The sequence below is a fragment of the Dermacentor albipictus genome, chromosome 4, assembly GCF_038994185.2.
Source record: "Dermacentor albipictus isolate Rhodes 1998 colony chromosome 4, USDA_Dalb.pri_finalv2, whole genome shotgun sequence".
NCBI lineage: Eukaryota > Metazoa > Arthropoda > Arachnida > Ixodida > Ixodidae > Dermacentor > Dermacentor albipictus.
In genome coordinates this window covers 89,070,032-89,358,389 of record NC_091824.1, presented here as the reverse complement: position 1 = coordinate 89,358,389, position 288,358 = coordinate 89,070,032, and the positions used below count along the sequence as shown (strand labels likewise).

The following is a 288,358-nucleotide window of genomic DNA, read 5'->3' as shown; positions in this document are numbered from 1 at the left end:
CAGTAAAGTTATTCCATCCATCCACCCATGTGGCAGAATATATATATATATATATATATATATATGAAACCCGTGGCGTAAGTATCTAATCCGCTTCTGGCCGCTTGTGATAATAAGGAAAAATTCCAGTTTTCAGGCTACATTAGAACCGACATATTAGTTGGAAGTAGGTGGCCCAATTAGTTTATGATCTTATTTATAGAAGAACTCGTGTGAAGCTTTACCTCGGGAGCTTGTATCTAAACATACGAAAACAGATATATCGTATCATTTCAAGTACCTCGCCAATTTTCATAAGGTTTGTTGCAATTTAAAACAAAAAGTTAAATGTGGTGAGTGTAGGAACGTTGTTGTTTTTTCGCATTCAATTCTTGTAGAAAAAACTTGTTCAAAATTGCAAAATGTTCACTTCTTCGTCGGTTCCTCTCGTGCTGTTTAGACTCGCAATCTTAAGCGAGTTTCACATACCTAGACTGGAGCGAAAAAAAAAAAAATTGGTGCAGTCGCACGCGTCGCAATGTGATTTTTAGAACGCTCATTTCACCCGATTGCGGCTTCAACAATGCAGCTTGGAAGGGTTGCTTGCCGGCAGGTTTTGGGGTACACACAGCATAATTCTTTTAACGCAATTAATAAAACGTGCCATTTGCAATATATTGTAAGTAGAGCATCCTCTCATGTCCTAGTGCATTAAGGAGTTCTCCAGGCAGTAACGTTTGTTGTTTTGCCTATGTATGAATATTACCCCAATGGCATTTCATTATACTCCGCATCAGTTTATCGATTATTGTGTGATGTATACAAACTAAGTTCATGGTACAATGGCATATCATGTAGCGCACATCGCTTTTGTGATTATTGTGTGATTCATAGGTAAGTTGCCATCTGACGGTACTATATAGCACAACCTGGATGAAGTTCATGGGGCACTGTATGGCTTATGAGTATGAATACTTCGACGAACAAGCACATACAACTCCTTTGTTACCAGAAAAAGCTCTCCAGGGCTAGTGTATCAATAGGGCTTCTTTTATAAATATTTGGGTGATTATTTCACTTTGTTTGTCATGCAATGCTCAACAGCCTGCTATCTCTACATTGAGTTCCCTTCGCCATCCTTTGTGTTCCTCCTATCAGTGGCAATAAATGAGCTGTTTACAAAATTTTAGTTAGGTCAGAGCTTGAATATGCGTCCATAATAAAAATTTTCATTCAATTACCCTGAGAAATTGTTTGGATGTTTACAAAACAACGCAGCTCCTCTTATTCCTTTATGAAAACTCGGGGTTTAGGTGCCAGAACCATGATCTGATTATGATGCACACCATATTAAGAGACCCCGGATTAATTTTTACAACCTGGAGTTCTTTGAAGTGCACTCAATGCACAGTACACTGATGCTCTTGCAGTTTGCTCCCATTAAAATGTGGCAGCGGCGGCCGGGATTACATCCCGCGACGTCGCACTTAGCCCCAACCACTAAGCCTCCATGACGGGTACCACTTTATTATTTTCTTTTACATCGGGCAAGGCAGTGCCTGCTGTAAAAGAGGCTCTCTCTACAAAGTTTTGCTGGTAAATACACTCTTACGCTTTCATAAGCAGCATTACACAGGGCCCTCTAGTAAAGTCCCTGCTGCGTGCCGCCCACTCGTATCTGCCAGAAGTGACAACTCTTGGAAAAGGTTTTCTTTCTGCTCTATGCACTATCTAGTAGGAGCATTCGTGTCTTTCGAAATTTATTCATCTGTAGAAACAGCTGCCTGATAGAGCACTTACTATGTCTGGTCATGCGAATTTGCGCGCATCTGTTGAGCAGTAATCATTGACGCAATGAATGTTTACTACATTCGGAGTCGCAGTTTCGCATTTCGGCGAAGCTGCGACATTTTTTATTCTCCCTTCGCGTGTCGGTGCTACGCACCGGATTCGGCACTCCACGTCTCCGCGCATTGCGCTTCTTGTGCGAGACGCCGTTTTCCAAAAACCGCGAAATAGCTTTCGGCGCAACTTTAGCGGAAAATCACAACGATCGGTGCGCCGTGCGACCAACCCCTTGGTCGCATTCGAAAAAGAGGGGTAGGGGGTTGTCGGCACTGCGACTGCGATTTCAATCGCATCATGTGAAACAGACTTTAACGGCAACCAGCTCAACTAGCCACTATCGCAAAATCATTCGGCGCACAAAGCCGTTACGCCTGGCCTAACGCCAGTCGTCATTATTCGCACTGAAAGTGCGAACGGCCCGGTAGTTTTGTCTTCCCATATAAGGGCTGTTTCGTTAGCGTGAACGCTTACCGACTAGATAAAGGACAATAAGATTTCAATCTGATCTAGTCGGTTGATTCCGAAACTATAGACCGGGCAGCGCGTAACAACGCCGACGGTAAAAGGGATATAAAATTGTGTTGGTAGAACATGAAATATATAAAATCAATTTTGTGTCCTACCTGCTAGGGGCCGGGGGGAGAGAAAGGGACAAGTACACAACGCGCCAATTGTTGTAGAATGTTGTACAGTACACCTATTTAGAGTGGTAGATCGGCCGGCTGCGCACTGCACGAGCGTCCACCGCAGTTCGAGGTTTGATGGTGTTTCATGTCCACGCCTGATCAATCGCGGGCCAGAGTCATGAGACGGGAAGCGTCGAGAAAGACAGTTTAATTACAAGCAGCTCACGCGACACGGAACACTTCGAACAGAATATCCACAGACGCAGAAATCTCCAAAGACAAGAGGTTGACGAACAACACAGAACTCCCTGCGAAGCTTACAACAATGCCCACCGCATCTTGATTTAAGAGCAATAAATAAAGTTTAAAAGAACGTGAGCAAATAAAAAAAATACTCAGCAGCAGGCGACAAACACTGCGTGAAAGAATGTACAAGAGATACGTGATGTTTACATAAATGAACGATTAAACACGATAAAAATTCAGACGGAAAGCCTGACGGCAGTTGGTAGACGTGGATTTATTAGCGGCATTTAAGTTGAAAGTCCTGTTCTATAGAAGCACCAGAGTTCTGGTTCCTCGCTTTGGTGGTCGCTGCTAAAGACTGAGGTGAAATTGGCCGCACGTCGATCTTGTCGAAGACGCCAGCTTGGGGAACCTAGCCTGGCGGCCAATTCCTTGCCGACCCTCGAGGCACGACCGCTCGCCCAGACTTCCAAACCAACTCTGCCGCTCGCCGCGCAGACCCAACAAACTGTCTCCCTCACTGCGCGCCGGCTATCACGTGAGGAAACAGTCGGGCGCTTGCGGAACACTAGGGAGGTTCGTCCCCTCATTTACTTTGCCCCCTCAGCAGCCTCGCGGCTGTCGGCAGTAGTGGCGACATCGTCTAGACGTGCGCGCCCTTTGTGACAATAGTGCAGGGACCGTGCAAGCGGCATGGCCACGCGTGGTCTTATTGCAACGTTCGTCCATACTTTATTTCGAGCAAATGGCGACCCGCTCTGCCGATATTCTACTCTAGAGAATTACGATTCGCACTGCACCTGTTCCTTTATTCATAGAAGCTCTCTCGCGGAGCCAGTTTTACGCTTTTGCTCAAGGATCGAGCACTTCCTTATGAACTCTATGTTTCGTGCAGGCTGACTTCCTGGACACCTACAACAACCTCACCGTCAAGTCGGTAGTGCTGCTCAAGTGGGTGGACAAGCACTGCCCGCGCTCGCGCTACGTCCTCAAGACGGACGACGACATGTACGTGAATGTGCAGAACCTGGTGAACCTTCTGCGCGCCAAGGGCGGCCGCCGCCTGCTCCTGGGATGCCTCATCCGCGGCGCGACCCCCGTGCGCGACTGGACCTCCAAGTGGTACGTGCCGCCGTTTGTGTACACGCATCACACGTATCCGGACTACCTGTCCGGCACCGGCTACGTCATGTCCGGCGACGTGGTGGGCCCGCTGTACCGGGCGGCGCTCGACACGCCTTTCTTCTTCATGGAGGACATCTTCATCACCGGCATGGTGGCGCAGAAGCTGGGCCTCAAGCCCAACAACTCGAACGGCTTCAAGTTCTACAAGCGCAAAAACGATCCGTGCCAGTTTCGCCGACTCATTACGGCGCACCTGATGACGCCCAGCGAATTGCGTGCCATGTGGACCAAGGTGCACGACACGACTATCAAGTGCTCCTGATGGTGACCGCAGGGCGCTCCTAGCCGTCGACCTCGTGGAGCGCCCCTTGTGAAGTCACGACTGCCGGCGCCGCCCCGAAGGCGGTCGCGCTTAGCTCGACGGCACTGGACACGTCGGTTGTGAGGGGGAGAGCAATCGCGCAGTTCGGGTTGTGAGCGTCGCGCCGCGACAAACTCCGCTAGCACTGCCCGCATCAATGGACCTTCGCTGTGAGCCCTGTGCAGGCGTTGCACGTAGGCGACACCTATCGATCTGCGTTTGTTGTCCAAGGGCTAATGACTACCCCTAAAGGAGGCTCTCTGGAAAGCATAAGTTAAATGACGCCCTAAGGTGGTTAGTGCAGAAAGGGGAATATCGTTAGCATGACCTCCTAGCTCCGCCCAATCTCGGAGGTCATATCGTTAGGCGAGAAGTTGCCGCGCCTATTGTGCCAGCATTCGTAGGAGTTCCGTTCGTTTATTGCGTTCCGGATACGTCATTTTTTTTCTTTGACACACCATGGCTCGAGTATGTCCCGTTCATATTTATAGGTTGGACAGAAAATGCGCGTAGCTGCGAATTCAGATTTGGGCCATATTGAACAAAATGCGATAGGCCACATTGAAAGAATTTTTTTAAAGGAGGAACGCGATTATGATGTGTCAATAAGATCGCCCGTGATGTGCTGCCATCCAGGTGACTGAAAACAGCAGCAGTGATTGTGGAGGATACGCTGGTCATTTTTATTGCGATAGCAATTGTATGGACACTCCAGACGCATTTGTGCCGTCGCCGTCGCCGTGATGTTTAGCATAAATTCCAAGGGCGATAACATCATCGCCGCGCGCCGTACGCTCTATGTGCTAACGAAAGCATGCGAGGGTAAGCCGACGATGGCGGCTTAGTTTCACGCACGCAAGGGAGGAAAGCTAGAAAGGAAGCGCGACGTCTTCCGTCGCATGCAAGGCACGGGGGTGAGGCAAGGGAGGGGGAGGGTGTTCTACTCTGGCGGCTGCTGTGTATGGTGCGGCCGCGCACGCCCTGTCTTGAAAGCGATCTGCGAGGGCGACAGAGTGCGCCGAATGCTGATATCTTCGTGTTCGCTGTGTTCTAGCCGTTCAGTTCGCGTCACGCCATCGTTTTGACAGCGAGTTCCGCGCTCATCGAGTGAGATGTGTTCGTGTGTGCTTGTGCACACATGACACCATTTTTGTTAATTTAATTAGTAAGCGAACGTCTACAAGTTCATACAGCCGATAGAACTGCTTTTCTTATTTCGTATAGCTGTCTACTCATTAGCTATCGCAATTGATGCTTCGCATTTCAGGGGAAACTGCAAATTTTTGCTGATTTGCAGAGTGCGAATATGCTATTCGCCTTGGTCTTTTTCTTCGCTGTGATGCCGCCTTTATATTGACGAATGGTGACGATATCGTCGATGTGATATAACGAATCTAGTGCTACAGGCACATGCGCAAGCGGTGACGCGCTTGCGTGGTGCTTCTTAGCCAGTGATGCCAGCGTGTTTTTCTGTCGAGCGGAGCGCTTCCAGTGCACACAACTACTGTAAAGGACGAGCCACCTTGGTGCTTTGCTCGTGGTGTACAGTGCAGCCGATGAACTGTTAAAGAGAACACTTGAATGTAGAGCGCGCGCGGCTTTTTCCCTCTCGCCGGGCTCTGCAGCGGATGACATGTGTATGGTCGCGTTGGTACCTTCCCACACGCTTGTATGGTGAGTTCACATAGAGTCGTCCTTTACGATTAGAGCGCCAGCAAAGTGATAGCCGAACATTGGAGTGTTCCATTTAACAGTGAATCGCACTTTACAATGGAGGTTAATAGAAACACTGGAGTTGCGAACCTTCCAGCCGCCTTTCAGGACAGGCGAAACGATTAGAAACCTTAGAGTTTAACAAGAAAATAAAGAGACACAGTACAGAGAAACCGCGCGCAATGCGGGCACTTCTTTTCTTTTTTTCAAAAAAGCAAGAAGAAAAATTGTACTTTAACAGAAGAATTAAAATGAATCGCTAAAGCATTCGCTTTATATGCATAGCGGTATTGGAGTCATCTGCAGTATTTTTCTCAATGTTCAGACATCAACCGCAGCTGGTTTGTGTCTAATGAGATCTAGTAAGCATAATCAACTAACCAAAAGCTTCAGAAGCGTCAGGATAACGTACTTTCTGCAGCCCCATAGAAAGCTATGGATAACGTTTCGCCTCCCAAGTTGGCGTCTGCCGGTCTTCATGGCCTAGCGCTCCAGTTCTTTTTATAGCCTACTCGTCGTGCAGAGCGGAGTCCCTTATCTCGGAGTACCTTGGAAACCCGCTCGCTCACTGCATAATACAGGCCTAGGGACAGTTTCTCCCTATTTTTTGTAAGTGCCATGACGTGGAAACGCCCGTTGTGATCGAATTATTGAAGTCATTGAGCGAAGTGGGGCTGGAGGGGGGGGGGTGGAATAGACGGGTGTAGAGAGCCCGTTTGTGTCACTCCAATATTTTGTTTCGTCTTTTTTTTATTTATTGTATTTTTTATGGGGGTGGGGCGTGAAATCCCACTCAAAAGCACCTAGGCACTGTGACGAAGGGAGAAGAAAGCATTGCTTAGCAAGTTTCATGACGCTTCGGATATTGTTGTTTTGTTTTTGTTTTGCTTTTGTTTTGTTTGCTTTCTTCGTTTACAGGAGCAGCGCCTCCTCATCTTTCCTTTGCCATGTTGCAACCACGCGGGCCTCACATGCTGGCCCAAGTTGTTTTTATGTCGTTATCACGAAATAGTGGCGGTGCGTATACTCACTGTATGCATTTCAACGTGTCACGAATACTATTAGGGATGTTCTCTATGTCACACACAGCGCACCACCATGACATGTTTGTACGTTGTTATGATAAACAATCTAGAAGACTTTATATGTACAAATGAAAACGGAACTCGCACTTTTTTCTTGGGATTTCTTTCCACGGCGCGCAACCTTCGCATCGGAATGGTCTGCGTCAGACCGCATCCGGTGTATATGGCAAGACACGGTATTTTCGCTGTCTTTCGTTCCCTGATGCACAGGTAAGTGCATTTACATTTTTAGCATAGATCCACCCCGGTCATTCACTGACCGGCGGGTTTTGCTACTGATCGTAACGTTCATCGATAATGTTTTGATAATGTCGCTGCATGTTCGGGTACAACTAGTTAATTTGTTAATCATGTTTTCTGACTGTTCAAGGTCGGCAGCTTTCACGCTCAGTGTATACCTTGTTCACTTCTAGGCGCCAGTATACTATGCGCCATCTAAATTGACATCACAAGACAAAAGTTGAAAACCACTCGAAAACATCGTCTTTCTCGCGTTTACATCTGCGCGAATCCGCCTTTCGATGCAGGCACTTTTTGTTTGAAGCAGAATTGTTACCTATTATCTGGGTGTAATTTACGATGCTTTCTTGTATTTAGCAGCAGCTGTCAGCTTAAGATAGCTGTTCTCGACAGCATCCACTATGCGGCGTTGGTGTAGCACTGCCGCAAAGCTGTGCCACTTTTGGGATGGATCGAGGACTGCATTGAGTCAACGTCCGCTGCTACCGCTTTTCTACAGGAGCCGGCAGTCAAGCCTATCAGATGGTGGCGACATTAATCCAGCGGAGCCTTGATCCGTCGGGTAAACACCGGGATTTCCAATCGCTCCGAGTCATATACCGCCGTTGTAGTTGGAGATATTACGATAAGTGATTGCGTCTTGCGCTCTTTTGTTGATTTTTCTGAAAAGTGTGTGTTCATTGTCGCATTTAGACTGTTTTTGTCAGAGTAGCTGATGCGTTATTGCTTCTGTCTTAATAAGAAAATTAAGACCATGCTCTGCTAGCACAAGTTACACTGCGAATGGCTGATGTAATAGAACGTACTGAAATGCCACGTACCTCCCCGGAATTTCGCCACACTAACTGGTGCGTTGCTGTGGTTTATTAGTGTTATAAGGAAGGCAGTCTGTTACTTGTGATCTTCGCAGGCAATTTGCTCAGTTTGGCTGGAAGTACACATTTTATTTGTAGGTGGGACCTAGACAAGCTGGAGTTTAGGATTGTGACCAGGTACTCGGTATTGATTTCACATGAATCGCTCCTGCAGTGGTTGCCTCCGCGTAACAGCCGTTACAGGTCAACTCCGGCGATTTTTCAATGTCCACTGATCTTAACAAAATTTCGAATATACGTTTTCCTTTACACGCTGATTATCTGTACAAAACGATATGACTGCAAGCCATTTAGTTTTGCTGAAAATGAATTTTAAAGGTTGGTTGCGTGTTCCCGACGCAAGACTTTTTACTGGCCACCCTGTGTTTGTGGCATCAGAGACTACACCGCCACTGTCGCTGAAATCGCCGCTGTCTACTTGGGAAGATCTGTAAAAGCTCCCTGTGTCGTCAGGTGACATCATCAGCTTCGCTTCTTTGGTGTTAGCGCCACGTGTACTGCGTGTTTACATTATGGTAGTGTAGGATCTGACGTCATCGACTCATCGTGACGTCACACGAAGCAGCTACCCGTGTCGGTTTCGGTATCTCGTTTATTGGTCATATAAAATTATTGATAAATTTCTTAGCAAATTGAACCACCCTACCGGTGACGGGACTCTCAATGTCACTTGAAAATGACAATGTCCTAGTATGGTTAAAAAAACGCCGTAATTGCCCGTCTGTCAAGAGATCGCGATAGGGATATCGGTTAACTAGACGAACTTGTTCGGTAGTGTTTGAAGCAGGTTCCGGATAACGTGTTTCATGAAGGAATGTCCTCACTGGTGCTGCAAATCTCTACGCGTACCAGGGTAAGTATACAAAGATGAAAGATGACATTGTTACATCTGTCATGTTACAGGCGACAAGCTAAAGCGCTAATTATTGTACAATGCGCCTCGTAATTGAAATACTGTTACGGAACGACAAAGAAGAGAGAGGAAGAAGAAGATCGCGAGGCGCTGGCTGCTGCGTGTTGTTGGTGGTCAGCCATCTTAACTACTCCGACTCATCTTGTATATGTATTGCAAATACAGTCTTTCTATACTCCCACCGTCCCCGTAACAATATTGCGTTTTACTTTGAACATGTAGTAAACGGTGGATATAACAAAAGCGACGAAACTAAGTAGGACAGAACGGCCACCGTCTTAAAAATGCGAAGGACGTTAACTTCCACACTCATCCTTACTCCGCTGCTCTGTTATACGTCAAAGTGGGCGAGCGTTCACGTTCTGGTGGCTTACACGATGTCACGCATCATCACGTAGGCAGCAACAGGAATTCTTTTGTTTAAAAGCGTCTACCTGTGTACGCTAGCAGACGGTTTTCTACAGTCCACACGTCAAGCCACGAAGAATGTTATGTACTTTTCTAATGGCAATTTGCTCTTATTTATTTATTTATTTAGTTATTAATTTATTTATTTATTTGCAAGTAACTGCCCGCGTTTGGCTGCGAACTGATTAGTGCTTGTTCCGAACGTTTTCAATTCATACCCACCGTGGTTACTTAGTAGCTTTGGTGTTGCGCTGCGAAGAACGAGGTCGTGGGATCAAATTCCAACCGCGGCGGCCACGTTTCCATGGGGGCTAAATCCAAAAAACACCCGTGTATTTAGATTTAAGTACACGTTAAAGATCCCCAGGTTGTCAAAATTCATCCGGAGTCCCCCAGTACACGGTGCCTCATAATCAGATCGTGGTTCTTGGCACGCAAAGCTCCAGAATTTAACATTTCCAGTTCATAATAAACAAGTAACAATGCGGCGGTTGTGGCCTCGGTGGAGCCCTGCTTGGTTCTATACGCTGCTGGGCCACATTCTCCTTCCTACCATTGTGGCTGCAACATGCCTACATCCATCGGGACTAACTCGTCTGTATGACGTTCTGCCAAGCAACACAAAGCGACGTGTTCGCGCGGTGTTTCCTTTCTGCCATCTTTACCTTGCACTATTTCTGTCGCGACTGTGCGAACAGCTACCTTCGTAAATGAGAAATGGGTCAGGAGCTTGAAAAGCGACTGCAATCCATCAAGCAGATGACAAGCCATTGTCTGCTGCGCCTGACACGTTGGCCATTACTAACCTGATCGATGGATTACGCGCTGTGCCGGCGGTGGGCTGCGCAAAACACGCATCTGTAAGTCCCAATGCGGTGGAGTCTCTATGGACGGATCCTGTCGTTAAGCGATGGCTGTTACGTTCAGTTTACAGCTGGTCGCGTACATGGTCTCTCAGGTAACGTCACCCGTTGGCGCCATCGCTCGCAGTGCATAATGATAATGATCATAAAGACTCCATTGCATCTCTTATTGGTATCTCCGTTGGAACGGGGCGGCAAAATATAGTCACCTTGCCTGCACGTATTGTATACGTGCCCAGCAGTCTTGCATTTCGCCTATCTCTCCATGCGGCTATGCTTTTAACGACACCAGTTCTATAATCTCTTCCCTGCTTTTTTCCACCAATATTCAACTTCTCATGCCTATCTTGACCGCTGGCGAGTTAATGCTCCCCTCCGCTTTGAATCCTTGCTTTTCAGGAAGGTGGACATTCTCCATAGGGTCTTTCCGGTGGAATCCGCACTTTTATTGTAGCAGACACTTGGCTTATCCTATTGCGAATATTTGCTCGGCTATGGTTTTTTTTCTTTAGGCAGCCACCTTGTGTCTCAAATAGGAAGGCACGGCCCTTTATGTTGGAGCGCAGATTTTCCATCCTGATTTCTTTCTTGTCGTATATGTAAATCTCATTGGCTTTTATTGTTTCCATTCTTAACATCCAATTTACAGCCTCTCTTTCTCTGCACTTTCTTTTTCATGTCTCCGGAGTGTGCATTTACACCTTTTTTTTACCCTGTACTTGGTTGCCAACTTTCTTAGCCTTTTCCTCCATTCCGTGTCCACGATTTTGAGGTGCAAATATCTGCGCACATTAGTCGCTCATTTCTTTTATTCTTCGAGTGCCATCTGCGTGCAGAATTGTACGTAAAAAACCTTTCAACCGAACGGTAACGACACTGTCCAGAATACTTCATCTCATTCTCTAGCCATCTGCATCGTAGAAAATGAAATGAGTTTGGCTATCTGGCTCCTTGTGTTTTGCGACAGTTGCGCGTGCGTTGTGACACATATTCACGAAGCTGTAATCCGCTTTTCTTTTTTTTTTCCTGTACTGCTCTCTGCGACACGCCGCTGTAAACGAGTTGGAAGGGTGCTGGGGCCTTCGCCGGTTGATTTGTGCACCTGCGCCCATGTTGAGCGCGCGTCGGTTGTGCGTTTCGTGGATCACGAATAACCATTAATGGCTTTTCCGGGGCAGCATGTCATTCCCGGAAGCCATGTAGTGCTCACTGACCACTGGGTGAGCCGGCCTGAGTGCGCTGTTGTGCTAACAGTGCGGCCGATAAAGCCACGCGGAGTTCCGTATGCCGATGCGGCTGCCTTGGAGTTTCTTGTCGCCGATTTCTGCACTTGCACATCGCTTTTTGTATTCTTTTACACATTCTTTAAGCATATGTCGCATATTCATGAAGTCTTTGAGCGCAGCCTTCCGCGTCGGATTTGCCAAAGCGATGCACTTGTTTACATGGCATCTGCAGCCGCAGATCGTTGTTAGCGTCAAACATTGGGAAAAAGCTGCATCGCAGATATGAAATAATGTCAAAATGTAGCAAAACATACAGATCAGCGCATATGAGTCGCGTCGTTCCACCCTGAGGCCAGTCAGTATGAGCGGCCGAGTCACACAAACAGCGGCAACTGTGATCCAGCTACATATATTATGGACGGGTAATTATTAGTGACTATCACTTTTATTTTAGTGATTAGTGATTAATCCTCGCTTTTGTACGTGCCAAAAAGCATTATTAGAGACAACTGTGCTTGCATATGTGTTCATTAGAGAGTTATAGCTCAGCGGGCCAGCGTAGATGCCTCTGCGCATGTGATACCGCGCATGCGCACTCGAGTGCACGTTGGCCTGCTGGGCTCTCTGGCTCGCTGAGATATAACTCTCTATTTATAGCCCGTGTCGTTCTCTCGCAGAAGCGCGAATGCCTTCGCTGACACAATTCGTATAACTGGGCGAGGCTGTTGTTTACGCTGCTTCACCGAATGCACCGGCTTTTGCTTCCCATTTGACGGGGAGGTGAAGAGTGCATGTCTGGAAATAAATGTACGATCATAACACGTACAGACCCGCCCAGCTACTTAGCAATGCGACCGGCAGCCTAGGGGAACGATGATGAAGCGAGCCGCTTGCCACTTAATGTGGCACGCGGCGCGCCTTGTGAAATGAATGGTAGTTGATTTCAAATCGCTAAGGCCAGAGCTGAGCTATGAAAGCGGTGTTCTCCACTCTTAAAACGGTTGCAACCTTTGGGGTGTGTATTTGTCCCGCAACAATAATCGTCATCTGCCTAGCTTGCGTTTCCTTCCTTGAAAACTCGGCGCTCGCTACTTTCCTGTCGAGAATGCTGCGACACACTGATAACGCGCGTGCCGTTCGTGAGTGAAGTGTACCGGGCTCGCAGCGTTAAAGAACGGAAACGCGGGCAAGACAGATGACGATTATTGTTGTTCTAAGAGTGTTCGTCCTATAGGACGAACACTCTTCACTCTTAGAAAAATTTACACTCTTTGGGGCTTATCTTGTCCCACAACGATAATTGTCATCCGTCTTGCCCGCGTTTCCTTTCTCTAACGCGGCGAGCCCGGTACTTCCCAGTCACGAACGGCATGCGCGTTATCAGTGTGACGCAGCTTCTTGAAAGGAAAGTAGCGAGCGCCGAGCTTTCAAGAAAGGAAACTCGGGCAAGACAAATGACGATTATTGTTGTGGGACAAGATACGCCCCAAAGGGTGTAAATTTTTCTAAGAGTGTTCGTCCTAACTGCTTTATTTTCAGCACAAGTCCGCCGGTAGTGGCTGCACAAGCTCGACGGCGCCAAGCCTAACCTTCGCTGTACAGGATCAACATTGGATCAAACTTCGTGCGCACGGCTTGAGAGGATCGAAGCTCGGGCATTGCAACTTCGTAGCGTGGTTTGATTCATTTTGAGCGCGATTAATTATATACACAAGCGAAGGCGCTGCGGCTATCGCGTTGTCTGTTCGACGGCCGGTCGCGCGGGGTTTGGTCGAACGATGATCGGTCAGCACGCTGATTTTATCGGTGCCGTCGAGAAGAAAGTCCGTCGCAGTACGACAACCCGCGCTAGGTGGTTTTCGGCTTGATATGATTAAATGGTCTCAGCGACACACCGTGCTGAATACGCGGCCAATCGTTGGCGTGACGAATGGCAGTCGGTCTCGTACCAACCCAGTGTTACCGCGCCTTAAACGACTGCGTGAAGTCAGGCGCGCGACGTCACAACCAGCAAGCGAGGGCCGACGCTGCAAGAAGACTTCGTCAGCAACGTGATGTTTTAAGTGTCGTCTGAGTATAACACAGGAGATTTTCGTTAAATTTGCTAGCCTTCAATGAAAGGCAGCAACTATGTGGCTCACGTACGGTGCATTCCGGACCACTTAGCAGTCTGGTCGAAGCCCTCGATGCTTTCTGCTTTAAAGGTGAGTTGCAGTTTTACGTTGCGCATATTTTCGGCACCGCACCGACGTCGAGCTACCAGTGGAGTTCCAACGCTGTACACGGCACGAGCGTTTGCAGCAGCGCGCATCGGAGTGCTTCCCCCCCCCCCTTTTTTTTTGTGGAACTTTTTCCCGAGATAAGGCCGCGCGGCCGTGCGCGCGACTCTTCCAAAACGTTTCGCGACTAGTCCGCTAGGGCAGGGCGCATGCGCAGACGCGTCGCGAGAAAACGCGGGTTCTTGCGTAAATGTGCTCCAAGCCCTTGCGTATGTTACACAGGTTTCAACGTGTGCATGCGCCGAACGCAATGGAGAGCTATGTACTGCGACCATTATAATTGCAGAATGGGAACCAAGGGTAGGGAAGCGCAGTCGAGGACTGTAGAAAATTAGGTGGGGTATTGAGATTAAGAAATTTGGAGGCGGAAGTTGGAATCAGCTAGCGCATGACAAGGGTGATTGGAAATCGCTAGGAGAGGCCTTCATCCTGCAGTGGGCATATAAGAAAATGGGCTGACGATAAATACTATGCATACTGGAAAGATTTTGCGCCAAAAAACACAACACACACAAGAAAGACGACAACACCACGGGCGCTAACTTTCTTTCTTGTGTGTGTTGTGTTTTTTGGCGCAAAATCTTTCCACTATGCAAGAACACCAACTAGCCCAGCAGTTAACTCTTCTTAAGATAAATACTATGCCCGCCAGCTTTTGAATAAAGCGTGCGAGTGTGTTTTTGCTTCCTTTAGCTAGCGCGACACCTGGTAGCGCCCGGCGCACCCACACCTGTTCCGTATTCGTCCTTTATACTTGCTCTTCGCCGAGTTCTCAAGAAAGAAAGTAGAAAAATTTGCTTTCGCTCAATATTGTCTTCCTTCGCGGACGACCTAGTAGAGATCATGTGGCACTATTTTCGCATAATTTGTCTGTTTAGAGTTTGCTAGGCCTAACGGAAGGCGCCGCCGTTGCAGCGAAACTGCTTCACTTTCATCTGCCAGATGGCACCGCAATAATTAACACTGACCATTCGTTCGCGATGCAGAACGCTCTATTGACCCTTTTCGCGGAGCAGTTTGTTCTAGAAAAACCAGATGGCGCTTTTGGTGGCGCGCCGCACGTCGCCTCAGCGACGGCGAACGAATACTAAACCATCATCTCGCTTCTGTGCGATCAGCTGTCGGAAATGCAACTGAGTTTTCGCTAACGCACTCTGCTACAACCATGCGGATTGAAGACGTGTGCAGTTGTTGGCTGCAAAAATAGTGACTGGCATATGAAGGAATGGAATGAATCTGTGTAGCGAAGTTCGCGGAATGTTGCTGCAACTGTCCGTACGTGTTACCGGCACTTCAAGAAGTACGGCTTTCATCGAGGATACGAAAATTCGCTCATCTGCCAGCGCTGTACCGCTAACCTTCAAAGAAAGTGCTTCAGCCCCGGAACATCCGAAAGAGTGAGTACCGCTCGTTAAACAATGACAAAGGGAGCAGTGACGTTTCCTGTCATAGTACGTTTCGCGCGAAGTATCTGCACACATCTACCCCAATTGGCACGGAATCTTACGCCCACTGTATCGCCAACGTGTCAAAAAGTGAATGGGCGCCCACTGGAATGTATGCGCACCACATACGCACAATAAATGACGGATTGCAGTGATAGCGGACGAATGGTCGAAGCTTAATGTTTCGTGACAGCCCACAAGAGTAAACGAGTTACTAGCGATAATACATCTTTACTATGAGGTATTACAGTGTACAAAACGGCTACGTTTCAAGCCTTGTGCGCACCAAGAACAAATCTATCGGAACTGAGCATACCCGCGAGCGATTAGGCAGAAAATAATCGAACAGTGACCGCACCGAGGAAATTTGCCGAGTCAAAAATGTGACAGGATGCTGCCTCAAAATATTTGCCAAATAAAGAACGAAATGTAAAACACACTAATCCTGATTCAATTCCTGAACGGAAAGTTTAAATAGCTTGGAATACATATTTAGCCTCGCTTTTAAAAATTGGAGGACGCTTAAGCTTCGCCTTCAAGTGTGTGACGCGACAGCGTTCCCGTCGACCCGCCAAGGGGTATAACACAATGCGCTACGGCACAGCGATCACTTACGATGCGCCCCGCATCGGACTTAGCGCCCACCTATCACGCGGTGAGCGTCGAGCAACGCAGCGTTCGGCGCGGCAACGAAACGTGCGCCTGAGCGAACGGAACGAACCAAAGAACTCGGTGTCTCGGAGGGGAAACGATCTACGCCAGCCAAACGTCGCGATCGGCACGGGCAGAGAGATAGATAGTAATCGAAACCGGGAGCACGGCAAAGCGTCGTCAGGGGAGAGGGAGTCCTGCGACGCGCTTGGCAGCAGTCCCAATGCGCGCGCGGCGCGCCTCCTGTCGGGGCAGCGCCGTACATTGAGAAAAGGGGGTCTTCTGTGTTTGCCGCAAGATGGCTCTGCGTGTGCGGAAAGCGCAGAAGAAATGCAGCGGAAACGCACTTCACAACTCGTGTAATTGTGACTTCTGTACGTTACATGTTCATAATTACCGATATACACCGCAGTATAACTTTCCACGGCTCGTTTCGAAGGCAACACCGCATTCACTAGAGGCGCGTTTGCACCGCTTGGAAGCATCGAACTCGTGGCTGAGTGGTAGCGTCTCCGTCTCACACTCCGGAGACCCTGGTTCGATTCCCACCGGGCCAATCTTGGAAGTTGCTTTTTATTTATGAAGCGCCTGCCGTGATTTATCGCTCACGGTCAACGCCGACACCCGACACCGACGCCGACGACACCGGCTTTTCTGCGACACGAGCTCCTTAACGCTATCGCGTTAAAACTAGCACCATGTACGCTGCTCGCGCCGTTTGCACATAGCTTAATCAGCTTCCAAAGCGCTTTTGCGCGTTTCTTCGTGTCATGCACCGAGTCACCGTGTACGGTATCTCCCGAAACAGAGGTTTTGTAAGCTGCACTGGCGTCATACACACCGACTGTAAACGGAGGCAGTTGAGGCAAGCAATGAACGCGTCACCACGTGATCAAACATGGCAGCGCCCACGGGATCGCCGCGAAGAGGGTCAATAAAAGCTTCGTAGAGCGTATGCGTGTAGCCTAGCAGTAGCCGCTTCTCGCGCGTCCCCGTAAACGGTCCAAAGGATGTTACTGTACATGGTCTAAAAAGACAGAGGAACCAGGATGATGGAACGAGACGCTCATTTGAGGGGTCGTCAGCCGTTTGTGCGAAGGCGTGAGTCAGAGCGGGCGCAAGAGAGAAAAGCTAGGGCTCTTGCTTCTTGAATATATGATTCTGCCTAGGCACTACGGAAGAGGTTTCTTAGCGCGTGTTGCATGCGTTTGTCCATAGGCGTGCCGGCATTACGGAAGGGGGTCGAGTTCGTTAACGCTCCCACGCTGGCTGCCGGCGCGGTGAAATAGGGGAAGCACTGGGCACTGACGCCCCATTTGACGACCGCTGTGTCGGACAGACTGTCTCGCATCTGCGGCGCTCGTGTTAAGTCAGTCGGGCCGGATGACAGCTTTCTCGTTCCTCATAGCGATGTACGTTAAAAATAACATCACAGATGTTTCCGTGGGAGCAGTAGGGACGGTAGTAGAGGCCGGGTCGCATATATTGAATATCTAGAAGTCAGAGCGCCTTAGCAAACGCGGTTGAACGCAAGTGGCTGAAAGGCCGCCGGTAATGCTTGACGCCCCTACAACGGCTATGAGAATACATCGCGCTACCCTAACGCCTTTTTACGCTAACCTAACTCAACCTTAACCTAACCAAACGTGGCCGAGACGAAAAGATAATAATCCTCACGGCGTAACCGCTGTGAGAATACACAGCGCCACCCTAGCGCCTTTTACTTTAACCTAGCCTAACCTAAGGTAACCTAACCTAATGTGGGCGACAATGAAAGCCAATAATCCTCATGGCGTGACATCGGGCATTGGCATTTAACCGCGGTTGCTAAGGTGCTGTGCGTTTATTTCACTCAAAGGGGACCACTCAAAAGTGCTCCTGAAAAGTCACGGACAGCAGCTTACGAAAAGCCTGCCAAGAACGAAGTTACTGCACCAGGAGAGCAGGCTGAGCCTCTATTAGGGCCCCTACTGCCAGTGGCGTAGCTAGGTCGTCTGGCACCCGGGGCCCATAGGTCTTCTGTCACTCCCCCCGCCCCGGCTGTAGTCGAGGAAGGCGAGGATATCGACAATTTCCGGGTGTCTTCAGACGTAGACAGTTGCCCTCAAGTGCTTATCTGGACCTCGCGAAGATTCAGTGGATGCGCTTCGCAATTCCGTTGTTGGTTGGACGAAATGTGAGTGCGCATATTTTGTTCGCCGCGCGCATCCAGCAGCGCACACATAGAGAAAGTGGAAAAAGTGCCACAAGTACGTTTAGCATTGGCAAGCAATTACCCGTTTTAATTTCGAGCACTCCGCATTTCGCAACACACGAAACAATATGTGACATGCATTTGCGCGCTTTTGGCCCCTCGCTATAGGCTGCGCGCATTTAACGTGTAAAATAAAATTTATGGTGTCAGAGTTCTCAACATAGCTGCGTACCTTTCGCGCATCTGGTAAGTAAGCCAGCTGAAAATACTTGGTGCAGTTTTAGAGGCGATCACATCGCATTCTTGCAGCTGCTGCGGAAATCTTGGCCTAACGGTTTATGTACGTACATCGCCGCAGTCAGCTAGCCCTTCGAGCAGCGGTATAAGAGCAGCATAAATTAATAAACTTTCCAGAAGCAAGAAGCGTCGCTGATGCGCTACATAATAATGCAAATCGACAGGCTCATCGCGCGCCCGTGAGGAGGATCCGAAAATTGAGCTAATGGACAAACGTTCAATCACCTTTGGGAGGCTTGTCGAGGAGGCTTGACTGCGGTGAGAAAATATTTCATGCTGATTAACACATAAAGCGGACTTGTATGTTTCGATTAAGAGTAGCATAAAAATTGAAAAAGCCAGTAGTGAATAACTGTCATTTGCAACCTGAATAGGATGTGCGAGCTGTAGCTTGCAGCCTATCACAAACTTTCAGCGTATGAAAGCTTTGAGGAGGCTGAAATTTCTCTAAAATTGCCTTATGGCCCATTAAGCATTGAAGGCTAAATACACGCTGATATGTTGCGAGCTACGCTTAGCGCAGCTCTCAGTTGCAGGCGGCGTGCTGTTGCCGAAAAGAAATGAGTCTCAGTGCACACTTCGTGTTTCAAAAGTGTCTGCGTGTGACTTGCTCTTATATGGTGCGAGCATGTTAAAAAGCAAATAGCAATCGCAAAATTTAGCACTTTTTCAAAAATGCGTGAGGCAAGAAGAAAGAGCAATTGCAAATGCGGATTCCACTTTCCTTTCATAAAGAAAACAAAGTTAATCTTCTTACAGTGGTGGAATACAGAAGCGCATAACAGACAATTCGCCCATGTGGAACAAAGAGGCTATGTGACGTATATTGTAGCATATAACAAGGCGTCTAGTTAACATGTAGCAGGGTTAGGTAGAGGGCAAAAAAATGTACAGCGATTCTTCGCTGCTTCTTCGTTGTGTGGCTCACATTTAATTATGCCCACCAGCGGTGAACTTTTTGAAAACTTGGCTGAAAATATTTGTTGCCTTGCGACGAATCTCACGTGAATTAGGTTCATCTTAACTCCATTAAATACGTCCAAGAGCTCGCTCGCGCACGAAAGGCTATACGTAGCTGATAATCTGTTTTGCTGATATCAGCGTTAAGTGCGGTGCCACTGCATCTTCGCGACTTCGTGCTTTGCATCGTCTTAGTTCGGTACCTCTACACAAAAGTTTGATAAGCACGGTTATGGTTGGTGAATAAGTAGTGGTGGACAACCGCTTATCGTGCTGAAACAAGCTGCTGCGGTACGTGGACGACGCTTCAGCATGCGGCCTATATAGTCCAAAATATCTAGATCGTTGTCATTAGTTGCATTTTCTTGTCAGTCATTATAGCTTGTTTCAGTACTTCAATCTTATGGCGAACTACTTGTCTTCTTTTGTTTCTCATATGCTGCTTTGCTATTGGCCAACGCCAAACCTTTCCCTTTGTGAAGCGTCCTAAGCTTCTTTTTTTTTTGCATTCGACTTTGTTGAGCAGTTCAGAAGGCCACAGTTGGGTATTAAGCTTAGGAAGGAAAGTATATCACAGCATTGCATGGTGCAAGCAACCACGATAAGTGTAAACCGACAGTTCGGCTTCTACTTAGTACAGCATGTCCACTTGCACAATGTGCTCTCACTGAACAGCAGCCGTCACGAATCTTTCTTCTCACGAGAAAAAGAAAAATGTCTTATGCATCTTGAGTTGCTGTCAGTTCCCATCAGAAACGCATTTTCATGCAACTTACTAAGACTAAGCACTTTTAGATTTTGAGCACTTAAAGTATGGGGACCCAAACCGCCGGTATTACAAAATAATGAAAAAATGTGTACAAAAGAAAACCAAATAGGGTAATAAAAGAACGCGAGCAGGGCGGGGGCCTTATGGGACGAAAATTCTAAAACTCTTCTAATTATCGACGTATTTATGCCGTATGTACCGTAGGGCGTTCACTATAGAAGGTCCCCGCAGAAAGCTAGCGCCGCAATATAACCGTAGCGGAGTCACCGGCTGCACCATCAGCAAAAACGTGGAATGTATGAAGCATGGACAATGCAAAACTCGGCGTTGCTGGCAGTACCGAAGTTCACGCTCTACACGCGTAGAGTTCCATTACGAAATAATGTACAAACTCAACACGCATGCACTGTTTGCAAAATAAAAGAAGGCAGTGTGTCCATTGGAGTGTTCATCAGCTGGAGGCTACAGGCGTGGGTGAAAACTTTTGCCAGCAGTCCGGGTGATACCATGGTGAAAGGAAGCACAAAAGCGCTCGTACCCGCATCAATTGTTGCTGTAAGTATAACAGTGTCCGTGCCCTTGAAACTTGCTGCAGAAGCCTTGAGATTTCCAAAGTCGCGGCCGCCTGTACAATGTTTGCGAGAACAAGCTTCATCGGAGGCGTGAACAAGAAATGTCGACAAGAATGAATTGGTCTGATTGGCTTTGCGGTAGTAGTGCAAAACACAACGGGACAAATAACTCGACGTCCTGCCCCAACATTTCTCCTCGTCGTTTTGTCCTCATGCTGCACGCATTCGAAGGACGCAATTCACCGAGTCGCTAGTCGTCGGACTCTTCTAGTTGATACCGGTGGGAGCCGAAGATCTCTTCAATCTCTTCAAGGGTCTTTCCTTTCGTTTCCGGCAGGAAAGCTGCCGTCAATACAAAGCCCACGGCCATGAAGCCCGCGTAGAACCAGTAGACTCCGTCCTCGCCGACCAACACTAGCATATCGTTGTACTCCTTGGCGATGAGCGTACCGCAGAGGAAGTAGAAAGATATGAGGAAGCTGGTGGCGACTGCCTTTAGGCGTAGGGGTAGCATCTCGCCCATGAGAATCGATGGCAGCGGACTCAGGCCCACGGAGAAGCCCAGGAAGTACAGGCACAGCGAGAACAGCGGCAGCCAGCCGTAAGAGTGCACGAAGCTGGGGCCGAGCGTGCGCTTGTAGTGGTAGAAGCATCCCAGGACGACAAGGCTCACTCCCGACACCGCTAGTGAGATGAGCATGAGGGGCCGACGTCCAAGGCGGTCCGTAAGCTGCGTAGCGAGGCCTACGCACACCACCTGTGGGAGGAAAAGGGGCGGGCTATCGAAAATGTTCATTTCAACAAATGGACAAATTCCACCGGCCCTTTCTTAGGAGCTACCTCGACCCGCGGTATAGCACTTGGAACACGCTCGGATTTCGAAAATGCGAATCTTCCAGATAAAAGCAGAATTATCAGCGTTGGATCGCGACTGAAGCTGTCGCACACTACCGGAACTAGTGACGCTCTGCGCCGAACTTCCGGCCTAATGCGCGCCGCGGAGGAAAAAGTACAGCGGATTTAGCACAAGACAAGAACGTCCGCTTCCAGATGCAACCCTGGCCACACCAAGGCAGCATCGCCGGAAAGACAAAGGGTCAGAGAACGTGAAACTAACGCCACGAATGCTAACGGGTCGTCAGTTATTTAGTCTTGTCTTTCCTTTATGGCTGCCTTAGTAATCTAGAACACGACTGTAGCCTATCAACTCGTGCTGAAACTTAAACTCGGCAAATTATGTTATTCAACTTAGGTCTTATATATATGAAGACGATGTCAGAAGTTCGAGAGGGTTCTCTTCTCGGCATTGTCGAATTCCGCCACGTTGGCATTTTGAGTATCTCAGAGACGGTGTAACAGCCCTTATAGGCAATCAGAGCTGACAAGATGTCGAATCAAACAATACGGTGAAGTTTCAGTGTCCAGAATATCACCCCGAATTGTGCACGCACCCACCTATACCACGAAGGGATGAACCTAACTATAGGAGGGAGCACTGCGTCGCGCAGCCAGCCTTGGCAAGCCAAGCTTCCGGGAAGTTATTTTCTTTGCTTTTTACTGTCGAAACGTCGGCCCCACTCGTGACCTCTGAATCTCAGCGTATTGGCCTAGAATGTTTGGTTCTCGGTAGTTTGCAGAGCGCCTGCAGAGCGGGAGCACTAAAAGCTACCGTGCCCTCTGACGTTCGGATCACGTTTAGGGACGACAGGTTTGGCTTCAGTAATGTTGCGCAGTGTTCCCTCCCAGTTTCCTAGTTATTTTTTTTTACATCACCGGACTAACCGCCGAGCAGTCGGAGGCCCAGCTGAAAAGCCCGAGCCCTGAAGACCAGCATCGTCTGGTGAGCAGGGTCAAGCTATCTGCTCAGGCCCGCGGCACCTCGGACTAGGGACGCCTCCCACCATTGACGATTCCACCTTCGGCTCATTTCTACAAATAATGTTTATTCCTCTTCCTTCTCCCCCTCCGTTGCTTGCCCGCCCTATGCCCAATCAAAGGTCAAGCTCAAGCACGTTTCTTCTCAGAGCTGCCATCGCAAGCCGCAGTAAGTTAGAATGTTTCCTTTTTCTCCTAGCTTCCGCGTTCTTACTTCGAGTGGAAGGGCAGGTGATGTCTACCGTGATTTAATGAGCAAGCACCAAAAAGTACCGTGGCAAAGTTTGTGCTACAGGTTGGATATTTATTAAGCCTAACTAATATCTCAGGCGCATTCCCGGATGCTGTGCACTTGGAGGCAGTAGAGCGTTACATTTTTGGAAGGCTCCTTGTGTTTCCACAACACACTCCTTGTGTTCCACAAGGAGTGTGTTGCATAATTCGTAAGGCACTCGAAGTTTCGTAGCGGCATTTGTTCTTGACAATAGGATTGGTTCCTGCACGTCCTATTGGCGAAAAGATCGAGCAGCTTTGCCTCAAGCTTTGGAATGGCTGCGTGCTTTTCTTGCACTTTCCCAATGTTCGTGCGCCATTGCCTAGTGCACGTGCGGCCCTGTTCCTTACCCGCTTCTTGCTGCGTCTACTTATTGCGATGAAGTAAAGATGTTATTTCATGTTAGGCCACCACCTAAACCACCTGCCAAACTTCCCGTATGCCTTCTAGCCCTTCTTGCGTGATGTTCGTACAAAATAGATATAACCTATAGACAAAGAGGGACAGGGAGGTTTTCTCAGGGTGCTCTTGATCTTGATAATACGGATTTTTTTTTTTTAGCTTTAGACAGTGTGCACACGAAAGATGAGTGCTTAAACTCACCTGCACGGCACCAACGACGATGGTGCTGTCCGCCGCCGACAAGCCTGTACCGGCAGTGGCGAAGATGTCATGCGTGTAGAAGAGCATGACCACGATGCCGGAGAACTGCTGCAAGAAGAAGGCGCACAGCGTGCACAGAAACGGCTTGTACACCCAGGGCCTCGCCAGCTCGGCCAGTGTAAGTGGTGATTCAGCGTCGGCGGTCACGGCCTCGTGCATGGCTCCGAACTCAACGGCCACGTCCGGGCCGCGATAGAACTGGAGGGCCCTGGAGGACGGCAGACAGATGTGGCACGCAGTGCGTGGGAGTTCTTTTCAGCAGGGCAGTGAGCCGCGCGTGCTCGTCGCGAGGGGCGGGAGGGGGCGTCAGCAGGCTGACACTGAATACATTGATTACAGCGCGAGAAATGTGAAAGCGCTGTAATCTATATATGAATCTTAAGTAGCTCGCGCAGCTTATCACTTTGCGGCTTTGTTGGTCAATAACTTCATTTAAAAATATTCAATATGAAGACAGATAAAACCAAACAAGCTATTCGATATTTAGTTGCATATTATTCGCCCCTTCTCGTATTTGCAATGCTATTTGCAAGTTCCGCATGTGCATGGTGCTTAATCACACGCGAAGGGGAAGCGTTCGATGAATGTACTTAACGGCTTACAGACGTTTTGCTTTCTTTCGGCGAAGGTTAAATACTTGCTAGCATGAGGTGACAAAAATTATACACTGCTCATTCGGGCACCAACCGTAATCGACATAACGAATCTCATCTCCTTTCTGCTCATCTGCGAATCTGCTCATTCAAGGACATAATGAGCACAGTGTATCAGCTTCGCTGCAATGCAGTGATTGAGTGGATATATGGCTGGATGATACCTAATGCTTTCTTCAACACGCTGCCAGCGCATCTTTGCTTAACTTATAGCACGAGCAAGAAAATGCGCAAGATGCGTTCGGGAACGCTATGAATCTTTTCAAGGACCAGTCGATCGCCATAGCAGCCTCGACTCGTTTTATTGCATGCCAGGCGATTGGCAATAGAGCTCCCGCGTATTCCAGAGAACCCCAAAAGATTCCATTCAGTGCGCTGACGAATGGCGTTCTCTTATCTCACCTAAGTGCCGAATCGTGGCGTCCAACTTGCAGCAGCCACCGGGGTGAGCCTGCAAGCATGGGCAAGACTATGGTCATGGCAACAGCTGGGATGATGCTTGCTGCTGCCAACACATCGTAGTGCAGCCACTTGCCCATGACGTAGGCCATCAGGATGCCGAAAGTGATCGCCATCGTGCACACGGTGTCTAGAAAACCCCGTATCTCTTTGGGACTCACCTGAAACAATGAAAATGCCATAGTGCTGTGTTACATAGTTCCAGCCATCATAAACAAACCGATGACAGTGCTGGTGGTTACTTATCGCAGTTGCTTGTCACTCAGTCACTTGTGGTTAGAAACGGCATCTCCTAGGGAGAGCTAAGACAAAATTAGCGGCCGGAATATTGTGGAAACAACGTGCACGCCTACGTATATACTCCTTTCACTTTTAGTGACAGGCACATTGTGAATGAGCGTGTTACTCTTCTCAGATTCATCATTGGCTTGGATGTCCTTGCCTTTACGCTTACTTGGCTGTGTACAGTCAAACGCCTTTAACACCAATTGCTCGGTATCTCGGAAATCCTTCCACCAGTCAGTCACTTCGTTCTAAAGGTCGCGCCCCGTGCCGTTCACGCTAGTATAGTGCCTAGAATACCAGTATATTCTAGGCACTATAACACTAGAGCAGGGTAAGAATTTTCAACAAAATAAAATTTTTATTTAGCACGAATTAAAGAGTCACATAATGAAATTTGTCTCTAAATCATCGTGCGTACTTTGCCTGACACAAGGTTGCTTAGTGGCTGTGGTATTGGGCTGCTGAACACAAGATCGCGGGATCGAATCGCGGCCACAGCGGCCGAATTTCAATGGGGGTGAATTGCAAGAACACCCGTCTACTTAGGTTTAGGTGCACGTTAAATAACCCCAGGTGGTCGAAATTTCTGAAGTACCCCCCTACGGCGTGCCTCATAATCAGAAAGTGGTTTTGGCACGTAAAGCCCCATAATTTGTTTGCCTGACAGAATGTACGACTGCAGCCAACCTTATTGCACCGATGTTCACAGCATGCCTCGCGGCGGAACGCAGGAGGTGAGCAAAGTAAGTCTGCAAAATGTCAAGTGCTGCTATCCCCTTGCTTTTCGTCAAAACTCTTGGTTCGTTTCCAGGACCTTCACCACTATTGCTTTCGTTGACATTCGTGTCGTTTATACCTGAGATGGCTTTAAAGACGTCGTCGGTTGTGAGTTACGATCACATGATCCCGTCGTAATCAACTGCGACGGGTTCGTCAGCTCTCGCACCCGCTGATGCGTTACAGCAAGAAGCAGACGAATTCAGGGATTACTAAAGCAGTGCATGGACTATTTTTGACATTCGTGCACTCGTCAAGTGCGTCGCTAACGTAGTCGTTAGCGCTAGCGCAGAGCACACGTTGAAGGTGTCTTGTTAAGAACGGCCTGCTGAGGTGCAAGTTTTGTCAGCCAGTTGCGACAGCGGCGTCAAACTTTTCCTGGTAGGCCGCCGCAACCGTCTAGCCACGGCGTCACTAAGTCGACTGCGTCCGGAGGACAATACGCGCATCCTCGACTCATGACGGCGCATGACGTCACAACGCACGCCTCCCCGCGGATATTTCTCTCTCTCTCTCGCTCCCTAGTCACTACTGCGCATGCTCCACTAGTAGCACCGAGCCACAGGTGTACCGCCGCCGGCGTTTGGTATGACGTCATACAGCGTTCTTCGTCGTTGCGCTCGCCTCCGCTCGCTTCGCCAGCTGCGTCGCATGCCTGATAACAAGTCGGAGGATTGAAAAGGAGAGCTCGCGTGCGCCGCAACCACCGTTGAGGCGGCAACATAGACGGCGACGATTCTGATAAGCAGGAGGAGGCCTGGAATCGACATCGGAACGAGATGAAGAGGAAACGAATCACCCAGGAAACACACGAACAGCGCGCCGAACGTCTGGCTAAGCGCCGCAACATAGCTAGACAACCAGACTAACATGGACTTGCAATCAAGATTAACCAAGGCTAACCATGCTACGCATAAGCTTTCGCTACGTATATCCTGGCATAGCCAAGCTGAGCAACTGCCAATTTTTTTTATTATCATTTAATAGTGTCGGAAGATTTTGGTGCCTCGCTGAGCCTCCGGCTACTCTTATACAGCGGCGTGTAGTATAAGGGTAACTAATAAAACTGCTCAACTTAATTTTCTCTTAATATTCCTGTAAGCATAGCCCTCATTATCTCTTGCTCCATACATGTCGCAAAGCATATCAATGGGTTTTTACCATATCCGATGCGTCCTGTCAGCAGTACATAGTAACGAAATTGGTGGTGGTGCTGGTGGTGTAGCAACAGGCGGGTAGCCTGGCGATCAAGGCCGGCGATTGCTCCGCCCGAGCGTCTCTTATAAAATCACTGTGGCGTTTCACCACATGTCCATCAGACCACCATCAGACCAGTCTCTCTTAAGAATACGATAAGGAGGCGTGAAGTTTCTTTGCGGGCTATATATATGGTCCTTCGGGAACACAAGGTGTTGCAGGCACGTATGTAGAAGGTCCTTTTGTTGCAGATTTTTTTAGGAGAGCGTCCCTTTCGTCTCGTAATTTTGGGCACTACCACAGAAAGTGTTCAATGTCTCCTGTCTCGTCGCATGTCGTACAGTTCGGAGAATCGATGCGCTCCGCATTAAATTAACATGCCGGTGTACTAGCAGATCCTGTCCATATTCGATGTATAAGTGAGACTTCCTTTCGACGAAATCTCTTGGTTATGCATGGTATATGTGGTGGAACCCAAAATGACCCAAAGTGATTTCGAATGTCAGATTTCTCAACTTGATTGCTCTTTGGGCCCTTGACTTCGGGAGGCGAATGGAGCGTTGCGTATGCAAGAGCATCATCCTTTTCTTTGCCAGCAATGCCAATGTGGGAGGCAATGCACTGAAACCTTACCCTGAAGCCTTTGTTGCCGAGTTCTTTCACGGGGGCTCGTGATTTCCGGGAGAAATTGATGGACGGTAGGCCATGGTAGAGTTCCTGCACCGCGCTCTTTAAGTCCATAAGGAGGACCACATTTTGTGGAGGCAATGTTCTTAGTTTGAGCACAAGAGCAGCAATTGGCACGCCTTCCACGACTGTTGACGAAGCTATACAGTCCAGATGGCCCGATCACGCATATCTCAAAGAGTGAATATAGATTGCAGCTGCCCAGCGATCTTGGTCTACTTTGACGGAGCCATCTGTGTATACTTGGAGGTAATTAGAGTAAGCAGTGTTTAAATGTTTCATAACTAGTGACTTGGCTTCTGAAGCTGAAATGCAGTTCTTTGTCAGCAGTCGTGCTGCACTTAAGTTGCATGTTTTATCCTCGAATGGTCCAGGGTGAATCTACCTTTTCCCTCTGTCTCGAGCAGCGTAATCCTGTGAGTAATCCTGAAACTGGAAGCGTGTTAAGTGATGCATAAAAATGTGAGCGCGGCCTCTTACCTACACATCTTATAATATAATATGCCTTTATTTCCATAAACGTACAATTTATGGGGGATTTAAGGAAAAAGTTGCTCGCAGCAACTTGACGTGCCTTAACCCCGTCTGAGGGCAGCAGCAGAAGGCACAGGCACTGATTCAGGACCGACAAAAACAATACATAAGCAAAAAAATGACAAGTGGGCTTGACATTATGCCACCAAACAGAAATGCAATGTAAAAAAACATTACAAACCATAAAAAACAACGCAATCCACAGTGAACGCTAGAACAACAAAAGCAGTGATAGAATCATTAACAAAGTAATCATTGTAAGAAAAGAATAAGACATGATTGAGCCGTTGACAGAAGTTAATATCAAACGGAGATGTGTGACGACAGTCTACTTCAGAAAGAGTCAAGAACAACAAATTAATCTGTGTTCAAAAATTACTGAAATGCTCATAAATGCGATACAGGACATGAAGTGACATCTATGTTATTACATTTAAGCGTGTTTAACAAGCGTGGTAAGCGATGGTGCAACATTTGAAGAGCACGGTTAGTGCGCGGGTGCGGCACATACCAGTGTCCAGGTGACCGTTGTTAGATATGGAGCTGTTTCCTGCGATTACTTCGAGTTCCCCAAACCACTTCGAAACGCAGCACAGCTAATTGAGGAATGCAGAAGCAGGAAAATCACATTCCAGAGGAGCGCCCAGGCAAACAAGTTGAAGGCCACAAGACAGGTGCAAAGCAAGACGGCGGTAATGCGCCGTGACAGCCAGACGTGCCGGGAAGGCCCAAGCGTACCTCTCTTCGCCTTTGAAGAAGACATTTGCTACCGCTGTGGGGCCGTAGCACCGGGAGCAGGTGGGCCTCGGACAATGGAGCATGAGCAGCCCTCCCCTTCTCCTCGTTAGAAGAAGTGCATTGCCAGTCTGCGAGGCAAGACCGCAGAGAGCCGCCAGGTGTGACACCGCGACACGGGCGCCTACCATTGGCTGAAAATGGCGTCATCTGAGTGGACTCTCCTATTGGTCAAACATGACGTGACTTACAGTGCTCGAAGGGTTTATGAGAAGCCTTCCAGAGAGACCAGGACATTCCCCGATTCCCTGATTGACCTCTCTCGAACTTCTTGCCGCGGGCCGCAGCGTCCGAGTTGCTGCCGGCCCGTAATGACTGTACAAATGTTACTTGTCGCTCACCTCCTTGTACATAATGTAGAATAAATCCCTCCCAAGTTTTGTTTTTCATCCCGAAGTCCGTCCCTCAACCCCTACACCGTGTACTGTATTCTGTTCTGCTTCTAATTAACTGCGCTAAGAAGGCTTTCCCGGGCGAAGATTCACTCAGACGTAGTAGTTGGTTCATGAGAGTCTGGGAAGCCTGAAGTCGCAGAGGTCGTGACTCAGCTTTGCAGAGCATATTTTGTCCGATGCTGGCTGAGGGACTCCTAAACACAGCTGAATGTATTTTCTGTCTATGGTTTCTAAGCGCTTTTATTGGCTATCTAAGGGTGACATCAGAGGCAGCTGGTATAGGATCCTACTTATAACCAACGCTGTATCTGGCCGTAGCATCGACGTCGGGTGGTTGCCCCGACGTATGCCAGCGACTCGCTTGACTGCATGAAGCCTCTGTGACGATGAAGCCACAGCGCAGCGCCAGAGTAGCTTGTAGTCCAAGGTAACGCCAAGAAATCGCACATTGGACTTGTCAAATCTGGTAACCGTCCAAATTGAGCTTCAAGCATCTAGATTTTCTTTTAATTCCAGGACATAGTATGAATGATGATTTCTCTGCTTACAGCCATAAGTCAAGCGTTGTCAAGGGGCCCTGAATGGCATTTACTGCTCCTTGGGCTATTCGAGCGAGGAGACGATGCTGGTAGCCGCAGACCCATGTGCACATATCATCTGCATATCTAGAGACCTTCACAGGTGTTTGGTGGTTCAGTACTCTAGGGAGAGTCGTCATGGCGATGGTAAATAATAAGGGAGATGAAACACTCCCTTGAGGTACGCCAAGAAATATGCCAATTTCATCGCTGTGTCGCCAAGACGAACTTTGATGCGGCGATCATTGAGAAACGCATGTATGAAGTGCAAGAGATGACCCGTGACGCCTATTACTTGTAACTAGCTGATGACGGCTCTTTGAGACACGTAGTAGTAAGCCTTGGAAGCATCCATAAAGAACAGCAAGTGTCGACAGGCCGTCTCCATTGTAAGGTTCTATGTGACTTAGCAGGTCCAACACATTGTCTTGAGCGCTTAGACGCTGCCGAAATCCAGTCATGCACGACGGTAGTTTGCGACCCTGCTCGACGTACCAAGTGAGTCTTGTGCACGTCATCTTCTCCGTTAGCTTCGCTGCACAAGAGGACATCGATACCGGTTCGTACGAGTCCAGAGCAGCCTGATTTTTCCCAGGCTTCAGAACCGGTATCACCCATGCTACTTCGTATAAATTGGTATATCTCCTCTGGCCCACACTTCATTAAAAAATATCAGCAAAACACGTTGTCTCTCAATCAATAGGTTAGTCAGCATCTGGTTGCTGATAAGATTAGGTTCCACCGCACAGCGACGTCGGAGGCTGCTCATAGAGAGTTCCAACTCTCTCAGAGGGAAAGGAGCATCCATCAGAGACGATGACAGCGGCGGAGGCGGGTTGGTTGTGCCTGCTGACTTGCCGGAAGAGTATACTTCAGCAAAGGCATTTGCAAACCAGCTAGCGACATGCCTAGCTTGAATGCTATGGTATGCTTGAATGAATGCTAAGTGGCTTGGTTTGTGGAACCTTACCAGCAAGTACATTAACGATCCTCCACATCTTGGGTACTGGCGTAAAGACCAAGAGGCTTGCCTGAAATGCTGCCCATTGATCTCTTCTTAGTTTCCTCGTGTAACAGCGAATCACTGCGTTAATTCTGTTATACAGGGTGTTTCAGCGGACACTTTCAAAAATCTTTAAAGGTTGCCTGTGGCGGATATCACAATTCTAGTTCATGAACTGGTCTACTCGACGCAGTGGACAATACTTGCAAAAAAAATGAGATCCAAAATCAACTAATTAATATAGATTCAACAGTTAGGTTTTCACTAATTACAGTCTGACCCATACTGCAATTAACAAATTCTAGCCGTGGAGTTCTAGCCGTGGTGAACGAATTTTCAAGATGACACCAGTTTCGAGATATAAATTGCCGAACATTGCGGAGAAATGCATTGGCGTTCCAGCTAATTCGTTGACAAAACGTCGTTTCATGCAATGACGCACACAAGCAACTGGAACGCCGGTGCATTTCTCCGCAAAGTTCGCTAATTTATATCTCGAAACTGGTGTCTTCCTCAGAATTCGTTACAAGTGTATTCGCCTTGCGAAGTCCACTGCTAGAATTTGTAAATTGAAATAGGGGTCATAAGATAATAAGCTCAAAAGTTAATTAGTGAATCCTTGTGAATTATTCGATATAGCATTTCAATTTTTTTCTGCAAGTAGTGTCCGCCGCTTCGAGTAGCTCGGCTCATAAACGAGAATTGAGCTATCGGTCACAGGCAACCTTTAAAAAACTTTGGAAGTGTTCACTGAAACACCCTGTATAATGTCTTCATTGGTGGGTGACCCTTAGTCCTCATAAGCCTTCGTTCTTCTCTTCTACGGGCAGCGCATAGATTTTTGAGCTTTAAGTCTGGAGCAGGGAAGGGGTTGGATAGCTTCAGCTCGGCGGTAGCTAATCTCTTGCTGAGCAGCATGTCCACGAACAGGTCACGTGAGGATTCGCTTAGACCGTCCCTGTACGTATCCCAATACGTCAGAAGGCAAGATTTTCGACCGGTGGTTTGAAATCCAGAAATGTTGACGAAGACAGGGAAATCGTCGCTGCCCATTCTGTCTACTCGTCGTTTATGATGCAAGAATGTCCGCTGAGTGTAATGTCGGAATGCAACCAAGAATGCATTCAAGAATGCAACCGTAAGTATGTTAGTAATTTATACCGCACTTTATTTTCCTTCATAAAGTATTTGTATTCACGGCAACGCCAGTGATACCTGTCAATCGCCATGGTATGGTATGGTATGGTATGGTATGGTATGGTATGGTATGGTATGATGAAACTTAAAAGAAGTCCTGCAGATCGTGAGTCTTCACGAAGCGGGCCGCTCCCGCGTGGGAACCGGAATGCCGAGCCTCTCGGCCGCATCGTGGGCCTGCTGGACAGCCCAGAGTTGGTCAGCCAGAAGAGGGCTGGCCAATCGCCATTCCCTAAAATTATCTTATACACGATTCTTTCTTCATAAAATATTTTACTGAAGGCTATGCCAGATATATCTGCAACCCTCACCAACAGTGCCACACTTCTCCCTCCCCCCTCACCTTCCTCCTCACACATAGTCCTTAAATATGAGCGAGCTGTGCCGCACCAGCCGAAGTCCTGCAACAGACCCTGCGGCTGCTCCTTAAACTGCACGTCCAGAAAATCATGAAATTCATCGCTACTTCGCCACCCCCAGGGATCGCTACTTCTACAAACAAAGACTACTCGACATAAAGTCGTAATTCATAAAGTTTTGTTCATCTTATGTGCAGCTGCGACACGAACACATTCAAGCGTGCTTTAACGAATTTGGGTAGAGCACTGCTTTGAAACCTTTTGAACCACACTTAACCTTATTCGTGCTATTACTCTCACTTGCGTTTCCACTAAGCTGAAGATGTCCACGGTAGATGTGCCATTTAGTGATATAAGGTGCAGTGTGACGGTGAGATTATGTTTATCGTCAGACGTAGGAATGCGAATACTGTACAGTCACCTCGGAGACAAAGACGGGCACGGTTAGGGCAACAACACCCGTTGCTAGTCCCGTGAGTGTTCGGCCCAGCAACAGCATCCAGACCGCAGTGCCCGTGGCTATCAGGATCCATCCAGCTATGTGGAAGACAGCGGAGAGCAGGAGGGTGTACCGCCGTCCTAGGTACCGGATAGACTGTCCTGGATAAAGAGAAACGCAACTTTTCTTTCCATCCTCTAAAGAATTAAGCTTTTTTTGTTTTTGCGAACCGTCCCGGACTTTGCTAAGCGTGGATGCTGCTGGCTGCCCCAGTTTCCATTAGGCCGTTTTTGTTTCTTTTTTGGTAGTTTGCCTAGCGTCATAAATTATTATGTGTACAAGTTTTAGCGGTTTCGGCAATATACATCGTTTGGGCTCAGTGGTTGGGCCCATGGAGTCAAGAATCGCAGTCCAGTTGTCCGATGACACGAAGGCCCACTGTTTCAAGAAGTGCCACCAGATCTGGTAAAGGCCAGGTTAGGTCCATAAGAGGTGCTTGATTGTGACAGTTAATGTGGAAGATGAGCATTAATGGCAAATATGCCCGAGTGGTCCATGGAAATGTGGCCAGGCATAGGTGACCGATGATGTAAGTGCCGCCCCCACACGGAGTCTCCACAAGAGCATCTCCTCCTGGCGGGAACAGGTCGCCTGGGAGGCTGGAACTAAAACCCCTCCACACACGTTTTCGCCATGCAGCTTAAGTACCGCCAACCTATTCTCCTACTCTGCACTCTTCCCTAGCTCGCATCCTCGACTTCCGGCGTCAACAGTAACTCGCGCAGTCCCAGTTTCTGGCTTCAGGCAGAAGCGATATCACTGCTGCATAGAAGTGCGAGCGTCCAACAAGCGAAAACTCCAGAACCGGAAATCCCTGAAGCGGAAGACCCGGAAACGGAAACTCCGGAACCGGAACTGGTGTGAAAGAGGAATCGGGGAACAGCGGCACACATCAAAGGTTGGCGCAACATAGCAAAAGCGAGGGTGGCGCGTGGATGGATGGGTTTTAGTTGGAACCGCACGGTAGGATTAAATCACGTGTGGTGCGGCAGAGACTCTTCGTGCATTGGAGGAAATCATCCTGGGGTGCCTTTCAGGAAGGGTGCTGGAAACGTATACATGTGAGGCCACTGTGGGTAGTGGATCGAGTCGGCTTGTACGTGAGCGGCCTCATAATAGTCAATATTCCGCTGTCTTTCGCGTCACACTTCTCTCCGCCGCACACCTTTCCTCAACATTATTCCCCTCTACAAGCACAAAATTTACATTGGCCTCGATCACGCGACATCACTGCGTCGACGCCTCCTATGAACTTCTGCGTCCCCTTCAGCTTAGATTGTGAACGGTGTGCTGCATCAACATAAACGTTGCATGACATTATAGTTGTGACCCGTGTGGTGCAAAAGCATAATCAGTGCATGAGCCTACGGTCACTTTATCACATTTATCGTTAGTATCACATTTACTTGTGTAGTACTTAGTTCACGAAAGCTTCGCTTGACGCTCAGTACAGCAACTTATATTGTTTATTGAAGTTTATTGATATTCTTACAAGATTTATCCGCATACTTTCTTTTTTCTCCTCTTTCTTTAAAGAAAGGCCTTGGGGCGTTTGTTGAGGGGTTGCTGACACTCATGCAGGCCAAACGGAAGGCAAAAGGTTTCGCGGTGCATATTCAGCCACAAGTGTTGCAGTACTTGAAGCACTTGTTATGGTATCGCCCCTTCTTCGATAATGCTAGGCTTGCCCGTTACACCGGTCTGAATCGATTAGTTGCATGAACTTCCAGAAAGAAAAAGACTGTGGCGTTCTGTTTTTCTGATGCTTATAGACAGAAAGGTTCGCGCGCCCTTTTCTGTTTTTGATATCCGCCGGCCTATGTGACAGTTCTTCACTATATGGCGAAATCTGGTGCATGTTTGTGCATGTGTTCAGCAGCTTTCTTTCCCTAATTCTATCCCATCTTAGTGTTTATTTTCCCTATCCGCCAATGTTGGATAGAAGAACGCTCTCACCCTAGTTAACCGGCCTCCTTGCTTTCTCCTTGTCGCTTCTCGATCTCTCTCTGTCCACACCGTGTGCATTGAAGCGAGGCTGCTCCACAAACAGCATTTTGAAATCTCCTCCCCCCTCCTTCTGGTCTTAGCCGAAAGAAATGTATACATCATCCAGTGCAAAAAAAAATCATGTGAAAATTGAAGCACCTAAAGGCGCTTTCGACTTCCGAGTACATTCATCCAATAGGTGCCCTGAAAAAAATTTTTTTATGGCAACCTTGCACATTTACGCATACAGGCCAAGAATTGCTCTGATATTTTCGGTCCAGAAAGTGCATTATAGTAGTGTGCGTTAACAGTAATTATGTAATGCTCAAAATGCTGAAGACTTTTTTATTATCTTTTTTTTCCTTCAAAGCCATCTGGTTCCCCCGATGTGACGAGATGTGTTTTTGCAGAGCTGCGCACGTAGTGAAAATTTATAGTAAGATATTTTTGCGCACACAATTGACAAGGACATAGTGAAGGGGGACACACGAGCGCTTACTCACAACTATTTTATTTTCGGAAAGATACAGAACATATATACCCTAGCTATCAGCGCTAAGCATGTGCTAGGGAGCGCTGAGCATTCCGAAAATAAAATAGTTGTGAGTAAGCGCTCGTGTGTCCCCCTTCACTGTGTCCTTGTCAATTGTGTGCGCGAAAATATTTTACTATGAATTCGTACCAACTCGCCCAACTATCAGTTCTGCTGTAGTGAAAATCTGTTTTAAGCGAAGTGAGGTTGCACAGACAAACGGGTCATAACTTACGCCATACACTAATTTAACCCCGGGCAACACGAAAATTTCATTGCTGGTGTAGATTATCGCCGTCTTTTCTGTTCATCCCTTTCAGTCACGGCGCAAACGTTCGTGGACGGGACTTATTTTTGCCATTACTGTGCAGTGGTTGCAAGGAAAAGACAACGAACGTTAAGCTTTGAGTAAATTGAGCATTCTGCTTTCCAAAAATGAAGCCATTTCACTTCCGAGTGAAATGTATCGCTTCAGACGACCGCTTTGGTGAAGGCATGCCGTGTTTGACGGGAAGATTGAAATGGGCCGTTTCCGTAGTAATGGCGAAATATTATTATTTCCCTTGTTGTTGTAATGCTTGTACCCAATAATGAACCTGTGCATGTCATTCGAGCGGATGATGTAGTTTTCTAAATCAAGAAATGTAGCATGACTGACTGTACCATAAATGAATAAATAATTATTATGTAATTATGATGGGTCATTATAAAATGCAGAGTCATTCTCCCACCTTGGTTCGCTTTTTATAGGGTCTCCAGCACCTTGGCACAAAATTATCTAACTTTCACGAATTTATGTACAGTCGATCGTAATTCCTGATTGAAAAGATTATACTCCAAATTCGCTTCTACATGTAGTATTCTCCTACGCTCAAGCTGATTTCTGCGGTGATGTAGCTTCTGCAAATGATCATTTGCGTTCTGGCAAGTTTTTTTATTAATATTGTTTTATTTTTCCGGTAACAAGTAGCTCCTCGCCCTAAAGTAAAACTAAAATGAAACGCGCCGTGCCTAAACGCTTCCGTATAATAATAATAATAATAATAATAATAATAATAATAATAATAATAATAATAATAATAATAATAATAATAATAATAATAATAATAATAATAATAATAATAATAATAAACACCACACATACATACACATGAATGAGAGGCCGACTAGAAAATCTTTCCTCAAAGGGACGCCATGCTTACCTGCTTGAAACCAGAAAAAAAAATAGAAGAGGAAGGAGACAAGAAAAGGGGCACGAATACGAAGAAACACCACAACGCATCACATCACACGTGGCGTATGCATGGGCACTGCAGACGAGAGCCGATAGTTTCGTGGTTGAGGCGAATTCTATAGTACAGCTTTGTGAGCCTCGTATCGAGTGTTTACCGCGAGCTTCGGGAAATCCGAAACCATCGAGTGCAGTTTCGAGCCGTGTTAGGTTTCTGGAGCTTCAGCAGTACACAGGCGATAACTGCTGTAAAGCAGAGCATTCTAACAGCTACTGCTGAAGCGTTTCGCTGGTGCGTTCAAGTCGGTTCCGGAGGGCTCGGCACACGTTCTTGCCCGTGAAATTGTCCGCACCATCTTTACGGACTCGGGTCGGATTCTCGAACAGATTCCGCATAACGTTTGCACTATACGAATGTCACGCGTAACTATCTCACTGTACGCGCAGCGTTCCACGAGAGGTGGGACGGAACGCAGTCGTATGCGTATACTTGCCCCCAAGCAGTCCTCCGACGAGCGCGCCGATGTTGAGCAACGATCCGAACCAGCTGCTCTGGCTCTCGGTCAAGGGCATCCGCTGCCGCATGTCCGGCAGCGCCGGGGACGAGTACCCGACGGAGAGGCCGTACGAGGTGGCGCCCAGCACGGCGGCCAGTTCGGCGAGGAATATGTGCAGGCGTCCGTCGGAGTCCTCGTTGCACGAGGTGCTCGTCCACGGCCAACGCCGCCGCCGCCGACGCCGCCATTGCTCAGCCATCACCGAAGGCCGACGGCGATCGTCGCCCGCTCGAGCCTCTGCCTGGTTTCCCGGCGGCTTGTCGCACTGAAAATAACGACACGTCATTACTTTTTTATGTCAGAAGACACCGCGGCCCGCCTAAAATAAGAGGGCCGCAAATGAACACATATCATCATTATGTCATCAGTAGCCATCATCATCAGCAACAGCAGCCTATTTACGTCCACTGCAGGACGAAGGCCTCTCTCAGAGATTTCCAATCACCGCTGTCTTGCGCTAACTGATCGCAACTTGCGCCTATAATTTTTCTTTCATCACCCCACGTAATTTTCTGCCATCCTCGACTGCACTTCCCTTTCTTTGACACTATTTCTGTAATGCTAAATGGTCCACCGGTTATCTGCCCTACGCATTACATGATTTGCCCAACTGCAATTATTCCTCCTAATGTCCTCTAGAATATCGGCTATACGCGTTTACTTTCTGGCCCCCACACCGCGTCTTTCCTGTGTCTTAACGTTACGCCTAACAATTCTTGTTCCGTCGTTCTTCGCGTGGTCTTGAACATCTTGGGCGTCTTCGGTAACCTCCAAGCTTCTGCCCCATATGTTGACACCGGTAGAATGCACTGACTGCACACCTTTCTTTCCAATGATAGTGGTAAGCTTCCAGTCAGGATTTTGTAAAGCCTTCCACATGCACTCCAACACAATTTTATTTTTCCCTAAATTTCTTGCTACATATACACATATTTCAAATAGACATGCAGGACGAGCGCCTCTACCAACTGTTTTCACTTTCATAAATTTAATTTCCTTGTGATTCGTTGCAGTTTTTTGCACGTGTCGTGTGCATCATTGTATACGGCGCCACCTCGTGAACGCCTCTCCCGCACTCGGCTCGCTGTCCCGTAGCCTCCGACATTAAGCGCGCTTCTCAGCAAAAAACATTAATATATATATATATATATATATATATATATATATATATATATATATATATATATATATATATATATATATATGCAATGCGACGCTCGCGCCCGCCCGCACATGGATTGCGCTGTTGGCCGAGGACTCCGCGCACGCGGAGGCGCCCCTACACGTGAGCGCCATCTGATGGTCATTCAAGGTGGCTTCGTCCGCTTTTCTCCTCACGCTTCCGCTGCACCTTCTTCCTCACGCTATCTTCGCTCTCGCGGTATTTCATTCCCTGCTGCGCTGCACGTTCGCTCTTTCATCTTTCGCTGTGCTCTTTCGTTCGGTTACACCGAAGTATAATGCGGAGGCACGACAACGCTCAACACAAGAATGGGCGGCTATGAGCTGCGTTATAAAAACTGCAAAATGTATTGGGGAGTTCAACGCCCTGAAACCATGCAGTGGGACACGAGTGGCGCCGTTCTGGAGGTCTCCGGATGAATTTTGATCAACTGTAGTTCTTTAACACTCACTGAAATCACGTTAAAGGAAGCAGCAGGTTCGAACACTGACCCCAACGTAATGCAGTCATGGCTGCCTGAATTTGAACCAGTGATCTCGGAGGCTTGGCAGCAGAAAGCCCTGAACATCGAACGACCGGAATGAGCGAAAATACCATTATTCAAGTGAGGCACGTGATTTGATTTCCTCCTAAATGTCCCTCTTTGAGTGCTATCGAATGCATTCGAATGCAAAGAAATGTCACCTGTCACCCGCCGCGGTGGCCCGGAGGCTACGGCGTTGCGCTGCTCAGCGCGAGGTCTCGGGCTTGATCCCGGCCGCTGCGGTCACGTTCCAATGAGGGCGAATGGCAAAAAAAAAAAGTCTCATGTACTTAGATTTAGGTTCTTGTTAAAACGACCCAAAGGAGTCGAAATTAAACCGTATAGTGCTCCACTATGGCGGGCCTTATAATCGGATGGTAGTTTTGGCTCGCGACACTGCAGAATTTAATTAATTTCTTAGCTGTGAGCTTTCCACATTTTGCGCCAGGCGCGCAAACAGCGTGAGATCATTCTTACATCACGAATGTTATATTGCTGCTACTGAAAAGGCGAGCCTGGCTTATCACATAGCACACGGCGCGGATAATAACTTCCGAAATTATTGCGGCCATCACTGGTCGATCTACAGTCCTCTATCGCTCACTGTTGGGAATAAAGCCTCATTTGTAAGACGCGTCATTCAATTTGGTGACCGCGAACTTTGCCATCCCTATCGATGCCTCAAAGCTGTACTTTTTAATGTAATTATGGGGTTTAACGTGCCAAAACCACTTTCTGATTATGAGGCACGCCGTAGTGGAGGACTCCGGAAATTTCGACCACCTGGGGTTCTTTAACGTGCACCTAAATCTAAGTACACGGGTGTTTTCGCATTTCGCTCCCATCGAAATGCGGCCGCCGTGGCCGGGATTCGATCCCGCGACCTCGTGCTCAGCAGCCCAACACCATAGCCACTGAGCAACCACGGCGGGTAGCTGTACTTTTTCTTCAGCTTGTAAGGATTCGCCTCCTCCTCCCCCTCCCCCAAAAAGGACCTTCAATTTCTTCAGCTCGTCTTCCCCTGTCTACTGGTTCTCTAGCGTCACGCGCACGTGAGAATACAATTGACGTATATTGGTGCACATTTAATGATTCTAATCTCAAGTTAACTGTAACCGCATCACAAGCGATGTACTGAAGGGGCACACTGCAAAAGAAACGGAGATTTGCCGACGGTAACTATTTGCATCGACGGAGAGACGGCTTCCTGCGTTAAAACCGCCCACCGCTGCCGAGAACGGAACTGAAAGAAAATGCTTGAGTCCAGAGATCGAGAACCAAGACGGCGCGAGCTTGCAATGGGCGTGACAAACCGGGCTCGTCAAACGACAAGAGCGGAGCGTGTGCCTTCGAACAGCTTCACAGCAGACGAGGCGTGTGGTCGCCGCTGCGCAGTACTTCTCATTTGCGTTGCAGAGTAAGTGAATTTACTTTCGCAATTATACTTCCGAATGGCCAAGCGCCTCGAGGTGCGTCCAGCTCTTGGATCTGCACAGTTCGAGCACAGTGAACTGGGAAAGAGTGTGATAGTGCCGGAAAATCACCCCGGTTATCGCCGTGTTCGTCCCTCGTAATTATTTGCAGAGTGATTGCCATATCATGGGCGTTTCTTGAACCGTCTGCAACTTTTGTTTGATCCAAATGGTACACACCAACCGCAGCACAGCCTTATATGTATGACATAAATACGTTTTGGTGAGTGCCGTCACTTAGTGTCTTGCCGAATGTTAATAATAATAATAATATTTGGGGTTTTACGTGCCAAAACCACTTTCTGATTATGAGGCACGCCGTAGTGGAGGACTCCGGAAATTTTGACCACCTGGGGTTCTTTAACGTGCACCTAAATCTAAGCACACGGGTGTTTTCGCATTTCGCCCCCATCGAAATGCGGCCGCCGTGGCCGGGATTCGATCCCGCGACCTCGTGCTCCGCAGCCCAACACCATAGCCACTGAGCAACCACGGCGGGTTTGCCGAATGTTGTTTAGCGTGTTTCCAACAACGAAACACCAACTTGCCCGATTGTCCATTCTGTTGCGCAGCTATTTTTACTATAGCGTGCCTTGTAAAGTACCGTCTGATTTTGCACGTGTTTAGATAAGTTGTGCCATGGTTCTAACGGGACCCTAAAGAGCAATACTGAATTTGTTTATACCGGTGAAATAGTGTTTCAAAACTGTCGTATTACTACTTTGGCCAGAAAAGGGGCGATTAATAAAGTAGAATATGAAGGCTAACTTTCTCGAATTTTGCACCGACATCTGAGTGCCGGTGCACATCAGCTCTACATCACAAATTTTAAGGTATTTTCGCGTGCAGTCAGAAGCTATATGACAGTGGCCGCGGGAGCGAGTGCCAAACGATACATTCAGAGCTCTCTGACGAGCAGAGAGGGAACTATCGCATAGTTTGCAGGCTTAACACACGCACTCCTTAATACCGCACGCGAGTCGTCTGGAAATAACGGAGTATGCGGCATCATGCTCATGCGCATTGATTACGGTCTGGCTTTAGAGTGTTTGCAGGCAACGCGCGCGTGCAGTGAGGGAGTGCATCCACTAAACCTGCAAACTAGAAGAGTGCGCTGGCGCCTCGCCGGCGTGCTATGCATGTACCGTGAAACACGCACTCCCGTGTTCAGTCATAAAATTTGGGACTGTACTTTAGTTGTTCTGGCGCAGGAAAGTTTATCGGAAGTTGCGAGCTTGAGTATGTTGTTCCAGTAGAACGCCATACAGCCCTTTGTTAGCGACAAGCAATAACCAGACCGAAGTAGGTGCTGTCAAGATCCATGAGGTTATGGTCAACTGCGGCGGGAACGTCGAGCAGACGTTGCCGCAAGTCTCGTTTTTATTTTTTGTCTTTTCCGGCTTACCTATAGCCTCATGTCACGGTGCGTGTTACAGTTTTATTGTTCCTAAGGCGTAATTTAATATAACAGCTAAACTGTTCAATTACCTAAAATTACTCGAGCCGACCACAATGACAGAAAGGTATAGCGAACAATGGAATGCTTTTGTGCCCCGACTCAGCTGCATGACTTGAAACAACAGTAGTAGTTCATTTCCAGCAAACAAGTCAAGGGGGTCTACGGCGTGAGTTGTTTTTGGCTATAGGCCAGAATGTTTCATTCTCGCGTACGCATTTAAAGCAAGCTAACATAATATCCACCCCTGACTAGGGTCGATATTATGGGGCTGCGGGATAGAGGTTTCTTTGCTTCCTCAATGGGAGCTGCGGGTTCCATGATGGGCCAGCTGACGACAAAGCCTGGTCGAGCGAGAACTGGTGCGAAGCATGCGATAAGAACACGTTGAGCGTTATCACAGTCGTTTCATCCATAAATTTTCATACAATTTCTAGAGGAAACTGTGCCGCTAGTGTTTGAGGGAGCTGCAAGCAGGGCAGTCCAGCCGGCATGGGAAGATGGCTAGCACATGGATTTGCCTAAACTTGGTCCTTCTGGTTCTAAATAGCTTCGTGACTTTCCTAAGCTACCACTGTTAAAAAGTACTGCATTATAAACAGTTAAGGCGACATTATTAAAATTGTCCGACGGCAATATTCGAACTCAGGACCTCTAGCACAGAATCCCGATATCGAAACCATTACGCCACGGACGCATCGACGAGCGGAACCACTGCAATTAGCAGCGATTATGCGCGCTTGCAGAGTCTTATTACCCGGTACATATAGAAATGTATAAATTGTATTGAAATTAGGCCACTTTAGATCCAGATAAAGCTAACAAACGAAGCCACGAGAACGGCTGAAACCACTAGCACGAAGATCAGACAAATCCAGGCGCTGCCCATCATTCCTATGGTGGCTGAAAGATCGCAGCGCCAGAGTTCTCGCTAGTAATTGTAGGAAACTCTATACGGTTTCATCTACCCATTCCCCCGGTCCCCAGAAAAAGTTGGCAATCGCGCAAGATACCGCTACAAGGGGCGAATCCTGCTCTATACAGTGGCAGTAGGTCATCTGCAGGATGCGATGGCTCAGACGGAGTATTATGTCAGTTCTTTCTTGGTAAATTTCAATGCGTGCCACACACGCACACGCACGCACACGCACGCACGCACACAGTAAGCAGGGTAGGCGGGAGGTAAAGGGCAGGAGAAAGTATAAAAGAAAGGCAAAGATGGGGGGGGGGGATCGAAGTGGTGCGGCTTTCGCTTGGGAACTATAGGGTCGACTCTGTTTCCCTGATCCGGGTCCAGCTTTATAGTGTTTACTGGCAGCCCAACCTTAATCTCATTCTGAAGCGTTTCGCGAGACGCTTTTCTGTGGCAGCTATTGCAACACATGAGAAGAGAGAAAATCTTAAGGGGATTGGAAACGTTGCGCTGACATCACAGGACGAACCCCCGAATGCTCTGACCACTGAGCAACCCCCAAAGCGGTGATAGCGGAGTGTACTCGTGTGCTCAGTAATGAAGTCTCAAGTCTGTGAAAGCAGAGCTTTGCGAGCGAAGCGGATCATGCCCGACAGAGTTTGAAAAGACATAGCGCGCTTCTGTGAGGCTTGCAAGAGGGCCCTGCAGCCTTGCAACATACACGCAGCGGAAACGCTTGAGTCATCACAGCGTCATTTTGCGCTTATTCGGGCAACGTAGTCTGAGATTGGATTATCTTCAGCGGAACTAATGTGCCTGATGAAGCCAAGCGGCTGCCGTCTGTAGATATCTCGGTCGAGCCTGAAAACGATGTGGCCTTTGCAATGACGCATTTCGTGGGTACGAAAAAATGAACTCTCGCGCCGTAAACTTTTTCCTTGTTGCTTTACTTCCCTACATCCTGATCTTTATTGTTTTTATTTTGAACAGATTATCGAAACAACAAGTCGCCGGTGACACGTAGCGGAATCCCTCATGCATGGAGCTACATAAATGACATTGACGGTGTTATTTAACGACATTTCACTATGGACTTTTGTCCTTAGTGGTAATAGGAAGAGACCACACCTTGCGTATTGTTTCCTATTATATCGGCCGTACGTGCAAAAGAGCGTTTTTCGTGTTTCACAATATTTTTCATGGTATCCACCAGAAGAGAAACAGCCCGGGAAAAAAAAGAAAAAAAACTAGTTTAGTCAGGGTGCGAGCTCGTTTAGCCATAAAAGTGAATTCGCAGGTATTTCCCGCACAGAACCACTTGCTGAATTATGGACGCGTAAGTTTAAATTGCCGATCGGTATCCTGTTCCCGCCGAAGCCATGCCATTCTGCTAGTTTTTCCTGACGCTACTGTAAATCATATCATTGCTCGATAATTGATCTTACTGTATACTGCTTCGTTTCACGTCATGACGTTGTATCTTGGCAAACTTTTGACTTATACGCAAGATAAAGGGTAATGCTGATGCGCAATACTGTATTTTCACACGCCGGAACTGAGTTCATACTGAACATACGATATTAAGGTAGGACAGGACGTGGACGGACGTAGCGCAAACTACCAACTGTTTAATACTGTTAAATAACACGCTTATATACAAGGAGATATGGCGCGCGCTAGGGGGGGGGGGGGGGGGTTACGCTACGTCCGTCCACGTCCTGTCCTTCCTTAATATCGTCTGTGTAAAACTGAGCGCAATATAACCATGATTAGCGCAGCAAAGCTAAATTACTATCTATCGCCGCCTCGTTTATAAGGGCATGCCAAATAAGTCATTGTCGTCATCATTATGACCCCAGCCCTACTGTTGCGAGAAGGTCGTCCGCCAAAGGCCATGCAATGATACTCATGAACGATAACACACGCGCATTTGGCTAAGACTCTCGCTTTTAAGCGCGATTGGCATTTTTTCCCTGCCTGGTTGATGTGCTACAACGTGATGGTGCTCGTGCTTCCGTTTTCAAATGTTAATAAAAATGAAATAAATTCTAGCGTTCTACGTGAGAAAATCACGATTTGATTATGAGGCACACAATAGTGAGATGCTCAGCATTAACTTTGAATGCATGAGGTTCTTTACCGTTCACCCAATGCAAGTTGCACGAGCGTTTTTGCATTCTGCCTCCATCGGAATGCGACCGCCACGCACGGGATCGGCCCCGAGATTTCGTGTTTTATTAGCGCCAACGCCATGGAGATTAGATTATGGGGTTTTACGTGCCAAAACCACTTTCTGATTATGAGGCACGCCGTAGTGGAGGACTCCGGAAATTTCGACCACCTGGGGTTCTTTAACGTGCACCTAGATCTAAGTACTCCAATGCCATAGCCACTCAGCTACTGTGGGGGGTGTCGAGCGTGATCATGTCCAGTCATGCAAAGCATGCTCACCCGAATGTAGGAGTCCGTTATGAAGGGAACCACTTCAGTGATATTGAAGCAAGTGCAGTTTTTTTTTCTCATAAAAAGATTGTTATGAAGCCTACACCGGGTATCTATTAACAAAATATGGATCGGTAGGACACCTTCCCAAATGTAGGCTGCAAAGCGCACACGAGTGCTAAGTCATCAGCAGTGAAAAAACCGCAGGAACTTGACCTTGCCGGTACGGCTGCACGTTTATCTACAGTGCCAACAAATCAGACGGAACACGAAGGAAGACGACGCCACACGAGCGCTGATTTACAACTGAAAGTTTAATGCAAAAGTGTCTCATGTACAAACTCGTGCATACGCACGCCAATAACCCTGGACATGCCAAGAAAAATAAAAAAAAGTTGGACGGCGACACAACCTCCACTTGAAGTCGATCAAAGACAATGTCTTCCTGAGCGAGCTGGGGCTGACAATGGGGCGGAGTCATGGCGCACGGCACTCTATCAAGTCACACTTCGCGTGACGGATCTATAAGAAGCGTCAGAGTGCTAATTTTTTTTTAACTGCGTTGCCTTCGGCATCGGCCAGTAATTTTAGACGGCAAGTATGCCCACGAGAACGGCCCACATGTTTAGACAACACTAGCTTCTGGATCGGCCAATGAAAAAGACTAGAAACACTCATACCCGATATGGAAATGTGGGACTAACTAGCTGAGAAGGACATTGTTTTTGAACTACGAAACAAAGTTCCACCAAAACAAAGCGCAAGGTCAGGACCTAACTGTATCGACAAGGTCGATTTCTATGCAGTGTAGTAGCACTATTGACTACTTGACTATTGTTGCGAAGTAGGTTTGTTGGTATGTCATCTTGACGTACTAGTGTAGCGCTTACAGAAAACCATAATGCAATTCAGATGAACACAAGGACATCGCGCTAACTTCCAACAACATCGTTTATTTCCGTGCATCGCCCCTTATTTGTACCTTCTGGCTGGCGCCTCATAGAACACGTGCATCTGCTAAATCCATTGTACTACAGCAAAGACGATTGCAATAAAAAAAAAGAATGCTGACACTCATAGTCTAACCTCAGCTGACGCACGAGAATTCCAATTATATTGCGTCGCCAAAAAAAGAAAAGAGGGGGTTACTACTCCCGCGCATCAGCTGAGATTAAACTATGAGTTTCAGGCATTCGTTTCCTTTTTAGCCATCGTTGTTTTTGCTGTCGTACAAATGGTTTCGATAAACATACGCGTAAACGATGTACTTGGAAGTTAGCGCCATGTTTGTGTGTTGATGTGCCTTTTGTTGTATTGACGCCTCACGTATGCACGTGTCCACACTTTTCCTGACCTAGTTTGCTTGTGCCATAAAAAGCCAGCTTTCGCTTCTTTGTGTCTGCACAGAACGCGCGTTATACAGGCCTACAACCGCACACTGAGCAATGAGATGCCAAATGTGTCTAACCTGCGTTTATTTTGGCACAGAAGAACGTTCTTGCTTCTTTTGCTTCTTTATTAAATGTAAACATGAAAAGCTTCGTCAAACATCGCACCGGATATTCCAATATCATAGTTAGGAAATAAACCAACACAAAAAAGATTCTGAAAATGAAAAACACTGTCAAAAGTTTGTAACATCATGGCCAAACACCGGTGGAGTAAGTCTTTGGATCACTGAAGTAAAAGCGAATGGTTATAAGACTGCAAGAAAAACAAGCTTAGACTAGCTCATCTAAATATGGCAAAATAAAAATTTCGATGAAGTTGACGTGGAATTCATGTGTTCAGTGTCCACGAGACAATCTCTTAGAGCCTTCCGAGCTATAGCCTCGGTTTGTTCGGGCATGGCCAAGGGCCGAGCACGTTTTGGCGCAGAGAAAGGGCATCTATATGGAGAGTTCAGACGACTGCAATCTCCCATCCATACATCGACCCGCTTGGCCGATGCAACGCTCCCCGCAGAACAGCACAATCTCGTAAACAACGTTGTCCCGATGGTGGTGGTGGTGGCGGGTTATAGCAACACGGCACGGCACAAGGGAAGCCTCAGCTTGAAGCCAGGCTGAGCCTTCCCTTGCTCGTCCATTGCTGACTACTTCAAGTCTCCGTCTTCCTGTGAGCATCTTTCTCTGGTTTGGACGAATATTAATAATACTGCTAAGGTGTTCGTCTTAAAAGAGTCACCCTATACATTTGCAGGTCACTGACAACTGTCTCATGACTGACAATAGGCCGCTTCGCAAATAAACAGTGTGCGCCAGCCATATTGCTTCTCACACCGGTTCAGCTGTGTGTATTGCGGCTTGCTTTTGCTAGGAAAAAGCTTCGGTGCAATGCCTTCATAAACATAGCCACGTGGCTTACGTGTAAATCGAATCGCTCGATTCACACCTGGTTTCTTTCCTTGTTCATGGCGGCGTCCGCTCGTTCAGAAAGCTCAAATCAGCGGTTTGAATCGCAACAGAGGATAAATGCACCGAAGTGTTCACTCTGTTACGTGCAAGTTCTGTATTGCAATGCGACACTGTATCTTGCATATTTGTGCCATTCTACACAACTGTTTTGCCTTTGAACTGAGTATCCCCTCAGGCCTATCTGGTTTTTGATTTGGCTTCCTCGTTTTGAGCTACCTGCGCTAAAAACATTTCTATAAACTAAGACGACCGTAGAAAATCATAGGGTCCAACTGTTTGACATGTGCGATGCAATGACAGTAAGTAAAGATAGTTGAGGAAGTTGTGGTAATTGGTACCAGCATCAGTAGTTTCTTCAAGCACATTGTTGAATAAGGCAAAAAAAAAATAAGAAGACGAGTTGGTATACAGCATCAAAGGCAAAACAGAGTTTAGAACTCCTTATTTGCTTTCGCGGAGGAGTGCTGCTTGCCGCATGCGGATCTAGCCGGGCAAGAGCTGCCGGCAGAACTTCTATACCGCACCGTTGAAAATCTTATTATTTCGGAAATAAGTATTGTCTGTCATACAGCAAGAACGCGCAGTATTCAGGCCTGTTATACTGAATCTAACCGCGCTTTAGCCCTTATCACTCTTCTCCGATGCAATCGTCCACTGTACGAAAAAGAGGGAATCACGGGGGCTAATTTTTTAAAGGATACTGTATGTTTAAAATACTGCATGTTAAAATACTGCAGGCATAGACTTTCAACCCCTACGTAATGTACGGAAACGACGTATGACTCCGCGGTTGCTGAGACAGCTAGGAGTCAAGCTGTGCAAACAGCGGGACACAGAACGAGGAAAAGGCTAAACAAACACCACTGCGAGCTCATTCCTTTGATGGAGTTGAAGGCTTGTGGTGTCGGTGACTCACTCACAGGTGATACACTAGCGCTGGATAGTCAACAGCAGTCTACACAAAAACCAATGTGCAACGGGAATGGTTCTGTGTTCAGCGTTCTCCCTTAGTATGGATGGACCGAAGGAGACAGAGTAAATATTCTGTTGATTATTTTGTCTTAACGAAAGAGGAAAGGTAGAGGGTATGTGTATACAAGAGAGTGGGCTCCAGCAAAGTATCATCAAAGAACACACTTTTCTAGTTGTTTACAACTACCCTGTCCATATAGCTTCGCCATTTTCGGTTAGCTGAGCGACACACCAACGCGTGAAACAAGTTCATGTTCAAGATGCTTTCCTTATTTAAAACAAAACTGAATGTTTGAGGCCACTACGCTGTAAGAACAAGCATTACGCAACCGCTCACTTTCGGAAAGTGTACGCATTCGATGTGCGTTCTTCGCTAGTCAACAAAGAAGTAGACTGTGGCCAGCCTCACTGGGTCAAGCGGTGCATATTTAACAATAAATTCTATTAAATACCGAAGAAAACATAACAGAGTCAAACGTTTCCTTAATATAGGAAACTGGTTGAATGTGCAACAACTGTATGAATGTACAACAATAAGAAATTACGCCCAGGCCTTATTGAAAGCTCGATGATATCAACCTTGTCTGTCTGCTTCGCATGCTTCTTGACTTTTCTTTTTAATTTTGCCCAGACGTAATATTTACATAGAGGTGCTATTTTTGTACGTGAGCATTGCCATGAGTAGCTCTTCGTAATATTTGCGAACCTTGTCATTTCCCCTTGTCCAATGTTGAACCATACTTTCACGTGGCTTACGTATACCGCATAACAGTGCTCTGACTGTATTATATATTTCGTTATCGCATTGATTTTCTTTTTAATTTTGGATCGCACGTGACTGCGAGTATGGCAACACCCTGTTGCAAAAGTGGCGGGGTAAAAAGAAAGCAATAACTCGAGTCTATTACGATGAACCAGCATACATGTCGCAGAAAGAAGCAGGCAAACTTTCAAGGGAAACAGTTAAACACCACAAAACACTTTTTTTTTTCGAACTAGATCGACTTATCGACTTATAGACTTATTTGAACGTCCGAACTAGATCAAATACCAAAAACAACGCAGCAACAAAAAGGGGAAAAAAAACTCCGAAAACTTAACAAATTCTGGGGTTTCACGTGCCAAAGCCACAAGTTGATTACGAGGCACGCCGTGGTGTGCGTATATGGGTTAATTTTGACCACCTGGGATTGTTGAACGTGCACCCAAATGCACGGTAACAAGCGTTTTTGCACGCCTCCCTCAGCGCAATCTGGTCGCTTCGGCCGGGATTGAACTCGCAGCCTCCTGCACTTCAGCACAACCCCACAGCCACTAAGCTACCGCGGCTGGTCAACTCCGAAAACTGTAAAGCCTAATTGGAGTTTAACTTCGCAAAGCTACGCTTTGCTGTGAGAGACGTTGCATACGTATGGGCTACCAGTTGATTTTGACTATCTGTGCGATTCCATAAAGTGAACCAGAATCGCACTAGTTCCTCATTCAGGATGCAGTCACCAACGCCGGGAAACGAACGTGAGACCTCGTTCGCAGCAGCCCATGACCAAAAACCTGGTAATAGAGTAACAACCAGCTCGGTCTCCTGTTACATGGTTATAGCATAAGGCTGCTGAGCCACTGATCCACCAAATAAGATAGTTATATGCTGGCTGCGCGATATAAAACAATGAAACAAGAAACTTGGTGAGTGCTTTACGACTTACTTGTGTAGCGACGACGTCCATGGGTAATCGCCGCACTTTTAATACCTTCAAGGTACCATCTTTCGCTACCATTGAAATGACAGTCCAGAAGCGAAAATACGTGCACTATATAGCTGAGGCTGCCTCTGGCAGCAGCGAAAATAGCGAAGCACCGACCCGACACCGCGCTTGCCAGACGAGGCCTCGAAGCGTATAGAGGGCAACATGCGCGGTGTTTGATGTGCCCTTCCTCGAGCAGGAAGCGTCAGGGGCAACAGGTGCGGCGAGATATTGTCAAGCCGACGGTACGGGCTGACTTTACGGCGCTTTTCTTTTTTTTTTACGACGTCAGATACGCACACCTGCGGTATTCGTGTGTCGCGCAGCCAGGCATGCAGCTGCATAGCTTTCGAGATAAATGTGAAGATTGACGTGTCATGTTCCGCGGTCGCTTGCACGTCTGAAGCTGTAGGTACTGTGGCGACGAAACGTGCGACAGCGCCGACTACAACGCAAACGGGTGCGACATGTACACTTGTATGCGAGTGCTCCCAACAACGTTAGGATTCTGGTTCTGGAGTTCGCGGTTTGGAGTCGGGGCGCCACTTCAAGGGGTCGATTGCCTAACGCTGCCGCAGCGTCACCAAACGGCGTGGCCTGCCCTGCGCTACCGGGGCGTCGCACTAAGCTGACTAAGTGAACTGCGCTTTCGCCCGTCTCTGTCGCCGAGAGTTGCTTGCTGATGAGGAGATGAGGTCGGGAGGTTGAAGTCGAGGAACGGATTTATTTACATATTTACAGCTGGCATTACAGCACACAGCATCGTGGTTATTGGAGCACACTACATGTTGTCATGTCATTGACACCGGCCATCCGGTCGTAACCACACAGTGAGTTGCAGTGAGGACAAAATTACAAAAAAAATTAATACGCAGTCTTCCAAGCGCCTTTCAGTAAAAAAATGAGAGTTGTACAAAAGTTTTGTCTCTACTTTCTTTTAAAGTGCTTGCTGCAACAGCGCAAGACTACGTTTCCTTTTGCCACTATAACTTGCGGGGTTTCAAGTATACTGTCGGCCTATGTGATGCGATGGACTACGAACACCATCCAGGCTAAACCCAACATTAGGTTTTTTCCGCTGTCTGTTTATTGGAGGTGTAGTTTGATGAGGAATTTAATGTGTCACAATGCTTACACAACGGAAATGACATCTTTCAAACTAGGAATAAGCCTCATCAAGATCCTGATACATCGTCAATTGCGCCTCCTGCAAAAATCTTGTTACGTAAACGGAAACACAAGCGCGAGACTATATCAAACTATATTTGCACAAGATACGTTGCGCTAAGCAAGATGGAGTCCTGCTCGCGCTGGGGTTCTTCATCGCCTTCGATACGCCCAAAGGTGTGTGCTGTCGCCTGCAAATGTCCCTGTAGCAATATATTTTCTATGTTATTTCTAAAGAGAAAGAAAGTATATCTTCTCGCGTTGTCTTTTGGCGGTCGCTTGGAACGCCGCAGTAGCATCACCTATGGTAAATTCTATCGGTATGCACTTCTGAACAGTTGATTTGTCTCATCCGTCATCAGAGCAAAGAGCTACGCTTGCTCTCATGACTCTTCTGGAAAGAACGGACCCGACAAGACGCTTATAGGCGCCGTGCGTATACTATTGTACGACTGAACTGTCTCTATCCTTTTGCCTTCTCCTTCTCTCTTAATCCCTCTCCCGTCTGTCTCGTTCAGGGTTGCTAACCAGACACTCACCTAGTTAACCTTCCTGCCTTTCCGTGTTTCTCTCTCTGGTTTGGCGCAATTATATAAGATGCCAGAGTTCGCCATGCAAGCTCTAAAAAAAAAAAAATACGCGCGATCGCACAGAGTGATGCGACAACGTTTATGCCAGCTTACCATGACGACTCGTGGTGCACGAATACGGTGTTGATGCAAACGTGACCTCTGCCATTATAGAGTTTGGGCGACTTTTTGTTGCATGAAGAATTTCACTGGCGGAATTTCAAGTATCCAAGTCTGCCTACGCCAGTGTGTGGAAAAAGCTCTCTCTCTCTCTCCATCCAGATATAATGTAGTGACACGTGACTTCGAGAATTATTGAAGGCAACATCTGTTATTTGTGTGATCTGTTGATTGAATTGACGAATTGAAGTTTCGAGAAATAAAACACACAAACGGAATGTCTGCGTGTTTTTTTGTTTTACTTCGCACCAAAGCAAGAGAGATGTAGTTCCGCTTCCTGTGCTTGTTCTCACTGTCGTGCAGTCACGTGCGCAGGTACCGAAACTATGCCATTTTCTACCGTGTTCCAGCGCGTGATCATGCACTGCGACCCGCTTGTTCTGCCTCAGTATTCGTGTAGCACTGAATTATACTGCTAGTCATGTGTCCTTGTGCACAGCGCTCAAAATCATGCGCTGCGCTAAACGAGACAATCATAACAGCTTGCGCGCAACGCCGTCAACAAGAGTGCGCAGCGCCGAAAAAGAAAGAAATCGAAGAGAAAAAAAAATGAAGGCGCGACCCGTGACGTATCCGCCACACGAACCTCGATGTCCGGTATGGGAGAACGCAGGGAAGTAATTTTCCTTGCGGAGGCTATATGGGGCGACTGTAGAGAGCGTCTTGCTTGGCTATGGAGCTCGCCTGCTGAAATCATGGATTCGCGGCACTGAAGTATTTCTATCTGGTCTATTAATGAGTCGATCTGAAAAATCTTTTGCGGCAGAACGCTCCATAGAGGTCACTTAACAACTTCCAGCGTATAACCAAAATTTGCTATGGGGTCGGGTGAGGGGCCCTTTAACGATGAAGTCGACACTTTCTTTTAGAAGATGAGCTGATCGAACGTCCTTCTCACATGCACGCGTCTCTTCTTTATTTATGTTTCACACTACGTTGGAAGCATCAGTGAAGGGAAAGAGGCTGAATAGGTCGACATAGTAGATGCTACAAATTGCGTCAGGCTAACATGTTCTACATCATCGAATAAAGTCAAATCGGCGGCTTCTATATACACTAAAGCATTGCTCGGCCATGAACATTAGGCATTTTCGTGAATGGAGCTTGAACTTCTTTTAACAAGGTTTTTGCTAACCTGCCTTCGCCATTGCGGAATACTGACCCTGGCATCAAGTAAATACCTAATGCCGATGACGTGCAAAGTAACAGTCTGCACGAGCCTCCTAGCGAACGAAACTCCTTTTGTGTTCATTGTTCGGGCTAGCTTCGGACTCAGCGTCATACAACAGCGCGTAAAGCAAAGGATGCAGCACACGGGATACACAGCTTCTACGTTGTCACCCTTGTTTCGCTACCTGTTAAATGATAATCATAAATAACCAGCTAGCTCGTATTTCTGCTCTGGTGAATTTCGACCCATCGAGCCGGCTTCTCGCCTTTCCTCCCAATACCCACCTCCCCGTCTCCTTCAATTTGTGGTTTATTTCGCGTGTTACACGCAGCCAGGTTAATATTCTCGTCAGTGCCACCCAACGACGTGCCTGCAAATATCTCAAATGGCGTATCAGACAAATGCAAATATTGCGGACGCATTGTATTTCTGAAAATGATCAACAAGTTAAATGTCTGCTGGACAGAATCAGCTCTTGCAGACCGAATCCATAGTCAGAAGAGAAGAATGGAGGAGAGACCGGATGGTTAATGTTAGGTCAATAATTACCTTGGGTTACGCTGTACTGCGGAGGAGGAAGAGAAAGAAAAAATGGCTGTGGCTTAGGTAAGGTTAAGCCCAGGATGCGAAGCATACTAGCCTTTATTTTAGTTGTTGAACCACTGTTTAGCCTGGTGAACTGCTGTTGCTTGGCTATATTTGGTTCGGCTAGACGAAGAAACAACTCATGCATTACTTCTTCGCCTTCAAGAGTGGAACGCGACAGCGTTCCCGTCGACCCGCCAAGGGGTGTAAGACAATGGGCTACAGGGCAGCGACTACGCGCCCCGCATTGGACGCGGTGAGCGTCGAGCAAAGCAGCGTTCGGCGCGGCAACGAAATGTGCGCCTGAGCAAGAGACGCACGCCTTAGAAACAGCGCGTTTCTAAGGCAACACCGCATTCACTAGAGGCGCTTTTGTACCGCTTTGAAGCGTTGTACTCGTGGCTCAGTGGTAGCGTCTCCGTCCCACACTCCGGAGACCCTGGTTCGATTCCCACCCAGCCCGTCTTGCAAGAGTTGAGCCAAAGCCACTTCTCCTCTGTCGTGACGTCACGGTGTCACGTGATTTCATGGTCACCGCCGCGCCTGAGGAGCTGGGTTGAGCCCTCGTAATATGCTTCGCATAAAAAGAGGAGCAAGCACAGGAATGGAGCACCCAGTGCCTCGACATTGAATAGGTAGAAAGTAATAAAAGGATGTCGGAATGAAGAATGTGTGATCAATAGTAGAAACTAGAAAGAAAAATTGACAAGCAGAAGCGGCGTTGATATACGTGCGACAGCTATAGGCGAGAGAAGAAAAAAAATAGACGAAAAATAAGACTTTCATCACCCGCGTGCCACTGCATCCGTGCATTGTGCTGAGGAGCATAACGTCATATATGTTTGACCTGATCTGGGGTTACACAAGCGTGTAATCTGTACGCATGTGTCAGATGATTTCACGGGGCGCTAAGCAACGCGAAAATTACTGGACAGAGATAATTAGGAGTCATGTATATAGAGGTATTCTTCCCCTAGGGCACATAAAATAGCAACGGAGGCGAGGATACGATTTGGCACTGTGTGTTATCAGCCCTCTAACGGGGTCACATTTCTGAAAATATGGTTGTTGCTCTTCAGTTCCTAGACGAGTGATGCAAATGCCGAGTGCCAAAAGCGCCTAATTCCCTTGGCGGAAGATGTGCTTGTAGTTCATTGTCGAAAGTGCGCGGATCTATATAGCCTTGACGTAATATTTCTGCGGAAACCCGCAAGGTGGGAAGAAGTAATTAATAAAGGGGAAATCAGACATCCACCCGTTCGTAGCAATTGCTACGAAAAGCCCATACGGTTTCCCCGAATGAAAAGCCTCGCAGTTGAAGAAAAATTTGTCCTGGTCCGGGAGTCGAAGCCGAGAACACCGCCTTTCTGGGGCAGCCGCCTAGTTAGCTCAGATGGTTAGCTCAGACTTCGGTCGGTCATGTAATGCGTAGGACCGGTAACTAAATGGGTGTCACCAGAAGGCAAGCACGATCAAGGGTGAGAGCGGATCAGATGCAGTGATAACATTAGAAAATTTGCAGGCGCAATATATAAAATGTCCTGATCTCATTGCTGCATCTAGTACTCCCCTGCATCTAATCATCACGCAGCAAAGTGAAACAAACAAAGCTTGTGGGCGCGTCGGGCAGACCAGGTGCTTCATATCATTTGTAATTTTTATAAGAAAGCAATTTTATCGTGTACTTGCAGCAATTCATAAAAAATAATGCCGACCATCGTGAGCCGACGTGTGCGGACGAAAATTTGGGCATATGATAAATAACTGAATAAATTTAATACCTCAGAAGTTGGTACACATCCAGGAAAGAGCGAATGCTAGTGATACCTAGCTAGAATTTGAGTCCTGTGTAGTGCAACAGGTGTGTATCTTTTAAAAATAATTATTCAGATCCAACGCACATGTCGCAACTTACGTGAAGCGAAGCTTTCGTTAAGCGGTTTATTAAATGCTACGAAAATTACGGCTTATCACAGGCAACTGACGGCAGGGCCAGACGGATCTGATGCCCGCGGTTGTCAACTAGGCGCCATCGTATTGCTCCAATTGGCCCGGAGTGTTCCTCAGTAGCAGCTGCCGCTCCACTTACAGTACTAGAGCTGTTTTCGAAGAGCCCCACATCCAGGAGTCCGAAAGGATTTGGCTACATATATCCAGGCACCTCTCTTAGCTCGCTGTCTTCGAGTACGTATACCGTCTTCGGCTTTGAAACGCTCCCTGCGAATGTTCCCCACCCCAACATCGAGTACTACCGCAATGGAGAGCGCGAGAGGTCCGGCTGCGGCGAGCCCAAGCCAAACCGCGGGCTGCCCCACGGCGACGATGCGATGCGGCTGCGGCGTCGGGGCTGCGGCGTCGGCGGTATTGTTGGCGGTGCCCCGACAGAGGCGCTGTATATATGTCCCCGGAACGTGGGCTAAGTGCACGTGGATGCCCACCGTTACGCCGCTCGCGTAGAACCACACAAACCCAGTGCGAAAGAGGACGCAGGTCCAGTTGTAGACATAGGTGCGCGCTTTCTTTTTGTACGTCGTCCACAGGCAGTGCAGCATCAGCCAGGTGCGGAGCGGTATGTGGCATGAGTGAAACGGCGCATCAGCGGCTGTGTCAGAAGTCAGCGATGACCGGGACCAGAGATTGCGCGTGTGGAAGGCGTGAAGCAAGAGCGAGATCATGACGCGCACCAGGGCGGTCATTAATGGGGATGTCGTACACGCAGGTTTCGATCACCCCGCCCAGGTCGTAGCCGGCCAGCGCCAGGGCGCCTATGAAAGACACCGTCTGCAGTCGTAGCAGGCTCGTGGCCTGGGCCGTTGCTGGCAGAGCAGTGGGCCCCATGATTTACGTAGGAATTACCTACGCCGTAGACAGCGATAACGAATGTCCGTTTCTGTTGATCAAAAATACTTGCTCCGGTGTCTGCGTCTTGATTAGTATTCATATTGTGCGTCGCATTTGTCGAAATTTCAAGCCATGAAAGGCCAGCCGCACGAGATAGCCTACGAAAATGGCGACGAGGAAATCGTCCTATCCACTAGCGAACAATTCACCAAGGACATTGACGACGCTAAAGAAAGCGCAGTACAGACGTGGTAGAGCGTGTCCAATGTGCTGCATGTCCGCCTCCATAGCGAACATTTTGGTTCAGTGAGGCACGTTCACCAGCTCTATGTTAATGTGCTGCTGGTGGAATCTTAGCTCCAGTGCGTGGAAGATGAAAACAGCGGCACAGAAGACCAGGCGGAAGGTGTCGCCGGCGCTGCCAAGACTGTTGTTGAAGTATACGATGAACTCGATAAACGATGTCAGGGCGCACACAAAGTGGAACCCAGTGTCCGTCAGGAACGAGATGATGTCCAGGTCCATGGCACACTACACTGAAGCAACCACGGGTTAGTGGTCGAATTTTGATTAATGCCGCTCCGGCAGCCAGCCCCGACCTGCTTGCGATTCTTGTTGTTGTTGCTGCCTAAAAACATGGCTCGTACCCACGACGGGGATTGGCTACACTGGATTACTTGAAGATATACGCCCAACACAATACCAAAGGGGGCGAAGGCAAACATTCAAAACAAAGCATTGAACAACTATATGAACGCAAATTTTGAGAATGCCTATGCATAGACTTAAGAAAAATAGAATAAAGCGTCTCGCGGTTTCACCTCATTGCTAGTGACGCGAAGTTTTCCTGACTGCCACCCCCTGGTCACCGAATAGGCAAGGAAGCAAACACTTCAAATACAGCAGTGCTGGAAACAAACAAATATATATCTAAATACTACGCATGTATACATATTGTGACGCAGCAGTTATCACGACGTTTGTTACGCGTCGGATATGTGGCGAACCGACCACGCCCAAAGCACGGATCACACTTAAGAGAAAGCCCCACAAGCGATGTTGAAGAACCTCATATGAACACAACACGATGATGATCATGTACAGATGACAAAGAATAGCTTAATAAATGCCCACACTGATTAGTGTGGGCACTAATAAACACCCACACTAACCTGGCCGCAATTCAAAAGGGCGGCGAACGCCTCGTGAAAGCCTTCGTACGGGAAACGTGGACAACCTCAGCAGCGCGGCAGCGGCGGTCATTTGGACCAATAACTGGTGCCACGCGATAGTTAACCGGAGAGGTCGGCTCCAAGACATTGTAGGGGCCGATGAACCGAAGCTTAAAGTTATCACACAAGCTAGGAGTACGAACTGGTGTCCAGAGCAGCACTTCCTCGCCAGGGCGGAAGCACACGACGCGATGAGAGGCGTCGTAATGCTGCTTGCGGTCCTGTTACCGTGATTCGGTGTTGATGCGGGCGAGCTGGCGACAACGCAGAATGCGGGACACATATTCTTCACAGGAAGATGGACATCGATTGACAGCTGGCGCGAAGAAAGACGTCAAGACAGAAAGAGGGCGAACGACCATACACAAAGTAGAATTGCGAGTAACCAGTCGTGCGTTGAACGGCGGTATTATAGGCAAAAGTCACGAATGGTCATCGAACGGTCCCCATTGAACAGTCCCCATCGCTCATCAGTCCACAAAGTGAAGGCACTCCTGCGCTTCTTGAAGGCACAACTGGTGCGAACGTCTTTGACTGCGTGCGCGAATTCACCATGTCTTTCCTTCCTCTCTCTCATCCTTCTATTCACCTTTCCCGTTCCCGCAGCGTAACGTAACCGACCAGATGCCTTTCTGGTCAACAACTTCGACTTCATGTGTGACCGCATCGACAGGTGCAGAACCTGCGGCACTCCGTGCTGCACTCGATTTCGTTAATCAGGAACCACTACAACAATGAACAGCCTTTAGTGACTCTAAGGCAGCCCTTCAGTGCATACAAAGCCCAATGCGCCATGAACCCAATGAACAACTGGCCTCAGAAATTCGACACATATATCATCGCAGGTATGACAAGGTAGGCAACATAATTTTTCAATGGCTTCCAGGACGTTGCAGCATCAGCGGGAATGACCACGCCGACGAAGCCGCCCGATTCGCACATGAAAATGGCCAACGTGTCTTGATTCCGCTTTCGCGAACAGACGCTGAGGCTGAGCTGCGATTGATGTACCGTGAATGTACTTTGCCCATGTGGGATTCGAACGTTTTCACCATGTGCCCTTTGCGTTTGTTTGCGGACATATGGATGCACCGACCGCCTGCGCTACCAAGACGTGAACACACCATGCTGTGCCGTCTGTGGCTAGGCATTGCGTTTACGAACTCATATGCTTTCCTTTTTGAAATGGCCAACAGCCCCACTTGCGACAGATGCAACAGCGATGAGACGCTCGCACATATTATCTGTGTCTGCCCACGATATAGTGCCCAGAGACAAATGATGTGCAGACTACTGGACCAGTTGGACAATCGTCCACTATCACAACTCAAAGCTTTGGGTCAGTACTCCCGAAGGACATCCGTGCTGAAGGCCTTACTCGCGTTATTAAAGTTTCTGCGGTCTACGGGGCTAAAGGATAGAGTTTAAGAAGGCCGCCCCCTACCGCTCTGTAGTGTACACGGTTTGTTCGTGCCCGTCTCTCTTTCTCTCAATCTCCCCCTTCCACTCTTTTTTTATCCCCTTACCCTTTCCCCCCGTGCCCGGTAGCCAACCGCAACTACCTCTGGTTAACCTCCCTGCCTTTCTATGCATCCTTCTTTTTTCTCTCTCTGTCTCTCTCTCTCTCTCTCTGTTCAACATCCCAGCCTTCCCCCTTGTTTTATGCTGTCCTCCTCTCCTCACTTTATCCCTACAGACTCAGCAGTTAGTACCTGGCCTGCTTGATCGCTGCAGCGATGAAGACCACGCTTGGAATGGTGCTTGACTGATGAACCCCTTCGACCACTGCTTCTCGTACCTTTCAGTTAGCGGGGCACTAAAGAAAAACGCTAAGTCAGTATATATAACCTGTTAAGAAATAGTCATGTTAAAATTATGTTTCAATTAGTTTGGTCGAAAGAGGTTTATTATTGAAAAAAAAAATGGAGCCCGAACTTACTTTCGTAGAATTTCATGCAATAACATCATCGCCGGTACACCAGCGTGATGTCGTTGATTCCAATGACATGGTCTCACATTTCAGGCACCTTAGCGCAAGAACGCTTCACGAAACTTGTTGTGTTGCGTCTTCAGTTCATTTCGAAAGTATTGACCCCTCTCTTTTTCTCTCTGTGTCTTTCTTGTGGTTTATCGTCGCTGCAGTGTTACTATTGCTGCTTTCTCTTCAGACTGAGAACTTTGTGCTCAAAGGCTAAGGCGCTTATACAGCTCTTACGGAAATTAGGAGAGGGTAAACGGCCTACCCTCCACTGTGGGACACTCAGTATATTTCCCATGACGTCCGCTGTGCAGTATTATACAGTCAGAAAGCTTGCCTCTAAATAGTGTGACGCTCATTTGTTAACCAAAATGACCTAGAAACATAAAAACACACTGACACACTGTGGAAAATGAGATTACGATTGTATTGATTCCAGTTAAATGCCGATGGAATGAAACTGGTACTGTAGCCTGCGTATAATACAGAGAAGAATGCGTGAGTGGTACAATAAGGGAAGCGCCAGGAAAAGGCAGACTACCACGGATCGCACCATTATCTATCAGTGGCGTATAACAAGAAAAAAACTAACACGTAATTTCCTCACCTGTCTCGACGACCTCGGCAGCACTTGGAAACAGAAGCACCAGAACCAGCCGGTGGTGGTGCTCGCGTATCCATGCGTCGGTGGACAGCAGGTGAGCGGCAGAGTGCACTGCTGCCAGAACTCTGCTATCGGCCGGAGTGCCTAAAAGGCCGATAACTGCGCGCGGAGCTCTCGCTATCGCTTGTGTTTCTACGTGCCATTGTGTCGATAGTTCGACGCGTTTTATCGCGTCGAAAAGCGGCGCGATATTGTTTCCCTCCGCGTCCGCTATGCTCGGAGACGCTCTGTTGTTGTGTAGTGTGAATCATGCCAATTTTCTTTTTGTTCCTTATCACAGGCCTGCAGTGAAAACAGGTGACAAAATGTATACGATACGCGGTGATAAATGCCAGGCGATAACTTCTGAGTCTCAGTCCGTCATGCTTAAAGGGAGAGAGAGAGAACATGGAAAGAAGTTGAGAGAGTTCATTGCGACATTGGGGTTACAGATTGCGCGAGTGCGTTATTTTCTTCTTTTCTTTCTTCGTCCACGCGTTGCTTCTGCGTATAGCCCGCGTGCAATGCATAAAATGCGTGTCTGTGCGTACGAATTGTGTAAACTGCGCAAAAACTGTGGCCGACTCCTTCTCCTTTCTGTTAGATTGCAATCTCTCTCTCTCTCTCTCTCTCTCTCTCTCTCTCTCTCTCTCGCTCTTAGTATCCTAAACTATACAGTTTGGAAATCGGGATCACGATTATGAGGTTCACAGCAGAAAACAACATACGGAAATAGTGATGGAGCTCTAACAGCACAAGGCTGTATGGGGAGCTCTTATCGAAGTCTGCAAACGGAATAACTGTTTAAGAAGCATTAAAACTATAGTAACCTTAGGTGAATGATAACAAAAAAATCAACACAGACCCGCAAAAAACGAGGGAGAGAAAAAAAGAATTATGAATAATTACGAATGAAAGACGAAGTGAAAGAAAATGTAGCAAGTAGAAAAACAGTTCTTTTCTAAGTGTGCCAATTGATGAACTGTGTTTAGTGTTAGGCAACAGAGCGCTCAAAATAAACAACGCGTTCCAAATGTCTGATTTATCGACCAGAGTTAATTGTATGACAGCGTAAAACAATTCTATCAGACGAAAATCTAGTGGCGCGCTAATAGAAATAATATTAAGAACAGCACTGCTAATAAGCTTGATGGTGTAAGGGAAAGTATAGTAGAACGAGGATATTCATTGCAGGAATTTAACGTTTCGAAAAGTGCTTCCTTTTGTCGAAACGTTGGCTACAGCGACGATCCTTGTTCGGCTGCTGTTGATCACTTCAGTTTCACTAATCGGTTTTCGACTAATAAACGATCACTGTGATTTTCGACTAATTTAATGATGTAAGATGATATACTGCCTTGAACAGGATAGCGGCAAGATGAAATTTCAGCAGACGAGAAATTGAGAGTACATTAAGTCTATTAGGCGACAAAGGAGCACAGATGCGATGCGAACTGAACGTTAGTGTACTAATGCTTTGGTATTGAATTAAGGGAGTGAGATTAAGGGAGTGAGAAAGGGAGTGATTAAGGGAGTGATTAAGGGAGTGATTAAGGGAGTGAGAAAGGTTAAGGGAGTGAGATTAGTATTGCATCGTGTGGTAACACGATAGGTAATGCAGTTCTGGATACAGACATAGTAGAGTGTACTGTAAGGCAGAAATGTTAAATAGTGACGTACCCTGAGTAATATTCTAGTAGTACGGTAATCTAGTATTGGTTCGTAAGTGCGCAACCTGTTCAGCGTACTTTAAATTGGCCTCAGAAATAGCACATAGGAAAGGAGGCAATTATTAACCGGAGTATGCGCTCTGTGTGCACACCCCCCCTTCTCCTACCTCCTCCATTTTTACGCCACTGGGAAGCGATCCAGTGTAATTGTAAAGTGTAATTGTAAAGAGTGTGAAGTGTAATTTATCTACCAGACTCAGTGTCGCTTAACGACATACAGCGGTTTTCGTCGGGCTGAACAAGAACGCTCAGAAATGTCCTAGGAGTGCACTCGTAAGAGCACGCGCTAGTCTTGGTGGCACTGCGAAAACTAGCGTGATCCATCGCGAAAGCACACTCGGAGGAGCCACCAGATTTTTATGTACATTTCGCTGTGAACATCATGTGGCAATATGATAACCTGAGTGAGCACCCGTCTTCGCAATTTAGGACGTCCACAGCAGCGATATCATACCGTCTCCTTCACAAAGGCCCTTGACTGCACACAGCAAACAGTCGGCATTGTGCCAACATCTTTTTCCCACTGGGCTGCCGGGATAAAGTACTCATGCAGCACAGGAAGCGTGGTTGATTCTGTCCCGCTGTGACCCAGTGTTGACCCAAATTGGTAATTTGCAGCAATATCGCCTTTATCTATTTAAGGACGAGGCACATAAATATTCATGAAAAAAGTTTGTTTTCCATGAAAATGTGCGAAACACATCGAGAGTAACCACAATCAATGAAAAGAAAAAAGTTTTTTTTTTGATGACCCTTCTTCAGCAATAGCGGGGCAACATCAGGTACAAAATTGAAAGTGGGCTTCAACCCAAGCCACCTATGGCCTCGTTTGGAACCTGTGCCATATGGCGCCCAAACTGTCGCCACATGTGAACCACTGGTGTACATGGAATGTACCTTACGCTACGTCTCCGACATCTCTGCAGCCAGAAATCTTGCATCAGTCTGTCTCCTCTGACCATGTTTCGAAAAGCGAAGAGTAATGTGCAAAACTTCTTCCTCGTCCTGTGTTCTTGCTCTAAACTGGGTGCCAGGCCACATGGTCCAAATTTTAAGTGAGTCAGCAGGCGCACTGGCAGCAGCATCCCTTAAAGGCCCACTCGTGAGGATTCTACGACCTTCGGCGTATATCACTGCTACAAGATAGAAAAAATTCTCTTCATGAAGAACATGCCACATCCCCCGTGTTGAACAACAGATTTTCAACCTCTTGGAATTTCCTTCGCAGAGCAGATGCTGTTTGACTAGATAATTTGAAGTTTCATTTTCCAGAATGCGTTGCCGAATATCAATGCGCCAATCAACTTTTATTGCCACAGATCTGGCGTGACTCCTTCCTCTCACTGTTATATGGCAGTGGACCTAAAACCATGGAACATTTCTTTGTAGGATGTCATAGGGTTAACTTGCAGAAAAAATTATAACATACCCTGTTATTTTTCCCTTTCCCCTACGGTCCCACGATTCAGGGAATAGCCCTGTGTAGTGGGTTGAGCCATAACGCCAGACACCAAACCAGACCAGCAAATGACGCTCGCTTCTTGTCATTTAGTGCTGGCCGAATACATTTATCCAAAACTCCGTTCTCAATTACAAAACGCAACATTTTTTTTTCCTTCGCTGGTGTATTGCTTGTAAGTAACACTCGTACTTCAAGAGATAATATAGAATTATAAAGAACAGCACCCCGGCGGACGGATGACTAAGAGGAGAGATGGAAACAAACACTGACATCCATCTAAGATTTTATTTTAAAAGACGCCCATATAGAGGTATATATAAACACGCACTAGTGATCGGCAAATAAACTGCTGCGTAGTCATGTTGCCGGAACTGAAACAGATGAGTGCGACACTTCTCAACCCTTAACAGAAAACAATAAGGTGCCACACCACATTCTGCGCGTTCAGAGTAAGTGTGTTCCTCGCAGGACATTGTTGACTGAAGCTTTAATGACACGGTCACTGTTGGCTATACCTGCGACTTCAACTGTCATCCTTGTACGATCAATTACATGTCTAGCAACAACTGCGGTTCTTACGAAACACTGGTACACAAACCCACGCACTATAATGCGAAAGATACCTATACCGACCTTTCTGTAGCTTTAGATTGTGTTCTTGTAGTATCACTTTATTGTAGTCACTAGCCCGGTGACACACCTTACTTCGCCATCCCGCAACAAGCTCCACAGCCGGCTTTAGTAGAATAGAATAGAATAGCTTTATTTCCATCTGCTTGATGGAGGAGGCTGCAAGTAAAAGCTGCCCAATTTGAAAGTAAGTGGCGTCATGTAGTCCTAAGTAGATACTTCACACATCGCAGGAGAGACGTGTGTTTCACTATGCAAAAAAACATGGAAATTGTCATAAACCCGAAAGTAGCACGAAGTTTTAAAGGGAACGCACGCGAGCTTTTCAGCAAAAAAAAAAATGCAGCTTTCGCTGTCTATCAAGAGAACCGGACAGAACTCATTTACGATGACTGTCAAAGTGTGCGCATATCATTCTATTGAGACGGAAATGAATTCATTTTGCACTGAATGAGTTACACCCTCGAAGACCGGATGTGGCCTCCGAGATGCGTGGCGTGCAGAGCAAATGAGGAATCGCGCTCATACAAGATAAGCTTTGTGAACATGGGCTTTCTACGCAGGTTTTTTAGAAGCCTGTGCCCTACGTACTACTTACGAAGGAATGGCAACATTTCATTTTACAAAAACTATTTCTGTATTTATGCAGAAATAATTTGTTAATGCTTCGCTTACTTTGTCATTTCACGCCGTTTTCTATTTTCATATATGTCATGGGGTTCATGGGTTTCATATGTCATGGGGCTCTGTGACCCCAGATGCCTTTGTTTCTTAAAACATCAATCATTGATCCTCATTCAATTCTTTAATACGATCGCAATATATTGTTAGGTACGGAAAGCTAAGCTGCATTCGTGACGACCTCCATGTAGCGACCACTGCGGAGATGCGCGGTGAGGACGTGGGGCTCGCCAACCTCCACCAAAATGTTACGCGTGGAAAGGCAGAGTAAGGAGATAATTTGCACTGTATTTACACTACAGCCAGAGAGCAAGATAGACACTCGCTGTCGCTAATTGAGCCCAGACAGTTTGTCGTCTACCTCACGGCGGCTCGTCTCTTCTGCAACTGGGGATATTATTCGGAAGACCACTTGATAATTACCTTTGAAAACCATATTGGTGCGTTCATGATAGGAAAGCATTTGAAGCGTCTAATTTAACCCGGGCGAAATTAGCACCATTTTTATTGGCGACCGTCACTTCCCATCTACCTTATGGGGCGTAAAATAAGGACGACCGAGTCTTCCCATTCTGATATATTGTCTCTTACTGTGCTCCTTGAAAGTAAGAAGTCCGTTGCGTTGGTCAGAGTTTATTTTGCCCGGCCTGAACCGATGTAAGAGTCGCAGTGTATCACTGAGTCACTGAATCATGATGAATAATCGCTGAATTTCATCGTGCTATTTATTAGCGCCAAGATTACTCAACGAAATATACAGGACGAGACCGAACCCTCTGTCTCGTTTTGTCTATTCAATTGGCCCGCCCTTGCGCTGGAAAACGGTGCTGTTACAAACCAACTAGCTCAACAGTACCTTCTCGAAAACATGTGCGCTGATCCATTGGGAACCTATTGAAGTACAAAGAAACTGACTGCTTGAGTCCTTTATATTGATTTTAAACTACCTGCATACTTGCATTGACAGAGCGCGATCCATGCCAGTCCCTAGTTGAACTACAACACGGATCCGCCGCATTCTGGCAGCACGCCATAGGCAACGGAGGTCGAGGTCGCGCAATCGGTGTCGACACTTCTTCACCGACTGTGAGACGATCGCAAAAGCTGCGTCATATCGCGTTCACCTTTCAACGGTAATCGCAACCCACTTGACTGTGAAACGTGCACTCGTACTCAGTGTCTTTGGGAGAAAAGAAAACACGTGACGGTATTTATCTGGCGAGTCACGTGGGGCCTGCGGCGGAGCGCTTCCCCAGAGAATATGTATCAGTGCTGCACTACGCTGCAGGTGGCAGTCATTGCGAAAGAACACGGACGTCACTAAATGAAAATTTCTACGCTATCGCCCTCTTTTATAGCAAACTTGTCTATAGATGGCTAGGATGCCGGCATTTTTTTTCGCGTTCATCACGTCGGTAGAAAACCGAAGTGGGCCGATCCCAGCGGTAGTGCAAGGGCAGGAGCAGTGGGCTCATACCCCGTAAGATTGATACGTAAAGCGCACATACAGCACAGCTTTCGCTGCGATAAGAAACGCGCAAAAAAGAAAGCCGTCAAACCACGTGATTTATGACGAGGCCTGCGCAGTTCCGCGTTGATGAGCGTACGTAGCCACCACTCCCCCGCCGGTGGTCGTTGTCGGGGACTTTAACGTAGACATCTCAACGCCGGTAACAAAGCAGTGGGTCACCCACTTAGTGGAACATTTTGGTCTCGGTTACTTCAACGATCCGAATCAACCAACCTCCGTACACGTGCCATGCATGGATTTAACTTCCGCCACAAGCATTTATAAAGTAAGAACGGAAAACATCAGTGTGTATCATAGTGACCACAAAGCAGTTATAGCATTAATTTCAACGTAATAAATAAAATAAAGGTTTTGTAAACTGCACTGAAAAGTCTGTTTCTGTCATGCATCACTTTGTAACGCAATGTGCGTAATGGGTGCACATCATGGGATGATTGTTTGACAACTTGCCCTACATTAGGCGCAACATATTGCTACGAGGCGCTGCAGTAGCCAACGATGATGAGAGGACTGACGAAGACTAGTCGCGTGCTCGGGCTCCATCTTGTATGCAAGTTATTACCTGAACACTTACGTAGTCTGCCCGACTCTTGGCCAATCCCTGTGAGTGGGCATGCGCCAAACACATCAAGGTCATCATCATGATTATCTGTCTTTTGCCCGTTGTATTTATCTTGTAAATATATTGTCAAGCGTATTTTTTCCACCGTAACATTTTGGTGGAGAGTGCGGGTTTTTCAAGTTTCAAGATGGATTTACGCAGCGGTCGCTCCTTGGCGGCATCTACAATGCCAGCGCAAGGCGGGGACGAGAATGCTTCGGGCAAGTCACCAACCGTGCCTCAACTATCCGCCGCCAACCGCCCCGTCGTTTTCACGCAACCGCGTGACTCAGGTACCTTTTTCGGCTCTCACAACACCGAAGTTGAAGATTGACTTTCTCTGTACTAACGGGTGAGCACTAGAAACAACTGCGGCCCGACTGTGATGCTAGCGAACATCATATTTTACCTGACGGGCACGGCACAAGTGTGGCTTCTGAACCACAAACAGGAACTTGCCAGCTGGGAGGCATATAAGCAAAAGCTCATCGATCTGTACGGCAAACCCGTTGGAGTAGAAGTAGAAGAAGTAGAAGAAGTAGAATAGTAGAAGAGTTGGAGTAGAGTTTATGCATCACGACGCCGTCGTGATGCATAAAAAGAACTCGCATCCTGAGCCCAGACTTGCACCGAGTCCTATGTGACGTACATCCACTACGTACTCGCGCTTTGTCGCAAAGTCGTTGACAAGATGGCGGAAACGGAAAAGGTTGCCCATATCCTCAAAGGTGTCGCGGATGGCGCGTTTACACTCCTGGTTTTTTAGAACTCATCCACAGTGCAAGAGTTCATCAACTATTGCCGACGCTTTGAAGAAACAGATAGTCGCCGCGTTACTACGAACATACACGCCTTCCGAACACGGCTGCAATGTCTACCTGCGAGGGCCTCCTCCTCCCACCCATTCCACTCGTTCCTGCTGAATCCGACAATATTCTGCGCATCATCCCCCGCGAGGTTGAAGATGCCTCTCCAGTTCCCCTTCAGGTGCGTAACCCCGACTAGTCCCATGCAACCATTCCCTTTATCCAAACAGTTGTGCATCAAGAACTAGCTAACGGAGGATTACAGACGCTTTGCCCAGTCAACGGACCCGACTACCGCCCACCCGCCGCACCTGAGTTATGCAGAAGCCCATCCGTTCGTCCTCGTTATCAGAATTCCGCAGAATGACGCACTTCCGATGACAGGCCCATCTGCTTCTGTTGTGGACGCATCGGACACATTTCCGGCCATTGTCGCAGTGCTTGGAACTCATAGCCTTGGCTGAGTTACCGATACATCCAACCTCCAGTTAGTCGTTCCCGAGTGCCGGTGCACAGTGACGACGACAGCGCTCCGCCTTCCCGACACATGCCCAACTCACCTCTGCGTCGTTGCTCTCCTTCTCCTTCATACTCCCGCCGCTCATCGGAAAACTGACGGGCGCAGCTCTGAGAGGTGAGCCTGCCACGACGACCCGACCCGAAATTCCTCTGCTCACACTACCTGGACATCAGAACCTAATCAACGCAGACGTGGATAGTACTCGTAAAATTGTCATCGCACTCATTGACACTGCTCGGCGCTTCTTCTTCTGCAGTGACATCGCCGATGAGCAACGACGCGACGCTTACCTGAGAGACATCATTCTCAGCCCGACGGAACCGACGACGTCCCCCTCTTCGCAGATGGTATATTGTACCATTACAACATGCACCCTGGTGGGCCTGAACTGTTACTAATCGTTCCCAAGCTTGTGCGTAAGACTGTACTCGCACAGTTGCATGATGTCCCAAGCGATGGTCATCTGGGAGTACGCCATATCTAGAGCTACCGAGGCACGTGATATCGCACGCCTGCGTCTGACCACTTCCCAAGAAAAGCAACGACGCATATATGACGCTCGTCACTGCGATGCCCACTTTAACCCTGGTGACATCGTTCTTCTTTGGAAACCTGCACGGCGAGTTCGTCTTTGTGAGTAGCTGATTTCGCCCTACTGAAGGCGATACAGTGTCTTGCGTCAGGTTACAGACGTGCCCTACAAGTTACAACCTCTCTATACCTCTACGCCGCGATGCTCCTCTGATATCGTTTACCTTGCTCGACTGAAGCCATATCACTCAAACCTACCAAGCACCGGGACAGCGCCTTCGCCGCCGGGGGTCGTGCTACGAGACGCTGCAGTAGCGAACGATGATGAGAGGACTCGCGAACGATGACGATCACTGATGGTGGCGCACACGGGCTCCATCTTGTATGTCTGTCTTTTGCCCGTTGTATATATCTTGCAAATATATTGTCAAGCGTCTTTTCTCCCCGTAACAGTATCTACAGCTTTGCTTAGCAACCACTTTCACAGGATGTAGTGGCGGTGATTTTTTTTAATGCACACATGTCCCCAACGAAGTTCTCCAGTTACGGTGCATTACTTACAAGGTTTATCGGTTGTATTTTGACTACGGCTGCCGGAAGAGAACATTTCAGTAGAGATTCTGAAAGAAATGTAACGTTCCCTCCTAATTAATTAACCTAGAGCACCTGGAGCAAGTCAGCTTTTCTGCTCTTTCCCGTTTCTCACCTTGTCTGGCCATGTTGAGAACACCCCACTTAGTGCGTTCTGCCATACTCGATTGCCGCTCCCTATTCCTCGGCACCCTTTCTGTAGCTCTCTTAATGAAAACTGGATTATCGGCTATCCCCGTTTGCTCTTTGATACACACCGCTCTCTCCCGTCTATTACCGTTACATCTAACATTTTTCGTTTCTCCGCTCTTTGCGCAGTGCTCAAGTTCTTCTCGAGCACTGTTGTTAACCTCCAAGTTTCTGCCCCTTATGTTAGCACCGGTAGAATGCAATGATCATACACTTTTCTTTTCAGTGACAGTGATAAGCTTCTATTCAGGATTTGGTAATGCCTGCTGTATGCACTCCAACCCTTTTTTTTTCTTCTCTAAATTCCTTCTCATGTTCAGAGTCCCTTGTGAGTGAATGACCTAAATAAACGTACTCCTGAACACACTCTAGAGGCTGACTGTCGATCCTGAATTCTTGTTCCCTTGCCTGGCCATTGGTCATGATCTTCGTCTTCTGCATACAACTTCAACCCCACTCCTACACCTTCTCGGTTAAAGTCCTCAATCGTTTCTTGTAATTTGTCCCCAGTGTTGCTGAACAGGACGATGTCATCTGCAAACCTAAGGTTGCCGAGACATTCGCCGTTGATCCTCACTCCGAAGCCTTCCCGGTCTAATTAGCTTGAATACTTCTTCTAAGCATGCAGTGAATAGCAATGGAGAGAGTGCGTCCCCTTGAATGACCCCTTCCTTGATATGCAGCTTTCTGCTTTTCTTGTGGAGCACTTAGCTGTGGCATATTTGTAGATATTTATGAAGATATCCACGTATGCCTCCTGTACTCCTTGATTAAGCCATGCTTCTGTGAGTGCTGGTATCTCACCTGAATCAAATGCCTTTTCATAATCTACGAAAGTCATTAGAGAGGTTAATTGCACTCCGCAGATTTATCGATTACCTGACTGATGACATGGATGTGATCCATTGTAGAATATCCCTTCCTAAAGCCTGCCTGCTATCTTGGCTGATTAAAGTGAAGTGCTGCCCTGATTCTACTTGAATTTATCTTGGCGAATAATTTACACAATATTGAAAGCAAGCTAATGGGCACATAATTCAGTTCTTTAACGTCTCCTCTCTTATATAGTAGTATAGTGTTTGCATTCTTTCAGCTCTCTGGTATCCCTGCAGTCGTGAGGCATTGCGTATAAAGGACCGCAAGCTTTTTACTTGTCCCATGTCAGCTCATGAGTACCTATAAACCACACGGCTCTCTTAATGAGACAGTGTACATTATTCAACGGCTTCATTGATTCTTTTTTTTAATTTCCTGGCATTTGAGCTACCCCATTCTTGAGCGATTGGGTATGTGACACCCTATGCTGCGGCCTACATAGCACGGAATTTCGACCGGCAGCGCAGTGCCAGCGAAAGCACCTCTGTTCTCTGTAAATTAGACGTTCGCATCAACTTTTTGCGTTATACACGCTGCACCAGTAACTCCAGTGGTGAATGAACGGTTCCAGAGTCCGACGACCCTGCGACAATGGGTGTGTGCAACTCTACGACACCATGCAAGCTACCACGAGCTAGAGACTAGTGACATTTCCATCATAGCGCGGGACCTCAGCGTTTGATTAAAGAGTGTGGGATGCCTGCATTTCCATATACGCGAAACGCGCCTGCACTGCAATGTTTGCGTTCCGGTACACGATAAGGAACTCATGGTGGTTGCACGTCACTCTGAGCTCCCCACCAAAGGCAGATATTCTATTCCGAGCGTTCCGTCACAGTATTCCCGAAACGAAATTTTGGAATCAAGCATCATAATCTTTTTGCCGACATTGAAGAGATAGCAAGCACGTGAAAGAATGTGCTTACGAAAACAGAAATTTATAGAAGAGAGGCTGCGAAAATATCGATAAGCAAGTTTGGCAATAAAACAAAAAATAATGGAAAGAAACAGCTGCTGCTGAATTCATTTCGTGCTGTCAGAAAGTTGCTGCCCCCATCCTATATAGCGAGGCGGAAACAGCTTTTCCGCATTGGGAGTGTTTTTGTGGCCTGCGCGTTGTTCACATTTGCTTTCGTTTTCTTTTGCCCTGTACTTTCGAAGACGGTTAGAAGTTCTCCAATGTGTTTCTTTGCTATTGCTTTTTTTCTATATTTGGTTAAAGCACTGAGTGAACCTGCTGGTCACACTCTAGTTGCGACAGGGGCAGGTTCTGCAGCATGTTTTTTTTTTTAATTCACGCAGCATTTTCATGAAATCTGCGAATGTCTTGAAGTGCTTCAACGAAGTTCTGTTCATTACATTTTAAAAAATCCTCTACTGCGTACTACACAGAGGGTTGCGTGAATGAAAATTTTTGCAACCATAACAAGGTTTACCGCTGCGCTTGGGCTGCTCAGACTGTGTTCTGTACACGGGTGCGACATGTTGGCGGAAGACAGCACGCAAGACAACTGCTGCTGAGCAGAAGAAAGTGCGCCATGGCAGCTACCAGTCGTCTCAGAACGTTGGCATGGTGAGGAGTGCCGCCAGTGGTGTTGCAGACGTCGCACCTCGATGGGGCATACTAAACGAATTAATATAATGGCAGCAACAGCTAGCATACCAGATGAAACCCGCAGGCAACTCAGCGTGAACCCTATACCGAAGTACATGGACCTGAACCTACACGAAGGCAGGAGGACAACTTGTGCAGATTACATCCAACGCACGTATTCCACTAGAAATGACGTAGTGTACGTAGACGCAGCCATACAAGGTTCCCGTCAAGGACACAGAGTGCACACGGTCATCAACGCAAAACATCGTGAAATCACGAGCGGCTCAATAAGCTAAAGCAGCCTGACTGAAGCTGAGGAGCTAGCTGTCGCTCTAGCAGTGGGCGGAGGGCTTCAGAACCGGCATATCTCTAACCATTCTCATTCCCAAGACGCCTGTCGGTATTTCCTGAATGGCAGAAAAAGCCACCGTGCACTCCCAGAGGCGACAGGGGGCACAGTTGAGACACTACACAACATAACCACAGCCAATCCAACACGATATCATGTGGGTGTTGGGACGTGCAGGAATAGCGGTGAATGAAGAGGCGGACAGGGTAGCTCGAGAGTGTACAATCCGAGCACCTGAAGAATCCACACTCGAAAGTTCGCCGTCTGTTTCAAATGAATACTCGGCTTTATTGGCACACTACAGGGTAACCAGGCTACAATTTCTTACCCCACATAATTAATAAGCCACTCACGAAGGCGGAGAACACTGATTGGAGCTCCAGACAGGAACCTTCCCCAACTTGAACTATACTCAATAAAATGTACCCCACCAGATACGCAGCTAACTGCCCTGGATGCGGCCAAAGCCCACCTTGTATCAGACCACATAGGAATGCCAGCTTATAACAGCAGTCCCCAAAACCATAAATCCAAATGCGAAGCACTGCTGTTCACTTACCGTAGCGAGGGCGAAATTTGTCTCGTGCAGCGAGCATGCAGGGCAGCTGAGGCCGTTGGAGCCGTGAGCAAGAGGACCCACCCCTGCTATACCCAAACGACAGTGTCCGAGGAGACCCTGACGGACTACCACAAAAGACCCTGTAGAGACCATTAAATGTTTTTGATGACGATGATGATGCTGCTGCTGGGGCACGAGATGAGACCGATGGGAAACTGTTGTTGTCAGCGCGAGGTCAAAGAAAGACAGTTTCGCCCTAAGGGCGAAGCATTAAAAGCAATAAGAAGATTGAGCATTGCGCTGAATTTAATCAAACAGTGTTTTAACGCGACAGCGTTAAGAAGCTCGTGTCGCAGAAAAGCCGGTGTCGTCGGCGTCGGTGTCGGTGGCGTTGGCCGTGAGCGATAAATCACAGCAGGTCCTTCATGAATAAAAAATGGCTGTGGCTTAGGTAAGGTTAAGCCCAGGATGCGAAGCATACTAGCCTTTATTTTAGTTGTTGAACCACTGTTTAGCTTGGTGAACTGCTGTTGCTTGGCTATCTTTGGTTCGGCTAGACGAACAAACAACTCATGCGTTACTCTGCTTCGCCTTGGACGCCCGGCATTGGACGCGGTGAGCGTCGAGCAACGCAGCGTTCGGCGCGGCAACGAAATGTGCGCCTGAGCAAGAGACGCATGCCTGAGCCTTAGAAACAGCTCGTTTCTAAGGCAACACCGCATTCACTAGAGGCGCTTTTGTACCGCTTTGAAGCATCGTACTCGTGGCTCAGTGTCGGATCAGTCATTTTGGACGGGGTAAAAATGATGTATGATGGTTGTACCACAAACTTAATCATTAACAACAAACTGAGCAGGCGGATTGCAGTAATGTCTAGCATAAAGCAAGGCTGTCCGACCTCAGCCTTGCTCTTTGCACTTTATTTAGAACCTTTCTGTTTAAAGTTACTACATAACCATAATATTCGCGGGTACACATTTTTTGGTAGAGAAATAAAAGTTTTAGCTTATGCCGACGACATAGCAGTGTTCTGTCGCGATAAACAGAGCATTGCAGAAGCTGTGAGGGAAGCCCAAGCTTTTTGCAAGGCTTCCGGTAGTGCCATAAGTTGGTCAAAATGTTTAGGGCTTTGGCACGGGAATTGGCCAGATGCACCAGAGGTCTTTTGCAAAATGCAATGGAGTGTATTACCTGGCACTTATCTTGGGGTTCCACTCAGTGCCTACCGTGAGCCAATCGAATACTGGACGAGCGAGAGAGACGGAATGAAAGAGCAAACTAACAAATGGGGAGGCCACAACTTTTCGATGTTTGCTAGGGCCAAAGTATGTAATATCTTTTTAGTAGCTAAAGTGTTCTACGTCCTGCAGGTGCTATGCATGAGCCGATCTTCAATTCAAAAAATACACAGAGTGTTTGCAGAGTTTATTTGGGGTTCGGTGTGGGAACGCACGAGCAGAAGTAATTTGTTTCACACATTGCGCAATGGGGGACTTGGTTTAACGCATTTGTTTTTCAAGCAACTTGTATCGAGATTTGTTTTCTTCCGCGACCAAAGCGATGGGTTTCTGCGGACGGTAGTCCAAGTGAGATTGCGCGACGCTTTGCCCGATTTTGTTGTATCGTCGCACGCAATCAAACCGATGGCACTAAAGGGCTATCTTCGTGAAGTTTCCATGGCTATACGTCTTCTAAACGCTCGTTTTTCGAAAGACTACTTGTTTGCAGTGTCACGAAAACAATTGTATAAGGATCTTGTTGAAGTGTTTATACCTACACCAGTGTATCGTTCTATGTATTACTTAGGGCCTGAACGAGATGTTTTCAAGCGAGTCAATAATATGCCTGTACGAGCTAACACAAAATCATTCTTTTTCAAACTGCATACCGGCACACTGCCTGTTAAGCCATGGCTAAGAAGCAAGGGCTTGTTTGTCCCATGGTCAGACAACTGTCTTATATGTAACAAGGAAGAAACTGTCGAACATATTTTTCTTGACTGCCACGATGCCCGCTTTCTTTGGGACATCCTGCAAAGAACATTGAAAAAGGAGCTTCCTATCACTGCGTTCGGAATAAGGTTTTTGCCATGTGCTGAACCTGATGGTGTGCCGGTGGACATGTTGATGCTATTGTGTATGCAAAGTGTGTGGCGAACTCGTATGGCTGTACGCAATGCTGATGTTGATGCAAGGCCAGCAATGTATTATTTTACCGAGAATGTTAATTATACAAGCGAAGTGTTGAAACTGCTAAGTGATCCGCCAAATTGGCTTTCAGTGTTGAACAGCTTGGCTTCGATGAAGCCATTTTAACATGACACGTCAGTCTTAGTAAAGACTAGACTTTTTAACATTCGGATTTATTTGACAATATTTGTATGTACTTGCCAAGCCGGTAATAAAGAAAAAAAAAATACTCGTGGCTCAGTGGTAGCGTCTCCGTCTCACACTCCGGAGACCCTGGTTCGATTCCCACCCAGCCCATCTTGCAAGAGTTGAGCCAAAGCCACTTCTCCTCTGTCGTGACGTCACGGTGTCACGTGGTATTCAAGGCGACACCGCCGCGCCTGAGGAGCTGGGTTGAGCCCTCGTAATATGCTTCGCATAAAAACAACTTGCAAGATGGGCTGGGTGGGAATCGAACCAGGGTCTCCGGAGTGTGAGACGGAGGCGCTACCACTGAGCCACGAGTTTTTTTTTTCTTTATTGCCTTTTCACAAACGCAAACAAAAAGATCAATTACACGACATGTACATATTCTAAAAACACCAGCCACAGCTCGGCCAGTGTAAGGTGTTTAGAAGGGCTTCACAGAAGCCAATTGGTCTAGTACAGGAAGCCATTCCGGGGGTTCACATAGTGCTCTGAACAAGTCGCGTGTGTATATAATGCTCTCAACAAAATAGTGTCTTGCTGAGTGAGCCTGTATATGACAATGTCTGATGTCCATTCTTGTCTTCCATACGCTGTGCATGCAAAGCAGCATTAGCATATCACTCGGCGCTTCCCCTGTTTCTGCACGTGGAAGAAACCGGATTCCAAAAGGGCTTATCGGCAATTCTTTTTTAAGTGTTCTTTGTAGGACGTCCCACAGAAATACGGCGTCATGGGAGTCAATAAAAATATGCTCAATTGATTCTGGCTTATTACAGATTAAGCAGTTTACCGACCAAGGTACAGAAAGACCTTTGCTTTGTAACCATGGCTTTACAGGGAGAGTGTCAGTATGTAATTGAAAAAAGAACGTTTTAGCAGAGGGTCTCACTGGCATTTTTTTAACGCGCTTTAGCACATCGCGTTCAGGACCTAGCCTGTAGGCAGCTCGGTAAACCGGTAATGGTAAAAATACATCGAGAATATCAGAATACAAACACTTTTTCGTGACATCACACAAGTATTCATATGAGAACCTTGCCTTGAGCAGGCGTACAGAAGTAACCACTTCACGCAAATAAGGACTGAGCGGTCCAGCTCCAAAAGAAACAGATGACACGACAAAGTCAGATAGATAATCCTGCAATCGTGCTTGGATCACAGTTCTCAAAAACACATCAGTTTGGTCCCGCACAAAGAAGAATCTGCTTACTAGCTGCTTGAAAAACAGGTGTGAGAGCCCTAGCCCACCATTTTTCACCTTGTGAAACAAATTGCACCGGCTTGTGCGCTCCCATTGCGATCCCCAAATAAAGGTCGCAAACACTCGGTGGATTTTTTGAACCGAAGTTCTTGTCATGGACATCACTTGCAACACGTAGAACACTTTTGCCATTAAAAACATATTACAAACGGAAGCTCTTGCGAACATTGAGAAGTTATGGCCACCCCATTTATCGGTAGCATTTTTGACGCGTTTATTTTCCTCAGACCAATATTCATCAGCATTGAGGTAGTTATTTAGCGGGACACCGAGGTAATTTCCGGGGGAGACGGTCCAATTCATATTACAGTACACCTCGGGGGTGCTCTGCCAGTTGCCATGCCAAAATCCAAGGCATTTCGACCAAATGATCACGCTACCAGTTGCTGTGCAGAACGCCTTAGCAACACTGACAACTTCCTGCACGCTTCTAACATCAGTGCAAAACACGGCTATGTCGTCCGCGTACGCTAAGACCTTAACTTCACTGCTGAAAAAAGTGAAGCCTCGAATACATGGTGTTGCAAGCAAACGTAAACAAAACGGCTCCAAGTATATCGCAAAATGTAGAGGGGACAACGCACATCCTTGTTTCACACTCGACCGCACAGGAATTGACATACTTAATTCTTTGTTGATCACTAATTTGGCTGTGCAATTATGATACACCATTTTAACGCCTTCAGTAATTACAGATCCAACATTTACGTGCTCCAGCAATAAAAACAGAACTTCATGTACAACTTTGTCGAACGCTTTATGTAAATCTAGCTGAATCACAGCTACGCGGTCATGCATTGCGTCACAACATTCCAGAATACTTCTTGCTATGTGTATGTTTGTAAAAATTGTTCTACCTTTAATGCCACAGGTTTGATGCGGGCCAACGAGGGACTTAATAACGTTTTGGAGCCTTCTAGCTAACACTTTCATGTATATTTTATAATCTGTATTGGTCAAACTAATGGGACGGTAGGACTCAACTGAAAGTAATTTTGCAGGATCGTCAGTTTTGGGGATCATTACTACGTGCGCTGTCCTGAACGAGAGAGGCGCTTGCTTTTTTTCATAGCATTCAGCGATCACTCGGTGTAAAGCCACTGCCATTTCTGCCTTAAAAAATTTGTATACGGCTGCGCCCAGTCCATCTGGCCCAGGTGACTTGCCATTACCCAAGTCATCGATTGCCGCTTCAATTTCGGCCACGGTAATTTCAGATTCCAGTGATTCTCTAACCGTGTCCTCTAATCTTGGCATAAGAGTTAGAAAGTGGGCTTTGAAGTACTCGGGGTCATAAATTCTTCCTCCAAGAACGGGTCCTCCGCCCTAGCGGAGGACCCGTTCCAGTAGCCTTCAACGATGACTACAAGAACCCCACAGCTTCGATGTGAGTAGGACGCTTGGCCAAGCAACCCCATGAGATGGCGTCTAACTTTAAATCTAGCCTACGCGTTGCGACATTGAATGTGCGAGGAATGTGTTCGCGCAGGCGGCAGTGCCAGATTAGTCGCATGCTTTTAGAGAATGACGTTGACCTTCTGGCTGTGCAAGAAACAAAAATTGAGAGTGAGGAGCAAACAGAACAGATGGTTCAAGTTTTTCGATCTAGATACAGTGTATGTGTGTGCCATGCTGTTGGACGGTCAGGAGGCTGCGTCATTTTTATTCGCAATAGCATATCGGTTGTAGAAAAAGTGTCCACCTGCGAAAGTGGGAGACTTGTAGCATGTGATTTTATTTTTGCTGGTCTACTGTGGCGCGCTGTCTGCATCTACGCACCGAACAAAATTCATGAACGCGAAATTTTTTTTAAGTATGCTGAAGGATTTTTGAAAACAGAACGACATGTTGTGCTTCTTGGGGATTTCAGCTGCGTCTGTACAGCTGAAGATAAAACGACGAGCCTCAAAGTACGCGATAGAAGCGCTGAGCTGTTGAACGCGATAGTAAATGAGAGAGAGCTTGAGGACATTGGTTATGCAATGAAGCGAGATGGCCAAGCACGGTATACGCACTTTCAAGGTGATTCCCATGCGAGGCTTGATAGAATATACGTACCGGCGAAGTTTGTACCACTGTGTTCCTCTTATGAAACACAATATCTCAGTTTTAGCGATCATAGTTTGGTCTCGATTACGATTGGCGAAAAACGAAAGAGTGTCAAGTTTAATTGGTTCCTGTGGAAGTTCAATGAAAAACTGCTGCAAGATGAATTGTTTGTCACGAGAGCCAAGGAGTATCTTTCAAATGCCCTGCATACGGAAACCAACTGTTTCATATCAGTGTGGGAGCAGTTTAAATGCGACTTTAAAATTGCTGCCATCGATAGAGCATGCGTATTGCGCCACAAGGAAAGGCAACAAGAGGAACAGTTACACAGTGAACTGGTGTACATGTTAGGGGTAGAACATGAAGTGCCTGGAGCGTTTAAAAAAGAAATACGAGAGGTGAAAGCGAAACTCGAGTTGATCGACGAAGATAAGTACCGCGGCGCAATGATAAGGGCGCGCACTGAAAAGTTGTGGCTGGGCGAAACGCCCAATAAGCGTGTGCTAAGTGAAGAAAAGAAGCATGCTGCAAATAAGGAGATAAATGAAATTCGCTATTACAACAAAATTCCACTGAGCCACGAGTTCCATGCTTCAAAGCGGTACAAACGCGCCTCTAGTGAATGCGGTGTTGCCTTAGAGGCGTGCGTCGCTTGCTCAGGCGCACATTTCGTTGCCGCGCCGAACGCTGCGTTGCTCGACGCTCACCGCGTCCGATGCGGGGCGCGTAGTCGCTGCGCCGAAGCCCATTGTCTTACATCCCTTGGCGGGTCGACGGGAACGCTGTCGCGTTCCACTCTTGAAGGCGAAGCTTAAGCGTCCTCCAGTTTTTATGTGTACGTGGGGGCCACAAGTCTGCGCTACACAGCATGCAATGCAGTAGCGCCCTGGTAGCTATATCGAGACACTGGCGTGAAGGGTGCCGCCATGAACCCGCTTTGCAGATGTCGCACCTCAATGGAGCACGAGTTTAGGCAGGAGGGAAACTGTCACCGTTTGTAGTTTGAAGTGTACGGTCCGATTTGCTCGAACCACCCTACGCACCTCGGTGGGGTTTGCGCACGCCGCCACAGCAGGTGCGCTGGTGCTTGCGCGCACAACGCTCATGCCAGCAGCGGCAGGCAAAACGCGGCCGTTGCTACGCAGCTGAGCCGATTCAGCGGAGAATGAGGGTGCGTCCAGTGGCTTCGCCGTTTTTTGCAACTAAGCGCAGTGAGCTTATTTCGCGTCTCTGGACTTCTCGTAACCATCCCCACGCAGGCCGCATGTGCGCTGTCGACACCTGGACAGCACAGTGGCACGGTGGTGCCGACAATGTGTACGCACCTTGAGTGTTGGTATAACCGCTATTGCAATGTACGAATAAATTCTATGCAACATGGGAGTGTGTTCGATCGTTTTTCGCTTTTTCTCTTTCCCTCGCTATCCTCCCCACTCGCGCTCTCTTTCACTTGTCGCATACGCTCACCAACTCTAGGCAGTGCAGCGGAAGCTGCTGGTCGCGCCTGCTCGCCAGAATAAATTATCCTCCACCGTCCACCCCGAATCGCTGTCCGCGTGAAGTTGACTGAATCAAAGCTGCATAAAAGGTTTGGTGGAGCACAATGGCCGAGTCCCTCTCCGTTCGCGGCTCGGAACACACAGTTGGCTCTCTTCATGTTGGCAACATTTACAACAATCGACAGCATTTACCCCTTGTGGCGCCACAAGGGTAAATGTCGGTTGTTGTAAATGTTGCCAACATGAAGAGAGCCACGCCTCCTGGAACACCCTGTTGACATCACCACGCGCCGAGAGGCACCCGCAAGGCCAAAAACGGAGCACGGGATTGGTTTTCTTGCGATAGCAATTATATGGACACGCCAGGCTTATTTCCGCCGTTGCCGTCGGCGTCGGTGTGTTGTTGCGTATGAAGTCCCAGTGTGATAACATCTTGGCCGCGCGCCGTATGCTTTGTGTGCGAGTTAAGAGTGCGAGGGTGAGCCGAGGATGGTTACTCGGTCTCGCTCGCGCAAGGGAGGAAGGCGGTGAGGAAGCGCGCCGTCTTCCATTGCGCGCGAAGCACTGGGGAGAGGGGGGTCGTTCTACTCCGGCGGCGGCTGCGTATGACGCGGCTGAACACGGCCGCACCGGCCCCATCTTGAAAGCGATATGCGATGAGTACAGAGCCTATGCGCGCCGGGGGCCGATAGCTTCTTCGTGTGCGCTATGTTCCCGCCGCTCAGTTCGCGTTGAAGCGAGAGGCAGAAGGTCAATTCGCTCCGTGCTGCTGCGGCACTTCCTCACGCCAGCGTTTTGACAGCGAGTGCTCATGGTCATTGAGATGTGTTCATGTTTGCCTGTGCGCGCGTGCCACCACGCTTGTTAATTTACATATAATAAGCGAATGTTTACAACTTATAGTTATATCGGTCTTATTATATTTACTTTGCAAAGCAGTCTAATAATTTGCTATCGCAATCGATGCTTCGTCTTTCGGGCAAAACTGCGACTTTTTTTGAAGTTCTGGTGTTCCCGCGACGGCTAGCGGTGCCGCATTCGCCAAGGTCATGACATTCTCTACCCGACGTACGCCTTTGTTTTGAATGCGTAAATATGTTAGAGGTTCCAAACATAGTCCGCGAAATTTTTTTTCTGAACTTGCACCTCGCCTCGCCTTATGCGCCAGCGTCTCTCTATAATGTGGCCAGTGTTTCAAGATGAAGATAATTAGTCTGTTAATTACGGCCGTGATTTTGCATATATCTTAAGAAGGTGAAAGACTAGGATTGGAATGAATGACAGTAAGAAAGAGGTTTCAAAAGCGACTTCACTTTTCTTTTTAACACCATAATATGTTTCATTAGATGAAAGGCAGTACGGCAAATACACAGTCACAATGTACGCAAGACCTATATACAGAATCCTCGAAGCACCTAAAATTCTTTGCGATGCCATGTATCTATATCAGACCGTTATCAAACGGACAACATAGGACTATATTATTATTCAGAAAGCATTTCAATATACCAATTTTGCTGCATGCAGTGCACCCAGACCTCTCGTTACGAAGAGTGAACAAAACCCGCACGACGTTTCCTCGCGTAGCGCTCCGGTTTCATCGTGACGGCGTCACACAGCACGTCGAATGCAACGGCGTCAAGGTGCACGATAACCCACTCTCTGCAGTCGCAACTTTCTGCGCCAAGAGCACTTTTTCTAAAATACGGTCAGCCATTTTACCTAGCCGAGCCGTGAAGGCGCGTACATTGAATCCCACAGTGCGCGGGATCTGCATTCTATTTTTTTTTAATTTTCGACCGTTTTGAAGCCTCAGTTTGTTATCGCTTTTGTTCAGTAATGTTTTTTTAAGCAATTTCATCCGCTTATTTTCTACAAAATCCCTCGCCAGTATGTTCACTTGCGATGGAACTGTTTCTACCCCGTTGATGGTAAAGAACACAGATTTTATGAAATTTTGCAGTAGCCTCTAGAAAAGGCGTATTTCTTGTCGCAAGCTTACATTTTGGCGCATGACGAAACGTTCAGCTTCAAACTTACGGATTTAATTAACCGATGGGAACTACTTATTCCTCGGCATACTAATAGGTGCAATCATCTTTAACACGTGAACAATTTAGTGGGCGCGGGTGTGAGTCTCACTGTGCTTGACTGAGTGGGAGTACATGTTGGTGGATACAGGAAAAAATATTGACGAGCATGACTGACTGCCGACTAACTCTACCGAGTTATCCGGCTACCATATATTTTCATAGCAGTTTGCGTTTAACAAAAAAAAGTTTCAAAACTATTCTGTTACAGCACAATCTTGGTTTGATCTAGAACGTTGTTCGATATTTTATTACTGGCTCGTGCCTCAAAAAAGAAATAAGGAGGAAGAAACCATGACAAGACAGCAGAGTTACGAGAGTTAAGAGTGAACCAGCGTTAACAAAACGTCATTCAACTAGGTCTTGAACGAGAAGAAAGGGGGTTAACCGAAGGGCCCGATATTTATTAGTCATATCATAAGAAGCCAACAAACACTGACACTAAGGACAACATAGGGGAAGTTACTTGTGCTTAATAAATGAAATAGGGAAACGATAAGTTAATGTAAATGAAAGTGGATGAAAAAACAACTTGCCGCAGGTGGGGAACGATCCCACAACCTGCGCATTTCGCGTGCGATGCTCACCAATTGAACTACCGCGGCGCCGTTTCCTCATCCACTTTCTTCGGTATTTATGTTTCCTAGTGGAACCCTGGGAGTGTTAGCCAGCGCAACCACTCAGACCTTGGCGGCGGATGTGGAACATCCTTTCTGCTGCAGGCGTCACGAAAACGTGATCTTTTTGGGTGAAGGCAACCGGTCAATAAACCCACACATGCTACCTGAAGGCATCAAGGTTGCCGGATTCGAGACACTTGTTATGTAATGAACGAGAAGGGGGTTAACCAAGGGGCCCGATTTTTAGTAGGCTTAAGTGGTACATCTTTCCTCGATGCTGCTGTCGCTGCTGATGTGGCCTCAGATGCTTCTCCATTGTCCTCACTAAACACCATACGATCTGATGACCTTTTCATACAAATATCTATGTGGGAATACCACACGGCACACAACAATGTTCAGTGAACGTTTGTTTGAGGCAGGAAATTGCCTCCGTGATTCAACGTTTCGAAGCCACACGCGGTCTATAAGAGACACGACGTAGTGCAGGGGTGCACAATTCAAAACCATCGTGGGCCGCTTCTGTGGGAAACACAGGGGCTGCACTTGGTGGGAAACGCTGTATCTTTTGTTACTGTTAGGCGTCATAAAATCAAAACATATTAGCAAAGCACACGTTCAGTTCAATTATGAATGCTGCGCCACTATACTGGTCTTGGCGTGCATGAGTGACATGAGGGATCCATTCGGAGGTCAAGCACCTTTCTCATCTGCTTCAAGCAAGATATGCTGGGTTTCCACGCCCTTTGTTTTATTGGTCCTGGCAAAAGAGTGTGAAGGCGCGCCATCTATTGGGATCGGGTAAAAACGGCGCGCGACCACCGAACGTATTCAACTTGCAACCCAAGCCAAGCGTTTTATTGTACCTGACGACCGCCTCCTCGTCTCCCTCTTACCCCACCGTGGACCTTCGGTCCTTCCTTTTCTGAATAAATGAAACCAGTTTATTCGGACATAAACATGTCTACACAGAACATGCCCACGGAGTGAGGCAAAAGGAAGAAGCTAGTAGCATACTTCCTGACAAAGCCCCCATTCATTCATTCATACGTTCTTTCATGCAATAATTCATTTAACCATTCTTTGCCCCTGACGCTGCCAGCGGTTCACGTTGTGCTTGTGTTCGACCAGAAAATTTTGGCCGCATTTCGACGAGGACTAAATGCAAGAACGATCGCGTACTTAGGATTAATTATGACTACCTGGAGTTCTTTATTGTGCACCTAAATCTGAGCGTCCCACTGTGCGCCTCATTACGAGATCGCGGTTCTGGCAGGTAAAACCGCAGAATTAAAATGAAAATTTAAATGACTTGAAAGACAAGTATCCCCGAGTTTTCTTCGGCTCTCAAGTTGATACAACAATGAGCACCTTAAATATTTGCTTCTTAATTTATGTCGAATCACTGTGAAAATCCTGTTTATCTCCAATCACGGCGATCTAGAGCGCGGGAGCAGTGCCCTTCGCACGCTTGCGCTCCTCGCTGGCGACGACGGTCGGAGCGCTGATCCACTGGTCACACGCGACGATGGCAGACTGCCTTCATTTTGCTGTCTGGTGATTATGAAGGCTCTGTTAAAACTTTTAAGAAGGAAGAAGAAGACGACGGAAGATATCAGTCTCGCGGCGAGCCATCTTAGGGCAGTCATGCCAGTAACCAACCCCGTCGGACCCTTTTTCATTGTCATTAAAAGCTTGTTCCTCACGCAACTCGTCGAGACCCTTCATGCTCCCTTGGCGTAACTTAAGGTACTAGTCGTGTTTAAATGGATGTGACAGTACAGTGCATCACGGCGGCAATGTTTGCGTGCGGCGCATCTGCCTTTGTCCGAAACAGGCCGTGTTACGATCGGCCACCGGGGGAAGTGACCTTCCAGCCTTTCCTGCCCTATTGTGACGAATCTTTTCGTGAAGCTAATACGTCCCATGGGACATACCAGCGGCGACACCATGGCGAGACAAGTTTTGAGGAACACGTGATTGATTGGATGTCACTTGGCCACGACGCTGGGAGCAAGAAACTCCTGCAAAAGGGGCGTTCTATGATGCTTCACCACGGCCACTGCTAGCCGCTAAGGCCGTCCTACAGATGAACCCGCTAATGGCGGAGCCATCCCACGAACCAACACGCGCCAGTTTGTGTCAAGCGTGACAATCGCTGCCCACGAGACTGCCCTCCTTTGTGTTCAGTGAACAAAGGTACCCGAGTGATTGTGCGCACCCTCTCCCTCAAGGCGGATCCTTCGGAGGCAGAATTCCCTGGATCTAGGGAGGACAGAGCGGTTTCAAGCGGTCTTTTCCGGCTCCACGGGGTGTGCTTCAATTCATTCATGTTAGACGGTTGAGAGGTAACGATCTCTACTCCTCATGTAGATGTTGCGAATAAACCTAGTACTGTTGGTTCTCGGTGAGAAACTTTTCCTCCCTTCAACTACGTCGTTAGCATGGATGAGTCGGACGACGGCATAGGTCAGCTACCCCTTTTGACATGCCCGACCCTTACGGCGGGGACATGCTTCCGGCATGTGCGTCTGGCTTGTGACTGTGTAAGAAACGCCGGCAACCGTCTCTTTTTCTCTCGCCCTCGATGCGATATCGCCAGGGTGCAAATGTGCCATGTTGTCTCATGCCTAGCGCTACCTTGCGACACATAAAGGGCACGAAGAAAGAGTTACACACCGGGAGTCCTAAAAAAGCGCGGGAGCCCAGACAAACTTCTCGATAACGACACGGATATTTAGAAGCTTTCTCTTATGGCGAGCCTCAGAAGTCGCTCGATTAGGTGAAAATCGCTGCGCGCACGCACTCACTTCACTCGGAGCCATGCAGCATCAACAATAACTATTATCTTGCGCTATGGGCCAGTGAGATAAGCATTTTCTTTTTTCGGCATATCACAAGCTCGGCGAAGCAACTGCGAAGTTCGCTGGATAAAATGCTCCGAGAGTACAGTAAAATTTTAGCTCAGCCCTGACGCATAGCGTCAATATGCACACACGTCCATGCGTGCCAGCACTATGCGTGTGCGCGTTCGCGCACACTTGGGTTAGAGAGCAAGATATCACTCGTGGATATGCCTGTCCTTTATTGTAACTGAATGACACAGTGACTGAATTGGTGAAAATAAAACAGTTCGAAATGAGCAATGGGGTAGACATTCAGTTGGAAATGCAGAGAAACCACGATAAAAAACATGCACGCACATTCTTATATCAAACATACGAATTTTGAACACTATTTGATGAGACCCAAAGGATTAAGCACTCCTTATGGAGGCACAAAAAACTAAGGATTCAATGACAAAAATGTGCTGTGTGAATGACGTTTCAGTCAAGTGAGGCAGATAATGAAGTGAATGCTTTTTTGCCGGCACAGCAATCAGGCCGGAGCACAAGTAGTAAGACATCGCTGCCTTCAATGGACTGCATAGTCCGTACTTCTGTCGTCATGTAAATTACCTTGTTCCTATATATGGAGGCTTTTCCGTAGTCCTGACAGAATCGCATAAAGTGAACAAACAATGCTTGGTCGTGAAGGGTCCACGGGAACATACATAATTGATACTTGAAACCGACCATTGAATTCAGTTGAAAAAAAGAGCCATACAGTTCTTCAGGGGACCGGGGCAATTGCTTCCACTTGTTACTAATGAAAATAGCAATTTCACGACCCATAGCTGGATGACCGGTGCCCAAGAAAGTTCACAGGACGAACGTAAAAGAAGAATGCTTTGGTGAACTTGTGTGCTGACTGCTTACTGAACTGTCCGTCGCTTTTGTATTACTATACTTCCCTTTACTGTAAGAAATTTCATTGCGGTGCAATAGGAAGATGCTCCACCAACAAAAAATGAGAATGATATTTCAAAATCATATGTCGTCCAGAAAGATTGCTTTCGCCTATAAAATAAGTACAGATTCGTTGGTTAATCTCATGAGCACGCGAGGTGAAACGGCTTGCACCTCAACACGGAAGTACGACGCCACAACGCAAGCGGGTCAACTAGGATGAACTGCTCCAGCAAAAATTAGCGAACCGGTCGGGACTCAACACAAATACACTCATTGCACTCAATGTCCAGAACAAATACGCAATAAAATAGATAATAAAAAACAGCACCCGAAAGAGGGTTGCCAGTTCCTAAGCACGAGCCACTCGCTACGCGTTCACGAGGCCTGGCTGTTCTCTCGAATCCGTGGAGGTGTGAGCGCTCTTGCCGAACTGCACCTCAATTTCCTCCAGAGTCTTGCCGCGGGTCTCGGGAATAAACACTAACACCAGGACGAAGCCTAGAGCCATAACTGCGCCGTAAAACCAGTAGATGCCGTCGTTCCCGAGCAGCTTCATGGTGCTGTGGTACTCCCTGGAGGTCAGGGCGCCACAGCCGAAGTTGAAAGCAGTTGACGCACCAGTGGCGAAGCCCTTGACGCGCAGTGGCAGCATCTCGCCCATCAGCATCCACGGCAGCGGCCCAAGGCCCACCGAGTAGCCGACCATGAAGCCGCACAGAGCAAGCAGCGGGAGCCAGCCGTACGACGCGAGGAACGCCTGGCCCTGGTTGTGGGGAAAAGTGCAAAAGTGGTGTAGCGTATCTGCGTTGGCAGGAATAGGGCTGCGAACGTGCAAAGCACGAATGAAAAGACAAAAAATTGTTATGCGGCAATAGCCTGTTCGGCGAGAAATTAGAGTTTTCACTTGCTTGAAAACGTAGTCCCCTTTGCTAACACTGCAGAGGTGGAAACAGAGCACCTAGGTGGAAAACACCAACAAAGACAACAGCAACATCTTGTGATGCACAGTTTCACACAGAGATAATACTGCCGTGGCCCATCACATTCTACTTAACTGGTCGTGTAAAACGTCCGTTGTGACGTAATCATTAACATGGTCCTGTGATGCAATTCCTCACGCAGAGTAACATCTAAGCGTTCATATAGACGCTGACAGCATTCTCTGTATTTCATTTAGCAGCGGTTTCTGTCTTCATGCCTGCCTCTATCTCTCTCTTCGACATGTACATTTTTTTACGATTCTTCTTCGACCCGAACACTAATGCTACACAAAACAGTCCCAGTATCGCCCGAGAGGTGAAGCATCAATTGCGATGGCAAATTAGCAGACGGCTATACGAAGAAAGGATAGTAGTTTTATCGGCCGTATAAGCTTTAAACATTCACTTACTAACCAAATTAACAAGCACGGTGTCCCGCGCGCACGGGTAAACATGAACACATATCTCACTCGATAACCACGGGAACTCGCTGTCAAAACGCTGGAGTGAGGAAGCGCGGCAGCAGTAGCGAACGAATTGACCTTCGTGCTGCCTCTCGCTTCAACGCGAACTAAGCGTCGAAAGCACAGCCCATACTAAGCTATCAGCACTCGGCGCACTTTTTCTACATCGCAGATCGCTTTGAAGATGAGGCCTGCGCGACTGCGCACTTAGTCCGCATCGCAGATCACTTTCAAGATAGGGCGCCCGCGCGGCCTCCCCGTACGCAGCAGTCGCCAGAGTAGAACCTCCCCCCTCCCCGACCCTCCCCTCCCCTCCCCCGGTGCCTCGCGCGCGACGGAAGACGGCGCGCCTCCTTCCGGCTTTCCTCCCTTGCGCGCGCAAGATTAAGGTGCAATCGTCGGGTGACCCTAGCAAGTTTCACTCGCACATACAACATACGGCACGCGACGGCAGAAATGCGCCAGGAGTGTCCATATAATTGCTATCGCAATAAAACGTTTCGAACGCGTTGTATAGTTGGACAAAGCACCACAATATGTTGCTACAAGCGTTATTTCAACCATCCACGACTTCAGCAAACCGTTAATCTGTAAGCGACAATAAGCTTACCGACAAGCTAAAGGTTTATTGACGGCGACGATCGAAGCACTGGGACAGGTCATGTAATATTGGTATAGAGTTGTTATTGTCCATTTTTGATAGATACATACACATGAAAGAAGAATTAGTCAGCCTAGAATGGTGACATTTAATTATATTCGCTTAAGGATGGAGAGAATGTACCGCAAGTTAGATTAGGAGAATCAAAAGAAGCAATAGAATGCATTCGTCGACAAAGCGCGCACGATGGTGCTACGTACATTAGCTGGTTCGACATGAGCCCACGATGTGTTGAATTAAGGCGCCTAAATGTCTGCAGCATACACCATAAATAATTGAACCATAAATAATTGCGCTTGTAGGTATAACTTCCTCACCGTCTATACAGGTAGGCTTTCCAAAAAGAAGTTGGCTTTTTCATTCGACGTAGCCTATACGTATGCTGATGTAGCGCGTGTGGCACCAAAGTGTGTTTCTGAAGATTAAGTGGTGCGCGCAAAATGCGTCAAACGTAAGGAGCCCATCAAAACAGCCAGCGCCGGACTATGCATAGATGGCTTAATTGCACTGACGTCATCATAGCCGCCATGCTGGTGCACCGGCACAGGTGATCAGCTCGGTCCGTGACGTCACGCGAACGCTATCAAACAGATAGTTTGCACTGACGTCATCGTAGTCGCCATGCTGGTGCACTGGCACGGGGAGAAGCAGGGTCCCTGACGTCGCGTGAAAACTGTCAATGAAGTACTTTATACCTGAGTCTCCTTGAAGTGGTACGAGATTCCAAGAAGTACCAGGCTGACGGAGGACAGGAAGCAGGACCCAAGCAGCAGCACTTTGCGACCTAAGCGGTCAATAGCCAGCGTGGCCACGATGCCGCTGGCCACTTGGACAACTCCCACGATGATGGTGCAGTCGGTGGGCTCGATGGTCGATCCGGCGGACTCGAAGATGTCTTGCGTATACAACAGCATGATGCTGATGCCTGAGAACTGCTGCAGGAACATGCCGAGCAAAACACACAGGAACGGCTTGTAGATGTAGGGAAGCTTGAAATCGGCGAACGAGAACGGCTCGACCACTGTTCCTGCTGCCTGAAGGTTGTCGAATTCCTCGCGAGCCCATTCCACTCCTTCGTAGAACTCCAGCGCCTGCATGAGCGAGACGGCACGCGAGCAAATCCTCGCCATTAGAAATAGGCTTCAGACCGAAAAGGCGACGGCCGTGAAATTAAGTTAAGCAAACCAAGTTAAACAAACAACAAAAGGTGAAGCAAGGCAGCAAAATTCGTCGACTGCCATCAAAGTCATCAGAAAATCATGAAATAATCTTATCAATCGACAGAATAGTTTCCTGTTCATCGATTTCAATAAATCAAGAGGTTTCCTCGTAGTTATCACCTTTTACGTGCCTGTTTCGTCGCTGCACAACAAACGCGGCTCCATTATGCCGTGCAACAACGTAAACCTCGGCCCCGGGAACCTAAGCTGTTCGCGTCATTGAACTTTTGCATTTTCATTTCACAATAGAACCGTAACAAAGCAAAGAGCTTCAAAAATACACTCTCGAATTATTCACGCCGGCGACATGTCATCCGACCACTTTGGCTAGAGTGCTTTGGTCGCAAAGCGACCGGTGATGTATTGGTGGCTTTGGTCGAAAAGCGACTGTTTTGGGTCACTCGCTCACAGCTCGTCTTTTCAATCGAACGACTGATAAGTCACAAAGCAGCTGAACTAAGCCAATCAGCGGCCGAGGGACAGGACATTTGTATATGCTCACAATTATTGTACGTGGCGATGGCAGTGCGAGCAGACGTGAACGGCACCAATCGCGAGGCATTTCGGTGTGGCGAAGTGCAGGCTGTGCCAGCCGGTGCAAAAAACATTGGTTGCCGTCAGTCGCCCCTTGGTCACTAGTCGTGATCATTCGCGCTACCTCTACGAATCGCCGGTGTGAATGAGACTTTAAAATTCCCCACGGTTATGTAAATATTAGTGGACGAACTGGAGCACTCGCGATGTTCATTATAGATGTCTGGTATCGCAACAGGCCTCCAAATTTTTGCAATCTCAACGAGAAGACCAGGCTTACAACAAACCCTAATAAACGGCCTGACTATTGCTGTGGCCTTTTCTTATGAAAACTTATCAAAAAAGAGCGAACTCGAGCTGGCAGCTCGGCGGAAGCCACAGACGCACCTTGAGGGCCTCTTCGGAGCGTCCTTTCTGGATGAGCCACCTCGGCGAGTCTGCCACGAACGGCATGGAGCTCACCACGATGACCGAGGGCACGATGCAGGCCGTGGCGAGCCACTGGTAGTCGAGCCACTTGCCCAGCACGTAGGCCATCAGCACGCCCGAGGTGACGGCGATGGTGCACAGGGTGTTCAGCACTCCGCGTATCTGGGGCGGGCTCACCTCCGAGACGAACACGGGCACCGCCAGCGCGGTGATCCCTGTGGACAGGCCCGTCAGGAAGCGACCCAGGAACATGACGTTCGGCTGTGGCGACGCCTCGATCAACAGGAAGCCGATCACGAAGCCAAGCGACGAGAAGATGATGGTGTCCTTGCGGCCCAGCCTATTGACCAGCTGGCCTGCGCATGCGTGTTGTAATGGGTTGAAACAAAGCCAACAGCGCCACCGCGAACTTCAAAGCGCGCACGCTTTACTGAGGGGAATACATCTTTCAGTGAATCGTACTCCGGTGGGACACATGGGGGCATAACAGCTCACCCTTGCTTGGTCTGTGTTTTCATGGCACCAAGAGCAGCATCGACCATTCCGGGATAACCGTTGTCACCCCACCGCTGAATGAAATTCATGTCCACGTGTGGGATACGCTGACGCTATCAGATCTTCATCGGCCAAGTCACCTTGAGACGGCAACGTGCGCGGACTGTTCGGCGCATAAGCCGCTGGGAGCGCCACCACAGGAGTGGACCATATATATCACGCGGCAGTGGGCACGGCGTCACTACTAGCATGCGATGCACTTATCCTCTCGTCTTCATTGTGCAGGTGAGAAGGCCTTTTGGAAAATGCTTCCGCTCTAGCGACCATCTTTTGGTGAAGCTGCCGTGCTCGCAGCTATATCACGGGGTTTTTGTATTGCTGTGTTTCTATGGAAGTTGTAACTGTTATCAGGAGACATCGAAGCAAACCCCGGCCCTGAACTAAAGGACATCGTTAAGCAACTGAAGGATATTGCTGCTGATATCAAAGACATAAAGGAAGAACGTCTTGCAGGTAGAGAGACCAAGTTAGATATCATAGCACTTCTAGAAAATAAAGTACAATCTTGTCAGACAGAGATTTCCCACATGAGTCGCGTAATAGAAACCATGGAACAAAAAATCGATGACCTTGAGAACAGAAGCAGGAGAGCTAACGTAATAGTTTATGGGATACCGCAATCGGAAGAAGAAACGAGCGACAGTCTGGAGCAGACAGTTAGCAGAGATATCATACAAGATATCCTAGAGCTGGACCCAGTTACCATAGAACGGATACACCGGTTAGGCAGACCGCAAGCGGAAAAGACTAGGCCGGTAATTTTTAAACTTCTAAATTCTCGCGACATATCGGCAATATTGAAGAAAAGGTTTTAAACTTAAAGGCTCAAAATTTGCCATTGGGGAAGATTTTTCTAGTAAAATTCAGGACGTTGTAACGAAACAGTGGAACAGTGCGAAAGAAAATCGCGACAAATACGACAAAGTCTCCCTCGCCCTCGACCAACTGTACATTAACAGTCGCGCATTTGTTTGGGACGACGAAACCAGTGACACAGTACCCCTTAAAAACACGAAGCGGAATCAAGAAAAATAAGCGGCCCGCCAATGACGCGGAGAAGAGCTCGATAAGACAACTAACAATCATGAATGTAATTGCAAGAAGTTTACTAAACAAAATAGAATCTTTCGAAGACCTGTTAACTGATCGCGAACCTGATATAGTCGCCGTCACGGAAACGTGGCTCTCACCGGATGTTTCCAGCCATGAAATCGTTCCACCGAACTATTCACACATTCGCAAAAATCGGGATTCTAGTGGCGGTGGCGTGGCTCTCGTGATAAAGAAAAACCTCCCATTTGTTTTACTGCCAAATGTGTCAGGTGCTGAATGCGTGTTTTGCAGGCTTTTTTGTGACAGTACTACTATTTGTGTGGGTTGCTTCTATAGAAGCCCCTCTTCGGGTGATGAGAGCATTTCTGCCATTCATGAGTTTCTACACCGATATGCTAACAGCTATAGAATTATCCTTATGGGAGACTTTAACCTTCCCGTCATGGACTGGGTAACTATGCATCACACATCATTTTCTTCAGAAATCCTGTTTGACCTAATGTTATCATTTAACCTTCACAAAATAATCCTAGAACCGACGCGTAAGCAAGGTTCAGCAAACAATATCCTTGACTTTATACTAATCAGTGATCATTTTCCAGCGCACCAAGCACAGACAGAAATTATTGAAGGCATTTCAGATCACAACATACCGCTATGCTTGTTGCCACTGGACTGCTCGATAAGAACGCGTTGTAGTACATCTATAGTACCCAACTTCGAGAAGGCGGATGACGCCAGCATACTAACCCACCTTGCGCAAGAATTTCAAGGATTTACTGAAATAACCGCCGACCAGTCAATCGATGTGGGCACAGCCCGGCTTCAATTTAAGAATATGGTTTCCTACTGCGTAACTAACTACGTTTCATTAAAAAACAAGCGACCACAAAGAACAAGCCCATAAATAACTCGGGAAGTCATCCACGCAAAGCGTCATGTAAGAAGGATACGTAGCTCTTAAAAATCATGGATCATGCCCATCCAAAACTAACAAATGAGCATGCGCAGTAGCACATTTTCGACAGGCATCCAAAGAAGCCAAGGAACATAATTTTCGTGTAAAGCTGTCTAACTTTCTGACAAACAGCCCTCAGCGATTCTGGAACCATTTCCGTCCTACTAAAGATACGTTATCGGACTTGTCTCCTGATGAAAAAACTAACAATGCTCATGCGTACAATAAATATTTTCACTCGAACTACACAAAAGATGACGGCAACCTTTCAGACTTGAGTAGCAGTTCAACATCGCGCATCGATCCTTTAATCCTATCTGACGCGGGTATCCTTAACATGTTGCTCACCCTTGACCCTAAAAAATCATGCGGACCAGATGACATTCCAAACCATTTTCTAAAGAGATATGCAGAGTGGTGCAGCCGATACTTGGGCCTAATATTTCGAAAATCCCTGTTGCAATCATCCTTACCCGACGACTGGAAAAATGCGAAAACCATCCCAATACACAAAACAGAAGCTATCTCATTGCCCTCTAATTATCGACCAATATCTTTCACTATCGCCGCTTGCAAGATGCTCGAGCATATCATCCTTATACCCGTGTCACACGGGCGTTTGGAAGGCCTTCCAACCGATAGTCACTTGACTGAAAGGTCAAGTTCGAGCTGCTACACGGGCGGTTTCGACGGCCGCTGAGTCAATTCTCTATCGAGTCAACGGAGCACCTTACAACTCTATCGAAATCTCGATGGCCTTTGAGCAACGGAAACGGAAACAGTGTGAACATGCCCTCTCGTTCACAGTGGGCTCGTTCTATCGGTTGGAAAGAACAAATCAAACCAAAATGCTCTAAAAATACTATACATGAGTGTTATTAATTATTCAATAAAGTATTTTTGCTACTTGATATGCGCGATCTGCACATACTCTCGACAACAGCGACATGCAGCGACGCAAACGTTGCCGCAGTTTCGCTACTCAACAACTTAAAAGCTAAACATATATGTATGGCAATGTATAAACATTTCTTTAAATTCATAAATAAACATAAAAGAAATTATAGTGCTCTTAAGTGGTTTTAATGGTGCTTAACTTTTCGGTACATGAAAACTAAAGTAAAAATCCGCAGCGCCACACAATTTTACGACAAACGCCTGAACCACTCAACGGCCTTTCGAAAGTGCCGTGTAGCAGCGCAACAACTCCTTTGACTCGATAGAGTTGTGGCATTTCGAAGGCCGTCGACTGGAAGGCCTTCCAAATGTGCCCGTGTGACACAGGTATTAAACATCTAACAAACCTTCTTGACACTCACAACTGTTTAACGCCACACCAGCTCGGATTCCGCCATGGATTGTTAACCGTCACGCAGCTTACGGAAGTTGTGCATGACCTCGCACTGAACATCAACAACTGTAGCCAGAACGACATAATATTATTAGTCCTTTCGAAAGCATTTGATCGCGTATGCCACAGTAAATTATTAACAAAATTGCGAGGCTTTATTGGGAATGGCGAAATTTTAGACTGGGTAACATTTCTTAACAAACCGGACACAATTCGTACTATTTCAGCATGTGGAATCTGCGACAGTGCCTGTCACATCAGGCGTACCCCAAGGATCCGTGTTATTTTTAATTTTCATTAACGACATAACCAGGGATATTGACTCATCAAACTGTTTGCTGATGACTGCGTCATCTACCAAACAATTCACACCTACGATGATCAAGTTTCGCTTAGCAATTCACTAAACCGGCTAAATGAATGGTGCAAAAAATGGAAAATGACGATAAACACAACTAAATCAGTTTGCATGATGGTAACAAGAAAAAAAAAACGACCTTACGACTTTCCGTACCTTATTAACGGCACAATGCTAACAAAAGTTCACTAGCATAAATACTTACCTAGCATAAATACTTCTGACCTGAGATGAAACGCGCACATTTCCAACGTAATTTCGAAAGCATTACGCAAGCTATTTTATCTCCGAAGATGTCTCCGCCTCGCACCCACGTCGACTAAGCTTCTCGCGTATGCTACTTTCGTTAGACCAGTTTTGGAGTACGCTAACACAGTTTGGTTTGGTAACACAGTCTGGTATTGTATTGCGTTGCAATACAACACTACGCAAAATAATACTTCTCCTAAGATGCAGGTCGTTCAGCGCACTAATCAGCAAGGCATACTGCCAGCCAAATATCGCGGCGGAAGTGTGTACCCAACTCAGTTTGCCCCTGCTTTTCAATTTCCCGGAACTTTTGGGTAGCACCTCGTATAACGCGACAATGCTCGAAGTTCTAGAGCCCTTCCACTCGAATTGCTCACTGAATGCGTCAATATGTCAAGTTTCACCTGAAAAAAGGCGCACCGAGCTTTTCTAGCCCAGCTTACAAGTGCTACATTGAAACTCTCGAACATTTCCTTGCAGTACAATCATCATTCCCATCGTCTTATCTGTATCAACTGTAGGACGAAAGACTCTCCTAGCGATATCCAAACACCCCTGTTTTCGCCAGCTGACCCCATCTTATGCAAGCAATTTTTCTAATTTCATCACTTCACCTAATCGCCCGCCGTCGTAAATTACGATGAATTCCCTTCTCTTGGCACGTATTTTGTAACTCTAACAGACCACCAGCCGGTGGTCTGTAACTCTAACAGACGACCGGCTACCCCATTTTGCTCTCTAATCTACACCGCTGTCTCCCTGTCTCTTAACGTTGTGTCTACCATATTTCGTTCCAGCACTCGATGCAGGGTCCTTCACCTCTTTTCTAACCCCTTCGTTTAACCTCCAAATTTCTGCCCCGTAGGTTAATACCGGTAAATGCAATGATTGTACACTTTTTTTTTTCAAAGATAGCTGCAAGCTGCCCGTCATGACTTGATGACTGCTGTATGTGCTACAACCCATCCTCATTTTACTGCAGTTAGCATTCTCTATTAACTTCACTGAGTTTTTGGTGTTTATGTCCTTTTATCTGCCCCTAACCTCATTCAAGCTAACGTAGGTCTAGTGGGTAGAGCATCGGGCTGCTGTGCTAAGGAAACCTCGTTCGAAAGCGACCTTTGACGCCAACTGAGGTAATTTGATATGTGCCACTGAGGATGTGCCACTGAGTATTTGCCACCCGGTATTTGCAACAGGGTATATGCCGATCTTCAATGACAAAAAAAAACAAAGCCAAGAAAAGAAACTTTTTCCGGTGCTGGGCGAAGCCGAACACGGGTCTTACTCTTATTGTGTTCCAATAAAGAAAACAATTCACCGACAACTACGATACTCCCTAATGCAAGATTTGAGCGCAGCAGTATACGTGCTTTCATATCACGATATACTGGCTTGCGCGGACAATCTGTCTCGTGCGGCTCATTGCAAAAGGAGCGAAGAATGACGCGATTGCCTCGCTAATCGTAACGCGTGGGCGCGATTCACAGAAGCCGCCGCCGACAGACCTCCGCTTATGCAGCGCTTTGTTTCCATACAGACGACGCGCGCTACTCTGGGGCCCTCTCGAAGCCATCGTCACCGCAAAGCCTGCCGTGCGCGGCACTACGCTTTTCTTCTCCCGCTTTCGCCATACCCTCCTCCTCCTCCGCTTTCCGCCTCATGGTTCTGCTACACTAGCCTCCTGCGCTTTCCTTCTCTCGCTCTCTTTGCTATCCCCGTCTTTCATCTCCCGCGGCGCTCCGCGTTCGCTCTCATCTTTCGCTATGCTCGTTGGCTCGGTTACGAGGTAGGACGCCGACGCTCGCCGCACGAGCGGACGTCACGAATGGCGGAGACACGAGTCGTAGAGATGAGGTGCGCTAAAAAAATTCCGGCAGACATCATCGCACGGTGAATGTCGACGTCAATGCGATTAGCACTCAAGCAATGCAGCGACACATCGCATTGCGACCGCCGAAACGCGTCATGTATCAGGCCTGTACTGCAGCCTGGCTCCTCCGTCGTGCTTCGCCTCTAGACGCACTGTGCCATCTAGCGGCAGCGACACAAAGTCTACGGGTGGCGCGTGTGTGACTATAGTTTACTTAATGACCGGACGTTATTAACATACCCGCGTCACATATATTCAGACGATGTCGTCTGAATATATGTGACGCGGGTTCGATTCCGCTGAACACCGGAGAAATGTTAAAGGATATTTCTTTGTAATTGAAGAACGGCACGAACCCAGCGGCACGTATTCAGTGATCCAAGTTGGCGTCAAAGAGATTCGTTGAAGAGCTGCACATACCCAATTTCAAGTACCGAGTGGCCCGATTTGGTCCGACACTTGGTTTCCAACCGGGTTTCCCCAGCACAGCAGCCCGACGCTTTACCCATTAAACCACGGGCAACCCAGTGACGCAAGTTTGCGGGGAAATTTTGGTTAGAGACCGAACCATAAAAGTGAGTGAAGTTCCTAAAAAAATGCTAATCGTCTTATTCATACACAAGCCATGCGCAGATTTTGCGCATGGCAAAAGCGATGTGTGCAGAACTTGTTAAGTTTCCCAGCACTCTGACTGCAAGGAACACTCTTACGCAAGACGAGTATGAACACTAACCACCATAACAGTAGAATAAGAGACAAGGAGAACTTATATGTGTCGGCTGTGTACCGTCGCTCCTTATCCTAAATATTTGCGCGAGTATCGCCGGAACGCGCAACCTGTGCGTCACGAAGGGCCACCGCTCCTGCTCGCACACATATTTCATCAAAAAGAAATGAAACCACTAGATAAAGGTTACTCTGTAGGTGTTAATCTGTGCTGTTAGCCTCTAGACAGCCACTGCATGCTACTCCAGGGCTACCGCAAGAAGTTGCTTGAGATACGGCCACCACATTACATAAATAGCAAATTCAATTATGACTGGAGATGTCCACCACATTCATGTACATTGAGGAGAGTTTAATTAGGGTCCGGGATTTTACGTGCCGAAACCGCAATCCGATAGTGAGGCCCAGTGGCGTAGCAACAGGGGGGGCCGGGGGGCCGTGGGCCCCGGGTGCAAGGGGCCAAAGGGGGGGGGGGTGTCATATACGTCTGAAGACACCCCCCTTTCCGCCGGCTACACCCGGGGGGGGGGGGTGACAGAAGACCTATGGGCCCCGGGTGCCAGACGACCTAGCTACGCCACTGGTGAGGCCCGTCATCGTTGACGGGCCTCACTAATTTTGACCACCTGGGGTTATTTAATGGGCCTCGCAGTTTTGGTTATACGCTGGCGCCGTGTATAGGGATAGTTTTTAGCTCACAATCTTTTTTTTCAAATTGCTTCATTATTAGAGGAGAAAGGAGAAATTTAAATGTCGCATTGTCACACTGCCAGGCGAGCTTCACTGCCAACGTAGGCACTCTCTCCTGTTTCATGGCATGCCCAGAAGGGGAGGGGAGGGTTGCCGGGGGCCTAGCAATCCAGGGCCCTCCGCGGCGCACCCCCAGTATCGCTATGGCGCGTTCTCCATTGAACGTTTTACCGAGGTCACGTGCCGTAATCGGCGACTTGCAGAGAGTGCGCCTTACGCGGAAGCATTTATGCGGGCGACATTGACTCTCCGGCTGAAAATGGGAGCAGAGACGCGCGGGCTCCTCTGAAATTTCAGCTGTTTTCGCACAGTGAGGTCGTTTGATACTTCATAGACACGATTGCCACCGATCGTGATCTAAGCACGGCGCTTATCCGTTTGCAAACGCCCAAAACAGGTGAGGGAGCCGTTAACGTGCACTCAATGCGCTGTACACGAGCGTTTTTTCTTTTCTTTGTTGCATTCCGCCCCCCGGCGGCACGCGGCAGCAGCTACCGGGATCGAATCCGCGACCTCATGGTAAAAGTGTTTGAGCTCACCTCCAGCGAGTCCTCCGAAGAGAGCCCCGAGCGTGACCAGCGAACCGAACCAGTCGCTCTGGCTGTCGCTGAAGGGCATACGGCGTCGGATGTCAGGAAGCGCTGGCGACGAGTAGCTGAGCGTGAGACCGAACGACGCGCCGCTCATGCACGCCGAGCACACGGACAGCACCAGTCGAGCACGCCACGGGGACCGGCCGTTGGGGGCGGTGAGCGCCCGCCTGTCCTCCTCCATCTCTTGACGACCCTGCACTGACGAAGCGAGCAGTTTCGAACGCACCATGTCAGTCGTCTCTGTGAACGCCCGCTGAGAAAAAAAGTGGACGCAGATGATGGTTTGAAAGCACGTCAGATCGAAATATTAGGTCAGGCCAGATTACCAGGACGACGCTTCGGAAGTGGCAAATATAAGCTGTCAATCTTACCCGGGAGCCATTGTCCGACGTGTGGGAGTAAGATATGTAGGGTCGCCCACTAATAAGGGCAACGCCTCCTCAGTTTTCGAGCAGAGTCAGTAACGCGAGCCTGATGTAGAGTCCCACAGACATTTTTTTTAAAATAAATGTCTGTATGGAAAGGCACACCGGCCACATTTGTCAGGGAAAGTAATGTCTTTTTAAAGCTATCCTGGTCTAAGTACCAGTGCAATGCTTCTTTTTTGTCTTTATTTCTCTTTTTTGAACAAGGTCGACCTAATAAAGCTACAATTGGCAATGCCACTAGTAGCTTTAACTGTTCTTGGAAACTTGATGAAAAGAACGCTCAAGACGGCGGCAATCTAAACCTTGACGTCAGCTATCGCGCACTTCAGCTTGCTCGCTAGCTTCAATGCGTGTGTCTTAGCGCCGCTTGCAGTCTTAGAGGTCTGTAGACGTCTTTCAATGGCCGCAAGACTTCTGTCGACAGGATCAACGGAGCATTCATTTCTATGGCGTCGGGTTGGACAAAGTTATAAACAATAATCACCAGTCCTCATTATCCCCTGCAAATTACCGATTACGTCAACCAAAAATAGGTACAGTCGACCAAAAAAGTTTACGGACCAAGAGATCTCACAAAAAGCTGAATATCTCCTCAGTCTCAAGACGCAGCCTGTTATTCCCATTTCCAGCCTTTTGCGGCATATGCGAACAACATTGTGATGCACAATTTTAGTGGCTGCTTTTAAAGGCTACTGGTACATTTTGAATTTTCTGAGATCCCTTGGTCCGTAAACTTTTTTGGTCGACTGTACGTACTGATTTTACGCAGGTGACATCCCCAGATTTTCGTGCAACAGTTTTCGTGCGTTTTCTAAGGTTTCCCGGTGTCGAGCTCTTCTAAAGAATTAACAGTCTTGGGCAGAAAAGCCATACACATTTCGTCGTAAAATTCTTCGTATATGCACTACGGCCCTGCCAAGCAGCGAACATGGCCAATATATATATAGGCCAACTAATCTACGGATGGCAACACTATGATTGGCTCGAATTAAGCGTGGGCGGACGGATGAAACTTGATCCTGGAGCGATCGTTTCGACAAAAAGACTTGCCTTCGTATACACACACGTGTGTACACGAAGTCATAAAGCCACATGTACATACGTGGCTTTATGGCTATGCAGGCAGCTGCACCAACGCGCTAGGGAGGCTGACAAATGTCGCGTACACTCTTAAAATAAAAGGCGATCGTATTTACTACCTAGTTGTCGCAGCACTCACCACCTTGATGTAATTTCATTCGGTAAGACTGTAGAGTTAGTAAAATTACTGACCTAATAAGGTAGTCACTGTTGCTAAAGGTCTTCCAGCTACCAATTCCAAACGCAGTTAGCACCGCCGGATACAATGTTTCCAGCCTATAAGTTATCGCCTAGAAACATTGGCACACAATTTTCGCGAACAAGTGAGGAATCCTCATGTACATAATTGGCTAAAAAAATGTTAACTTTCCAAATTTCGCGATAGTGGTATATGCTTATATTATAAACTTGAAGTCAATCGTATTTTAAGGCAACTCCATCGCATTTGACACTTCTAAAGTGCTTTGCGTTTCGCTATGTTCGTCATCAAATTTGACGCTCGTACGTTAATTTCGCGTTCAGTGGGAGTTTTGATACGGAGAACTGTATCGTCTGACGCAGCCAATTACGAGGGAAAAGCGGAAGCCGGCCTGTATTTGCCAGCCAAGAGCAGGAGTGCAGCTCCGCCTTGCTTTCTAGAACGGCGTGCTATATGGTATTAGCTACGTGACAGGGGGGATAATCGTTTTTGTGGCGAGACTCTCGCCTCCGACTGCGATCTTAGCGAATGGAGAGTCAAACTGAATGATGAATATCTCGCAACACAAACACTTAAGCATGTGCCAAATGGAATGGAGCCATTTTCGAATACGATTGTTTACACGTTTCAATAATAAATTATGGGGTTTTACGCGCCAAAACCACTTTCTGATTTCCGTAGTGGAGGACTCCGGAAATTTCGACAACCTGTGGTTCTTTAACGGGCACCTAAATCTAAGTACACAGGTGTTTTCGCATTTCGCCCCCATCGAAATGCGGCAGCCGTGGCCGGGATTCGATCCCGCGACTTCGTGCTCAGCGGCCCAGTACCATAGCCACTGAGCAACCACGGCGGGTTGTTTACAAGTATCTAGTGTAAACATATGCCATGCATAGCAGCGAAATTTAAAACTTTACTCAAGCAATTTTTGTTATGTACTTGCTGATCTCTACTTGTTCGCAAAAACTGTTTGCCAAAGCGCATAAACCACTCGTGCAAGCAGCACTTGCATAGCAATGATAGCCTTTTTTAATTAGTGATAGTTTGACTTTGAGGAGAGAGAGAGAGAGAGAGAGAGAGAGAGAGAAGTGGTTCTTGTGGGGCGAAGGAGGAAAGGCTAGCACTATTTTCTGCAACCCATGCGGGAGCACGGCTCAGCGCCAGCAGGGTAGGGGGTGGTGGGATTAAGAGAGAGGGTAGGAGAGAGAAAGGGTTGGAGGAGGGGAGGGAGGGCGCCGTATAGGGTTGAGGATTGCAGCAGTATAAACCGCGTAAACTGGAAACTAATACGACGTCAAAGAACCTTGAAACTTTGCACACGTAGAGATAACGCCTACGTTTAGAATAAATCATTAACAGAGTTCGAGACACAGGGGCAGCGGCCCCTAGCCCCTGCGTTTCGGACCCTAGTTCTCAAGAATTCTGGTTGATTTCATTTTCCTTTATTGCGAATCAAGACAAGATAAACGAGTAAATGATCAATCATTTCATAAAACACCAAGGACATTGTAGCCGTGGTACTTAACTGACATTTTTAATCGACCCAGAGCATGTGCATGTGCAGACGGCAATCATAGCACGTCCTTGAAGTTGGAAAGCGAAAGCGTGCTACTGAATCTTTGACCCTCACGCTCAGTCTGTCCTTCGTGCTCAGAGATATCTTATGTGCTTCCAGTCCAGCCGCCAGGTGCTAACGCCTTCCTCTTATTTTTCCGTCCCCCCCCCTTTTTTTTTTTCTCCCGTCGGCACATGTTCAAGAAGTCCTCCTTGGCTCGTAATGTTCATGAAGCTTGTGACCTACTTAAGATGGTGCTTCATAGGATGATCTTGCTTATGGCCACACATAATGCATGTTCTTGGCATGACTAAAACAGTTGGTAGTTTGCCGCTTTCGTTTTTACAGTTCCTTCCTTTTGTTATTTTTGTGTAACACGCGGCGCAAAGCAACTGTGAACTATGTCCTTTACCTCCTTTTATATGTCACTGTGACTTAATTCAGCTGAATGCCTCGCATGCCTCGATACGCCATAGAAAGTAGCCTGTCTATACCACATTATGCTCTTTCAAGCTACTGGGCGTCCGTGCGTACCGAAGCATCTAGCCACGTGCATACAGCGACTGCCAGCATACAACGACATTTCGCAAAGCGCACAGTCGAGCAGCGAAGAACCTCGGCACTGACTCATGCTCGCGGCGCAGCTTACCGACAAATTAATAATAGGTCGACGGAAGAGCTAGATGACATGACTGAAAGTACAAAGAAAGAATAAAAGAAAGAAAAGGACGCGGCCGTTAACGTCGCGTTCACTCACGTCGCTCGCGGGCTTCGTAGCGCTCGAGTCACGAGCTGTCGCCGACGCCGTCCGTCCTTTCGTTCGCAGTCTCGGCTAGGGACGCCGCACAAACAAGAGCTCGGCGCGCGCTTTTTGCCGTGCTGGCAATCCGATCGGGCACGTGGTTGCAGGCGTCACGTCATGCCGCGGTAGACACGACCGCCGCGTCTGCCTCCGCTCGCCTGCCGCAAGTGTGCGCGCACGGCAACGGCATCCGACGCCCCTCTGAACGTAGCGCCCGAATGGAAACAAAAAAATGCTTCCGATAGAGTCGCGAGAAAGCCGTCGAACTTCCCCTTCTACGACGGCGGTGGTGGTGGTGGTGGCGCGGCCGATTAAGAGATCAACTCGGGGGCAAGTGGAGGGAGAAACCACCCCGTCATGAGAATAACGCCCACGCGTTCCCTCGTTACTGCAGTGAGTGGCAGTTATCCTATCTTAATCTCTCGATAGCTATCCGCGCGATGCTCAGCAATCGGCACGGAGCCAAAGCGGCTATACGACTGCGATAAGTGGGGCGGCCTCACGGCGTGCGCTTTTCCACCCCGGAATGCCTCTCGACCGGCAATGTCAAAAAACAAAAGACGAGGTTGCATCGAGATTAGCGACAGATACCACACAGTTCGCCACCAAGGAGCGTTTATCAGTCAAGCAGTGTGTGCGTATGTAGATAACGAACCAATAGCCTCGGCTGAAATACGAATGAATATCGAAGAGTTCCACTAATTTGAGCGAATCATGGCTGGGGCTCTAGTCCCTGTCTATCACTTCTGTGGTAACTTTCAATTTGGCGTGACGTAACGTCCAGCCAAGGAGGCTATTATATATTAAAGCTTCTGGAGTGAGGATGGCTCACCGAAAGTGAAGCTGGTCGCCGCCATATTGCTCGGGGCAAAAAGCCTACGCCGCCGTTGTTAGTCGTCGTATAGCAGAGCGCGGATTGTACTGCCGCGTTGCTGTTGTAAAAGTATTTAATGACCGTAGCAAGCTTCTTTAGAGCGTTGAAGCACCTCGGCAGTCCATGGCGAAATCATGCGTTGCTTTCGGCTGTATAAATCACCTTAAGATGACGCCGGTAATAACATTTCACCTGCAAGTACACATTTCTCTTTGTTTGCTTGCGGCTGCCTGTATGGCTCAATTTAGTGTGGTGTGCGTTTTCTTCTGTTGGGAACAAGTGGGAAGGCGCACGTATATTGACACGTGGACTCGTTTATCTTTTACGGGTAAGCGCCTTTCATCGTCTAACGAATGTTATCGCTCTGCGCGGAACGCGCGCGCATGTATCGGAAGTTTGCCGAATGTTATCGATCGTTCTGTTGTCAGCGAAGATTGTATAATCTGATTGCATGTACGACGCAAATTGTGTAGCACTTTCGGGAAGACACGCGGGCACCACCGATTACTCTGGAACCTTCGATGACTCGTGTATAAAAGGCGATACGCTTGACCGGCAGCCCAGAGTTTCGACGATCGCCGAATGTGTTCGCCGCTGTCGCCAATTTTTAAGTGTAGCCTGTTATCGATGGCACAAGTTCTCCCAGTAAAACGCTGGTTTAGTCATTCCCAGTGTTTTGCTGCTTTCTTCACCGTCACTATACTACGTGACGATATGATGTACACTATATACACGTGTCCCGATGTTAAATTTACGCTTTAAATACTCGCTGGCACATCGCTGCGCGTGGTTGCGCTGGGATTTCGCTGCTTGGTTGCAAGCGCGTTCAAATTACTGCCCAAATACGCGTGCGGTCTGATTGCACGTGCCGCAATGTGTCTGCTTGTAGTAGGACTTTAACACAAGGGCGCTTATGTACCGAGCATTAGGTACTAGTGAGTACCAGTAAGCAGCTGTTGACGCGCTTTAAATTTCATCAGTGCATAAGCATTCTTTGGCGAGTATCCCAGCTCTGTCACGCGAGAAGTCTAATGCTTTGTACCTGCACAAAAATACGTACTTTGCGAAGACATCTAATTGTTATAATAGCGTAAATGTAGATGATTGGTAGCTTTATAAGCGATTAGAAACATTTAAACCGATAAAGAAATTTATCAGAGAGAGAGAGAAAGATGCATAGAAAGGAAGGGAGGTTAACCAGAGGCAGTTCCGGTTGGCTACCCTGCACGGAGGGAAGGGGGAAGGGGGTATAAAATTGGAGGACGCTTAAGCTTCGCCTTCAAGAGTGGAACGCGACAGCGTTCCCGTCGACCCGCCAAGGGGTGCAAGACAGTGGGCTACGGCGCAGCGACTACGCGCCCCGCATCGGACGCGGTGAGCGTCGAGCAGTGCCGCGTTCGGCGCGGCAACGAAATGTGCGCCTGAGCAAGCGACGCACGCCTGAGCCTTAGAAACAGCCCGTTTCTAAGGCAACACCGCATTCACTAGAGACGCTTTTGTATCGCTTTGAAGCATCGAACTCGTGGCTGAGAGCTCCGGTAATAAAAAAAAGAAAAAAAAACTCGTGGCTGAGTGGTAGCGCCTCCGTCTCACACTCCGGAGACCCTGGTTCGATTCCCACCCAGCCCATCTTGCAAGTAGTTTTTTATTCATTAAGTGCCTGCTGGGATTTATCGCTCACGGCCAACGCCGACGACACCGGCTTTTCTGCGACACGAGCTCCTTAACGCTGTCGCGTTAAAAGGAGAAAGAGAGCGGAAGGGGGGAGATAGAAAGAAATAGAGGTGAGCACGACAAAACCGCAAACACTAAAGAGAGGTAGGGGGCGGCGTTCTTACAGTCCATCGTGAAGCCCCGCAGACCGTAGAAACCTTAATAACGCGAGTAAGGCCTTTGGCGTGGATATGATAGCCATAGCAATACATAAGGCTACATGGAAAATGCATTGGGAAGCTTATGGTAGGGTAGCCCAACTGAAATTCGGGGTTGGTTAACTTGAAGTCTGGGGATGGGCTAACTGAAATTTGGGGATATGTCAATTTGAAATTTGGGGATGGGCCAACTTAACTGATGAGTGGGACAACTTGAAATTTGCGTGTGGACCAACATGAAATTTAGGGGTTAGCCTACCTCCAAATTTCAAACTGGCCCACCCCCAAACTTAAGTTGGCCCACGCCTACTATAACCTTCCTCCTGTATGTTCTATGGAGTCCTATGTAGTCCTAGGGTATTCTCTCTGATAAAGTTTTCGTTGGTTTCCATTATTCCTAACCGCTTATAAATCTACCAATAAGCTGCATTTACACTATTGTTACCATTAAATGTCTTCGCAAATTACACATTTTTGTGCAGGTACAAGGCATTACACTATTCGCATGACAGAGTTGGGATACTCGCCAAAGCATGCTTACGCATTAAAAGAAGTTAATAATTAAAACTCTTTCATGCATACAAATACTAAATTAATTCATATATTACTGTAACTAAACTGAATAATCGTAAGTAAAATAGTTAAGTGAGATAAATATTTTTTATGCAAGTTTTGATCGGGCAACCGAGAACTCACTCGAGTGCCGCGCATATTCCTGCGGCTGCTTATATGCTGGGCCCGCTACCTTTTGCCCCCGTCAAAATGGCCACCGGTGGCCTCACTCGCTCCCGTAGGCGGCCGCAGCGGCTGCCACTCCAGAAGTTTTAGTATATAACCTCCTTACGTCTTCGCATTGTAGCAACGGGAGTTCTTCCAGCTTGATGGCTCAAACGATAATCGTGAGCCGAATGTGACACCGTCGACAAGCATTGATAGAAAATACTGCCTCTGCGTTCCAGCACCCAGCGTGTCGGTATATGTGATTATTGTTTCAGCCGATAGTCACGAAGTCTAATGCCGGACATGGACGCGTGCTGACTCGCAGAGCTCAGCGAATTTTTTCTACGTGAGGAATCACCGCCACTGACGACTGTGCGATGCGATTTCTGATGAACGGAAGTTTCATTTAGTGCGTGTACATTTTTCCTGCTCGAAGTCCTCGAAAGTCAAAGAATGCGATTTTATTACTTTGCGTAAGCTTCCGACCCGTTCCTGTTAGCCTTTTTACGCAGACATTTGGCTTCCCATGTGTAATTTATGCATGTAACAAAATTTGCCTTATTAACGAAGATACAGTAAATTGCTTTTCAAAATAGAATGTCACTATAATCCCATCACCCAAAGAGCCTGATATAGCATTTCAATACTTTGAGAACGAGTGGCAGCAAATATACTGCGCTTGTTATGGCCTGTTAAGAATGGCGGGCTGCAAAACAAGATTGCCACACAGTTACGACAGGGCGACACGACGCGCATCTCCCCCTCACCGTCGCTGCAGCTAGGAGGCGTTCGAAGAAGCGGCCTTTGTGCTGAAAACTGCCTCCTTCCTCCAGCCCCATCGACATTGTGATGGAACTAGTTCGGTGTGTGAACAATGATTCCGGAGTTCCCCAACGCGGAGCTGATTTGACACGCATGGACAAGCTGCCGCGGGAACGACGTATTTCGGTGCTTCTCACGCTTCGGCGTGGCGCAAAACAACGAGCGACCCTCGATCGGCACCGATAATTCCCGGAACGGCACCCCTCCAACGCCGTCGTTTGGGCATCGGAATGTGTGTGCCTTTGTGTCTGTAAACTGATCTGCAGAGCAGCGGCGAGTTGGTGATGTGTAAACGAACAGTCGCCGCCTCGTATGGCCGGCGGATCGAGTGTATAAAAACTGTGGTTGTGCGAATGCTGAGGACACTTCTCTTGAGCAGTCATGTTAGACTGAGTCACTTCTCTCATGCAGTCCTGTTGGACTAATACTCTTTTTCTCAAGCAGTCATGTTAGACTGATTTAATTTCTGTAAATAAACCCATTTTCCTCGTTCTCGATGAGAAACAGTTCTTCACTTCATCAACGATCTCAGCGGAAATAAGTTGGACGACGGCATGGGCCAGCTACCTTCGAATTCATGCCGTACTCCAAACTTGGCAAAGGACCACGGACGATCGGATTAAGCCCCCAATCCTGACAGGCCCTTTTCTCGCGCCGCTCTAAATATATTAAGTTTTTCTTCCAAGGTCGCGCTTCGGTGAGACCGTATAGAATACAAGTCTTGCTGCAAACTAGCAAAATCAGTCCTCTTTGGTGCTCGCGCTTCAACATTGCCAGTGAATACGGAGGGAGCTGCTTGGAAAAGGTATCTACGTGCCATCAAATATAAACTTTTAACTGTGCAATTAGTTCACCCGAGACTATGTCGAACGTTGTTTTGTTCAGTGTTGTATAGTGCGCTTCGTCAAATGGAATTAAATAGTGCGAATCGCAACATGAACGCACACATTTAATTTCCCGCTTTCCAAACGATATTTGCTGGAAAAAGCGGCAAGCCGTCGGCAGAAGATTCGGTTTGAAGGCAAGCAACAGCCCAACACCGCCGTTGTTAGGGAGCGTTGTTAGGGAGCCGTGTGCGACGGTTGGCCTTTACAGATATCTATCGATCTACACCGCAATTTAACAGTGCTTTGGCGTTTCAAGTTATCCAGCCCAACATGTCTTACATGGACAATTCCCACGCCTGTGTGTGAAGCGGTGGGACGTCTTTTCGAAAGGGTGTCACTCTCACAGCGAGACATGCCTAGCAATTAGGATGAACACGCCGATCGAGTGCCGTCGGCTTTCTGCTTTCTACATATTGGCTAAAAACCCTTGAATATAGGCCGCGTAATGCGCAGGCTTGAAATTTTAGCCGGACAAAGAGGTGAGCTAGTGGCGAGCGGTTAACATGAAAAAAAAAGGAAAGTTAGAAAAATAGCACATAAACGGAACAAAACGAAGAGACGGACGCAGCGTTGGGTTCGTGGCTTTTGATGGTGGCGTTGTCGCGCTGCTTGAATTTTGTTTTTAGAGCGCAGCTAGGCGCCCGTTCCTGCGGCGAGCGTCGGCGTAACCGAGCGTACGAGCGCAGGGAAAGATGAAAGCGAACGCGGAGCGAGCGGTGGGACGAAAGACGCGATGAGGAAAGTGGCGAGGAGGGCTCAGCGCTACCAGGAGGCGGAAAGCGGAGGACAGTATGGGCGAAAAAGGGTGAGTATGCGAAAGCGGAGGAAACCAGGCATTCGGCCAACGTGGAAACAAAGCGCTGGCTTGGGCTTCGGACCCACAGCGCATGCGCGACTTCGCCTGCGGCCCCGCCGCCGCTAGAGAATGCGCTCCGCGCGAGCCACGCATTCCCGTATTCGCGCTTTCTTTCTGAACAGTGAGTGATGCGACCAGTGGAAATGCTTCGTCTGCCGCTGCTGCTAAACGAGCTGCCCGAGCAGAGGCTCGATCCGCGCCGCCGACGAGAGCACCTTGTCCTTCAGAATCAAATTATTTGCCATAATATATCGAAAACTCATAGCACCTAAACAGCCGCACGCGAAATTCACATTAGGGAGTATCGTAATCGTCAGTGAATTTTTTTTACACGCTAAAGATGTCTACACGGTGTTTTTGTCGCGGTTGGGCGTAGATGTGAATTAGATATGACAACATCGATATATATAGTTCCCTATTATCATCACCCACACTAAGGCTGCTTTCTTACCTGCAGTGCTACGACAAAATGCTACGACAGGAAGCCTTATGTTCCCGTCGTGCTTGCTATTTTTTTCAACGAGTGAAAACAAGCGGAACGATTTGCTTCACAGTTCCTATTTGCGCCATGCTACCTTCCAGTAATCAAGCAGCTTCTCTTCTGAAAACGCGCAGAAACAAGTATTGCAGTAAATTATTTAAGATACTCTGACGCTTGCCAGTACTATTTCTCCTTCTTCTATTATAGGGGGCTCCGACCTTTGTCTACGTAAAATGAAAGGAAAATAATGTCATGTCAGTGCTCTTATAAGCTCGTCTTGCGTCGTATGTGCGCTTTTAGATGACAACGGAATTTTGCGATAATTTGCGAAAAGAAAATACTGTCGGCACCGGAATATATAAGTGAATACTTAGATGTGTTGTTTCTATACTGTTTTAAAATGTATCTATATCCCTACAACGACCTTATGCGCGTTTCTTTTTTTTTGTAAAACCTTGAAGCTTTTACGTGATAATCATTTCCTCTGTGCGTCAAGAGTAGCCTCACAAAAATTTACACGACTTCCCCTAGATATGTTTTTGTATTAGTGGCAGGTGAAAAAGGCATAGGCTCCCTGTTTCCTCAAAGGGAAACGTGGTACTTGCAGAAGAGGATCACCGTGTTCTCCATCTCATTCATAAAAACCAAATACTACGAAATTTGGGACGCGTAAGAAGCCCAGTTGCAGTCTCTGTGCAAAATTTCATATTTGGAGTATGAGTGAATGCGTCGCGAAAGGCTGACAAAAAAAGAAACACTTTCGATGGCGAAAGTGAAGAAAAATAATAATAAAAAAAGAAACTCACCGAAGATCACGATACTCCCCAATGCTAAATTTGAGCACAGCCCTTGCGCGTTTTCATTTTTGCGATATATTGGCTGGAGCAAACTGTATCGTGCGACACGCTGCAAACGGAGCGAAGTGTGGCTCCACTGTCTCGCTAATCTGCACATCACGAGAGCCAGCGCGTGGGTGACGCGTGGGCGCGATTCACAGCAGCCGCCGCCGACAGACGTCGCAGACGACGCGCGTAACGCTAGCGCCATCTCGTAAGCACCGTCGCCGCACTACGCTTTTCCTCACCCCCCGCTCGCCATGCCCTCCTCATGCGCTTTCCTCCTCTCGTCTTTCATTCCCCGCTGTGCTCCACGTTCGCTTTCATCTTTCGCTGTGCTCGTTCACTCGGTTACGAGGGACAACGCAGGCGCTCGCCGCAGGAACGGGCGGTTAATAGCTGCGCTCTAAAATCAGGGGCGTTTAGCGGTGTATGGAAGAGAAATGTGTCAACATATACGTCACAGCTCTTTGAGGTCCGGTATCCATGTTTTAAACCACGTTCATCATCATCAGCAGCAGCAGCATCATTATCATCAGCCTGGTTACGCCCACTGCAGGGCAAAGGCCTCTCCCACACTTCTCCAACTACCCCGGTCATGTATTAATTGTGGCCATGTTGTCCCTGCAAACTTCTTAATCTCATCTGCTCACCTAACTTTCTGCCGCCCCCTGCTACGCTTCCCTTCCCTTGGGATCCAGTCCGTAACCCTTAATGACCATCGGTTATCTTTCCTCCTCATTACATGTCCTGCCCATGCCCATTTCTTTTTCTTGATTTCAACTAGTATGTCATTAACTCGCGTTTGTTCCCTCACCTAATCTGCTCTTTTCTTATCCCTTAACGTTACACCCATCATTCTTCTTTCCATAGCTCATTGCGTCGTCCTCAATTTAAGTATAACCATTTTCGTAAGCCTCCAGGTTTCTGCCCCGTAGGTGAGTACTGGTAAGACACAGCTGTTATACACTTTCCTCTTCGTTCACCACATTGCAACCACGTTCACCACATTACAAAGTGTTCAGAAGTTCCCAATAGATGAAGCGGCAATAGTGACGGCACACAGGAAGGAATACAGACAGAACAAGCCGCTTCATCTGTATGCCGTCACTACTGGCGCTTCATCTATTGAAAGCTATGCACCAACTAGCCCCACAGCGTGTTTTACTTCAGAAGTTCACTGGACTCACGTCCTGCCTCTTCCGACAGGCGGAGCGCAACTCATGGTAGTCCGGAGCAGACCACCGCCAGTTGCACTAAAATATTTATTTAAGGTAACGCATTTTCATGTTTCTTGTGTTCCCAATTGATTATCCTGCTTGGCCAATACATATGTTATACTAAAAATCCAGCTAAAGGTGATACAAGCTGCACTGTCCATCGAAAGCCGCAGTTATCCTACATGCAGAAATATTGCACGAAGAAGAGTAAGCTGACGCCTGAAGAAATCACGCACAGAAAGCTGCCAACCCGAATTGATTGGGTTCGAACATGGTAGAGCGCGCAGAGAAAACTCCTTTTGAGAGGTTATTCTCGGCATCGAACCGTTCACAGAATGTCGCCAGCCTGCACGGAGCGGGGGAAGATGAGCGTATTGAGGCACCGTACATGTGCGACAATTACTTTTTCGGTCTTGAATCGACACGTACAACGTATATCGCTGGGATCTATTCTCAACAAAATGCGCTCGAATGCGAACGAGAAAGCAGATTAGCCGGAACAATCACTTATAACCGGCCGTCTTATTTGCGCGATTCGGAGTACTTAAAAGCTACCAGCCAACCACTTAGTGGTAAGAAGCACGAGGCTCGCTTATCGTTAGCCAATAATCTGCCTATGTGCCACGCTGTTTCACCGTAAGAATCATACAAGGAGCAGCGCACATTGGGCAAGCCCGTCTTATCTCTCCGAGACTTCCCATTGGCGATTGGCTGAAGCTACAGTTCCTCTCAACATCTACTTTTGTGCCCATTTCGGTGGCAGTTGCCAGCCTACTCCTTCCTTATTTCCATCTCTCTCTCTCTCTCTCTCTCTCTCTCTGTGTGTGTGTGTGTCTGTTTTCATATCAAATAATAATAATAATAATAATAATAATAATAATAATAATAATAATAATAATAATAATAATAATAATAATAGTAATAATAATAACAATATCCGCCCAGAGAGAAATATGGCGGCACTGGCGAGTTTTCGAGCGGTCACTGTGCCACCATCGCAATACCGGGTATTGGATTGTTCGACTTATCTTGAATGTTCCTTGCCCTAAAAACATGGTCATGTATGCGGAACTAAGGCCTTCTTGCAATGGAACCTTTATAAAAGGTATTGATTGCCCAGTTATACATAATGTGTTGTTTCTTTCACATAACATATAACAAGTAAACTAATATAGCAAATATACGCAAATGAAGCCGACCGTGAGCCTACTCAATTCTTTTGCCGACTTGAGTGAACTGCCTACAGAGGGCGTTCACCTATTGAACACCTCGCGCAAGAACTCCTGCTTTATTAAGAAAAAAAATTCACATGATTATACAGAAAAAAATCTGCCTTTTACACTATGCTTTAGCAGGGACTTCACCACTCTTGAGACATGCGGTGTTCGCCAGACGGATCTTCAGTGCGTCCTGGCATTGAACACCGCGAATTCGAAGCCCCCGCTTCACGACAGTCTCGTATAAATACAACTAAAGTTTCAATAACTCTACATGCAACTGCACCGCAGCGTCCTTTTTCCTTCTGGGCAACTGTGAGAAACGCTATGGCTGACGGCACCGGTAGCTTTCCTAGCAGCGCACGGCGTTATCTTGAGTCACTTTTAAAACTCAAAAGCCACGGCCTGTTCCTTGCGCCGAAAGGCCCGAGGATAGGCACTTCAAAAGTTGTTTCTCTCTCTCTCCCTCGGTGTACACGTATTGTGTGTCTCTCCCGAGAGAAGAGAGTGCTGGCGCACTTCCTTTCCTCGAAATTTTCCTATGGATTTCATGACCCGGCGGTGTTTCGGGCCTCGCTCTCCGGGAGCAGCGTGAGGGGACAAACATTGGTTTCCGATAGTTACAAGCGTCGAGGTCAAAGTCTGGCGGAAACGTCAGCGAAAAGCGCGATGCGGAGTAAGCATCGCTTCCGATAGGAAACGCTGTCACGAAGAATAACAACGGGACCGCCCTAGGAGACGTGCGCCGTAGACCCGGAGAAGTAAGGTATATACGTGTGTGTACACACACAAGACACCGGAATCTGCGAATCTGTAGCTCTGCTGCAGCTGTGCCTGGGCAAAACGGAGATAACGCGTCACGTAGAACGCACCATCCTGCACTCAACAGAGGAGATGGCAGCTTCTACGCGACGTAAACAAAGGCCGAGAAAATGTGAGACCAAGCACACATGGAAAACAAAGAACCCCCAATTCACGAAGTTCGCGAGAAAAAGAAAGGGAGGCGGCGCTTGGAAGACAACAACAAATGCGCATTGTTCCTTCGTCTGGTTTGTTTTCTTGTTTTGTTTTTTTGACGGGGTGGTCTGTTGTGTACTTCGTAAATTGAATACTACGCAAGAACTACATTATATAACTACATATTTTGCTAAATACACGTACAACTGTTGGCCTGGACTAATAAAATAATGTTTTTTTAGGTTATGGCTCAAGTCCTTCTTGAGCAAGTGAGTGAGGGGAAGGAAACTCGGGACTAAGCATGGCTCACTTTGGAGGCTTTATATGCGAAGCTTCATGGTGAGATAAATGTCCCTTTCATGGTCAGTCCATGGTGGGATCCCGTTTGCAAAGGATGTCAGCGGCTTATACCTTCCTTAAACTGCCCTATTTAAACGCGGCACCATCTCAACCATAGGGCCCAGTTTTCCTCGAAGCTGTCATGAACAGCTGTCAGGCAGCCACTTACAGAGAGGTAGCGATGATTTTTTTTTTTTTGTATTTGCTAGCAAAGGCCTCCTCGCTCGACAAATCACTGCGCATTGAGCCTGACCGCCTGGCTTGCGCTTCAAAGAAAACGTGATGGTACGTGCCTAGAGAGACATTTTCTTTCTCCATCTTCATCAAGCAGTCGCAAGCTTTACCCGCCGTGGAAATTCAGTGGCTACATGGAGGAAAGAAACAAAATTGGAGAGGCCCCGAGTCACGTTTTTGAAGCCGGAAGTGCAGCCGTGTTGGTGTGCCACCTCCCTGTCCGCCTCCAATCAGCTCGGTGGAGCAGATAGGAACGGCTTTGGACTTGCATAGCTACGAGCCGCCGGAAGTGTGTGCTGCTGACGCGCGTCAGAACAAAGTCTGCGAAAATTCTGTGACAGCTTTAGCGAAGCAGACGCGCTCCTGCGTTTTTCCGTGGCACGTTGAAGACTACGAAGACCCGCGCCGTGATTACTTGAGTGTCTGGTGCTGGCAGACACTCACACTCACAGACGCAAAACACAAGTTTCAAGCTTACACACCACGCTCCAAAGTCAGCCTGTCTCGCGAACGGAATGTGCTGCGAATGGAAAGACACGGGCTGGAAAATTTTGTCTCGCTTTTAAGAGGCCGAGAGTAGCAGCGAGAGCTTCAGGAGCGCGGTTGCTATGGCAACGTTGAATTTGTGTTTAGTGGCTTAAGGGTCAGTCATGACCAAAGAGCGCCATGCCAGTGTTAGTGACTTCGCAGTGGAGTGATGAATTTGATGAAGTTGATGTGACGTGGCTGTAAAAGGGGCCTTAAAGAATAGTCACTTTAAAGTGCGTAAAGTCTACGTCTAAGACTATGGCGATGACTATGGCGTGTACTATGAGCACTAAAATGCATTGCCAGAAATGATACGATATACAAAATATGTCAGATTCAAAAATTGGCTAGAGCACTACTGCCTCACCAGTGCCCTTGAGACGCAAAGGCTTGGAGGCATGTGCTATACAAAACTACTATCGCAGCGGCATCCTCCGAATAAAGGATGCGCTACGAATTCATGTGGCTAATAACATGCAAGACAACATGTTTCAGGACACCTTGGACTGTACTAGGACCAAAAAACGGTTATGGGCCGAGAAACATTACAAGATGAAGAGGGATGTGCTGCCGGTATGCAAAACAAATGTCTTTTTCTCTCAGGTTCGGTTTCCGACACTCCAGGAGGAGGTGGAGGACGGTCAGCCTCTCTCTGCATGTACCAAAGCTTGGAGGTTCATTTCTAGTGAGTAGAAAATTATGGCTGGAAATGTGTGTCCTGTTCTGTCGTCTCAGAAAAGGACATGTGTTTAGCGTGCTTTTGTTGCAGAGGACCAGAAACCTAACTGTGGCTTTATCCCGTGCAGCTTATTTGTCAGCGCGTTCCACATGCCTTTAGTGGTTTCGTAATTCTCTCGTAAGAAAGGCTTCAGATCTGTGACAGGGACAGCAGCGGTATGATTAACAGCTTGCGATGCAACTGACGTGCCCATCTGGTCCACCAGAACATTACCCTCGATGCCCCTATGGCCAGGCACCCAGCATATAATGGCATGCTGGTTAGATATGTACGCTCTACACAAGATGGAATAGAGCTCATTAAGTACGGGATTTTTGTGCTTACAGAGTAACATCAAGTCCTTCACGATGCTCGGGAGTCTGTATATATAATTGCTTTTCGGAGTTTCGATTTCCGCATTTGCTTCACAGCCGACGATAGTGCATAGGCCTCAGCCGTAAAGATACTTGTTTCCGGATGCAGTTCATCGGATTCTGAGAAGGATGCGTCGACGGCTGCATAGGACACCGCGGCATGTAACTTCGAAGCGTTTGTGTAGAACTCTGTGCAATAGTGCATGTACTGTAGTTCTCGGAAATGCATTCAGATTTCGAGCTCTGAATCGTGCTTTGTAACTTCTAGAAATGATATGTCACATTCCACCATCTGCCACTCCCAAGGTGGTAGCAGCATAGTTGGATGCATTAAGCGATGTTCGAGGAGTGGGACATGCATTTCATCGCTAAGCCCCCTCACACGCAGCGAGGAAGGCTGTCTTACAGAGGGACGATTACGCAAAAGTGTAGCACACGTCATATCGTTAACGGTATTAGAGCATGGATGTGCGTGATTAGAGTGTAGTTTGAGAAAGAGAGAGAGAAATGCAAAGGACAGAGAGGGAGGTTAACCAGAGACTATCTCCGGTTGGCTACCTTGTACTGGGGGAGGGGCAAGGGGATGAGAAAATATGTGAGGCTAATGTATGTTCTCTGTAGATGGAGTGGTCACTCATTTGATTCTGCGTATAAGCTTTCAATAGGGATAGTTCTAAAAGCGCCAGTCGCCAAGCGCTGGCGTTTGGCACACCAGTACCAGTGCTCCTTTGTGAAAAACACCACGTGACTTCCGCCGCACACTCTTCAACTGATCCGGGTTCTAAGCGCTCTCCTACGCTTTCTTTCTTCGAGTGGCTATATGGCGTTGCGCTATTGAGCAAGAGGTCGCATTTTCTATCCTGGCCGCGGCAGCCACACTCCGAGGAGGGCGGTATGCAAAAAAAGAAAAAGAGAAAAAAAACGCACGTGTACTGAGATATAGTTGCACGTTAAACAATCCCACGCGGTCAAAACATACCGGAGTGAAACGTTGCTTTCCCTCACATGCTGAACTGCGAGGAAGCCAACCGGAGAGAGAAACAAAATCGGGTGCTGTGAATACGATATAGGTTGCTTGTTTGTTCGATGGACTGATCAGTTGATTCGTAAATATATATATATATATATATATATATATATATATATATATTCTTATTGACGACATTCACGGAGTTGCAGCAACATTGTGTATCTAATTTTATAATAATCGCGTCTTGCAATGCGATATCACTGAATTCACAGACGCACCTTCTACGCGAAAACCGATCCTTCCGTGCCCACAGTATACCCACACGGGGACCGCCAACGTTTCTAATCATCGCTGAGACGGCACAAAGAAATTGTTAGATCGCTAGATGCAACCCTGAACTGAACCATACGTTCGATCGACCCGTCTCGCACTTAAATCAACCTGGCTACAGAGCGAGACCCATCTATTGGACGCCCCAGCTGATTCGGCAAAAAACAGTTATACCCGCATCCGGTTTTCAAGGAATGCGTGGATACAGCATAAGCTGGAAGAAGTTTGCTTCGACCGCGTGTCACGGGCCGCGCCGACGGGATATAATGAGGGAGGGAGAAGAAAAAAAAAGCATCGGCAGCACGTTCAGAAACCTTCATGTTTTATTCTTTATGCTTTATGTTTTATGCTTTATGCTCGGTGCACGTATGTTGCATGAGAGTATAAAAGACACACACGATGTGCTGACCATCCTGAACAGAGAACACTCTAACTATTGAGCTTGTTAAGTTACAATACGCCTGTGTGGTTCCTTGCTGTCGGTTTAGTTACGACGTCGACATGTTTATGATGTGAATATTGATTTTATTGACACTATTTCTTTATTACATATCTATGTTCGCATTCTGCGTAATGTTTTTACTATTGAAACATTTATTTCTTCCCATTTATATCGCCATTGCCTACGTTCGTAACTCAGATATGTTTTTTTCTCTTTGCTGAATTCTTCCTCAGCTTGGAGGTGGAATTGTAGGAAGGCCCGCAGTATTCTGCCAATAAATAAATAAAATAGAGGAACAGATTCCCCAGGATGCTAGTGCGTGCGAAACCGTCGGAGACGCAGACGGTGATCCTTAAACACGGCAGGCATAAATGGGAATGAACCATGACTCCGGTATTGAGTAGTTGTAAAGAACGACACATTAATATTAACCACAGGAATGAAACGAATAGATAGAAAAAGGTAAAACTGGCAACAAAAGAAAAGTGAATAAGTGAGTAGTCAGACTACACGAATGCGAAATTACATGATAAAATATAAGATTCATTCAACGATTCAGGCTGAAAATAAATTGAAAGAAACATAATATGATCTCGAAAAAAAAATTCCCCAACGATTACGATACTCCCTAATGCGAAATTTGAGCGCCGCTCTATACGTGTTTTCATTTCGCATGTCGATATACTGTATCCGGATTATATAGGTACACGGTTTATATAAGGAAGAGAACGCTGTGAGTAGCGTGGCTGGCCCTGACAATCTGTCTCGTGCGGCACATTGCAAACGGAGCGAAGTGAAGTGGACTACATTATATGCGTAAAGGGCTTGACTAGATACTTGACAACCATGGTGACCCGCCGTGGTTACTCAGTGGGTACGGTGTTGGGCTGCTGAGCACGAGGTCGCGGGATCGAATCCCGGCCATGGCGGCCGCATTTCGATGGGGGCGAAATGCGAAAACACCCGTGTACTTAGATTTAGGTGCACGTTAAAGAACCCCAGGTGGTCGAAATTTCCGGAGTCCTCCACTACGGCGTGCCTCATCATCAGAAAGCGGTTTTGGCAGGTCAAACCCCATAATTTTTTTTTTGACAACCATGGTTGTCAAGGATCAAGAAAAAAGGAACACATGAAACACATACACGTACTTAAATCGCGAACGTAAACTAAAATTTGTGAAGAACGGTGGCAACATGGACACGTTACTCCCAAAATTATCTGGTAACATTGTCACGAGTCCTACGGCGGCCGCTCTTCAGTGTAAAAACTGGGAGAGCTCTTCTACGCACGACGAATTCAAGAGACGACACGGACCGATAATAATTCACGGTTTTAAAGGCGCCCTGCAGCGCGCCGGGAAAAGCTTGTTGAGCGGCACCGATGGCATCGCCTCCAGGCGGCGATCTTGTGCGCTTCATAGACAGAACGTGACGTGGGAAAGCGCCTATCATCGGAGGTCCCGTCCTCAAGGCCTGTGTGCCGGGGACGGAGAGTAGGGGGCCTCCTTATTCGGCCGCACAATAAAGTTGCCATCATCATCATCATCATCATCATCATCATCATCATCATATTATTATTATTATTATTATTATTATTATTATTATTATTATTATTATTATTATTATTATATGGTCGCTTAAAAAGGTGTAATGTGCGATTGCGTTCACGCGATGCTTGCGAGTGCTGCGAAAAAAAAGAAGATCCGCGGCATTTCGTGTTGCAACGATCTTAAGTATTGTACAGCCAGGAGCAGGGCGTTGCAACTACGGAAACGACTCATCGCGTGTCGAGCATTTTGGCGCGCCTACGGCCGCCTCGCGGAAGCTTTTGTAACCATAAAGGTGACGCCATGGCCAACTAGATTACAGCGCGCCGAAAGAACGCAGGGCCTTCCATGGAACGCCGTCAACAGGACGAGCAGGCTTGGCAACCAAGGCACAGCCGACTTCCGCTGATGACCATATGACGTTGTGGGAGAGTGAAAGGGGCGCCTTAAAGCCGCGAAGATTCAAGTGGAGCATAACTCTCATTTTGCTTGCATTTCGAATTTCCGCTGACCGATAACTAGGCTTTGCGTGGGGTAAACTTTCACAATTCACTCTGTTCTGTGTTCTACGAGACGCTCAGAACAGATCTAGAGCAAATATGGTATCGCCAAAAAACGGCGTTGCAGGACCCGTTTAATTAACAACCTAGCGCCTGCCCCAAAGCAATACAGGAACTATACAGAGAGGCGCAGAGTGAAGGCTTTCGGATTAATTTTAACCATCTGGAATTCACCAACGTTCGCACACAAAGCTCGGTGCACGAGCGTTTTCGCAGCGCTCTCCCATAGCAACCCTGCCTCCGCGCCCGCAGGAATCGAACCTTCAACATCGTGCTCAGCAGCAAAATGCCGTAGCTATTGATCCACCGCAGCTGATCGACAACATCCGTGCGCGTAAACGCGCGATAAACCACGTTGCAAGTGCCACCTGTGCGTGTTCGTTCTAAACAGGAATGTCCTGTTTCTGAGATGTATACGACTACACTGAAACAGCGCACTCCTCTGAGGTTCTGATCTTGAAGTATGTCTATAGAGCGTGAAAGTGCGAGCATTCAGTGCTGCGCGCATTATATCTAATTATTAATTTCGACTAATTATCTAATTAGGCGAAATGAAAAACATAGTTTGAGTATCTCCAAGCGACGGCAAACAACATTACCTTTGTTCTGTCCAGCTACGTGACATTTGCATATTTTTAAACTCTGGCTAAAAGTTAGCTGGGACACCCTATATGAGCACACATGGGACACGGTTCTGTCATCAAGCTTGCGCCGGCGAGCGACCTTGTGGTCTGTATGAGAGGCACGGTCCTCAGACGCAACCGTTCGTATACTATACATAGTTGTTAATAAAAATAATTGGGCCAATTTGTGCATTTTCGAAAACTGAGACAAAGTTGAGCGTAAGACAACTGACCGAGAAGTCCATTCTGTCTGTTTCCTCTCGTACGTTGTCCCCCTTTCTTCTTTTTTTTTTTGCGCTTCACCTTCCCTCAACTTTCGAACCAATAATGTTGACACGCTTCTCGAACTACGAATGATCGCGCGACAAAAAACACCAACACTGTTGCGTTCGCCTCTGTGCGCGCGGAACGCGTTTTAAATGTCCCGGCAAGCATACCCTGCGCCGGCTGTGGACCGCACTCGCTGGAGGGGCACATGAGCGGCTCCAGCTGGAGAGCAGCCTCCCGAGGCGTTGTCACGGCGCCCATCTTCGACTGTCGCTGACCTCCGGCGTTGAGCTAACTCGCAGCACGCGCCCCGAGCTTGTCGACGGCCATGCTGACTCCGCGCGCTCATATCGCCCCGCAATAGAGCCAGCCGTCGCACCGTACCCTCCCCTCGCCTGCTCTCGCCGGAAGCCGGAAGCTGGTGACGAAAGCGGCAAGGAAAAAAAAAAGAAAAGAACAACCCCGTCGACGACCGGTTGCACACATCTTCAAAGCGCAGACCAATTAAGCGGCTGCAGCCAACGTTTTCCTGCAGCATCCAGTGACACCCAGGCGCACGCGCGCGAAGCTGCTGCTGCTGCTGCTATACTGCTACTGTGCGCACAGCAGACGCACCCGGGCCGCCAACAGGTGCGACTGCCTTCCATTCGACGATTGGATAGCTGTCCGCTCCACGTACGGTGGTAGCAGAAAACGCGGGGAGGCCGTTCCCTGGGTCGCGAAACAACAACGGTGCGTACGCGGCGAGGAGGTGTACAAAGCGCCTGTACGCAAAGCACGCGCCAGCTGCATGCTGGCGAGTCGACCGACACGTGTACGTTGAGTCAGGTTGAGTCACCGCGCAGCCCGGCTCTCGGCCGCGCGGTTGGGCGAGCGTCGCCGTCGCACGAACTTGGAAGTGCTCGTGCCGACAGAACGTCTCTGACAACGTGTCGCTCACAAGAAACGCGCGGAACCAAGCGGGATTCGTTTGGTTCGTTGCCTGCGGCGATCACGTTCATTCTAAGCAGCTCACCACCGGGAGAGCCGGAGTTTTACAGCGAAACAAGGAGCGTTCCTCAAGGAGCGTTCCTCAAGGCCTTGAAGAAGGCCAGCGAGCGGCGACGTGGTCTGTGTAAAATATCACGGAAATATCGGCCAGCAACACAAACTGCGTCAGTGTACCGAACTCGTTACTTTGAAACGTAATATCAGTGCTTATAAAATACATGTTACCTTGCGCATAGCTGAGTCGAACAGGCAACTTTCTTGCGCGGTAATCTTTTAATTGGTTAGCATTAGGAGTGCCTAAGTGGAAAAGAAGTGTATGTGTGCGAAGCCGGTCATGTGGTATATATATATATATATATATATCCGTATATATATATATATATATATATATATATATATATATATATATATATATATATATATATATATATATATATATATATATATATATATATATATATATATATACGGTTCTAAGAATAGAAGCGCGTAGGAAAAATAGAACTTTTCTGACGTTTCGGCTGGGCTCCGACCGAAACATCAGTAAAATCCTGTTAAGAGGCATGACATACTTTAGCTCCCGTTGTCGGTGACCTTCAGGTTACCTCGATCCTAAAGCTAGAGCTGTTATCTGGGCGCTAAAACGAGAACTGCGAGAACAAAACTAGATCATCCGGGCAACCAGTAAAAATTAAAAATGCGGTCTCTGCCCCCAAACCTTTGTAAAGGACCGCATTACACACACTAGTTACTGCCCAAACAAGATACAAAAATATTGCTTCCGAGTTCTTCCTAATGTTTGCTTACACAATTACTCAAGTTGTAACTTCTAGTACGCTTAAGTTTTATTAACTTCCAGTATCGACGTTCAAAAAGCAGATACAGGGCACTATACACTCCCTTGTCATCTTCTGGCGCTGAGCGCTGAACGCCAGCGGTCCGCGAGTTCCGCGGCGCGGGTTTGGCGCGGCCTCGATAGATGGCGCCACGCTGCCTGGCGCCTGCTTCAGGCGCTTCTACCCGCCGCGGTGGTTTAGTGGTTATGGTGCTGCGCTGCTCAGCACGAGGTCACGGAATCAAACCGCGGCCGTGGCGGCCGCATTTCGATGGAGGCGAAATGCGAAAAAAATTGCCGGCTCTACCGCAATCTGGAGTAGATGTAAGCATGAAATGGCAACCGGCAAAGCACACTGGTTGATGATGATACAAGCCCCAATCTTAAAATGGGTGTAGTGCATGTTCGTAGAGGCACACTCCACCCCACCACACCACACCACGCCATACTGTGCACTGGTCCATATGGACACTGCCCAGCTAGAAGGAGAAAACCGGCTGAAGGCCGCAGGACAGGCAGCGAAAGATGCCAGGGAGACAGAGCGCACTGCGTAGCTAGAAGAAGAATATATTGAATTCCGAGATTTTACGTGCCAAAACCACGGTTTGATTATGATACACGCGGTAGTGTCTGTGTAGTGAACTCCGTGTTAATTTTGACCACCAGGTGATCTTTACCGTGCCCACAATGCAGCTGCGTGGGATCTGGGAAAGAGGCGCGCATCACCGTAGCTGGATTCCATACATCATCACCAGCAGGTTCTGGTCCCTGCGCGCGCTCGTGTGTGTTTTACGACTCTTCATGTACTCACACAATGCTCAGGCGTACAGATCCCAACTCGATGGATCTGCTGTATTTCTTTCGACTATAACCTTGCGTGGGCACGATGAGAAGGCGTCTTGCCTCAGCAAAAATGAAAAAAAAAAAAAACATGCAGCAGTCCGACACAACCAGGAGGGTCTGTATGTGAATGTCACTGAGCGCGTGCTGGTGGGCGAGTTGGTTATGCATGATAACAACGAAGGCGCCAAATAAAACAACGGACGAAGGAAGGAGACACGAGACAACCACGTAGGCGCCTATACGTTGTTGTCTCGTGTCTCCTTCCTTCGTCCGTTGTTTTACTTGGCGCCTAATTCGTTATAATGCATGTGAATAGTTAAGGAAGCGCGGAGGGGCCCACTGCAGCGTGGAGTGAAGGAACAGGGAGTGCACAGCTGACAACCGTCGTGACAGACGGGGTCAAAGACGGTTCCCCGTAGAGAACACCAAGGGCGGAGCGTAGATTTGGCGAAATGTAGATATATATAAACAAGCATGCACACGCTAGAAGAGAGAAAACTTGCGACGGTAATCGCCTATACAATCGGATTGCTTAACAGGAATTTGTAGTTTCTCATGTTATAACCATATTCCTCCCCCCCCCCCCTTTTTTTTCTTCGAAAGTTTGCTCTGCGGCATAGAACGTTTGGTGCGTACAAGTTATGCATACATGTATGGTTGGTTTGTACGATGAAAACTAACAAGGATCTATGGTGGGGACCATATATCCAAAAATGGTACTCAGGTGCACGGGCGGCTCGGGTATATCCCCACTTTTGAAAGGTAGCGGTGCCTTGAAGAGTGCAGTCCGGGACAATGTCGAGGGCCTTCTGTCCTCGTCCAACCTTATATGCCCCGACCAATATCGCTGCGCGCGCGCGCGCAGCGACACACACACACACACACACACACGAAAAAAGAAAGAAGATGTTGTTGTAAAAGCACAGCACTTGTGGTCACCGAAAGAGAAGAGCAGCCAATTTGGATCGCAGCAGTGAGCTCTTGGGGTTTTGGCTAAGTGTCGGGCGGATTTAATCCAGTTTTGTAGGTGCCAAGTCGTGTTTTGAGGGAAGGTTGTTTGATACGGAGATAGTGCCACAAATGTCGAAACATTCGCTAGGAGACGGCCCGGGGCAATCTCCGCCTTGGTCGGCCTCCCTACCACCTGATCAAATGGCTCTTGAAGCTCTCTTTCGTAGTGGGATGTGCAGCATTCCTATGGCGCTGGTGCCTTAAATTTTCATGGAGGACCCATCCGGCTCAACAACCCGAAGGCAGTACATGCGGAACTTCAGGCGGCCACGCATCACTACATGCACATCACTGATGTACGACAGTTTGACAGAGGTGGGGTTGTTTGCCGTTCGTCAGACCAGGCGTGCGTGTATGACCTACTTAAGTGCTCATCGTTTGCATCTATGCAAGTGAGTGCCTTCATCACCTCGCATCTTTTTGCACTAAAGGAATAGTTCTTGGTGCGGACTCCAATTTAAGTCCAGCAGAGACTCTAGAAAAGCTCTCCGCGGCTAGGGTAATTGCTGTTCACCGATGCAACAGAATGGTGGACAATACACTTTCTATACCGAGTCAGTAATTGCCACGTTCGCAGGTACATCTTGCCCTACTGAGATAAATTTCTGGCCCCTAATCTTCAGAGTGGACCCGCTTGCCTCACGTCCATTACAAGGTCGCAGTCGTTGGCGCTATGGTCATAGCATGGATGGTTGTAAATCCAGCCTTCGTTGTAGCGCCTGCGGCGGGAGCTATCCCATTATTGACGGCTATAGGCTCAATCGGACTCGTGCTGCCTCTGCGGTAGAGCCCACAAGGCTGACTGCTCAAACTGCCCTGCTAGGGCTAAGGAAGTTCAAATAGTGTAAGCTATGGACAAAAGGCGTTGCCCACGCCGAGAGGCCATTGCGGCGGTAAAGGAAAGAGCCCATGGTTATGCGAGTGTGACAGCAAAAGCCTGTCAGAAGTAATCGCACAAGCTATTGAAGAGTCTATGGCTAAAATTATGGAGCGCATTGTAGAAAGTGTCACGGAATGCTTTAGTGGATTGGTATCCTCACAGTTAGCACAATTATTACCGACGGCTACTGCTCAGCCAATAAACACTGACATGAATGTCAGTTGACCCCACTCTCAGGAGGATGGGGAAATTGCGTCCACAACTCACATAAAGCAAGTCAGGCCTGTTCCAGGTTACTCAATCAAGGTCACTACGGGCCCAGACAACTCTGATTATCAGGATACCTGAAACACTGAAATGGACGTGAGGGCTCAAAATGGAGGTGTTCTCCCCTGGAGGCTACTCTTCATACTGGGTAAATCTAAGAAAATCCTCCCTGAAGTAAACCCGAAATGTAATATATTGGAGGAGGCTGTTGCCTATGCGGTTCTCTCATCACTGGAAGGTAGGTGAGGGTGCTGCAGAGGAACTGCAGATCAATATTCACTGCTTCCACTTATTTAAACGTTCTATCTTCTCAAATTTCTCTGGATGTAATTTTACTGCAGGAAACTCGGTTATCACCTGAAACTATTTTGTTTGCGCAATTTTAGGTCCTTTCGCCTAGATCACCCGTCTAGAGGTGGGGGCTTGTTAATTATGGTCTCAAGCAAGTTTTGGCCAGAGGGCAAATATATCATTCCAGATGATGTCTCCAGAATATGGAATTCTAGCAGTAGCAATGATTCTCCCTGGCAGTAGCAATTTCTCATTGGTCAATATACACTTTCCTTCGGGTGTGCCGGATACACGCTCCCTAGACTCAATTTTGGCAAAATGCGGTAAAGAGATAGTATGGGGATCCCGATCAGACTAGTGTGGAAAGCGTCTATGGGAGTGGGCAACAACTAATAACTTATCGTGTCAAAATTCGGGTGCAGTTACACCTATTCGCGGACAGTTTAGATCTGTGCTGGACCTTACATTTTCGGGTCCAGGTCCTTCCCTATCCGCATGGGAAACGGTGGATGTTGGGAAAAACAGTGATCATTTTACAGTTGTGTTTGAAGTGGTAGGTCCGCAGTCTACCGTGTACGCTCGCATGCACTCTTTTGTGAACTACCATACATTAAAAAAAAATGCTTGCAGACCACTTTCAAATCAATTAAAGATTATTCATTGAATGCTGATGATATTTGCTCAATGTTAGATACTTCGCGCAAAAGGTCAGAGTTCCACTTGAAAGCACGCAAAGACACTGCTTCTACAAACTGGTGGAACGACGACTGTTCGTGGGACTACAAGCGATGTAAAGCTGCATGGAAACAACTCATGCATAACCAGTTTCCGAAAAACTGAAGCAACTATACATTTATTCCTTGAATGTTTAAAAGAACGGTATCTAAGGAAAAAGATTATTACAATGTCCGTCATTTCAAATTTCTTTCAAAATCAAATAATAAGCGTGGATTATTTCGGTTCTTAAGATCCCAAAAAATGATGCCGCGCCCCTTAAACTTGGAGTCAATAGCTTTAACAACAGGTGAAAAGCTGACTCTCTAGATGTAATTGCGAGAGGGTTGGAGACCCGATTCGCTACCTCTTTTCCCTTCTCTCCTCAGAGATAGGTCGCATCAGAATATTTCGAAGAGATTTCTATGTCAGAATTGTCCCAAGCTGTTTCATGTTTACCGGCTGCAGCCCCAGGTCTCGATGGCTTCACAAATAAGATTATTAAACTTCTCTTTGATGTCGCTCCTAAGGGCTTGTTAGATGCCGTAAATTACTCTATACAATATGCCCGGATCCCTCATGCGAGGAGAATCGCGAAGATGATTACACTCCTGAAAGACCAAACCAAAGGGTATGTTCTAGACAATATTCGGTCTATTTCTCTAACATAAAATTTCGTAATATAATAGAAAGATCATTAGGCGCACGTATGATTAAGTTTGGGACCACAAGAGAATTATTGAGCTCCTGCCAAATTGGATTTAGACCAGGGATATCAATTAGGTGCGCACACGTCGACCTGAGAGCCGAATTCAGTTGGTTCGTTACCAAAAACCAATGTGCAGCTCTAGTTACACTAGACATTTCTAAAGCAAACGATAGTGTGCAATACCCTATATTTATAAAGAGGATGAAGGATATTGGATTATCTGATTAATTAGTAACGCGGACTGCTGAATTCTTGCAGGGCAGGGAGTTTTACTGTGCACAAAGTGGAATTTCATCGGGAAAATTCAAACGCGCGGGGTTCCCCAAGGCGCAATCTTATTTATGTTTATTTTATTTTATGTTTTTGTTCAACATCTTACTCAGCTCCATTCCTTATGATCAGAATGTAAGCACGTGCGCTTACGCTGATTATATAGCGTTTCTTGCTTCGGCAATTGATATTCAGTCACTGTACGAGTGCTTACAGGAATACTTATGCGAGCTAGAATCATGGCTGGACAGTAACCGTTTGTCCCTTAATGTATATAAGAGTGCCGTTCTTGTCTTTCCTCTACAACACCAAGTTATCACATCCCTTTTATATCGCCATTCCATTATACCGCAAGCGGAAGAAATCAAGAACCCTGAAATTATGTATGATGGAAATCTTAACTGGCGTCATCATATTGAACATATAACTTCAAAAGCTTTCCGCGCAATGGGTATATTAAGAAGGATAAGCAATAATCGATGGGGAATACGCAGATGCACACTCATAATGATTTACCGCATGTATATTCGACCTATACTAGAGTTCGGTTGTGTGTTATTATCCGGCGCCTCTGCTTATAAGCTACGTCCACTATAGTTTTGCTGGAACGGGAAGCGCGCTTCGCTTATCTCTGGGGTTACTAAAGTTTGTAGTAAACGCTGTGCTGTACAAGGAATCACAAATACCTTCTCTTGAAATGAGATTCAAAATAGTCACCGTTCAAACAGTCATAAGGCTCTATGAATCCCCACTAAGAAGGTCCTAGTCAATCTTTATCAACCAACCAGCCCAATCTTTTTCGAGTCTCATGGCCTCGGTTTCACACGCCACAAGTGATTATAGTACAACCGTTATTGAGTCCGTTAGATGTATATATAAATGATGGAATAACGGTAAACAGCATCTCAAATTCATTGGTTATTACTTATGATGACATATACCTAAACTATGCAAAGCAGTTTTCGCTCGCATATTCTAAACGGCTTACTCCAGGATCGCTTGAATCACCTCCACACAAACGTACTTACAGCAACAGATGCTTCGCGGAGTGAGGAAAAGGCCGGAGTTGGAATTTTTTTTGTCATCATTGAATTGGTAATAATAAAGTTTTTCATAATAATAAAGTTTTTCATAATAATAAAGTTTTTCATCCATCATTGAATTGGTCTTTTTCTGTTCAGCTTCCCGACTTCACTCCAATATTTCCAGTGGAATTCGTGGCTGTTGTCCTAGCTTTGCGTAAGCTACAAGCTTCCTGCTAGGACAACCACGCTAATAATCACAGACTATTTATTGCTGTGCATTTCACTTGCTGCTCGCGGCGAATCGAATATATTAAACACTTTCTATTCGCTGGCTCCAAGTCATTTGCGGAGTTCACGTTTAATGTGGGTACCTGGGAACAAAGGCATATTTATGAGCGAAGCGTCAGACAGCTTGGCCAAGGCTTCTATCAGCGGTCCTGTGCTTACCCTTTGCAAAAGTAGACAGACAGAAGTGACATTAACGAGACTGCGTTGTCGAGTCCCATCAATATTACATGCACAGATCTGATTTGGCAATTTCCCTTTTGTGCCATTTTTGCAACTCATTAGAAACGATTAAACACAACCTATTGGAATTCCGGCGTTTCTCCTACCTTTGGAACTACAGTGGAACTACAGTGGACTTAGGAAATTACAGTGCGACAGCTCGGCCTGCCATGGAACACTCCGGTACTGCTATCCTTCGGAGCGTTTGAGCTTGGGCGATCGCACAGGAATGTATGTATCGCCATAGAAGAATTCATTATTGAATCAAACCGACTTCATTTTTAACCATATTATTCATTTCATTTTGCCCCATTTTGCCTTTATTGCCTCATTTATGTTATATACACTTTTTTGAAGGACTGTCCGCTGAATCGTTTTGAAAATTTCTCGCTTCAATTTATTCATCAAAATTATAGATTTATCAAGTTATTACCTGAACACACATGTAAAGCCTGCCAGACTTGGGCGATCCCCGTCAGCGGGTATGCGCAAAACACATCAAGGTCATCATTATCACCAAAAGAGACAAACACGAGCGCTCTTGTATGCCGCGTTTGGTATTTTCTCATGTATTCACGAATACGCCCCTTTTACAATAAATGAACAACGGGTTATAGTCTACCACCTTAGCAAAAAGTGGCGTGCTCATCGCCCCTCCGCTTGACGCAGACACACGCATATATATATATATATATATATATATATATATATATATATATATATATATATATATATATATATATATATATATATGTATACGGCAAGTGAGGAAGCCGAGGGGACCGATTTTTAGTACTCACAATCCACAATCATAATAAGCCAATAGGTAATGGCACCAAGAGCAGCATAAGGGCAATTATTTGTAGATTTTAACTGAAGAAATGATAAATAGATGAAATGACAGTGGATCAAAAAACAACTAGCTGCAGGCACGATAAGAACCCACGTCTTCGCATTATGACACCTCTTGGTATCATAGCCTGTTCGCTGACTGTCCCAGCCAACTTTAGCCAGAGTTTAAAAATATCCAAGTGCCACGTAGCTAGACACAACAAAGGTAATGTTGTTTGCAGGTCGTTTGGAGATACTCAAACTGTTTCTTTCATTCCACCTAATTAGATAATTAGTCTTAATTAACTTAATTAAGTGAAAAGTGGTAATGAGAAAATTGTAAAGCTACATGAAAAACTCCCGATACAGCTTTCTGCTGCTAAACACGTGGTACATAAAGATGTTTTTTTTTTCGAGTGGGAAAGAAGCACACAAGTGCACGCAAAATTGCCGCGCGACTTGCCGCTCGAGCTCAACAACCAAGCCACAGTGTAGCATCAACAATTAAGTTAGTAATAACACCCATAATAAGTCCTACGCCGATATTCCACCTCCGAATAATGTCCCAACGACATCGAAAAAAGGAAGTCATAGCTGGGGCGTTCATAGGACCTCTTTCAGTGTTTCAATGAGAGCTTTTAGGATCATTTAATACATCCTTATGGCGTCCCCAACGTCCAAACAAGAATATTCATTAAACATCCCTAGAATGCCTCTGTGCCCAGTCTGGGTTCAATAAAAATCATGATCCATTTGCTAGAATATATCTTTCTCTCTCAAATGCAAAGAAAAGTAAGGTTAGTCCACCGGTTGTCTCATAAGAGCACGTCTGTATCAGAGTTGGCGCCGAGCTAAAGCTTCCTCATAACGGCTTCGTTGTAGAAATGCAGTGGCCATTGCGCAGAATGTCTGACAAAAAAGAAGAAAAAAATTCTGAGGTTTAACTCTTGTAAACCTAGTTATCACGAGCGAAAGGTCTGTTTGGCTTAGTTTTGCAAAGACTATGCACATAGTGTCGTGAAAATTAGGCCACATTCTTTCACACACGTTACACAAGACAACCGAACGGGTTGTTCACGAAGTCGCGATGAAACCTGACCATCGCAGTCGAGCATGCCGCCAGCCGAAAGGTGTGGTTCATCAAATATTCGCTGTGGGATGCGTTACTTGTATCCACGACTTTGTCTCCTGGTTCGTGTTGCTGAACGATAGCGCCGGTTGCAGTAGCGTCGATCTTGGCAAGCTTCCGCGCTTGATAGCTTAACGTGCTAATCTAGCCTCCGTTTGCCCCGGTATTTCAGCAGCCAACTATGCCTTTGCATGAGATTTCGCAGCCTGCCGTCTAGCTATATCCACTGGATGCTTGGATTCAGCCTGTCGCTTGTGCTGAAGCGCACGCACAGATGGCCCAGCCGGCGCGCCATCCATGGCGAGACAGCGACCAAGCGCCGGCGAAGCAGCTGGGAAAGGGACGCTAAAGGTTACCAGAAAGTCAAGTTAAAGTGATAAAGCAATTCTCTAGAACGTCTAAAGCGTCCATATAATCGCGAACAGATCTTTTGTAACCGAGAAATTGAGATAAATGCATGACACGACATTCCGGTACTATAGCCCGATGACGAAGGCACTCCTCATCATAATTTATGTCACTAGTACTCAACTACTCGTATTAAAAATATTATTTCATTAGCTTATAAGACGAAAGAAAATGCTACTTGTCTACTTCTATTCGATTCTGAGAAAAAATAACATATTGAAGTTACCCTTGAGTGGTATGGGTGATCGAAAGGTTTCGTTCTCGCTCGACTCTGCGCGCTCGACTTTGCGCCGCGCGCGCTTTGGAGTTTCAGTTGTTTCTTTATCGCGTCGTGCTGTGGTGGTCCTGCTGGCTCGCGAAACTTGCATTTGGAACAAGCAGCGAGAATGCCACGTCCATGTGATGTCGTGGGATGCGCGAACGGTCTGCGGAACTTGGCTAAGGGCAGTTGCAGCGGCGAATCCAACTTTACTTATCACTGTGTGCCAACGAGTGAACCTCTCCGTTCGAAGTGGTTAAGTGCCGTATCTCTGCCACAGAGCGCTGGCAAAGAGCCGAAAAATCACGTAGCGTGCTCGCTGCACTTTCGTCCAGAGGATTACGAGTTCAACGCCGACTTACTGAAGTCGCGTGGAGTGCCTTTCAAAGCAGGCCGCCGTCGTAGTAGTACGCAACGACGCCGGCAGCGCGAGCTTTCAGCAGCAGGTCACGTTCATCAGTGCTTAAATTGCTGAACCCAAGCCCAGCATCGTGAGCCAATGTGTCGTTGTCAGGGTCATCCATTGCAACGAGCGTCGAAGTTGGCGTCATAAAATAAAGAGCCAGCTTATCGTCGTGCGCTTTCCCTTCCGCTAGCCACCATAGTGCCGCTTTCGCGCTGCTGTCGGCTATGTCTTGGCTCTGTTTCTGATCGCGCGTTTGCGTTTTGTGCAGAAAAGCCGTAGCGCCGTCTGCACGAGCAGTTTTACTCACCGACGCCGCAACGTCACTATGAGACCATGACGTCAACACTCCTCGATCGGAAGGCGGGTGATTTGAACTGCGCTAGAGGTACCCGAACGCTTCAGAACGCATTTTCTCTTAAAATAAGTCTCTTCTTCGCTTGAAACAAGCGTTTCGAGGTTTCTGGGATGGTATTTCAACAGTCCACGTTGGCTTAATATTAACCTTTAGTGTTCCTTTAAACCCTCGCCTAGTCACGTGTTACCGCAGCGGCGAGGCTCCGAGTGAGTGCAACTGCGACGCCTCTTCGCTGCGGATTACGTGGCGTGAGGTCACACCTGCCCTCCGGCGGCTCAAGGTCATTGCGACGCGACGAATGACCTTGAGAGACATGGCATACTAGAGCTTTCGCTCTAAAAGCAGTTCCATCCTGAGGATGAAGCACGGAAAGCGATAGCAAGGCTTAACGCTGCAACCGATAGTTGACAACGGGCGAAAAAAAAAGACATGGCGCATTTTACAAATCGCCGTGGACTCGCCTAGGGTGCCCCGGGGTGCAACTGTTTTTGGCCTACATCTCTTTGTCGTAGGTCAAGCATGTGCTCGCCAAACCGAATGATTATTGGCAATTTGACTGCTCAACTAAATGTTAAGGAGTTTCCTAAAACTAAGGAGTTAACAACCTTTACTCCTTACCAAAAAGTAAATGCATTTCAGCAGTGTAACGAAGGAAGAAACGTTTCCGCGTCATCAGAAGTGTAGACTACCATGTTGTTTATAACTATGGCGGCATGCGTATGTAGTCACTTATGTAACTATAGATACTGAAAGAGCCGTATTGAATAAATACTTAAAAATGCAAATGCATTGACCTAGTCTAGTCTATTGCAACAGGCAAATATACTGATTTTGTAGTGTCGCTTGATATCAATATTTAGCACTCCAGGAGTTCGCATTCCAACTCAATGCTAGATATAGGGCTCCCATTCCCACTCTACCTGCCAGAATGGTGCCATCATTACGTTATCATTGCATCCCAAGTATTTGCAAACGTGGAATTATTCCAGAATCATTCCAACTCCGGAGTCGCCAATCTGCAACTCTGGTCACAGCGCTGGCGTGATAAGCGCCAGCAGCGGAAAGCGTGTCCCAAAGCGAACGTTTCACGCTACTGCCAAGTCGCATTGCGCAACTTCCATTGGGAACGTGTGAAAGCAGCACGCACGAAGCTGCCAGCAATCTTGGGTCGTTCTCGCGTGCTCGCCCTTCGTGCTGGCATCCGCCACCGCTCACGAATGAAGACGTCAGCGAATGCAGGTCTAATCTAACAGAGTTGCCTTTTGCACTCTCATGATAGGAGGCTCTAAAAAGACATTGGCTACCTCAGAAAAAACTATGCATCATACTGGAGAAAATCAGCAACTGTGCCACAAAACTAACCACTAGAGACTACGTTAACAGTGTGGACGACGAAGGACGAAAGTATGTTGGAGAAAGTAGATGGAGAGTACATGGAGAAACGGCATATTAAATAGGCGAGCTAAAAAAAAAATGACTAGAATATAAAGCACTCCATCTATGTCCTGGTTATTTTTTGACAGCGCTCTTTACATTGCAGTAATTTTTTGTCCTGATGTGCATGTTATGCATCGATAGCCAACATGGATTCGCAATTCCAACTCGCCCAGACCAAGGTCTCATTAAATAAGGATGCACTTAGGCTAGAATTCCTGGGAAAGGCAAACGAATTCGATTGAAAGTTTGATGAAAAGCATTCGACACCATCCATTAACCACGTTACACAAACTTAAATTTAGTCCACCTTTACCGTTCATTTGCAAGTAGGTTAGTAATTAGTCAAATTATTGAAACTAACAATTATCGGCCTTCAGCAAAAATAAATAAATAAAAATAATCAAATGGGTACCACAGCAGTCTATTCTTGGACCTCTACTCTTCCTTTTATTCATTAATGATCTGCCCACAGTACCTTGAAATTCTAATTGTCTCCTATATGGTGATGATACTACCATTTTCGTTGCTGATAAATTTCACAATTCTATTCATGAAAAATCTAACAGCGATCTTCATCATGTTCTCTCCTTGTTTAAAGCAAACTTGCTGCATATTAATCCTTCTAAGACCACATTTATGGTATTCCATTTTCCCCAATTACGCATAAGCTCTAGATTAGCAGTTTCGCTTGACAATCATGTTCTGCTTTTGTCTAGCAGTAAAAAGTTTCTTGGTGTAACCCTTCATAGGCACTTAAACTTCGATCTTCATGTCAGATCATTGCTTCAAAATGTTTCTCTTGGAATTCGTGCAGTTATTAACGCGCGTTCCTACTTCCAGCCCCACATTCTTTTATCTCTATATTACGCTTACATTCAGTCATCTTTCTTACTGAGTGTCATCCTAAGGCAACATATACAGCACACACGTCAAGCCCGTTTGACACAAAACCAGATTGCAAGACTTATAACATTCAGCCCATTTATAAAAATTTAAGCAACCTTCCTCTCTACGACTTGTTTTGTCATAATCTATCAATCTTCATTTTTCGTCTATCTACACAAAGAGGCGACTGTTGAAAATTTTATCAGTACTAACAAAACCAGGCACCCAACTTTGCGAAGCAGCCACCCAAATTTGCGAAGCAGCCACCCAACTTTGAGAAGCAGGCACCCAATGTTGCGAGGTAGGCACCCAACGTTGCGAGGCAACGGGGGGGGGGGGGGGGAGAGGGGCGGCGTTCTACCAAGTTCTACTCCGGCTGCAACTGCGCACGTGGCGGCTGTGCGCGGTCGCGCAGCCCCATCTTGAGAGCGATCTGCGTTGGGTGGTGGTGGCTCGTAGCTTTGTGTGTGCTAGTGTGTTCTCGGCGCTAACTTTGCGTGGAAGCGACAGACAGCACGCTGCTGCTGCTGCCGCCGTTCCTCACGCCATGTCTTGACAGCCAGTTTCCGCGGTGATCGAGTGACCAAGATGTATTTGTCGCGTGTGCGCGCGTGACGTAGTGCTTGTTAATTTAGTTAGTATGCCTAAGTTTACAAGTTCATACGGCGGCTTAAACTACTATCCTCACTTCGTATAGCAGTCCAATAATTTGCTATCGCAATCGATGCTTCACTTTCGGGAGAAACCGTGACTTTTTTTGGGTAGGGAAATAAAACTAGCATAGCACACATGTGCAATGAAATCGCGTTCCTCGTTGCATTCACTTTCATCTTTAATATAAAAAAAAGGTTGTTCGAAAATATGCCTGGTTGATGGCGTGTATCTTATTCTCCTAGTGCAATGTTATTTCAGTTTGTTTTCATTCTATTTTTTCTTAACTGTTTTATATTGCTAATGCTTTTTCTGTATACTCCTATACTTCATTGCATAGTGTTGTTTAAGTTATGTATAATGTCTCTAAGTAACTGACTGCTACATGTTAAAATTTAAACTTGTATATTAATGGGGTGTCCCTCTGACGGCTTTTAACTTTGGGACACCTTGTCGTGCTACTTATCGTAATAGCAATTATATGTACACTCCAGGCGCATTTCTGCCGTCTCCGTGATGTACCGTACATAGTCCAAGGGCGATAACATCGTCGCCGCGTGCCGTATGTGTGAACGAAAGCGCGCGAGGGTGAGCCGACGATGGTTGCTCAATCTCGAGCGCGCAAGGGAGGAAAGCGGAGAGGAAGCGCGCCGTGTTCTGTCACGCGAAAGGCACCGGGGAAGCGGAGAAAGGGGGCTGCAACTCTGGAGGCAGCTGCGTACTGCGCGGCTGCTCGGGCCCTATTTTGAAAGCGATGCGCGACGAGTACAAAGTCTAGGTTGGCCGGGGGCTCATGGCTTCGTGTGCGCCGTGTTCTCGCCGCATAGTTCGCGTCGAAGCGAGAGGCAGCAAGGCCAATTCGCTCACTACTGCTACCGTTCTTCCTCACGCCAGCGTTTATACAGTAGGTCGTGGTTTTGACAGCGTGTCTGCGCTCACCATGCGAGACGTGTTTGCCGAGGCGCGCAACGCTATGCTTGTTAATTTAGTTAGTAAGCGAACGTTTACGAGTTTATATGGCCGATAAAGCTACTATGTTTACTTCGTATAGCTGTCCTCCAAGTTCCTATCACAATCAATGCTTCGCCTTTCGGGGGAAACTGCGACTTATCTTAATTGCTCAAGTGTACATTACAATAAATCTAGTAAATCGGGGAGCGGTGGCGAATACTTCCTGGAGTCATAGCATTAGAACAGACCTTAGAGCGAAAGTTAGTTCTGCGCTCCCTAGTACACCTTTTCACACCGCACACAAATTGTGACGGCAGCCGCATTGTTGAGAACTTCAGATTTATGGTATCAGATCATTCTTGATAATGAACTTCCAACCAAACTTGGTGCAGTGGCTGCGGAATTATCTGGCAACAAGTCTCTCTTAAATTATGCAACTCCAACAAATATGCTCGAGCGCTGGGACATAACGAACACTGGCAAAACAAGTCCAATAAAAGTTATACAGATCCAACGCATATAGCGGGATCTATGAGAAAATTGCAGTACAACTGATTATCTGCAGTGTTTTGCAGTGCAGCAATTACCACATGTGCTTATCAGGTAGCACGTGGAGACCTCCACCATGGGACTGCACATTATTCTCCAAGATTAGTCCACTTTGCTATGACACTGTCGCCAGTGAGGCCTCTCTACTCTGCACTACCTCGGCAAGGTTTCGGTCGGGCAGATGTGCTATATCCTAGAAAAAGAAGGCATAGGAATCTATGCTTTAATAAATGGAGTACTTACACACTTGATGCGTACATTTGTTGGACAGAGAAAACTAAGGCACCATTTGTCGTCTTGCTGTGCAATTCCATAGAAAACAGTCTCTCACTGACACATCTGAAGGGTGAGTGCATATGGCTATATACTATAAAAGCAGGTTCCTTATACGAGTGCCGTTTTACACGCGACCTATTTGGCAAGACATTGGAAGCAGCAGCCACGGTCAGCAAAGTCTGGACGGGTCTGCAAAGAAAGTTTTGCTATAAACTGAAATTATCTTAAGAATTACGTTCCAAAGTGCTAGAAGCATTATGCGACTTACGGTAACATTTCATCACACCTCTGAACAAGCTCAAACAGGCCCCAGTTTTTCAAGTTCCACAAAGGCTGAATCATCACATCCTATGACCAGGTTACTTACAAGGCCCCAAAGCCAGAAACATAGTAATGAGTGGATTATTTGCAACCCACCTTAAATTTTTACGTACAAAACATTGTGAGTCTTACTGCCGATACTGCACTAGCTACATTTCAAATGCTTCGTACTTTGAGGAGAACTTGCATCGATCTTTTTCTCCTGGTAATGTAAGGTTGTTCCTTACAAAGAAATGCGAGGTTGTTCGACTGTTATCATTTGTCGATTTAGCATTACTGCAAGAATACAAAGAACAAGCAACTACAAAAAAAAAAAACCATCCAAACAATGGTGCAGCACAATTTATTTAAAGCAGGTACATGTCACAACACCCTTCTACACTTTGATTGGTCCTGTTTTCAGTCATGATGGCTTTCATCGCCCTCCACATTCTGCAATGACTGTCTTGGCTGTTAGCGTGCACAATATGTAAGGCAATCACTAGAAAATTACTAAAAAGCTTTTCTCAAACACTTCCAATGCCTTCTTTGCATAGCATTTGGACAAATTCACTACACTCGGCCAGCCACATGTGAGGTATGTCATGAAGGCATAAATAGGGAAATGATCAATGCAAAGTGATACAGAGCTAAAAGAGGAACCCCAGTTTTACACTGGTTTATTCCACACTAGAACTAAAGCAGGAATGTTGGTGCAGCGCACTTTTAGTAAGCCATCGACCACGTCATATGCAAATAATACAAAGCATCAACATGCAACATCAACTTAATAAACATCTAATATTGAAACGTGCCTCTACATTAATTTGCAGCATTCTCCACATGCTACAAGAGCAATCTCCATCTTATGAACTACCTTCATAATTTGTAGGAGTGCTGGCATAAAAGACTTATTTCTGAAAGACCAAACCATAACAAACACTATAAAATGGCGTACTTCTGATCCAATCTTATCTCCTCCTTATATTATTTAGACAAACTTAGGAAACCCACCTCACCCAGAATTTAAAAGAGGCGGGGAAAGAAAATTCCCTCATTAGTGTCATGCAAACTCCTGAGGCAATGCATGAGCCCAGGAGGCACAACCAGATGATGTGTCCTACAGATTGCATGCCTTGTAAAATGACAATCTGCATATTACTTTTTCTGTAGCTCGCATGACTACACACAAGCTGGTTTCCTCCAGTAAGGAATTTCTGTAGGCTGTGTTGAACACCAACGCCAAGCAACTAGGTTTTGCATATCACAATGCTAGGTGCCATGTCTCGATAAAAGCAAGTCGCAGCCCTGAGTCAATTACCACACTAAGGAGTACATTAAGTTTCTGAATCTCGTATGCAGTGCTGTACAATACATTAAAAGAACTAGAACAGGAATTTTTCACACACTGCCACTTGTTTTACATCTGGCCTCCCAATAATTTGATAATACTAGACATTTGTGGAAGCACGATGCCTCATTAAAGTATGAGAGAAAAGACAGGCATAAACGAAGAACTTGCTGCTTAGTCGGGCGTCCCCATGTCTATGAATTGTGCAGCCTAATAATTTCATGCACTGTGGTTTACATGGTAGGGCGAGAACAGCTTAGCATGTTGACAGCCTGCGCAAACTTGCAAGCCGAGGCGTGAGCACGCAGCGAACTCTGCCCGAAGTAAGGTAAACTGCTCCAATTTCTAGCAATCTGTTTTAAGATCAAGCTAAGTCAAAGTAACGCGCACGACTTGCTGCTGTACAATCCACGACTTGTCATAAATCTTAAGCGTGGGTCCAGCAAGAGCTGAAAATTTTCAACCTATGACTTACTTAAAGTAAGACTGGCTCCATTTCACATTGCTGGTAATTTGATGGCAAAGGGCCACTGAAAAAAAAAAAAAAAAAAAAGATGCGGGCTCTAAGCTCACAGTAATAATAAGTGAAAACAGCCACCTTCAGCAAAGAGCATGGTCGGTGATCATAAATTATTAAATGCAGTTAAACTGATTTAATGAAGTTGATGCCACTAGACAATTATTTCATCAAATCTGGCGTAATTGACCCCAAAATCAACGCAACTGTCAAGAGCCGTGTAAACTGAGCTGCTGACACTATATGGCACAACCTAATCAAAGTGTGTAATGCCAGGGCCCAGGCAGCATAGTTTTGTAAAACGAAAGCGGCACACCTCAAGCAGCAATGATATGCTCTTGCAAAACATAGTACTATTTTGAACACTCAGGTACCCAGTAAATAATTTTTTTCCCCTATTCTTTCAAAAGGACTGTCAAATTGGTACAACATTTTGTTTTGTTCCTTCCAAGGTTTTCAAAGCTTTGGTTCTATAGATATATGGCAGGGAACCAAAGCAGTTCATTAAAGGGAAAATTTCATAAAGTTCTGTGTCATAAAGTGAGGTATATGTGCAACTGTACAATGAGCGAATATTATGCTCTGGTAATTATGTGAAAAGTGAGGGCGCACATAGTAAAGTGCCATGTTTCCTGGCTGGCCCGAGTTCATAACATCACTGCACCACAATCAAAACACTGGCATCACGCCTAGAAAAGCACATGTACGTTCAAGGCACCACGAGCACAGGACATGGGAATGTCAAAATATCAAGTCTCTGACTGTACCCAGCACCTACAATTTGCGTGTCACATAAGTAGATGTTATGGAACTGTCTTATCTATACTTCACATCGCATTATTTCTTTCAATAAATGGCCAATACGAGGGAGTCCTACACAAGTGATAACTTGAAGAAGCCCGACAGGCCTACAAGGAATGTGAGTGTATTTTTAACATCGAAATGAGGACTGAGAAAGTAATAGACCTTGGCCACACAGAGGCAATTCACTAGACAAACAGCTTGCAGCAGAAAGGTGCCTGCAGATATATGTGTACATGTGTGTGGGTGTGGGGGGGGGGCATGAAATCAAAAGCCACCATACAAAGAGGGCACAATAGGCACGGCTCCAGACTAAATTTGAAGCACAGCAGAAGTGCTTCCAGCTAGATAATGATCTGCTCCAGACTAAATTTGAAGCACAGCAGAAGTGCTTCTCGCTAGATATTGATCTTCTCAATATGGGCACTCATGGTCATCAGAATCTCGGAAACACTGCTCCCAGTGGTGGGCTGGGAATCCCTGAGAATGAGACCACCAGAAGGACACATCCATCACTGCTCCGTAGCCACAATCCCAAACAATAGGCACGAGGCACATTTTTACTTTGTGACGCATGAACTGGATGCTGTCACTTCCTCACGCTAATGAAATGACCGGGCATCAGTTGCATCTTTTCTTCACTTTCCACCTGCGCCAGCAGCGTCATTCAGCCATCTTCTTGATCTGCAGCGCCAGCTTTCTGCGCTTCACCTTCTCTGTGTGCACACGAGACTTGGCCGCCCTCGCAACGCATTCTCTGACCGCCTGTGCGGCAGAGGCAACAGCCTGGAATGCCCGGGCTTGCTCCCGGGCGGCTCTGATCTGCTCCATGAGCAACGTCTTGCGCAAGGTCGCCAGATCATCGTCTCCTGCATTCTCGTTGCAGTGGTTTCCGGAATCTTCGCCATCACCACCAGTGTCCGGGTTGGGGCCTCTGGGTTGACGTCTTGCGGGACTTGCTGGAAGCTGAGGTGGAGGAGGTGGTGGTGGTGGCAGCGTCTGTCTCTGCTGTGGCGTCACGACTGGTCGACGTCCGCCACCCATCTGTGAGCATGTTGCTTGCCGGGGCACAAGCTGCTTGCTGGAGGCAGCAGCAGCAGTTGGCCGCTCGTAAACGATGCCCAACGTCTCAGCGACATCGTCATGTTCATTATCCACTTCGAACTCGGCTGTCACACACTCGGCAGATGATGGGTGTTCGTCATCGTCACTGTGCTCCCGCTTCATGGCAACTGCGGTGGCCACGGAAGTGTCCGTGGAGGGGTGGACGGCGCATAGCGCTGCAGACGCAGATGCGGCGCTCGAGGCTCGGGCGCTTGTCTTCCAAAACCACTCTGGCACACTGGAGTCCAGTGACTGGATCAGTGTCTCGTCCTCGGAGGAGCCAAGGCAGTTGTCTTGGCTTCCATCAACGTCACTGTGGAGCGAAGCCACACACAGATTAAAATAAGTGAGGAGGAAAAAAAGGCACATAAGTAAGACGCGATGCAGTTGAACCTTGTTATAATGAATGTGGCTATAATGTATTGTCGGATATAACGAAGTAAATAAAAAAATTTCATGAGTCATGCTTCATTTCAATGGGTATTCTCCTGTTATAATGAAATTGAAAAAGCAACATCTGGCATGGCATCAGTTACAGCAAAGCAAATTTTTGTTTTCACGTACCTCAAAATATGTATGCTGGTAACCAAAATGTCACGTACAATTGTTGATAGATTTTTGCAGTACTGCTACCTACCCCTAGCACCAACGCACACTGCAATAACTGAAACTTTAGACACCGCACAGTGTTTCGGGCAGGAATTAAATGTGTAATATGTTGCAAACATGGCGGCTATGAATAAAGTTGGCACTACATCAACTGGCATGAAACCACAACTTTGGTTGTCAATGAAGTAGCGCTTATTAGCCGCTAGCAGTTCTGTCAGTGGAGAGGCTGGTGACAAGTTGTTGTGGGATACTTGCCGCCATTATGTTCACACTTGTAGACCTTATTGGCGATCGAGCGTGAGATCAGATGGACGGGCAAGACTGACGGCCACAGTATAGTGGAGTACAGATAGATGTGCGGCCTACTCCGTGTCTGACACGTCTGTCGACAGCATGCCCATTTAAGGGGGCAATACACTCCGACGTAACAAGCGCGCGCTTGTCATGGCGACATTATGTTGGCGAACACACGACCCTCTACAGTCCGGCGGCATCTGGCGCCGACGCGACCGGCGGCATTCAGCGCGCTTGGACGTCGTCTGGCACCGAACGCAAGCGACTGCATTTCGCGCCGACAGCGCCGAGCAAATTAGCGCCTAGCGCCCTCTCTCGTCGAGGTAGAGACTCGCTACTCAGCAGGCTGAGCCAGAACGAGATGGCCTCTTCGCAAGAAAGTGTGCCCGACCTGTGCGGCTCCGAAATCGAAAAGTTTCTGGATGTTGTCCAGCAACACCCTTGTGTCTACGACACCAAAAGAATGGGCTACTGGGATGCGGAGCGGGAAAACAACGCGTGGGAGCAGATACGCATGTACTCCGGCCTCTCAACAGGAGAGTCAACGCTACGCACGTGTGTGTATACGTCACCGGACATGCTATGCACTCAGCGCCTGTTTGTTTGTCTTGTTTTCCCTGTTTCAGTCGAAGAGTGCCTGAAACTATGTAAGCGGCTGAGGGACCGCTATACTCGTGAACTGAAAGCTATTGAAGCGACGAAAAGGAGTGGCAGCGGCTACGTGTCTGTTTTATGTAGAGAGACCTGTTCCTCTTGTGACGCAGACGAAGCGGGAGACACACTGTGCGATTCGGTGTCCGATCCGGCGTCCGACGCGCCGGAATCGAGGTGTTTTGCCGTACCGAAGCACCGAATCGGACATCCGGCGTGCGGCAATTGCACCATCGTCTGGCCGCAGCCAATGACAGTGCGGCTGGCATGTGACGTTCTCCGATGTTCCCTCCACGGAGGCGGCGATAGCTGGCCGGTTTCTCGCAGTTTTTTTTTATGCGAAGCATATTACGAGAGCTCAACCCAGCTCCTCAGGCGCGGCGATGTCGCCTTCAATGACCTTTGACCCCATGCCATACCACATGACACCGTGACGTCACGACAGAAGAGAAACAGGGCTCCAACTCGCGGCGTCGCTCGCGGCGTCGCGGCGGTATATAAGCAGCTGCGCTTGTTTCTAGGTGGCGTTGGCTCAACTCTTGCAAGATGGGCTGGGTGGGAATCGAACCAGGGTCTCCGGAGTGTGAGACGGAGACGCTACCACTGAGCCACGAGTACGATGCTTCGAAGCGGTACAAAAGCACCTCTAGTGAATGCGGTCGCTTGCTCAGGCGCACATTTCATTGCCGCGCCGAACGCTGCGTTGCTCGACGCTCACTGTGTCCAATGCGGGCGCGTAGTCGCTGCGCCGTAGCCCATTGTCTTACACCCCTTGGCGGGACGACAGGAACGCTATCGCGTTCCACTCTTGAAGGCGAAGCAGAGTAATGCATGAGTTGTTTCTTCATCTAGCCGAACCAAATATAGCCAAGCAACAGCAGTTCACCAGGCTAAACAGTGGTTCAACAACTAAAATAAAGGCTAGTATGCTTCGCATCCTGGGCTTAACTTTAGCTAAGCCACAGCCATTTTTTCCCTTGCCTGCTGCAGTTTGTTTCCGACAAGAAATAGTTACCAGTTCAGTAAAATTATCTCGAACGTGTGCCTGTTATGCAAAGGAGCGCCTAGTACACTAGCACTAAGCTACTGGCAAGATCGGGAGCCACGACGCGAGAGCATTTCGTGGGCAGACATCCCACACCGACCGTCTGAGAGAGGCTGCTTGCTTCGCTTGCAAGTTTGCCCTTCGCAACGACTGCATCGAGTAAACCAACTGTATTTAATTACGGGTGACCTAAGTGTACAGCGTTAATTGTTTTGGCAAACATAAGCGCTCTTCGACGAGCTCGGATTGGATCGTAAGCGCCGTCTGCCTAGCTAGGCCTACCGGCCCTATCGCTGGCTGTTAGCGGAGTCGTCAGTGGACAATGCGCCGTCGTGAAGTGTTCAGTCACTTGCAGGGGCATGATTTTATTGACAGTGTTTGTGTAAGGCGAAGCAGTGTTGTGCAGAGTTGTTTATATTGCATTTCTCAACGTGGCTATGAAGTCAAGCTGGGGGGCTGGATCTGGGCGGAGCTTACGCGCCGCTCAATCTTTCGGACGCACGCACCACGTGCCCTGAATCGTCGTATGCCGCACGTCGGATCGGACGCCGAAATGTTTCGTCTTGCGGAATGTGTCTGCGTCTGTGCCATCACCGAGCAACAGTCCGGTCCGCAGTGGCAATTGCTACCGACAGAGAAGGCGCGCGAAAAGATTTGTTTCGATGCTCCACGACAGGCGGCACGGAGCGGCGCGGTGTTCTGCGCATGCGCTACTTCAGCTGCAGCAGGTGCGCGGTGTTGTACTGTAGGTGGACGAAACGCCTGACGCGGCGTAGCCGACCTGGCTTGACGTAGCGCAACCACCGAGCGTGCGCGCGCCGGGTCACGTCGAAGTGTATTGGCGCCTCCTTAGCCAGTGGCTTGGCTTAGTTGTACCGCAACCATTGCCAACACGCCGATTCCGCACGATGATGCCGACTGCACATTTGCGGTCGTGCAGAGCGTTTGTATGTATTTTATTGTTGTTCACGTGGCCTTGCACTGGCAGGCCAAGACGTTGATGATTCGTCAAAATCCATAGAAGACCTTAATTTGCTGGCCCGTCGGAGGCACTCTGGTAGTGTTTTCTTCACACAGAGCTGATCGTAATTTGTTGTTTTTTGTCAATGTGTGTGTGTATGCCTTTAACGAATATCAGATATAATGAAGGTATTTTTGTGTCCAATGCTACTTCGTTATAATGAGGTTCGCCTGTATTAATAAAACAGTTTCCCTCGTGGGCACTAAATTAGGTTTCAACGAATTTTCAACATTCTAAGACTTTTGGGGAGAAACATTATGCCTACCAGTAGTTCTGGTCTGGCACAAGACAAAGACAACTGATTTTTCTTTTGTAACATCCACACATACGGTGTAGATATGGCACCTTAGAAGTGATCATCAGCGCTACTGTGCAAGAACAGAGGCACACACTTATCAAAGCCCACTGTGAGTAGCAAGCCCATCAATGTGAACAGTTAGAATATGTAAGGTCAAGAAACTTCAGTGATGCTGGAATGCTGCAAAGCGTAGGGTATCTAAACGCTAACAGTGAGCAGCTGTCAATGAAGTTACACAACCACTATGGGCAGTCCAGGTCAAAGCTGTTTACCAGCAGCAAGGTGCAGAAAACTGAACAAGATGCTGACCAAGGGCAGATGGAAGATGAGAATAGGCATGATCTACAGTTAGAGCTAAAATGATAACAGTGAGAAGCAGATAATTAATGAAGTCTGAAATTCAGTAAACAGTTAAGTGAGAATCCATCAGGCTATGCATGCAACATATTAGTGACCACTTGCACTTCCACTCTAATTTTGATGGATTGGTGCCAATGACTTGTGATGTGCACCCCAATGAGGAACTGATTCTGTTTTCACTGTGCTGGCTTTTGTGAGTCTACGTTGATGGTCTTCAAAACATGAACAAGTAGGCAGCCAAGCCACCCCTCAACCTGATGAGACAAATGTATGCCGAGATCATGAATTCCATTAATTTCTGGAATGTACTTGATATGAGGTGGTGTGCAGCATAAAATCCGGGGCCGTGACAGTGAACAGTGCTGTCAATGTGAACAAGATGACAGGTGTTTGCACTGTAGCCCTTACGGAGTAGCCATGCTGCTGAAGTACACTGACAGTGGTAGTAACAGTAAAATGTAACCTGCCTACATGATTACACTCGGAAATGTGGTCTCAAAAGTGTGGCTAAGCTTCTTGCATAAAAAGTTAGGGGTTGAAACAATACATAGTCAAACAAAACAATAAATAATGCAGAAAGGGAACAAGAATGTGAAGAATAACAAGGTCAATTCAAATTTCCATGCAAAAATGTAGGACAAAGTGCTGACAATCAATAGTGAACATTCCCAGAATAAAATTTCAACAGGAGCAATGGTAAAAGAAAATACTAGTCAACAGAAATAGCTTATTTGCTAACTGGTCATTACAAGGAACATGCATAACAAAATACAGACAGACAATAACCTAACTTGCAATTAAGTGTGTAGATAACTCAAGATTTTAAGACAAAGGTAGTTATAGTTGGTAAACACAATGGGTTACTACATAATACGCTTTGCACACACACTATGTTGGCCGATGGTATGTTAATATAAAGAGCACACGAAAAAGGAAACAAAGAAATCAAGCTCACTGGGACTAGTATTTTTTTTTTTAGTTGTGAAGAATTAAAAAAGTTACTTAAATAGACTGCAATACTGTGGTTTTGCTAGGAAAATTATTTGCGCCTTTCGCTTTGCATAGAAGAACATATGGCAGCTTAAAAATGATTTCAGTGAAAAATATGTGCTTTGTAATTTATGTTAACATTTATGCTTCCATTGCTAACAAACTTTAGTGAACTTCCTGAAAATAGTTTACGAAGTTCTCATGCTACATTTTAACAACTTAATGAGGCCTTTCATGTCCTCATCTAATTTTTAAAGGGACACTAAAGCGAAACAATAAATCAGTTTAGACTAATGGAGCACTGCTTGAGAACCTTGCAGGCAGTCATTTCAAAAGAATAGTTTGATTATTAGATGAGAAAATGAAGGTCTAAGTATCAGTACTGTATTTGAATTTCACGCCAAAACCTTCGCGTCGGTACATAAGCATGATGTCAGGGATTCCAAAGCATGTTTTCGTATTTGGGCCGCGTTGGCTGAATAAAGGTTCCCGAAACTTGCCAGGTTTAATATTTGGTTCCTTTAGAACACAATGTAGTCCATCTGTATTGCTATATATAATTATTAGGCCCTAGAAGATGCCATCAAAATCCAAGACGTCACAGCCCCAGGTGCGAGAACTTAAGTAGGCGTCGCCACCCGTATTTCGTTCTTGCTCTTTTTCTGTCTTACCAAACATCTTATCGTAGTAAGTGTGGTGTTTTTGGTGTTGTAGAATGGTAATTTACTGATGCAGAAGAAATCATTTTTCACTTTAGAGTCCCTTTAAGGTCATCGCTGCATGTGCTGCCATAGAATGAGAATACTAGTGGAACACAGGCACGCTGCTAATGCCATTGGAACATACCCAGAGATGTCGGGGCCGGCACCATCAAGGAAGTCGGCATAGGTGCAGTCATCACCTATGACATCCAGTATGGTTCTCTCCACTACAGACAAATCCAAGGAACGCCCATTCTCTCCTGAGAATGGAGAGAGAAATCAGTCATGATAGCATGGACATTATGACATGTATGGATAGAAGTGCTCAAGCAAAGTATAAGTATAATGCATAGTATTGCATAAGTATAATGAATGAAAGAATCAGATTGTGAAAGCAGGCAGGTGTTTAGGAGCTTTATAGAGATATGTTACTTCTCTTGTAGTTTGCTGTAAAGCTAAGTGAATAAGTAAACTAAAGTCTAGTAAAATTTACTTCAGGAGCTCAGCGTATACAGGGTGTCTACCAAGTTGACATTTCCAAATTCCCTGAGTGCCTTTGCAACATTCCCTGAGTGAGGCAGAACTATGTTTTATGTCAAGACGGGTTGAAACCATGTCGCCTGATGCTGTCACTCTCTAGTAAGCATATGAAAAACAAATTTAAAAAAAAAAACACTTAATCCAGTTTGAATACTAAGGAGTGGTGTTTACGTTCTTCAATAAGAGAATAGAAGGGAGGGGTTAGCAAAATGCACAGCAAATAAAGTGTCTTCGAAAAAAATCGCAAATCGAGTCGGACATTCTCAAATACAAATAAAAAGGAGATGCATACAGAAGCAACTATTTTCAAATGCGAGCTATTTCTATCAATTGATAGCAAGCTCAGTGGTATGAGGCCCGAACTTGGTCATAATTGAGATTCTCTCTCAACAGCTCGTAAGTCAACCTCCACTGTCCTGACATACTCTCAGCCCGTGCACGACACCTGAATTGTGTTTCATTGCATTAAAGAGTTTGTTTTGGTTTGGATGAGGGACACCTGCACCTCGGCATAAGCCAACACTTTGTCTTTTGAGCTCAAGCTCCTTCAAAACAGCGGCAGCACGCTTCTTTTCCCTTTCATTCCTCAATGTGTAGGTCCTTTTTGTTCTTGCCCTCCTTCCGCCACTCATTCGCCCCACAGACCATTTGAAGCATCTTCTTGGTCAGTTGCACAGTCCACATCCGATTTTTCGAACTCTCTAGGGGCTGCGAAAACGTCCGAAAAATCGGCCAGTTGGAAAAAATTAATGCATGTCATTTACTGCCCTTAAGTGCTCAAACCAGCCCAGGCACATTCGAAAACGCTCTGAAGGCCTGTCGGTACACGTATTAAGCATATCAGTGCTTGTACTATGACAGGAGATGCCAGGTGGACCAGGTGCACGCGTGTATAATTAAGGAATACGTACCATGTCCCGTGGCAATAGCCCCTTCCAAGGCTTGTTATGCTTCACTGCAATACTTTCGCATATGCTTCACCAAGTAACATTTCTATTAAGAGGCGAAGCTGACTCTCGGGAACCGGCATTATGCAATGCACCATGCTTTCCAAGCTTCTAAGCCAATCACGAGTACCAAAAAGGCGGAGTCGGTGCCATTGCTGACAGCAGTGAATTCTTTCAATGGAAAACACGGTACCAAACGGCAAGAAGCTTAATAGCGAATGTGGAAGCAGCTAGGCCAAGCGTTGCTGCAGTGGTGGCTACGGGTGCCAGCGGATCTGCATGCGAGAGTGCCGGTTTGAGGCGGCGGCGGCGAGGTAATCAAAATGGCAGCAGTGGTAACTTTGATTTATGCCCTTTCAGACCTGCGGTCATGGCAAAAAGCGCCAGAAAATCGGACGGCGAAGGGTTCTTGCGTCCGAAATTTCAAACATTCTGATACATTGACACTATGGGGTATGTGGTGGTGCCGCAAAGCTGTGCAAATTATCGGGCATCCGGAAAGTCGGTCGTTGACTGTACACTGGCAACTCCCTCAGCTGACGACAGGGCATCAAAGACGATTCATTACAATTCCTGTCTGTTACTCGAGCCGGCATTACCGCGACTTTCTACCCTTTCAATAATATTACAGCTAATTTTTCCTGATGGAGGCACAAATTCCCTGAGTTTTCCCTGAGTTTTTCTAGACTGCTCAAAATCCCTGAGAATTCCCGCTTTTCCCGGTTGGTAGACACGCTGCTATATTTCTTGTTTCTTACAGTTTATGTAGAGAGACAACACTGTACAGCTGCAGTCAGACTTAACTCAAACAGTTATGAGACAGTTCTAGTGGCTTAACTGTAATAAACGCAGGCTGCAAGAAACAAAACAATGCTTTGGAAGGAAGGTGCATTAAAGGGAGGCTGAAGCATTTCTTAGAGAAAAGCAAGTTTTCAGCAAATTATTGTACTTTTTCCCCCACTGAACACAAAAATCATAGTTTAGCAGGCCACAAGTCACCGCAAGTCACTTTAATTGAATGAGCAGCAGCGTCTGTGGGAGACACAGTGGGTAGGCTAACGGGCTCTGATGACAAAGATGATTATGACCTCATCGTGGGTACTGGCAAGGCGCGAAATTCGAATAGCGCTCACATGACCCCTGTGTTAACATCATCCTTGCGCCTGGTTTCCCGCTGCTGCGCTTGGTTTGCGAGGGGGGCCGAGCTTAGACAAAAATTGAAATGCTAATTTCAGTGCTGCTACATGCACAATCTAGAAAACAACTTCAGGAGTTGAATTATGATGTGGCAGCCTTTCAAGCCACTGTAAATCTTCCAATTCTCAAACCTCATCAACACCCCTTTAAGCTAACCCATTCAACACACCCTAACCAAAAATCACCAGCACCTTCTATAAGAAAAGCAAAAAGGCATTTAAGGCACATTTGTGTGAAGTATGACAGGCTGCATATCAGTCTAGCTGTGCTTATATTTTGCTGACCCTGACGCTGTATACTTGACACTGACATGTTCTGCAGCAAGTACATTGCAGATGCTACACACAGAATGTAAGCAAATATAATGTTGTGAGGCAAGAGTGATGACACCATGGCAAAGCAATGTCAATGTCAAAAGCATAGTCCTAGGATAACGCAGTAACAGGTCATTCATCCCGTTACAGTTAAAGAGCCTATTACCAATGCATTACCATTCCTCTTTATTGCACACACAAATAAAAGAACAACAAAAACAAATTGACAGAAAGCTACAATATCTGGAAGAACACAAATGAGAGCTGCTTACAGATGTAAAATTCAAATCCTAATTTTAAACAAAAGACACTAAGATTTTCTGTGCTTACATCCAGTGGACCAACTTATTGGTAAGCTGCAAAACTACAAATAAGCAAAAGCTGCTCATATGCCATGTTGTTCTCGTTTAAAACATGAGATGACATCACTTGCATAGGAATTTCTGTGGCAGTAACAATCTTTATCAATATGCCTTTGAAATACTTTCGCCCTTCCTCGACACTACTGGAGCAACATCTCCATGAGCGATGTGTATTTGCAAATGCGACGCTTCTGTTATCTATCTGGCAATGTACCTAATAACTGTGTGACCTGAAAGCAATTCAAATTAGAACTGTTTTCACCCACTAGAGTTACCTTGTAAGCTTGAAATCATTCAGTCAACTGCTGCAAATTGAAAACCGTACTTCTGAATGTGACAGACTCGCTGCTATCGCCATTTACATCCTCCTGCATATCAGTACTTTGGAGGTATGGCTTCAACAACTGCAGTTACCTTGCCTTTTGTCTTTCAGAGAGCTTCACAGTAGAAGCAAGAACAATCTTAACCTGACGGTTTTCTGCAAAGCGAACGAGAATATAGACTTGGGTAGTACACAAGTGTCCATCCGACTCCACACGTCCTAAAGGCTAACACTCTAAACAGAGTCCCTGTAGAAGGAAGGGTGTAGCTTACCTTGCCGACTGGTGCCGCGGTTGTGCGCATTTACACGGTGCTTGCACCTTTGCACGAGGTTGCTCCACTGCTTCTTGATCTCGGGCACAGAGCGCGTGTGCGTGTCATTGCCTGCATTCAGTGCCTGCTGCACGGCAGTCCAGGCAGACCGTTTGGCGCGGAGTGTCAGTGTGGGACCCAGCTTGCCGCGGATGACGTCAATGCGCTCGCCGATCTCTTGCACGAGCCGCAGTCGCTCGTCCTCGGTCCAGTTGGGACGCTTTTGACGGTACATGGCCATCTCGGCACTGGCCGTCGCCGTCGCTGCCATGTGCTACGAGGATGACAAGCCGCGAACCTGGGACAAGGACCGCGGCTCGCCACCAGCTGGAAATCGCGACACAGCACGGTGTAAGGACGCAGCTTTGGGCCTTTGCCAGGCAGCACCTAACAATAATGCAACAGCACCGGCATGCTGGCTGCACGTGCTAGATAACAAAAATGGACTGTTTAATTTTTTTTTTCTTTGTGCTCCAAGCTTTCCACATTGCACTTTGCACCTGCTTGGTTATAGGTGTAAATGTAGCTGCTGAAGAAAACTGATGCAGTAAAGTGCTTCAGAGATACCGGGATACTCATCTCCCAACAAAGGGGCTACATAAAAGACTCAAACCAATTCTTTGCATCAATTCCAGTATGAGAAGCTTATTCAGCAAGTGCAGAGGGCCCACCCATGGCAATGTGCATATGTCACAGTACCGTGGTTCTGAGGACATACCAAACATTTCTCTGCTACATAATACTTTCACTGTAAGTGCAGAGAGAAATGATCAAGGCCGAATGCGCTTACATTCGTTCCTGTTGAGGCCTCAGTAGAAATGACAGTACACAGGAAACCATTTTTTAAAGTGCCAGTTGCTATTCTTTCTAATGTTTTGTAACTTACATGCAGGCAGACACAGATCAACATTCGTGTGTGCAGATGTCCACATCAGCACTTGCTGGCTCATATAGAAATTAATCTTCAGGAGGGTAACTCTGCATGAACCTTTGTTCACTATGCAATTATTTCAACTGAAGTGGTTATAGAAAAGTGCTGAGATCTGCATCTGGCATAAGCCAACATGACGGAGCTCACCAGTAAACTGACCTAGGACCAAGACAGGTCAAGATGCCAGTGCTTTTACAGCGAGCAGCACCTGTGCGTCTTACACCGTGCTGGAAGCCGCAACATGGCTGCCCATTCAACCCTGTGCGTACAGTGCTTGAAGTGCCAGAACTTGCTATGTTGCGAGCTACGACTCCTGGCAGTATAAGACACGGTGTGCGTGCTAATATGGCCTTCGACTAGTTCCACTGCTCCTTTCCAAGGCATCGGAAAAAGCTGGAAGAATATCATCTCAATAATGTGGAGTTGCAGGCAAAACATTGCTCGCTTCACATCAGAAGTCCATAACTAAAGAAACAAGCCGGAGGCAGCTGACTTTACATTAAGGTATACATCCTTACTGCGTACAAAGTGTGAACACTTTTGCAATATGACTTAGAAGAGGGCACAATGGCAGTGACAAACAATCTCTACAAAAGAACCGAGTATGAGGGTGTTTGTGCCATGTGCTTCTCTTCTCCACAAGCAAAATATGAGAGAATGCATGCAAACGTGGTGCTATAGTAATCTAGTAGCAATGTCACAAGCTTGTTCGGCAGTGAGCATAAATTGGTGGTGAGTTATGTACACTCAGCACGCAGATAACTTGTCACGTGCGAGTGAGAGCTAGCTTACTGAACTTGGTTCATGGTCTATGCATGGGTGACGCACGCCATTTCACTAACAATGCAAAGTTCCTTTATCATTAAAAAAGTCCAATAGGCTCAGAACAATGACGTAAATTGACAAAGAGTGCCAAGGTCGGCACATAGGCACTTATTGTGATAAAACTTCTGGTTCCTTTCCTCAAGCTGGCATCTTTCCATCCCACTTTCAAGTAAAGGTGACACTTTCAAGACATGACACCGAGTTCAAAGCACTCATGGTGTACTTCAAAAGCCGCTCTGTATGCATGAAAATCCCACTAAAGAGCATCGTAGAAAGTAGCTTGTCCACACAGAGATACCCAATGAAGAGACGTGTGCTGGACTGATTGCCTGCGGTTCGTAGTATCAGCAGTGTGAGTTTTAACTGTGTATGCTAACTGAGAGCTATCTCTGAACCCGTTCAAGCAGGAGTTGAACTCGCAGCAACATGCTCAGCAAGATGATGCCATAGTCACTGAGCCGCCACAGCGGGTCAAGTCACTTTCAATTGATTTCGGACTCTGTATCACTTTTTTTACGTCAGCTGACAGCTGATATTCATTGGTGCCACCACAAGTTATGATGCAAGGCTCAGAAGAGGCCTGCTGCGGAGAGCATGGAAAACTGTTATAGCCTTAGGGCTAGATGTGAAGCTACATCAGGTGTCCTCTTCTCTTGTGTGCGTGTCCGTTTATTTGGCGTCTTTATATTTCATAATGGACTACATTAGGTGACCTGAAGGCAAGAACATGCCCACAGTGCAGTACTTTCCAAAGTCTTAGAGTGCAGAAAAATAATTTTGGCATTGATTTAATGAGCTCTGCCACATCATGCAAGGTTGAAGAGTTTTGCACACAGGCTTTGTAGGCAAATCCACGATTACATGTGGGCCACAATTTGCAAGAAGCCAGCTCAGAAATCAGCAATTTATTGCCCTCTAAAGACTGGACGGGCCCTCATAATTTAGGACACCTCTGAAATGTGTACAACAGACTGCCTATAACTTAATGCTGTGTCGACTGAGTGATGATGTTTACTACTGTATACGAAAGACCCAGTGAATAGAAAAAACATATGCATTCTTTTATTGAAATGAAAACGTGAAATATTTTTTCACTGTATTGTAGTGATAACTACTCCCTTTTATTTAGGTGGATAGAGAGTACGAAAAATTATAAATTAAGAAAAGAAAGAAAGAATGAATAATAGAAAATGCAAATGCACTGAATGCACACATGGTAAGGTACCCAAGCCAGCTTACTATAAGTGTAAAATGTGTTGCAGTCTGAAATGTCTATGTACCACAGAACATAATGCAAAAATATAGAACTGCTCAGTCATTCATACAAGGAGATCTCATGAAGAGAATAAGAAATCATACAATAACATATACTGGGAAGAGGTAAAGAGATAGCAAAACAACCAAAACCACTAAAGCGTATTGCTGCCCTCCACACTGCTGTCACAAACGTGTTCATGCTAAACATTTCAAATCGCCGATGAGATTGCGGCCCTGTTAATACATGCCAAGCATATAGCTCTCTTGCAAAAATTGTTCTAGCTGGAGCGCATCTACCTGCTGCATTGGTTTAGATGTCCATGAGCCACGTGGCTTGGAAAGACTCATATTGAGATGCATCTAGAATGTTAAGCGCATGTTCTAGATGTTGCCTGTGTGCAGCATGCTTTCGGCACTCGAGTAATGGAATGATGTACATCCTTGTTCTCGTGATCGCATAAAGAGTGCTCACCTCCTGTGGTCATGACATCTTGTGCAAATTTTGGTTATCTCAAAAAGTGCGTAATGTGCGAGACCGTTATAAGTAGACAAATTACATGTTTCCAGAAGCACACAATTTCAGCACAGTTCAACATTTTCATCCCCTCCTTTTTTCCCCTTTTTACCAGCGATTACAATGGCACCGCGCGTGAAACCGACGTGAGGTACATTGCAGCAAGCACAGTTCCTCATTCTTGTGTGCCAGCAGTGTTTCCGAAATTCTTGTAATGTCACACGGACTGAATTCCATAATGCTGCGGTCCCACCATATGCGCGACAACAGGAAAATCGTTGCCTCGACCACGCACAAACAATCTTAAGGCTGTCCAAATGCAAATTATGTGCATCCAGACGGCGACCCAACTTGCCACATTGATGTACGACAACGAAAAATATAGACCAAGAAAAAAGAAGACGAAGTTACAAACTACTTAAAGAGCGGGTGCAGTGTGCCAAGGACGTTCCAAGGCAGCCACATCGTAAGCGCTGAGAACGCTACGACATCGCTTTGCGAGCAACAGCTATGGGCGCATGGTACGGTCACGAAGCGTGCAATATCTTTGCCTGATGAATCAAACACAGCCGGCCGACGTTGCAAATCTTGACGGAGTGCAAGCGAAGCACTTGAAGCGCGAGCTTTAAAGGCGACTGTAAAATCTCGTGTTGTAGGTGATCGTGATCAGCACCGCATTTGTACCGTTTTTTTTTTCTTTTGTTCCCTCTACGAGTATGCTGCGAAAACGAAGTCGTCCGTGAATTCAGGAGAGGGCCAACAAACAAACAAATCTACTTCGAGCCAGGCATTGCTTAGTACGTCCTAGCAACACTTCGTGCAGCTAGCTTTTGTTAACTTTTTGTCGTCGACAGTCATCGCGCACATCAAGGGCTTAGCTATGTGGCTAATTAAGATGACCGTAATGTGCTGACACAAATTTATTATGTCAGGGAACCCCGAGGTTTCAATCACACCCCGAACAATATTAAGGGAAATTAAGAAATTCTAATCGCACCTTTCTGATGACAGAGCGCTGGAGCTGCTTTGTTAGCGTCCACTTGTTTCGCTACAACGGGAAGTAGATTGGCGGCGCTGCATTTTTTGTGCCCAAATTGTTTTGACCTATTCAGTCAAAGTAAAACAAGCAAATTAATGGACAAATTTGTTACTGTTTATGTAATATACAGTTGTAGCGATCGTTGGCTTATTTTACAGCTGTCTTGAAAACTGTTTTGAACAAAGTGGCGAGAAAACGTCTGCGCTGCCTGGCAACAGCGCACTTGTTTACATTTTTGTGCGTTCGCGTGCTTTCGCCCGGTGCGTGGTTTTCGATATTCTATGTTCAATGCTTACTCTATATTATAACATTTTCCAAGTTTAAATCTTCAACCCACAATGGCGGATCCGTACGATCGTGGTTACTACAAAAAGCGGCCTTACGCTCCCAAGGTACGAAACGTCAGTCTGCTTACTGAAAGTGTCCTAGTGTTTTCGCCTGCACTACTGCAGCAACTCGTGTGTGTTTGTTAGCTGCGACTAGCTACCGCAGCACAAGTATTCGGCTTAAGCTTTCATTTTTCAGTTCCAGGAACGTGAGCAGGAGCCGGACTCGAGTCAGCAACAGATCAAACCGGTGTTCATACTCGCCAAACACCCGGACCGGGTGAGTAATCGTGGCAGCGTTGGAGGCGACTAACATACTTCAGCATTCACGCTGCTATGCATAATTCCGTGTATGTTTAAAACGAAGCGCCAAAGCCGCAGTTCTCTTTGGAACACTGCTTAAAATAAGGAGTTTGAACAAACGCTGTTTCCGTACTCCGTACTGCGCCCCATTCCTTCGAAGTCCCAGTCAGAACTTTGCCAGTACAACTCTTGATCTAGCCAACCAGGCTTTATGCAAAAATCGCGTTCATTAGCACGTTTGCTCTGACATTACTGAAGCAGTTACCTGAAGGTTGAAACACCCGGATTTTAAGCAGCACGGAAAAACGAAGGTCCGGCACAAACCACACACAACCGTGGCAGTGTTCCAATTGCGTGATTATTATGTTTGGTACCGTCGTGTCCCTATCACAACTTTTCACTCGGCGCCCGCTGATCCCAAAGGCCCGTGTTGATTTTGCCGCTGAAGCGGTCTTGCGTCTACACTTACGTGGCGTAGCGCCGTAGTTGATCGGCTCATCGCTGCCGTTGCAACCGGCTTCTTGACGGAACGCCATACCGACTCGACCGTAGCCCGTGCAGAACCAGTTTAGATCTGGGCGTCCGAGCAGCCGTTTTTGAAAGCAGACAGGCTGTTGTACATTTGCCGTCACGTACCGCCTGAGGCGGTGTGTCAGCGGGTTCTTTTCATTTTTTCTTGTTATTCACCTTCCTCCTGGTTCGACCGGGACCCGCATCATTAAAAATCACTGCACCATGGGGCCGCCGCCGCCGCTGATTCTTGCGCTTTTATTTTTTTATTTTTACTTATTTATTTTTTCTTAACGGCACGATTTTGTGCACGCACTGCCGGTGCGACGGCGGAGGGAACGACTAGGCACAGGTCAGCGCCCCGGTAGATGCGCGGCCGTGTGAGACGCGTGAAGCCAAGCTTGCAGAGTTCTTACCAGATAATGGATGGATGGATGGGTGGATGGCGGCTACACCCTTTGTAACGGGCGGCGGCTGGCGCCACCTAGCCTTTTGCTCCCCCTCCTATTTTTCTTTCTTTATATCCCCTTCTCCTTAAACTAGTTTTCACTCCCCTCCTCTCCCCAAAATAAATATCTAAAATAGTATAGAAAATGTTAGCTCTCCGATTTATGGTATTATCTCTCCCTTGACTTCCTCCACCAATCCTCTAGCCTCCCCTTCGTTACTGCCACTCTTTTCTCGTCTATTTACCCTCGTTCCCCGGGAAAACCTAATGCCGCTTCCATATCTGTCACTGTTCCCTCAGCCAGGGTCAGGCGAAGGTCTGTGCATCTCAGCACTATATTCTCTGTGGTCTCAATTTCGGCTCCGCAAGCTGTGCACAAAAGGTCCACGTCTTCAAATTTAGCCCTGTATGTTTTCGTTCTCAAAACCCCCGTCCTAGCTTCGAATAATAGTGAGCTGCCCCACGAGTTATCAAATAAGAGCTCTCTCTTTATCTCCTGTTAGGACCATGGCAACCTGCGAGCGCATTGTTGCTACCATTTCAAAACTTGGTACTCTTATTTATGACCACTGCCAATGATCCGTACTCGAAAGAGATGATTAGACACCGTTTCAAGCAGCAGTACTAAGGCAGAGTTTACAACTGTTGAAATCTGGACACACCAGAAGATCCGATTTCTTAAGAGGCCTCCAAAAGTTCTGAGCGATTGAGATGATTCTGAGTCTTGTATGCTGCCTTCCTCTATACAAGCCACGTTGTCCGTTTAATGGTTAAAATGCATTTGTTATCTGTCTTTGCAGGAATGCATAGAGCTGAGAGCTGCTGGCAATTGTGCACTCCTGAGAGTTTTTATGTGTGAAACAATATTTGAAAGAAAAATTACTTGTGGTAGGAAACACAAGTACATAAAGCAGGAACAGTATATACTTGCAGTTCATTCCTGTTGCTTTATTCTCTTGTTGTTGTCCTTCATTGAGGTGATGAGTCTATTTTGTGCACTTCGATACAGCAATGCAAACTGCTGCAATGACTTGTGCAAGACCGCAATGAAGAAAGGATTCTTTTGAACTAATGCTTCATGTTTGAGCGTCAGCTGTGGCAGTCGCCAATCTTTCTTCTTGTAAGCATGAACTTTTGCTGAAACATGACCATGAACCCCATACATTGCAAGCTACCTTGTGCCTGGTCATCGCTGGGCCACTGTGACATGCAGATCCAATGCAATATTGGAATCTAAATAATGTCGAGCTTGTTATGTTATCGAGGTAGCAGCAGTAGCATACGAGCACAGCCTCGTAGTTGTTAGCTGCCTGTGTCATGAGGACAGAGGCAATCTACGATGCTTGTTGAGTGAAAAATGTTGAGAGGTGTGTGCACAGATAAATAAGAATCATATACAAATACGGTTAAGGCCTCCTATACGATGTGGTACAGTGGCACATCCATTCTGAGGAGGAGGAGAAGGCAGAACAAGCTTTATTCGCCTAAAACACACACAAAGATCGGGGGTAGCTTTCTTGTAGCTATGCCTTTTTCGATGCCGATTTCTTTTCATGTTCACGAGTGTCAGGGCATGCACTCATGAAGGATTGGCCAAGAAGGGCCAATCCAAGACTGCTCCAGTGCCAAAGTTGTTTATATGATTGGATCATATTTAAGTTTTACGGAAATCTTAAAGATCACCTCTGACAGATGGCATAATTCTAGTCCTTGAAATGGATTATTCAAAGAGGCAGACATACGTTGCGCAAGAAATCGAAACACATTATCAGCTAATTGACAAAACATCACCGATTCCTATTTAATGACTTTATGGTACATATTGCAATTTACGAATTGTAGCCAAGAAGTTTGCAAGGCATATCCACTTGGAAAGAATATTGAGAATGGCATGGGTTTCTGTATATGTGTCATCAAACTAGGGATAAAAATGTACCATTGTTCCACTTACTTTCTTAACAAAACATTATTTTATGCATTGAAGTACAAGCATAACTGGAATGCCCATTTAATTTGTCACACACTTTGGCAATGAACATCTCGAAACTGGTGTCATCTTGAAGATTCATTCTAAATGCGTATGTCTTGCCAACTCAATGACTACAATCTGTAAATTACAATATGAACCATAAAGTAATTAATGAGGAAGATAATGAGTGTTTTTTTAATTAGTTGAATATATGTTTCATTTTCTCATGCAAGTAATGCCCGCCTCTTTGAATAATCCAGCCCAAGGACACAAATTATGCTATCAGCCACAGGCGATTTTTTGACGTTCTGTAACACCTAAATATATGTATATTCACACATATATTCGACAAGGAAATGACGCTGAATGCCAAACCCTGGCGAAGAGTCAAAGCATCACTTTAAAGCCTTTCCGCAAGTCCGAACAGTGTTGTAATCACAGAAGTTGTCACAAGGAACTGTCCTTTACTTCCACTATGGCTGGAATTCCAGGAAATTGGTAGCAAGGGAAGTGGGCTTTACAATTTGTGTTTTTGGAATGAATGTACTGTTGTGCATAGAGTTAGGTATAGGTTCGTTTAGGTAGCAATGTGCAGCATGCAGCACCCACCTTTTAAAGGGACACTAAAGAGAAAAAGAATTTCTTCTGTATGAGTAAATTACCCTTCTGCAATACCAAAACCACCACTCTTAATGCGAGAAAGTGCTTGGTATACCATAAAAAAATAAACATATAGAAGACGCCACCTTGAAGTTCCTGCACCAGCTCAATGGGCCGTCATTGATTTTGACAGCTTCTGCTAGCTCCCAGTTAATTCTTTAGCAGTAAAGGTAGACTCAACTACATTGTTTCCCAAAGGAGCCAAAGACTGAATATGGCAAGTTTCGTGAATTTTTACTGAGCATGGCCCAAACATGAAAAAATACTCTGAAATCTGTGACGTCACACTGACATCCTGGTTCCGGCGTGAAATACAAAAAATGACACTATGATCTTCATTTTCTGTTCTAATAATCAACCTATTATCATGAAATCGATGACAGCAGAGTTTTCAGAGAACGTTTTTGTCGGTCTACATTGGTTTATTGGGCTGCTTTAACGTCCCTCTAATTGCTGAGAGCTGTTGTAGCTTTAGCATGAAGGTACACTCATTGATTTAGTCCAACCACATAACTGTCCATAGGTAGGTGGAAGAGAAGAGCCATATAACAGGGGACAGTCAAGCACATAATGAGAATAAATGTTCTAGTTGCTATAAGTGCTGTAATAAGTAAATGTTTAGAGAACATACAATGTGAGCAGAGCGTGCACACAGCTGCCCATTGAGCCTGTTCATTAATGGAGTTTGTTCCTTGCTCTTAAGGTCTGTTAACCTTTGATCACCAGTTATTTTATAACCTTTATTCACCTGTTAACTTATTCAGTCAATGGGCATAGCCCACTTTGCTCGAGTGTCTGTTAGAACTGCCGGAAATAAAGTTATAACCTATAAACATCTTCCTTCAACGCGGTGTAGGTTGGCAAAAGAACAACCATAGCGGCCAAGCAGTTGAACAATGTTGTTCTCTGTGTGTATGTACCTTGCTACTGTTTTAAATGCACCCGCCGTGGTTGCTCAGTGGCTGTGGTGTTAGGCTGCTGGGCACGAGGTCGCGGGATCGAATCCCGGCCACGGCGGCCGCATTTCAATGGGGGCGAAATGCGAAAACACCCGTGTACTTAGATTTAGGTGCACGTTAAAGAACCCCTGGTGGTCGAAATTTCCGGAGTCCTCCACTACAGCGTGCCTCATAATCAGAAAGTGGTTTTGGTACGTAAAACCCCATAATTTTTCTTTTACATGCATCTCGTGGGAGATAATCCCAGTCTTGTCAGTGGGCCTGTTATTACTCTCTTTGATGCACGCACGCACTCTTTGCTTTCAATCGGCTTTCCTATGTTCTTGCCTTTGCACTGTCTGCTTTGCACAGCACATAACAGTATAAAGAATGCTATGATGTAATAGAAGCATTGTTTCTTTTGCTGGACTGCCTGAAAGCACCGATACTCACAAGAATTGCAAGCTCTGCCCTTGCTTATGTTTGATCTTTGGTGACGTATAGTATGAATTAACCATGCCTACAAATGTTCCTTGGCACCTTATCTGTGTCAGTACTCACATTGTAAATTGTGACGTTCACCTATTTTCTGTAAAATAGTTGATTGGTAAGTGATAGGATTAGGTATTTTTTTACATGTAGATATGCTATGGCACTTGTATTTGGCGCCTTGCTTTTCATGCATTGGGGAAGTCTGAAAGTATCTAGCATTGTGAAATAATGGACCACATACAGGGTTCTTGCTGATTAATAGCGGTAATTGTAGAATAGTATTTGTCACATATAACATTTGTTTGAGCAGAACAGCGCAGATCACGTATATAGCGCAGTTTTTCTCTCTGCACTAGAGTATAATACTTTGATCACTGTGCATACAATTCTGTAGGTCTCTCAGTTAAGTGTGCTGGCGGTTCTGCGTCACTGGTCTGACACAATGTGTTATTTTCTGCAGTATATTGCTAAAGCAAAGTTGACAGAAACTGACTCTTCTTGCACTATTTCATATGCAGTAACTGTTTGGAGGCAGTGGTTTTTGACTTGTGAATTCCTTTGTGTGTGTCTGTGCTACTACGAAAGTGCTGCACCAGGATAACAAAGAAATATCACTTACTTGTCAGTTGAGGTAGTCACTGCACTCGCATGCCATTATGTCAAATGTACATTGAGCGAAAGGCAGGTGTGACATTTATACACCTCTTATCTGGGTGTATGCTAATATGTGCAATATGTTATTTATAACATTGCTCTTGTTGGCAACCCCAGTTGAAGGCAGTGCAAGATTTTTTCACCGACTTTCCTATAGACTCAGCTTTATGATGTGAATATGACACTTCATCTTAAAAAAAAACAAGGATTTTACTCAAATGGGAATGAAACATCACAAGTGATGATCTTCAAGGGGCTGCATTCATTCATCACCACATCAGCTTGTTTTGGCCTCGTTATGCATGTGTGTGATCGAAGTTGCTATGGAATGAAAACTCGCTTCTCTACATGTTGACCGCTGCTGCGTGCTGAAGAGTATGATTGTCTGTCTGTGCAGTTTATTGCCTGCCAAGTGCCAGATCCATGTGTAACCCTTTTGCAACATTTATCTTTGGATGTCGCATACACATTTTTGCCCCTTTCAATACCTATTGCAGCGATTCCTGTGGTGCCATCCATAATAATGTAATTGTGCCTTCTGACTCTCATAGCTGCTACAGAAGGTGCCATTGTGCCGCCTCTGAGGGTTGATGTGTACTAGCCTATTCCTGTTACTGTCACCGCAAATGGTTACAGCAGATGAACTCGATTACAATTGAACTTTTGTATAACAAACACTGGTATAACAAATGATTAGCTATTATGAAGTAAATCTAAAACATTTATCACCGATATCAGTATGTAACAAAGTTATGCTTATAACGAATGTTTCGATATAATGAAGATACGGCGCTCTCCAATGGTAGCCAAGGAGGCAAATGCCTCCTAAATCAACCAACAGAGGGTACTACAAAGGTATTGTGGCTTTGTTATGAGAAGATTAGACTGTATTACCCAAATAGCCAGTGGCCAGTAACATTATAGAGTGGCTAGAAGCAAAAAGAAAAAAAAAATGTGAATAAGGAAGAAAATATTGCTTTGTTCATCTGCCCAGGGCTCTTCCTCCCAGACTCAGTCACAGGCTGGTGGAGATGCAGCTTCTGGAGAAAGTTCAAAGCCTACCGTGCTGCTTAGCAAGGCATCATCAAGGGCTGAATCTCCAGCATCTTCGTCAAGCACACCCAAAGATGATGCTCAACCATCTGCTTCTGTGAGCACCAACACCTCTGTCAAGCAGCCGCCCCCAGAGAGTGAGTGGATTAAGGTTTGGGAGACCTATGACAATGAGATCAGTAGTAATAGCATTCTGTTGCTGAACACGAACTCAGTTTTGAAGTTTGATTGTTGTGGCACATTATGACGAGGGCAGAAAGGCTTGTGTATTGAGGTGCCATTATATGTTAAGAGACCTCTGATTGTCAGAATAATATGGTGTGCTCAATTATATTACTTTAGGAAGTAAAAGGTAACTAATTATTATTATGGATCAGGGTATGACATCCTTACTGAAAGGGAGTGTGGTTCATGTTTGCAGCATCTTAGGCTAAGGGCATTGAGTTCTCATTTTATTACAGGACTCCCTGAAGTGTTTACAAGGAAGTTGGGTGACCCAAACAGTCCAGGCATTTCAAAACCATAATTACATGGCCGTGTGTATTAGTTCACTGCAGGCGTCCTTTATTTACCTAATTTACTGTAAACTCACATGTTTAATCCTCATTAAATACCTAAATGCTTTTGAAGACAGAGAGAGGGCACAAATTAAACTCAACTTAAGGTGTAGCTTCTTGACATTCTAAAAGGCATTTTCATGAGGCCGCAACTGAAAGTGAAATCTACACTGCTGTCAAGCACCTGAAGGGGAAAATGTTCATATGGATTTGCTTTGCATTATCGTAAAGCTGTATTATGCATGAAGACGAGTTCATTATTAGCCTTACCTGTGTTTCTACATTTCATTTCTCATTGTTGGCACACAGTTGTTGTTGAGTTGTATCTAAAGACTACATGCAAGGTAAAGATGAACTTCAACATATTAAACATGAATGTGTTAAATATTTTTGACGTTATACGGGGGTTCTGCTCCAATGTAGAATAAAAAGAAAGCTTGCGAACATTTGGTTCGGGGACTAGGCTTAATAGTGGCAGTCAGAGACACCTCCGAGGCCAGCAAGAAAGCAGTGGCAACAAGCACGGCACACAAACATACATTAAAACATAAAAATTGCAAATGCAAGAGCACAGGGCTTGGGGGCAAGCGAGAACTACATCAAAGCATCCCTACAGAGTGTTCTGAGTAACATAGCGCACTCACAGTTTGGCTGGTGTCCAAAAAAGCTGGCGTGGTGCGTCGCTCAAAGAAGTGTTCAAGGAGAGATGGCAGGCAGGCTCTTGCAGGCTCTTGTGCATCTGCTGGGCAACGGGAGTGTGTAGCGTGTTGTCTTGAAGTCCCCTCGGGCATTGGCACTCGACCAGGTCTCTCTGGCAGTTGGCTTCCCGGCCGTGTTCGTCCGACCTGTTCAACACGTCTTCCTTGCTCCTCTTCTCAGTTCCGTCTGTCTCTGCCAACGGGGTCTCTTCTTCTGTAGGCTGATTGAGCCATGCATTATTTGTGAATTTGCTGTGTACCCTCTGTGGCACTTCTTGATTTATTCTTTTCCTGTGCTACAGACGCACGGGCAGCGAGGCATCATCTTTGTTGTGGGTGGGGCATGTGCTTGCATGCTTATGGTGCCACTTCATCGTTATCATGTAAACATTGCTTATAACAAAAAGGTCATGGATTTCACGATTTATCACATGCACTAGTTTAGCTTATCCTAAGCAGCGTCTGAAGTCAGTGTTACGATGTCTAATGGCAACAGCAGTGCTCTCTTGTTTTGTTTTGGGCAGAAGGTCATTTATGCTGCAGGAGTAACTGTGGCTTTTGAGTATGCACTTAGCATGTGCAAACAATCTTGCATTATGAAAATATTGAAGAAAACTGGCCGAATATTCTGATTCAACACATTTGAGTTAGGTGCTGAAAATTTTATTTCTATATAATTTGATTTTCAAATACTGTCTCCTGCAAACTGAACAGTTCATTGTCCTTAGTTCAATTTCCCATTGATTAAATGCACACCATTTGAGCTTAACTTTGATTAGACAGATTTCCACACTCTCTTTGTATTCATCTTCAAAGGAGGAGCTTTACTTCACTGTGGGAAATGGCTAGCTGACATAATGGATTAAAAGCTTGTGAACTTGTCTTGGCTCTTGGCTGCAGGCTTGAGTGACCGACTAGCAGCACCTCCTGACATGGCTGCCCCCGTCAAGTTTATTGATGATTCCTTACAGTGGTGCGATAATGCACTTGAGGTATGCCTGCGTTTTCACAGCTGGGCTTTGTTCCGTGTCACCTCGTTAGTCGTACCATTCTTCTTGATAACTTGTGCCTCTGGTGACTATGGCTTTTGCTGATTTAAAAAAAATTTTATTGCAGTGGTGCCTTGTATGCATATTAGCTTGCAGACAGGACAGCAGACAGGAAGCAGACACTCTTACATAGTCTAGAAACAAGATCTAACAAAAGATCCGTGAAGGCCCCAATCAGTGGCTTAATTTTTTTTTCTACTCAACTCATTGTGTGTAGCAATCAATGCATGCAGAAATAACTTGTGACCTCAGAGGGCCCAACCTAATGAGTGTATCATGCTACGTTCTTGTATTGACATGAACTTGAGATCAGGTGATAGGATCCTTCTTGATGTTACCCAATCTTGAAGCTGGGGTCACTGCGTTTGTACATATAAGGTCACGTCGGCATACATTGATGCAGTTTTGTATGGCATCATCGGACTACTCTGCAGCCTCGCTGCTTTTACCTTCCACTGCTTTCTTGCATCACAGCAGATATATGCCTTGGTTTGTGCTCGAATACCTGTATTTCCCCTAGGATATTGATAGGATGACTTTTCTGCAAAGCTTAGCCACCTATAAGAGGAGGTGTCTGAATATAAATACTGGGGTGTCATTCTAACAAAACATCTTTCATGGTCTAAACATATTGAATGTGTAAATGGGAAAGCCCTAAGAAAATTGATTATTTACGCCACAAATTAGCTAAGACCCCCCGCGATACTAAACTGCTATTATATGAAATGTTGATTCGCCCTGTTCTAGAATATGCACCTGTCATTTGGTTCCCCTACAAACAATGTAGGGGAGCTCAATAACGTAATGATGTAATATAAGCTCGCTCAATAACATTCAATGAAAATCTATCCATTTCATTTGCCAATATTACAGCCACAGTTTCTCACCAACACAGGCTGAACAATCTTTCAACAATTAAGCCATTACTTTCATGTTATCACATTAAAGCCTTAAAAATTTTATATGCAATTAGTAACTCCGCCTGTGGTCTTTCTGGTTGTAACTATATCACATTTACTATGGCAAGTTGTACCTGTAGCTTCCACGCCTTGAACATAGCACCTATTTATGCCCGTAGTAACACATTCAAGTACAGTTTTTTTCTGTGTATAATAGAGCTTTGAAATTCTCTACCTGGTAACATTCGTTCACTATCACTAAAAGATTTTATAGCTACTACTGGTAAGCACTTCACTAACATGTAACGGGCTTCTTTTTGATCATTCTTCTTTTTATATATGTGTGTTTTTAATGTGTAATGTATAGCAATGTATGATGTTCCCACTCCTGCTATAGCCCTGTATTGGGCTGCAGTATATGTAAATAAATAATTAAATAAATAAATAAATAAATAAATAAATAGTCCTAGTACTGTAATCCAAGCAGTATCACTATGAGCTTTCTCAAGCTGGCTGTTTAACTTAGAAATGTTGCATTGCATGCATGCAAATCCAGTAGATTCACTAATATTGCAGTAATTTCCTAGTATATACAAGTCAGACAGCTGTCTCCTTGCCAAGCTTCATGATCCGTACACACATTTACTGTTCCTTTCTAGAGAACCCTGAGATGCTAGGCTTTTCGTGTTTAATTTTTGATGCTAAACATAAATTTAAAGAACCAAGGGGATTTGGTACAATATTATCTTGTGTTTGAAAGGAAAATTATGGATTGTAAACGTGACGGGAAAGCTGTATATTGTGACCTTTCTTTCTTCCTTTCCTCTCTGCCCAGTACCTTGTGGACCAGCCAGACTTCTATGTGGTCGGAATCGTTGGCATGCAAGGCGCTGGGAAGTCAACTGTTATGTCAATACTCGCCGGGCAGTATGGTCAAGCAGGCATGAGGTGGGTACTATTGCTACACACTGTTTGTCGTCGCTATGTTTCTCTAGCTATTGGAAATGGGATACTGAATGCATTGTTTCGCAATGGTAAGAGGTGGCACTTTGTAGGACAGCCATAATGAAACCGCATTCAACATCATCATTCTCTGTCAGTTGCTGTCTGCAGGGCAAAGACCTTTCCCGAAGGTCCCCAATTGCCTCGGTCCTTCATCGATTGAACCAATCCTCTACCTGCATATTTCATAATGGCATCACTCAATCTGATCCTCTGTTGCCTTCAACTACATTTTCCTTACTTTTGCACCCATTCTTGTACTTTGACAGCCCGCCATTTATCTCTTTGGTGTGTTATATTTTAACTATGCTTTTACTTTGTTGATCAGAACGAGGGGAGGGCACAGAGGTCATTTTGAGCACGCACACTCTTGCCCTGCTCTGGCCTCAGCGGGGGAGGATGAAAAAAGAATATAGAGGTATGGTGAAGGATGGTGATATAGAAGAGGCACAAACATGGTGCAGGCCAGTTCAGTACAGTTCGGTTGTCAGCCAAGAAGCTCTAAATGTATTTTAAAAGATAATAAAAAAATTCACCAGGTTCAATGTGTATGGTTGAGGGCACTGACTAAAATGAAGCTGCATGAAAAGGCATCAAGAAATAGCTGGTGTTTGGCCTTCTGATGTAATTTGTGAACAGATACCAAGGAACGACTTTACAGTCTGGTAGGCGCTGCGATTAGTGGTTACAGTTACGACCAGCACCTGCACGGCACTTATAGCAATAGGAGTTTGGAAACTGAATGGCAGGGAATCGCGCAATGATTTCAGTAGATTCTTTGTCATTTTCTTAGTCTTATATAATTGTTGTTGCTGTTACTGGTAGGGGTGTGTGAATATAAAAATTGTGAATACAAATAGATTATGAATACTTAGCCTCGAATATTGTATAACGATATGCACATGCATTTAAAGCAAGTTGGGTTAATTTGTTATGTTGGAACATTGCAGTTACATTGTCAATATTAAAAAAGTAGGCTATTAGGCCGTTATACTAAAACATTGTGTATTTGGCTCATATTAATTTAAAAATTTAGTGATTCTCTCTAGCTTTCCTCACCAGCCTGTGCCTTATTATACCGCATCAGATGCCCGTAAACTTGAAGACATTTGACCCTGTGCCAGTTGTCACTCATCGCACTTGCTTTCAAGCAGTAAGCTCAAAATTGGGGGTGGCATTACAAAAAAAGGAAAGAGAGAGAAAGAGTATAAACTTTATTATTTGACCAGGCTTCCTTAACTTGAGCCCAAAGGTGGGTGGCCTCCTCAGTCCAGGTAGCCATGGCTCACTGCTGCTGCCCGAGCCCTGTTCACCAACTGTAGCTGGTCTTCAGGGTTTTGCGTCACCAGCAAAGCCTCCCGCTGATCTTCCAATTCTTCCTCTGGTTCTGCTTCTTTCTGGGCGTTATCGCCTGGTGGTGGTGATTCCGATGGTATGTCTGGGTTATTCCTGCACCCCAGCACCATGTGGCATGGGATGTCGGGCATGTCCGGAGGGCAGAACTTGCAGTCCCACCCATAGGTCCCCAGATACATGGCGTGCAGCAGTGTTCCATGCGGGTATGTTCCAGCCTGGAGTCTTTTCCAGGACACCGCTTGTTACCTACTCATCCTCTTATGTGCGGACGGATAGTGACTCCTCTGCTTCCTGTAGTGTGTCAGGATTTCAAAGTACTTCTTGGGTATGCGTTCCGCCTCTTCGTGACAGCCGTCGGTCCGTGTTCTCTGCGTGTCGGAGATGGCTCGGGGTGCATGATCATCAGCCGCGGCCTGCGCCGCCTCGTTCCCCGTGAGAGATATGTGTCCCGGTGTCCAGAGGATGTTCGCTTCTTCTGTCTGGGTGTTTTTCAAGTCCTGTAGTGCTGCCTTTCCGATCCTTCCGGTAATATACCTTCTCGCAAGAAGCGTTCAGAAAAAAAAAAGAAAATGAAAGAAACTGCACTCTTCACGCCAACCCATGTCCCTTGCTACTGAGAAACTGGCTTTCCCGCAAACATTAGACGCTTAGTGGCTAAGTGTGCTTTACAGGTGAAATTTCGCTAGCAGCATGAAACGGTCACAAAATACAGCACAAGATTGCCCCAATATTCTTGGATTAGATAGAAACAAATGGCAAGAACCGTGTTTGCTTCCACACAGCCAGAAATATATTCGATTTGATTCGAATATTCGGATCCAACCGAACATCTATTTTTTGTATTGAATACGAATATTAAAAATATAATATTTGATAATATTCGAACTTTTTGAATATTCGCACACCCCTAGTTACTGGCTTTATGAGCCCTGTGACCATGCAGTTGTTCGGCCTTTACTTCCATTGTCACTACTCTCATATTTCATGACCCCTACTGTCATTAACCTACTTCCTCTTACTTTAAAAAATGCAATGTGGCTGTTAAGACATTCAGTAGTTAGGCTAGAAATACCAGATGTCGTATAAGCACTGGTGACTGAATGTCTAACTGCATAACCTGTTCGATTTTTGGAATTCTGTTCACCTGTCTCTGCAGGCAGCTGTTTCGTCCGCAGAGCCGAGAATTGCGGGAACTTGGCCAACACTGCACAACAGGTGTGGACATTTATGCCACACCAGAGAGGATGATCCTGCTTGATACTCAGGTTAGTTGCTCAATTTTGTGCAACTAGTCAGAATAGGCTTGCAAAATATCTTGAACTGATACTTGGTGCAACTTCGATAATGCATTCACACCAACAAGCTACAGATGTTGCAACACCAACTTGGTTGCCAGCGGTTGATTTGGGTAAACGGACTATTTTGGGTCATTCCTTTGCAGCTGGTTTTTTCAGCTCTGTAGCCAGGGCCACAGAGCCGCTGAACCAATCACTGAAGCTTCAAAGGAAGACAGAGAAACACTTATTTTGCTTGACAATAGTAGTGCCTGCGCACTTTCACAACCACGCCCGGTTCTCTCTCTTTTGGCAGGAATTGTGCTGCCAGAGCGAACACTGCCTCTGTAGTATGCAAGGTGATGGCAACAGACTTCTCATTAAAATGCGTGAGGAGAGTTGAAAATACCACAAATGAAAAGCAGATATATTCATTGGGGTGGAAGGTGCGAAGAGCACAGATTCCGAGACATTTTGGCCTGGCAACTGGCGGGTTGTACTTGCTGGCTGTGAGCATGCCTTCAGTGAGTAGGCCTGCAGTGAATTTGACGATTTTCCCAACCTGCCTATTGAAACTTCATCTAGATATAATGAGCATTATTTAAAGCGTTATACTGTTACAAAGAGCACTTCAAACCCAGCTGTGGTAAAAAGAAGATGCACGTGAAGTTCTGAAACATAAAAGGGCAACTGAACTAGACGCAAGGCAGCCTGCACACCGCTTCACTGCAACTCCGATGAACATACAACCTACAAGATGAGTGAGCGGTTGGCGTGCACAGATTTCTGAAGCCACGAGGAATGTTGCTGTGGACTCCAGGATTTCACTGGTTTGTACACTAGTGCGATCTTAGAGGTCACAGTGGTGGCCCTCTCATTTTATCACTGTTCTCCCTTTGGCACTACTTTGCATTACGCCTATTTGGATGATTTGGAGCAATGGCCGCTCAAGCAGTGCTTTCGTTGCTATCGATGACCATGCAGTGTGAGTCGTTGTGATAGTGGCACGATGGGCCACTCTTAGGCAAAGTTGCAAAGAGTTGGTGGTTACTACCTCGTTATCAGTAGATCGGTATCAGCATGGTTTGCTGATGCTTCTCTTATATAGTTGCAATTTGCTGATAACGGTTTGCAGTGATGTTCTACCTTCTATACTCCAAATTCTTTGGCTGAGGCAACATAGAATGCATTACTTTATGTTGTTTCTGTGCTCAAGCTTGTATGGCTGACGTGCAGCCATAACGGTGAGAACTCTGCAAAATGGCAGCATGTCACAGTAGTTTCCGCTTCCAGCCAACTGCAATGCTTTACTCTTGTATCCAAAATTCATTCGTGTCTGGCTGACAGTAAAATATATCACAGGTTTTCGAAGGAAGAAAAAAATGGTGCCAGCTGCGCTCATTTTGAAATGATAGGTGATAGATATCGGGGGTCATATTGAAAAAGCTTTGATTGCCGAATTTCATTCTTTGGATGAACTGCACATTGTAGATCGGAGTTTGTAATGGAAATTCGGAGCTCGGTCTAGGAAAATGCCTGGAACAAAAATGGAGATACTGAAAATTCAATTTCTGGACTAGAGTGCTGCTGAACTGTTAACTGCAGACACCAGCTTCAGCATCTTTTACTTTTGAGCGTAAGGGTAAGTCCACATATAATGAACTACTAATAGGAAGACCACTTTTCATAGAACTATGTATTGAAATGGTTATAAAGTGGTTCGACTATATATAGCAATCCTGAGGTTTGATTCCGGGTATGCTTGGACACTCTGAACATTCTCAAGTTAACTTTCCCATCACAGCAATCACATACAAGCAGAAACCATTTGGGGCACAGTTATCTTGTACTTCGATTTGCTGAGCATATTTGAGGGGTTCCAAGGCATACATGCGCAGCAGACATGCTAATGAATAAGATGTGGCCAACAAGCATAGGTAGTGCTAATGCTTGTCGCCTCACAATGTTTGAAGGCCCTGTTGTAACCTGTTGCAGCACGGTCTCTCTCCAGTATAGTTATTTATGTTCTTCATTCATGGATTGTGAAATTAAGTAATAATATTAAAATCTGGTGCTTGTATATAGTGGCCTTTTCACAGATTGTAAAACTGCATCTTGTGTGCATAAAATCTTGACATTACCTTGGGCCTCAATGCAAGTGACAGTATCTTCCCACTTGCTTTGTGTAAGTAGGAAAATAGTGCAGTAAAACCTTGCTAATTCGGATTGTGCGGGTCCGAAAGGAATGTTCAAATGAACCGAATGTCGAATTATGAAGACTGTCAAATAAAAAAAGACAATGAGCAAATGCTTACTACGTCAACGTGCACTCATCTACTGAATGGATTAGCAAATCCTCTTTCTATTTTGTATAAAAGCAGAGCGGAAGCTGCAGTTGTCGTCATCTCGTGACTGATTAGCGCTCACAATGGCAAAGGTCTCCTGACTTCCTTCGCAGTGCAGTTGCGGCACGCGCCTTCATCTGAGACACGCTTTTCACTACCATGCGCACGTGCCAATTATTTTTTCGCCAGTGTCGCCAGGTCGCTGCCCATGGCAATGCAGACAGTGTGCTTCATCCTTGACAGCTTTGCGCTAAGTAAAACGAAACTATGCAGTCACTGTGGACAAAACGGCAGCCTCTATTGACGCGATCATGGATGGCGACTGCGCAGTTATAGAGGCACTCGGTCCATGCGTGTACAGAGTCAGAAACTACTGTTTCCTGCAACCGCTGTGGACGAAGCCGCGGCTGATATCGACACAATCATGGATGGTGACTGCACGGTCATGAAGGCACGATGCCAACACGGTGCTATGCACATCAGTAAACGCAAGAATAAAGGCTTTAAAGCCACAAATAGGCACAAAGTGTTCTGTTGTTGCTGTCATTCACGTAGGATTTACACTGATGACCATGGTGATGCGAACTCCACCGCTTCGTTTCTGTGGATGCTAATGCCGTTTTTGCTCTTTCGCGGTGCTCGCCGAACTCTGAGAGTTGTCCGAATTAACCGATGTGCGGCCAAATACGTCCGAATGAAATAAAATTAAATTATAGGGTTTTATGTGCCAAATCCACGATCTGATTATGAGGCATGCCATAGTGGGGACTATGAGAAATAATTTGGACCACCTAAGGTTCTTTAACGTGCACCTAAATCTAAGTGCACAGGTGTTTTTGCATTTCACCCCTGTCGAAATGCGGCTGCTGGAGCCGGAATACAATCCCGCGACCCCGTTCTTAGCAGCCCAATACCATGGCCACTAAGCAGCCGCAGTGGGTATCTGATTTTCCGAATTAACGAGGGCTGAATTAACGAGGTTTTACTGCTGTGACCCTAATATAACCAGCTTATGATAAAATTTGTGCACTAGAAATAAAGTAAGTTAACCCATATTTGGTAGTCATCTAAGAACATCATGCACAAAGATGCAGCACAAAATAGATGCACACACGCACAAACGCATGCATACACACACCCACACACAGAGAGTGGACTTAAAACCAGACGATTATTCTAATTGGTACAAATTTCAGTGTGGTCAGAAACTTCTAAAAAAGATAAAAAAGACAAACATCCACACCAAAAAATAGAAGAAAAAAACTATGCAGATCCCACGCACTGTGGGAATCAACGTTAGTGAAGCTTTCTTTGCTGTTTGCGTTGATTAACAATAATTAGTGGATATGTTGATGGCGAATGTTTAGGTTCTGTAGCGTTTAGTGCAATACAAGAGTGGTGAGGTGATGTTAAACGTTACCTTGCGTGCACCACTGCTGTTTCTCTCCATAGTATACAGAACACACAGTGAGACAGGTACACCCTCGAGCAAAAGTATACGGATCACAGGGTCGTCGAAAATAGTTTCTTCGTAATTAACATGCATAAATGGAAAGTAACAAGTGTATTGAAAATTGTTAATGCCAAGTTTGGAGTGCAGTCTCTAATTTCAAGTTGCATTCACAGACGGATGAGAAAATTAGTTTGATGGGGCGATCTCTGGTCTGTACACTTTTGCTCGTTGGTGTACGTTGCTGGAGACGTTCTTGCATGCTATTGTTCATAGCTTCCAAGATGGTTAGCGTTATCATTGCCTCACATTGTGCCAGAAATGTTAAACTTTAATTGAATCATGGGGCTACAAATCTACAATCTGATTGTGAGGCACGCTGTAGTGGGGAACTATGGAATGATTTTGACCACCTGAGATTCTTTAATGTGCACCAAGATCTAAGTACTACATGAGTGTTTTTTCATTTGCCCTCATCGAAATGCAACCACTGGTTGTTGAGATCTAACCCGTGACCTTGAGCAATGCCATAGCCACTAAACTACCGCGGCAGGCACAGAAATGCTGATTTGCGAGACAGTTGCTTGTGTAGTGTTGTCTTGATGCTGCAGTGCTTTAATGTGCCTTTGATACTGCATGCTTAGTGTCGGTAGTCTGGTAAACAAATTTGCAGGGTGTTTACTTTTCAGAAATAGCAGAAACGTGCCTTAGCTCATCGTACTATGCTATACATTTACACGTGCCCAGTTTGTCTGCAACTTTTGCCATGTCTAGTGGTAGCTTTTCCTTCATTGAAGGGACCCCCAAATGATGCATGCTTTATGATGTCGCCTTTCCCCTCTCCCGCACTCCCATATATACAAGCTGTCATGAATGGAGAATGGCAAGGCTGTTATTCTTTCGTTTCGTGAATTCATCAGCTCTGCCCGTTCTCTGCCTCCTTTTCCTGCCTCCTTTCTACTATTCTGTCTGCATTCCTTCTGGACTGTTGCACATTAATGCAAAGGTAAGCACTGCAGCTTCTGCAGTGCTTTTGTGGGGAGCTCAGGCATAATTACAGCGTTCTGGAGGGTGTTGCGGCAATGTCTGGAAGTTCCTAAGGGCATAATGGTGACTGCTTGTAAAGATCTAGTAGACCTCAAATGAGTTCATGACGTCACCTTACTAGCCCTGTGCCATGCTCCTGCCATGCATATTCACACTCACCCCCCCCCCCCCCCCTCCTTCGACTCGTGCAAGACAGCAGCAGTGGAAAAGTCCAAGGAGGAGGCAAAGAAAGCTTCGCTTTAAAATATTCTTTGTGGCACGTTGCTCCACAGCGAAGATGCTAAAAGAGGGAGAAAAAAAAAGAATATTTACGAAAAAGATCAAGTAGCAAGTGAATATATTAAACAGTCTGCTTTCAGGAATAATCTATACAGTGGGTATCCAACTCATGAAGGCATTCAAACTAAAAAGCACAAAAAATTTCGACAGGTAATGGCACGATCAGGATTGTTCCTGAAGTGATCGGCTTCTTTTTGCATGACCCTTGCTGACGGAGCATGCCAAACGTCTTAGTGGGCGCAAAGTAAGGCCAAGGAGGACCTCCTATTCATTGAACATTACTTAATTACCCTTGGTTATTCACTTGAAATCCTTGAAAAGTCCTTGAATTGCATGCTGAAACTTCTGTGGGAATCCCAATGTCTTTCTTGCAGCCTGTCATCAGTGCCTCGGTGATGGACCACATGATCCAGTTTGAGAAGAAGACTCCCGGTGGTGGGGACTTTCATTCACTAGAAAATGCTCATGTCATGCAGGTGAGGATGAGTCGTTTCAGCCATGCATTGTGCAGGTCTTTCGCACCCTATTCTCAGAATATTTGCTGGCACCATTTTGTAGTGGCGCTTATCATTGGCGCTTATTATCGTTAATAGCGGCACTTATTGTAGTGGCGCTTATCACATACAATGCAGCATGAATATTAAACATTGGCACATTTTTACTATTCATGCCTTACGAACATCCTCTAGTCAGCCATTTTTCACTGCAGGAAGTCGTAAATTCCGAAAGGGTAAACAGAAGCCATGTTTAAATAAGCAAGTTCAGAATGCACTAAAAACATAGCAAGCAAAACCGAATTTGGAATTTGCTTGAATCGACATATGTTTTGAGTTGTCTGGGTTTGTAAAACCATAGGCCTGTGGTATTTGCATCTTCCTGCAGTCAGAATGCTTCTCATTTTCTCCCCTTTTCCTTGGCCTGAGTAGCTGCTAACCTTTTCCGTAACTGAATTCATCAAATGAGCCCTTCATTTCCCAAATTATTTTGTCATTGCACATTGTGCAGTCTCTGCAGATGGCCTCTTTCCTGATGGCTGTCTGCCACACAGTCATTGTTGTGCAAGACTGGTTTGCTGATCCGAATTTCCTCAGGTATGCTCACACTGTCCTGCTTGCTTTCCTGCAGCCAGACACCTTGGTGCATGCAAAATTCTTTTAGTTTCTTGGAGTCAGTAATATCAGCAAGTCTGTTAGGTTTGGAATCGGTAACAAAAGATTGTCGGAGTTCTAGTATTCCCCTGGCACTGAACTTATTTGCTGTGACAGCAGTAGGCTCACGCAGAGAAAACTGTTTTGAAGAACAACATCTTTGTGATGCGCACAATGTTGTCCTCATCCGCTACGTTCTTACCTGTTGTGGACTCGAAAGTATAGAGGAAGATGCTTGAGCCTTGCTCAGAGAGCCCAGCATGAATGTTTTGTGATAGGCCAGTGGCTATTGCATCAGTCTCGAAAGTGCACATTGTGGAAGGGACATAAGTTCAAATGGTAGTAGCGTAGGTGGGTAGTCTTATTTTCAGCGTATCATTGCTTGTATGGCTACCCTCGGCTTTTTTTTCTGACGGACACCACTCCTAAGGTGCTGCAACATTGGGTAAGACCTCTATCAGGAAACTGTTGAATATCATGCGCTCTTCTATTAGAATTAAGAGGGGGAACTTTGGGCCAGTTGGTCCGACATGTTTAAAGAGGAAAAGAACCGCAATTTCAGATAGCCGCTTCACAGTATACAGACATAGGTCCATATTCTCACGCCAGCTATCGGCCTCAAGTGCCACCATTGGAGAAACCAGCGCAACTATCACCATGACTTAGAAAGTGACGTCACGTAACTCGCGTTCGCACCTTTGCCACAGTCAACGTAGCTTGCTGGTTGGGTGCTTAGTTGCCCACTTTTACAGCCTGGTGTATTGCTTGATGCCGCAGTGCCGGACGTATTCGACCAAGCCCGGTGTGCATTTTTACATGTATCCCAAAATGAGAGCAGCAGTGAGATGCTTGGCTAATAAAATCACTGAAAACTAAATGATATAGTAATAGGTAACAGTCGACCAAGCGATGCACATATGGCTTGTAGCGTGCTCGCTTTATGTGACATCAGTCAAAATTCCCTGCGCAGAGAAGCATGCGACTTTCACTTGTGCACACGGTAGAAGCATGAATTGAGGAGGCAAAAATATAAGCTGTTGTAGTTCGACATATTATAATAGACAGGTGATAAATCATCACCTCGCGATAATTCTTGCGAAAGTGGCAAGCCGCACTCCCTGCAACGAATGTTGTGAATATAGTACTGTTACTGCTGCAAAAGTGTGTGTAGCTACTTTTATGAAATATCATGCAAGCTGAATAACCAATATGAAAGTTTCATGTTGCTCGCTCGCTAAAAACCTTAGCTGTCCTACACACCAGGCTGGAATGTACGTGCTAAGTTGTTTTGCAGCCAGGACACCCTACTCATGCAATGTTTCAAACATTCAAATGCTCAGAATCAAGTGCGGTTGAACCACTGAAGATGTCGAACACCTCGCAGCCGGTATCACGTGATGTTGCTTTCTGTGTTATGGAGAGATTTTAGCAGATGGTACAAAAGTATGTACGGCTTAGAGGCCAACATCATGGCATCTTTGCACCGACTCTCCAACAGTTTTGCTATACTCCTGTGGGGTAGTCAGTGCTGAAGATAGTGGAGCAAAATATTCACCCCGCAACCAGAGTCCTACTGTAAGCCATCTCAGCTGCCATGTGGCCAAGGTTTTCTTAAAGGGGGGATGGATAGCAAAGTCAACTAAAAACGCAACTTCTTTTATTTTAATGCCAAAATATACCAGCATCCATGGGAAATGTTTGTATCTAGAGGCATACTCAGATGCGCATCGGAAAGTATTTAAAGGTGCTGCCAAATATGCCCCTCCCCTGTGACCCCACCTACTTGCTATGCAAGTTTGGGCCACACGCTGCAGCGTTTGCTTTGTTATTCTTGATTTTAATGTATAAATGTATAAATGTCTTTACTTGTAGTATAATCATTCAGAAATATATAATGTCTGAAGTTCATTTACATTTTCAGTAGTTGAGCACATTTTCCAAGATATTCACTATTTTTGTGCCAAATTTAGCACACTACCAAAGCATTTATTACAGTCTAAAATCTTTCAACTACTGTGCTTAAATATCTTCAAAGTTAGAGGAAAGTGTAGCTGAATACCTAGGTCTGCTATCCATCCCCCTTTAAGTGGCAGGGTGGATGCTGAGGAGGACGAGGGGACGCAAAATACAACATGGTTTTCAAGGAAATTAAGACATTAAACAAAATAAAAGTTCTTATCTTGTACATTTAAATTGAGGTTAGCTATATTCATGTTCAACTGTATAACGATGACGATATCTTGTCATTAGTGACATCCCATGCTTACTTTGTCATCCTCTAGATTTGTGCTGACAGCTGAAATGCTCAAGCCAACGACTTCGTCGCACGACCAAAGCCGCAGCAATGGGGATGACATCGCTGAAAGCTTTCCTCACCTGGGTGCGTAAAGATGCTGCAGGGCAATCTGTCTTATGGAGCACTTGTGTCTGGGGCTGATATATCATGATTGCTGTGGAGCTTCGTTGGTTAACAGCATGCTTTGGTGAGGAAGCCGGAATGTGCACAGAATGTTGAATAAAGTTGATCCCGGATATATTTACACACTGCACAATTTGGAATGATGAAATATGTACAGCTGTCCAGTGAGCATCAAAAGCAATATGGCGACAAGCAGTGAACATCAAATCTAGGATAAATATAAATCTCAGACATCTTGAATTATTGTCTGCATCAAACAGTTGTAACATACCCATGGAAATCTTATGCAAAAGTATTGCGCTGTACTATGCATGTATTGAACTCCCATTAACCGGCACATTTGCTACTATATTAAAAGCTGCACCACGCTACATTCCTGCAAGTGCACTGCTAATGGGACTGCGAACACTTCTTGCTTCATAAATACAGTAGAACCTCGTTGATATGTTCCCGTTATGTACATTTTCCCGGCACCAATGTTCGCAATCAAGCACAAAAGAAAGAAGACTCAATAGAGTTACGCTTATCTTTATACTGGTTTATACGTTCCCGAAAAGCACGATTTTTCGGCACCAACATTCAGTATGTCGCCAAACTGCGATCATGTGATACGTTTTCCGGCTGCTAGATCACGTGTAAACAAGAAAGTGCACGAGGTGTTCGCGATCAAGAACAGTATATAGCTGCCCGCCATGGCAGCATCACCGCAACACTCTCCTGCCTGTCTCATGTGAAAACGCCAGTGCGCTCTCAGTTTCTCATTTCAATACTAGCAAAATTTTATCCGGAATCGTCACCCGTGACATTCACAGCTATCACCACCAATCCTATTGCGATAAGCAACATCGCCTATCTGTTTCACAGCGTGTGGTGCCATCGGGAGCGTAGCGCACACTTTTAACAAGCAATAACCAAAACATGCTGCCGTTCCCTGCAGCCAGTGCTGGGCGGTATCAAAGATATGTTTGTCTTAGACAGTATCTTAAATCCTCTTTGGGTATTTTGTATCTGTATCATGATACATTTGGCAAGACATGTACTTAAGATACATGGAATAATGTATTGTGTATCTTAAGATACAAAATACTGCTATTGCAACATCACCGTGTGAAACTATAAACATTAACTGAACTCTGCTTCTTATGCTGACATTGCTGCGACTAAGGCACCTGAATAAAACTATACACAGCAACATTCTTTTACCTTTCTGCCAGAGCCCTCCAGCGAGGGCAGGTGATGGGGTCTGTGTGTCCCTATTGGTGGAGAAGAGTCACGTGGTGGCGCTCATGTTGTCCCGACAAAAACAAGCGCACGAACGTCTGTGTATAGCCAACCTTTTACTTTCTTGATTTATTTTGTTGTTGTTTTTGGTTGTGTCGGTGCCATGACACTTGTAGCCAGCGTACTGCGCTGTGTACGCAAATGCATGCGGTGTCTTTCGCACAAATTCTGATGCCGCTATAGTGCTGTTGTTGACGTTTCTCTTGCGTGGCGCTTTCTGAAGAATGCAAGGGTTGGCTTGTGCCTTGCGTCTAGTAGCTTTCACACATCAACAATTTGAAAGATCTTGTGGATGTAAGTTTGACTGTTGTGAACCAAAGTGTGGATGGCGCTGCTTCCTGGAGACATGTGCTTAATGTGGCTATTTTGTGTACGTGATTGTTGCTCGCAAGGAAGAAAAGGAATTTCTTGAACTACGTTGCATGAAATGTTTTCGGGCGTCATAAGTTTTCTCGTAGAACAACAATCGTTTAAAAAAAGTTGTACAATAATGAATATGTCGCTAACAAATGCTTTACACCATCAAATAAGTAGAATATGAAAGCCTATTGCAGCTTTATGTGTTCTCTGTATACACGGTGCATCACAAGAAATGTTGCTACCAGCATTGTTACTGCTGTACACCTGCCCGGTGATCCGGTATTGCGTAAACGGTTATACGTTTACGGACAAGGTAAAACTCCATAGCAGTATTTGCGCCATCGTGCAGATGCTTCTTATTGACATTCTCGTAATTTGATGTCAACCCGCTAGCTGTTTGGCAAGCAGGGCTGTGACTCCCACCAATTACAAAAGCAACAGGCAAAAGCCGCTGACATCGTAGCGGATAAAGAGCTTTCATGTTAAGCATCTAAAGCTGCTGCAATAAATTGTTTCGGAATGAAAATAGTATACTATGAGTAAAAACGCAAAAATTTTGAAATACTAAAAGACGTTTCATTCCAAGGAAACAAGGTTGGTCGCAGTTAAGAAGTTTCCAAGCAAACATTTTTGTGCATATGCGTCCGCTGCTCGGGGCTTGAATCGGGGCTTGAATGCACACTGGCAGGCCAGTGTTAGTGTGCATGTTTAGATGCCAAGTGCAAGCATGCTCCCATGTTCCCTGTTTCCTTTTCCTTTAAGCTGCATGTTACGAAACATATCTGGCTCCAATACGGAACTATGTTCTAATATCAGCGTAACTGGTGTTTTTTGAGCAGGTCATCACACATGAGGTACTCTGGCTTGCTTTCTGTGAAATATTTCTGTTTGTTTAAAAAAGTTTTGTAAGGGATCGCTCACGCTGCCTTTTTTTGCTCTTCACAGTGTTTGTGCAGAACAAGTGCACTCCCGGTGACTTTTCTCCCGAGAATGTTGCTGCAATGAGCCAGACATTGGATGCCATCTTTACCAAGTCAAAGCTCAAGTACAAAGGTACCACTGCCTTACACTCCACGAAGTACGACATCAGCTTCAGTTTGGAACTTCTTCTTGCAGCACATAATAAAGAGGAGGCTACTCAATGTGAACGCTTGTTGGCTTGCTAGAATGAAGTGTTTATTTCAGTAGCACTTGTTTCATCGTACGGTCTTTACAAGCCTCCAGTGGTTCGTGTGCAGAACTTGGCATGTTTTACGAAAATGAGAAGAAACACTAAATTACTAAGAGAGGTGCTGAGTTAGTTTTCACAGATTTAGTGTTAATAAAAAGGATCAGCATTTAAGAGAGTAGTCAAAGAGCAAAATGAGAAATTGCAAAATGAGTTGTGCTTGAGAATTGTGCTCTACTGAAGTTTTATTGCATGCAACCAGTGGGGCTTTAGTAGTTGATAATTGCTGTTCATGAATAAATTAAAAGTGTGTCAGCAATTTTTACAGTTTTAAAGTTGCAGGGATCAGAAAAAAGATGCATTTTCACCCAGAATGCAAAGCATCAATTGTGATAACAATTCATTAGACAGCTGTGCAGAGTAACGTTACTGTAGTATACTTTTAACAGCTGTATAAATTGTAGAAATCATTTGCTTACGAACTAAATTAACAACTTAAGAAGCATGGTGTCACACACACACAGGCAAATGTGAACAGATCTCACTCAATGGCCATAGACACTCGCTGTCAGAACACTGGCGCCATCATATCAGTGGTGAGCAAATGCTTTGTGCTGCCTTTAGCTTAAATGTGTCTTCTAAACTTGAGATTACGCAACCTCCAACACTAGGCATGCAAGAACACAGCGCACATGAAGCCAGAAGCTATCTCGGCTCATGTAGCCTTTGTACGCAGTACAGATTACCTCCGAGGTAAAGTGCATGTGGCTGCACTCAACCATGCATGCACTTCAACGGTTGGGCTAGCGCTTTCACCTTCCTCCCATTCAGAGCTGTAATCGATAGGTTGCTCACACGTGCAGCATCAACTATTTTCTACAGGTTTTGTGAACGTAAAGAGTCGGTGCATGCTTTCAAAATTTTCTTTGTATTGTTTATATCCTAGCGATTAGACAGGAAGTTACTGTGCTTGAGAATGCATTTAATTTCTTGCATTACCTAATCGGCTTCGGAATGTTGCGAATTCCTAACATTCATCATGTGTGTCACCCAGAGGCTGTAGCAAGATGTCCACGTACCTGGAATGTGCCTTGTTTTTTGGCAATGATTGAGCACTAGGTTCTTTTACTGTAGAAAGGGGCTTCGTGGACACCTTTCACCATAGGATGTAAGAGATGACAGCTCCATAAAGGGAAGAAAGCAAAGTTGGGGGCTAAACGAACCTAAATGTTGTGAAAAACTTTTTTCTGCCACGTCTTTAAGGATCCTGGCATTAAAAGGTTAAGAACAGCCAGCATTGCAGCCCTACCAGGCTGTCGGAACCTGTTAGGCACGGTAGGTACCTAAAAATGGTAGGCACGGCATCCACAAACATGCACCAAATCTAATGGAAAGTATAGAGGTGCTGAGCCTCAGTACAGATGAAGCATTTGAAAAGGTTTAGGAATTGCGAAGTAACTGCACCTAGTGTAGTGAAGTGTTTGAAAGAACTAGGGTAAGGTTTCTGGCAGCCATAAAACAGGCACCTAATAATTCTGAAGGGTGGGAAAACAGCTTTAATGTTTCAATGTGATTAGCGTTTTTAGGAGGCTTCATGCACTTTCCAGCAGCTGTTTCTAATCATTTTCCTGTCAACTATGGCCACTGGGTAGTCCATAGTCTAATGGGTAGAGCATCGAGCTGCTGTGTTGAGGGAAACTTGGTTTAAAACCGACCATCGATCCAACTTGGGTCATTGGATATTTGCCACTGGTTATGTGCTGCTCTTCAGTGAACATTGTTCATGCCAACTTGGGTTACTGCTTATGTGCCCCTGGGTGCACATAAGAGGAGCCTGGCTCCTCTTTCGATGTTTTACTACTAGTTGTGGTGTTTTGCAGGCTTTGGTGTGTCACCACATTGCTTGTGTGTGTTGCAATGCTGCCAACTGTAGGGAAGTTTTCTTAACTCTAGAGATTTTGGGCCTCATTCAGGGAAATGGAGAAATTTTTTCAGATCTAGAGAAATTTTGCATTATGGCATAGAAATAGTGGAACTGCTGGTGTGACAGCGTGTTTGGACTTCGGTCACGGCAAATTACCTTTGTTTAACATGTGAGGAGGAGGAGGAATAAACTTTATTTGTGCACAGCAGATTAGAGACCTAGGCCTCTACCTAAATGACGGCCTCGAGCCCTTGGGCCCTGGCGGCATCTTCGGCCTGCTGGATTGCCTTGCGTTGGTCTTCCGGTGCACAGCTGAGCAACGCGGTCTCCCACTGCTCTCTGGTTTTAATTATTTTATTCTGTATGGGTGTGCGAGGACAAGCCCATACCATGTGCTGTAGGTCCGCCCTTTCTTCACAGAATCTACATCTATCCGTGTAAAGGTCCGGGTAGTAGCGGTGGTAGGCCACCGGGTTCGGATATGTATCTGTTTGTAAGAGGCGCCATGCCGTCGCTTGCCGTCTATTTAACGAGGAGTGTGCCGGGGGGAAATGGGCCCTTCCCAATTTATAGTGTTTGGTGATCTCGTTAAAGCTGGTCATCCGGTCTCTCTCTGTTCCCAGTATTTGTTGCGTGTCACCTGCTCGGCCTGTCAGTTCTCGAGCCAGGTTGTGCGCTATTTCGTTCCCGGGAAGGGAGGAGTGTGCGGGTGCCCATATAATGTGAATGTCGCGATCTTCACGAAAGTTGTTTAAAATTCTGAGTGCTTCCGGCGAGATTCTTCCTTTTGCATAGTTCTTGACTGCTGTCTTGCAGTCGCTTACTACGATGTTGGCTTCCGTGGAGGCTATTGCCAGTGCTAAGGCAGCTTCCTCCGCCACCTCTGCCTTCCATGTTTTCACCGTCCCACTAACTCTGCAGTCACCCTCTAGACTCGTAGCAACTATCGACATACTCTGTCCATTTGCGTACTCCGCCGCGTCCACATAGACCACGTCCCTGGCATAACGGAATCTTTTGTGGAGAGCTCTCGCTCATGCGTTTCTTCGATCTTGGTGAAACTCCGGGTGCATGTTTCTGGGGAGTGGGGGTATTGATAGATGTTCCCTTGTTTTCCTTGGGATGTCTCTCCGCACTCCGTGCTGTGCTTCGTAGGTTATTCCGATGTCATCTAAGATGTGTCTCCCCGTCAAACTCTGCGTAAGCCTTTCATACTGCGCTACTCTCTGTGCCTCAATAAGTTCGTCTAATGTATTGTGCACGCCGAGCGCCAAGAATTTCTCGTTTGACGTATTTGCCGGAAGTCCCAAGGCTTGCTTATAGGCCCTTCTAATAATGCAGTCTATCTTGGCTTTCTCCGCAGCGTAGAGCTTGAGGTAAGGAACAACATATACAATACGACTGATTACGAATGTTTCTATTAATCGGATGAGATTGTGCTCTTTCATGCCATAGTGCCTGTTGGATATCCGCTTTATTAGTCTGATTGTTTGTTGAACACTATTGTCAAGTAGTCTAATGGTTTCTCCGTTATGGCCGTTTTCGGATATGCGGAGTCCCAGTATTCTCAGGCTCTCCACTATCGGTATTGTGGTGCCTTCTACTGTGACCACAATGCCCGGCCTTTCCCTAATGCTTTTTCGACCGCGGCATGTGGGCCTATAGAGCAGAAGTTCTGATTTTTGCGAGGAGCATCTCAGTCCCTTGTCTTTGATGTAGTCTTCTACCGTGTTTACTGCGGTTTGAAGGATCTCTTCCACATGCCCATCGCTTCCACCCGCCACCCAAAGGGCGATGTCATCCGCGTAGAGGCTGTGTCCGAGTCCTTCTATCTTTTCGAGTCTCGCAGGAAGACCAATCATTGCCACGTTGAATAGAAAGGGAGATAGGACTGAACCCTGCGGGGTACCCCTATTACCTAGCTTGAGTGCGTCCGATTTGGATTCTCCAATTGAAATCTTTGCGGTACGATCTGTCAAGAAGTCTTTGATGTACGCGTATGTTTTACGTCCTACATCCAGTTTTTGGAGATTTTGTAGTATGGCCTTGTGCGTGACGGTGTCAAAGGCCTTAGTTAGATCGAGACCTAGTATGGCCTTAGTGTCTAGACTTTTCTCACCCGCATCTATGATCTGATGTTTTAGTTTGAGCATAATGTCCTGCGTCGATAACTTTGGTCGAAATCCAACCATGGTATGTGGGTAAAGTCCTCCATCATCCATGTATCTCGTGAGACGTGTGAGAACCACATGTTCCATGAGTTTACCGACGCAGGATGTCAGGAATATGGGCCTTAAGTTCGTCAGTTGTGGTTTCTTTCCAGTCTTTGGTATAAAAATAATTTGGGCTGATTTCCATTGACTTGGAATGCTGCCTTGCTCCCAGCAGTTATTCATGTAGTCTGTGAGAGCTCGGATGGATACATCGTCGAGGTTTCTAAGTGTTTTGTTACTTATCCCATCAGGTCCTGGTGCAGATTTCGAGTTGAGCCTGGTCAGTTCATATCTGACTTCTGCCTCCGTAATAGGGGTATCAAGATCTGGATTCTCGTTACCTAGGTAATCCGGAAGTACTTCTCTATCCGCATCTCCAACGTACATCTTTTGGAGCTCTCGGAAGAGCTCTTCTTCTGTGCCGTTGTAGCTGTGTATAACCTTCTGTAGATTGTGTCTTTGTATGGTTTTTGTACTTCCGGGGTCCAAGAGGCATCGGAGAATGTTCCAGGTCTTGGACATTCCTATCTGCCTTTCCATCAAGTCGCACGTGGCTTCCCACTTCTGTTGGGTTAACCTATTTGCATATATCTCGATTTCCTTTAACATGTGAAGTATGACTTTTGATCGTACTGCTGATCGAAGCAAGGAATGCATCTTACTAAGTAAACAAAAAGGTGTGGACACCTGGGCTTTATAACGAAGGACTGCTGCTGTGATATTGCCATTTGTGCCTATAACAGTGCTCTCGATGTATGTGCACTGCGAGTGAAATATTTTAACGGAGAAAAAAACATATGCTTCAACACAAGGAAGCACAGACAAATTAGGATGTAAGTGGGCATGTACATCTACCATGTTGCTCAAATATAATGCGAGTTTCTTTTTCATTTTTAAGATTTCTGGCTTCAGAACGTGCCTAACAATATATACGTGTTCATGACATGACTATAATGCACTACGTAAAAATTTTATTTTTGCCTGCTTGCCTTGCGTTCCTTGCTTGCTTCACTTTACCTCACGCAAGAGCGGCGAGGTGGGAGTTGCCGCTGCTCATATTGCAGCGTATTTCTTCTGACCTAAAATGCTGTTAGTGCTGCATCAACAGTTATGGCGTATTAATTGGAACCTTGAGCAACATTATTGGCCCTGCTGTGAGGGCACATCAAGGGAGTGGTCTTTGAAGCCCCGCAGTGCATCACCGTGAAAGACTTTGGCATGTTCGGGGGTGTCACGGGCATTATTATTATTGAAGTGCTGTTTGTTCGATAACCTTGGTGGGTGTTGCAGACGATGTCGTTCTCGCCGAGAGGGACACAAATGCGTCGACACCAGACCTTTCACTTTATTTCATGATGGGAATTCGCAAAAGCAATTAACAGTACTCTGCGGGCATCCACTTTTATACATTGTTTCGTGTTCCTTTGTGGCACCACTTCGTGTTATATTCATGAAATTTTAAATTTTTCTGAAACTGAAAATCCCCTCTCATTTCATATTTGTGGTCACATTATTTACGTGCACTTACGGTACATAGCACCGAGCATGAAAGTATGGTCCTGGCATTAGACAGGCATCTATGCACGCGTAGTATACTAAGATTTACATGGAAGTGCCCATAGGCAGAGCAGCTTTGCTCCTAGTGGTGATGTTTGGGCAACCCAGTGACAGCAATGACGTCCTATGGATAGATATCCCAAGAACATCCACTGGCCAGGACATGGATGCCCTAGGAATGTATCGAATATGTCTTGCGGACATCCTTTACGTGACCATTTCGCCACAGTTTTCGTGTTCTGTGGGCAACCCTTGCAAGTACATGAGAGAAATTAGAGAGACACGTTGCGTACGTTTTACGGACATATGCAGGGGCCTTTTGCACAGTGTTTGCCATAAAGTCAGTTCGGCTTGTAGTACATGCTGTGTGACAGACGCAGCGGGCACACCGCCGACACATCACGGAGCAGATACATTGTGTGCACCTGTTGCGAACACATGCGTGTAGAAGTGCAGCATACTCCTCATCCTTCTAGGCCTTCCACCAAGCGCAAGCGCCTTATCGAACTAATTGAATTTTTCAAAGTAAATTCTGTCAGAAAATTTCTAAAGTATGATGTACACATGAGCTGTAGACATGATAGCTTCAGATTGTAATTCGAACATGTGGGAAAACAATTATTTTGCCAAGAAGTACGAAGACAAAGCCTCAGTTGGACGAAACATATTCACCTGTATGTCAAAAAAGGTGCGTGTGGGATAACCTTGGGACATTCGTGGTGGGATATCCAAAACAGGTCCATGTCCAATATCCTGGGGACATCCGTAATAGGATATCCGAAACTGGACATCCAGCGGATGTTCTTTTTTTATCCAAAATGGTGTATAGATATTTCATTCAGATGTCCTATGGATGAAGTGTTTTCACTGGGGAGTTCTGCTTTAGAGGGATGATAAAATTGACCGCCAATGTGCGTGCTTCATAGCAAGTTATGTGTATGCATGTAAATGTAGTAGTGCTACTTCGATTCACACCATGAAAAAAATAATTATTCACATCTTTTACATTGGTGTCACGAAATGGTAAGCTGTTTGGACAGTTAAATTTCGTAAAAAAGGTTTGGCGCCCATCTGCCTTAAAATTCAAATAAAATTCTGTGTAATCTTGGCACTTTGCGGTACGTGCAAAACAAGTTTGGACAACAATAAAGTACTAAACACACTGACCTCTTCTTCTGTAACGTAGCTTGAAGTGGGAGGCTGTGTTAGAACAACTTATACTAGGACATCATTTCAGCTTGAGTCCAGTAACTTCAGTGTCTGAATATTTTTTAAACAAGCTTAGAAATTAATTTAAACTATAAAGATTGCAGTTTATTTGCATAACACAAACAGAGCTTTATCTTTGCAGAATACATATTGACAAACCTAAAGACACTTTGCAAAAATTTTGAGAAATTTTGTATTCGGTTTAGGGGGAAAACTTGCTCGGGAGGCTGGCAGAACTGGCCTGTCACTACATACAGTGTGTAGCTACATTGCTTAATGCTAATCACATTATCATGGACGTTTATTGTGAGATTGGTTCAACCGGAATTTTTTAATGCATGAATTGCTAAGATTGTCATAAATTATCGTATGGATATTGTATGCGTAGCAACATGTATAGCTTGTTTTCACATTCCAGAAAAGCTGGGTATGTTGATGTAGACAGCTACTTTCTGTAAAAAGCATGTGAGCAAGCAAGATGTTCATGAACACAGAGGAAAGCCTTTACATAAATGAAAAGACAGTTGCTGCATAAAACAAAAATTATTTCTTGAAAGCTTCAGAAAAAGGATGCCAAATCTTGTGAAAAGTAAGGCTGGGAACGCTGAATGTTACCTGTGTGCTCATCTTGCCATCCCTGCATTCTTGTGTCCAGGACAGATTAGCATGGATGCCACAGTGGCTCTTGGCAAAGACAAGCAGCACCAGGGTCCGAACCTGTTCCTGCTTCCCAAGAGGCTATCTGAGCAAGGTTGGTATCAGCCGTGCTTCTTTCTAATGTGTATCCTGAGCAAGGCACTATGAGCAGGAAGGGTATCGGTACTGCATGGACCTTTCAATGGCCCTCGATTAGATAGTCTGTGGACTTAATGGTGAAGGGAGTGCTGCTACATAGGCAGCACCCACTCGAGTCAATAGCCAATTGATTCGACGGAGTGATTTGGAACTTTGTTGAAATCTTAAATGCCATCTGTTGGCGAAGTTGTGTCAGCAATATGCTTATTCTTTCAGATTTATTTGTAGATGTTACAGTCTTGTATGGTATGTTTGCAGGGTGGTACAAATACAATAAAAAGCATTCACAAGCATAATCAAGCGTAATGTAAAAAAAAAAGAAACAATAAGAAAAAATATCTTTTTATACATGGTACACTTGCTGACACTAGTGCACCAGAAACAATGGATTGGAGGGAAAATGACAGCAAAAAATAGTTTCCCTTGTAAACAAAACTCGCTCTCGGAGGTTAACAAAGCACGTACCGTATTTACACAAATCCAATGCGGACTCTTTCCAAGGAAATTGGTCCAAAAATTGCTTGTGCGTAAGTCGGATATGAAACCAAAACTGCATTCGCGGTGTTGCAAACAGCCCAACGTCAGAGCTGTAAGAAACAGTGTCTGTGGACTCATTGCCGTCACAAATGGTGAGAGTGCATGTTTTCATGAATGTTGCTATGCGTTCATTTTCCGTTCAGCAGTGACAGAGTGGTGTTCATAGGGAATAACTTTAGAAGATGCTGTCACTTTCATTAGATTTTGTGGGGATCTGCACGCGATGCATCAGTGTTTATGGCTGCCAGCATTTCCGGCGTTGTTCCATGCATGCTTTCCACGCACAGGGCAAGGAACGTTTTCGGCTGCATACCTCGACAAGTCTGATGCAATGTCGCGAAAAATCTTGTAAATGTGCTAGTGGTATCTCTAAAAGTAATCGCTTGGGAATACCACCCCTGTGTGCTTGATATCTGTGGCCCATGATATGCAAATGGTGATAACAATGTGAAACCTCAGTTTTAAAAACAGTTTTTCTTCTGTGAAGGTAAATTTTGCATTTCTTGTTTTTTCTGATCACGAATGGGGGGGATGCTATACTGTATTTTTTCTTTATAAATCAGGTGCATTTTACTTTCAGGTGCACTTTTTCTTTCTTTATACCCGTGACAAATGGGTGTGCGTCTTAATCGACTTAATACAGTGATGTACATACTGTATATGTATGTATATACATATATATATATATGTACTGGTTTGTACATGACGTACAAGCCAGTACATATTAACAACTATTTTGTTATGTTCTGGCTTAGTTACCTTTGGATTTTTATGTAATTTTCTTCTAGACTCATTGTTTAATGTGTCACAGGCTGTTTTTTCTGATTATACTGGAATGAATTCCTGCTAGCCACAGGCTAGGTTTTTAGATGTGTTAGTACAATGAAGTTTCCTAATATGTTTGTTTATTTCAAATAAAATCAATCAATCAATCAATCCTATGAGGGAACAGCAGTTTGAGAATAAGCATGCTGGAGCAATCCTGACAGTATGCAGCTGACTTTGTGCAGAAGAGAAACAGAGAAGTGAAGGTGACGCCGTGCCTGGATACCAGGAGGGCGGCCGGCTAGAGCAACTGGCTTCATTGCTGACCCTTCAAATTGGCAGCATGCCAAAGCAGCACATCACGCATACACCCCTCACTGAGAAAAACTGGTGAGGCGTTTTTCCTTTATTTTGCAGACTAAGTTCAATTGAGCTCATGTTTCTATATGTGTGATAACTGGTTAAATAAGGGTTGGAAAGGCTCATGTATTACATTTATGTGCATTTTAAAGAAATTGAGGCACTCAAAATGATATTAGTGTATGATGTCCCTCGTAGCACAGTGTGCATTAACTGCCCACCTATTAATCTTATTGCCCTTGGACTTTATACGGAACCTAGGCTTTTTCTGGAACATGTTGTCGTACACTGGCTGAGGAGTGATTAGATTTGGAGTGCGAGCCCAGTGACTGTCTTGGTTTTGCACGCTGTACTGCCCAACTAATCAGGCACTAAGTATATATAAAGGGGCTCTCCTTAGTTCAAACTCCCTTTTATCCTAATAAATTTATCGGACCCTTGGAATTCGAATTAACATGATTCTACTGTATATGTGTACTATGTAGATATACTTTTTCTCAATACTGAATGAAAAAACCTGTTGGTGTGTTTCTTCACTCATTCTTGTGCATGATGAAATAAGCCTGTATTTTAGCCAATGTCAAGCTGTCACTATAGACAAACGAAAGAATAGCGGTCATGTGGGCAGCACGCCATCATCATCAAAGTCATCACCATTATCATCACTTGATGGTGACAAAACCATAAACAATCTCCCAGTAAATTTGCCTTGTGCAAGACAAGGCTAAAAATGTCTGCTGACAGTTCACAATGTCTTGTGCTCTAGTGGAAAGGTGTGCACAGATTAATAGCATACCACAAAGCAAGATGCCAAGTCAGGGCAAAAACATACTTCAGAATTTAAGCAGACAACCCAGCGGTCAGATATACAAATGGTGCAGGATATGCCCACAAACTAGCAACGGGTATCAGTGAATCAATCAAGACCTCAAAACCGTTGTCACTGAGGCACTCACAACAAACTGGCCAGCAGAAGCTGAAGAGGCAGCCATCACACTAGCCACCATCAACAGCAACCCACACACACACGATCTTAACAGACTTCCAAACATTGTGCCAAGCTTATCGGATGAGCTGTGTATGCAAACAGGCACACAATGTCCTAACGAAGCACCAAGCTAAGCTCTATCTGATCAAATTAGTCTGTACCCCTGGACGTGTGCACCTGGCAGCCAGCTCGCACATGCTGTTGCTTGAGCAAGGACATTCCGCACAACAGACTGCAGACAAACAGAACAAGCCAAGTATGATGGACACCCACTGACCCCACAAGAAGCTCACCAGAAAGGAGGCTGTTGTATGGTGCCTACTACAGACGAGCACTTATCTACACTTGACCCTACTACACCACTAGTACCCCGACCAATAAAACAAAGAATGTTCATTCTGTGCCACTTATGCTAGCTTATAGTATACAGCATGGGAATGCCAATGGAACCCCGCAATAGCACCTATCTCAAACCCTACGCCATCCTGATCTGAGGTCGTGCTGCTTAGCTTCAGCCTGGATGACCAAACCAGTATCGGGCCTGTTGGGTGGCCAAGGCCACAGGAACCCTGGAATAAGGGTCATTCTTCGTTGACCCTTCATTGAAAACTGTTTCAAGTAAAGTTCATTCTCTCTGTCTCTCTTGCAAGGTCTTCGATCCTATTAGTATGTCAAAGAAAAGTACAGGCCCTTAGATTTCTTGTTATTTAAATGTGTGCAGCTTGACATATGAGTTTGTAGGGAAAGTCAGCATGAATAAACTGAAGCCCTTCAAACATTCCATTTGAATAAACTGGCTACGTTAGCAGAAGTATGTAGGTGCCCATCTTGGTTTCAATATACAGTTGAACCTCGATATAACGAAGTTGGTAAAATCAGCAATTTGCTTTGTTATATTGAAATATTGTTGTATTGAAATTCGACCTTTCAAGCAAATAAGTGCAGTTGCTGATAGATTTTTCTTGCAAGGGCCGCAGAATATTCCGAATTATTGGGCAATCAGAAAAAGCAAACTTGAATGAAAAACAGTTAATTTTGATGAACTTGGGAGTCGGCGACAAATGAAACGGTTTCATGCTACGTCGACGATATCTTCATGACGACGGTACAAATTAAGCAAAGCCAGCCACGCTTTCGCGTGCACTCCGCCCCCGCGGCTAATAGCGTTGCCTGCACTGGGATGATGCTATCGGGAAAAGAAAAAAGATTATAGGGTTTTACACGCCAAAACCACTATGTGATTATGAGGTACTTCGTAGTGGGGGACTCTGGAAATTTAGACTACCTGGGATTCTTTAACATGCACCTAAGTCTAAGTACACGGTTGCTTTTGCATTTTGCCACCGTTGCCGGAATTCAATCCCGTGACCTCATGTTTAGCAGCCCACACCATAGCCACTAAGCAGCTACGGTGGGTGTCGTGAAGAGCCGCTAGTGGGGAACGAATGCCTCATCTGCCTCTTGCTCCAACGGGTCACCGAAACTCGAGATTACGTCATCTCCCATACTAAACGCGCAGGAAGACGGCTTACATGATGCCACACCGTCTCGGCAAGAGCACTCTTTGCACACACGGGGAATTACCTCTAAAGCCAGATGCGCGTATGCGCTCAGCCGCACTTACAGCCATGCGCAGCCGAGGCCGAAAGATGTGCCAGAAATCGAGACGTGGGCAAACTTAGCCCCCCCCCCTCCCCCCTTTTATCGATCAAGTGCAATCAAGCGTGCATGCTTGATTGCGTTACTGTGAGCTCGCTTCCCTCCATCTCTTTCCCTTTGCTTGCGCGGGAAGGCAGTGCTTTCTTGTCTCACCATCGTACACTTTCACTCGCACCTAAAGCACACAGTGCACGGGGCACGATAAGATATTATAGTACTTGGGCTTTATACTGAGCATGATGCAGCTCCACTTTGACACTCGCTCTTGTTGCCTGGTGCATGATTTGAGGCGCGTTTGGAAGCAGCCGCTTGTAATTCAATCATTTGACCATCTCCATCCGCAGAAGTTTCAATTTATTGTCTAGCCATTCCTTTGCGGCAGCACTGAAATTTCGTTATGTTGTAATCGCATACAAACACTACGTTATATTGAAGTTCTAAATATACATGGTGTTCTATGGACAAGAGGCTATGAAAAGTGAAATACTTCATTATTTCAAGGATTTCATAACATTGAAGTTCATTAAGTTGAAGTTTAACTGTATATATAGCTGCATCCTAGAGGCAAACTTTGTTAAGAGCAATGCTTCTGTGTTGGTCTCGTGGCTTATACTGATTTCTTCTGCAGGTTCCATTATTCAGCACGGCTGTGGGATGCTATGCAAAAGTCCATGGTGTTCATGGAGTACAGTCGTCTGCTTCCATGAGGCCTTGCGGTGTTTATTTCGCATATGTGGGAAGGCAGACTTGAACGTCTGAATTTGTACAGATATGTAAATAAAGTTTGTGTCAGAAGCATTCAAAGCAGCTGTTGCAACTGTTTGTTGACATAGACATCTGGGTCCTCACTGTGTACATCTGCCAAAATTATGTTGTGTTGTAATTAAATAATTTACAAATTTTACAAAGTTGCTGCAAAACACCTTTTGTGTAAATGAATAGGCATGCCTCCCACGAGATTTTGTTGAAGGTGCTCTGCACGATCTGAGTTTCCATGGGTGAGACATTAGCCTTCACTACCCTTCAGGCATTCCTTCAAGAGTGCGTTCTAATTTCCATCAGCTTGACGACGTGTGCCGCGCCTTTTGTTGCATTCTTCCTTCACACGAGGGCAGCACGTGTCTTGCAAAGGATTGATACAGGCGCATTTTTGTGTGCGCGCGAGAGAGAGAGAGATCAACTTAATTAAACATGCCATCACTGCAGCGTCGGCACTCAACGTTCAACACTGCTGTGAGCTGGAAAACGAGCACGGGGGTCATGCTGATAAGGTCCATCAACTTAAACATGCCATCACTGCAACACGGGCACCCAAAGTGCAACACAGCTCAGGATCTGCCGCAAGCCGGAAGATGAGCACGGATGTCGCGCCATACGGTGTATCAGCTCAATCAAACGCCTCATCAATCACTGCAACACGGGCGCCCAAAGTTCAACACTGCTCTGGACCTGCCACAAGCTGGAAGACGAGCGTGGGTGTCATGCCGATATGGTGCATCAACTGCATCAAACATGCCATCATTGCAACACGGGCACCAAACGTTCAACACTGCTCTGTACGTGCAGCGAGCTGGAAGACGAGCATGGGTGTCACTCTGATACGGTGCATCAACTTAAACATGCCATCACTGCAATACGGGCACCACCCAACGTTCAACACTGCTCTGTACCTGGCGCGAGCTGGAAGACTAGTGCGGGTGTCACGCCGATACAGTGCAACTTAAGCATGTCTCACTGCAACATGGACACCCAAAGTTCAACACAACTCAGGACCTGTCGCGAGCCGGAAGATGAGCGCGGGTATCGCGCCGTACGGTGCATCATCTCAGTCAAACGTCTCAGCAATCCCTGCAACACGGGCGCCCAACGTTCAACACTGCTCTGGACCTGCCGCGAGCTGGAAGACGAGCGCGGGTGTCACGCCGATATGGTGCATCAAGTTCATCAAACATGACATCATTGCAACACGGGCACCCAAAAGTTCGACATTGCTCTGTACAGCTGCCGCGAGCTGGAAGACGAGCGCGTGTGTCACGCCGATATGGTGCATCAGCTTAAACATGTCATCACTGCAACATTGGCACAGAAAGTTCAACACAGCTCAGGACCTACCGCGAGCCGGAAGACGGGCGCAGGTGTCACGCCGATATGGTGCATCAGCTTAAACATGTCACCACTACACTGGCACCCAACTTTTAACACTGCTCTGTACCGGACGCGAGCTGGAAGACTAGTGCGGGTGTCACGCCGATACAATGCGTCAACTTAAGCATGTCATCACATCACTGCAACACGGGCACCCAAAGTTCAACACAGCTCAGGACCTGTCGCAAGCTGGAAGATGAGCGTGGGTGTCACGTTGATACGGTGCATAACTTAACCAAACATGCCATCATTGCAACACGGACAACCGACGTTCAACACTTCTCTAGACCTGCCCGCGAGCTGAAAGATGAGCACGGGTGTCACGCCGATGCGGTTCGTGAACTTAATCAAACATGCCGTAATTGCAACACGGGCACCCAAAATTCAACACAGCTCAGGACCGGTCGCGAGCTGGAAGACGAGCGCGGGTGTCACGCCGATACGGTGCATCAACTTAAACATGTCATCACTGCAACACGGGCACCCAACGTTCAACACTGCTCTGGACCTGCCGCGAGTTGTAACACGAGCGCGGGTGTCACGCCAATACGGTGCATCAACTTAATCAAACATGCCATGTTGAAACGAGGGCACCCACGTTCAACACTGCTGTGTACCTGGCGCGAGCTGGAAGATGAGCGCGGGTGTCACGCCGATACGGTGCATCAACTTAATCAAACATGTCACTGCAACACGGGCACCCAACGTTCAACACTGCTCTGGACCTGCCGCGAGTTGGAACACGAGCGCGGGTGTCACGCCGACACGGTGCACTCCGGGAAGTAGGGAGCCGTCATCAAAGGTGGGCAAATTCTCACTTTTTTTTTCCTCCCGCATCCTCACGACGCAAGTACCATACCCCCCACCTTCACGTTGAAAATTTTGACCGCTCTCCCTCACCCTAGTCCTCGCGTATAAAAAATTTATGCGCTCTTCCTTACCCTAAGCACAAAAAGCTTTACCCACTGAACCTCAAGCTGAAAAGGCTACCATCCTTAGCTTCCGTTTTCTACAATTTCAAATAAACCATTGCTGTACCCGCGAGCGTAGTTTTCATTGTCTGTAGTGCCAGTCCTATTGTTAAAGCATGTCACGCTGCTTTGCTTTTAGGTGCTTGACCATAGGTCGGCTAAAGAAACGGAGCTCACTCAGACCCGTTCAAAAATTGTATTTTTTGCTTAGAGCTCACTCGGGCCCACTCAATCAGACCAAACCCACAGATCTCGCGAACTAATACATTTTCTTAAATTGAACATATCAATGACGAAACTTCCTTCATTCCAGTCTAATACATAGGGAATGCAGAGGGATTACAAACGCTATAACTTGAAAAAAAAAAAGTATTCACGAGAGTCGTTAATATACAAGCAATTTCCTTATTTGTTGTTCATCACGATGTCTTGTAAGAACCAATTAAGTTTGACGGTCGACCTTAGCAGTGGTGGATTTATTTTGCCCAAAGATGAAATGCGCAAAAGCAACCTTTAAAGAATGTTCAAATTCTTATTTGTGCATGTATACGCGCGTGCGGTGCGCACACGCTTTTGTTACTGGAGCGCATGTGCATTTTTGATACTTCGGAAGTCCTTTCTTTCTAGCACTATACTAAATGAACGCTTGCCTCGTAAACAAAAGCTTTCCGTGCTGGAATTATGTGCAAATTGAAGCTTGACTGTGCGTAATTCTATTCATCGACGATTTACTACAGAACCGCAGGAGGTCCAGCTCGCTGTAATGCTTTTTGGACTGTGACCATCGAGGAGACCATGGTCGGATCAAACGCTATGTGCTGCGATTTTCTTAAGTGCTGTTTGGTCCACGAAATCAACCGTACTTGCGTCTGTGACACAATATGTGTTCTATAAGTGCACATGCGCAGCTCTAAGTGACGCTGCTGAGCTGACAACCATATTTGCTGTCAATTGCGCTAAACGCGAGCATCAACACAGAGGAGGGAAAAGATCACGTGATCATCTCAAAGCCTAGTCATAAAAATATGTAAAAAAAAAGGTTCATGGGAAATAGGTTCTCGTGACGTGAATGCGACAGCAATACTTTTTACCCGCCGAGTGCGTGGAACAGAGAGCGCGCGATGAGGGCGGCGTCACTAAAACCTACCACGTGCCGTACAGTGTTTCAAAAAGCCCACTAACCGTGCAGGGCACGGAGGAAGGAAACTAAGGAGAGGCCCTGACGTCACTCTTTGTGAAGCAAAAGTGAAGCCGGAAGTTGGCGTTGCTCATGGCGATGCTCCGCCTTTTGTGCCACCCTCCTCTCTTGTTTACATCTTTCGCGAAACCACGCCGCGCTGCGCGTGGTATCGCGCGCGGAGCGCGCGCGCTCGCGCAACATCCGGCAGAGCACGGTGCAGGTAACACAGCGCAACAAGACACGGTGACTAACGCAAACCCGCCCACACAGCACCTTTGTCACGGCACGAAACCTACCAGAGCAAGAGCGCTCAAAAAATCAGAACAACGCCGCCATTGTGGCCCAAAAGGCGGGGCCATGCAGCAAAAAAAAAATAAGAAAGCAGCAAAAAAATGAGAACCTACTACGTCATTTCCGCCACACTTTTCTCCTAGCGCGCGGAGGGGTTAGGGCCTCTCCTTAGTTTCCTTCCTCCGTGGTGCAGGGCCTGCTGCTGCAGAGACTCATTGCATACATTTGCTCTGGAGAAAATGTCGTGGAGTTGCATCATAGGAGGCTGGCTTGCCGAGGCTAGCTGCTCGGCGTCGTTCTCCCTGCTATCTGCAATTTCCATCCATCAATGCACCAAGTGTGCGCGCGGAAGCAACATCGGCGACGTTCAGACGAAGTATACGATTCACGAGAGCATTGCTGGAAATCCGCCTCACCTCGTTCTTGTCGAAGGTTGCGCTGGACACTGGGCATTTGGAATGATGACTGGTCGCGCCACAGAGGCAGCACTGTAGTACCACTCATCATAGGCAATGCCACAAGCCAGGCACGTACCCAGGATTTTTTTTCGGAGGGGGCCCACCACCTTCATCATCATTTTCATCATCATCATCATCATCGTCATCATCATCGTCAGCCTGTTTTCAGTCCACTGCAGAACAAAGGCCTCTCCCTGCGATCTCCAGTTACCCCTGTCCTGGGCCAACCGATTCCAACTAGCGCCCGCGAATTTCCTAATTTCATCGCTCCACCTAGTCTTTTGTCATCCTCGATTGCGTTTTCCTTCTCTTGGTACCCATTCTGCAATCCTAATGGTCCAACGGTTATCTAAGCAGCGCATTACATGACCTGCCCAGCTCCATTTTTTCCTCTTGATGTCAATTAGAATATCGTCTATACCCGTTCGCTCTCTGATCCAAACAACTGTCTTTCTGTATCTTAATGTTATGCCTAGCAATCTTCGTTCCATCGCTCTTTGCGTGGTCCTTGCCCTCAAACATCTTTGTCAGTCTCCGACTCTCTGCCCCATATGTTAGCATTGGCAAAATGCACTGATTGCACATCTTACTTTTCAATGATAATGGCAAGCTTCCAGTCAGGAGCTGGCAATGTCTGCCGTATGCGATCCAACTAATTTTTATTCTGTGAATTTCCTTCTCATAATCAGTGTTCCCTGTGATTAATTGACCTAGGTAAGTGTGCTCCTTCGCAGTCTCTAGAGGCCCACTGGTGATCCTGATCTCTTGTTCCTTTGCCCGGCTATTTATCATTATCTTTATCTTCTGCATATTGATATCCAACCCCACTCTTACACTCTCTCTGCTAAGGTCTCCAATGATTTGTTGTAACTTGTCTGCATTGTTGTTGAATAGAACATCGTCATCGGCAAACCGAAGGTTGCTGAGATATTCGCCGTCGATCTTTACTCCTAAGCCTTCCCAGCTTAATAGCTTGAATTCTTCTAAGCAAGCAGTGAACAGCTTTGGAGAAATTGTGTCTCCCTGTCTGACCCCTTTCTCTATAGGTATCTCCCTGCTTTTCTTGTGTAGAATTAAGGTAGCTGTAGAACCTCTGTAGATATTCTTACGCGAAAGACGAGTCAGTAAGACGAGAAACTGTTTATAGGTTATATTTACAACAACGCTTGCAGCGCTGACCGGTTAGATTCACAGCGCGAGCCCAGTTCCTTCTTCCGCCTCTTTTCTGGAGTGATGGCACCCACGCGCCTTGTTCAAACAAATACCACACGCATGTAGCAATATTACTCCGCCAGTTAATCACAGAAGCAAACAAAATCATCGTCATACGGCCTTATCAAAATGGCGTCGTGCTTGATAGCTCCGGATCGTCCGCTGTTCTTGAAGAGTTTTTCCATCGGCGCAACCAATGAGGTATGCAGCAGACATGGACAAAGTGTACGGAGTCTGAGTATATTTCACTCTTCAAAAGTCTGTGGTACAGTTCTTTTCACTGCTGAGCCGGTTTACTCATGAAACTTCACTGCCAACTGAAGTGAAGCTTGACAATAAATAGTTGCAGCGAAGCAAGCATTTCAGTTCAATAAAGAATTAGGCTTTCGTCATTCCACTGTAATAGGCGAGGGAAAACGTGTAAAATTCAGCGCTAATAATTTTACTTTTTTTGTAGTTACCGCCTTATTTGGGTAACAGGAAAAGTTTGAAGTACGGATTATTTGCAGCCTCGTGGAGGAACAGTGGTTGGTTGTAATGAGGGCGTGGGCGAGGCTTCACTGTAGACTTAAGTTGTCTCCGACTATAGTAGCATTTTTTTGTATTAGCTCTGGAAGAATTACAGCGAAATATATATTTGCGGAACAATCACAGTTCTTTTGGATTCCTCGTTTACTGCTCCAAGTGCGAAAACGACTCGTGTTGTTATTTGGGAAGTTGCGTACCGCTGTGTGGCCGCCAGTCCCATACAACCGCGTAGAGCGCAGGATACTGCGATTGTAGACGTACTGCGCCCACCGCGAAAGGTTAGAAAAACACCCACAGAAGCACAATAGAGAAGTGGCTACGTGAGGTGGTTCGACCGATAACTGTAAAAGCGTCATTCAAAACACGTAAATGTTCTCCGCTTCCGACGGCGTTTTCTCTACTTCCTATTTAAATAAACAGATGTTGATCCATAAATATTTTATGAAGCAATGGTTATATTTGTTAGATTTGTTGTTAAATTCGCTTTTCCTTGCAGTTTGTTTGTTGCCTTGGCTCTCTCCCTTAGTAGATCGCTTGATTTCTCAGCTCCTTGCGATTTTTGTTTCCAGTTGCCAATTTTGCACGAAAAGTGCAATACAATTAGGGAAAAGCCAGACGAGGTAACGGGCGACAGTCATCTTGATTATGGGTTTGAGGGTTATTGCAGGTTTTCGTGATGGACGCTGTTTCACATTATTTTATTTCTCACCTTATCTAACCCATATCACGTGTATATGATTCCGGGCATCTGCCAGCGTCGCGACGAGCTGTCATTCAAGGAAATAATGAATCAAAAGGAAAAGTTAAACGCAATTGGCGTTTTCACCGCCCGCAACTCGTTCCACGAGAGTACAGACCAGCTGACTAACAGCCGCATCCCTTTCCTGGTCACAGGATGAGCCTAAACAAAAAAGGTTGAACTAACAAAAGCAACAGCTATGCGCGTGACAGTTGAATGGATGGTGACAAATGAACGCATCTCGAGTTAATCTCGCGGGCGCCGAATCTATGAGAAAACTGGCCTTCACATCCCAAGAGATGCTGATAACTACCGCCATCCAAAAGGAGTGAAAAAGGCAGCATAATGCTGACCGATGAATAGCTGCCAAGTCTCAACATTGATCTGGCAGCGCTTTAGGAATGTGTGAGGAGTGGTGGCGTGGGTGGGGAGAGGGGGGGGGGGGTATGCCATATGATTTCGGGGGGGGGGCCCGGGCCCCCCCCCCCCCCCCTGGGTACGTGCCTGCCACAAGCGTAGCTTAGCAGCACGACCCGCGAATGAGCAGTGCCATAATGTCAAGTCACGCTGAGCGGCAGCCACCACTGCTTCCGCACGAAGAGTTGAGCGCCCAATTTCTATATTGCTTCTGTCTAGAAAAAAAAGTATAGATAATTGTGAATCGCACTAAAGAAAAAGAACTTATTCGCTTTCAAGGGATGCGGTTTCTACAGAATAGGGCATAAAGTTGCAAGCACCTGCCCCTAGACCTTTAATATAGGGCATCTAAACGATATTTGCACATGAAACCCTTATCCAAGTTTATAATTATTAGTGTGTAAGTTTACCAAAGGTGACATACTCATTTGCTCAATTGCTCTTGCATATCTACTCTTTCTATTTGTGCTAGGGTAATAAACAGGGTGTCTACCAAACGGGAAAACTGGGAACTCTAATGGATTTTGAATAGTCGTGAAATTCTCAGGGAAAACTCACGGAATTTGTGCTTCTATCAGGGAAAATTAGCTGGAATTTTATTGAAAGGGAACGAAAGTCGCGGTAATGGCTCGAGTAACAGAGAGGAATCATAACGAATCGTCTATGACGCCATGTCGTCGGCTGGAGGAGTTGCCAGTATACAGTCAACGACCGACACTCCGGACGCCCGATAGTTCGGGCGGCTTCGCGGCTTCCCCACTTACCCCAAAGAGCCTATGCATAAGAACTTCTGAAATTTCAGGTGCAAGAACCCTTCGCCGTTCTATTTTCCGAACTTTTTGCCGTCACCGTAGGTCCAAGATGGCATTAATTGTAGCCACCATCGCCGCTATTTTGATTACCTCGCTGCGTCGAATGGCGCTCTCGCACGCAGATCTGCTGGCAACCGCCACCACGGCAACGCTAAGCCTAGCTGTAAGACGACGATGACGACAACGACGACGAACGCGCGAACAGTGGCTCGAGCCATTGCTGATGGCGATAGTTTTTGCTTACATAGATTTTTTGATGGAAACGAAAAATGCACGGAACCCTAGCCATAAACAGCGTCGTTGTAAAAAAAAAAAATATTGACAAGTGCTCGAAAACGTTATATGTAGGCAAGCGTTCAAACGCGGTAGGCAGTGTTTTAAAGTTTGTAGTTATACAATTGCAGTATAATCTCGTTAAACAAGGGACCGGATAATTATGTTCCGATTAGCAGGGATTCCGTTTACTGAGAATGATGTGCAGGGGTGCATCACCGCATGCTGTACACCGTATTAACATGTTTGGAAATGGGAGGTGTCATGAAGTGAATGTAGCAGCTAGTTTGTCTCGGGGTTTCGGCTTGGTCGACGACTTGCGGATCAACCAGGCTTCCCTAGGTTTGCTTCTGAGGGGGTACCGGTGACGTATCAGGGCAATAACATCGTTCTTACTGCTCAACTCGGTGGCTGAATGAGCACGAGGTCGTGCTGATGGAGTCGAAATTATCGAACGGCGCGTGTTAAGGCGTCCTAAATTTTGGTCGTTCTTATTTCGGCTGTCCATGGGGTAAATGGCGATGGCGCAAATCTGCCTAGACTGCATACTAAGTATTAAAGATATTTCAAATTTTTCCTTGCTGGAGTCATTGCCATCGTTTTTTAAGGATGGCTTTCAGCATATGTAGAAGACCGGGGCCATAAGAAAAAAAAATATTTTTTTCTGATCAAAAAAAAAAAAAATTTCAGAGCTTTAGCGTGGTTGCTTAGTGGCCTTGGTGCTGCGCTGCTAAGCACGAGGTCGCGGCGGCCGAATTTCCATGGTGACGAAATGCAAAAATATTTGTGAACTTAGATTTAGGTGCACGTTAAATAAACCCAGGTGGTCAAAATTAAACCGCACTCCCCAACTACGACGTGCCTCATAATCAGTTCGTGGCTTTGGCACGTAAAACCCCATAATTTAATTTAATTAAAAAAGCTTTCTTCTGTGATTCCCTTTAAAGAGAGTTGCGATAATTTCGGTTGCGGTTAAGTAAAGCTCTTTTTTCTTTGCATTATCTAAATACAAAAATCTACCAGTTTAGAGGTCATTGTATCGTGTAACCGTGTAGTCGTGTTTCGTGTTGTGATTGGCCGTCTACCCGCGAAACTAGTCGCTCACGGATAACGCGGTAATGGTGAACGAGTCGACCTTGTCAAAGCCATCTCCAAATGCGATGATTAATGAAAAACAATCTGGCACCGCCAGGATGGGTTTAGGCACTTTGGAAGGGGACATTCCTTTCATCTGACCTCAGCCCAAATTGCCACGTTCGCGCCAGAGACGAGGTCATTGTGCCTCAATCCCTCTTTCCCTGTTCGTACGCAGTGACGTGCGTTTGTTTTGGGCATGGTGTAAGAAGTAGCTTGTGGTTTTGGGCCAGGCTCTCCTAGGAGGAAAAGGGCTACGGACAGAAGTAGCAGCAGCGATTTCAGCGACAGTAGCGGTGTAGTCTATGACGTCAGAAAGACAGTTTGGCCAGTAAAAAGTATAAGTCGGGAACACGCAACCAATCTTTCAAATTCATTTTCAGGAAAGTTAAAGGACTTGCAGCCATATTATTTGGCACAGACAATCAGAGTCCGAAAGAGAACGCACACTCCAAATTTTATTAGGGTCAGTGCTGATCCAAAAATCGCCGCAGTTGCCCTGGAAGCACAAGCATTACCAACCGCGTGTCATTTAACGCGGCCGTGGACTGGCCGAGGATGCGCGCAAAAAAATCACGAAAGGCAATAGCGGATGCCGAAAAGGCTGACGTCTATTGCTCTAGAATCTGATGCGAAAAAGAGGTGAAAAAAGAAGAAAATTATACTAAAAGGTCATCACACATGTTGGGAGGTGTACGATGACATTTTGTTTTTGGTTCGGGTGATGACCCAAGGTGTGTAACAGGCTTGATCTGTCGTCTGTTAAGCTGCTACATCGCATCGCGCAATGAGTAGCAGCACAGCAGATGACCGAGCGAACTGGAGCAAGTGCCAAGAACGTCGCCATGTTCTGTTCTCACGTACGTGATCACCTTTTGCATCCGTCACAGGACATGGACCTCCTGGAGAACGAAGCCGAAAATCTTATTATAGAATAGCTCTCATTGTAAATTATTTAAGATATTCTGAGACTTGTCAGCATTTGAATGCGATTAGCATTCCTTGGGAACTTTGAAGTATGCATGTAACCTCTTTCGTCCAGTGACCCAAGCTGTCTACTAGCTTGGACTGCTAAGTATACGTGCTGGTTGTTGTCCTGTTCACTAGTGAAATGGCACAACCCACTTTGGGGGATTGGCCATGAATCGGGCGGTGAAGGAACTGTTAGCATTTTTTTCTAAATAAATGAGAGTGAAAGGAAATAACTATCTTGTAATTGGGTCTTAAAGTTTCGACTGTTACAGGTATGAATAATCAATCATCTAGATATTTTTGTAAATTTTGTAAACATTATAAGAATTTTGAAAAATTCTAACATGCAATTCGTTTTGTTTCACGCAGAGAGATGCAGAGGGCTTCACAAACGTCCCTGTGGCTGTAACCCAGTATGGTAGCCCCAAAGGAAAGGGTTATAGGAAGAGTCAAATTGAAGCCAAGCTTTTGGAGGTTGCTTTCTTGCCGAGCAGACATGGGCCACTCGGTATGTGCCCGAATAGCCAAGGCAAGGTAAGACAAGAATAGACAAGACAAGAATGGACAGGCTGCTGTCTGGCCTAGTCGACAACTTGGGCCACTGGATATCTACCCACTTTTGAACAATCCTTCACAATGGATGTGCCAACGTAACACAGTAGGTATCTACGTAGCTTTAAATATATACTATCGATAGGACTCCATCCACAACAGAGAGAAAACACGAAAATTGAAGAATGTCGTGTCCGTACTCTTTTAATGTTGCTACATTCACCTTCCTTTTTTTTTCGCTTGTTCTTGAATGCGGCTAGTAAACATGCGTCATCTCCTTGAGAAACACGTGACCGCCTCTTCGCGGAGTTGTGAAGACGAAGACGCCGAGAATGCGGTGTGTCGTTCTGCTGCAGCTGGCGGTAGCAGTCCTCCTGCTGCTGCTGCCTGGGCAGCCAGAGGCGGCCGCCGAGGGCCGGGGACGCCGGGTCGTCCGCTACCGGTGCCAGTACCTCCGCACCCAAAACAGCACCAAGATTGTGTGCAGCCCAGTCGAGGTGCACCAGCAGCAGCCTGGTGACTCCGCCTCCGCGTCCATGCAGCCGGAGGCTTTCAACGGACAGCGCGTTCAGAGTATGTCAATATCTAAACCAAGGTGTTGATTATTGTAGGGTGTCAAAAAGCGAGATGTAACTAGCGATCCCCTTTCATGCACCGCGCTTTGTGTACAAGTGTATACGCGCCGCGGTTTCACCTAAGACTCGCAAACACTAATGAACGTATTCAGGCTTGCTAACAACGTCATGGCACTTCTGACTTGACCGTGTGTGGCAGCATTGGCTATCATTCGCGGAGTGTGCCGGAAGAGCAGCAAGATGATCGCGTGGTCGCTGGCACCGCCAGAATGTGGATACGTGGGAAGTCTGATGCGTGATATTGGCGCCAGGGGTGAATAAAAGTGTGGGGTTTAGCGTCCCGAAGCTGCACAGCAGGCTATAGAGGGACGACGTAGAGGACGACCTCGCATTAATTTTGGGCACCCGGTGTTCTCAAACGTGCTGAGAAAAGTATGGTTCGCGAGCTCTTCTTGCATTCCGCCTCCATGGGAACGTGGCCTCCATGACCTGCATGGGATCAAACCCACGACCTTAAGTTCAGAAGCAAAATGTCATAGCCAATGAGGCACCGCAGCGAGCCCAGTGGAGATTCAAATCATAAAGGTTTTTGAAGTGCCTTCTGGTGTGTTCTGGCAGCGGCAGCAGACTCTAAACGGTTAATTTTGTTCCTGTTCATTAAAACATATCTGAGGGTCGGGGCATGAGGTCCGCAATTAGACTCGGTAATACTTAGTACTTAGCATAAAATATAAACTATTTCGACGTGTGTTTTGCTGCTGTCTCTAAGTATGTGGTGGATGTACATGTAGCGTGAAATAACAAAAGGAGATTGTTGAGGTACGCGTAGATGGCTTTGTGTTCGTGTGTTTGCACTATTGTCGACCTTTGTATTGCGCTGTTAGCATATACATGATGTATCAACAACGAACCCAAAGAAGTTAGAATGCTGTCGACGTAAGAAATGTAACAAAGACAAATTTTTAGCAGGTGATCGTAAGAAGATCGATACCTCTGAACTGTCAAATTATAGGCCAATTTCTATTCTACCGGTAATTTCTAAAGGCATAGAAAAAATTATTCACACGAGAATAACAAATTTCTTAGATAAGCATTCCGTTTTGTCGAATGATCAGTTCGGGTTCAGACCAAAAAGATCCACTGAGTTGGCACTGCTCAAGCAAAAGGAACTCATCATAAATGCATTTGAAGACAAGCTCCTTGTCCTCGGAATTTACATTGACTTTTCGAAAGCCTTTGACTTAATCAATCATGACTTGTTAGTAAATAAACTAAACCACTACGGTATAAGAGGGATTCCTAATTCTTTGATACGGTCATACCTTCAACATCGTAAACAAATTGTAGCACACAATGAAGCTCTGTCTGATGGCCAGTACATAAGATCGGGCGTGCCGCAAGGCAGCATCTTAGGCCCTTTGTTGTTTTTAGTTTACTTAAATGATATATTTTACACTAAGCTACCGGTGAACCTTACTGCCTACGCTGATGACCTTACGGTGCTCATTACGGGTAGTAGAGAAAATGACTTATCCTCTAGAGGTAATGAGTTCTTGCAATACATGTGTCAGTGGTCGCAGGAAAATTACCTAAAGGTGAACACAAGCAAAACTAAAGCCATAGTATTTCGAGCGAAAAACAAAGTTGTAAAGGATATTACGCTTAAGTTTGAGAACAACTATATTGAAATCGTGCGTACTATCAAGTGTCTGGGAGTAACCTTCTCGGAATCGCTTAATTGGGATGCCCAAATTAATAACGTAAGATCAAAAATGAATAAAGTGAATGGGGTGCTATGTCGTCAACGGTATGTGCTATCAACAAAAATTAAACTATTAATCTACAATGCTTTCTCAGTTCCAATACTTAACTATTGCCACACTGTCTGGGGCACAAGTACGAAGCATAATTTATCCAAGATTACTCTTACCCAGAAACGTGCGATAAGATTAATTGCTAACATACCATGGTATGCCCACACAGAAAGCTATTATTCCGAGTTTAGCATCATTCAAGTGCCTAATCTTTATTCCTTCAGATTAATTCTTATGTACAAGAATGCTATTAGAACAAATAACGCAGATATGTTGACACTGTTCAACCTTCAAAGCAATGTGCCCATATACAATGTACGCCGTTGCACCACTTGGTCTACACCGTTTTGTCGGACTGTGTACCGATTTCAATCAAGCGCCTATAAACTTCCCTGTTACCTTAACACACTTGAACGTAATAACATCTCCCTGGAAGAAATATCGAAAAATAAGTTAATTAGTGTTTTGCCGCTCCTGCACTAATGTATAGTGTTTCATTATGTTTTTGTATGTCGCGCTATTGTTTCTTACGTCATACAATGTTAACAAATGCGCTAAGGCTGTTGTCGATTTTGTACGTATATTTTCTTACTGATCCCTACTGTATTTTTTGCCCTTGTAAGTTCACAAATTTCGCAATGTATTCCAATGTGTCTAGTATTTCTCTGCGTTTGTCATGAATAAGCTGCTTCTCGTCATACTGTCATGTGGGGCGTAATGGGGTTTTTTCAAGCCGCTGCATGCGGCTTTTACCCTTACGTCCGCTCTCATTCTGTATTCTGTGGAAAGAGAGAAATAAAGATTATTATTATTATATTATTATAATACAAAAATTCAAAAAAATTCAATTCAAGTAGCGTCTATGCCGGGCACCTGTGTCTGCTTCTCTTTGGTGTTCTGTCTTGTCTAGCTGGGCGCTCTTTGACTATGTATAGATTAGCCACACAGCGCCTCAAAGCGCTACCACGAGGGAAGTGTGGGAGAAATTGCCACGTTCTCGCTTTCATAAGCAAATTGTTGTTCTGCGACAAAGCACTAGCTGCCACAAGGGAAATAAAGTGGCAAGGTTCTTACTCGTTTGTTCCATGCATGTTTTTGGCTATTGCGCTGGTGGACGCCGGTTTCAACCCGACCACCAGACATATTTCTTTGTTGAAGAGGACCAGATCATGCCAGACAGATAACACGCTCAAATTGGCTGATGGAGGAGGCAATGAATGCTTCGCATTAAAAAGATTTCACGAACGTCACCGCGAGGCCGTTCTCACACAGGGGGTCCCGTGTGCAGCAAGCTGTATCAGCTCGCGGAGCGGCTGGCGGCGTTCGAAGAAGGCGCCTGGAAGTACTGCGACCCCACCAGCTGCATGCGAGAGGTGAGCTTGTATTATTGCGTCCTGCAATGGCATTCTCGCTGCGGCCATGTACTGACAAGCTTTTCGTCGCCGACGCAGAGCCCTCACTGCACGAACAGCGTGCTGAGCACCGAGTGCAGCCAGTGCCTGGGCCGCTGCTGGATCATGTACGCCTTTCCGGGCGCCCGCGTGGGTCCGCACGCCAAAGACTTCCCTTGCGATCCACTCGCATGCGGTGGAGCCCAGGTTTTCTGTACGTATAGGCGCCATCGCTGCGCGCACTTACATACGTTTTCGCAATCAAATCCTGGGAGATCTCCGCAAGTTTCAGCGCGTCTAAACGCTTTACTTACAACGCGCTAAGCCTACTAAGAAACATCTGCTAAGGTGCACGCCGCTCACTGCGCCGCACCACAGAGCGCCGCGGTGAGCGGATGGCTGTTTGTCGATGGTTGAGGTTGGGGGGAGGGGTGAAGCGGCTTTGATGTCAATGAGCGGACAGTATACCGGCGCCGAATGCGACAAAGACAGTTCCTCGGGGAACGAAGTATGGTTAGCAGTAGATTAAAAATAGCTAGTTGGTCATACAGAGCGAAAGCACTCGGCGGCGTTAGAGATGGGGACGAAAAATGCACAACATGGGCACATATGATTAGGATGGCTGACGAAATGGCAGGGTCAAGCCGCTTCAAGATTGCTTCATTCCGCGATTTAGAGTGATCTACTAAAAAAAAGATTGATTCGCCATCCCGGCCCTGCGAAATTGTATGTCCAGCGAAGCTGTCGAAAACCACCACTGCAACTGATGAGAGGGGCTGCAATGCTTTATTGCTGTAGAGTAATGGTAGTGATGGGAGTAATTATAATTTTGGCAGCACGCCGCGGTTGGTGGTATTGCCGCTTCTTTCCCCTTTGTCGCTCCTTGTAGTCACGCTGCGCCTCGGGAGTCCTATATATATATGTGTTGCCTACCCATAGCGGTGCTACAACAACAACGAAATCAGTTGCTAGCCTTGTTCATTCATATATGAAAGGCTACTGACGTCACTCCCCACGGCGCAAGCTGACTTCGCCGCGGCAGCTTTACCGGAAAACGTATGCGGGGAGCGCTACGTGCTCCGCATTGTTAACAGGAGCTCCTTATCATCAATAATGTGGTTTGGATGCTTGGTTTGTGCTCGTTCTTTATTGAAACGAATGCTGTGCTGTATGTTGTGTCCGCGATACCAAAGAATGTATGCACTTTTCACTTCAATCACTGAAAGTATTTATATATATATATATATATATATATATATATATATATATATATATATATATATATATATATATATATATATATATATATATATATATATATATATATATATATATATATATATATATATATATATATATATATATTATGTGAGGACGCGCCGCGAGAAATCCCGACCAACTAGAAGCTAACAGATTCACTGTAATATCAGGCCATATGTCTTGTGAACAATTAGGCTCGTGTTTCGTTCATTTGGAGAAAACATTGGCGACTTTTTGTTTGAAAAGAGCAGCCTCATAGACAAAACCTTTATGTCGGTTCTGCTGGATTAGGGCTTCAGTAAGGGCTGAAGGTAACCGACAAAGAGCAAACATGCTCTTGTACAGATTAAACAATAACGATAAACATTCTGGGCGTTTTGCATGCTTGCGTATTTGTAAGGGTTCAAAAGCATAATTGCTTTTATTGCGCTTTGAATCATGCCATTTTACCAAGAAAAAAAGTTAACCTGCACAACAATGCTCGCCTGTCGCGTAACTTCCAACTTTAAGCAAGTTATAAATGTATAGTGGCAATAGGTGAATATGAGTTGATTTCACGACGCAGGTGGCGGATACAAGTTTAAAGACGACTAGCTAGCCCGCTATTATACCCCAGGATTGGCAAAGCCTGCTGCACCGCTGTCTGTGAACCTCGGCAAGTTTTCTTGGTGAAGTCTCACATGCCTGCAGTCTCTAATGGCGGATGGACCTTGAGGCATTCACGCGTCGGCTTTACCGGTGAACTGTGAGAGTCGTCACGAGGAACTTCTCTGTGCATGCTCCGACGTGCAGCCGCTGAAATTTTTTTGTGAACTCTATTTTCGTTAGAACACGCACTTACTTTGTACGACTGGGTAAAGCGGCAAAAGTTTGTCATGATGTCCCGAGGGTTAATACAACCCGATATGCTTTTCATATAGCTGACATGAAAGGTATAGCAAACTTCATTTAAGCTTTGCAGTTGTCGTCCTTGACCATTCTTTTAAGTAGGTTGTTCGTTATTGGCTGCCTGTCTGCGCCGCTGACGCGTGTATCTTGATTAACTTTTTAAAGAGGTTGTATGCAGCTCGTATAATACGCTCATGACGCCTGTTATACATTCATGGACAAGACTAGGACACGATCGCGCTCACGCCTGTCATTTTATGAGCGTAGAAAAAGATGGGTATTGCATGTATATCGACCGCTGCAGGCTTGCGCAAATTGGACCGTATATGCCACACTCGCAGCGCTTGACTAACCTTGTGACCAGTGGCCAGTGAAATGGACAAGAAGAAACGTCCGGATATCCTTCTAGTTTGATCTATGAATAATTACCTAGATTCAAAAGAATTCGATGCTTTCCTACTTCATTGAAAAAGAAATGCATCTAGTACGATCCGTTAGACTGGCAACTGAAGCACAATGGTTGCACTACGTGGCGTTGCGCACCAGCTCACATTGAAGCTGTGTTATGTGCTGGTAAGTGCAGAAGGCGCAACGTCCAGCCCAAGTGTCCATATATTGCCTACACAGATGAGTGCTTCCTCTTGGACGTCCCTCTTTATGGCTTGAGATGCAGAGCACCTGCCAATAATACATGAAAAGTGCGGGATGACATCACTAATCAGTAATTACGGTCAACTTTAACTTTAATGCAGACATGGCATTATGCAGTCTCACTTTTCTGAATAACAACGTTTTTGCAGTTGCGCTATATTCTTACTTTGTACATTCTCAATCTGTGTCGATTGGTTCCTCACAGCGGTAACGATGTATGTAAAAATTTTATTGCCTGTCATCTAGTGTACTCCATCAACGTCTATCATTATGTACGCGAATATTTGTATTTAGTTTATACGGAATCCTTCAATCGGCAGTGTTTAGCACCAGCACATGTGTAGATGACTCGACAAGCGGGTACTGTTGAGCAAGGAAGTACGGTAAGAGGGAGCTCTGGACAGGCTGGGCAGGATATCGATGCGGCACTGCTCAGTTTTTAATGACGTAGATCAAAAATCGATATTTGTAGCATGCTTGCAGCCTCAATAAAAATCTGATGCTCGCTCATGCTTACGCCGCTTTTCTTTGGTATACATAGTACGATGAGAAAGCTAGAGAATGAGAACGATTCAGCTTTATTTACAGCGGTTAGTCCCAGCCATTGGAGCTTGTACTATGATGCCGTGTGGTGGGAATGGTAGGACGAAGTTGCCTACCACACGCGATGGCTTACATATATCGCGTGATTGTCAAAAGCGAGTTATATATAGTACTATGCTAGGCTCTTCTCAGTTGTACATCATCCGCTTCTTTCAAGGAAACTGCCGGCTCCGAGCCGCTGCCACAGAAAAGCTTTTCTATCTCCTCGAGACTCTTCCCCTTTGTCTCTGGCACAAACACGACAAAGGGCACGAACGCAACCAGGACCAGTGCACCGTAGAGCCAGTACGCGCCGGCTGCTCCTAGAAGGTACTGAATGTCGAAGTGCTCCTTGACCACCAGAAACCCGGTCGCGAACAGGAATGCCGTGCATATGCTGGAAGCCACACCTTTAGCTCTGAGCGGGATCATTTCCCCAAGAAGCACGAACGGCAGCGGGCCCAGCCCTAACGAATGTCCCACGGCGTACAGGCCGATGGCGAGAAGCGGAAACCAGCCGTACTGCTTGGAAAATTTTTCGCCGTTCATCTCCTTCAGGTGGAAGTACAGGCCAAGGAGTCCAAGACCGATCATGGTGATCACCGACGACGCTATCAAGAGTGCCTTGCGTCCAGCTCTGTCGACGAGGATGGTGGCCACGAAGAATGTTACCGCGGTAACGCCTCCCAGGATGATGGAGCAGTTGTCGGACTCCAAGGATGTCCCGGCCTCGTCGAAGATGTCTTTGGCGTAAAAGAGCACGACGTTGATGGCGCCAGCTTGCTGCATGAACATGGGCAGAAGGGAGTACAAGAATGGTTTGTACATGTGTGGTTTCCGCATCTCGGCCAACGTGAGACCCGGTATGTCGACAACGCTGCGCTCCAGTGAGCTGAACGCTACGCCGATGAGTGGGCCCCTGTAGAACTTCAGCGTTTCGAGAGCCTGACCGCGACGACCCTTTAAGACGAGCCATCGAGGAGACTCCTGAACGTAGAGGGCGAATGCCGCGCCCGATAGGAGTGCTGGCACGAGGCAGGCTACGGCGAGCCACGTGTAATAGAGCCACTTGCCCATCACGTAGCCCATCAGAATTCCCACGGCCATGAGCAGGTTGCAACCCGTGTTGAGCAGGCCTCGCAGGTGTGCCGGGGACACTTCCGACAGGTACACCGAAGTAGCCGGCGCCGCTGTGCCCATGCCGCCGCCGGTGAGAAAACGGCCGACAAAGAGCCATGGCGTAGACGGTGCCAGAATGATGCATATCCAGCCGGACACGAACCACACGGCGACTGTGACCATGGTCTTCCGGCGCCCCATTAAGTTTACTAGTTGACCTGGAAAGTAACGAGAGTTCTTTTTCTATGACATGAGAAAACGTAGCTCTTGTGCTGAATCTAAGGTGAAACTGACGTTCCAGCAGAATAAATGTTCCTGTCATTCGTTGTATTATACACTTATCTGTGTGTTCAACTTTTTTCTATAACACAATGAAACATTAGGTTAAATTTCAGTGGGCACAGATGATTACTTGAGCATAGGAGTCACTACACGGAAATGTTCTAAACCCTAGGAATGAACGTATGACAAGATAGCGTGTTAAATACCAAATATAATGGACGCAATGTTTTGTAAAACATTGGCAATAATTTGCATAACCTTAACGTTGGCATCTGAGAAAACGCATCGCTTGGGGGCACATTATTCATTTATTGCTGCACTGCCTATAACTAATCCGTCATACTATGGGAAATAAACTACCGGACGATTTCTTCACCTAGGGTCTTATGAAGAAATCAAACACTTGTGCAGTCACTAATAGCACGAGGCAGCTGAACACAAATAAGAAACTAAATATTTAAGCTGTATTTTGGGTGAATTGTTTCTGTGCAGGAACCGTTAAGCAAAATAAATTTAAGAAGTAAGATAGAGGACTTAGGCGCTTGTGTGTAACGTCTAACGTTTTCGAAGATGAATTGAGAGAAATGCTACCTCGCGTTCTTTTAAGTGTATCTCTCTTTCATCCATGACCGTGCTAGACTGTTAAAATTCATAGACAGACCAGACAACCTTTCATGCTCACTCGACCGAACAGTGGGGAAGCTGGCTTTGAGTCTCACTTGTAATGGTAGCGTGGCATATCACAGCACCATTTCAGTCCCTATACATTCCAGGGTGGATAGCACGAGCACTTAGAGCTCAAGAAAGACACTGGATCTAGAAAAAGAAGACACACCACTCGCGCTGTGTGTTCCTTTTCTACGTCCAGTGCCTTTATTGCGCTCTGTTTCCTAATAATGCATTACGAACTAGCCCACCAATCCATCCTATTGCAATGTATTGCACAATTTGCAATTGTTGTTCACAATTGAGATTTCACTGTGAATGAGAACGCGAGGCAAGTCACAGTGGTGTTTCAGATTGCATACTTGATTTTATTGAAAGGCGGTCATACGTTTATTGATTGTGAAATCCGCTTGTGATTTGGGTGACGATGTCATATTCATCCGCCCGATCTAAGTAGCTTTTAAACGGGCTGTGATTATGAAGATAGGCTAAGGTCTAACTCAAGACTGGATGGGAATGAGATCTAAATTAAAATAAACAGCTTCTATTTCAGTGTGATGCTTTGTTTTTTCCCATACAAGCCGTCTGCACGTGCATGACATTAATTTTGATTTGGCGAAGAATATTGTGTTTAATAGCCGCAGCTTTACTTCTTTTCCCCGTTAAACTCTTGCTTTCAGCATTGTAAAACGTTACGCGTTGTTAAACGATGCTTTTAGAATGTTTTTTTTTAAATTGGGTGTAATACCGAATAAAAATCTTAGCTAGTCCGATAGTCTTAATTTGTTTTGCGTTCGTGATTTTCTATATGAAGCGCTTGTGTACCATCTGCATACCGCGGCGCAAAACGAGTAATCCAAGAGTAACATATCGACACACATTGCAAGATGGGCTTATGAAAGCCACTGATCAACATCTTGTAAAACTACTTTGTGAATAATGCCAGGATCCCACACTGATTCTTACTTGCGGACTTGTGTCAAACGTCTGCTCCATAGTCATCCTCAATAGCGGTCGAACAAGATGTCTCTGAAGCCAATGTTTCGACAAAAGGACTTGTTTTCGTCAAGGCCTTATCAAGGCCATCAGGGGCTTATAGAAATGTTGGCTCCATAGACATCCTTGTTCGACCACTGTTGATAATGACGAGCCTCAATCTTCCCGTCAACGTCTATATTGTTGGAATATGTATGCCCTCAATACGAGCACAATAAATTTTCACCAGCTTCCAGAGAAACTGGCGTTAGTTGGCGGCGGATGTCTCGCGGTTAGATATTACGCACGGGCATCTATTGAACAAGGACTGTACTTTGAATATGCCGAGTTGTCAGGTTGCTTACCTCCGATGAGACCTCCCAGCACTGCACCGGGCAGTACGAGGGACCCGAACCACGTGGCCTCAACCTCGGTGAGGCCGAACCGCTGCCGGATGTGTGGCAGCGCTGGCGATGAATAGGCACATATGAGACCCGCTGACATCGTGGCGAGGTAGGCGGCAGCCACGCAGAGGGAGAGACGGCGCCGAGCGGCGGCCGCCTTTGCCGCATCACAGTTCGATTGGCCGTCTGCGAAGTCGTTACCTGCACGTGTGTGCACGGCGGCAGTGAGAAAGGCGTCGAGTTTGGCACGAGCGCGGAACGAGCGCTGGACAGCATGCGCTTGAAGAGACTACGTGCTATTATCGGAAGTGGCGAGCACGAACTGCTTCGGCTCGGCTCGACATCGCAACATTAAGAACGTCAGTACGTAGTAAACATTTTTGTTGCCATTAAGGGTTTCTAGTGTGTCCATTGGCTAACATTTTTTTTTACCTTTGAGGCTGTGAAGAAAGTTACTGTACATGACAGCGAGCTCAAGCCACACTTGCGATAAGCGCAGTGGTTGTTGAAAACTGTGTGCTGGGACCATCTGGTGCGCACCGAAATATCTGACACGGGAGTTCGACAGGGATAGATGTGAAAGTTTATTTACTGTAGTTTTCGTGTAGTGTTTACTTGCCACAAGAAGCCGCCAAAAAGGAAGACTTAATTTACCCCAGTTAACGATTCGATGGTACACCTGTAAGGTAATGGTATTAGCAATGACACAAATGATTGAGGGTGCGAAAAGTTTTACTGTGTAGGTAACCTGCAGTGACCACATGACATTGCGATTCTTGCAGTGTTCGCTGTACATCTACACTGTGAGTTGCTTGTGCTTCAACTGAACCTGGATGTCATTCCAATAAAGAGAAGAGGTGCACATTCGGTTTCATGACTCAGCCGAGCTTGATGCTTCCAACTTCGGTCAATCACCGCCGCTATGAAATAAGACCTAGTGAGCCCATGCTCCCGCGTTCAAAACTGTACGTGCTTGGGCGTCTAAGGTACGCGAAGTTACATGTATACATCAGAAGATGAACGCTTGTAGGTGGGAATAGTTAGCTGCGGTCGTACGCGCGAGAGAGCGTCTGTCACGGTGAGCCTGATCGTTGTCTTGCAGCAAAGCTCGGGCACGACGCCGATTTCACTCTCCGGTTGAATGAGAAATGGCGAAATTAGCCGGCCTCCAGCACTGCGTCACATTGTTGGGTTGATTCGGTCGAAATTTTTCTCTTCGAAATAAAATGAAAATTAGTCCACTTACTGGAGAAAAAAATTTGACCAAAGCCCCCTTGTTTCATCGCTCTGATGAAAATTCCAAAACCGCGTAGGTACAATTTGTATATCCCAGCTGCTAGTTGAGTGAAACATTCTAAAACAACGCCAGAAGTTTGTGAACAAAACTCATGTCGCTTAGGTAACAATTCAAAACAGCGCGGTTTAGTGTGTTTATTTTGTTTACGAAAGCTGATAGATGTGACATATTGACGTTTTCTGCCAAGCTGGTTATCTTAATGATAAGGTTTAACTAAAGCTACATGGGGTGACGCCGCAATGGAGGGTGCCTGATAAATCTTGACCACGTGGGGTATATCCGACGTGTGCAAAGTGATATTTGCTGTACTAGTTGCCTTATTGTTGTGGTAAACTGGCGTTCTTGAGCCGAAGAACGGGAGTCAGAATGCCGTGGTCGCCTTGCCACTGTATCTGTTGTATATACATTTAAATTAGGTAGCATACCGACTCCAGTCCCGCTCACCTAAGGATACGTGATAGAATGTGCCAGCATGGCTGGATGAGAACGTAGAAAGAAACAGACAAGCAAAGACAGCGCTATCCCTATTTGTCTGTTTCTTTCTACGTTCTCGTTCATTCGCGCTTACACATTCTATCATGGGTTCAAACCAACTAGCCCGCAAACGTGTTTTACCTAAAACTACGCATACAGTCTGTGGTGATTTTATTTCTTGAATGTTTGAGAGATAGCAGCACCGAAAACTCTTCAAAGGGTTCCTCATGCAGCCATCGCCGTGAAATGCGAATAGAAAACAAAATTCAAATCCTGTATTCTCACGAACTGCCCGGAGGCTATTGCGATACCTTGCCTTCGGATGCGACCGCGACCGAAGCATGTGCGTAGGAGGACTCCCGGCAATACTGTTCAGGCAAGGCAACAGATACGTGACACCATTTTCCTGAAGAGGGAGAACTAGCAACGAAGCCGTGTGCTTTTCTTGTGGTGATGCTTTTATTCTACTTCTCGGCCGTATTGTCACGGCTATCGAGCCTTCTTCTTTTTTCGAAAGGAACTTTATCAGCCTGCTTTTATACTATATCAATTGGTAGCGAGACGGAACAATCAGATTGTACGCGATAAGCCTACTTGTGTTAAAGGCGCTGAAAGTGCCCCGCTGACAGCCGGTGGATCTGGAATGGGCGCTGACTCCCTATAGATAGATATACGTAGCAGACGTAATACCTCTCATCTCACGTGATGACAGGAGGCTTTTCTTTTCGCTATTGCTGCCGAGTTATATCTGTGGCAGGCACGAGCTCGCCCATGAACGACTTGTTTTCGCAAGATCGTCGCAAGATCGCCTGCCTTTTTGGTTACTATCGCGTGGCAACATTTGCAGAGAGAAACGCCACGACGTGAGAGAGCAATGCGCGACAGCTTCGAGTACTTGCCATGTCATTTATTACATTGTTTCAATACGTGCAGCCTCCTTCATACAGCCGAACGCCTTTATAACGAAGTGCTTGGAGCCTCCGAAATCATTACTCTTAAAAAAAAAAAGTGTCAGTTTCGCTCGAAAGGTGAAGCACTGATTGCGGTAGCAAATTAATAGATAGCTATGCGAAATAAATATAATAGTTTTATCGGTAGTATAAACGTGTAAACATTCGCTTACTAAATAAATTAACAGCGATATAATGTGCAAGCGCGACTAAACGAGGACGTAAAAGAAACAGACACATAGAGACAGCGCACTCTCTGTGTGTCTGTTTCTTTTTTCGTCCTTGTTCAGTCGCGCTTACACATTATATCTTGCGCTCCCTCCGGGTGTCTGTTTCTTTCTGCGTCTTCGTTCCGTCGTGCTTAGACATCATGGATTCAAACTAATTAACAAGCACGATCTCACGCGCCCACAGGTAAACTTTAACACAACTCGTTCCATGAGTGCGGAAACTCGCTGTCAAATGCTGGATTGAGGAATCGCGGCACCAGCAGCGATCGAATTGACCTTTGTGTATCTCTCGCTTCAACGCCAGCGAAGCGTCGAAAGCACAGCGCATACGAAATACTGCGCGCACTCTGCAAACATCGCAGATCGCTTTGAAGATGAGGCGCGCGCGGGTGCGCACTCTGGCCGCGTCGCAGATCGCATTCAAGATACTGCGCCCGCACGGCAAGGTCGTAAGCAGCAGCCGCCGTAGAAGAACGCCCTCTCCCCTCCTGCCCTCCTTCGCCTCACGTCTGCGCCTCGCGCGCCCCAGGAGAGGGCGCGTTTTCAGCCAGCCTTGCTTGTTCGAACACACGCGTTGGCCGGTGCACCCTCACACGCTTTTCACTCGCACATACAACATAGCGCTAGCGGCGACGATTTTATCGCTCTTTGACTTTTTGCAGAACCTCACGGCGACGGCATAAATGTGCCTGGCGTGTCCGTATAATTGCTATCACAGTAAATGTTCACATCCTTTGGGTCGTATTTTGTCCCACAACAATAATCGTCATCGGTCTCGTCTTGCACGCATTTCCTTTCTTTAACGCAGCGAACCGGGTACTACCAAGTCACGAACGCCTTGCGCGTTATCAGCGTGTGACACAGCATTCTCGACAGGAAAGTAGCGAGCGCTGGGTTTTCAAAGAAGGAAACGCAAGTAAGGCAGATGACTATTATTGTTGTGGGACAAGATAAGCCTCAAAGGTGTAAACTTTTTTAGTAGTTCGTTACACAGGTCACTTCGTTGCAAAGGTCGCGATGCTTTCGTTATACAGGTCGGTCGGTAGAGGCATTCGTTGTAGAGGTGCTCGACTGTATACTTAACCCGAACGCGCCTTCGGGGGGGAGGGGGCGTTTTGATTCTCCCGCGAAGGTAAAGCTGAATATTTTTTTTTTCTTGATTGGGTGCCTTCACGGCGGCCGCATTTCGATGGGGGCGAAATGCGAAAACACCCGTGTACTTAGATTTAGGTGCACGTTAAAGAACCCCAGGTGGTCAAAATTTCCGGAGTCCCCCACTACGGCGTGCCTCCTAATCAGAAAGTGGTTTTGGCACGTAAAACCCAATATATTATTATTATTGATTGGGTGCCTTGAATGTGCTATCATACTGAATCTACATTGAAAAGCATTCAAAACCATGATACCCCTTACAGAAGGCGTTTTTAATCTAAACACGCTAAAGCTTTGTACTTATTCTTCGGGTTAAATGTGACGGTTGCTGTACCTATGTGTACCTATTCTGTATTAAATTATAACGTTTGCGTTTGAAATTGTTCCATTTTACTTCGCCGTAAAAATCGAAAGAATTTCCCAAGCTTGACGCAAGCCGAAGGAATCTGAGAGCAGTTGTGACCACGTGGGCTGCGTTAGACTTGACTCGCCAAACAATCATGCAAAATACAATACCAAGAATTCCTGAGCAAAGAAAATTAATAAATAACAGGGAAAAAAACAGCTGTGATTGATCTTATGAGCAACGATCTCCCCCGTTGATTATGGGTGGAAAAGAATTTATCAACCATAGACGTAGAAAATAGCAGAGGCATATCCTACATAGAGGAACACGACAAAAGCAGTTTTCTTAGCTTAGCAACAAGTGTTTATGTGGCAAAAAGAGCCACGGTGCCCTGAGCGCAGTGAGAGGTGATCGTTAAAAGAGCAGGAATGTTTATCATCGTACAGTCTCTCTAAAACAAACACAAAAAATAAAAGTGGCAGGAATGTACGTGGGATTTTTCTCTCGGTAGCAAGGGGAGACGAGGCTTGTCGCTATGCCTCACAGCTGCGCTTGATGAATTGTCGCAGCCGTTTCCGCACCGTCGCCTGCTATGGGCTGTAATTTTTGCTGCACCTGCTTGCAAACGGCTGCGCAGATGTGCACGATTTGGAGAAACAGCGGCGCTGCTGTTGATTCGGGCTGTGAACGAGACGTGCAAACGGCAACACCAGCCTGTGCCTAAGTTCTGACGGCGATCACCTCAATAATTATTCGTCCGCAACGCTTGCTTGTTGGCGGACGGAGGCAGATAGACGTGCCGGTTCACGTATGTTACATATTGCGGAAAGTCTTCTTTTTCCTCATCGTGCTCGTCGTCGTCAACAACAACAACAACAACAACAACAACAACAACAACAACAACAACAACAACAACAACAACAACAACAACAACAACAACAACAACAACAACAACAACAACAACAACAACAACAACAACAACAACAACAACAACAACAACAACAACAACAACAACAACAACAACAACAACAACAACAACAACAACAACAACAACAACAACAACAACAACAACAACAACAACAACAACAACAACAACGTCGTCGTCGGCGTCGGTGACGACTACTCGGCTGGTGGTCTCCTAGAGTAGAAAGCAGCAGTAAGCTGCGCCTCGCAAACCAACGTTTAGAGGTTCCGTAAATCTCTTGCCCAACCATGCCAGAGCAGCACACAAATTTTCGGAGACAACTTCGTACTGCGATAAGCATTCTAATAGCTATCGCACATGAGAAGAAAGCTGCATTGCGGCTGTAGCGGTATGGCGTCCACGACTGCATAGTCGATATATGTGTTCATGAGGGCTGCGCACGCAGCTATGCACCAAGAGTCGTGTAGTGTCGATTACTTTAACGCCATGTTCTTGTACACGGCTGTCACGCAGCGCGGTCGCTTTTTGTGCGTTGCGCAAACATTGGCGGCCTCTCCGAAACACGCTGTGTGGTGACGCGTGCTTGTGCGGAAATACACCATGCGAGTATATTGACCGAAGGCTCTGTAAAGCATTCTCGCGAGGAAAGAATCCTGGGACCTTCCGCAGAATGAACGCTTTACTGCGCTTTTGGCAGGATATGATGACTAAATGATTCATTTAAGTGATTCATTTACAAAAATTTAGGCGGTTTTTTGGAGAAGCGTAGTGTATATCCAGACGCGATGACAGGTTTCCGAAAGGGTAGGTCGTCAATCGACAGCGTTATTGACCTAGTAACAACTGTTGAACATCAGAAATGTCGCCGTCGATTGACGGCTGCTGTCTTTCTTGATATCAAAGGTGCTTTTCACAATAATCTACATGAGGCACTTTTACATGCCCTTAAAGAATATGGCATCGGTGGCCGCATGAATTAGTGGGTAGCCAGCTATCTTCAAGAGAGAATGATAATAATGACAACTTTAGACGGTGAAACAAGGAACCATACCGTCTATCGCGGAGTGCCTCAAGGAGGTGTTGAGCACAACTTTATTTAACGTTGTTCTCGTTGGACTCGTTAAAGAACTCGCAGGCACAGTCTCGGTCTCTGTGTACGCAGATGACATCTGTATATGGACCACGAGATTAACGCGCTTGCAAGTGCAAACGAAGCTGCAGCGTGCGGCTTCAATAAAGTCGACACATGCACATAAACTGTCGCGGACTGCAGCTCTCACCGACAAAAAGTGCAACCATGGCATTTAGACGGAGGTCGATGGCCTGCTACCCCGTTATGATTGGTGGCAAAATTGTACCTTCGGTAACCCACTGCAAGTTTCTCAGAGTCATCATCGACGGTGGCTTATCTTGGTCGAAGCACATCTCTACATTAAGAAAAAAAGCTGGACAGTTTTACTCAAATCATTCGACATATGTCTGGAAAATCGTCGGGGCCATCCAAATCATCTCTTCTGCAGCTTTACCAGGCACTTTTTGTTGGCTACCTACGCTACAGTTGCGCATGTACTTTCTCGGGTTTGTACAACTGCTGTACTCACACTTGAAAGTGTTCAGGCTCGCACCCTGAGAATTTGCCTAGGACTTCCGCGATGTGCGTCTACTTGGGGCACTATTGCAGAGGCACGCGCTTGCCCAGCTCGAGTTTATCTGCAACATGAGCCATTGCGAGTGCATCTAAGGCTACTGATTAGACACTGGAATCATCCATTGACGAACGTCACAAGCATACGGCCTGTCGCCACCTACTCACAAGCCGTGTCATCGCAGGAAAAAGACTTATTGCCGTCAGACTTCGAACCATTTGACATGCCAGAAGTTCCACTCTGGACGATGGCAAAGCCAACGGTGAGACTCTCAATCCCCGGAATAACGAAGAAGTCGAAAATGCCGCTTGCTGGGCTCAAGCATTTCGCGTTATCCTACATTGCTTACATGTATGGATATACCAAACGTGTTTTTTCATATAGTTCTGTGACATAGACCTCTTCCGCGGCGGCTTACACGGTAACTGGAATGGGGATAGCACAACGGTTCAAGATAGAACACAGAACGTCGTCTACAGCAGCTGAGTTGACCGAACTTCGAGGACCAATTCACTGCATCCTGCAACAAAACCTGGAGAAGTGGACAGTGTTCTGTGACTCAAAACCAGCACAGCAACTCATCAGCAATTATATGAATCACAAACCCACATATAGCCCTCTAATTTGATATCATGTCTCTGCTTGCTGAGGCGTCTCAATCCGGGCATACCATCGTGCTGCAGTGGATTCCTGGCCATTGTGGAATAGCTGGAAACGAACAGGCTGACGCGGAAGCAAAAAAGGCGCACACTGACGGACACATTATAAAGATTCATTTTTCCTGGTATGAAATCAACGCGTTGCTCCATAACTCCACAAAAACCTCTATGGCACGACAATGGGACAACCCCGAACATCAGCAGGAGCGCCTCCATAGATTTGACGCTGGTTTACGATTCCGGCGTCCACTTCGGTTGCGGAGAAGCCAGGAAACACTCATCCATCAATTACGGCTGGGTGTGGCGTACACTCACCGATATCTTCACAAAATTGGACAAGCACGGAACCCTGACTGTAGCGTCTGTCACTCTTCCGAGACAATAGCTCACATACTTTGCGTGTGCATTCAATATGCGACCGAACGAAGAACACTTAAGTCTAGTGTTGACTTCTTGGACTCACGCCACTTTTCGGAAGAAAAGATTTTGGGCGTGTGGATAAGAGTTGACCGTGCCCAACGTCCCATAAAGTCACTCTTGAACTTTCTACGTGAGGCTAGTTTAGACGATCGCCTCTAGAACCCGGGAGAGACGTGTAGACAGTGCGAAATGTGTTTGTGCGATAACGTTTTGTATGGACAAGATTACTCTTGCGTGCATTGTGTCTAGAGTGCGCATCCGCATATTGGACAACGTGTACATAGCACCATTGTACCATAACATAATCACCTGCCACTTACAATTACTTGTGCTTCCCACTTCCCCTTACCAAACTGAGGAGTAGCAGGCTAGAGACACGCTCTCCAGGTCGACCTCTCCTCATTTGTCTTCATTAAAATCTACACGTGCTCCTTTTTGCTGGCCCAGAATGCAGGAATTCCCTATATGCAGTGTTGTTATATACAGGAAAACTGCAGACTGAAATGCCGGAAGATGCGTGACGGAAACGGAGCTTTTTTTCGTGGCGTGACATGCGTTACGCGCTGCACTTCGTATTTTGTTGGCTCACGTGACGTGTAAGCCTAAATTTTGTTATTTTATTTTAAATGAAGAATGCAAAGCAAGGTCTCTTTCAGACCTTCTATTGTATAGTCCCAATCCCTACTCAAGGAAAACAAAAGAGAAAGTAAGAAGAAAATAAAAATAGCAAAATTATAAAACAAACACTGCACACTCTATAACACAAGTCACATGCCTGTAAGTAGTGTCATTACAGGCGTCCGCGCTATAAGCATCACCGGAAGCACTACCACATCACACATAATCGGGGCAGTCACCATACCACTTTTGGGGAACCCCGCATTAAAACGTGCAGGTCAACTTAATAAGTGAATTTAGTGCGAACCACTTAAATGGCACTAACGCAGTTTCGTGCTCTTATAAGCACCAAGACATTGCACTACTGTGCTTGTGAAATAAGTTAAAGGAAAACTTGCATTTCATTGGGAAGTGCAAGGAAGAAAGCAAATAGTAAAAGCTAGCAGTTAGCCCGTAACTAAAAAAAAAATGGCTGTGGCTTAGGTAAGGTTAAGCCCAGGATGCGAAGCATACTAGCCTTTATTTTAGTTGTTGAACCACTGTTTAGCCTGGTGAACTGCTGTTGCTTGGCTATATTTGGTTCGGCTAGACGAAGAAACAACTCATGCATTACTTCTTCGCCTTCAAGAGTGGAACGCGACAGCGTTCCCGTCGACCCGCCAAGGGGTGTAAGACAATGGGCTACAGGGCAGCGACTACGCGCCCCGCATTGGACGCGGTGAGCGTCGAGCAAAGCAGCGTTCGGCGCGGCAACGAAATGTGCGCCTGAGCAAGAGACGCACGCCTTAGAAACAGCGCGTTTCTAAGGCAACACCGCATTCACTAGAGGCGCTTTTGTACCGCTTTGAAGCGTTGTACTCGTGGCTCAGTGGTAGCGTCTCCGTCCCACACTCCGGAGACCCTGGTTCGATTCCCACCCAGCCCGTCTTGCAAGAGTTGAGCCAAAGCCACTTCTCCTCTGTCGTGACGTCACGGTGTCACGTGATTTCATGGTCACCGCCGCGCCTGAGGAGCTGGGTTGAGCCCTCGTAATATGCTTCGCATAAAAACTACGTTAGCAAATACAGACATTGTTGTCGTACCTTTCAGAACGCCTGGCGAGTAGTCCATGTTATGTGGTTTCGCTGACATGGGCATTCCATTGGAGGCTCTGTTTTGCAGCGGCATGAAGTCAACACTACGAGAGTCCGCGTGCGTCTTCATCCCCGTCGCAGCTCTGCGCGCGTGGATCCCACGTCAGACGCATCCGTAGGGCGTGCACTCGAATAGCGTCAGAGATAACGTTTTTCTAAAGAAGCAATTTTGAAATATTCATCGACCATTGTTTGCTGGCAGGCTCGGGCAAAGATGGAGCTGCAGGGCACGCCTGAGTGTAGGCAGCAACGCGAGGGACGAGGAACTGTGTTGCGGTTGAATGTACGATGAGCGCATGAACCTTGGTGACTCCTCAGGGATTATATGCTTACGCAGACGCCCCCGACATAAATGCGGCGATAGTGAGCTTGCTCTTCGGAATGGGGGCAGACGGCCACTTCTACAATGCGCTTATCGACAGTACAGAGCTGCTACGCCGAATTTATGTTTTAATGTTTTAATTAGACAGTAGGATTCCCCCGGTCCGTGCCAGTTCTGAGTTGGCTGTTTTCTGCCGGCCGAATCAAGAACCTCAGGCACGAAGCCCACGGAAAATGCACAGCTGTGGCTTTCCACAGGAAGGTCCCGACGCTGGTCCGGGCTCGGCCGCACCGCTTTTTACGGCGGCGAGCCTCGCCCAGTCCCGGTGCAGTGCCGTTCCTGCTTCTGGACCCCAGCCCGACCGGCTCAGCCCTCAGAGCCAATCGTTTTCCCAAGGTTACGGATCCGTTTTGCCGATTTCCCTTACCTACATTGGTCTATCGACTAGAGGCTGTTCACCTTGGAGACCTGCTGCGGATGTGGGTACGGTCTGGCACGAAAATCACACTCCCTCACTCGGATTTTCAAGGGCCGACAGGAGCGCACCGGACAGCGCAAGAGCCGCACTGCTCTACGGAGCCACCGTCCCTATCTCGGGGTGAACCCATTCCAGGGACTCGATCTCCTTACAGAGAAAAGAAAACTCTTCCCGGGGCTCTCATCGGCGTCTCAGAGCTGGTTTGCGTTGCCGCACTGGGTCCCGAAGGACCGATCTCCGTAGCCGGGTTCGGGACTGTTAACCCGATTCCCTTTTGGTTGCAGCGGGGCGTCTCGGATTCACAGACTGAGCTGCACAAACGCGCCCGCTTCTGAAAGGATTTCTCATTTCCCTAAGGACCGACTGACCCGTGTTCAACTGCTGTTCACATGGAACCCTTCTCCACTTCAGTCCTCAAGGTTCTCACTTGAGTATTCGCTACTACCACCAAGATCTGCACCAGCGGCGGCTCCAGGCGGGATCACGCCCGACACCTTCAACGCCCACCGCTGCGGCCCTCCTACTCGTCGCGGCTTAGCACCCCCACATTTCGTGCTTTTCTGCCGGCGACGGCCGGGGATAGGCGCGACGCTAGAGCGCCATCTATTTTCGGGGCTAGTTGCTTCGGCAGAAAGCAAAATTGGTGCGTGTTATGGGGAGCAGGGAAGGAACGGCGCAACAAAGGAAGAGAGGGCCGGAAGGGAACTTAAGGCACGGCGTAAAGGGAGAGAGAGTGACGTAGGAAAGGAAAATGGCAGGGAGGTTACGAAAAACGGAAAATCGGATTTTCTACCATACTATGGAGAACGGCAGTGGGGGAATATGGCATAGGCGCTAGGAATAGCAGGGGAGAGTTATTAGTAGAATTTGCGGAACAGAATAATATGAGGATAATGAATACCTTCTTCCGCAAGCGGGATAGCCGAAAGTGGACGTGGAGGAGCCCGAACGGTGAGACTAGAAATGAAATAGACTTCATACTCTGCGCTAACCCTGGCATCATACAAGATGTGGACGTGCTCGGCAAAGTCCGCTGCAGTGACCACAGAATGGTAAGAACTCGAATTAGCCTAGCCCTGAGGAGGGAACGGAAGAAACTAGTACATAAGAAGCCAATTAATGAGTTAGCGGTAAGAGGGAAAATAGAAGAATTCCAGATCAAGCTACAGAACAGGTATTCAGCTTTAACTCAGGAAGAGGGTCTTAGTGTTGAAACAATGAACGACAATCTTGTGGGCATCATTAAGGAGTGTGCAATGGAAGTCGGTGGTAACTCCATTAGGCAGGATACCAGCAAACTATCGCAGGAGACGAAAGATCTGATCAAGAAACGCCAATGTATGAAAGCCTCTAACCCTACAGCTAGAATAGAACTGGCAGAACTTTCGAAGTTAATCAACAAGCGTAAGACAGCTGACATAAGGAAGTATAATATGGATAGAATTGAACATGCTCTCAGGAACAGAGGAAGCCTAAAAACAGTGAAGAAGAAACTAGGAATCGGCAAGAATCAGATGTATGCGTTAAGAGACAAAGCCGGCAATATCATTACCAATATGGATGAGATAGTTCAAGTGGCTGAGGAGTTCTATAGAGATTTATACAGTACCAGTGGCACCCACGACGATAATGGAAGGGAAAATAGTCTAGAGGAATTCGAAATCCCAAAGGTAACGCCGGAAGAAGTAAAGAAAGCCTTGGGAGATATGCAAAGGGGGAAGGCAGCTGGGGAGGATCAGGTAACAGCAGATTTGTTGAAGGATGGTGGACAGATTGTTCTAGAGAAACTGGCCACCCTGTATACGCAATGCCTCATGACCTCGAGCGTACCGGAATCTTGGAAGAACGCTAACATAATCCTAATTCATAAGAAAGGAGATGCCAAAGACTTGAAAAATTATAGACCGATCAGCTTACTGTCCGTTGCCTACAAACTATTTACTAAGGTAATCGCAAATAGAATCAGGAATACCTTAGACTTCTGTCAAGCAAAGGACCAGGCAGGATTCCGTAAAGGCTACTCAACAATAGATCATATTCACACTATCAATCAGGTGATAGAGAAATGTGCGGAATATAACCAACCCTTATATATAGCTTTCATTGATTACGAGAAAGCGTTTGATTCTGTCGAAACCTCAGCAGTCATGGAGGCATTACGGAATCAGGGTGTAGATGAACCATATGTAAAAATACTGGAACATATCTATAGCGGCTCCACAGCCACCGTAGTCCTCCACAAAGAAAGCAACAAAATCCCTATAAAGAAAGGCGTCAGGCAGGGAGATACGATATCTCCAATGCTATTCACAGCATGTTTACAGGAGGTATTCAGAGGCCTGGAGTGGGAAGAATTGGGGATAAAAGTTAATGGAGAGTACCTCAGTAACTTGCGATTTGCTGATGATATTGCCTTGCTTAGTAACTCAGGGGACCAATTGCAATGCATGCTCACTGACCTGGAGAGGCAAAGCAGAAGAGTGGGTCTAAAAATGAATCTGCAGAAAACTAAAGTAATGTTTAACAGTCTCAGAAGAGAAAATCAATTTACAATAGGCAGCGAGGCACTGGAAGTCGTAAGGGAATACACCTACTTGGGGCAGGTAGTGACGGCGGATCCGGATCATGAGACGGAAATAATCAGGAGAATAAGAATGGGCTGGGGTGCGTTTGGCAGGCATTCTCAGATCATGAACAGCAGGTTGCCATTATCACTCAAGAGAAAAGTATATAATAGCTGTGTCTTACCAGTACTCACCTATGGGGCAGAAACCTGGAGGCTTACGAAAAGAGTTCTACTCAAATTGAGGACGACGCAACGAGCTATGGAAAGAAGAATGATAGGTGTAACGTTAAGGGATAAGAAAAGAGCAGATTGGGTCAGGGAACAAACGCGAGTTAATGACATCTTAGTTGAAATCAAGAAAAAGAAATGGGCATGGGCAGGGCATGTAATGAGGAGGGAAGATAACCGATGGTCATTAAGGGTTACGGACTGAATCCCAAGGGAAGGGAAGCGTAGCAGGGGGCGGCAGAAAGTTAGGTGGGCGGATGAGATTAAGAAGTTTGCAGGGACGGCGTGGCCGCAATTAGTACATGACCGGGGTTGTTGGAGAAATATGGGAGAGGCCTTTGCCCTGCAGTGGGCGTAAGCAGGCTGATGATGATGGAGAACGGGGGAGGTAGAAAGATACGAAGAAAGTAGAGAGAGAAACATAGAGCGCAAACACACAACCACAGCCGGTCACGATTACCGCAAATTATAATCAGCTGTTGCACGCTCAACACCAATTTATTATTGCTCTCTTTCTTTTTTGTCAGGACGAGATGTATAATGCCTCGAGATAGCTCTATATTTCGGTTTGCTTGTTTGCGCTATGTTTAGTAAAGTGTGCAATGCACAAGATCCTGTATTCAAATTGAGGCTTCATACACAATGTAACGTGCTTTATTTCACGTTTCTTTTTGTAACTAATTTTATTATTTTGTTACCCGCTCCTGCCATGGCTGCCAAATGGGCGGCTGGCAGTGTTACGTCAACAAAAATAAGTAGAAGTCCACGTAAAGCTTCTTGCGCTGGTCTATCGTCCTTAACTACTAAAGTCTTCGTCCCTCTCTAAATAAGGAAGAGAAGCAGCAGATGACGCACAACGTTGAGTCACCGTCATTTGGGGGCAGAAGAAAGTGGTTGAAGAGAGAGAGAGAGATGTGATTCTACTTATAGAAAGGCAGAGAGGTTGGTCTGAAAGAGAGGAAAATAAGAAAAGAGAGGGAGGTTAATTAGACTTTGTCCGGTTTGCTACTTTGAGTTATAATAAGCTATAGTTTGATCTGGCCTGATACTCGTGTACTGGGAAAAGTAGACGGGGAAGAAAAGGAAGTATAAATGATGTTGATAAGAAGAAGGAGGTGCTTGCATACAAGTCCACTACATTGGGGAGAAGTAAGGTAACAGGAAAATGGCGAGACGAAAAGGAGCTTTACACACCCATAGAACTTGCTACAAAAAATTGCTGGCTGTCCCGTAATCTAGAGCAGATGTAAGCATGAAATGACAACCGGCAAAGCAGATTGGTTGAAGGCGATACTATAGCCACATTTTTAAAATGGGTGTAGTGCATGATCGCAACGGCACACCCTTCCACACCACACTGCACTACGCCACACTGTGCACTCGTCTATACGGACGCTACCCAGCTAGAAGAAAACCGGCTGAAGGTGGCACAACAGGCAGCGAAAGACGTCAGAGAGACACAGCGCACTAGCCAGCTGGAAGAAAAGCGCCTGAAGGAGGCGCCATCTCTCGAGGCGACGCAGAACCCGCGTCGCGGAACTCACGGACCGCCGGCGTTTAAAAGAGCACAGGCAACCCTGTCTCAGCGCCAAAAGATTACAATGAAATGTATGGTGCCCTGTATCTGACATGTGAATGTCGCTATAATTGGAATTGACAAATCAAACGAGTGCACTAGAAGTTACAACTTGAGTGATATTGTGAAGAAACATTAGGAAGAACTGGGAAGCCATATTTTTAAAAACTTGTTTGGGCATTAACTAGCGTATGTATTGCGGTACTCTACAAAGGATTGGGGGCCAGAAAACGAATTTTCTGAAGTTTTCGCTCGTTGCTCGGATAATCTCGTTGTGTTCTCGCAACTTGCCAGGATAACGCCTCTGGCCTTTGGCTCAAGGTCACCCGAAGGCCACCGAGAACAAGAGCTAAAAGCATTGCATGCTTAAAATTACTAACTCTGGGTCTGCGATAGTTCTGTTACCTTGGAAATGATGCTTCAGTAGAGGGATTTGTCCAACCGTTGGTTTTGCGGCTTCAAGCATTCTTGTGACATTATTTATCACATTTTAATTTCGTAAATTCTCCCTGCAATTGCAGTTTTCTAATTGCAACGAGGCATTTGGACTCTCTGCTCACATGCGTAATCATTCCAATTATTGCGTTTATTACGCGGTATTTGTTGAAGATAAATCAATTTGTCAAGTAAAGAAGCAGTTCGAATGCAGAAGGGCGAAGCTTAGGCAAATCCATGTAGCGCTATTATTACTACGCTGGCTGAACCGCCACACATGCAGCTTCCATAGGTGCTAGCGTCACAGTTACTTCTAGTCATTTTTGTAAGCCACCAGCGGCGCAGAAGAGGCACTCGGTACCAAGCTCTGATATAGACCACGCCGCACAACTAGGCGCAGTTAACTTCTAGCCAGTGGAAACTGTATAGTCATATGTACTATAGTATTGCGTTTCCAAGTGAACGAAAAGGCCAACTAGAATACTGTCATTCAAAAAAATTAAAAAAAATGAAGGATGGTTCAGCGCAGTGAAGCAGGTGCTCGCTGCTGTTCATTTTCGGTTGTGAATGCGTGGGGGTGAAATGCAAGAATGCCCGTGTGCCATGCGCTGGGTGCAATTTAAAGATGCCCGATCGGTCGAAATTAGTTCGGAGTAACCCCTTTCGTCGTTCCTCGTAATCAGTGTGAATTACAGCGCGCACCGGCACAGGAAAGGACGAAGGCTAGCGCTGGCCATTAGGAATGCGCGATTTCGAAAGCCTTCAAGCCATGCTCGCTGGACGCGCTGAAGCCGCCGAACAGTGCTTGGATTTCTGGAAGCACATGAGCACGACATATGGCGATGGCTATCAGGGTGACGGCCCGCTGTTCGCTGTAATTCACCAGTTACATGCAACATTAAATAATCCGGTCTCAAACCTTGTTGCAGCTCATAATCAGATCGGGGTTTTTAGATCGTAAGACCCCAGAATTGAATTTTAATATCAAATACGTGGTATTTCCGTAGCCGCATTCTGCAGAATGTCGTTGAACTGTAAGCGCCTGGAGAGGCACTCACAGTTCACTCTCACAATTTAGATGCATCGTGCAGTGAGCAGCTTCGGAGCTTCGTTATTGAAGTGAGCGTCGTGACTATGAGTACAAAAAAAAGAAGAAACAAAAAAGACAAGGACAACATGAGCGAGTTCGATGCGCTGCTAGAATCGGTAGACACCGAGATCCTCGACGGTTTCCAGCACACTCTGAATACCAACTGTATGGACTGGTGCACGTAGAATTGCAACGACATTTTTATTAAGAACTGCAAACCGTAGGACGTCTAACGCGTCTACATGCATTTCAAGGACATGATAAATTGCACTTCACCATCAAGACGGCCTGTGAATCTCCATTAGGATGGAATTGAAATATACACGAAAACCATTTGTGACGTATAAACCAGCAGCATCAAAGAAGTACATCCTCTCCAAACTCCTCTACGCAAGCGGCACAGCTGTTCTTCACACTTTTCCTTTGCGTGCACCAGGTGCGAGGAAGAGCCCGCGCTACGTCTACTTGGCGATAAACCGTCGCCAGACCGACCTACCCAGGCGACACCATGCGATGGCAGGTGAAGAAAGCTTTACTTTGAAAGATAAATTAATTTTTCATTTGAAAACGACGCTCCTGGAAGCAAAAACGCGAAGGTAGTGAACTTTACATAATATAACAATTCGAAAATACACATGAACCTTTATGGAGTTTCACGTGCCAAAACCACTTTCTGATTATGAGGCACGCCATAGTGGAGGACTCCGGAAATTTCGGCCACCTGGGGTTCTTTGACGGGCACCTAAATCTAAGTACACGGGTGTTTTCGCTCACAACGAAATGCGGCTGCTGTGACCGGGATTCGATCCCGCGACCTCCATGCTCAGCAGCCGAACACCATAGCCACTGAGCAACCACGGCGGGTACACACAAAACTTTGTACACACACAACTTTGTACGCCGTCACGATCAGTTTTTATTTGTGCATTTGCGGCACAGACGCAGACAGTGTGCAGGTTATGCATAGTTATGCACGTGCATATTTTGAGACCAAGACAGCAGCCGTCAAAACGGGGGAAGCAGCGGGCTTCCTCAAGCTGTTGTTGCTTTTCATTGGTATATTCTCCATTCCAAGCAATGTGTCTAACTCAAAAGATTGTTTAAGCAATCGCTTTGCTTTGAGAAATGTTTGTCATACGCAGAACATTTTGTTTGGCGACGACCTTTTCTCTTTTCTTTCACCGCACAGAGTCAAAAGTAAACGAACTGCCCTTTTGAAATGTGCGTGCAGGGCGATGGCCTGGTCTTGCGGATGTGAAATGTACGCAGAAGCCACTGCGCCTTTGTAGTGCTGGCAGGTTATAAATCGTTTGAGCCTCCTATCATGTCCGCTTGGTGGACCCTAACCTTTCAGCGAATGCATTAGGCCACATTTCCCGAGGGCACGCATGCACACACTTTGCGAGCGGAGAGCACATCGCAGCGTCCTTCCGCTATTTGTAATGTCACCGCTGTATGGCTGTGACCTTCTCTCGTTTACATGTGTAGCTGAAAAAATATTCTGGAGCATTAAACAAAGGTGAGGTAGTTAGTGAATGGATCGTCAAGAAAAAAAAAGGATAGGAAAAAGTAGTGCGCGACAACGGAGAAAAAAGAAAACATTTGGACGCAGCGCTGGCTTCTTCCTTGTTCCCGTTTCGCACTGTATAATTTTTTATGCGAATATCATTATCGGCAATGCCAGCCTAATTTTTAGCTAATTTAGCTATTCCACTAAAAGTGTATATAGGCCGATCTCGAAGATCATGCAGTCCACAAATATGGACTGATTACAAAGGTAGTGCAGTCTAATACGTGGGCCGTTCACGTGAGTTTGTGTCACTGGTTGTGCGCGAATTTCATGGCAGCGCTGCCAAAATGCGAAGCGTGGCCCGAGCGAATTGTGAGAGGAGCCCGGCTCCAGTAGCTGCCTCACGTTGGGCGCTCCGGCTAATCGTATACGTGGATTGTCATCGTATATGAGCTCTGCCCGAAATCTTTTACCAAGGATATTGTAACCCCAGGACACATTTTGTTACGTATGACGCCCGCTGATGGACGTGATGCCGTTCGCTGAAAAACCTGAAACGAAAGCAGTTGCTTGTCCCAGCACACATCTGCTCATTGCACATAGAATGTGGAGGATTTGCGTTGGACGGTCCTTCAATGTGTTGTCGGGTCCTGTTTATTTTAGTTGAAAGCAGCAGTATGTTTACGCAGCCGACAGGTTACCGAAAGACGAATACTTTATTATCTTCTTTGTACCAGCTCTCTCTAAAATTTGTGGCTCTTTAGCTGCAGACTTGCTTAGTTCGTTGAGACGTCGCGGTCAGACCTTAAGAGTTCACGATATAATGAAGCCACAGAGTCGGCGCATACGACACTTGTGAAGCAGTTGTGCACGCCAGCATGCAATCCCAACGCCGGAGAAAAAAAAAAGGTTAATATCAGAGAATCGACAATGAAGAATCTTTAGCATCTAAAAAAATAAGTGATACTGGCTGTCTTTGATACGGTAAGAAAATACTCATGTTACACATTTCCTTGCGTACGGCTGCGCTGGCGTCTGTCGGCATAAAATCGTGCGAGGTTTTCCAGATTCACATTTGCGTATTTTGAAGCAGAGGCGATGGTGTGCCGCAGAATAATAAAGGGATGCCTTGATTAGTCCCTCTGCCACTGGCTGTAAAATTTGTTCTCTTTTGCCATATAATGGCATGCATGCACTGTGTAACGTCACAAAACAGCGAGAGTCGCCTTTGTTATCATATTTTGTTCTTACGCGCCCGTGAAATGAAACAAGAAGAAGAGCTAGCATTCGCTGGTGTGATGGGCTTAGGCTTAACACGGGGACGAGGATAAATTATCTGAAAACGTTTGTTTTTCATCATACAGTTTTACAGCTGTGAGAAGCCGTTCTACGTATCGCTCGAGTTTCACGCATAGGGAAAATTGCTTCTATTGAATGCTTCTCACAGTTTGGCGCCTGCAGGACGCAGTGATGGCTGATGCCCGGTTCCTTCAGACACAAGTGAGATTCCTTCGTGAAACAGGTCCGCTGGTTAGGCGTCGGCCAGTACAATGCCGCTGAAGAGAGCTTGTGAAAATGTCCTTCAGCATCCTTAAGCGAGGCACTTCGTCATGCTTGTTGGGACGCCATGAATAACCGGGGGGGGGGGGGCAGTCTGATGTGAGGAAGCACATGGTCAGTGGACGACTCGGTCGCGACTTGTTGGCGTCAGCTCGGGTTGGTGTAGCCAGTCGAGCAGTGAGGCGTTGCCAGCAGATCTGTTTATTTTTCGGGTAGAACACGATGGTATGGTTTGCCATCTGTGAAAGAGAAAAGAATCTGTAGAGAGCGCCCGACCGTACAAAAAAAAGGAAGAAAAAAAACACAGCAGCTGTCACAAATGCAACATATGAGGTTTGTGTTCTCTTTTACATTTTAAAGCAGTTCTTCATAGGTTAGATAGAGCCCGAGAGCTGAGCTGTGGCATCGTGACAACTATAGCCACGAACTATGCATTTGTACACCGTATATGGTCTTAATTATATTTCTCAAAGGGCAAAAGGTGCGTCAGTGCTTCAACGAATGGTACGTTTGACGTTCGTGCAATGACAAATGACATTCGAAGACGAGATGACACGCATATTATTTCTTCAAACACAGTCCCCCTCCCCTCTCCCCCCCCCCCAAAGTAACAAAAAATAACAAAAGGGTTGACATAGACGAGTGCGAATAAATAAATGTGATTTCCACTGTATCGAAACACATGATAACACCCCTTGAATAGAGGTTAATGTGTGCTGTTTATTTTAACTGTTGCGGCATGGATCTTGCCCATAACATCTCTGCTAACTGAAGACCTCTTTGAAACTAAAACCACGTCTTGAAAAAGACAAGTCAACTTGTCGAAACGTTGGCCGCCGCTTTTACCTTGTTCTCGTTTTGCTCATCGTCTTGAAGACCTCTTTGTCATTTAGCTTTGCATGACTGACATATATATTTCGTGCATATGGGAACGACACGGTGGCAGCAGCGGTAGCAATGGATGGACGTCACCTCACGCTTCTAGCACTGCAGCCCTCCGGAACTTTCTGGGAACCTGCTGGTTTCGGCTCTGGATCCACTACGTGCTCTCATGTCAAGAACTTATTCGCCGAGATAAGACCAACGGGCTACCTGGTGGCCATGCTGGAATTAGTGACTCGTGCAGGGGACGGACGTTACCTAACGCGTCCTATATTGTGCCTTTTGTTCAGTTGCACATTTTCAAGGTCGAAGATTGGTCGCAAATGTTGGGATAAAAGGCGGTCAAGATGGCATATTTAGAGACATAATAGAATGGAACATGATAGAAGCGTAACTAGGGCCGAGGGGGACAATGAGAAAAAAAAAGACTGTGTAAAAAGTTCTCGAAAGTTATCACCGTAATTTTGCTACATAAAGTAACAGTTCAGTAATTTTACCGTCTTAAAAACGAAAATATAGGCTTTATTTTTCAATGTAGGTATCCATTTCTCCTTGACTACCCCAACAGAGCAACGGTCGTACAGCCAGAAATAGCACGCATGTGCAAGCTTGTACAGTGTTTGTGTCGTGCAGAATGACGTTGCTCACATGAACACGGCGATTTGGTCCGTATAGTTGTGTTATTTATTTGCGTGTTCGTTCAAGCCAGGGCGTGTACTTCGCCTCACCTCACGTCGAATTTCGCCTGAGCTTGAGCACGGCCTTTGTGGGTGAACGAAGCCGTGACTGCCCACTGTTCGTTATCGTGCGTCTGGGCGGTGCTTGATTTGACGTTATGTGTCCGTCCGCGTCGATGAAAGGGAAGCGCTACACGAAGAAACATCGCGCAGCGTTTGTTTACTCTTCCTATACACAAGTTTTGAGCACACTGCAGGTAGAAAAACTGGCGCGTTAAACTGCCCTTTAAATGATATGGTGCAAGGCTATCCTGTCTGATAACTGTTGATATGAATATATGGTGTGGCGAAGAATTGTAAGTGCTTCGATTATTCTGTTGATAGTTTTGGGATAGAGTGGCATTTCGTGACTGAGTGTTGGCCATACCACTTTTCATTTGTTGAAGCAAAATTATTCGGTTATGTCATGCATATTGGACAGATAACTCTATCGGCAAATAAGTGTCTCTCTAGTGCTGTCATTCAGCACCTTCCTATTCGCTGGCATTTTTAAGCAAAATACAAAATCGGTTTCGAGGACATGGTCGCCCATAAGTTGAGGCAAGCTGCCAGCTCAAAGAAGAGAAATCGCACTTCGCGTAGCGGCGAAATGCCGGACTTCAAAGGAATTAAAAAATTTTCGCAGGGAGCATAACATTACGACATAACTTACACTTCCGGACGTGACGTCATACTTTCTTTCTTTTTTTTTGCTTCGAAGAAATTGTTCCCCTCCAACACACGGAAGATGGCGATGATTGAAACACGCTTTTCGCACAAGTGTATTTCTATGGAAGCATGGCTACCGAGTTTACATTTACCTTGAATTTTTGTGGTAACTTCGCTTGTTTTACGTGACGTTTTCTACTACTGTCGCTTCCACGCATCCTCAAAATGTTCAGTTATCCTGTATCGCCGGTACTGTGAGTGTTGTGAGTGACCTGTGTCAATTCTTTACCAATGGCCGCGTTGGATAATGTGTCCACCAAGGTCGATACAAATAGGTCGTGAAGCTTCCGGCAAAAAGCGGTTCAGAACCAATTGTCACCGACTTCAGAAAGGGCGGTTATGTAAGGAGGGAACAGACATTGTGAAAGAAAAAAAGTGTCTTAATCAAAGCACGACATGGTAGGACTTTTTCAATGAAAATAACATTTATAATTAATGGTGTCTACGCTAGGAAAGGATATTACAACTTTCATTTACTTGATAATTAGCAATAAGTACCTCTTCTTCAGCGGTCCCTATAAAAGGGGACGTTCACGCCCCTCGTGAAGTTTGCAGAAAAACGCGCTCGTAAAGTTCACCTGCTATTAGAACACCCTCTCCCCCCCCCCCCCCCCTTTCGAACACGTGCTGTTTTGCTTGTCAACATTAGTCTGAATTCTGGTGGCTCGGCGCTTGCGAGCTGTGTTTTATCATTGTTCTACGCGTTCAGTGAAAAGTAGTCAGTTACGACCAGCAGATAATTGCTTAGCTGCTTTCGTGTGGCTGCGCTGGTCGACGGGCTTGGTTTCCGATGACCAAGCTTTCTTTGGCCTGTAAAGAAACCATGTTCTGTGCATGGGTGCGATTTCGACATTCGTACGACGGATGTTTTGCGACATCGCTTTGTACGCCAAAAGCACGAAACACCCATCGAGTCGTATTGCGGGGCATTTAAAGCTAGCTCCAGTGGCAGGCCACGAAAAGAAATTTAGCGCCTTTGACAACAAGGATGACGTCACTTCAGTTTTTAACGGATATGGCGTCACATTATTTTTTGTTCCGTCAGAAGTGTTTCCGAGTCACGCAGATTGCGCTAAGCCTTATGAATAGCTGATGAACCACCATGTTTTGAACGTGTGGGCTTCCGTGAAAGCTTCGCTACCAGGTGTTATTTACTGTGTGTAGCATTCGTGTGATGACCTCCTGCTGACTGACGGACGCATCATAAAGTACGACAGACGTGAGTACGGCTACCACCTCAGAAATATACCGGTTGATCTGAAAGACTTAAAGGGAAATGTGAAAGTGTGCGTAGGATGTAGCGTTGCGTGCCATTTCGTGTGTCACAAGGGAAGCCCAAATAGATTTTGAATGTCAAGCTTGCTGCCCATTTATCCATCATAAAGCAAAGGCTCAAGCCAGCCGGTCTGCTGAAGTTGAAACGAAGTCTTCTATTCAATTAATGTTTCAAAAGTATGATGTAGTACTCAGTCAACAAATGGCGCAAGTCTAGTGGCCTGTAGAAGTCTGTGAACTCGAGAGGACCTTTGCAACAAATAATACGGAACATTTGAAAGAAGCTGTAAACGTCCTTGAGTGGCGTAGCAGAAGGCTAATATGTAGGTGCATGGGAAACCGCGAACTGAAAATGAACATTTGCTGAGCAAGTTAAATAATGAGGCGAAATCTGTGAAGTCACCAGATTTTTAATATAATAGCGCGTGTGCTTGTTTTTTCTTCCCAAGTGAGTTGTCTTTTCGTTCGCGCTAATTTTGCTCCTTGACAGTGCAATGCCAAATTTGTCTTTGAATGACATCAGTATTGTTCAAGTTTTCCTTTTAGGCCCGCAAAAGTGCAGGAAATATTGTGCGATTGCCCAAGCAATCTACTTGTGTACTTGTGATAGATGGCTGTAGAAGCGCAAAGCACTGCGCAATGATAATTCGCATATAGGAATAACTGAAAGCTTGACGTGATTGAGGAGAGACTTGCTACGCCGTGCCAAGAAATTGGCAGCTAACAATAATTTTCGTTTCCCATGGCATGCTAACTGAAAAGTTTTCGTACAGGAAAGGAAAGGGCCATTATCCGTTATCATTCGTAGCGTGGCAAACCTCGAGAAAATACCTGTAAAATTGTGATCCTTTGTGTCGCTCATTAATTTTGTCTGTTTTTCAGGGACCAGGTGCATTCCTTAAACCGTAGTATTTTCTTAAGGAGCCATAATTACCGATGCTGTAAGCGCGTTTATTTGTCTTCGTCGTCATTTTGGTCCCTGTCTTTGTACGCGCTGTAAGGAATGTTTGCAATGAAATACCAACTAGTCCGTACCCAAATCCTGCTTCAGTTTAATTTAACCTTCAGCCAGAAAGGAACAAACATGCTCTTTAGCTTAGACAGCACATTTTTCGTTGTTCTGATGTTTACAGAAACGTAGTTTGCGTCTCAATATGTTTATACTGTTCTGACAAACAAAAAAATCGTTCTGTATTAAAGGGCCTGGAAACAAAGGAGGCAGAGTAGCAATGCTTCGAGTTCAATACACTGTGGTAAATCGCCAAAATTTTGTGGTATTACTTCAAATAAAGTTCTTTCCGTGAATTTCGGCAATTTAGTGCTTTGTGCTTGCTAGCGTGTGGCATACAACGACTGGCCTCTTCTTCATTTTAAGATAACTCTTAGATTTGGGAATAAGAATGCTATAGCTTAATTCTTGGTGCTACCATATATTTGCTAAATATACTTGTTGACAGCAACACAAAATTGATGTGCATGTATCTGTGAATGATGCTGTAAAATCGCGAAAACAATTGCGACAAACACAATTTGATATCGGAGCATTAACTAAATGTAAGGGCTGCGTAGTAATCATAAGCTCGGACTTAGTGCTTGTGGAAAATTGTGATGTAGCATAAGGCACATATTTAGAAATGTTTGTATGTGCTTGCTCATATTGTCTCTCCACCAAAATAATTATTTATAAAAAAAAGTCGTAAGTCATAGATGCGAAAGGAACTCACTCCATTTAGTTCAAAAGCGAGATCAAGTACATATAAATTATCCATGCAGATTTGATCACCTGAAGCGCTTCAAGCTTTCAAAGGTTATCCAAATTTTGTGACAACTACGAGTGGCTAAGAGGAGGTATCGTATGGTCTCTTTGACCCCTACCGAATGTTCAGTCAGAATGTATGGAAAACACTAAAGCTTATAATTAGCGACCAACCTGTATCAATAACGATACTTATAAAAGACGTAATTTACTGAGGCTCTAATAGCTGATCAACTTAATTTTTTCGCGTCTGTTGAAATAAATGTCGGAGAATTACTCAGCGAAAATGTTTATGGATCTTCGAAACAATAGCACTATAGTGATACGTGTAATGTTTCTTTAATGGGTGACCGCGTTTCACCGCCTAACAAAGGTGATTGCACAGCGCAGGACGCGCCTGCATGTATCAGAAGTTTCTGGAATGTTATCGATTGAATGTTCCATCCGCTGTCTGTCACCGAACCTTGTGTAATCTGATTTCATATATGCGCGACGCGAATAGTGTAGAACATTGTGGAAGACACGCGGGTCCAAGCGATTGCTCTGGAACGTTCGGCGACTGATATATAAAAGCCGACGCGCCTGACCCGCTGATCAGATTTTCGACGATCGCTGATTGTGTTCGCCGCTATCGTTGTGCTTTAAGTTTAACTTGCTTTTGAGGGCACAAGTTCACCCAATAAAGATTTAGTTTCGCCATTTACAGTTTTGCTACTGTGTTCGGCAGTCACTACCACGTGACGATATATTTAGAAGCAGCCTGGGAAAGCGAAGTTATCACTCAATTTATGACACCCAATAACAGTGAAACAGTTGACGCGTTTGACACACAGATTTACCATATAAAACTCATAATTATTGACCTTGCACTATCCGTAGCACATATATTTAATATAAGCTTGTCTTCCGGAATTTTTCTCCACATCATGCAGATTGCGATGGTTAATGTGGAGCTTAAGGGACGCAAACATGATATATCGAAATACTATCCACTCTCTACCCCATCCGACATTGTCTAAAGGTATTGAAATTTGTATTTTAAAAAGATGTTCCTTTTCCGATGATGGTACAAAATTAGAAACTAATCACATACAGATTCTGCAGAATTGGCGCACCGAGATAACGCTTGAACAAAAGGAATATATATTGCGAAACTTCGAATCTGAAAATATGACGTTCGCACTTTTCCTGGACTTCTTAAATGCTTTTGATAAAATTAATCAAAACATCCTTCTAAGATAGCTTGATCGTTATGGAATTCAGGGTAACACTTATCCATTAATCAATATTATTTACAGCAGTGTTCGCAATTTCTGATCTCAGGGCAGTGCTCTTTGTCAAAGAATCACATTCAGTGTCCGGTAAGGAAGTGTAATCGAAACCTTTGTCTAATAATGTGTAAATGAAATTGTTCGCATTAATGAAGGAACTTAATACATAGTTTATGCAGACGAGACCCCATTATTCTTCGTTGGCCCTTCAAGTGAGTGCGTCGGGCCCATGCAGCACAGCTAAATTAAGTTGCTAGATACTATATAATAGCTTGAACATTAATGTCGCTAAAACTAAAGCTGTGCTGTTTCATTTGGAAAACACTCAGTGTATTATAACCCCAGTACCAATAAGTAATATTGCAGTATAAGTGATAAAATGATTTAAAACTTTGCATATCTATTTTAAAGAGGAAATGAGTGAAAACGTCAATTATTTAATTGGCAGACAATCCAGAATTACTGGGCTCAGGCTCTGTCACAAATCGTATCTTTCCCAGTCGTGTAGTTTAGTACTGAATAATACCGTAAGCTGCTTTTTGATGAATTACGAAACGGTTGTAAGACCAGCGACTTTAAAAGAAAACATGACTAAACTGACAACCTTGCAACAAAGAATACTTCGTATTGTTTTCAACGCTCGGCACTATTATCATATCCCTAATTTATTGAAGAAAGCATAACGTTGTTCTTATCGAGTATATTGTATTATTGAATTTTCCACCAGTGTAAGTGTTTTAAGGCTTAACACGAGAACACACTAAACAGTATAACATATTTACAAACTAACTTACCAATGAATGCTGCATAAAACATGAACCACGGAACAATGACATGTAAATAGCTGCCGTACAAACTACGGAGAACGAATGCTCAGCAGCGTTCTTCCTTCAATTCTAAGCCATTTTTCACGGGCAAAGGGCTTTGATTATGCTGTTACCCTCAAAAAGGTAAGAAGCACATTTGTCATTTCAAAGCCTGAACACTTTTGTTAACGCACGTACTACGTTCTATTTTTTGTGCATTCCCACGTTTTATTTTCATTGAGTATGCATCATTACTCCTGTTATATTGTGGCCACCGCTATTTGTCCCTCGTGTAAATGAGGAGGTTGGGATCCTTCATGCTGCCAGCACAGCCTTTCTTCTGTCCTCCTTGCAATGTATTTGTGGCAAATAAAAATATTTACTGATATGTCCTTTATCTTTAGTACACTATTTACATAAGTGTACGTTTCCTGCTTCACTTGGATACGAGCTCGCACTTTGCTTCGGGTATGTGTGCACATTTATGTCATAATTTTCGGTATGTTATGGTATGAAGAACTTTAGTTAGGTCTTGAGGGATCAGTCTGGGACTGATGCGGGCCGCTCCCACGTCGGTATAGAGAGGCCGATCGCCTCTGCCGTCATGCGGGCCCTCTTGACAGCCCTGAGTTGGTCCGCCAGCACTTCACTGTGCAGCATCCGCTGCCACCACTGTTCACCTCGAGAACCACCACCGGCCATCGCCAAGCAGCGCCAAAGCATGTGTTCTAAATCGAGCAAACCCCCACACTTAATACAATAGACTGAAACCCCGCAGTCCAGATTAATTTTATTCATGATGACCGGGTTAGGGTACGTTCGTGTCTGCAGAAGCCTTACTGTAACCGCATGTGGCCTATTTAATTTAGAATGTCGCAGGGGGTATGCCCTGCGCCCTAGGTAATAGTGCTTGGTGATTCCGTTGTAGGTTAAGAGTTGGTCCCTGTACTCAGGAGCGAGAGATCCGGCCCCTTCAAGAAGTACATATGGCACACTAATCCTCGTGCCTCCTTCAATCCTGTGCGCCACCTTGTTGAGGTTACGCAGGGCTCCCTCCACTGTCTCCATGTGTGCCGGGAACCAAGTAACTGTATGCGAAGTGATATCCCTACCCTGGAGCAGTTTGTTCGCCGGTTCCGCAACAAGTCCTCTCGAGAAGGCTTTAATCGCAGATCGCGAGTCACTAAACAACAAAACTCTTCTTGAATCAATTAGTGCTAGAGCGATAGCCACCTGTTCGGCAACCCCGGATCTTTGGTATAAATAGAAGTGGCATTTCTAACGCTCCCTTTGCCATCTACCACCACCACCGAATAAGCATTTTTACCATTAATCCATGCGGCGTCAACAAACGCAGACTCCTCCTCCTGATCCTTTGCTCCTCGCAACAAAGCCCTAGCTCTCGCGACCCGCCTCCCTACATTGTGCACGGGGTGCACATTCCGCGGAAATGGATGAACCATGATATTTGCCCTAAGGTTTACGTTCAACTCGTGTAGGGGCGCCCTATCGTGCGACACAGCCACCGGTTCTTCAATTGACTCTAAAATATACCTACCCGCTGGTGTACCTACCAAGTGCTCCCTCTGTGCAGTACGCTGAGCCTCGGCAATTTCATCTAAAGTATTATGCAAACCCAGTCGTAACAACATATCGTTTGACGTAGTCATAGGCAGACCAAGCGCAGCCTTGACGGCTTTTCTGATTAATGCTTTCAATTTATTTTTCTCCCCCCTATTCCAATTTAGCATAGCTGCCACATACGAGAAATGACACATAATAAATGCGTGAACTAAGCGCATCGAACCTTGCATGAAGACATAGGATGGATCGTACAAAAAACAGATAATGAGGTATCTCGCTAAAATTATCGTTTAGTTGATGTGGAGTTCTAATCACCAATAAAATTCAAACTGCTAGAGTTTCTGTGCAAGAATAACGAACGGACCAACTGAAGCGAGTAAACACACACACGACGCCGAGCGCAAACTTATTTTCCAAGGAAAAAAAAACAAGAATACATATGCAGTCTACTTCGGATGCAAGTGGCAGATATCCTCCGCCTATCTACGCCACCCATTGTCACCGATTAGCCTAGATTCTTTTTTTGCTGAAAGCTATGAGCAGTGCAGTGACACCCGTGTCGTGAGGGGCCATCTTAATGTTATCAGCTCCGATAACTTTTTTCTTTGGCTGCTTGGTATATGTAGTATCACCGCCCTGTAAAAAAATTGGTTCGCACTTGCAGCTAGTGCTGTGCATGGTGAAATGTCCGGGCGCTTACATCAAACCGCACTTCTATTGGTGTTCACACAGTCTCGCATTTGTGCACGTCTCTGTTTAATTAACGTAATAGGCACCGCACGTTGACGGGGCTGATTCAGTCTGCCCATTCATTCTGTAATTCAAACTGTGATTCAGCCTGTTTTTCAATGTGTCCATTCGTTATTCTCGCGCAGAAACTCTGCTGTGTTTGACCAATTAGCTCAATGCGGCAATTTGCTTTTTCCTAACATTCACACAACTATATATTGGTACTGATCAAAATAATTAAGGAAGCGTGTCCTACTGATATCTTCTGAAAGATATTCAAGTGATGAAGCCTAATTGGGTTTATTTGAGCGTTCATCAAGCGCGCTCGTTTAGTAAGTGCCAGTGTTTCAGCGTCTGAATACCCTCAATTTAGAGACGCTACGTGCTACATATATACCTAGCTAAAAAAAAAGAAAAGACAGGAAAGCTTACTGTTTTACATACATGCATACATGCATACATGCATACATACATACATACATACATACATACATACATACATACCTTGTGGTCTAATGAGTGCTCGGTCATTCTTATTGAAGGGTTCGAAAAAAGACGCAGGCAAGTTAATGTATGGGCGACGCAAGCACTGCCTATCAACTAGAGGTTTATTGAAAACACGTGATGGTTATACATAGTGCAAAACACGGGAAAAAGAAGAACGAAATGAAACAACCCAAACTAAAACTGAAATTCACATGGCACACGAGAACACGAGCAGCCACATACAAATGAACGTGATAAGGCAAATTATGTATTGTTAGTGGGTTAATTGGCTGACTCGCGCGCGATTACGTACACATTCTCAATATGAAGAGGTTCAACAGTGTCGCGGGTGGGCTCATCAGCATGCCGTGTAAAAATGCCACATCGATTTTTTTTTCAGTACACACGCCGGGTCTTTTCGAAAGCAGACTTACGCTATGTCTCTACTGTAATTGCAAGCGAGCGAGCGATAGTATGCTATCGCTCGCTCACTTGCAATTCCAATAAAAAAGAAAGAAGAAGAAAACATTCATTTGTGACGATGCTCTGTCCGCATCACTATAATTCCAATACATAGAGACACAACGCCGGAACAGAGAAGGCAAGAACAGGGAAATGTTGGGCGATAGGATGACAACGGAGAGCGTGGCGGCGACCGCCTATATTGAAAAGTGAAAGGAGAAACGACCATTCACCGGAGGTGAAAAGAAAATTTTTAAACTAGGAGCACTGCAAACCTTTGCTGTTATGGGAACAATTAAGCAGAACAGAATTATTTAAACCTGATGTGAGAAAACATAAAAGTTTAGTGTTGAAGACCTTAGTGAGGGATGAAGTTATAATAGCAAAGCTCTATGTGGTTAGGTTCCGGAAAAATTTGCATGCGCCTTTCGAGCAGTGTAGATCGAGAATTTCTCCCAATACGTGGTCCGATTCCGAAGATAGGGAAATACCGGGCCGGACCCTCGGCAGAGGTGAAGCCGGAATTAAGCGCTCCGCCAACTTGCAAAAATAAGTTTACCATCTTAGGTCCAAGCACAACCTGTATAAGATATTAAGCTGATACGAACAGATACTACACTTTGACCCGTGTCGGCCATGCCTGCGTTCGCACCGCCCTATCTTTCTCGGCATTCCAAGCTTTTGCGTATCCTCTTTCTTTCCGCTCTGCCGAGGTGGTGGTCCCGCAAGCGTGCTACCTGCCAGGACAGCGAGGCGGAAAGAAATGCGAACCATCCTAGTGGCCCCGATTCCTCGAACTTCGAACATTTCACTAAAGCAACGGCCAATTTTCAGAGAGAGTTTGTGCGCAACCAATTTTGTGTGGCCTTTGTTGTGTGTGACCGCTTGCAGTTTTCGACGAGAAGAAAGGTGGTTAACCGAGATGCCCGATTCTTATTAGTCGTATCATAAGAAGCGAACAAACACTGACACCAAGGACAACATAGCGGAAATTACTTGTGCTTAATAAATGAAATAAACAAATGATAAAAAATAATGCAAATGAAAGTGGATGAAAAAACAACTTGCCGCAGGTGAGGAACGATCCCACAACGTTCGCATTTCACGTGCTATGCTCTACCAATTTACCTACTGCGGCGTCGTTTCCCCATCCACTTTCCTGGGTATTTATGTTTCCTAGTAGAGCCCTGGGAGTGTTAGCCAGCGCTGCCACTCACAGACCTTGGCGGCGGACGTGGAACGTCCTTTCTGCCACAGGTGTCACGAGAACGTGATCTTTTTGGGTGAAGGCAACTGGTCAATAAACTCACACATGCTACCTGAAGGCCTCAGTCTTGCCGGATTCGAGACACTCGTTATGTAATAAACGAGCAGAAAGGGGGTAACCGAGGGGCCCAATTTTCATTAGTAATAAGAAGCCAACAAATACTGAAACCAAGGACAACATAGGGGAAATTACTTGTGATTAATAAATGAAATAAAGAAACGCTAAATTAATGGAAATGAAAGTGGGTGAAAGGACTTGCCGCAAGTGGGGAACGATCCCACAACCTTCGCAGACCCCTGTCCTTGGTTCTAAGCTTCTGCTAGTTGAAATACTCCTGAGATATTTGCACTGTCGGTACACTTCAGCGAAGGCGAATAATTAGGACATTCTGTTTTAGACTTCACTTCCAAAGAAAAAGCATGCTGTGTCGCAGTTCTCGAGCAGATGGTTTTCAGAGCCAAGAATGAGAGGAAGATGAGGCTCAACATGGCTACACGAAGTGCTTTCTTCACTTCTACGATTTTAAAGATGAGACGTTACCACTTCGTCGATGTTGCTCAGCTGTGGGGACGGCAATTTCTTGCCGAAGTATCTTTCTATTTCGTCCAGGGTTTTTGCTTTAGTCTCGGGCACATATATCACAAATAGCACAAATGTCACCGCCAGAAAGCTGGCGTACAACCAGTACGCAGCGGCAGTACCCATCAAACGTGACAGGTCGGTGTACGTCTTGGTGACTAGAAAGCCAAAGCAGTAGTAGAGAACGATGCACACAGCAGTCGCGACACCCTTCGTTTTCAGAGGGAGGAGTTCGCCGACGTATACGAACGGCAGGGGACCGAGCCCCAACGAATATCCGGCGAAGTACACCGACATGGAGGCCAGCGGAAGCCAGCCATAGTTGTCGTGGAAATGTTGGTTTTTCGTTTGCTTCATGTAGAAGCACACACCCAGCACTGCCAGGCTGATCGCTGACGAGGCGGTAGAGACGATGAAGAGCCACTTGCGGCCTGCCTTGTCGGCGAGCACCGTGGCCACCAAGAAGGCCACCGACAGGATGCCACCTACCACGATCGTACAGTCGTCGGCAGCAATGGACACGTCGGCCTCCTGCAATATGTCTTGGGCGAAGAAGATGAGAACGCTGATCGCCGACCCCTGTTGCATGAGCAGAGTCAGGAGGGAGCATAGGAAAGACTTGTACACGTACGGCTCCTTCAAGTCTCCGAAGGTCAGCTTCGTGGTGACATCGACAGTGCAGGTTTCCAGGGCGGCGAATTCAGCTTCGATCCGTGGTCCCCGGTAGAACCGCAAGGCTTCCATGGCCTCCTTTCGCCGTCCCTTTTGCAGGAGCCACATTGGTGACTCCCGGACGTAGAACAGGAAAGTCGCGCCGTTGATGACTGCTGGGACAAGGCAGGCGGCGGCGAGCCACTTGTAGTTGAGCCACTTGCCCATGGTGTAGCCGATCAGGATGCCCACCGTTTCGACAAAGTTGCAGCCAGTGTTGAGCGCCCCCCGCAGGTTGGCGGGCGTCACTTCGGCTACGAACACCGTGGACGCAGCCGAGGCGACGGACATTCCACCACCCGTCAAAAAGCGGCCCACGAACAGCAGTGTTGTGGAATTCGCGAAGGCAATGAACAGCCAGCCAGCAGCGAACCACGCGGCCGACATCAACATCGTTCCCCTGCGTCCGGCCATGCTCAGCAGGTGTCCTAAAGTATGGATGAGAAGAACCAAATATAGTCACTTTTGCGAAATTTGAGCAAGAAAAAAGCAGCAATAAGCGCGAAATCGTACTTTAAGGTTGATTCAATAAAACCGCCGTTCACTTTATACGAAAGAGAAAAATATGGGCTGCGGCTTAGCTCTGCTAACCCTGGATATGCAAAGCGAAAGCTTGGTTTAGCCTGGTGAAGTTTTGGTTTCACTTGGTTAACCTTTGGTTTACCTGTAAATATTATACTTAGGTATACAATCGTCGTTAAGCCAGGCATGACGGTTGTGCCTAGGTCGGTGGCTATAGACACGACTGTGATTAGGCTTGGGTATACACACATCGTTAGCCACACGTGAATAGACACAGACACTATCAGTCGTTGTACTAGCATGCCATCTATTGTTACGCCGCATTACTTGCCTTGATGGCTACGAGGACTGATCGTTGAAGCAGCCCCAGTGAAGCAGCTCGCCGGGATGTATACGAGGGGTGGTCAGACGCGTTGGCGACGACAGCTCAAAGCCGTTCTCCCATCCACTTCAAGATGGGAGAACGGCGCCGCGGTAGCTCAATTGGTAGAGCATCGCACGTGTAATGCGAAGACGTGGGATTGATTCCCACCAGCGGCAAGTTGTTTTTCCATCACCTTTATTTCCATTAATTTATCATTTATTTAATTCAATTTGTAAGTAGAAGTCATTTCCACTGTGTTGTCCTTGGTGTCTTTGTTTGTTGGCTTCTTACGCTATGATTAATAAATATTGGGCCCCTCGGTTAACCCCCTTTCTTCTCGTTCATTTTAACTTGGTGTCAGACACAGGGTCAGACACAACCCTCAAACAGGCTGACGCTGCCTACCATCGAAGTGAGCCACTGCAGATAAATTCTCTATAATATGTTTGTGTAGAACTCTGGCCTACATCATTCACTACGTTAAATCGATGAAGCAGCATAAGGTATAAGTGTGCACGAAATGCTTCTAAGCGTAATCTTAGTTTTGAAACGCAAACCCAAGAATTTAATTTTAAGCGGTGTGGTTACAACACACGCTCATGAAGAAACGCCAAGAAGGAATTGCTTGTGAGTGACAAAACGCACGGTACCACATGGGACGCTCGCGCCCTTTCGCGAACAAAACTGAAGGAGACTTGAGCGATCAGCGGAGCTAGAGGATCGAAAAAGAGTTGCGCTTTTTTTTTGCTTCGCTTAGTTAACGTCACTGTTACTTTATGGATTGCACTTTTGACTTCACCGTGTTTGTAACTGCGAAGTACACATACAACAGTTGCAACAAGGACGCATTTGCACCATGCAGTCACTCAAGCGGAGTGGTATACCGGAGCGCAATTGTATCGTAGGTTCACTTGCGAGAAGCGCAAGAGAACCTACGATACCAGGCTAACCAGGCTAACCCCGCCTGCTTCAACATCATCATCACCACCACCACCACCACCACCACAACCATCACCACCACCAAGCGCACGTCGTCACAATATCGTGTCGAGAGGCACCGTATGGAATGCATTTTTTTTTTGCTGTGAAAGCACTCACCAACACTACGGAAGCAGATACGACAGTTGCTGCAGCAGGAATGAGCACGCGAATTTGCGCCGGTGGCACTCGCTGCATGCGGTCGCACTCCACCGTAAGACAGAGCATCAACGCTGACGGAAAGAGCAGCGTGTATCTGACTGTTTTTCGTGTTTATGGGCGACGCATCATAGCGTGAAACGCACCGAAACAGTGAGGTACGTCGCACGTACTTCCATTAACAAATATGTTACTGGACCTGTTTAACGAGCCCGTAAAGAAAGGAGGGCTCGTCAGACCTTCGTTGGTCGGACGTACCTTTAGCCACAACTTTTCTCTAAATGCGAAAATTGTTACCGTCATTTTTCCTCTCAGGACAGTGGGGAAACTTGTAAGCGTTTCCAATAACGAATCTAAATAGACGAATAGCGAAGGTTGAGCAATATTGATTTAGTCCAAGATTAACCCACAGACTTCAAAATTTGCTTGATGGTAATCACCCACCTATCCTGAAGTCTAAAGTTCCTCAAAGCCGTGAAAACAGGCACGCAGCGTTTTTGAGCCCTTCTAGTCGCACTAACAGCTCCGCTGTAAAAGGTACCAGCATTCTAACAAACGAAGTATAGCTGGGTTTTCTTTCTCGGGTATAGCGTATACGTTCCACAAACTTTAATGCCAAATGGTCCCCCCCGTTGCTCGTGGCTCACCCGAGATCACTCCGGCGACGAGGCCTCCGGCCAACACGAGGGCACCGAACCACGCCGCAAAGTCGTCGCTTATGTGCATGGTGCGTCGCATGTCCGGCAGCGCAGGCGAAGAGTAGGCGCAAGTAAGCCCCGTGGAAACTGTGCCGAAGTACGTAGCCACCACCGCCAAGTACAGCCTGCGCCGACCGCGTGCGGCGGTGTCCCCGTCTTTCGGCGCTTCGGTAGGCCCATGGTGCGTCGACACTGCAAACGGGAGAGGACGCGCAGGTCAGTCCGAGTTTTAAATGAATGCTTTCCGTTGCCTCTTTTCACCCAATTTGCGGTCGCCGCTGCCTTGTTGAGTATGCAACAACTTTGGCCCGTGTGTGTGTATATTTAATCACTGGAAGGGATTACGACCCCGTCTGTACTAAGTGCGACCATGGAGTGTTCGCCTCTTGGGCACACATTCTCTGGGGATGCGAGGGTAACCCTCCCCCAAAATCATTGCCGCCAGCTCCCTCCGAGGAGGGTTGGAACCAGCTTCTGACAAGAGCAAACAAGAAAACGTAACTCGCACTCGTCTCGTGGGCCTAAGACGTCGCCCCCACCTGGGAGCCACACTAGACCTACCTGCCCTAACTTCCTACCCTACAGTGGCAAATAAAGTTCTCTCTCTCTCTCTCTTTGTGTGTGGGCGTGCCACTGGCTATGTGCTCGAATAGACAAATTGGATCACTGCGGGTGTACGAGCGGGATTATAGCATCGGGTGTGTCTCCAAATATGAAACTTGGCCCACTGAGCATGCGTAATCGGGACGTCTGGCACTGGGCGTGTGAACGTTCTTGGCAAATTCCCCAGAAAACGGGTATGTGCCACTGAGTATAGGTGCCCGAATAGACATGCAGAGCGCGAGGAAAGAAGGGAAGAAGTCATCAACATAAAATTGAATTAGTGGGCCCGCAGAGAAGTGAAGTCGGAGACAAACGCAGCCGTGTTGGGGAAACAAAGTTAAATGAATAAAATGGGACCAGCGCTTGTACTGAGAGGAGGAGCGTTGACCTGCAGAGGAGCAAAGAAGTTAAGACATTTTAGTAAACCTCAAAGGAAGCTTCGCTTATCATCCATTCTCAGATATGCGCGGGAATCGGTGGGAGTGTGGCAGTTTTTCTTCTTGTTTTCTTTTTCGGCTTGGCATCACTTTCGGTAAATTCTGCTCGGTGTTTACGTGTAACGTTTAGCGTAAAAGACCCGGAAATAAGCAGGGAACGAAGGCACACACACAGCGCGAACTGTCAACCACCTGTAATCTTCGTTCCTTGCGTCTGTCTATGTCCTTTACGCGGAACGTTACGCATACTAATGGCACACCAACAGGCCCCCAAGTAGTAACCTTAGTGTTTACGTGTGTTTACGTGGCGAGGCATGCAGAGAGCTGCATAGGTTTGGCCTTCAGTTCGTTGATGTGAAAAAGCTTCAAGGTTTGCTGAATAGTCTCGGTAGGCTTTTATGTCACAGATAACAATAAGGGGCCGCTAAAAGGAAACGCTAAATCGGTTTAGGCCAAACAAATAGACCTTCAATACTCTGCTTATTGCTACTGCTACAAAAAGTTGATTACTACTGGCTAACACGTATGAATGCCGAATCACCATTCATTGAATTTCAGGCCCGAACCGCAACACCTGTACATCAGTGTGACGTCACGGATTTCAAAGTATTTTGTCGCACCTGGGTCATTTTTAGCGCAGAAAATTATATAAACTAGTCCAAGGCTGTGAGTTTTGTTACCACAGAGTGGAGCGTACACCTTCTCCATCGACAGACAATTGAGTGTACATGTAGAGACGCCGTCAAAATTCATGACTTAACGGACCACGGGTATTAAAGGGGGTGTCGCCACCATTATTTAGTTTTTAACTATATTTTCTGGCATATTAAACTTACGCTCACGGTTATAGTGGCTTATTCGGTATTCTTGAGAGAGTGAGAGAAAAGGAGAGGGGGAAAGGCAGGGAGCTTAATACTCATTATTTGGTTTGCTATCCTACTGTGGGAGAGAAAAAAACCAGGAACAAAAGGAAATAAGAAGTGATGTGAATGCACGCACGTGCATAGTGTAGTAATGTAAAATCGTTTATTTCCCCTGTAATGCTTGTTTAGTGAAGGTGCTGATGGCTGCCTTCGGACCGTGAAACATCGCTTGTCCAGTTTGGATCGCGCTGTGTTACGTTGCACCACCTGGCCGCCCAGCAATGAATATCTTGTCAAGTGCGAATTGCCGTTGTGCTCCATTAGTTAACGTCAGACTTCCACGTCTGACGTTGACTAATGGAGCACATGTGTACGTAAGCCGGGCGCCATTCTCTCGGCCGGCCCCATGAAATAAGCCGCCAGCTGCGTTTGCTACAAAGTACCAAAATACGGTGTGCAACACGCGCTTCCGACCACTTGCTCAGGAATTAGTACAGAAGGTAGCGTAAAAGTTAGAGGGGGGGAGGGGGAGGACAGTTGAGACGGGCAGGGTTAACGAGGTATAGGCGGGCGTCTTCCGCATGCGTAAGCGCACGGGACGGTGCTTTGACAGCTGTTTCGTTACGATTGTTCTTCGCACTGTCGCACTGCGTGTCACATGCCAGTTACAGAGGTCGCGTGTCTCAAAACCACAACTGAAAAAAGCTCACCGTAACCGTTTAACACGCAGCTCTCACCGTCTGCGTGTGAAGGGATGGCACTGCTTCTAGCACAACTGAGCAGTATACGACTCCGGTGCTTCTGTCTCTTATAGCGGTAGACTATACAACGAAAGTTTACGTGTTCAAAGTCAATAGCGCAGTGAACTTCAAGAGACATCAGCAGCATTGTAGAGGAGACCAGGTGAACTATTTGCAGACGATTGTGTAGTTTACCGATGTGTAACAGGTAACACCGATAGCCACTTACTACAAACTGACCTGGACGCAATAAGTGCATGGTGTTCTAATTGGTTAATGCCATTAAATATTTCCAAAACTAAACTCATGTCTTTCACCAATAGGCCACGAATTCTAACCACCTACTCCCTTGATAACAACCCTGTGGAACTCGCAACTACTTACAAGTACCTTGGCATCAATCTTCAATCAAACTTATCATGGAATAATCATATTAACCTTACCCTTGCCTCTTCAAATCGTACTCTCGGACTTATTAAACATAACTTAAAAGAAGCCCCAATGCATGTTAAAAAACTAGCATACACAACATTAATCCGTCCTAAACTAGAATACGCGTCTGCCATCTGGGATCCCGAACAAACGTATATCATAAGTAACATCGAAGCCTTGCAGAACCGTGCTGCGCGATTTATATTTTCAGATTATTCACGTTACACCAGCGTCACCGCGTTAAAGAATAAAGCTGACTTGGACAACTTAGCACTTCGCCGTAAAATTTCTCGCCTAACACTTTTCCATAAGCTTTATCACCATCCATCACTTCACGATGATTTCTTTCAGTCACCAACAGTTATTTTTCCACGCCGTGACCATCCATACAAAGTCAAACGCATTAACTGCCAGTCATCCCATTATGCATCTTCGTTCTTACCACGCACAATAACTGAATGGAACGCCTTACCATCAGTCATTGCCACGGAACCAGACTTGACTAAGTTTCAACATTTAATTCGCTCACGACTTGTCGACTAATCGTATTATTATTCTTTTTTGGGACTTTTACAGTGTTTTTCGATATTTGTTGGTGTTTTTAGTGCAGTTGCCTTATGTTCTCCTAATATGTACTAATGTTTTCTCTGTAATAATTGTGACCTAATTACCTTGTATGTTAACTATGTTTCACTGTATTATTACTTCTGTTAACCTCTCTTGTTTTTAGTATGTACAAACTACAACCAGTGCTTGTGATCGACCCCCCCCCCCCCCATGTAATACCCTCGTAATGAGGGCCTTTGGGGGTATTTTGAATAAATAAATAAATAAGCCAACCAACAGTGATGCCGGAAAAGCACAGCGGGATTTTTAAATTTTTTTTGTGAAATGTAGAAATAATCAGGAAAAGGGGAAAGGCTTCATTCATTTGACAATTTAACGTTGTGGAGAGCCGGCGAGATACGATAATGTATACCAGTTCCCAACATTTCTAGCCATCATTAATAAGTACATAACCAACTGGCAAGCTTTTCGATACTGCCTAACGGATCAAATTAATAAACATGCTACAGTGGAAAGATTACAGAATTTACAGAACGGAGCGGAAGTTTAGAAGCATACAGAAACGCTCAGAAAGTACAATGTAATGCAGATACGCATGGAAAATTTAGGCAAACGGCGCTGGCGCGATTTCTGCGGCACGCTGTCTCCTCACACGTCTGTCCCACGAATTTTCTAGTAATTCGTTCTTTAAGCGGACTTTTAACACAGAGCTTTCTATTTCGTGCTCTCGCTGTAGCTCGGGACACGTGTGCAATAATAGTTACAGATGAATTTTGTGAGCTTATTTCCAGACCTGCTTTTTCATCGCAATGTACAGAATTTGATATTTCAGTAGTGTTAGCTAAGCAGAAAATTACTGCTTGCCACTGGGCCCAACAACCTGAATTAGATCATACTTTCACATTAAGCGAGCTTCAATGTGCAAGTACATCATGTCGCCAGAAGTCCGCTGTTGTGCCGGACGGCATTACGTAGAATACGCTAAGAAACCTCGGACCGACAGGTACAAATGCTCTCTTAGACATCTATAATAATTTATGGATAGAAGAAACTGTACCTGACTCTTGGAAAGTCACTCGAATCATACCAATATTAAAATCGGGTAAGACGCCCTTGTGCCTTGAATCCTTCCGCCCAGTTAGTTTAACAAGTTGTTTATGCAAAATAATGGTTAAGATGATTGACGCGCGACTTCAATGGTGGTGTAATGAAACGGATGCGTTGTCCAACCACTTAGTTGGTTTTAGAAAACATAGATGCACAATGGATGCAATATTAGATATAGTAACCTGTGTGGCACACGAGCGTGCACGTGGAAACATGACGATAGCAGTATTCCTAGACATCAAGAGAGCATTCGACAATGTTAGTCACGTTCATGTTCTGCTAAGTATGTTGGAACGAGGACTGCCTGGCAGGTCCTTGCGATAGATTTCTGAATCTTTATCAGGTCGCAAATTATTTGTTCAGACAGGTGGAGGAAAGAGTCCTGAGCATGTTGTCGAACAGGGAGTACCAAAGGAAAGCGTACTCAGCCCCTTTCTTTTTAACTGCGTCATGGCTGATTTAACAAGAAGACTGCCATCACAGTTAAAGTTTTCACTGTATGCAGATGATGTGTGCATCTGGACATATGGGTATAATGCTCAACTACTCCAGGTGGCATTGCAAGACGGCATAATTATCATTAGCCAATTTTTGAGAGAGAGAAGAATGATTCTATCACACGCAAAGACAGCTGTATTGCCCTTCACTCGGAGGCAGTTAAAAATTTCACTCTTAATCTGAAAAGACACGCTCTAATGATTGCCACACAGCATCGATTTCTTGGCAGAATTCTGATATACAGTTATCCTGAGCACCCTACACAAAAAAAACTAAAAAAACAGGTCAATGTCATAGTGACTGTACTTTGCAGACTTGCAGGCACATCATGGGGCGGATCAGTATCGTCCATGCTGACTATTTACAATGCATTAATACGACAAAAAATTGCGTATTCCGCGCCAATCTTACACGGACTTTCCCACACGTCAGAAGAGCGACTTCAAAGACTTTTAGCTAGAGGACTACGCATATGTCTAGGAGTTCCATGAGTGACTTCTAGCTCTCTTGTAATAGCTGAGGCTCGCCGATCACCATTTCCAGTTATGCGAACTACAGAAACATGCCAACATTACTTCCGTCTTCAAATACAGCATAAAAGCCACCCATTGGATCTAGACATAATGAAACGAGACAGAAGTTATGTTCATATAGAAATTTGAGAAAATCTTCACATAGTGCCAAGAAATGAATTTTGGAACTCAGACGTCGAATATCATCCATGGCTACTTACACTTCCAAAAATCGAATTGTCAGCACACAGGATATTCAGAAAAAGAGACATTTTCATTCAAGCTGCTCAACAACTAGCACTTTACCAGATATATATATGCGGTATTGAGGATACACACACGTCTATACAAATAGCCGCAGTACAGCAACCTTTTCAATTTCATAATTCATATACCGCACCTCCACAAACAAGAATCATTCAAGTTATCTCATGCGACTTCGCCCACAATGGCTTAATTGTTCGCAATCCTGTGGCTATAAAATTTATATTGTCAGTAAGAGATGCGCAAAAATGGGTGATTTTCAGCGATACACAGGCGGCTCTAACATCACTCTGCAGCAAAAAAGGGAAACATTCAGTGATAGTATATTATACGAAACACCTCACAAAGGCAAGCGAAGCGAAACATACAATAGCATTCCAGTGGATACCAGGGCATTGTAACATTCCTGGCAACACAGCAGCCGATGAAGCAGCACGACAGGCACACCTCAAAGATGAAGCGATTCCGATCCCAATATCGAAGAATGAATTACGCTGCATTATAAGGACAGCGGCTTTCAACATGTGTAGAAACACTTAGTTTGTCAAAAATTCTAAGAGCTCCGACTTATACCGTATTGATCCGTTTATAGAACTCAAATTTTCATGGTCATTAGACAGAACTATGGAAACCCTCATTCATCGATTAAGGTTAGGCACTGCCTACACAAAGCACTTCTTACACAGAATTGGCCGTGCAGAAACACCCGAATGCGATTGTGGATTTGTAGACGAAGATGTATATCACCTCCTTCTAGATTGCCCACATCACGACACACCGAGATGCCGACTTAAGTCAACCCTAATTAATTTAGACCGCAGACCTTTCAATTTAAAGGAAGTTCTGGGTCCTTGGACAACAACGTCCTTGCAGAAGAGCGCTTTAAAAGCGCTAAAGACTTTTCTTGAAGTCAGCGGCATTGTTGGACGTTATTAACGTTTTTATTGTTCCTTTCATTTCAATGTCGCTGTATATATGCATGTGTTTGGGAATTATGTTATGTTGATGGTTCTGTTGTTACTATATGTGATAATGCATTTACACGATGTATGTACCACTCACCGACAAGACTGTGTTATTAGGCGACAGTATCGTTTGTATTTTTGAGAAATTTATCTACATAACTGGGGAGACATTTACCTTGTATATTGTATGTAGCATGTGTTTCTTACGTCATAGTCTTTCTGTGAAATCGTTGCGTGATAACTCCTGGTGCTTGTGTGAAACAGTTATTTGATATGTAATCTTGAACCCTATACGTTGTATGATGGAACCATTCAAGAGATAAGTAGTAGCCGGCGCCTTAAATTGTGCGTCAACACCTCCTTATATCATATCAATAAAAATAAGTAAATAAACTAAAGGAAAACTAAGAATTCCGGCATTTTACGTGCCAAACCCACAGTATGATTATCCGCGGAGGGAGGGGGGCACTCGAATAATTTTAACCAGCTGGGGTTCTTTAACGTGCACGCAAAACATGGCACACGAGCGTGTTTGCATTTAGCCTCCACCAAAATGCGGCTGCCGCGGTCAAGAAACGAAGCCGTGACCTACGCGTACTTAGCAGCACAATTAAAGGAAAATGAAAATGGTCGAAGTACAGATAGCCGCCGGTGGTAATTGACCCTACATCTTTTGTACTACGCACGCGATGCTCTACCAATTCCAGCTACGACAGCGGCTGTCGCGGCTACGCATTGAACCCGATACCAGAAATTGCTCATTTCGGCGGTAATTACCGCAGGTCGCTATGACGGGTGGCTTAGGTAACGAAGCAAAATAGCCAGGTCAGTGCGCGACGGAAGACGGCGCGCTTGGTCCCCGCTTTCCTTCCTCACGTACACCAGATTGAGCCGCGATCGTTTCCTCCCCTCATGTACTTTCACTCGCACACACAGCATGCGGCGCGCGGCGACGATGTTATCACCCTTGGACTTTATACGGAACATCACGACGACGGCGGCGGCAGAAAATGTGCTTGGAGTGTTCATATAATTGCTATGGCAGTAAAAAAACAAAAATCTCGCCTTCTTCCACGGCAGCGGAGGCGCCGGCTGAGTGGGGGAATGAAAGGAAGCAGTAAGTTAGCCTTCGCGCATAACTTTCTCAGCAAGCGCTTCCCGGTAAAGATTATAGGGTTGCATAAACTGCAGTAGTCGATCTATATATATATATATATATATATATATATATATATATATATATATATATATATATATATATATATAATCTATAGCTGCGCCACACGTCACGGCTCTGTCAGTCGGTGCGGTGATCGCTGCGATGCCTCAGTATATCGCTAAAGGAAAACACATGTACAGCTGTACTAAAATTGCGCATTAGGGAGCATCGTAATCGTGGGCGAACGTTTTTTTTTTTCCTCGATTAAGGTGACTTGCGATGTTCTGCGACCTGTTAAACAGCGATTTTCGTATTCAGGTGGTAACATACTTGGCCGCAAGTTCAATTCTACTTTTAAAAAGAAGTGCCTCAGGTCCTCTTTAACGCACGTCTGAATACACGAGTTGTAGCTTAGAAGAGCAAGCGTGAAGCAGTGAAGCTCACAAACCCAGACCCTGTGCTTGAACCTCTGCATCAGCTTGAAAATTTCAGTACTTCCAGCAATAGGCTTCACTCGTTTAGGTAGCTGTTGCTCTACTGAGTAAATGTTACGGAGGTCGCGGTTATGTTATGCATTCTCCGAGCACTAGGAGTAAATGAATGCGTGCACACCTGTGCCGTTTCAGTTCTAGCTAATTGAAATTTACAGTTTGGTGCATGGGACCATGACTATTAATCTTGTCTCTATGGGACCAACTATCGTGCACTATTAATATATGTCGTCGAAACCGGCCTACGTTTGTATACTTAATAGTTTATGGCATTCGGCAAACGTTAGAAATAAAGAAAAAAATCAACTAATTTACTCGTTATATTCTATTCACTTACCCGTCATACTGGCTCTTCTTCAGCAGCAATACGATACGACCGAAGGTTACACTCTTCCGACTGGTTGGCTACGAGTCAGTTAGTGAGACGTTGTGGAAACCTGTGAAGCTGCATTCTGTCTTGGAGCTCAGCCAAGTACTAGCGTCAAAGAAAACAGAAAATCATGAGCCAATTGTGCAGCTCCAGATGTTCATGACCACAAGTGTTTCAGTGACGGAGTAGCTTGAGCACCACGTCTGAGATGCTTTCGCTGCTAACAGAGTGCTTTGCGCGATAAATATCAAAAGCATTAGAAGCATCATGGGAAACCGGGAACGCTCGGCAGTATTTATTTTGCAGACCAAGAAGAGAGAAGAAACTTTCTTCGAACGAACATTTGATGTCGCCGCAGCTTTCGCGCCTGGATAAGGGAGCCAGATGTTTTCTTCCACCCGGCAGCAATGAATGCGACAGCCAAAATGAATGCGGTACGATGAGAATTTCTTCTGCGTTCGTTTCTCGGTATTCACTGACATTGCCCTTTTGTCGCAGGAATTCGCAGCTGCGTTTGGCGAATCGATTCAACCATCATAACGCAGACGATGACTCGCCGTTCCGCTGTATTCGTCATCAAAATGCGCGTGCCTTGTTTGAAGCAGCCGTTGAGACATACGGTACTCGAACATACATATGGCGCTGCCCTTATCACTTCTTCAATTTTAAGACGGCAGGAAATGGTAGAGGCGTTGTCAACCGAGGTTTGTATTCTGTTCGAGCAAGGAGTGTGCTTACGCCGCGCGTAAGCGTAGGCTGGTGCAGATGACCTTAGGATGCTGATCCACTTATTTTTGAAGTGTATATAGAGACGCATGTGCTTCGGCTGGCTATTACTTCAGAAAGTAAGCAACACTAGCGTGATTCACCTCATTAATCCTGCGTAACCGCAATTATGCACCGTCTACATAATTCGTTAGCCTTTTGTTTATGGCTGAAGTTTTAATGAACTCAAACAGTTTTCTGTTTAAATATGTCCTTCTAATATTCGACACAAACAATTTTGTTCGCAGGTTGGGGCATTCACCAAGTGACTGATGTTGTTCGCCAGTGACCAAGATTTACTGAGACATGGCTTTGCAGCTTAACGATAACTCGGAGTATACACAGAAAGCGCACAGTCTAAGTCTCCATAAAGTGTCAAGTGGTAAGGCTGACGCGTACGAACCGGCGCGCTAATGTCTCGCGCGTCTCCACGCGAGAGTCCTATGATGAGCTTGTCATGTACGCTAATGTTTCGTGACGCGTACGCTGAAGCAGGCACGTAGTGAAACGCATCCGTTGTGTCGCGTGTAGGCTGGTCTCAACGACAGCTTGTCACTTAATTGCTATTCGAAAATGCGTTGTGCAGTTGTTGGCTCTGGCCGGGTCGAAGCTTAGCAAAATACGACAGACGCCTTCTTTAATTTTTCAAGAAGTGGCGGCGTACGTCGTCAATGTAATCTACAGATACTTTTGGCGTAGGAAGGAAGTCAGCCACAACTGCCTGTTCCGTACATTTAGGAGGTGTTAACTTGTGATATCGACGACAGCCTCATTTATTGTGCGTTTTTGCTTTTGTGTAGTAGTATCGATGCTTTTGCGAAGAGGCACTGCAGGGCCATTGCATTTTCTAGTAGTCGTCTTTTATATGAGTTAGAGGGGCCTGAACCACCTCTCGGGCTTGGTGAAATAACATAGTCCGCGGGTAGTTTCGCTGTCCTAAGCAGTGCGTGGAGCTCGCAAGCGGATAGCGAAGTCACCGTTGTCTCAGACGCTTTCTTTTCAACAGAAGCCTGCCTCCTTGCTCTTTTAAGGAGGCAGGCTTACGCTTTAATTCGCAACAAAGGGGATTCCCATACGCGACTGCTGCGGTCGGCTAGAGGCGTAGATACCGCTGCCGCCGCGGGGTGCCGCCACGTGGCCACTGGCTAGGCGCCCTGCGGCTCGCTGGGGACAAGCGCGTTTGGTTTAATTACCTTTAGCGCGTCGTAGGGCAACAAAATCGGCAGTCGTGGTGCCTACATTAAAGTGAAACTTGAACTGCGCGCCACGGGGACAATTAGCAGGCGGAGGGTTGTGGGCACACCTCAGTGCGCCGTAGCTTTCGCAGTGCAAGGCATTGAAGAAGGAACGGGAGCACAGCGGAGACCGCGTTTTATTTCCTATAATGCCGTTTCTGCTGAACGCATTGAAGTACTTCTTGGTGCAAAGTATTTCCAAAATAGTCTATTTTCACTTCAAATGACTTTTTCTACTTCGATAAAAAGTGGTTCAGGGCCCCTTTGTTGGCTGTTCAGTTGTGTATACTCGAGAAGCAGGCAAAGCTTTGAACTACCACGAACTTGCAGTTCACTTAAGGCAGCCACTGTATGCGTCTCGATACGCCGTACGCATTTACAAGAGGAGCATCCGTACACTCACTAGGGTTTCTGCTACAGTTTCGCAGACGTGAACGATAGCCGGATAGCACTTAAGCACCACATTTTCTTGCTTAAGAAACATGTGCGTTGAAGCTACATTTGCATTCTTCTTATTCATGGTGCAAACAGAGAAGCAGCTATACGAATAAACAAACCAATGAGGCCAATGCCTCCGTAAGGAAGTAGCTATGAAACGCGAAAACTCTACATAAACTTATGGCGAGCAATATCCAAGAAATGACCACTAGATCACAGCTATACAATTCATGGGTTTCGATGCAGTAATAGTGTGTTGCTCAGATGCTTGGACATCTCAGTGTTACACGCAACGCCTTTTCTGCGGTATTGTTGCAGCGCTGCGCTGTGCATTTGCTATCACACACAAAAACACGAGGTTTTTATGCAAGAAAGAAATCGGCTGTCTGTAGCTTGTTACTTTAAAAAGAACGAGTAAAGAGAACTGCGAGGACCTGCTCGGCTATCTGTTGACTAATTAAGTATTAAGGCGCACACTAATGAACATCCCGCGCAGACAGTCATAATATATTACTTGTCCCGCAAAAAAACATCCAGCTACTGAAATTGTTTATGAAGCCGTTTTTATTACAATTATTCTGACTCTCGGGGTATTGCGCTAAGGTGGCCTTCTCTCCAGCTTCAGCTTTCGCCGTCGATATTCATTCGTACTGTGTAATCATTTACTGGTGCGCGAGATGTATCCCAATCCCGGCTGCGATTTCAGATTTGAACATTCAACTTCGGAAGGGAAACTTCACGTCTTGAATTCCTTTTTCCGCATTTGGAGACGTCGAGCCAGTTGCGCTACACCAACTTTTGTTATTACGCGTAGAACACGAGAACAGAGCATACGTGGGGTAGGATTAGGCAAACAGACTTGCATGTAAGCATCGAAAAGGTACAGTTACAAGTACAAGCCTATAAGAATGCATATAGTATAAGTTGAACGGCGTTAGTGGTATTCACTTCTTTCTTTCTTGTCCCGCTTCTTTGGTGCTCTACTTCTAGACAAGGGTGGGAATATGACACGCACATATACCGGGACACCTCCGAACGGCACAGCCTCTGTAGTCAAGGCAGTTATCAAACATAGAGGTACCGTTTGTGGGTCGCGCGTGTGTAAATATGCGTTCAAGCTTGCCACATTTGTTCGCACCAGAAATAATCTTAACTCATAGGCTTGACACGAGCATGAAACTTTTCGTAACTTCCGTTGTGGGAAGATGCGCAACACTGCTAAAATGTTTTCAACCACTTTAGTTTAAGCTGGGGAAGAGAAAACATAAACACCTTATTAGCAACAATTAAGACAGAACGCACCACTGAGTGTAAAAGTTTACTTATTTTGCTGCTTTTGTCTTGCGCGCCTGGGGAGACGCGAAGCGGTCGCACGGGGAAGCTGCATCGATTCAGCGTCTGTTTCGAGCGACCAAAAGCACTGTCAAAGGCTGGCGGACTACTTGGCGCGGAAACACATTAGAAGAAGCTCCGCCCCCGTAGCTTTCCTGTCATAACCACAGAAAGTTATCCACAAATATAGTACAGCGTCAGTTTAGACATGTGCATTAATTAAAGGGACTTTGTGTCTAACACTTGGAGCGTTTAAAATGCATGGTCGTTAATGAACCACACAATCGAATGCTGGCGAAAGTCACGAACGTAGTGCGCCAACGGAACCTCGTTTTTTCTGGCTACGCAGTGGAACAAGGCTTGTAAAATAACTCCTTGAATACTGGATATAGACTCGTAGCATGTTAGGACACTTCCGGATCACAGAATTTTATCTGAGTGGCTCAATAGAGGAGTGGCAGGAACTTCAAATTTAAGCCAATGCAAGAAAATTGCGGAAACCGTCGAAAATTCTGTAATATTAGCAGCATACGGTTATATGCCACGTTTTGAAGCATACCGGAAGCGTTCTTACTCTGCGCGGCATCTTTGTTGCTCTTAACGCTCTTATTGATTGAGAACGTCCCGTTTAGAGTAAAACAAACTGAACATTGCACGACTTGATGTAAGGCTGGGCTTTCTTTGCGGACCCTACCGGATGTTACCGAGCATAGCTGCTACGTTCTTGCCGAATAGCCACCCGTTCTATATAGCAACAGATGTGAATGTCATCGGCTCTGTTCTCCACGGAATTACGCAAGGAAATAACGAACGTTACCAAAATATCGATCACAGCAAAATCTGAAGTTTACGCACAAAAGAAGTTTGAAGGTATGCAACACAAAAGCGGGCCTTTGTAATATACGCAGAACAGAAAAAATAAAACTAGCGCGGCAAAGCATTGCATGCACGACCACACTCTCTGAGGAGATCTATTGCCTCGCGACTCACTCTTGTGGTGAATTCCAGTGGCAGATTCGGAGGTCTTCTGGCACGACATTTTCTGCTCTTTTTTGGTGCAGATATGTTCCCACAGCAGTTCGGGAGCACCGACTCTGTATTCTAATGGTAGATCGAGAGTGGTTCCTCCGCAACCATCACTGCGTAGCGAAACCGTGGACCACTCCGCCAAACTTTGCCTGAACCATCTCTGCCTAACCTAACCACCTTCCCTATCACCGGACCTCCACGTGACGCACTTCCTTCGCACTTGACTATTTTTTTTTCTCCGGGCTCCCCTGGCAGTATTACAGACGTCGCGGACGTGTCAGTGGTGGGCGAGAGAGATGCGTGCAATGAAGCAACAGTGGCATTCTGCGCTCGCTTTCGGGACAAAAGGTGTTTACGTTGAACTTACCAACGTTGATGCGCTTTCCTAATGCATAATGCCATTACGTGGTCATGACTCTATTTCTTCTGCTCTGTCGTCACGGCACGGCTTACCCGCTCGTAGGTGCGAAGCCTTTAGTTCGGTGCAGTGACATAACTCGGGCCTTCACTGCGTGTTTCTGTTGTCTTTATTTTCTTTCTTTGCTCTACAAAGAAACAATGGGCTTTGCGCTACGGTGCCGTGGGCGAAAGGGAAAGCATCGACAGCGAACGACGCAAATCGGAAGCAGATGCCGGAATGGCAAAAGATTCCGGATACGCTGTCTAAGCAATACTCGTTCGGTAGACAGCGTTTTGTTCCATTTGCAGATTCGGTGCTGCTAGAGTGGTTTTTTGCACTTTTGCGCAACTCACCCCCACTGCTCTCTGCGCACGCGCCGCAGTAGCGACGGAAGCGGGAGATTTGCAGCGGAAGGAAGGACAGTGGTGAGATTGTTTGTTTCGCGTGCCGTCGGCCTAACCTAACCTGGGACCCCTTCGATACGCACTAAAGATAATAATAATAATAATAATAATAATAAAAAGGAAAAAAAGCGCAAGACATTTTTTTTCAACACCACAGCAATAGAACCCGGGCCTTTTCTCGGTGAGAGCTAGGTATCCTCCACTAGACGATGCCGGAGACAAGTTATACCGTTTCGTTACAGTGTACTAGAATGTAGTTTCGTAGACTCCTCAAATGGTATAACAGCGCCTTAGAATACAACGCGGTGTATGCGCAGATAGCAGTGGGGGTGTGAGATAAAGTGCAAAAACGCCTCTCCCAGTTGCTGTTGTGCTACGCGAGAACGAGGGGCTCATTTGCGAAATTAGTCAACCGCTCGCAAATATGCTGTTGGAATTGAACAGTAGAATCGAAGCATGTTCGGTGTCCGCAAAAGCTTTGTTACGATGGTGAAGGGCTCAAGCCGACGGTTTAGGTATGTCAGCTGACACCAATTTAAAAGTAGAGTACCGATCGGCCTGCTTTTCAGAGCTGCCTTCAGCGCTGCGTTTGAAACTCAATACAGAATGTCCTTGTCGGTGATCGACGCCGTGTGAAACATTGCAATCAAGAAGTGTAAATCTACCACAGAAATTAGGCGGGCACGCATCATCCTGAAAGCTCGTTTCGTTGGTCCACTTGCCTTTAGCGCGCACATACGTCGGGGCACCAATAGATTTCAGAAGACTTTACGAGATTGGAGGCGCTCAGAAACAATTCACAAAATTTCTTGAGAATCCACGTGAGCTTGCTTGAAACCAGACGCGTGCTATGAACCACCAGCTTATCCCGGTCCCTATCAGTAGTTTGCGTGTTGCTCTGCATAGAATAAGGACTACCAAGCACTTTGCGCTATAAATACGAAGGAAAATAACATGGAAGGTTATCACCTAATCTGAGCTTATCGATGCGCCAGTCGCTTTCTATTAGGCATCTCCAAGGTTGCGTTTTTTAGCAATGTTTGAGCATAATCTCGTACGTGGCTCTAAGGGTTGAGGTTTCAGAACGAGCAGACTTCACCTCACTGGTGCCACGTGTCGTTATGCTGAAATATTCTAGTCTAAATGCATACTTAAAAGGAAGAGGTCTGCACACCGACCAAAAATGGTTTAAAAGAGTTATTTACGTTTCGGCTCCCCCACAGGAGCCTTGTTCACAATGCAAGAAGCGGCAGAGCTGGCGCCCCTTTTAATGTGCGTCTCAAAACATGATTAAGGCTCCTGGCATACATGGGCGGCAGATTGCCTTCGTTGCGATTAAGAGTGTGCGCACACTCTGCGCACGCATCACAAGTGATACGACAATGATTTACTGTTTCAGGTATACGACGCAAAGGCAATTCACAGAAATAACAAAGTTACACTATTTATGCAGCCTAAATTAATAGGTAACGTTTCACTTTTGGAGCGGCCCCTCCACAACGTTTTATACATTGTGGAGGGCGCTCTGTCCGGTAGTGAAGTCGAGAGAAATCACTTTTCTCCCGTCTTTCTTATCCTGCCTTTCAAATTTTTCGCTGGCTTCATTCAAGCTGTTTCACCTCGTAGCTGGTCTATAGGTAAGCTGCGGGGCGTGCTCCGGCCAATCATAGCAGCTACAGCGGGTCGACAGCACTCTCCTGTCACAGTATCCTCCCCTGCAGTGCTGAAACTCGACTTCATTGTACACGTTATCACATGTCCAGTGACGTGCAATAAGACCTGAAACACCGGTGCCAGTGGTCGAAGGGGCTCCACGACTGTACGGCTGCGCAGGCACAGGGTAAGTTCTAGACCTAAACGCAGGTTCAATTAGTGGTATATAGTAAACCGCTCTTTCGCATGTCAGAGCCACCACGCGGTCCTGGAGCCCCTTAGGCCACGAACCAAGGTGTTGCAAGTCATATTGTACGTGACTGTACTTCTCCTAATGTATCATTGCAAATCGGCAATAGAAACTTGGCAGTTTCGCCTCGAAGCGCAAAGCATTTATGGCGATAGCAACGATTAGTGTTGCACTCGAACTGCTCGGACGGTGCTCGAAATATGCGTGGATAAGACAAATTGGCACGATACAGCATGCAGTGCAGATGCGGCTCGGCAAAAGGAACCGAGCCCGGCAGCTACCAGACATCTGGCAACGCAGGCTGCAAGCGTCAGTATTGTTGAACGCGTCGCACCTGAAAGCTGCACGTGATGAGACCAACGGGAAATCATTGGCGTTAGCCAGCGCCCAGTGAAATGAGGTAACATTGGCTTGATTTTTATGTCCGTTTCTTTCAGACCCAGTGTCCACACAAAGTTGTTGTTTGCACGTCTTTATTCACTTTTATTCCTCCTATAGGGGGCTGCGGGGAATCGGTTTTAGAAGAGGCAGGGATGAAAAGGAAAGAGGGATATATAGTGGTTATGGGGGAGGCCAATTAATCTGCCTGGTGGGGGCTGACGCTACACCCAAGATGAAGAAGCTGGTGCTAGTCACTGGAGCATCAGGTTAATCCAATAATTTGTGTAGAGATCGCCATGATTCGTTGGCGACTGAAGCGGTGCTGTACCTCGATAGGGCCCAGGCATGGTTAGAAGTCTGGCCGTCATTCCGTAGGAAGCGAAGCAAGGACCCGTCGTATGGAGCCAGAGCACAGAAGGCAGTCCCTGATGGGTTTTCAATGTCTGCAGGAGAGGCTGCAGGTGCCTATATGCAAGTGTCACAGGCCACGAGCGCCTTCCTTTTTGCGACAGCGCTGCACGAAAAAGGGAGTAAGGAAGGTTCCCGACTTTACCTGCTGGAGCAGAGCCTGCTGCTGACGTGTAGCAGCCTGGAAGAGAAGGGGAGGATTGTCCATGAGGGGAAACTGCAGTGACGGAATAGACGCGCCGGTTACGTTTGACTTGAACTATTGCTTCCATAGGATCGCACCAACAAGTGTGTTTCCCCGTGTTCAGGTACGTTGTTTAATGTCTGTTCGGCTAGTTTCGAGTTCATTGAGAGTTATACGGTGCGCTTGTCGATGGGCCCTTTCATTTCCTGGTATAACCGTATGCTCTGGCATCCAGTGTAAGTGGAAATCATGCCCTTGGTCACGCAGACAATGCACGCGGAGGCAGAATTCTTGAGCTACAGCAGTGGTTGTGTGAGTGTCTTTGCAAGCACAAAAGACATGTCGAGAGTCTGTACGAACACTGTGTAGTGTTGCTTAGCATCTCTTGACAATTTGCGCCGAGGTGCTCTGTTTGGGCCAAGCATATTTAGTTCGCTACCCACACAAAGTAGCTCAGCAGGAACGCAAAAGTGCTTATACGGGGCGATCATTTTTAAGTTTCTCGGAATTTTTAATAATCACTTCTTTCAGACACCGTAATTTTAGTCTTTGACTTGGGGTATTCAGAGAAGGGGACATTACTCGCACGAGAAATTGAAACACATGTTACGCAGCACAATACAATATATTTAATGTCGCGTGCTGACGTATTACCACGATGCAATCGTGCTTGCGCGCCATTTGCGGTAGCAAAGCACCTAGACAATTTATATTCTTCCTCCAAAGCAAAGCTCGCCCAAAAACATGACCACTGGGATCCTGGGCAAGGCTTCTGTGCTGATGCGGCGTTCGCGGTAAGTTTTAGCGCACGCGCGCGTAGTCGGTTGTTTAACGCCACGACGGCATTGTCGTGCTCGGCGCTAGGACATATATGCGTCGGCTTACGTGGAAATTTGCCCTCGTTGCTTTGTTTGGTTATCAAGCATACGTTTCGTTCGCCACTTACAGATAAATACATATCTCATTTAGAGTGGACAGACATCGACAGCCCAGCTGGAGATACGAACGCCAGAAGCGCAGTAGCAGTACTTGGTGAAAGGGCCCAAGTCACCCTCACCCTGTCGTACACTGGGCGAGATGCTGTCACTGAGCTGCATGTACAATCGAACAGCGTAGTTCGCATTCTAACGCAAAGGTATTTTGAGGTGACTGAAATCAATACACGCCGCCAAGTCACCAGTTTTGTCGTTAGAAAGTCTTAGCGTGAAAATTTGCTAGATTTTGCTAGGTTTTGACAGATTTCTTTATTTCTCTAAACATTGCCTAAAATTACTAGGTCTAGGGAAATATTTATAAAGTTGGCAGCACTGCCGAGAATTCTCACGGTCTCGGCGCTGGTGCGACGAGGAGTACTGGCAGCTGAGCGCGCGTTCTTTGCCCTAAGCCAAGGGTCCGTGCTCATTTCACCCTTTCAAATCTGCCCAGCCTCCGAATCTCTGCAGATCGCTTTATATACCTGTAACGTTGTGCGCGCGGAAAGATGGTATGCATCCAGCCTCCAGCCCCTACTAGCGCTACCATCCTTCTGGATTCACCCCGGCATGCTCAGCCCGCGCGTTGGTATAGGGTACCCTAGGCCCCCGCTACAGATCACGTGGTATCCAGCCATTTCCTCTATGCCTCCATTGCCTCCAAAAAACAAACAGCGCATGGGCAGCGTATACGTTCCGCCTGTGACTCGACCGCGATAACAGAGCGGGCTTGGGGGCTGGCCCATGCGTGCCGTCCATGCGCCGTCGCATCCAGAACAGCAAACACGATGGTGACAGGTGGTGACGGTGCCTCTACATATTTGCTGGTGTCCGTAATGTTAGTGTCGATATAAACGTTATCGCAATAAAACTCATGTAGCGCCTACAGAGCCCTGTGCGTCAATGAACAGCAGGGTTTGTGTTCCGTGATATTGTCTGTAGACAAAGCCACCGGTTCATAATACTCACGAAAACGTGAATGCCGTTATAATTAGGTCGCCTTATCAATATATGCAGCAATACTAAGCCACACAAAAAAAGTTCTGTCAAGGCTTGCTATTTTTTTAGATTTTCTATTTGTGGTAATAAAGCGGAAAGATTTCAATGTCACTATGTGAGTGGAAATACTGCTGCCACGTCCTGCCACTATATTGTCAGAAATGGTGCTCGGTGTCCATAATGTGTGTGAAGCAGGAAGTTGCTGGTCCAGGCTCTTAGAGATGATACGTTACAAGTTCACTGATGTTATACACCTGCGGAGGCACAGCTTTCTTGCCGAAAATTTGTTCGATTTCGTCCAGTGTTTTCCCTTTCGTATCAGGCACAAATATTACAAAGACAATGGACGTTACCACCAGTAGTAAGCCATAGAACCAATACGAGGCAGCAGTGCCTATCAAGTGCACTAAGTCTACAAACGTCTTAGTTACGAGGAAGCCGCACGCATAGAAGAGGACTATGCATGCACTGGTTGCCACACCCTTGACCTTCAGCGGTATCAATTCTCCGAGGAACACGAATGGCAAGGGGCCGAGTCCGAGGGAGTAACTGATGAAGTAGAATGCGATGGAAGCCAGGGGAAGCCAGCCGTAGTCGTCGAGGAAACTTTGGCCGTTCACCTTTTTCAGGTGGAAGCACAGGCCCAGCGCGGCCAGGCTGACCGCGGACAGTGCGGTCGAAACGATGAAGAGCAGCTTGAGCCCCACCTTGTCCGCGAGAAGGACGGCCGCCAGGAAGACCACCGCGAGGATTCCGCCCACGACGATGGCGCAGTCGTCGGGAGCCATGGCCACGCCGGCCTCCTGGAATATGTCTTGAGCGTAGAAAAGCAGAATGTTGATGACCGATGCCTGCTGCATCAACAGAGTCAGAAGGGCGCACAGGAAAGACTTGTAGACGTAAGGCTGCGCAAAGTCGCCGAGGGTGAGACGCGCGGTGACGTCCGTCATGCTGCTTTCCATGGCTTTGAACTCGTTCTCAAAGCGCGCGCCCCGGTAGAACTGCATGGCTTCCATAGCCTCCTTTCGGCGTCCCTTTTGCAGGAGCCACATGGGCGACTCTCTGACGTAGAGCAGAAACGCGACGCCGTTGAGGACAGCTGGGACGAGGCAGGCGGCGGCGAGCCACTGGTAGTTGAGCCACTTGCCAATGGCGTAGCCCACGAGGATTCCCAAAGAGAGCATGAAGTTGCAGCCGGTGTTCAGCGCTCCCCGCAGGCTGGCAGGAGCCACTTCTGCCACGAACACTGCGGACGCTGCGGAAGCGATGGCCATTCCTCCGCCCGTGAGCACGCGGCCGGTGAATAGGAGCGCAATGGAATTGGCAAATGCGAGGAAGAGCCAGCCGGCAGTGAACAACGTGGCCGCTACCACCATGGTGCCCCTGCGGCCTAGGAGGCTCAACAGCTGCCCTGTAAGTAGGTGGGAAGGAAACATAAATACTTTTGCACAGGATAATTTTGCCACTAACTCCGCGGATCTCTCTACATATACAACTGTTTGTCGTTCTCGAGCGAGCCATGTGGCCTTCAGAACAGTGCGACGAACTGTAGTTTATCGTCTGCCAGGTCGGGCATCAGCGCGAACATCAGCGCGAACATCAGCGTAGATGAGAATAGTATTCAACAGTACGCGACGAAACCGCTTTTCGATTCTTTGCAATAGGGAAAGTAATCAAATGACGTAAAAAAGATGAGCAAGAAAACAAAACGCAACTGAAAAATATATACGAATGAAGGAAAAAAGGATACAGAAATAATAAATTGTCACGCAGGGACCATGTACGAGAACTACGAAGATTATAAAAAAAAAGTGTATTCTTTTTTCCCAAGGTATCATTGGCGTTTGAAGATTTGCAATCTGTTACTTCAAGTGTTTACGTAAAGCAAACTCGATTGTCCTATACTCTCAACATTGTTCATATTACTTTTGTCCTCACTGCTCGTGCATATTTAAATGCACCCACTGATTATTATCTCTGTACATTGCATTCGTAGACCTTGCTAAACCAGTGGGCACATGAAATTTCACTCCTCATTTATCTGGCATAAGGTGCGAAGGTGCGGTAAGATTTTTTTGCACGCAATTTATTTCACGCTAACTTGATGGTTTCGACAATGCTAACTTAAGGAATTAAGTATTGTGTTTTTAAAAGTGAGCAGTTAGCTGGAAATTGTTAATTAAGGCCCGCTATTGTGGATCAATGGCTATGGCGTTGCACTATTTTGGCTGGGATGGTCTCATTCTCATGCAGTTTTAGACAAAATTACACCCTTTAGGTTTTATCTTGCCACACAACAATAATCGTCATCTGTCTTGTCCGCATTTCCTTTCTTGAACGCTGCGAGCCCGGTACTTCCAAGTCACGAACGGCATGCCTGTTATCAGCGTGACGGATCATTCTCGGCAGTATAAAGTAGCGAGCGCAGCGTTTTCAAGAAAGGAAACGCAAGCAATGCAGATGACCATTATTGTTGTGTGGCCGATGTACTCCCCAAAGGGTCTACATTTGTCTAAGAGTATGGGTAAAGAATGCAAAACGCTCGCGTATGTATACATTTAGGTGGACCGTGGGAAGTAAAAGTTAACGTGTCACGCTCCAGCATAGCACCGCTTAGAGCTCCCATCCAGCTGCGAGAATGCATTTTTCACTGGATCTTACCTCACACAAAGCAATTAACTACCTTCTTACCCTTGTTTGAATAGGTGCGAATGATTTGCTGCATGATATATTGCATATGTTACGCAGTTAAATCACATTTTTGCCGTGATGTGCAAAATGCTTTAGTTCGGCCTGGCAATATACGTGTAGCAACCATTGTTAATGTGTATTTGATGCTGTGATGTTCATTTTCTCCTGTCATCCAAGATTACTGGACGCCGGCTGGCCTTCAAGTTACCTTGAGCAGCTGCAGCGCAGAAACAGACGGTGCGCCAATAACAGTGACGGAGACAATGTCCCTGTTTTTATTTGTTGTTATTGGCCCTTCGTCTGTTTCTACGCTGTACTTACTTCAATATGAATTATATGTTATCCCGTTTTCACTTCTTATCTCAGTCCACAGGTTTCCACAAAGTAAGTGGAACTTATTTGAAAAGAAAAAAAGAAGAAAAATTGAACATGTATCGCTGACTAAATCGAACCCATCCGGAACGACATTCACAGAGACACCTCGTTGAATTGAGCAGTTTTTTTTCTGCATCTACTCTCTGTTTCTGTTGTGAGGGAAATAAAATTTAACTTAGGCTTTGCCAATACAATACACGCCCTTCCTTAATATGTGTGCGATAACGCTTCTCAGTAGCAAAGGGGTGCGTTTATGTCATTTGTTTTATGCTGCCTTTTATCTGAAGGTTTCAACACTTCATACGAGAATACTTTTGCGCATGGTTACTAACTGGCGAGAAGCTTGCAAAGTCTACAAAAATTGTTGTCATTGTTGGAACACTTCCAGTGCTTTGCTCCCATTTGCTCGCGAGAAAAAAAAAGTTCTAGATATACCCAATAAATCAGTCCTCTTCCTAGCTTTTAGACTTACACCATTAGCTCACAATAAGCACCTATTTTTCTATCTTGCATTTCTAGCTAGTCCGCTAAAGTCGCTATTGTGAATGCACGTCCAAAAGCACACACTAGCAAGAGGTTTGTGTTCGACGCTAAGGCGAAAAGTACCCACAAACATTTTTTTTGTGGCTTCCCCTGTGCAACTTTTTCCGTCGTGCTTCGGTGCTTTTTAGGAGACAAGTGGTTATATGAATCTCTTCGTTGAAGCCCTCGAGGGTCAGTGAGAGAGATGAGTGCTACTTTTCGAAAAAGCCATGCAGTATCAGTGGGACAGGTACTTCCTACTTTTTAAAGTTAAATAGCTTGTTGTACAGGAGTGTAATTAGTCGCAAACAACTTCTGGTCACCTTATTTAGCCATACGACACAAGAAATATCAAGAGTTTTGGCTTGCGAGGAAAGTGGCCAGAAATAGTTTTGCATTGATACCCTAGAAGGTCAAGGAGACATATGCATCCTCTCTGTTTGAAATACGATGTAGTGTAGTTCGTACCAATGCGTCCCATTTGTTTAGTTAAACGGTTTGCTGTAGAGAAGAACAATTTGTGGTAAACTTCTAAGCACCTCATTTATTCATGCCACCCTACAAAGTGCAATAGGTTTCTATATATATAGTTGAGGCTGAGGAAATCACGCTGGTCCCGGTAGTAAAATGAAGAAAAAGAGAGTATGATGTAGTACGTTGAATTTGCACAGTATATTTCAAGGACGTTTCAGATGGTGGACCAGCCTTTGTCAAAGCCTCTGTCCAAGTCAACGTACGTCGCACGTTTTTCTTTTTGTTCATTATATATATATATATATATATATAATATCCATCACTGCAAAGGGTTAAAAGACCATCCTGCAAAGGGTTAAAAAAGGAAGACAATTCAGTTTCAAAACATTGGACACAGCTCACCTGACAACGCTCCGGCGACGATGCCTCCGGCCAGCACTAGGGATCCGAACCAGGCCGCGTCTTCTTCGCTGATCTGCAAGGTGTGCCGGATGTCCGGCAGTGCGGGCGAAGAGTACGCGTACACGAGGCCCGTGGAAGCGGTGCCGAGGTAGGTGGCCGCCACCGCCAGGTACACGCGGCGCCGCCCGTCCGATCCGCTGCGCACGGCGCTCTCCATCACGGCGGTTCCATCGCATACAGGCCCTGCATGTGAACGCGGAGCAAGTGACCGTCAATGCTGGAGCCGCGGAGTTCGGTTCCAGGGGGCCGATGCACTCCGCTCTTCTCCCAGCCAAACGAGCGTAGTCGCGACAGCGGACGCGGATACTTTGCGTTGGTGGACAATGGAACTGGCGATGTGTAATGCAGCTATATAGGACGACTACGCACAAATGGCTGAGGAGGTACCTCCTGCTGAGCTTTGAGGAAAGAGTGAGAGAGAAAGAGAGAAATAAGCTTAAATTTGTAGCATGCTGCATTACGAAAAGACTGCATACTTGTGCGACCTTCCGAGCACGACAGAAGTTAGATTAATAAATTCAGTTGCCTCTTCTTGAAGTGACACTAAAGCAAAATATTAAGTCGAGCCAGATTGAAAGATATTGAAAGAGTATACGCTTCTGTAATAACAAATTCGTCAGTCGTAGCGTGTACAGGTTATCAGGCGAATAACTGACAAATTTGGAAAAGTGGGATGGCGCCAGCTGTTGTGCACTACGGTACGTTTCCTGTGACGTCAGCACTGGCTGATTCAGAGAGAGCGGAATAGAGAGAGATCACGTGGAGATTACGTCAACTTGTCCCGTCCGTTGTGTCGCGGGTGGTTCAAATTGGGGAGCAGCAGCTGGACTGCTGACGGCATTTATCCAGGCAACAAAGATAGATATTGGCATGGTAAACGATGATTGATTTCTAGAATTTTAATCTATTGAATAAATCTCTTCTCCACCGTGTTGCATATGAGCGCAAATAAGTGGGATAAATGAGTTACCAACCAACCAAAACGTGAGCTAAAATCTACGCCAAACAATGCTTTTCCCTAAACAAGAAGCTGAGTCGTTGCCTAATAATCTCAGTAGGCAGCCATAGAACCACTAAAATTAGATTTGTTGTAATAACAAAAGTTTAGGTGCATTCCAGTGTCTGATGTTGCTATAGAATTGACGCGTTATATAATAATTCACGTTAAGTTACACTAGCCCCATTGCATGGCAAACTTAAATTAAAAAATGCTATTTTTCTTCCTGTGCCACAGCAATGTCACAAACAACTATGAATTGCTGCCAGTACAGTTATTAGACCGTCTCGGTGCTCGGACGGTTACCATAGACTTGTGCGTGCGCACATGTATAATCAAGGAACACATACTGTGTCCCATAATCATGGCCCCTTCCACTTCCACAAAACAGGTTTGTACAGCGAAGGAGCTTACTTAAGAAAACGGTCCATTGTGCAATGCATATTACACATTTGCCTCGTGTGCACTTCTTAACGCATGCTTCCATCTCATGCAAACTAAGTTAAAGAGACCCTGGAATGATTTTGACGATTTTGTACAAACGTACTGAGTCGTTAGAGTAGGTCCTTCTGATCATTGACTCATCTAAGTGCTCCGCGTAAAGCGTGTAATTTATTACATGGTTTTAGAAATGTACATCGCTGCCGATCGCAGCAGGCTGCTCGGCGGAATTTTCAGCCACCCCCACCCGTATGACGTAAATCACCCAATTGACGTCAATACGGTGAGCCATCCGATTGGCTGCCCAGGGCGTGTCGTCGATAATTTTTCCGCCTTTATGGTGGACAAATGATGTTCGTAATAGTTGGAATGTTAGTTAATTTGTTTCTATAAAAAGAAAGTAACAGAAAGAGAATGCACAAGAACAATTTCTCACTGCTCTTAAGCACTTCCGGCACACAGCAAGCGTTGTCTGCTTGTGTTACAACGTGCTCCGTCTTGACCAGAGCTTCGCTGTAAGTCGGTCTGTCTTTTCGTGAGCACCATGGATCCACTTCGTTACGTTGTGGGCTGCAAGCGTAGCGACGGGCAATATGTCAAGCTGCGACATCGTGTCCCTCTGCAAGTCAGCAGACGAGCGGAGTGGCTGAAGCGCATCTGACTGTCACGGTCTGATCGGCACCAGAATTTGCGCGTTTGCGGCCGTCCCTTTACACCGTAGGATTACTACCACAATAGCGTTTCACGAGTCTTGTATTCGGGTAAACGCAGGCGAGGGGACTGGGCCAGGCCACTTGACCTTGCCGTCTCACGGGATGAGCAGAAGCGAAGACGTGAATGTGCCACCAGGTGGCTGCCCCATGCAGCCACCTGGTGGCACAGAGCGCAACCAAACACAGTAGCAGTAATGAAGTGTATTCTTTGCTGCTGGTGTAACTTTTTCGCAGGAGCATAATCATTAACATGCTGTTTTTGTAATTGTTTAAAATATTTTACGCTTGGTTAGAGCAATATTAGCTTTTTGTTTGGCTGGTTAAGCTCTGCGCGAACAGGTGGATAGACCGTGCAGACCGATCAGACCGCTCACGTACGTATACGCGAAAGTTGCTTCATCAGCTTGAGTTTATGCCTCCCCCCACCCGTCGAAAGGCCCAGCCCGCCTGCGGTTACCGGTACACCAGACGCGTTCGGCGCTGCGACAGAGTGCTGGCAACGCACGCTGCTTCTATAGCTCTCGCTTGGGGTCGACTGCCAAGCAGCTGCAGGAGAGGTTGGAGAAGCTTCGTGCGCTTGCTCCCAGAGAACCGAAAGTAGACGACACGACGTGTCATGATGACGCAGAGCCAGTGAAGGTGGAGCTTAGCCCCGATCACTCGGCGAACGAGTTAAGGAGAAAATGGGTGGCTGTGGAGGAGGCTAACTTGTAATCGTCCATAGCTCTCTCAATATGAGACGCTCCTCAGAAATTGTCGTGCGAATGATTAACTTTAGCTGCACGCTACGCGTCTGCAAAATTTGTATCGAACGAAGTGCTTCTCTTGCGGAACACATCTCACCCGTCTCTGTGCCTTTCTGGACTTCTCACTGCACCTGTGGGGTCTACCGCCCAGTCTATCGCCGAGATGAATGTACAACATCCCGAGGATCCTCCCGGTTCCCGTTCACCCGCGGACATTGGTTCGTGGAAGCAATGAAATACGTCGAGTGATAGCGAGGACACAGAGCTGTACTCCGCATCAAGGGACGAGTCCTCGGAAGACAGCTTTCTACTTGTCCAGTACCGCAAGGCCAAACAAAGAATTATCAACTCATCTTCGGCGTCCAGCTCGAACACTGAAAACAGCGCCTGAACGATGGCCTCACTCCATCCTGTTTGCGACACAGAACGCTACCGACAACCTGCGCGTCCTAAACAGGAAAGCACTCTCCGTGTATCTAGAAAACGCCGTGCCAAACGAGATCAAGGATGTCAGGATAAACACTAGGCGAAACATCCTGGAAATCGAGTTGAGGAACCCGAGCGCACTGACCATACTACAACATGTAACGCAGCTGGGAAACATCAAGGTCCGATACATCGTGCCGTCGAATGATGCCACAGTAACAGGAGTCATCAATGACATTGACAATAAAGAACCTAAAGCAGACCTCCCCGTTCTCATAAAACCAGCAAGTGAACATAATGTCATTGTGCATGTTGGTCGCCTCGGCAACACACGTTGTGTGAGGATAACGCTCAAAGGCGACTGCCTTCCACCCTACGTGAAGGTCGGCAACTTTCGCCACTAGGTTCGACCATTTATTCCAAGACCAATGCAGCGCATCAATTATCAGAAGATTGGCCATGTGAAGGGTGTTTGCAGAAATTCGGCCGTGTGCCCTCGATGTGCTGAACCCCACTCAGAAGACAACTGCAGCGCAACCACGTTGAAGTGTCCTAACTGTCAGGGTGGTCACTGCGCCTCTTCCAAAGACTGTCCTCAGATCAAGGAAGAAATCACCATTAATTAACAAATGGTGAGAGACAACTCTACCCACAAAGAGGCCGCTGTGAAAGTATGGCGAAGACGACGTCACCGTCGAAGGTCTTCATGACGGAAAACGTCAAGCTTTCAGGAAAAATAAACTCGTCAAGCAGCGGAAGTTTCCAGCACTCCGAACACCGATGTTGGAAGAGAGAAAACTGCCAGATCTCTCTCCACAAAGGAATGGCCGCCACTTCCGCGTACAGGACCGCCAGAAGAGCCGCAGAAGGAACCGCCCCCAGTACAGCAAGGTGCTGTATCCGAGGAGTCGCGGAAAACAGATGAGCAAGTGATAGCTCTTATTAGACCTTTAATGAATGCCATTCGCGTGTTGCTAAGCAACATGCACACACCATCTGCCGTAAGTGCGCTTCAAGTACTGGACGCTCTGAGTCCGGTGCTTGCAACCCTTGAGTAGATCATGGCTCCACAGCCACGGTCCTTTAGGGAAGAGGTCCGACAAGCAGTTATTTTTCAGTGGAATGCCCGCGGACTCAGAGCGCGCCTTTCAGATTTCCGTCGCTTCGTGTACGCCAATATGTTTCCCATTGTCGTCATTTGCGAACCGAACTTATCTAACACGATCAGGCTTTCTGGATACGAGTCGTTTATGTCGTCAACTGTTTATGAAAACAGTAAGATTTCGGTGTTTATTCGTCGTGACCTCAACTACATTCATCAGCCTGTACCACCTAATGACAATAATCAATATGCCTAAACGTAAGGAAAAAGAATTCGGCCTTTACTTTTGTGGGCGCCTACCTATCTCCGGCAAGTCGATTTGATCACAAAAGACTACGAGACGTCCTTTCCTCAACTCCCAATCCCTGGGTCATCATTGGAGATTTCAACACCCATCATACACTCTGGGGAAGTCCGAAGATGAACGCAAGAGGCAGAGCTCTGGCATCTTTCGCCTCCAGTAATGAACTTTGGTTGCTGAATGATGGGAGTCCTACGTTCTTACGTGGCTCCACGTGCAGCAGCTGTCTTGACTTGGCTTTCGTCTCACGAAGCCTTGTCAGACGCGCAGGGTGGTTTGCGGACATAGAGACGCACGGAAGCGACCATAAGCCCACGTACACCAAGATCAGAGGATTGTCCCCTTCCAAAATATGGGATACGATTCAAAGAGTGGACTGGCCTAAATTTCAGTCTATTATGGAAGAACACTGTGACGCCAATCCATCTTTCGACTTGGATGAGGCAATCAAGAGCGCGGTGCAAGACATCATGCGTACTCTCACATGCTCTTCGAAACTGAATGAATTTGATGTGGAAATAGAACGACTTCGAGCAATCCGACGACGTGCTGAACGAAGATACCGACGTACGAAGACAATGGATGATTTACGGACCGCCAGGCGCACGGAAAAGAAGATACAACGCTGGTTAGACAAGGGGGAATCGCAACGTTGGATTGCCTTCTGTGAGTCGCTAGATCCACGCAAGTCTTTATAGCAACTATGGAGAACGGTGCGTGGTCTCCGGACACTCCCCGTACAGCGATTCCCATTCAAGGCGCTTGCCCTATCTCAAAAGAGATCGGAGATTGACGTGGCAGAGGATTTATGCACTAGATTATCCCGCCAACTCACAGCTATCAACATTCCATCGCCTTTGAGTCGCTGTCCATCACCACGTGATCACCGGACGGATTCACCATTCTCAATCCGCACATCAGCGCTAGGACCTGACGGAATTTCCGACCGAGCTCTGTGTCACCTGGGGGAGTGAGCAAGAGGAGTTCTCTTTGAGTTGTACAATGAATCTTGGAGAGGTGGCACGCTACCAACAACCTGGAAGACAAGTCGCCTTGTTCCACTGCTGAAGCCTGCCAAGTCGCCGTTGGAACTCTCATCATATCGCCCGATCGCTTTGGCGAGCTGTGTGGGCAAAGTAATAGAGAGGATGGTCCTAGGACGCCTGGAGTGGTACTTGGAGTACCACAACATCTACCCAGATGCCATGGCGGGCTTCCGAGGTGGTCGATCGTCGATCGATAACGTCTTCGACCTGGTCACCTGCATTCAGCTTGAAACATGCCGTAAGCGTCTCTACGCTTCTTTATTCATCGACGTTATAGGGGCGTATGACAACGTTACGCATGAAGCCATCCTCTCTGCTTTCACAGAGGTAGGAGTGGGTGGTCGGATGTTTCAATGGACACGGAGCTATCTCTCCATGCGATCTTTTTTTGTAAGCACCGAAGAAGGCCATACTTGTCTACATTATAGCTACCGAGGCGTCCCCTAGGGTGGTGTACTTAGGCCTGTGTTATTTATTCTAACACAAATTGCTCTCCTTGAGCACGTGCCAACCACAGTCAGGCTATCAATGTACGCGGATGACATCTGCATATGGACGTCGGCAGTAACACGCCTACAGTTGCGAGCGAGAATTCAGAGAGCCGCCACACAAACCGCTATCTACCTCCGTATTCAAAGCCTGGAAATTTCTTCCGAGAAATGTTCACTAGTGTCATTTACGCGCAAACCCATGGCAAACTACAGCGTAATGATAAATGGCCAATTAAACGACGGGTCCGATCGTACAAGTTTATAGGTTTCATAATCGACAGGGTCTAGTCATGGAGCCCTCACGTATCATACGTAAAAAAAAAGAACGGTTGAAAGACATCTGCCACCTGTTCAAGTTTTTCGCTGGCAAGACCTGGGGAATGTCGACAAGTGCCATGTTACAACTGTACATTGTGCTTTTTTCTAGGATTTCTGCAATACAGCTTGCCAGCAATAAACAATGCAAGTAAAACGAATCCAGGCACAATACAAAGTCTTCAGGGTCAACTGCTCCGGATCTGTCTAGGCTTGCTTCAGAGTGCTCCAGCAGCGGCTACGATAGCAATCGCTAGAGACCACCTTGTCAAGACCCACATTGAAATTGAAGTACTCAGGACCCATATAAGGCATCTAGCCAGGACTCCTTGTCACCACTTAGCCTTTCTACTAGCGGACAGACCACACACTTCTTTCAACCAAACGATAACCGCATATGATGAATCATTGCCAGCTTGTTTTACTCCGGCTGCGAGACCTTCGATTTATTTATGGTGCCTCGCTCAGCAAAAAATCAACCTTACAATACCTGGCACCTCGAAAAGAGTTGATCTATCATCTCCAGCCCTTAGACAGCTCACGCTACTATATTTGTACGAGAACTGCCGTGACTCTGAGCATATTTACACTGATGGATCGGTCCTTCCAAGCAGCTCCGCGGCGGTAATCGTCATACCAGTGAAAGCTTAAGTTAAGCTTAAGCTTAAGTCAAGTTTAAGACGACCCACGCGACAACATCGATGGCAGCAGAGCTCGCAGCACTCTTTACTGCCCTTCATCACATTGGTGATGAACCGCCACACAAGTGGACGATATTCTGCGATTCGAAGGCGGCACTGCAGTCTCTACTGTCACCTTTGCAACGTAGACCGCTCGAACAACTAATATTCCATATTACAGAGACGTTATTTCACATAAGTGATGCAGGCCATGAAATAACCTTCCAGTGGCTTCCAAGTCACTGTGGGATTATCTGCTATGAACGGGTGGATCAAGCTGCCCGCTCAGCCCATACTCAGGAGTACCACGTCCCAATTTCTCTTTCCAAAACTGACGCAGCACGGAAGCTCCGCCTACTTGATTGGCAGTGCACCACGTCGCAGTGGAATGAGCCACATTTAAGAAATACGCGACGTACTCACTTGATCCCACATTAAGTCTTCGAGCGCCATCACAGCTTCGCCGTAGAGATGCCACACTTATATATCGACTTTGGTTGGGCGTTGCCCTTACCAAAGCCTATGCATTCCGCATAGGGAGGAGCGACACCCCAACCTGTGACCAGTGCGGCCATGAAGAATCAATTGGCCATATCTACAGTACAGTCCACAGAGGGAATGCCTTCGCCACGAACTTGACCAACTGGGCGACTAACCGCTATCCGAAAAAAGAATTCTACAGCATCGAAAGGACCTACCGTCACAGAAGGCCGTGCAAGTGCTGTGGCGCTTTTTGCGATCTACCGGCCTGTGTGAATGACTTTAATTGGAACGCCTTTTGTGTACGTGTCTCCATGTGTGCGTTTTCTTTTTTTAGCGTTTTCGTCTCTGTCATCTTTCTAACCCATATTCCCCATCCCCAGTGTAGGGTAGCAAACCGCAGACTCATATCTGGTTAACCTCGATGCCTTTCTGTTTCATTCTCTTTCTCTCTCTCTCGGTCCGAACCGTTTCAGGGGCCATTTAAGCCTACAGCGCCTACGCACAAACGGCTTTGATTTAAAGATGACTTCAGCTAGTTACCTAGCGCGTATTAGCAATGAGCATGCGACTTTGTTTCACTCCGCGTTTTTTGTTGTTGTTAATTTGCGTTTGTTGGTAGGGTTGGGACTGTCTTTCGGGAATCTTAAGGCCGTGTCCGTACATTAGAGAGGATTGGTCGGAATTCGTGAGCCTCCTGTACAAATCGGGAAAGTTGACAGGTTCGCGTGGTTGGCATGTGTCCACAATTGTCTGATCACTGATGGGCGCTTTCCATGCGTACCAAGGGACTGCATAGAAAGTGCCCGTCATGCTAACTCGAGCAACAACATACATCTAACTACGTCAGTGCATTGCATACTCTGCCTTTAACGTGACATTCACATCGATATGGGACGAATAGATGTGGTATGAGAATGCACTCTAAACTTAGTGGGCACATATTTGAGTCGTTTCCGGTTAAGAAATAGCTGCGTAATATGCCCTACCTGTCATGCTGGCGCTCCGTCAGTAAGGAACAGAGGTCGTCTATGATAGTTCGAGAAACGCACTCGGAGAGCTCTGAAGATTCTTTCTCTCTGCGTGCGCGCACAAGAAGGAACTGACGTCATAGAAAGGAGAATAGCACCGTGGTGCGGATGTTTAACAGTGCAAGTGTTTCGGTGATGAAGTGGCGTCGACATACCTCAGCGGTCTTGAGTTTACGATGTAGTGGTTCAGGCATGCAGGTGTTGTAAGCATCTCGACTGAAGAGACTGTCCGTGGCACTCTGCTCTGTCCGTCTCTCTCTATCTCTCTCTCTCTTGTTTTCTTTGTCTATTTTTTATTACGATATATTCTTTTTCCCGTAGAGGTGGCAGAAAATCTGGTTGACGCATGACGGTAATTGAACTTTCGCTTTTATTTTTATTTTTTTAATGAAGTGTTCGTAGACGTGAACAGCGTGCTTTGATAAAGTGCTGAGATCACAGTCGGTGTTCTGCTCCTAAAGATGTTGGGATGGAAGGTTCGAGCTAAAGTTATAAGCCCATCGCAAGGTATATAAGTGTGAGTACTCGCAATATTGTTTTGCGCTGGCTCTTGCACAGCCTAGTGGCAGAAAACGCAAAAACTGAAATATGAAGTTCGAACAAGGTGAACCTTTAAAGAAAGTCAAATTTTTGGGCGTTGAGGTAATTTATTTTATTTTTGTCGTTCTTGTAGACATGGCGGAAAGCCCCTGGTGTGTTAAATAATTAATGTTGTTTGCAGTGTTTGGTCCATAATAATGAATTATTCAGCAATGTTTACCGCAACCTTTTAGTTAGGAACATTCCTGTCAGCAACAAGCCTTCGTGGAACGTCTCAGTCAATGACATGGTGGGGGTGATGTGATCTAAAGAATTTGAGCAGGCTGCTTCGTCATCTGCTTCACCTGAGATGCAGGCTTGACACAGACCTCAGTTCCGTGCACAATGTAACGGAGACTGCGATCGTTGCGTGGCCAATGTTCCTGTTGCACGAAGAAACAAAATTGTGCAGATCTAACGCACAAGTTGGATTCTATAAGTCAAGTGATGCTCTTGCTCAGCGGTCAATCAAATGCTTTATAAGAAGACGCGCTGAGCAGGGTGTCCTTGTCATCATGTGCAACGTGTAATCTCGTGCAAGTTGTATGTTTATGCACCACTCGGGTCACAACTTGAATGTCACGCAATATATATGACACCTAGATGAAAACAGCCTTCTACGTCGTGATATCCTCCTTGTCGTGATAACCTCTTCTACGTCGTGATATCCCGGTCCTTACATGTTGTTCATTCGAGGAAAAAAAAAAAGAAAACGCGCGCGGAGCGAGTTTAGCTGCCTACACCCCCTACTTACCTGACCTCGCTCCGTGCGACATTTTTTTTGTTTCCTTGAATAAAGAAGAACATGTAAGGGCTGCGACTTCACGACGTAGAAGAGGTGAAGGGAAAAGGGAGAAAGGAAGTATCAGCTATCAAAACAGAAGAGTTTGAAAAATGCTTCGACGAATGGAAGCGCATTTTGGACAAATGTATTAAGTGCAATGGAGGGTATTTTGAATGTGTTAAGGTTGTTTTGTAAAAGAAAAATAAGAACATAGCTTTTTAAAGAAAATTCCGCTTACGTTTGGGTACTGTAAGGTTTGGGGTCGGGCATGAAATAGGTGGTAGCTGGCCTATACCGTCGTCCAACTCATCCACGCTGAGGAAGTTGTAGAAGGGAGAGACTTGTTCTCGTTGAGAACGAGGAATATGGGATTTATTTACAGTATCTGCATGAGAACGTTACAGTTTATAAGTCTAGTATGACTACCCGCCGTGGTTGCTCAGTGGCTATGGTGTTATGCTGCTGATCACGAGGTCGCGGGATTGAATCCCGGCCACGGCGGCCGCATTTCGATGGGGACGGAATGCGAAAATACCCGTGTACTTAGATTTAGGTGCACGTTAAAGAACCCCAGGTGGTCGAAATTTCCGGAGTTCTCCACTACGGCGTGCCTCATAATCAGAAAGTGGTTTTGGCTCGTAAAACCCCACAATTTAATTTTTTTTTATGACTGAAAGAGAATGCAGACTGAACAGCCGACAACGGTTGCTTCAATACACTCTGTCCTCCCCAGATGCCGAGGTGAGGGAAAACGGCCGTTCAACCTTCGACCAATTGTGAGCGTTCAAAGACATCGGACCCACCTTTGAGGGGAGGATTTACGCACTCACTTCCGCCCAGGTTTCACTGGGCGGAAGTGAGTTTCACCCAGGTGAGAGGGTTTTCGCAGACACAGGTCTTGCCCTGAGCAAGGCGCCTCTTGATTCCTAAGTTGACCCCGCAGACAGTGGCCGCCGCGTCTGTCCATTGACTGACGACTTCTAAGGCCTGTGAGACGGCGCCGCAAAACATCTTGTTCCAGGAGTTGCCCCGCTCCAAACAAGCCGTGACGGTGACGGCGAATCCACTAACTATACTTGGTCCGCCGACTGCGTCTAGACATCCCGGTGCGTTCAGCTGAGGACGCGGCGCATTGTCGTCCTTACAAAGCGAGTCGCCGCAGCGGGCCGGGCAGGTTTAAACAGTCACTTCCCCGAAGATCGCCAGCCCCCGCAGGTCGAACGTAAAAGTACCCACTCGTAACTGCGTATGCACACTGACGCTGACGCAGTGATGTCACACGGAAGAAGGCGATGATTGCCGTTTGTAGCGAGAAGAATGGTGAGCAGCGCGGCATGGATATAGAAGTATGACGCAATAGAGAGTGGTGAGGTTTACTGCTATGCGCCCGTTTCATTTCTGCGTTTTGGCTTATGGGACACTGGCGCATCGGCTAATGTTTAGAGCATCAGGTGGTTGTACTCAGTGGCTATGGTGCAGTACCACCATCGGACACGTTACTCATTTAATATATGTGTGCGTGGGCTATTTGACACGACAACAGCAACCTGTAAGAAAACTTTAAAGATCGGATCGGAAAACATTTATTGGGCTCTAGAAAATAGATCTTCGCGGCTTCCTTCAAGGAGGAGGCGCTCAGCAACGTCCCACGAAACAGCGAACACGTTATCATGACACTGGACATTAAAGGAGCCTTCGACAATGTCAGTCACGAAGCCATACTCACAGGACTGGATAACCTGAACTGTGGCAGGATTCATGGCTACGTCAAGGCCTTCCTCTGTAACCGGACAGCAACAATCGGCCTGGGTGCAGTCAGATCAGAGAAGTCTCGCACCCCAAACAAGCGAACTCCTCAAGGGTCGGTCATCTCCCCCATCCTCTTCAATGTCGCAATGAACGGGCTAGCAAGACAACTCGAACAACTTGAAGGCATACGGCACGCCATTTACGCTGACGACATCACCATATGGGTTAACCGGGGATCGCTCAGCGAAAAAGAAGAGTGCCTGCAAAAAGCGGCCACTTGCGTAGAAACCTACGTTAAGCTTTAAAGAAAGAAAAT

General features: G+C 46.3%; 9 protein-coding genes, 1 non-coding gene and 1 pseudogene across 22 annotated transcripts in view; 4 read left to right on the top strand and 7 right to left on the bottom strand.

The window, feature by feature from the left end:
• Positions 1-6,980, top strand: part of LOC135917684 (beta-1,3-galactosyltransferase 1-like) — a 143,828-nt gene extending 136,848 nt beyond the window's left edge. For all 5 annotated transcript variants that reach the window (XM_065451258.2, XM_065451259.2, XM_065451260.2 and 2 more), the window contains exon 3: positions 3,595-6,980. In XM_065451258.2, coding sequence (XP_065307330.1) covers positions 3,595-4,146 — 552 coding nt within the window. In that variant the 3' untranslated portion in view covers positions 4,147-6,980. The remainder of the gene's footprint in view (positions 1-3,594) is intronic.
• Positions 6,981-17,690: 10,710 nt separating this feature from the next.
• On the bottom strand, positions 17,691-60,796 carry LOC135917675 (facilitated trehalose transporter Tret1-like). 2 transcript variants are annotated; one of them, XM_065451244.2, is made up of 6 exons: positions 60,662-60,796; positions 37,149-37,476; positions 32,828-33,006; positions 24,543-24,760; positions 23,428-23,695; positions 17,691-21,432 (listed from the first exon to the last, which is right to left on the bottom strand). In XM_065451244.2, exons 2-6 carry the CDS (start codon positions 37,408-37,410, stop codon positions 20,926-20,928), a joined length of 1,434 nt encoding a protein of 477 aa, XP_065307316.1. In that variant the 5' UTR covers positions 37,411-37,476; positions 60,662-60,796; the 3' UTR covers positions 17,691-20,925. The 2 variants fall into 2 exon arrangements, with proteins under 2 accessions (XP_065307316.1, XP_065307315.1); XM_065451243.2 differs by lacking the exon at positions 60,662-60,796 and adding an exon at positions 50,293-50,508.
• A 25,516-nt stretch (positions 60,797-86,312) lies between these two features.
• Positions 86,313-121,843, bottom strand: LOC135917676 (solute carrier family 2, facilitated glucose transporter member 8-like). 3 transcript variants are annotated; one of them, XM_065451245.2, is made up of 5 exons: positions 121,699-121,843; positions 99,739-99,990; positions 91,285-91,682; positions 89,839-90,234; positions 86,313-87,801 (listed from the first exon to the last, which is right to left on the bottom strand). In XM_065451245.2, exons 1-5 carry the CDS (start codon positions 121,787-121,789, stop codon positions 87,406-87,408), a joined length of 1,533 nt encoding a protein of 510 aa, XP_065307317.1. In that variant the 5' UTR covers positions 121,790-121,843; the 3' UTR covers positions 86,313-87,405. The 3 variants fall into 3 exon arrangements, with proteins under 3 accessions (XP_065307317.1, XP_065307318.1, XP_065307319.1); XM_065451246.2 differs by lacking the exon at positions 121,699-121,843 and adding an exon at positions 103,812-104,172; XM_065451247.2 differs by lacking the exon at positions 121,699-121,843 and adding an exon at positions 103,812-104,172 and having other exon boundaries at positions 99,739-99,985.
• Positions 121,844-138,654: 16,811 nt separating this feature from the next.
• LOC135917678 (uncharacterized) lies at positions 138,655-158,099 on the bottom strand. Of its 2 annotated transcripts, none has more exons than XM_065451250.2 (4): positions 157,707-158,099; positions 152,004-152,369; positions 148,195-148,309; positions 138,655-142,393 (listed from the first exon to the last, which is right to left on the bottom strand). In XM_065451250.2, exons 2-4 carry the CDS (start codon positions 152,311-152,313, stop codon positions 141,640-141,642), a joined length of 1,179 nt encoding a protein of 392 aa, XP_065307322.1. In that variant the 5' UTR covers positions 152,314-152,369; positions 157,707-158,099; the 3' UTR covers positions 138,655-141,639. The 2 variants fall into 2 exon arrangements, with proteins under 2 accessions (XP_065307322.1, XP_065307321.1); XM_065451249.1 differs by lacking the exon at positions 157,707-158,099 and adding an exon at positions 156,567-156,695.
• LOC135917677 (nonsense-mediated mRNA decay factor SMG9) lies at positions 156,802-195,098 on the top strand. 2 transcript variants are annotated; one of them, XR_010569375.2, is made up of 13 exons: positions 156,802-157,000; positions 157,134-157,214; positions 163,903-164,098; positions 166,117-166,208; positions 168,000-168,112; positions 170,679-170,787; positions 176,292-176,393; positions 176,923-177,008; positions 179,348-179,445; positions 182,071-182,178; positions 189,852-189,947; positions 191,525-191,683; positions 194,929-195,098. XR_010569375.2 is itself a non-coding variant. In XM_065451248.2 (13 exons), the coding sequence occupies exons 1-13, from the start codon at positions 156,947-156,949 to the stop codon at positions 195,005-195,007; spliced, it is 1,359 nt and encodes a 452-aa protein (XP_065307320.1). In that variant the 5' UTR covers positions 156,802-156,946; the 3' UTR covers positions 195,008-195,098. The 2 variants fall into 2 exon arrangements, 1 of the variants encoding a protein (XP_065307320.1); XM_065451248.2 differs by having other exon boundaries at positions 191,539-191,683.
• A 667-nt stretch (positions 195,099-195,765) lies between these two features.
• On the top strand, positions 195,766-211,971 carry LOC135917680 (uncharacterized). 2 transcript variants are annotated; one of them, XM_065451251.2, is made up of 5 exons: positions 195,766-197,247; positions 206,341-206,557; positions 209,646-209,746; positions 209,825-209,978; positions 211,590-211,971. In XM_065451251.2, exons 1-5 carry the CDS (start codon positions 197,080-197,082, stop codon positions 211,616-211,618), a joined length of 669 nt encoding a protein of 222 aa, XP_065307323.1. In that variant the 5' UTR covers positions 195,766-197,079; the 3' UTR covers positions 211,619-211,971. The 2 variants fall into 2 exon arrangements, with proteins under 2 accessions (XP_065307323.1, XP_065307324.1); XM_065451252.1 differs by lacking the exon at positions 195,766-197,247 and adding an exon at positions 205,952-206,090.
• Positions 211,972-213,283: 1,312 nt separating this feature from the next.
• Positions 213,284-226,533, bottom strand: LOC135917660 (facilitated trehalose transporter Tret1-like). Its single transcript, XM_065451232.1, has 3 exons — positions 226,391-226,533; positions 216,553-216,792; positions 213,284-214,482 (listed from the first exon to the last, which is right to left on the bottom strand). The coding sequence occupies exons 1-3, from the start codon at positions 226,509-226,511 to the stop codon at positions 213,284-213,286; spliced, it is 1,560 nt and encodes a 519-aa protein (XP_065307304.1). The 5' UTR covers positions 226,512-226,533.
• A 20,011-nt stretch (positions 226,534-246,544) lies between these two features.
• Positions 246,545-261,396, bottom strand: LOC135917661 (facilitated trehalose transporter Tret1-like). 2 transcript variants are annotated; one of them, XM_065451234.2, is made up of 3 exons: positions 261,156-261,396; positions 252,130-252,372; positions 246,545-249,887 (listed from the first exon to the last, which is right to left on the bottom strand). In XM_065451234.2, exons 1-3 carry the CDS (start codon positions 261,160-261,162, stop codon positions 248,692-248,694), a joined length of 1,446 nt encoding a protein of 481 aa, XP_065307306.1. In that variant the 5' UTR covers positions 261,163-261,396; the 3' UTR covers positions 246,545-248,691. The 2 variants fall into 2 exon arrangements, with proteins under 2 accessions (XP_065307306.1, XP_065307305.1); XM_065451233.2 differs by lacking the exon at positions 261,156-261,396 and adding an exon at positions 258,572-258,686.
• Positions 247,360-247,540, bottom strand: LOC135917691 (U2 spliceosomal RNA; annotated as a pseudogene).
• On the top strand, positions 250,450-250,521 carry TRNAT-UGU (transfer RNA threonine (anticodon UGU)). Its single transcript has one exon. It is a non-coding gene; the product is annotated as a tRNA-Thr (tRNA).
• Positions 261,397-270,253: 8,857 nt separating the features above from the next.
• LOC135917666 (facilitated trehalose transporter Tret1-like) lies at positions 270,254-288,132 on the bottom strand. 2 transcript variants are annotated; one of them, XM_070538091.1, is made up of 3 exons: positions 288,020-288,132; positions 276,102-276,344; positions 270,254-273,048 (listed from the first exon to the last, which is right to left on the bottom strand). In XM_070538091.1, exons 1-3 carry the CDS (start codon positions 288,051-288,053, stop codon positions 271,853-271,855), a joined length of 1,473 nt encoding a protein of 490 aa, XP_070394192.1. In that variant the 5' UTR covers positions 288,054-288,132; the 3' UTR covers positions 270,254-271,852. The 2 variants fall into 2 exon arrangements, with proteins under 2 accessions (XP_070394192.1, XP_065307309.1); XM_065451237.1 differs by lacking the exon at positions 288,020-288,132 and adding an exon at positions 284,889-284,967.
• Positions 288,133-288,358: the final 226 nt, after the last annotated feature.

Excerpts from the sequence above, each read along its gene's own strand:
- LOC135917676 (XM_065451245.2), bottom strand. The coding sequence starts at position 121,789 with ATGGGCGCCGTGACAACGCCTCGGGAGGCTGCTCTCCAGCTGGAGCCG. Across the intron at positions 99,991-121,698 it reads CGGTCCACAGCCGGCGCAGG|TGCAGGGTCGTCAAGAGATG; the intron begins GTATGCTTGCCG and ends TCGCTTCGTCAG. Across the intron at positions 87,802-89,838 it reads ACCACTTCAAGGAGACTCAG|GGCCAGGCGTTCCTCGCGTC; the intron begins GTATAAAGTACT and ends CCCCACAACCAG.
- LOC135917661 (XM_065451233.2), bottom strand. The coding sequence starts at position 258,599 with ATGCCCTGGTATCCACTGGAATGCTATT. Across the intron at positions 252,373-258,571 it reads GTATCCACTGGAATGCTATT|TGTCGACGCACCATGGGCCT; the intron begins GTATGTTTCGCT and ends TCCCGTTTGCAG. Across the intron at positions 249,888-252,129 it reads CGTCGCCGGAGTGATCTCGG|GACACCTGCTGAGCATGGCC; the intron begins GTGAGCCACGAG and ends TCCATACTTTAG.
- LOC135917678 (XM_065451250.2), bottom strand. The coding sequence starts at position 152,313 with ATGGCAGCGACGGCGACGGCCAGTGCCGAGATGGCCATGTACCGTCAA. Across the intron at positions 148,310-152,003 it reads CCGCGGCACCAGTCGGCAAG|GAGAGAATGGGCGTTCCTTG; the intron begins GTAAGCTACACC and ends CTCCATTCTCAG. Across the intron at positions 142,394-148,194 it reads GCCGGCCCCGACATCTCTGG|TGACGTTGATGGAAGCCAAG; the intron begins GTATGTTCCAAT and ends TTCGCTCCACAG.
- LOC135917660 (XM_065451232.1), bottom strand. The coding sequence starts at position 226,511 with ATGAAGACGCACGCGGACTCTCGTAGTGTTGACTTCATGCCGCTGCAA. Across the intron at positions 216,793-226,390 it reads CTCGCCAGGCGTTCTGAAAG|GTAACGACTTCGCAGACGGC; the intron begins GTACGACAACAA and ends ACACACGTGCAG. Across the intron at positions 214,483-216,552 it reads GCTGGGAGGTCTCATCGGAG|GTCAACTAGTAAACTTAATG; the intron begins GTAAGCAACCTG and ends GTTACTTTCCAG.
- LOC135917675 (XM_065451243.2), bottom strand. The coding sequence starts at position 50,364 with ATGGTAGCGAAAGATGGTACCTTGAAGGTATTAAAAGTGCGGCGATTA. Across the intron at positions 37,477-50,292 it reads TGGACGTCGTCGCTACACAA|TGCGACAAGCCGCCGGGAAA; the intron begins GTAAGTCGTAAA and ends CGTTATTTTCAG. Across the intron at positions 21,433-23,427 it reads TCGTCGTTGGTGCCGTGCAG|GTGGTGTGCGTAGGCCTCGC; the intron begins GTGAGTTTAAGC and ends TTCCTCCCACAG.
- LOC135917677 (XM_065451248.2), top strand. The coding sequence starts at position 156,947 with ATGGCGGATCCGTACGATCGTGGTTACTACAAAAAGCGGCCTTACGCT. Across the intron at positions 157,215-163,902 it reads TCGCCAAACACCCGGACCGG|GGCTCTTCCTCCCAGACTCA; the intron begins GTGAGTAATCGT and ends TCATCTGCCCAG. Across the intron at positions 177,009-179,347 it reads GCTGATCCGAATTTCCTCAG|ATTTGTGCTGACAGCTGAAA; the intron begins GTATGCTCACAC and ends GTCATCCTCTAG.
- LOC135917666 (XM_070538091.1), bottom strand. The coding sequence starts at position 288,053 with ATGAATCCTGCCACAGTTCAGGTTATCCAGTCCT. Across the intron at positions 276,345-288,019 it reads AGTTCAGGTTATCCAGTCCT|GGCCTGTATGCGATGGAACC; the intron begins GTGAGTATGGCT and ends GTTCACATGCAG. Across the intron at positions 273,049-276,101 it reads CGTCGCCGGAGCGTTGTCAG|GGCAGCTGTTGAGCCTCCTA; the intron begins GTGAGCTGTGTC and ends ACCTACTTACAG.
- LOC135917680 (XM_065451251.2), top strand. The coding sequence starts at position 197,080 with ATGAGCGCGGGTGTCACGCCGATACGGTGCATCAACTTAATCAAACAT. Across the intron at positions 197,248-206,340 it reads GTAGGGAGCCGTCATCAAAG|CTGGCGGTAGCAGTCCTCCT; the intron begins GTGGGCAAATTC and ends GTTCTGCTGCAG. Across the intron at positions 209,747-209,824 it reads CCACCAGCTGCATGCGAGAG|AGCCCTCACTGCACGAACAG; the intron begins GTGAGCTTGTAT and ends TCGCCGACGCAG.